This window comes from Macaca mulatta, chromosome 5 (genome assembly GCF_049350105.2).
Source record: "Macaca mulatta isolate MMU2019108-1 chromosome 5, T2T-MMU8v2.0, whole genome shotgun sequence".
Classification (NCBI taxonomy): Eukaryota; Metazoa; Chordata; class Mammalia; order Primates; family Cercopithecidae; genus Macaca; species Macaca mulatta.
In genome coordinates this window covers 61,673,673-61,962,030 of record NC_133410.1, presented here as the reverse complement: position 1 = coordinate 61,962,030, position 288,358 = coordinate 61,673,673, and the positions used below count along the sequence as shown (strand labels likewise).

Below are 288,358 nucleotides of genomic sequence, written 5' to 3'. Positions count from 1 at the left end.
TGTCTCTGCCAGGCTTTGGTATCAGGATGATGCTGGCCTCACAGAAAGAGTTATGGAGGATTCCCTCTTTTTCTATCGATTGGAATCGTTTCAGAAGGAATGGTACCAGCTTCTCTTTGTACCTCTGGTAGAATTCAGCTGTGAATCCATCTGGTCCTGGACTTTTTTTGGTTGGTAGGCTATTAATTATTGCCTCAATTTCAGAGCCTGTTATTGGTCTATTCAATGACTCAACTTTTTCCTGGTACAGTCTTGGGAGGGTGTAGGTGTCAGGAATTTATCAATTTCTTCTAGATTTTGTAGTTTACTTGTGTAGGGGGTTTATAGTATTCTCTGATGGTAGTCTGTATTACTGTGGGATCAGTGATGATATCCCCTTTATCATTTTTTATTGTGTTTAATTGATTCTTTTCTCTTTTCTTCTTTATTAGTCTTGCTAGAGGTCTATCCATTTTCTTGATCTTTTCAAAAACCCAGCTCCTTGAATCATTGGAAGGTTTTTTGTGTCTCTATTTCTTTGAGTTCTGCTCTGATCTTAGTTATTTCTTGCCTTCTGCTAGCTTTTGAATTTGTTGCTCTTGCTTCTCTAATTCTTTTAATTGTGGTGTTAGGGTGTCGATTTTAGATCTGTCCTGCTTTCTCTGGTGGGACTTAAGTGTTATAAATTTCACTCCACACACTGCTTTAAATGTGTTCCAGAGATTCTGGTACATTGTGTCTTTGTTCTCATTGGTTTCAAAGAACATCTGTATTTCTACCTTCATTTCATTATTTATCCAGCAGCCAATCAGGAGCTGTTTGTTCAGTTTCCATGTAGTTGTACCGTTTTGGATGAGTTTATTTATCCTGAGTTCTAATTTGATTACACTGTGGTCTGAAAGATGGTGTGTTGTGATTTCTGTTATTTTACTTTTGCTGTGGAGTGCTTTACTTCCAACTATGTGGTCAATTTTGAAATAAATGTGATGTGGTGCTGAGAAGAATGTATATTCTGTTGATTTGGGGCAGAGAGTTCTGTAGATGTCTATTAGGTCTGCTTAGTGCAGAGCTGAGTTCAAGTCCTGGATATCCTTGTTAACCTTCTGTCTCATTGATCTGTCTAATATTGACAGTGGGGTGTTAAAGTCTCTTGTTATTAATGTGTGGAAGTTTAAGTCTCTTTATAGGACTCTCAAGACTTGCTTTATGGATCTGGGTGCTCCTGTGTTGGGTACATATACATTTAGGATAGTTAGCTCTTCTTGTTGAATTGATCCCTTTACCATTGTATAATGGCCTTTGTCTTTCTTGACCTTTATTGGTTTAAAGTCTGTTTTATCAGAGACTAGGATTGCAATCCTTGCTTTTTTTGTTTTTTCTTTTCATTTGCTTGGTAAATATTCCTTCTTCCCTTTATTTTGAGCCTATGTGTGTCTCTGAATGTAAGATGGGTCTCTTGAATACAGCACACTGATCGGTCTTGACTCTTTATCCAATTTGCCAATGTGTGTCTTTTAATTGGGGCATTTAGCACATTTACATTTAAGTTTAATGTTGTTATGTATGAATTTGATCATGGCATTATGATGTTAGCTGGTTATTTTGCCCATTAGTTGTTGCAGTTTTTTCCTAGCATCGATAGTCTTTACAATTTGGCATGTTTTTGCAGTGGCTGGTACCGGTTGTTCCTTTCCATGTTTAGTGCTTCCTTCAGGAACTCTTGTAAGGCAGGCCTGGTGCTGATAAAATCTCTCAGTATTTGCTTGTCTGTTAAGGATTTTATTTCTCCTTCACTTATGAAGTTTAGTTTGGCTGGATGTGAAATTCTGGGTTGAAAATTCTTTTCTTTAAGAATGTTAAATATTGGCCCCCACTCTTTTATGGCCTGTAAGGTTTTTTTTTTTTTTTTTTTGAGACGGAGTCTCGCTCTGTCACCCAGGCTGGAGTGCAGTGGCGCGATCTCGGCTCACTGCAAGCTCCGCCTCCCGGGTTCACGCCATTCTCCTGCCTCAGCCTCCCGAGTAGCTGGGACTACAGGCGCCCACAACCGTGCCCGGCTAATTTTTTGTATTTTTAGTAGAGACGGGGTTTCACCGTGGTCTCGATCTCCTGACCTTGTGATCTGCCCGCCTCGGCCTCCCAAAGTGCTGGGATTACAGGCGTGAGCCACCGCGCCCGGCCGGCCTGTAAGGTTTCTGCTGAGAGATCCACTTTAATCTGATGGGCTTCCCTTTGTGGATAACCCACCCTTTCTCTCTGGCTGCTTAGCATTTTTCCCTTCATTTCAACCTTGGTGAATCTGACAATTATGTGTCTTGGGGTTGCTCTTCTTGAGGAGTATCTTTGTGGCGTTCTCTGTATTTCCTGAATTTGAATGTTGGCTTGCCTTGCTAGGTTGGGGTGGTTCTCCTGGATAATATCCTGAAGAGTGTTTTCCAACGTGGTTCCATTCTCCCCGTCACTTTCAGGTACACCAATCAAACATAGATTTGGTCTTTTCACATATTTCCATATTTCTTAGAGGCTTTGTTCTTTCCTTTTTACTCTTTTTTCTCTAAACTTCTCTTCTCACTTCATGACATTAATTTGATCTTCAATCACTGATACCCTTTCTTCCACTTGATTGAATCAGCTACTGAAGCTTGAGCATGTGTCATGTCTCCCCATCTTTGTGGTTTTACCTGTCTTTGGTCTTTGATGTTGGTGACCTACAGATGGAATTATGGTGTGGATGTCCTTTTTGTTGAAGTTGATGCTATTCCTTTCTGTTTGTTAGTTTTTCTTCTAACAGTCAGACCCCTCAGTTGCAGGTCTATTGGAGTTTGCTGGAGGTCCACTTCAGACCCTATTTGCCTGGTTATCACCAGCGGAGGCTGCAGAACAGCAACTATTGCTGCCTGATCCTTCCTCTGGAAGCTCCACCCCAGAGGGGCACCCACCTGTTTGAGGTGTCTGTCAGTCCCTACTGGGAGGTGTTTCCCAGTCAGGCTACCCAGGGGTCAGGGACCCGCTTGCGGAGGCAGTCTGTCCATTCTCCTAGCTTGAATGCCATGCTGAGAGACTGCTCTCTTCAGTGATGTGAGACAGGGATGTTTAAGTCACAAAAGCTGTCTGCTGCCTTTTGTTCTACTATGGCCTGCCTCAAGAGGTGGAATCTATAGAGGCAGTAGGCCTTGCTGAGCTGCAGTGGGCTCTTCCCAGTTCATGCTTCTGGGCCTTTTTGTTTACATCATGAGCTACTCAAGCCTTAGCAATGAAAGATGCCCCTCCCCCCATCAATCTGTAATGTGGCAGGTTGATCACAGACCCATGGGCGTAGGACCCACCAAACCAGTCACGGGAGGGTATCTCCTGGACTGCCAGTTGCTAAGACTGTGGGAAAAGCACAGTATTTTTTCAGGAGTGTACCATTTCTCCAGGTACAGCCTGTCATGGCTTCCCTTGGCTAGGAAAGGGAAATTCCCTGACCCCTTGTGTTTCCCAGGTGAGGTGACACTCTGCCCTGCTTCAGCTTGCCCTCCGTAGGCTGCACCCACTTTCTGACCAGTTCCAGTGAGATGAACCACGTACCTCAGTTAGAAATGCAGAAATCACCCATCTTCTGCGTCAATCATGCTGGGAGCTGCAGACTAGAGGTGTTCTTATTCAACCATCTCGGAACAGACCCCTCTTGTGCTCTTTTTCTTTACAGTTTATGTCATCACTATCACTTGTATCCATGTGAAGAGACCACCAAACATGCTTTGTGTGAGCAATAAAGCCTTTTAATCACCTGGGTGCAGGCAGGCTGAGTCCGAAAAGAGAGTCAGCAAAGGGAGTTAGGGATGGGGCAGTTTTATAGGATTTGGGTAGGTAGTGGAAAATTACAGTCAAAGAACGTTGTTCTCTTGTGGGCAGGGGCAGGGGTCACAAGTTGCTCAGTGGGGCAGTTTTTGAGCAAGGATGAGCCAGAAGAAGGAATTTCACAAGGTAATGTCATCAGTTAAGGCAGGAACTGGCCATTTTCACTTCTTTTGTGATTCTTTGGTTACTTCAGGCCATCTGGACGTATGCGTGCAGGCTTGTGCTCAGAGGCCTGAAAATGACCACTCTTCATTCCTTTGGGAAACCTCCTCTCAAGTACATGTTTAGATCATGTGATTTATCTGTGTCTGCTCTTAGCTTAACGTTACATGCAAAAACCGTTTTGCTTTTATTATAATATGTAGTTTTGTCTGTTTTAAAGTACTATACTTCTCTTTAAACACAAGTCATTATAAATACTGTTTCAGTGATTTGAAGCTACAAGCTTCAAATAGGAAAAATAAATGACTCCCTACATCTTATTTATGAGTTCCTTGCATGCCTGCTCCACTAACAAAAGCTTTCACCCATAAACGTATTAGTTGAATTTTGTTGTAAATGAATCAGTTAATTTTTACTCTTACTTGAGAGAGTAGATGATTCAATTCATGCAAGTCAGAATGTCAAAATTTTCCAGCAATCTAAGAAAAGGCTGATTTCAATGACAGGAACTCTATGAACACGTGAGTTCTTTGTCCTATGGAACTATCACCATCAAGACACATAGCTAAGGTCTTTGAATCACATTTATAAACTTGATTCTGTCAGAATTTTGGCATGGGCCAAAATTAAAAGAAAATTTGTCTCTCTCATTTCTCCTGTGCAGATTACTTACAATCTGATTCACTCATTAATTATTCTTTTTATCCTTGACTTGTTAAGTACAAAGCAGTCTCTGAAGCAGAAATAAATTGTCAAAAATTAAAGGCCAAGCAAAGGAATCAGTAACTTGCCCTTTATGCTTTGAAAAGCCCCAGGCAAGTTACTTCAAGTCTTTGAGTCATTATCTTGGTGTCTAACATGCCTTGATGATCACTGATGATCTCCCATGTGACATAATGTTCTTTTTGTGCGTAAAGATTAGCCTATATGTGGTTATGCAGCTCTTTTCAAAGTTATCTTCTTTGCAGCAACAGTTTCTATAAAACCCTTTGATATCCTTGATCAGAAAGTAAGTGCTTGCCTTCAGGTAACATAAAGGTATCTTAGCAACAGGAGGAGAAATTAACTGCTTACTGCAGTGATTTGTAAAAAAAAAAAATCACTCTATATTTTGAATGAACTAAGTATATTTGTCAAGAAGAGTCTAGTCAAGGTGGTTTCAATTTCTACTCATTGCTAACTTAATTATTTATTGAGGAGCTCATCTTTGTTTCACCTCACATTTCTCTCTTGCTTGAAAAAGAAAATGAATTTATAGATTCAGTCCTAGATTTGTAAGAATGTCTCAAAGATGTGTTGAAATTCTTTTCCTATTTAGTGTAACATATATCCTGATTCTACCTTTTTCACGTCTCAGATTTACTGTAATCTACAGGAGAAAAGCTGCATTTACAAACTATGTAGTTTACAAAGGGTACCTTCCAGAATGTTTAATAGAATGTAATGTCAGATGTAATAAACTGTAATAGAATCTGACAAAAGAATCTGAGATTAACAGCTTTTCAAATCCTAAAGAAATTAAAAGATAAAGGGAAAATAATAGCTTTGTAAGGGAAGCCAAAATAAAAATATAACTATAACCAGGCATTATGTTTGTAGCCCAATTCACTTAAATATAGTTAGCAATGAGCAGAATTCAGCAAAGGAAATGGTGTTGGTGGGTCATGTTTCAACAACCAGCAAAATAACAGAAACACACAGTATTCAACCAAGAAAAATAGACTGTTAGCTCATTAGTAGCATAAGGTGTCTCCACCTTTTTTTTTTCATCAAGTCGGATTTATTTCTCTTATTTTTTCCATTGTATTATGTCAAAAGTATACAGTGTTACTGTAGGTTTTAAGAAAAAACATGACGTATATAATTTTTTAGCCATTGTATTTTCTATATGTATAATGTATCAGTAGAAGAAAACAATGGAGAAAGAGGGGTAGGTAGAAAGGCAGATAAATTATTTTTCCCTTTTATAAATACATACTAATTTACATATTTATGGGGTACATACGAGTGTTTGTTACATGCATACACGAGGTAATGATAAGTCAGGGTATTTGGGGTATTCATCAACTTGAGCGTTTATCGTGTTTATGTGTTGGTAACATTTCAAGTCATTTCTTCTGGTTACTTTGAAATACACATAACACTATAGCTAAGTATATTCACCCTAGTCTGCAATCAAACATTAGAACTTATTTACTCTAACTAACTGTATGTTTGTATACATAACCAGCCTCTCTCCATTCCCAACTAACCCCCTATCCAGTCTCTGGTATGGATTGTGTCCACAGGATCAAGGTTTTATCTCATAAATGAGTGAGGACATGCAATATTTGTCTTTCTGTGCATGGTTTATTTCATTTAATGACTTCCAGTTCCTTTCACGTTGCTGGAAATGACATAATTTGATTCCTAATTTATGGCCAAATAGTGTTTCATTGTGTATGTATCCCACACTCTCTTTGCCATTTATCTGTTGATGGGCACTAAAGTTGATTCTATCTCTTAGTTACTGTGAAAAGTGCTGCCATAAACATATGAGTGTGGGTATCCTTTTTTTTATTCTTTTAATTTTTTAGTTTTTTTAAAAAAATGTTTTATCAGACCTGTCAGGGATGAAAGGTATCTTTTAGATATACTGATTATTTTTGTTTCGGTAGATACACAGTAGTGGGATTGCTAGATCTTATGGTAGCTCTAATTTTAGTTTTTTGAAAAATCTCCATACTGTTTTCCATAGTGATTGTACTAATTTTCCTTCCTTCCTTCCTTCCTTCCTTCCTTCCTTCCTTCCTTCCTTCCTTCCTTCCTTTTTTCCTTCTTTCTTTCTTTCCTTCCTTCTTTCCTTCCCTCCTTCCTTTCTTTTCTTTCTTTTTTGCCTGTTAGTTCTGGCCAGGGCTTCCAGTACTATGCTGAACAGGAGAAGTGAAAGTGGACATCCTTGTCTTGTTCCAGTTCTTAGACAAAAGACTTTCATCTTTTCACCATTTAGTATGATGTTAGCTGTCGGTTTGTCATATATGGTCTTTATCAGTTTGAAGTATGGTCCTTCTTTGCCTAGTTTGTTGGGGAGTTTTATCATAAAGCAGTGTTAAATTTTGTCAAATGTTTTTTTCTACGTCTATTAAGATGATCATATGATTTTTGTCCTTCATTCTGTTGATGTGATGTATCATGCTTATTGATTTGTGTATGTTGAATCATCCTTGCATCTCTAGCACAAGTTCTACTTGTTCATGCTGTATTGTCTTTTTGATATGATTTGGATTTGGTTTGCTAGATCCATTGTACCTATGTTCATCAGGGATATTGGCTGAGGTTTTCTTTATTTCTTGTGTCCTTATCTAATTTTGGTATCAGGGTAATGCTGGATGTAGAATGAGTTAGGGACAAGTCCCTTCTATTCAGTTTTTTGGAATAGTTTGAGTAGGATTGATATTGGTTTTTCTCTGTATGTTTGGTAGAATTGCACAGTGAATCCGTCTGGTCCTGGGCTTTCCTTTGTTGGGAGACATTTATTACTGATTCAATCTTGCTACTTGTTGCTGGTTTGTTCAGGTTTTCTAGTTCTTTGTGATTCAATATTGGTAGGTTTTATATTTCCAGGAATGTAACCATTTCCTCTAGGTTTTCCAGTTTGTTAGCATGTAGTTGTTCATAATAATCTCTGATGATCGTTCATATTTCTGTGGAATTAGTTGTAATGTCTCCTTTTTCATTTCTGGTTTGTTTCTTTCGGTCTTCTCTCTCTTTTTTTTCGGGTTAGTTTAGGTAGAGTTGATCAATTCTGTGTATCTTTTTAAAGAACAAACTATTTATTTCATTGATCTTTTGTATGTTTTTTAATTCTCTATTTTGTTTAATTCTGCTTTGATTTTGTTATTTCTTTTCTTCAACTATTTTTTGGCTTGGTTTGTTGTTGATTTTCTTATTATTTGAGGTACATTATTTGATTATTTATGTGAAAGCTTTCTGGTTTCTTTTTTTTGATGTAGGCATTTATTGCTATAATATTCTGTCTTAGCATGGATTTTGCTGTGTCACACAGATTTTGGCATACTGTGTTTCTATTTTCATTTGTTTCAAGAAATTTTTTATTTCTATTTTAATTTTTTCATTGGCCCAATGGCCATTCAAAAGCATGTTGCTTTATTTCCACATACTTGTATAGTTTCCAAAGTTGCTCTTGGTATTGATTGCTAGTTTTATTCCATTATGGTCTGAGCAGATACTTGATATGACTTTAATTTTTAAAAATTTGTTGAGACTTCTGCAGTTGTTGTATAAAATATTTTGCAAATTTCTGTTATGTCAATTTGGTCTAAAATCCAGTTGAAGTCCAAAGTTTCTTTGTAATGTTCTGTCTATATGACCTGTAAAATCCTGAGAGTAGAGAGTCAAAGTCTGCCACTATTGTTGTATTAGAGTCTATTTCTTTCTTTAGGCCCAGTAATATTTGCTTTATTAATCTGGGTGCTTCAGTGTTGGATGCATATATGTTTAAAATTATTATATCCTTTTGCTGGATTGATCCTTTTATTATTACATAATGACTTTCTTTGTCTTTCTCAAACTATTTTGGCTTAAAGTCTGTTTTAACAAATATAAGTATAACTATTTCTGCTCTCTTTTGGTTTCTGTTTGTGTGGAATATCTCCATCCCTTTACTTTCAATATATATGTGTCTTTGCAGGTAAAGTGTTTCTTGCGGGCAGCATATGGTTGGATCATGTTTCTCTAACCATCCAGCCAGTCTATATCTTCAAGTGGAGAATTCAATCCATTTACACTCAGGGTTATTATTTATAGGTGAGGTTTGTTCCTGTCATATTGTTGTTTTCTGTTTTTCTTTTTTGTTTGTTTTGTTTCTTTCTTTTTCTCTTATTGACTGTCCTTGTGGTTTACAATTTTCTGTGGTTGTACCTTTTCAGTCTTTTATTTTCCTCATTTGTGTGTTTGCTGTACCACTGAATTTTCATTTTCTTGTGTTTTCATGAAGGTAACTGTCATTCTTTTGCTTCCAGATTTAGGACTCTTTGAGCATTTCTTGTAAGACTGGTTCAGTAATGATGGATTATCTCAGTATTTGATATCTGGGAAGGTTTTATTTCTCCTTTATTGATGAAGGATGATTTGCTGGATATAAAATCCATGGGTGGTGTTTGTTTTCTTTCAGCACTTTGACTATACCATCCCATTCTCTCCTGGTCTGTGAGATGTCAGCTGCGAAGTCCACTTTTAGTCTGATAGGGACTCCTTTATAGATTATTAGACACTTTCAATGTTTTTAAAATTGTATCTGTCGTTGACTTGATATAATTTGACCAAAATGTGTTGTAGAGAAGAGTTTTTGCATGGTATGTGTTTGTGGATTGCTAGGTTTCCTGTGTCTGGATGCCTAAAATCTCTTGCTGGACTTGAGATGTTTTTATCTGTTATGTTTTAATAGGTTTTCAAATGCTTTTATTCTCTCTTTGCCTTTGGGGACACTGATAATTCATATATTTGATTTATATGTGTTTTATAGTGTTCTCTATATCATGAAAACTTTGTTCATTCTTTTCTATTCTTTTTAAATTTTTTTTTGGTCTGACTAGATTGCTTCAAAAGAACTGTCTTCAAGTTCTGATGTTCTGTCTTCTGCTTGATCTAGCCTACTGTTGAAGCTTTTTAGTGTATTTTGTATTTCATTTAAGGAATTCTTCAGTTCTGGAATTTCTGTTTGGTTCTTTTTTATGATACCTCTCCCTTTGGTAAATTTATCATCAATATTTCAATTTTTTTTTATTTCTTTGTATTGTTTTTGGGATTCTTTTATATCCCACTTTGCTTCTTTAGTATCATAATTTTGAACTATTTTTCTGGGATTTTGTAAATTTTTTGATTGGGGTCCATTACTACAGGATTATTTTATTCCTTTGAAGGTGTTAGATTTCCTTGCTTTTTTCTGCTTTCTTGTGTTATTAGGTTGATATATGTGCATCTGGGATAATAGTCACTCCCTCTAATTTTTTGAATTTGCTTTAATATGGGAGGGCTCTTTCCTGAAGGTGTACCAGTGGTGTTGGTGGGGTAGTAGCCTTGCCTTTGGTTCTAGGTACATGCAGTAGCATAGTCTCTATATAATTTCTTTGGCTCTGAGCAGCAGGAATGATATCTGTGACATTCTTAATGGTTTAGGGTATGGTTATTAGTGGTGGCTGTGGTGAAGTTTTTCTGGGGGGAGAGATGCCAGACGGGTAAGTCTTTTGGCTCCAGTGGTGGCAGCAGTGGGCTGAGCATGCCTATTATTGGGTCCAGGATGGCATACACTCGCAGTGGTGTTATTGAGACCTGGGAGGGCAATTCTTGGGTATTCTCATGACCTGCTTGTATGTCAGTAGGGGCATTGGTGGGCAGGGCAGTTGAGCAGGTTCTCTGTTTTGTTCACCAGCAGTGTACACTGGTGTTGGCAGTGGCTGCAGAGTGAGATTGCCACCCACCAGCCCAGAAACACAGCTCTCAGGCTTATCTGCTCTTGGTGGCAGCAGTGCCACAGTGCAATACAGGCAGGGAAAGGATTCATCCTTTGTGTGTGAGCCTAAGCATGAGGCCGTACTGTCAATGGGGGCAGAGTTGTCACTCACAGCCCCATACCAGAAACCCTCTAGTTCACCCATCCAAGCCTCCAGTGGCAGCAGCAGCTGTGGCTTCTGTGGTGTGCAGAGAGAAAAGAAGGGGTCCTTCTTTTTACATATAAGTCTGAATACAAAGCCCACTCTGCCAGTTGGAGGGGATTTCGTGCTCTTCTTGTGAGGCTGAGAACAGTGTGTTGCTGCTGGGGTTGGGGTCATTTCTCATAGACCCAGAAAGGATGCCCTTGGGCTCTGAAAACTGCATACTTTGGTTTCCTTTGTCCCACAGTCTGCCTTTTTGATGCCCTGGACTTTCCTTTTCCCATGGAGTAGAAGTCCCTGTGGGATAGACTACTGGAGACACTGAGCACCTTTGAATCCAGCTAGCACTGTGCCACTGTAGCCTTCTGGGTGGGCACAGGGGGATGTCTGTGGGTGCTCGGGGGATGTCATGATATTGAGGCTGTGGTTCCCAAGGCAAAACGAAGCCCCATGATGGCTGCTCTCACAACGGCACCCTGCTGCAGCTGCTTAGGTCTTAAGGATGTGAGTGAGCAGCACAAGTTTCCTGTGTGGTGCAATGCTCTCCTGATTTGGGGTCTCCAAATGAGTGCCTATTCTAATGTCAGGGTTCATGTAGGTGGAAGAGCTCTCTCATGGTTTGGATTGCAGCAGTCTGTGGTGGGCATGTGGACCACTGAATTTCCCTCACTTACTCTTTTCCCATAATTCAGAGCCGATTTGGGCTCTCAGCAAATCTTGGCTGAGCTGGCTGCTGGCTTCCTCCTCATTCTATGCCTCAAGTGTTTCTCATATTTCTCTGTTGGACTCTAGTATTCTCACTAAGATGCTGTCTCTCTTCAAGATAAGATAAACTAATGGTAATTTTGGGTCTTCTTTCTGGAAAGGGCAGGTGTCTGATGTTTCTAGTCAGCCACCTTGAACTGGAATCCCAGGGGCCTTTGGTACTAGGTAAATCTCTTCATTTACAGGCAAGGGAAGGGGTGCTATGAGAGAACATGGGAAGCAAGAATCAAAGCCAGAACTTGTGTTCTCATTTTCTGATTCCAAATCAGGTGCTTGTTCCCTACCATGCAGCTTGTTTAAACTGAATTGTAATTTTATCCATCTTCATATTTGTTTTACTCCCTGACTGGGGTGTGTTAGAGGTATGTGTGAATATACCAATTGTGTTTGAACATGGCCTATTGGTCTGCTGTAATTTGCATAAGTAAGATAGTGATTGTTTGGACAAGAGAAAAAAGGAAAGGAAATATGGAATGTGGGCTTTTGTACCATTTTTTTTCTTACTACTAAATATTAGAATAAATTTGCCCATGTTGTAGACAAAGGCATAAAAACTCTGGAGATAATAAAATATAGCTCCTGTGTATGAAAGGAATGACAGCTTTTTCCGATTTTAAAGATTATCATGTTTAGTTAGAAGCTGAAATACTGTAGGAAAAGGCACTAAGTGCTAAAAATATAGGTGATTAAAAACAGATCCAAAGAGTGAGGAATAGCTCATTCAAGTTGTGTGTGTTTCTTTCATCAAGAAACACAGGGAAAACTTCAAGAAATAATTTATATGTATGCTCCTGGATTTGAATTTGCATACAACCAACAACCTTAGCAGTAAATTACGTCCTGCTGCTGACTTTTAAAAGCCCTTAATGTGGTAATAAATCCACACTAAGGTATAGAAGTTCAGTTAGAGAAAAATAGAGGTCTCCCTTTGTTTAGGGTTTGTGCTGATTCCTTTCCTTTTCCTTCCTTCCTTCCTTCCTTCCTTCCTTCCTTCCTTCCTTCCTTCCTTCCGTTCAGAGATTTTTGTTTCCAGTATATTTTGATTTTTGGTCATCTCATTTCAGCTCATAAAATTAAAGTGAAGCCATAACAAAAATGACCAATTTGTTGACAATTTTACAGGTATTTGGAATTTTGAGAGAGAGTCTGTGGCTGTATTGAATATGAGTACCAAGTGATTTACTATATCTCTTGAACTATTTGAGGGTAATCATATAAATGAAGGTATCTTTCTTTAGAACAACCCCAAATACTTTTGTATCTATCTCACAGAAACTGAGATATGTAATTAAATTTCTGAAGTCTGAGGTTCCATCTAGCTTCTCCTTGTAAAGTAAGTGTGTGACTTTAACAGGTAGTTTAGCTTATTTGAACCATAGTGTCTTAACTGTAAAATCAAAGTAATAGTAAAAATATTTGTAGTTACAAATAACCTGTGTCCATAGCAATTTACAATTATATTAGATGGAAATAGCCTTGGATTTGGAATCACAGTGCCTGCAGTCAGGTTCTGGCTTCTTCATAAAGTCTATTTTTTGAGAAACCTGATTTTCTGAACTTCTATTTCGAATTTTACTTGTGATAAACTACGTAGTATTTCTGTGAGGAGCTACATATATGTATACATATATTTATATGTAAAAACTTTTTTTTTAAGTGTCATGCAAATGTGAATTTCTTCTATGATTTTTAAGTACTGAGGCTTTATAAACACACACACACACACACACACACGCATATACATCCACACTGATATACCCTAAAGTGTTGTATAGAATTCTGACCATGGACTCCTGTACACTTCAGTCGGTATTTAATTGTTCAAAATGTCCTTGATGCTCTTTTTTGAAAGGAATTTAGAGCCAGTGTGCAAGCAAAACAAGATTATTTTATTACTGTATAGTTACACGTTATAACAGACATTAAACACTGACAAGCCAAATCTAAAATATTAGACTTCTCTCATATAAATATTCCAAAGCTCATTCTGGAAGTGAAGCTATAAGAATATAAAACTACACATGATTTGGGGAAGTTCATTTACAATCCTTTAGCTTCAAAGCTAAAGTCCATTAAGGAAAGAAAAATTTTAATTTTAGTAAAAATTATACTTTTCATAGAGGCAGCTTGGGATAGGAGAGGGCAACAGAGTATGATTCATAAATGAATAGATAAATGCAGCAGACATTCCCAAGGTAAAGACAAAAGAGAAACAAAAAATTGAGTTTACATTCATTATCCTAACTGCCCCTGATTGTAGAAAAAGAGTTGAGTTTGAGGGTTAATTCAGGTTCTGCAAGGAAAGTTGTGATTGTTACCTTGCATTTTATGGATTTGGAACCTTATGCTCAAAAGGCTCAAGTTAGTTTGTGTTGAGTTTCACAGCCAGCAAGTAGAAAAGCCAGGATTCAGAACTGTGCTCTCTGACCTCCCCTGCTGCAGACATGTATGTGATACTGTTTGAGTAGATATATTGTGCCAATCGAGCAAAATGACAAGTCTCAATCATTTTAGGAAATTTGTTTGCCAAAGTTATGGACTCGCCCGGGAAGACAGGTCTATGCCTTTCTTTGAAGATGATTTTGAGGGCTCCAAATTTGAAGGGGAGAGGGCAGGATATCGAGAAGTACACAGTTTTCATGTAAGAGGGGGCTTAGGGAAAAGTAGTCATTCATGCCTTTGCCTGGCTCAGAGAATCTGCATTTTTTACATAAGATGACAAAAACAAAAGGGTCAGAGGGAAAATGTGGGAGTCTGCATTTTACATAAGTTAACACAGACAGAATAGAGTAGAGAACAATCAGACGTGCATTTGTGTCTGATGGGCTGAGATGACTGCACCCGTAAAGATAAGCTATCAATTTGCATTGCCATGGTGAAGTTTTAACAGCTCGCTAGGAATTTCCTTGTGGGGAAAATATGGGGGACGCTTGTAGCTTTTCTTCTTGTAGTCATCATATTTAGGAACCAAAAGGGGAAAGCAGGTTTGAGTGACCCAGTTCCCAGCTTGACTTTTCCCTTTGGCTAAATGAGTTTGGGGTCCCCAAATTTAATTTTCTTTCAAAAATGAATGCTGCAGGTTAAGAATAAAGTGGTCTATAAAAACAAAATATTGTTGAGCTGAATTTTCTTCTTCCAAGTGGGAAAGACACCCACCAATGCCCTCCTATGCATGTAGAAGGAAACAAGCACTCCCTTTACATGCCAGTTCTCGGGCATGTTACTTTTATAACTGGACATAAGAAAAGGAAGTAACTGTCTTTAGGGTGCTCCCTGTATAGTTGGCAATAACTATGTTTGTACACACAGTTTTGCTACCAGTCAAAAATTCTATCAGGATTTGATGAGAATCAAAGAGCTCATTTCATAAGGAAAAGGGTCTTAATTTTCTCCTCCGCCCTGGCTTTTCATGATCATATCTACATTTGAGTGGCAGTTTCATAAGAACAAACCGAGGACATGAAGGAGGAGATACTTTCTTTGGCCAGATGTGAAAGAACCAGGCACATTTCTGGGTGAATAAAACATTTGAATATTACAGCAATTGATTATATTATGGCACTCTCCTTTGCAACTCAAAGTTTAAACTTTCTTATACATGCCCAGTTTTTTATAAAAATAGTATTGGGTTTATAAAATTTAAATAGAAAAGTAGACTCTCATAGGAGTAAGGCATGACAATGATAGTAATTGTTATATTTGAACAACATTTAATTCTGCAATACATTCTATTTATTATAACAAATTTTATTTTAATTTTACAATACATATTGTTGAACAGCAACTTATATGCTGTAGCCAGGACACAAGAGGAAATAATATGTATTTTAGCTCTGATCATAGAGAAAACACACTAGCACATATACCATCTTCTTCTTCTTTTTGGAATGAAATACAGAGACTTGACCATTCTTTTCTACTCTCCACCTCCAAGATTTATTTTGCGCACTGTTATTTCTTTGTGATTTGAACAACGAATTATAGGGGCAAAATAAGGTGCTTACTATGGCTGCTAAGAGGGCCAATAACCACTGATGTGCTAACAAATCTCAGCTTAATATTTTCTCCTTCAAATATGTTCCTCTTTCTATGCTCTTTAATGAATGAAATAATCATTTCTAGGTTTTAAAATCAGAAACTTGGCATCATCCTTGATTCCTCTTCTGTCACTCTTCCACATCCCTACGTTCAGTCACTAGGAACTGTCAGAGGCATTTGAACCACAGCGACTCCACTTTGAGTGATGGCTAAGAAAATGAGGTTGAGACCTGCTGGGCTGCATTCCAGAAAATAAGGCATTCCTAGCCTCTAGATGTTTACGGTTAAGGAAACAAATTAATGATGTTTACTGAAACAGAACCCAGGCTTGGGTGTGTCCAGATATCCTGATATCTGGAGAACAAGGGCATTCCTAATTTTGCTTTAAAGATAATAATATTGATTCTTGCAAAATATAGTAATTAAGAAAATTAATCCTTTATCACAAAACCTTGTAGCAGAGCACATCTCCTCCCTAAGATCTATTTTTATCTCATATATATACATATATACACATACATATATACATATATACACACACACACACACACACATATATATATATATATATGCATTTTACCTAGGGTGGACGCGTTCTTACTTTCAGGAATGTCCTACTTGGTCTGTGAAGTAGCTGTCCTTTCACCACTTTATTTTCTTAATAAATTTGCTTTTGCTTTGCACTGTAGACTCACCCTGAATTCTTTCCTGGGCGAGATCCAGGAACTCTCTCTTGGGACCCCTTTCCAGTAAAAGAACTATTGATGCTATCTTATTATTCTCTTGGGTTTTCTCCATATAGGCCACTCTCTTAGTTCAGGCCATCATCCTCTCTTGCTTTGGTCATTTCATAACTTCTGAATGCTTTCCTTCTTTTTTGTTTTGCCTTACTACATTCATTTCTGTTTCTTGGCATTTCATATTTTTTTTTCTTGTTTTTCCTTGCTGACTGGAAATATATGCTTTCTTCACCATACCAAGAACACCATGCATCTCTTTATTAATGGCAACAATTACTAGACCACAACCTATCCTTTTGCTTGAAGACTTTCTTGGAGCCTGTTGTATATCTGTTCTAATTTGGATATTGCTTTCAGGATTGCTGCTAAACTCTTATTCTTATAAATATATATATTTTTTCATGGGAAGTCTTGGTTTAATGCCACCGTTTTTTATATCCTACATATTTTCTTCTTTCTTGCATATATATTTTTATGGGAATCTATTCTTTCTTGCATATATATATTTTATGGGAATCTATTTTCTTTTCTTTTTTTTTTTTTTTTTTGAGACAGAGTCTCGCTCTGTTGCCAGGCTGGAGTGTAGTGGTGTGATCTGCAACCTCTGCCTCCGGAGTTCAAGCAATTCTTCTGCCTCAGCCTCCCAAGTAGCTGGGACTACAGGCACATGCCACCATGCCCAGCTAATTTTTGCATTTTTGGTGGAGATGGAGTTTCACCATGTGGACCAGGACCTTGTGATTCACCTGCCTGGGCCTCCCAAAGTGCTGGGATTACAGACATGAGCCACCATGTCTGGTGGGAATCAATTTTCAAGAAAATTCTTCAAAAGGGGAAACTGATAGTAAACTTTGAGTGTTTACATATTTTTATTTTACTTTTATGTGTGGAATTTTATATTCAACTAATTTTCTCTCAGAACTTTAAAGACATTTTCCATTGTCTTGCATCATATAGTGTTAAAATAAGAAGAGCATAATGCCTGTACATTTCTCTTTCTTTGGTAGATGACCTTTTATATTTTTTTCTATTTCCGTGGTGACCTCATGATTTCAGTATAATTCGAGTTGTGGGATTTCACACTGACCAAACAAACACAACACCTCCCTGTAGGAATATTTATTACAATCCAGAGTATATAGAACTTTCACAAAAATAGACTTTACCCTAACAATGAGATCCAAACTGAAAAATTACAAACCAAAGATAGAAAAATATCCCAATATGAGAGAGACATAGGATATACAACAGATAAAAGAATTATTTATCCTTCACCCCAGTAATCTAGGGTGTTAGATAAATATCGTAGAGGTGACAAAATAATTAAGTTTAGAGTTATTTTAAAATATAAATCATCATAAAACCATATGAAAGTTGCACATTTTAACCAAAGGCATATTTGTCAAAGAACCAGATCAGCCCAGCAACAAGAAATCGTATTGAAATTTTGAAAGACTCTGTATATAGTGAGCAAATTAAATAGCAAATTAGCTATAGGTGAAGAGAGAACAAGTGTGTTGAGATAAGGTACTATGGAAATTACACACAACATCACACAAATCTATAGAATGATATAAAACATGAACATGAAGTTATGAGATAAGGAAGACAGAATGAGAACATCTGACAAATATCAAGTAGAAACTACAAAAGGAGTAGTAGAATACAAAAAGGTGGCATAGTATTTGAAATGATAATAGCCAAAAATATTTCCAGAACTTAAGAAAATTACTGATTTTCATATTGGTATTTAGGAAGTATATAATCGTTTCATATTAGACCTCTGTGAAGATCACTTTCTCTTTTAAGAGTCCTTTTAAATGTGCATATTCAATTCAAACTCCCTTTGCCTGGCTAACTCTTACATATATTCTTCAGAAATAGATGCCATCTTCTATGAGAAGTCCTCTGTGATCTATTATGTTTGAGTAGGAGCTATTTGTACCTGTGCTTCCTGTGATTACGCAGCAAAACCCTTCTGGTTATTCAGTTGATAGCATCCCACACCAGATTCTCATACGTTTTCCCCTTAGATGTTTTTACCAGTAGAGTGTTTACATCTTTCCATTGTTGAATTTCCGCTGACTACTACATAGCAAGCATTCAGTATATTTCACACCACATTCTGCGGCTCTAAAGTGCAGTATAGTTGCATGGAACCTCAAAAGAAGTACTGAGGCAAGACTTCATATACCATTTTGATGCATCACAAAGTCAACACCATACAGTAAGCTGTAGAAGCTATAGATGAATGTTATCATTTAATTTTTATGTGTTATCAGATTTAGGGAAGAAAATGGATCTTATATTCATCGTGGTAAGAAAAAGTTTAAAATATTGTGGTCTGTATGAAAAAATATTCACCTATAATTGTGTTTCTTAAGCATGATTAAATTCACAAACCTCTTTATTATCATTACATTTACCTTAGAATCACAGGGTACACGTGTAGATTTGTTACATGGATATATTGCACAATGGTAAGGTTTAGGTTTCCAGGGTACCCATCACCCAAATAGTGAATATCATACCAGCAAGTAATTTTTCAACCCTCAGCCTCTCTTCCATTCTTCCCCTTTTGGAGTTCCTAGTGAATATTATTTTTATCTTTATATCCATGTTGTACCTATTGATAGACCTCTTTAAAAGAAAAAAATGTTTATGAATCTTCATAATATATTTTATTTATGCATTGAAAAATTTATAAAGGTTTATTAAAGACATAGCAAAAATTACTTCACTATAATTTATTTTTAAAATATATAAACAGAACTAATTAGAATTCCCTTACATTTATAAATCTCTGGTAAAGCTATAAAATCCAAACAAATTTAGAAATTAAATACAAACAAAGACTACAAAACCAAAACAGGCAAATTAATTATATATATTTGATGAGATACGTGGTACTGTTTTCTGAAATTAAATCTCTTCTTGTGTTTTATTTTAAGTTAGCACGTCCCTTTTACCATGTGCCTTGTGATGTCTCAATTCTGTCATCACTTTCTGTTTTAAATCACTGTGGCAGTCAATTAGACTTCATTCAGCACAAAATGCATCTTCTATGTGATAATCTCCTTTATTCTTTTCTTGTTAGCCTGGACAAATTAATGAAGTATTGCCTGGTAGTAGCTCAATTGCTAAAATCAAATTCAACCTGAGGCACTGCAATGTCCAGTAATCTGTAAGTCACCCAATTGATTCAGAATATGCTTCTTTTAATTTTTGGGTTCTCTCAGAGATGAAAACTTATATTTAAAATGTTTATAGAAAACTCTGTTTGCTAAGATTATGTCCTCATACCTCCAGGTGTACCCAGACTCCTTTTGGAGAGACTCTGCTACTACTTCGATAAAACCATTTCTTAATCCTGGTTCTGCATGATCGTAATCAATTTGAACATATGGGAGCTAAATAATATTGCAATTTAACAATTGTGATTCTGAGCCCTTGAGTTAATAGGAAAGATTTTGAAAGGTTATTAGAAAAATGGGGAATATAAAAAATAGGAGCTTTTTTGAATCCAGAGTATTTTCAGTAGAATAATCCAAGAAATTATTGTTACTTAACAAAAATTATTTTTATTATTATTTCTGATCAACAAATCATTATTATATGCATTTATGGAGCTCAATGTGATATTTTGATATATGTATAAAATGTGGAATTATCAAATCAAGCTAATTAACATCCACATCATCTCCCTTGCCTATCTTTTAAAATGTTAAGATGTTCTAAATTTACACTTTTAGTTATTTTGAAATACATAGTACATTATTATTGACTATAATCACCCTATTGTTTAATGGATCTCAAGACCTAATCTCCTATCTGCAAATTTGTACCTTTTGACCATCTCCTCATTTCCTCTCCCCCATTCCACCCATCCTCTGGTAACCACCACTCTACTCTCTACTAAAAGTTCAATATTTTTAGATTCCATATGTAAGTGAGATCACATGACATTTGTCTCTCTGTGCCTGACTTATTTCACTGAACATAATGTCCTGTAGGTTCACCTACATTGTTGCAAATGATGGAATTTCTTTGTTTTTAAAGACTAAATAGTATTCCATCTACCAATGTACCCTGAACATATGCATACATATATGTACATGGATGTATGTATATGTGCAGGGTACATGTGTGGATTTGTATTCTATATATATACACACACATATATATAATATATATAACTTGCATATATATACACACATATACACACACACACCATATATGTGTATATATATACACACTATATATATGTGTATATATACAAATATAGTGTGTGTATATAGTGGTATATGTGACTATATACACACACATACTATATATATACACATATACATATATGTACTATATACATACTATAGTATGTATATATATAGTGTGTGTGTGTATATAAATATAGTCACATATACCACATTTTCTTTATCCATTCATTTGTTGATGGAGACATTGATTCCACATCTCTGCTGTTGTGAATAATACTGCAATGAACATAGGAGTACAGATACTGCTTTAACTGATTTAAGTTCCTTTGGATATATACCTAGAAGTAGGATTATTGGATCATAGGGTAGTTCTATTTTCAGATTTTTGAGGAATCTTCATGTCATTTTTACACTGACTGTACTAATTTACATTTCCACCAACAATGTACAAGGTTTCCCTTTTCTCCACATTCTGTCAACAATTATCTTTTGTCTTGTTGGTAAAAACCATTCTAACAAGTGTGAGGTGATATCGCATTGTGGTTTTAATTTGCGTTACACTAGTAACAGTGATGCTGGGCATTCTTTCAAATTTATGTTGGCCTTTGGTATATTTTCATTTGAGAAGTGTTTGTTCAGATCCTTTGCTCATTTTTAAATCAGGTTATTTGCTTTCTTGCTATTAAGTTGTTTAAGTTTTTTACTGTATTAATTTATTCTCATGGTGCAAATAAAAACATACCCAAGACTGAGTAATTTATAAAGGAAAGAGTTTTAATTTACTCACAGTTCAGCGTGGCTGGGGAGGCCTCAGGAAACTTAACAGTCTTGCTGGAAGGGGAAGCAAACAGGTCTTTCTTCACATGGCAGCAGGAGGTAGAAGAATGAGAACTGAGCAAACGGGGAAACCCCTTATAAAACCATTAGCTCTCACAAGAACTTACTATCAGGAGACTAGCATGGGGAAAATTGCCCTCACGATTCAATTGTCTCCCACTGGGTCCCTCCTACCACATGTGGTGATTATGGGAACTACAATTCAAGATGAGATTTGAGTGGAGACACAGTCAAACAATATCACTTATATATTTTGGATATTAACCCCTTACCAGATGTATGGTTTGTAAATATTTTCTCCCATTCTGTGAGTTGTCTTTTCACTTTGTTAATTGTTTGCTTTGCTGTGCAGAAACTTTTGATTTGAAGCCACCACATTTGTCTTGTTTTTTTTAATTATTATTTGCTTTTGTTGCCTATGGTTTTGGGATTACAGCAAAAAAAAAAAAAAAAAAAAAAAGAAAGAAAAATAAAGTCATCCTAATGGGAAAAGAAAAGGTAAAATTGTCTTGTCTTTGATCTTACAGATGGAAAAATCCTAAAGACTACAAAATACTGTTAGAACTAAATTCATTTATTAAAAATGAATGCTGTTAGAACTAATTAATTTATTAAAATGAATTAATATATAAAATGAATTCATTTATTAAAATGAATTCAGTAAAGGTGCAGGATACAAAATCAACATACATACAAGAATCAGTAGCGTTTGTAATCACCAATAATACACTATCAAAAAAGGAAAGTAATAAAACAACAGCATTTATAATTGCAACCAAATACAATTTAAATACTTAGGTATAAATCTAACCAGGGAGATAAAAGATCCATATGCTAAAAACTACAAAACACTGATAAAAGAAAATGAAGAAAACACAAATTGATGAAAAGCAGTCCCATGGTCATCGATTAGAAGAATTAATATTGTGAAAATGTCCATACTACCTAAAGCAATCTACAGTTTCAGTGCAATCACTGTAAAAATTCCAATTTCATTTTCATAGCAATAGAAAAGATAATCTTAAACTTGTATGGAACTTCAGAAGACCCTGAACAGCTAAAAACAATCTTGAGCAAAAGGAACAAAGCTGGAGACATCACATTCCCTTTTGAAATATATTATGAAGTGATTATAACCAAAACAGTATGGGACTATCATAAAAATGGACACAGAGACCAATGGAATAGGAAGGAAAGCACGAAGATAAACGCACACATTTATGTTCAATTGATCTTGAAAATGTTTTCATCTTATTTTGCTTTTTGGTCTTTTTAAATTACATGACTTTTTTTGAAAAGTAACTTTACTCAGCATACATGGTGAGTATGTGATCAGCTGAGGATTAATTCTTTTTGATAACCATTTTCTGCTCAGTGTAATTTTGTTATATTTAATCCCAGTAACTTCTAGGGATTAAAGTGTTAAAATATCATTAGACTGTTAAAAAAAGAGAGACACATTTTCATTTCAAGATAACAAGTGAAGTTTCTTGCACTGTGAACCAGGTAGTATGAAAATGACCCATTTTATCCTCCTTTGAAAAAGACACGATAAATTGTAACACCGATGGCTTGTTTTTCATTTTGTTTTCTTTTGTTTGGTTTTTGGTAGGAATTCAGGAACTCCGCACTCTCTCTAAAACTCTGTTAAGGTAAATGGGGCAGTAACAGTTACATGGTTAAGAAAATAGTAAAATAGAATGGCCTAACCTTCTGTCCTATTGGTGAGATGGATGCAGTTTCTTCTTTAAAAATAGTTACTATTTTGTTTTGCTTTTGTTACCCCTAAGGTGCATTTTGCTGAATCAGCAGGTAGGTAGATGTGTCTTTTACATATATTTATTTTAGAGATAAATATTATGAAGCCTAACTTAACTTGACAACTTGTGATACATTTGAGGATCCCTTTGATGTGTCTCAGTTCCATTATCTAAAGCCAGAATGTTTAAGTTTTCTTAAACTGTGCTTTCTTCAAAAATCTTAAACTAAAGTTAAATATGTAAAACTGATAACATAAATACTCTTCTGGTTGAATTTGGAGTGGAGAAGTAAAGAAATCCCCAATAGATTTTTCTTATATCTCTTTTGATAATTTCCAAGCTACCTCTGGTGAACCCATTGAACTCTTTGAAACCACTAACATGTTGAAAACTACTAATTTAAACTATCTTAGGACATCAGATTTGTTCTGTAGCAAAAATGAAGATGTCTTGTGAGGCAATGAGTTCAAAATGTAAACAAAATTGAGAATTCACTCTCATTGGTCAGTCGAAAAACAATCCTGACTCTTGAGGTAAGCTAGGGAGAGAAGAGGTTAAGGCTAAGTTACTACTATTTGTACTGTTACTATTTTGTCATTTTTGAAAAATGCTAAGTATCATGAAAGTTCCCTTGGAATTACCTTGAGAATTAGTGACTTTAATCCAAGTTTAAGAACTTTGCCAACTTAGGTCTTTGAGGCCTAAATCTTTCTATTTAGTTTTTAGAAACTAAATAGAAATGAAATAGAAAGATTTAAGATAACTAAAACTAAATAGAAAACTGATTGGAGGGAACTATGGAGTACTGTTTACGGATCATTATCATGTCATAAGATGTTAAGGCATTCATGTTCTGTAGGATACTGTCCCATTGCTGGATGTGTAAAGGGGGAGAAATAAACCTGTGGTGTGTCAGAACTTGGGCTGAGAAAAGAGCTAGTTTTGAAGAAAGTTGTGTGTGTGTGTTTGTGTGTATCTCAATCGACTCAACACAATCCATCTATTGCTATAAGATTAAAAGGAAGGAAATATTTTGATTTAGTGTTTCAAAAAGGCTGAAGTGGAAATTTCTCAAACTTGATCAAAGTAATTAATTTCCAAATATATCTATTTCAAATTCTCAAGTATTTCATTAATTCTCAAATCTATGTCTGTGTGTATCTGATCTGGGAAAGGTACACACCTTTATGGGTATCAAAATCAGATAGTGAGCTTTAGATTAAGTATAAATAATGAATCAAACACAGGTCATACTTTGGTCCACTTAGTTACAGAGTTGCTGGCTAAAACAGAGTTGTAGAACACTGAGGACAGATTGAGAAATATATTTCCTGACACCAGTACTTACTTTTGAATTTCTATCTCTGTAAACTCTAATTAGAAAGGTTTCTTGCTCATTTTTGTGTTGACTTAGTTTTTATGGAAGAGAAAATTGAGGATCTGGCAAGGTGGCAAAATAGGAAGAGCTCCGGTCTGCTGTTGCCAGCAAGACCAATGCAGAAGGTGGATGATTTTGATTTCTGCATTTCTAAGTTAGGTACCTGGTTCCTCTCATTGGGACTAGTTAGACAGTGGGTGCAGCCCATGTAGAGTGAGCAAAAACAGGGTGGGGCATCAGCCCACCTGGGAATTGCAAGCAGCCGGTGGCCTCAATACCCCTGCCAAAGGAAGGTGTGAAGGACTGTGCTATATGACCCAGACACTACAATTTTCCCATGGTTTTCACAACCCGCAGACCAGGACATTCCCTCTTGTGCCTACACCACGAGGGCCCTGGGATTCAAGCACAAAACTTGGTGACTGTTTGGGCAGACACTGAGCTAGCTGCAGAAGGTTTTTTTTCATATCCTAGTGGTACCTGGCATCTCAGTGAGACAGAACCATTCACTTCCATGGAAAAGGGGCTGAAGCCAAGGAGCCAAGTGGTCTTGCTCAGTGGGTCCCACTCCCACAGAGCATAGCAAATTAAGAACCACTGGCTTGAAATTCTGGTTGCCAGCACAGCAGCCTAAAGTAGGCCTGGGATGATTGAGCTTGGTCAGAGGAGGAGTGTCCACCATTACTGAGGCTTGAGTAGGTGGTTTTCCCCTCACGGTGTTAAGGAAGCTAGGAAATTTGGACTGGGAAGAATTCACTACAGTGCATCAAAGTGACTGTTGCCAGACTGCCTCTCTAGATTCCTCCTCACTGGGCAGGGCATCTCTAAAAGAAAGGCAGCAGCCCCAGTCAGAGGCTTATAGAGAAAACTCCCATCTCCCTGGGACAGAGCATCTGGGGAAAGTGGTGACTATGGGTGTAACTTCAGCAGAATTAAGTGTTCCTGTCTGCTGGCTCTGAAGAGAGCAGTGGATCTCCAGGCACAGCACTTGAACTCTGCTAAGGAACAGACTGCCTCCTCAAGTGGGTCCCTGATCCACATGCCTCCTGACTGGGAGAAACCTCCCAGAAGGGATCAACAGACACCTCATACGGGAGAACTCTGGCTGGAATCAGGCAGGTGCCTCAGTGGGACAAGACTTCCAGAGGAGGGAGCAGGCAGCAATCTTTGCTGTTCTGTAGCCTTCGCTAGTGATACCCAGGTGAACAGGGTCTGGAGTGGACTTCCAGCAAACTCCATCAGATCTGCAGAAGAGGGGTCTGACTCTTAGAGGAAAAACTATCAGAAAGCAGTAACATCAGCAGCAAGAAAAAGGACACCCACACAAAAACCCCAGCCAAAGGCCATCAGTGTCAAAGATCAAAGGTAGATAAATCCATGAAGATGAGGAAAAACCTACAAAAACGTGCTGTATATTCGAAAAACCAGAATGCCTCTTCTCCTCCAAATGATCGCAACTCCTCTACAGCAAGGGCACAAAACTGGACAGAGAATGAGTTTGACAAATTGGCAGAAGTAGGGTTCAGAAGGTGGGTGAACAATGGTGCTCCTGAATTACTACTGAGTAAATGACAAAATTAAGACAGAAATAAATAAGTTCTTTGAAACCAAGGAGAACAAAGAGACAACATCCCAGAATCTCTGGGACACAGCTAAAACAGTGTTAAGAGGGGAATTTATAGTACTAAATGCCCACATCAGAAAGTGGGAAAGATCTAAAATGGACACCCTAACATGAAAATTAGAACTGGAGAAGCAAAAGCAAATAAATTCAAAAGCTAGCAGAACACAAAAAAGAAGATCAGAGCAGAACTGATGGAGATAGAGAAACAAAAAACCCTTCAAAAATATCAATGAATCCAAGAGTTGATTTTTTGAAAAGATTAACAAAATAGACTGCTAGGTAAACTAAAAAAGAAGAAAAGAGAGAAGAATCAAATAGATGCAATAAAATACGATAAACAGCATGGTCCTGGTGCCAAAACAGATATACAGACCAACAGAACAGAACAGATGACTCAGAAATAACACCACACATCTACAACCAACTGATCTTCAACAAAACTAACAAAAACAAGCAATGAGGAAATTATTCCCTATTTAATAAATGGTGCTAGGAATATTGACTAGCCATATGCACAAAACTGAAACTAGACCCCTTCCATATACCTTATACAAAAATTAACTCAAGATGTATTAAAGACTTAAGCACAATACCTGAAAACATAAAATCCCTAGAAGAAACCTAGGCAATACAATTCAGGACATAGGGATTGGCAAAGACTTCATGACTAAAACACCAAAAGCAATTGCACCAAAAGCCAAGATTGACAAATGGGATCTAACTAAACTAAAGAGCTTCTGCACAGCAAAAAAACTATCATTAGAGTGAACAGGCAACCTAGAGAATGGGAGAAAAAATTTGCAATCTATTCATCTGACAAAGGGCTAATATCCAGAATCTGTAAGGAACTTAAACAAATTTACAAGAACAAAACAAATAACCCTATCTAAAAGTGGGCAAAGGATATGAACAGACACTTCTCAAAAGAAGACATTTATGTGGCTAACAAATCTATGAAAAAAAGCTTATCATCACTGGCCATCAGAGAAATGCAAATCAATACCACAGTGAGATACCATCTCACGTCAGTTGAACGGTGATCATTAAAAAGTCAGGAAACAACAGATGCTAGAGAGGATATGGAGAAATAGGATTGCTTTTACACTGTTGTTGGAAGTGTAAATTAGTTCAACCATTGTGGAAGACAGAGTGGTGATTCCTCAAGTATCTAGAACTAGAAATACCATTTGACTTAGCAATCCTATTACTGCATATATACCCAAAGGATTATAAATCATTCTACTATAAAGACACATGCACATGTATGTTTATTGCAGCACTATTTGCAATAGCAAAGACTTGGAACCAACCCAAATGCCCATCAATGATAGACTGGATAAAGAAAATGTGGTACATATGCACCATGGAATACCATACAGCCATAAAAAATAATGGGTTTATGTTCTTTGCAGGGACATGGATGAAGCTGGAAACCATCATTCTCAGGAAACTAACACAGGAACAGAAAACCAAACACTGCATGTTCTCACTCATAAGTGGGAGTTGAACAGTAAGAACACATGGACACAGGGAGGAAAACATCACACACTGGGGCCTATTAGGGGGTGAGGGACAAGGGGAGGGAGAACATTAGGATAAATACCTAGTGCATGCAGGGCTTAAAACCTAGATGATGGGTTGATGGGTGCAGCAAACCACCATGGCACATGAATACCTATGTAAGAAACCTGCACATTCTGCACATGTATCCCAGAACTTAAAGTAAAGTAAAATAAAATAATAGCTAGAAAATTATCTTTGTTCCTACTCATGTAATCTGTCTGCTTGGTATTTTAGAGTTGGAGGTGAGCTTTGGGAAGATATACTAAATTCCAATTTTCTGTTTCATTTGGAATTCCCACCAAACACCCCCTCTGTTCAAGGACATGGGTTCACTAAAAAGGAAGGTTCTGAAGAATAACAGAACTTGCCAGATTTCATCAGGGATTTGAATAGTCCCAATGATTTATTTGAATTTGGGCAGAGCATTTCCATCTTTCCTATCTGAGCCTTTTGACAAGTGAGTACATTTCTCTGTCTCTCTTTTTTTATTTAACATCAAAAGTGTTAATATGCAAATGAACTAAAAATTACTGGTAAGGTGTGTACAAAATGCTGTAGGTTATCTGCATCAAAATTCCACATTTAAATCAAACTCTCATGACTTAGATCGCTTTTGGCCTTTTTAAGAAAAGAAAAAAATTTAAAAACTGGTCATAGTCTAATTTTTACATCTCCACTGAACTAGTTAATAAGCAATATTCTTGTATCTTAAGTGTGCATATGTTGAATACAATGTTTATCCATTTATTTTATGTTATGTGTCCTTGAAGGATTCTAAAAAGAAATTGAAAAAGTGTGCATTCTAAAAAGAAATAGAAAAAATGATGGTATACTGAGCAGGCACTAGGGCCTCCTTATGAGCATGTAACTATCCATTTACATATATTAATTTGTCTATTAATAGGTCTGAAGTCAATTAAAAATGTACTTTTATTACATGTCTAATTTATGCTTCCTTTGGAAAGTAAAATTATGATAGGAGTATCTGAGAGAATTTTAGTACCTGAAAGAGAATTCCATGTATGTTCTTGAATCTGTAAAATAATGAAGTCACTTTGAATTTGGATCTGAAATTGATCTGGTAATGTCTGTGTAAATTCTAAACTAATGTAGAAGCTATCCATTGGTGCTGAAGGCTTAACTGGGCTTCCAGATATTTGTGCATCATATTTGTATTCCATATCCAGTACTAGGTTATATATTTTCTGGTCTTGCTAAACCACAAACTATAGCTCTCCATAAGAGGCTCTCCACAATTGATGTTTATTCCTGATGTCATTGGTAGACAACATATATCAATGTGGTTAAGTATGTTAGCTCTAAGTAAGATAGCTCTGAATAAAAATGGCTTCTCTTGTACTTACTACCCAGGTAAACTTAGATAATGAGATCATCATAATAACCATTACAATAGTACCCTTGTGAGTATTGAATGAAAGAGTTCTTAGTGTCTGGACTATGGAAATCCTCAAGAAATACTAGCTTCTCTTATTACCATTATTATTATTTTTTTTATGAATCTGTCAGTTCCCATAGATGCAAAAGAGAAAATATTTATTCCATAAGACTAAAATCTATTAAAAGAGCTGTTGTGCACAAGGTGGTGAGTGATTAATAAATTGACCATATTGTATAGAAAGAAAAAAATAAAGAAATGTGAAAAAATGGCGTAAGAGTGACAGAGACAAGGCCCCCACCTTCCACCCGTTCGACAGAACTCCAGCACCTTCAAGTCTAAAACATTCTGAAGGCAGAAAAACCAGACTGCTGGTCCCAGATGAAGCCCACCCTTTCTCGACTGATTCTTTCTGAATAATGCCCACCTGTGCATTGGGAAAGCAGGTGGAGCCTCTGAAAGTTCATGCTTTTTGCAGGGGGAGGAGCCTGGCCTCTCCTGTTCCTGGGTGTTGATCTTGGATTCCAGGTTAGTGAGGTGGAGAGCCTGTTAGCAGGACCTCATCTCACTTTGCTGTGTTGTTTTTTCCTTTTGCCTTTTTGCCCAATAAATTCCATTCCCCTTCACCCTTCAAAGTGTCTGAGAGCCTAATCTTTCCTGGTTGTGTGACAAGAATCCGGGTTTTAGCTGAACTAAGAGGAGTCCTACAACAGCAACACATATCTCCACTCTATTGCTCATGCACAACTTAGGTCATAAGTATCATTTTGCGGTTACCTGTATGTTAAGAGAAAAGAAGAAAAACTGAAGTGTTAGAAATGCACTTCCAAAGTACTAACAGAATGACTGATTTTTCTATAAAATTAATTTTTAATTTATTAAAAAATCAAATGTTCATAAAAATTATGAAATTTTACAAAATTTGTAAAAAAGAATTTTCTGTAAGCATGAGTAATGACAAATGTTACCACATTGCTACTTTTTGGAGTCAGTATATAATCGTGTTTATCTCTCCTCTCCCTCCAAATGGATTTCACATAAATTATTTGAAATCATTCATGCATCATAATTATAGAGATTTCCAAAAAGAAATACTCTGTTACCAAATTTTATCATCTTATTGCTTTGAAAATTTTAATCTGATAGTGCTTATCTAAATATATATTTTTAATAACATTTTTCCTTTACTTTTTTTAGAAACAGTGGAAATATGAAATAGTTGTCAATTAATCTGCAATGTAATCATCTTTAATATTCTAGAAAGCAGTAATACATGTCATTCTGTGAAAGAAAAAAAAGGATTATACCTATATTCACTTCAAACTACAGAGGGACCAGTGGAATACTGGTTCTCCACAATTCTCCATAAAATTTGAGAATATCATGAAATTGGAATGGCAATGAGGGAAACACATTAAGAAACAAATATATTTTATTAAGTAAGATGAATCTGAGGAGAAATATAAATGTAAACAGCAAAAGCATATTTAAAACATACATTTCTCTAAAGTACTCTGTTCATCTTTCCTTCTCCTTACCTTTTGAAAAGAAAATATTTAAATTTAACAAGGAGATAAAAATTGCATTTCTTTTAACGGTAGTTGTGAAATGAACAAAACAAAACAAAAAACTAAAAACAGAAACCACCAGGCAGTTGATCTTAGCCAAGAGGCTGAGAAGCTACCAGAGAAGTGACATCTTTTTTTTTTTTTTTTTTTTTTTTTAGATGGAGTTTCACTCTTGTTACCCAGGCTGGAGTGCAATGGCAGGATCTCGGCTCACTGCAACCTCCACCTCCCTCGTTCAAGCAATTCTCCTGCCTCAGCCTCCTGAGTAGCTGGGATTACAGGCATGTGCCACCACGCCCGACTAATTTTGTATTTTTAGTAGAGACGGGATTTCTCCATGTTGGTCAGGTTGGTCTCGAACTCCCAACCTCAGGTGATCCGCCCACTTTGGCCTCCCAAAGTTCTGGGATTGCAGGTGTGAGCCACTGCGCCCGTCTGTGACATCTTAACATTGTATCTTCCAGACTTTGCCTTTCCATTTATTTAGAGAGCTTAATATTTATACAGTTATGCTTTTTGATCCATTTAGATTTATCTCTACCATTGTATATTGTGATTTTTTATTTTTTTCTCTTTAATATTTTTTAGTTTATGATCTTTTTCTAAATTTATTTCTACTCTCATTTATTTTTCTAATAATTTGGATGTTAAACACTTTAAAAAGTGTCTTTTGATAGTGTCTCATCCTAGTCCCAAAGAATATGACGTATGAAGTTCTTAGAATATTTGGTTCTAATCATACCTTTCCTAGAGTGTATGCTGCTCCCCCTTCTGCCCCATATTTTTAAATTCTTATCTTACAAATTTAATCGCATATATTAGATGATATCATTACTGTTTAAACCATAATTTTTAAAAAGATTTTTACCAATACTTTCTCTCTCTTTGACCTCCGTTCCTTTCTCATCTTTGCTTTCCCTCCGAGATCTTTTGTGCATTGTAATTTGGGTTTGTGAGCTCTTATTCTTGGAACTCTATCAGAGTTTGCAGAGGACTGACTTGGAATTTTTTTCTCCAGACTGGACTTGTATTTGCTTCTGCCAGTATTCAGATTTAAAGCAAACAGAATTCCAGCTTAAATTAAAATACTCAGTTTTTACACTAAAAGTCATAAAAACAACATGAACTTAGTGTTGAAAGTTAAGTGAGCTTGTTGTGGGGTCACACTCTCAAACACATTTTCTTTCTACTCAGAGGCAATGCCAAGACAGTTTTCTTGAAGGTTGCCTCTCTTTATTGTAGTTTGTCTTACTCTTTTTATAAGGGGGAAATATTTTGAAGATCCCTTGATTATGTGAGGTTTCTGATCTTATTCTTACCCCATTACAAGCAAGGTATTGTGTCATATCTTCTTGCATGTTTGTGATCATTAAAAAAAAGAACCCTATTCTACCTGAGCCAATAAGTCCCCCTAGTGCTTATCAATCTCCCCAAATTCCCATTTTTTAAGCACAGAATATTTTCTTGTGAGTCAATCTATGCATTTAAGGGTGTTTTAGAACTATTTAGGGAGAAAGGAGCGAGAGGGGCAAGGGTTGAAAAACTAATTACTGAGTACTATGCTCACTACCTGAGTGATAGGATCAATCAGATCCCAAACCTCAGCACCACACAGTATACCCATGTAACAAACCTACACATGTACCCCCTGAATCTAAAATAAAAGTTGAAATTCTTTTTTTAAAAAAACTATTTCATACAGCATTAAAAAAATTAGTGTAGAAGGGCTCGAGATAAGCAGTCCATAACCCTTTCAAGAATGGAAATCAATGTACCTGATTTCAATATAACTGTTTTATAACTTCATGGAGAAAAACTTTAACAGAACTAATTCACAACAGAATTCACAGTACTAATTTTGTAGTAAATCCCTTGGGAAACGGCAATTTCTGCAATTGGCAGCTAGGTACAGCTCTTGGAAATCTGGCAATATTCAGATGTTCAAGAGAGAAGAGTAACACAGAGGTTAGACATTTATTTCTCATAAACAAAATAAAAGTCAATAACCAGATGAAATACTACATAATAAGGTATTGTTAATATTTTAATTGAAACATTTAGTTTGTTACTTTTATTCATTTATTTTTGTATTCCTTAAAGTGTGCAATCTGTAGCAGAATGATATGCGTAAAATTTGGTACAGGACTTAAAAGTATTCTTAGTAGTTTCTATAAGATTGAATCATAGTAAAATAACTGCACCTATAGATTTTGTAAAAATATGTGTTTTGTAAAAACACATGTAGATTTTATCATTATTTTAATGTTTCTATTGTAACAATTAATTCCTCATTGGTCTTTTTATATGTTCTACCACATCTTTTTTCTTTTGTTATAAGTGTGTCTCAGAGTGCACATACTCTCTCTTTTATTTGTGTTGTTGCCTTTGTATCTTTGTACATTTCTTCCTGCCTCCCTCCCCTCCCCTCCCTCTCCACTTCCTTCCTTCCTTCCTTCCTTCCTTCCTTCCTTCCTTCCTTCCTTCCTTCCTTCCTTCCTTCCTTCCTTCCTTCCTTCCTTTCTTCCCTCCTGCTTTCATTTCCTTCTTTTTTTCTCTCTCTCTATTTATATGGATCATGTTTATTTGTAGGGCATGGCTGCCTTTGAAAATATATTGAATTGAGGAATTCATGACTCAGAAAGCTCCACAAATGACTAGCCACTAAGTTTGCACACACTTATAGGACAATAACAAACCTACTGAATGATTGCTTCCAGTCCCTGAGTAAGAACCTATGGAATCAAAGTCAAATTCTTTTGGTTTTCACATACAAAGCTCCTCTATTCATTCTTCTTCCCCATGCCCTTTATATTTAAGCCAACCATAGTGATTCTATTGGGTTTACCTTGAATTTCGGGGAAATGGACATGCCTTATAAATGAGTAGTCACATACAAATAAAACAGTAAATAAAAGCATAAGGACACATTTACTTGATTGGTGACATGTGGATCATGGATTTCTGTGGGGTGTTCAGATCGCAGTGGTTTCTACCAACTGCATGAAAGAGACACAATGACACAATCAGCTTGAGGTGCGGAGGGTGTAAAAGCAACACAAAGCAAAAACTTTCCCTTGAAGATTCTAGATAAACTGTAACTCAAAATAAATCCCCATATACATAGTGCCAACTATTATTGGTAATAATATAAAAATAATAGAAACTTAAAGGAGATTTTCTAATGGTGATTTTTCCAAATATTCTGCTTTAATCTTTCTGTCTCCTTTCACATTAGTGTCCTTCAGCTGTCTTATCTGCAATACAGCAAAAGCCAGTTAATATTGTCAAGCTTAGCAAACGGTTTTGGTATGCAGACAATAATTTGGAATTATTCTTCAGTGTTGGCTGCCAATCATTTCATCATATAGTTTGGGCCTATGTTCTTATCTAATTTACTCATTTCATAAAGCACAGCACCTGGGTAAAGGATTTTGTTTGATGCCTCAAATGAGAAAGCCTGCTTGCCTGAATAAACCTTTCTATGCCCTTGATGTTATATTGCTAATGAAACATAGCAAGCAACCCCAAAATCTTACTTATTTAGGCTTTATGTGGCTACTCAAACAAGTTACCATTTAATATTCAGTGTCAAAATGTACCCTTATTGCCATCCAGTTTTTCATATTAAATATATATATTTGCATTTTTAGTAGGGTTTGCTTCATTCTTAAGCTATTCCTTATATTTAAATCTCAAGGATGTTCATATAGTTGAAGATAAAAAGTTTGTTGAAGGTTATTACAGAATTAGTATTTAATTTGGTTGCTGCAAACAATAAACTGTTTAGAAAGTTATCATTTGAAAGATTTTCTTTGAAAGTATGTACATAAATAATTTGATTTTTATTGTATGTAATATTTTATATCATTGACTTTTTTCAGCCTACATAGAGTATGAAATCTAACATTTAACTTTTTAGAATTGACATATCATAGTAATTATGCCTACAGTGTTGCCTGTCTGTGGCAGGATAAAGATCAAAATAAAATACTATTCATTTATTCAAAATGTATGTAACAGCTATAGTTGAGGCTTTATTATTTTTCAGGTACACTATATTAAGAAGACAGCTATTCTTTACCACTTAAAATTCATACTTTCTATTTCATTATCAAGATTACACCAGTACTGCCACTTAAAAATTTTTTGGTGTCAAAATTTGGATTGTAATGTATCTCTGCTTCTGGCTTATATTTTGCCTATGCACTAAAATAGCCTATCTTAGTGTCTTTCATCACTCTTACCGAACTTAGGTACAATGATGAAGAATCCAAGAATAGACAGATATGCTGAGTATTTGTGTATTCCACTTATTCAAGTTCACAGAGTTCCCTAACATACTAGGAAGGACAGCAGTCCTCTCTGCTTTGAATATGAAGATCTGCCCAACTGTATTAATCATTTTGCTAATTGGCTAGGTACAATTAAGTAGTGCTTTTATCAATGTTCATTGATCCCTTGGAAAGTAGTAATTAGGCTTACTGGCTTAAAGTAAGGAGAAAACGTTCAAATTTATTTATAGAAAGTTTAATTTTTCTCTAATTTGTAATCTTATGCTTTATGCCTATTTGTAGGAGGATTCAAATTCAGGTCAACGTGTTGTGGGAAGTCAGGGACCCCGAACAGAGGGACTGGCTGAAGCCACGGCAGAGGAACATAAATTGTGAAGATTTCATGGATGTTTATCAGTTCCCAAATAATACTTTTATAATTTCTTATGCCTGTCTTTACTTTAATCTCTTAATCTTGTTATCTTCATAAACTGAGTATGTATGTCACCTTAGGACCACTGTGATAATTGTGTTAACTGTACAAATTGATTGTAAAACATGTGTATTTGAACAATATGAAATCACTGTACCTTGAAAAAGAATAGAATAATGTGATTTTTAGGAAACAAGGGAAGGCAATCATAAGGTCTGACTGCCTGTGGGATCGGACAAAAAGCCATATTTTTCTTCTTGCAGAGAGCCTATAAATGGACGTGCAAGTAGGGAAGATATCGCTAAATTCTTTTCCTAGCAAGGAATATTAATATTATTACCCCTGGGATGGAATGCATTCCTGGGGGAAGGTCTATAAATGACCACTCTGGGAATGTCTGTCTTATGTATTTGAGATAAGGACTGAGATACACCTTGGTCTCCTGCAGTACCCTCAGACTTATTAGGGTTGGAAAACTCTGCCCTGCTCAATTTGTGGTCAGACCAGTTCTCTGCTCTCAAATCCTGTTTTCTGTTGTTTAAGATGTTTATCAAGACAATAAACATAACCCTTATCAGTAGTTCTGCTTTTGCCCTTTGCCTTGTGATCTTTGTTGGACCCTTATCAATACTTCTGCTTTTGCCCTTTGTCCTGTTCCCTCAGAAGCATGTAATCTTTGTTAGACGCTTATTAGTAGTTTTGCTTTTTGCCCTTTGAAGCATGTGATCTTTGTAACTACTCACTGTTCTTACACCCCCTCCCCTTTTGAAACCCTTAATAAAAACTTGCTGGTCTGAGACTGAGGCGGGCATCACGGTCCTACCAATATGTGATATCACCCCCGGTGGCCCAGCTGTAAAATTCCTCTCTTTATACTGTCTCTCTTTATTTCTCAGCTGGCCAATACTTATAGAAAATAGAAAGAACCTACCTTCAAATATTGGGGGTGGGTTCCCCCAGTATCAAAGTGATTCCACTGAACAAAATTACAATTTAAGAGAGAGCATGAAGGAGTTGATATTCACTCATGATTTCTAATAGTTGTTCAGGGACAGATTTACAGTTATTACAACATAGCAGTATTTAATTTGTGTTAGTTTGGAATTTGGAGTTTGCTAGTTGGTAAAGTTTGACTTGTTTGTCATTAAAGATACTAATCCTGTGAACACTGAGTGATGCTGCATAGTAAGTGTACCAGGGAGCAAAGTGCCTGGTTAGCACAGCAATTCCTTAAACCCCTGAATAGTCAGAAATGACCCACTCAGTAATACCAGCCCCCAGTCAACACCCTCTGGAGGCTTTTTCACGTTAGTTGATGTGATCATGAATTTTAGCATGGACACTTTTTACCATTGTCTTATTTCCCATAAAGATGAATTGTTTCATGTGATTTGCGCTCCACAAACACAAAAGGAGAATATCTTGGAAAAAGAGAGAAGCTGTGGCATGCCGAACAAAGAATCTGAAAAGTTAGACTATTAATAGATAAAAAATAACTTGGACATACTCTATTATAAATCTGAAAATAAAACTTAACTGAAGCTGGGAAATGAGCTTTTCTTCCCTGGTGGCTATTGCTTTTCTTCCTTTCTGGGGTTACTGATTTGCAGTGGTGAGAATATCTGAGGCCATTTGACCAGGTGTCAATAAAGTGTAATGATCTATGTCAGGTTTGCTGGTTCTGATTGCTCACCAAAATAAAATCTCTTGCATCCTCCGAACAAATACAGATTTAAACATTTCTTCCCAATAAAACTGAATTTCAATCGATTTCCCTGCTCCTTTCTTTTAATGTTGTGCCTAGCCAAAAGAGCTACTCAATCCAAAAGCCATTTAAAGCCCAGATGTTAATTTTCCAGATTTTTACTATATAAGCAAGAGGTATTTCTAGAGAGGTGGTAGAGGAGGCATCTTCATGGTCCATGAGAAACTATTCTCAGAAATGGGCTTAAGATAACAAAAGATAAACAAAAGGCCCATAGGGATGAGGCCTTTTAAGATAAAACTCACCTACTGGCTTGACACATTCAGGATGAAGAGTGCGCTGATGCATTTCAGACTCCTGGACCTTTCAGACTGGCTGCCTGACATGAACCTGAAAATTCCCACTCTCTGGACAGGTGGATGCCAAAAGAGTACCCCCAGAAGGTCACAAGGTCAAGTTCCCAAATACATAAAACAAGATGGGAGGGAAACCTCTTCTGGTGTTTGTTTCAGAGACCTGAAGCAAAGTTTGTAACTGACCAGTCTGCAGGGCCAGGTCAAACAGCAGGCTTCCGGGGGGCCTAGGCCAGCGTTCTATCCTAGGGCACCCTCCTATTTATAACAGAATGTCACAAACAGACAAATTCATAGCACAAAGTACACCAGGTTTGCGCTATAACCGAAGACTTGCCACCCAAATCACTTTTCCCATTAATCAAAACCTTGCAGGCCGGGCGCGGTGGCTCAAGCCGGTAATCCCAGCACTTTGGGAGGTCGAGACGGGTGGATCACGAGGTCAGGAGATCGAGACCATCCTGGCTAACACAATGAAACCCCGTCTCTACTGAAAACCACAAAAAACTAGCCGGGTGAGGTGGCAAGCACCTGTAGTCCCAGCTACTCGGGAGGCTGAGGCAGGAGAATGGCGTGAACCCAGGAGGCGGAGCTTGCAGTGAGCTGAGATCCGGCCACTGCACTCCAGCCTGGGCAAGAGAGCCAGACTCCGCCTCAAAAAAAAAAAAAAAAAAAAAAAAAAAAAAAAAAAAAAACCAAAAAAAAAAAACCTTGCAGAGGAGACAAAGAGTGATTTTTTCCTGTTCATTCAACTGCTTTGCACGGAGAGAGCGAGGCCAGAAGCCTGGTTGGTAAGAAATGCTTAGCCTTTTGCCAGCTTGCCAGGTTTCTGGCCTCTCTTTCTCTGAGCAGCTTTGGTGACCCTGCTCACTGTACCATGGCTCTGGGGGCCAAACAGCACTATAAAAGAACATCATCTTTCTCCATTTTATGGAACTATAGGCAGAGGCCTCTCAGTTTCTTCAACAAGCCACCCAACAGGCTGCAGGGGGGATGAGGTGTTGAATTAAACACACAAAAAGGAAAAATGGATCAGGATGTGAGCAAGGCAAACTCTGGACCCAGGTGCTATCAAGTCCTGCCTCACAGAGATAATACCCAGCGTGGTTAGGCTCGCGTGCTCAGACACACAGATGGCAGAAAAGTTCACAGGCTTCCCTTCCCTACAAGGTATGGCAAACAGGGGAAAAGTACCTAGAAGATTTAAAAAGATTACCGACTACTACCAGCTCCACTGAGTGGCCATTTCAATCCATCCTGCATGGATGTCTAGTCAGGCTGTACCAATTGACCAGTCCCACACAAGTGTTTATTCAGGTTGAGCCTGAAGTTAATGAAAAGTGAATGAAGGGAAGGAGGAAAGAAGAAGAAGAAAAAAGAAAGACAAAACACATATAGGACAGGAGGAAAAGAAATGCATTGTTTTCATTTTGGGGTTTGGTGAGGAGTGTCTGGGAGGCTAGAGGAAAACTTTCCAGTTGCCGAAAGGCTGAGTCACAGATTTAGGCAGCTGCTGTCAGGCACAAAGCATGGAAGTCCGGCAGTTCTGCTGGCTCATAAGCCTCCCCTTATTAGGACATGGGGGAGGAAAATGCTCCCCATGTCCTGTGGTCCTGCCAGGGTCACGAGAGAATCTGTTACAGACCACAGGCTCTTTGCCTCTCCATGAATGGAAATTAACATGAGGCCAAGCAGATTTCCCAGACAAGGCTTTTATTTCAGGTCTTGTGCTCAATCACAAGGAGAAAATGGAGATGAGGTACAAAGCTCTTCCAGCTGACTTTCTGGAAAAAAGGCCCAGTATTTTTTATTTTTATTTTTAATCTGAGCACAATAATTGACATCGGGGTAGGGTATGCAGGTTGGGCTGGGCAAAGCAAGTGAGGGGTAGGGTATGCAGGACAGCATATCCGGCTGTGATGCTTGTCTTGAGTAATGGGCTACCTGGTGGTCTGGCTTGTGGCAATAAGACTATAACCAATTGTCCAGGATTCCTTCCCAAGGTAGGACACTCTGCAACCTTGGTTCAATTTTGGATATCCTAAGGCCAGCGACACAGGTGGTCAGCAACTATCCAGGCCAGTGGTGTGAGTGTAGAAAGGCAGATTTATTAAAGAAAGCATGAAAATATGTTGTAAGGGTGCAATGGGCAGGTCAGCAAGACAGAAGGTGACTACAAGGAGACAAAGTCTTGCTGAGGATTTTATAGAATGGTGCTTGTGCTGAAGAGTGCTACGTGTAGTACTGATAATGCTAAGGTTGCAGTGAGCTAAGCTAACTTGCATTTTTCTATCGGCTGAGGATCTGGTGATAGCTAGGCATAGGAAGATGGTCAGTTATTTGAGCAGGAGGGTTTGTATCCTGGACCGTGAAGAAAAGCAGACTAATAACTTATCTGCTTTTTCTTTTTGCTTTCCCTTTATCCTGCCAGACTTTTTTCCCCTAACTGGGACTCCACAGCCAGTTTCTTCAATTTGTTAAGTAAAAAGGGTGGTTAACAATTATTAGAGCACAGAAAAATGGCTATTTTCTTTGTCTGACTAAAGCTTTGGTGTTGGTGGATATAGCATCAGCAAGGTAGTGATGTGGGTTTGTGAAGTGGGTTATGTGAAAAGGTAGTGATGTGGGTTTTGTGAAAAGAAGAAAAACTAATATGTAAAGGAGGAGCTGCATTCCACTCCTATTCTATCTCACAGGCTCTCTTCTTCATGTCCACTTTGTAGTCTCAGCCTTTAATACTACTATGTTGTAATGCAATTTTGAACTTATAAATAAATAGACAAGTCACGAGTAAAAGGAAAAGTGAATGTGGTACATGTGACTTTGTGGCTAGTAGGAAGTAAATTGTAAGTTTTAGTTTTCTTTGTAATTTAGATGGCCCAAAGCATAGGTTATTAATCCTTTACCCATCTGTTTAATAGTATCCCCCCCCCTTTTTTTAAGAGAACACTTTAAACATATTTGAAACACAATTTCTGAGCCATGCCTAGGACAGAAGCCACCTGTGATGACAATTCTTTTCTGTTGTTCTTTCTGGATGCTACTTTACCACCATAATTCTGTTTTGTAATTGCTCTTAAAAATCTCAAATTTTCAGTTTTCACTAACTTGGAGAATCACACCTTTCCTTCCTAACTTCTGTCTTAATCTTTCTTATGAAGTGCTTTATTTTTATTTTATTTTTAGTATTCCTAAGTCTACTTTGTCAGTTTATAGATATCTTTTATGTTTGATATGATCAGAAACATATAGTGTGATACCTGGAATTGATCATATAGATCATCTGGTTTATTTTCCAGATCAAGAAACTGATGATGGATGTTATCTTGCCCAAACTGACAGAGTTATATAATGAAGAAACAGAGTAAAACCAAGTCCTCTATTTCTAATCCAAAACTTCTTCTACTACACTATGTTAACTTGTTAATTTTTTTCTACCATTAATAGATTACAGCAGATAGTCAATCTGCTATATCAGTTGTTCAATTAATTACTTCATGCATCTATTGAACACCTACTATGTGCTAGAAATGTGCACTCTGTGTTTGTGCCACATAATTTAATTTTCAGACATGGAAAATAGGTACTATTCTAATTTTTATTTTTATAAATAAACAATTTCATTCAATTAAGTTAACCAGCTCAAGGTAACTGTAATTACTGAGTGAACTGTTTACAATAAAACAAATGGTACAAATGAATCAGTATCTGTATTCTTCACGTAGATTTTAAATTAGTTTTAGGTAAAACCAGAAAAGTAATCTTATTAGTCTGTTCTCATATTGCTATAAAGAAATGCCTGAGACTGGGTAATTTATAAAGAAAAGCGGTTTAATAGGCTCATGGTTCCAAGGCTATACAGGAAGCATGGTGCTGGCATCTGCTTGGCTTTTGAGAAGGCCTCAGGAAGCTTCCAATCATGGTAGAAGGTGAAGGGGGAGCCATTAAGTCTTGTCTTATACAGCAGGAGAAGGAGCAAGAGTAAGAGTGAAGGGGGAGGTGCTACACATTTCTAAATAACCAGATATTGTGAGGACTCACTATCACGAGAACATCAAGGGGATGGTGCTAAACCATCATGAGAAATCTGCCCCCAAGATCCAATCATCTCCCACCAGGCCCACCTCTAACATTGGGGATTACAGTTCGACATGAGATTTGGTGGGGATGTAGATCCAAACCGTATTAGTAATTTTGTCCTTTTCTTACCATGTCAGTCAGAGCAGCCTCCTGCCTGTCCCCAGTGGCACAAGCTAGCAGTGCTGTGAGGTAAGCAGTTTGTTATTAGTGACAACAGACAACTCTCCTTTCTTATCCTCTTCTCAATCAATAGCCCTCATTTACTTGCTTTTTTTTTTTTTTTTTTTTTTTTGTATAACCCTTTCTATTTATTCTGCCACACTCAATCTTAGCAAACCTCTTCCTTTGAAAAATTTTCTTGGTTTATTTTACACTCTGGTGTAGAACGCTAAGAGTTTATTGTAATTACTCTACAGAAACTTTTGTTTTTTTTTTTTAAAAAGACAATGTCCCTTTTGAATTAAGCCAAATGAGATAAAATTTAAACTGTGAGAGTCCTGGCTTCTGCAAATTGGTTGGGGTAGTAAACAGGGGAACTGGGAACTTTTTAATTAAAATGACTCATCATATATATATATATAAGCAAATAGACACTTTTTCTTTTACTCGTTAGTTATCTATTTATACAAATATATATGTAGAGATAACATATATAAAATACATATTTTATATACAATAGACCATATATATGGTTCATTATTATGTATAGCCTTGCTCAAAATTATACTCTCAAAGATAGAGCAATCTATATTGACTCTTAGTGTTAGTCTGCTTCTTGGCTATGGACAAATATAACACATTATCATCAGTGATATTTTTCATTAAACATAGAGGTTCTTAAGTGGGGCCTCCATCTGTGGTTTAGAATTTTTAGAATATCTATGCAGCTTAAAAAGTACCTCCTAAAAATATATTCTGCTTTCCTCAACATTGTTTTCTCATATTCTTTTACAATCACTGAGGAGAAGGGAATTGGCAAGAATATTGTGTATCTGACACTTTAATCTTTTGGGAGCTTTTAAAGGTACCAATTTTCTTCTCAGTTCTGCAGACTGAGAATGTGATTAATGTGCTTTCTACCATTGTATTCATGTGGAAAATATTCCATTCCAGCCCAGTCTTTTGAATCCTTTTTGTACTAATACAATTTTTGCTGGTACTCATTAGTACTCAGGTGTTAACCAGTGAAGGAAAAAAGGCATTGCTTTTTTTAACTAAAAAACATAAATGGAGTCTTGATTATATACTTACGCAAATAAAATTTTTTCACAGATTTTATGTGAGATAATCTTATATTTCCCATGAGGAATTTTAAGATAAAGGAAAAACGTAGTATGTAAGTGACAAGCTTGACGGGGTTTTGGAATTTGAGGTAGAACAAAACTGAAGGAAAAGGAGGAAAGAAAAAATATTTTTAAAAAATAAAAGAAAGAATAAATTATTAGAAAATATTGTGAGATAAACTTGATGATCAGGGACATCAAATTCTGCCTTATGATAGACATAGGTTTCAAAGAGCTAAGGCCAAACATGGACAGAAAAGTCTATGATCTCCTTGGTCAGGAGCAAGATTTAGATAGAGACAGTCTGGTGTCCTGTATATATTCCTGTAAGAAAGGTGTTTTAAAGTACTTACTTTTGTTAGTTTGTTTGTTTTTCTTTAAACCAAAGACCTACTTGGCTGATTCCATACCTAGATGAAGCTTGGATTTAATTGAAAGTGTCCAACCTATGGTAGGGGAGAATCACATCTTCCAGACCAATATGGAATTTCAGGGCGCAATCTATATTTCCCAAGGGTTTAGAAAGCTATGATTAGAAGATTTGTTGCCCAGAGACAGGTAAACAGAGAAGAAACAAAGGGGAGACACAAAAATAGAACTTTGTCTGCTTGACTTTTAAAAAATAGTTAGAATATTTACCTGGGTCTGCCAGATTTGTTGACAGTGAACTAAATTCATGGGAGGATAAGTAGAAGTTCTACAATTTGGATTGTTTGCAATATTTGGTTACTAGCTGCAGTAAACACTTTTGTACCTGTCTTTTGGTGAAGAAATGTACTGGATATTTACCTAAGAGTGAAATTGTTAGGTTCCATTAAGGAAATGCTAGGATTTTAAAACGTATTATCTCAAACCCTACCATTATGCAATATATCCTGCACATGTACTCATTGAATCTAAAATAAAATAAAATAATAAAACACATTAACTCCATTAGTTAATGTGTTTAGGCTACTATACCTTAGGCTACTTTGGCTTTCTGTTTCCACACTTCTACATATATTTAAAATTCCATGTTATTATCATTTTCTACATAGTTAATATTAGACACTTTTCCCCTTCCTATTGTATCTTATTCTATCTTACATTTTCATATTTCCAGATAAATTCATTTTCTTTCTGCCTTATAAACTGCTTTTAGATTGTCTTTCAGTGCATGTATGCTAAGAAAAAGTTCTTTCAGTTTTTGTATAAAAATACCTTTTTTTCACCATCATTTTGGAATAATATTTTCTCTAGTTGTAGAATTCTATGTTGGCAGTTATTTTCTTTTAACACATTAAAAGTGCCATTCCATTGTCTTTTATCTTCCACCATTTCTTGACAGGTTAGCTGTCAAGCTTGTTGATGCTTTTTTTTCCTCTTTATTTGAAGGTAAATGTCTTGTTTTCTGCATGTTTTTCAGTGAATAGCAGAAAATCAGCAAGTATAAAAAAGACAGTAAGTAGCAGAGAGTCTGACATATTTAAGAAATTGAAAGAAGGAATGGGTGGTTGTGTGTAGTGAGTAGGGAAGTAGCTGAGAGGAGTTTCGAGAGGATGAAAAGGTCCACAGTATGAAAGACCTCACAGTACATAGTATGCAGCTTGTGTGGTATTCAAATTCATTGACACGAGTGATAGAAACTAATGTATATTTCAAGAATATCATACTTGCTGGTGTATGAAGAACGGGCCGTGGAGTAGTGCAAGACCAGAAGAGAAAAACAATTGAAGAATTTGAGAATTTGTCTGCCCAGTTTGAGAGTGGCGGAGATGGAGACAGAGGCCTGAGCAAATTCAAATCTATTTTAATGTAAAAATTGACAAATCTTAGCAATGTGCTTGGATATGGTCTTGTAAAAAAGAGATGAATTAAATCTGAATTCTGGATTTCAGTTTGGTACCATTTACTGAGATATGTAAGGTTGAAGGAAGCAGGATTATAAGCAAGGTGAAGATCAATAGTTCCCTTTGCAGAACATTAAGTTTTAGATGCATCTTAGGCATTTAGGGGGAGATATTTAAAAATATCTAATTTGTTTCTTAATGTTGAAATCAAGTCCAGAGTTATAGAAGGGTTGGGACAAAAGCATGCCTGCTGGTATGCTAAAGAGAAGAAAGGGAAATCATCTCTTTGTACATTGGGAACCCATTTTTAATTTTTAAATTGTTGCATAAATAAAACCTTTTAAAGAAAATATTTGTTTAACTTTTTAATTTATTGGATACTATGTAGACATTAAAAATTCAACAGGTATTGATAGATAATGTAAGAATTGAGAAGACTTTTAGATCATTTTTTACTACCATTCTAATTTCAGTTCAGTTTTCATTTGTGTCTCAAATGGTCTGCAGATAATGAGTTTTCTTCTTCTCCCAATATCGCTGTTAAATAAATTAATACGAAAAATTCTGAGCTGTAAAGAATTAATTTTGTAGATGTCTAGAACACAAAGTACATTTGAGACACTCATCATTCCTTAGAGGGTCATATTGAGCTGATGAGTTATTTAGAGTATTTCATTATAAACATTATATATCTAATTTTATGAGAGAAAAGTCTGTACAATGAGAGTTTGGTGAAAAACTGCCATGAATGTGATGATGTGGGAAGAACATTAGTTAATGCATCCAGCTATGTTTATGTGGTTCATAGGGTTTTTTTGATGACCACTCAAATTCAATATCTAGTTTGTGACAGATTGTATTCACCAATTTTATCAGCTTTTTAGCAAATTTAATTTAATAATCTTTCTAAATACAGACACAGTGAAAGTCTCCTGGTTTAACTCTTGACTTATGTTTAAAATATTTAAATATAGAAGTTTGAAACATTTTGGATGCGTAAATGACTCATAGTGATTCTTTTTATAGAAAGTTGGGTAGTTGATGTGTTTGCGAGGTAGAAGTCAAAATTCATTGTCTCTTATAGGCATTACTTATGTTGTAAATTTCAGTTACAAATTTAGACTAAATACTGTTTGGAGTTGGTAAATGGTTAGGACTCTAAAGAGATTTATAGACAAGGTTGCATGCAGATGTTATCAGTGAGATGTGGTAAAATAAAGTGATTACATTTCTCAAGTGTTTTACTCTGTTATATCTGCCCTGTGTTGATAAAATTAAATAATTTATTGGTAAAAGCAAAGTTATTCCCTATAAAATACTTTGTGACACATTAATTAGAACAATGTAGAAATACCCTGAGATCTCAGCCTGGAATAGTGATTCTTTCCAATAAAAATTTTAAATTCCAGAACTCTGATCTGTGTTTGAAAACCTTTGCTAGATGTGCAAGCCTGAGAAATGTAATTGATTTCTCTCTGAGTAAACTAAGAATAATAATAAGTGGCTTGGAGCAGTGGCTCATGCCTGTAATCCCGGCACTTTGGGAGGACAAGGCAGGTGGATCACCTGAGGTCAGAAGTTTGAGACCAGCCTGGCCAACATGGTGAAACCCCATCTCTACTAAAAATGCAGCAGGATAATTAAGGAACCAGAGAGACTGAGGGGTTGAGGAGGAATTATTTAATTATTTAGGTGCACCCATCCAGTCGGATTAACATCCAAAGGACTGAGCCCCGAACAAAGAGTACCATTACCTTTTAAGCATTCCGTGGGGTTGGGGGAGATCTGTGCAGCGGGAAGCATTTTACAGAAGCGAGAAACAAAGACAGTTATTCAATTAAGACATGCATTACGTTATTTCTTACTTTTCAAGGAACAACATGTCTTATGACTTGAGATGATCTGTTTAGTGACCTTGCAACTGCACAGCTAGAGAAACAGAGTCTTCACAATGCCTGGGAAAGGGAGAGATAAGGCTCACTAGCCACAGGAAAACATGCAGTCCATTTTTAAAGGACTTTAGCTCTTTCTCTTCCACAGGGGGGATTGGTTTTTCTTACATACAACTGAGTTTTTGCTTACAAAAATACAAAATTAGCTAAGTGTGGTGGTGCATGCCTGTAGTCCCAGCTACTCAGGAGGCTGAGGCAGGAGAATCATTTGAACCTGGGAGGCAAAGTTTGCAGTGAGCCAAGATGCACCATTGCACTCAAGCCTGGGTAACAAGAGCAAAACTCCATCTATTAAAAATAATAACAATAATAATAATAATAATAATATCTCCCCAGATTTTTGTGAGGATTATAAGAAATATATGTAATATATTAAGCACTGTGCTAGGCACATCCATTAAAGAAATTTAATATTATCACAAATGACAAACTTGGAACAAAATAAATAATTAAAATTTCTATTACAAATTTCATTTACTTGCTGAGTAGCAAAAATTGCTCAGTAAATAGTTATTGAAATCTTACTATGTGCTTAGCTCCTACATTGGAGTTAGAGCACACAAAATCATTTATTTAAGATCTGAGGGGAGGATTCTGGGAGGAAGGCACAGTAGAAAGCACCAATATTCTGTCCTCTCACCTAGACAATAATTGCAGTGGCAGAATCTGTCTATTGTAACTATTTTTGAAACTCTGGAGCCTATAAAAGGCTTGCAACTTACAGAGAAAAACTTGGATGCAAATTGAGGTTAATGTCAGTCCATTTCAGTGCTTAGCACGGTAGTAACTACCCATCTCCCAATCCATGCCATATGGCAGGAAATTGTGCATTCATTCTGGGGCAACTTGCATGCAACTTGAAGAGTCATCATGAGCAAAATGACCTTGTTATCCAAATACTGGGATCTGTGCCCTGATAGCTGATGGCTGCTTCTTATCACAGAAATATAGACAAAGAGAAAATGGCTGTTGTTTTTGCACCTTCCTTCATAGTTACAAGCATCTCATCTTCCAGCTAAAGTTACATCCAGAGGACTTAAAGGATCTTCTTTTTATTTCCCTTCATTTTTATTTTTCCCTTTTGGGAGCCAGCTATTAAAGACAAGGACATTTAAAAAACAACAACATATACAGAGAAAGTAGTCATTGTGCATGTCAAAAGAAAGATGTAAGCTAAGACCCAAGAACACTTATAATTAATGCATTAGTCTGATTCTCAGCAAATAAACAGTTTACAACAATCAAAACAAAACAACACATACAGAGACACAAACACACCCAGCAAATCCTTGAGGGTGATGGAGAATATGATATCTAGAATTAGCATGGTAATAAATTTGAATGTCTAGTTTTCAGCAGAAAATCACAAGGCATACAAAGAAACAAGAAAATGTGGTCCATTCAATGAAAAACAATTAACTAACAGTAATTGTCAGTGAAAAGGGCCAGATGATGGATCTATTACACAAAGACTTCAAAATAACTGTCTTGAAGATATTTAAAGCCAGACATGGAAAAAGTTGAGAAAATAATAATAAACAAAGTAAAAACACCAGTAAACGGATAGAAAACTAAATAAAGAAGCAACAAGAAATTCTGGAAGTGAAAAGTACAATAACTAAAATGAAAAAGGTCAGTAGAGGGACTGAAATGAATATTTGGGCAGGTAGAAGACTCAGTAAACTTTAATATAGGACAATAGATATTATTGGATCTGAGTAACAGAAAGAAAAAAGATTAAGGAAAACTGAAGAGAGTGTAAGGGACCTGTTGGGCACAATCAATCAGACCAACACATACATTATGGGAGTCCCAGAAGGAAAAGTGACAGAAAGTGGAGGAGAAAATATTTAAGGAAATAATGTCTAAAAGCTTGCCAAATTTGATGAAAAATATAAACATCAATATAAGCAAAGTCTCAGGATACAAAATTAATGTGCAAAAATCACAAGCATTCTTATACACCAGTAACAGACAAACAGAGAGCCAAATCATGAATGAACTTCCATTCACAATTGCTTCAAAGAGAATAAAATACCTAGGAATCCAACTTACAAGGGATGTAAAGGACCTCTTCAAGGAGAACTACAAACCACTGCTCAGTGAAATCAAAGAGGACACAAACAAATGGAAGAACATACCATGCTCATGGATAGGAAGAATCAATATCATGAAAATGGCCATACTGCCCAAGGTTATTTATAGATTCAATGTCATCCCCATCAAGCTACCAATGAGTTTCTTCACAGAATTGGAAAAAACTGCTTTAAAGTTCATATGGAACCAAAAAAGAGCCCGCATCTCCAAGACAATCCTAAGTCAAAAGAACAAAGCTGGAGGCATCACGCTACCTGACTTCAACCTATACTACAAGGCTACAGTAACCAAAACAGCATGGTACTGGTACCAAAACAGAGATATAGACCAATGGAACAGAACAGAGTCCTCAGAAATAATACCACACATCTAGAGCCATCTGATCTTTGACAAACCTGAGAGAAACAAGAAATGGGGAAAGGATTCCCTATTTAATAAATGGTGCTGGGAAAATTGGCTAGCCATAAGTAGAAAGCTGAAACTGGATCCTTTCCTTACTCCTTATACGAAAATTAATTCAAGATGGATTAGAGACTTAAATGTTAGACCTAATACCATAAAAATCCTAGAGGAAAACCTAGGTAGTACCATTCAGGACATAGGCATGGGCAAAGACTTCATGTCTAAAACACCAAAAGCAACGGCAGCAAAAGCCAAAATTGACAAATGGGATCTCATTAAACTAAAGAGCTTCTGCACAGCAAAAGAAACTACCATCAGAGTGAACAGGCAACCTACAGAATGGGAGAACATTTTTGCAATCTACTCATCTGACAAAGGGCTAATATCCAGAACCTACAAAGAACTCAAACAAATTTACAAGAAAAAAACAAACAACCCCATCAAAAAGTGGGCAAAGGATATGAACAGACATTTCTCAAAAGAAGACATTCATACAGCCAACAGACACATGAAAAAATGCTCCTCATCACTGGCCATCAGAGAAATGCAAATCAAAACCACAATGAGATACCATCTCACACCAGTTAGAATGGTGATCATTAAAAAGTCAGGAAACAACAGGTGCTGGAGAGGATGTGGAGAAATAGGAACACTTTTACACTGTTGGTGGGATTGTAAACTAGTTCAACCATTATGGAAAACAGTATGGCGATTCCTCAAGGATCTAGAACTAGATGTACCATATGACCCAGCCATCCCATTACTGGGTCTATACCCAAAGGATTATAAATCATGCTGCTATAAAGACACATGCACACGTATGTTTATTGCGGCACTATTCGCAATAGCAAAGACTTGGAATCAACCCAAATGTCCATCAGTGACAGACTGGATTAAGAAAATGTGGCACATATACACCATGGAATACTATGCAGCCATAAAAAAGGATGAGTTTGTGTCTTTTGTAGGGACATGGATGCAGCTGGAAACCATCATTCTTAGCAAACTATCACAAGAACAGAAAACCAAACACCGCACGTTCTCACTCATAGGTGGGAACTGAACAATGAGATCACTTGGACTCCGGAAGGGGAACATCACACACCGGGGCCTATCATGGGGAGGGGGGAGGGGGGAGGGATTGCATTGGGAGTTATACCTGATGTAAATGACGAGTTGATGGGTGCTGATGAGTTGATGGGTGCAGCACACCAACATGGCACAAGTATACATATGTAACAAACCTGCACGTTATGCACATGTACCCTAGAACTCAAAGTATAATAATAATTAAAAAAAAAGAAACCTAACGTGATTCATAATATTACACCAAAACAAATTTAACATGTGTAAAGATCCCATTAATTTGTAAATATATATAATGATTTTTTATTATGTTTTATTAATATGCATATAAGCTATTTGAATATATTAAATAATGTCAGCTATACATGTCAGCATAGAGAAATCATTAAAAATTAACATTTTTAATTAAGTAATTGCACACATTTTAATATGATGCATATTAAACATATTCAGTTTTACTTTTCTTAAAATTAAGAGAACAATGATTGTTTCCTGATAAGGTAGGTAACTAAAGCACAGCTTGAAACTTGTATATTGGCACACTTCACTATACTTTTGACATTGATAACTTAGCTGTGGAATTTGGATATCGTCTCGGCTTGTACAGTGATTTGTAAATGTAGTTTAGCAATGCTCTAAAATACATTATTATAGGTAATGTTTAGTTCTAGTTAAAATGCAATCTCTAAAGTTTTTGCCACTACATATTCATTGCAAATAACGTTTCTTATCTAAAGAGGATCATATGCCTTGGTTTGTCCCACTGCCTTTCTCTTTCAGTAGCCTAATTATTAATGTCGACTCTTTTAACTCATAATATCATCTTGGTTCAAATAATAAATTATATTGTCACCCTACTTCTGTGTCACTTGGGGAGTAATTCAAAAGTACAAAAGAGAATTCAAGTTTTTAAAACAGATATCAATTTAGATTTTTTATGACTATTTCACAGTATAATAACGTGATGGGTATAATTTTCTTTCCTTTTCCATTCTCCACATAGCAATTAGGACATTTAAGCCAGGAAGAGTTTGGGTTAAGACTCTGCAGGTCAACTAAACTGTGTCTCCAGAAAAAACTCCATGTTCTGGACAACCCTGGATCCTGTAAAATGCATTTTTTACTGCTAATGTCACTCTGTACATTCGTTTATGGGTATATCTTTTTACCTTGTATACTTTTGTTGGAGTGTAGTAGCCTTCACTGTACACCGCTGTATTCCCTAATGCTTACCATGTGCCTCTACATAGTTGTTGCCTAACTGAAGCCAGACTATTAAAAAAAATCAGCTAAATGACTCTTCCATTTTAATGTCAAGTAATTGTTTTGAATGCTTTTTCACTGACCAGGTAACCTTGTTTATTTTGTTTCTTTTTCTCCTCCACATATCTCTTTTCCTGGCAGATCTATAACCACATATTCAGGTCCCAGTTTAGTGGGATATTATTACTTTCTCTGGGAAACATTTACTGATTTCTCTAAACTTGCATGTAATACTGTGATTTTCTGTTTAATTGTCTGTATTCCCCCAATACCCTGTAAATGTTACCAGTGCCCCATGGCTGTAGCACCAAGCATAGGTCTGGTACATAGTAGCGCATTGAATGAATTAGTGTCTTATGTGGCCACATCAGGATGTATAGTGCAGCTTGTCCCTCCACAGAGAGAAGTCTTGACTATTTGGTAAATTCACTTTGGATTGTCGATATAGGTTTTGATGTGAAAGGGAGAATAAGAAAGGCTGGCAGAAATGCTTCCCCTATTAGTTAATGTAACAGCTGTGTGGCTCTGCAAGGAGAATTGGCAGGGCAAACTTCTACACCAGCACACGTGTCCATTCTTGGAGTGACACTGTTGCTTCATCTCTGGGTAAATTGGGAAAGTATTGGAAAGCCATGTCTACGGCTCTGTGGCTTTCTCTTCTTTTGAAATCTATTAAGGCTTAAAATTCGATGAGAAAAATACTTTCTGTTATATGCAAGAAATGAATAAGGCCTGCTACCAAGTGAAATGACTGCTCAGAATGGCACAAAACCTAATCTTTTATGTCTCCATGGGCTTCCTCACCTTGCCTCTCTGACTTTGTGCATTCCGATCCTTTTGCCAAGGATATCTTTCCTCCCGTCTGTCACCTGGCATATTCCTGTTTATGTTCCAAGACCTAGTTTAAGTTTAATGATTGTTTTTTTCCCCCTTTGGAGCCTTCCTAAATTCACCATCGTTTGGGACTCTCCTGTTTTCCTTTAACTCTTTTATTCTCAAACTTTACCATATTCTCTATGTTGTAGTTCACTCATGTTTTCAGTTTGCTGGTGCTATGATTTAAATGTGTTCCTCAAAGTTCATATGTTGGAAACTGAATCCCCAATGCAACTAGGTGGAAAAGGGGGGCCTTTAAGTGGTAATTAGGTGGTGAGGGTTCTGCCCTTATGAACGGATTAATAGCATAATTGTGGGTATGGGTTAGTGATTGCAAGAGTGGGTTTCTGATAAAAGAGAAGAGTTTAGCTTTCTTTCACTCTTGCTCTCTTGTACACTCTTGTCCTTCTGTCTTCTGCCATGAGATGTCACAGCAGGAAGTTCCTTACCAGATGCAGGCCCTTTGATCTTGGACTTCTGTTTCCAGAACCATAAGAAATAAATTTCCAATGTTTATAATAAGTTACCTGATGTCAAATATTCTGTTATAGCAGCAGTAAATGGACTGAGAGAGTTGGCTTCCATAACTACACTGTGAAGTAATTTAAGACAGAAAAAGCTCTTTTTTTCTTGATTTATTCATAGATATAGTGCAACAAAATGTTAATTGATATGCAAATTGATATGTTTATTGATGGATTCAAAATTACAGTGGGAATAATAAAATCCAGAACTACAGGGAACTGTTGAGATATTTACTTGAATTCTATAATTTTGAGAGATGAAAACCTTGGCTATAAGAACTTCTTAACAATTTGAATCTGATTATTTTTGCAATGCAAATGGCATTGGGGAGAATTGAGAATGGGAAAAATATGTAGTCTTTCTTTGTCTAATAAACATTTAGAGCTTTAGCATCATGCATTTTTAACATATTTAACTTTTGAGTAAATTTTTAACATAGTGAGTGTTACATGCAATAAATATAAAATTAAATAAATTAACTTGATTCTTATATATCAGCAGGACATTTATCTTTCTTTTGCTGTGAAACTTAAACTGGTATGCTGTATTTCAGTTATGCACTTATGTATTACTGTAGAATAGAGTTATGAGCTAAGAATTGGCCTTCTGAAACTGGCATTTCCTCTTTGAAGTGACTATTTTGAAATATAGCTCCTAAATAGGATACATGCTAAGTGGTTGAGTCAATAACCATTCAATATTCATTTTACAGCCCTTTTTATTTAGCAGAATTCAAGGCAAAGAAGTATAAAAATGAGCATGACAATGTTATTGCTCTCAAAAAGCTCCTGATCTGGTTAAAAAGAGATAAACCAGAAAGTCACAATTCAGCTATCTAAATATTAGATACAGTGGATGGAGTGACTACTGTGCTTTCTGTGCTTATTTTGGTGGCTTATTTTTACTCCTCTTCTGTACTCGCAAACAATTGCAAAGATTGGAACCTAGTTCATTTTCTCCTATTACTACCCCAAGCCTTCAGTTCGATTCCCAATCTAGCTTTGTGATTTTGGACAAGCTACTTAAACATCTGAGTCCTAGTTTCTTCATTTATTAAATAAGAATGATCTCTGTTTTATAATGTTGCAATAGGTATTACTGAAAATATTACATTTAAAACACTGGCCGGGTGCGGTGGCTCACGTCTGTAATCCCAGCACTTAGGGACACCAAGGTGGGTAGATCACCTGACCAGCCTGACCAACATGGAGAAACCCCATCTCTACTAAAAATACAAAATTAACCGGGTGTGGTGGTACATGCCTGTAACACCAGCTACTCGGGAGGATTAAACCCAGGAGGTAGAGGTAGCGGTGAGCTGAGATCACGCCATTTCACTCCAGCCTGGACAACAGGAGCAAAGCTTCCTCTCAAAACAAACAAACAAACAAACAAACCCATTTAGCATCATTCTTAGAGTACAGAATTATCGACAATTCTTACTTATATTTTGTGACCCCCCTTTACCCTTTGATCTTTTTGCTGCTCAGATTCAATAATAAACTGGATTATTTAATAGCTTACAATATAGTGTGCATCAAAAAACAGTCTATGATTACATTCCCTTCCTTGTTCAATCCACTCCACGATGCCATGAGTAATCCAGGCCAGGGACTGTGGCTTTATTCATCTTTGTAGTTACAGAGCCTAGTACTGCACAAGTGCTCAGTAATTACTTTTTCAAGGATTGGATGATCCCCTGGTTCTATTTATTTATTTATTTTTAAATAGGAATGATTTCTTGAGCAAAACTGAGCATGATATAGTCTAAGCAGTATAAAATTTATATGACTTCAATTTCTGGTTCCTCTAATTACAGTTTAGTGATGAAAACTATTACAGACAATTGCCATCATGTTAGAGTCAATGTTGGAACACAGTGGCAAGATATGCTCCAATCTGACAACAGAAAAATTGCCAGAGAAATTCTGATCCTAGAAGCATTCAAGCGGTGCAGTGATATGAAGCAAAATCAATTTAATTTCTAGAAACTAGATTAAGGAGAAGAAAAACAAAAGTACATTTCTGGCAGGTACAATAAAAGAGACCATGGTAATAGATTTATGATCAATATGGACAAGAGAATTTCTTCAGAAACACATTACTTTGAACATTCAATATAAGTATGCTTCCCTGATCCTTAGTATATTTTAGGTTCTTTTTGCATGATCTTAGCATAATAACTATATTCATACATTTGCTTGAGTGCCTCTTAAAAATGTCTTTACAAGGCATTTGTGTTGTCACTTATTAAATATGGTTTAAGATTAATATAGGGAATTAAGGAAGTGTTTGTTGGCATGCTGATTTGTCAGAGATTTATTGGAAAGAGCTGATGAAAATGTAACCTTTCTACCTATAAATAAAAAATAAAGCATGTCTTATAGAACTGGAATCTATTCAGATAAATACATCTAGACTCTTACCTCATGGTTCCACTAGAGAATCCTTGAGGTCCCTGGAGGAAGTGGGATACTCTATCTCCTACAAACAGAACAGACCCTATAGACCGTATAACTTCCAGCAGAAATCTACGGGAAATTCTTTCTAGATTCTTATAGAAATGTATACTCATTTTCTTTCATGGTTTGTGGATAAATCCTTATTGTATATTCTTGGCAAAATTAAAAGTTCCTGTTCTATATTTTGTTGAATTGTATCTAAAGCTAATACAATAAATTGGAAAGCTTTTTTTTTTTTTTTTCTTTTCTGAAAAAGGAGTTTGAGGCTTCTGAATGTTGCTCTTCAATCAAGGTAATAAGTATGAACAGACTCAAAAAATGCATGTATTCTTTGTCGCAACAGAAGCCACCAAGAATATTTATAGCCTGTTAAAAATAAAAGTAGTTAGAGACAAGCCTGGGCAATACAGTAAGACCCAGTTTCTACTTTTTTTTTTTTTTTTTTTTAAGCTGGGCATGCTGATACATGCCTGTGGTCCCAATTACTTGGGAGGCTGAGGTGGGACAATCGCTTGAGCTGGGGGATTGAGGCTCTAGTGAGCCATCAAGTGCCACTGCACTCTAACTTGGGCAACAGAACAAGACCCTGTCTCAAATAATAATAATAATAACAATTATGACAATTTTTATTGGTAGCATGTAGATAAAATTTATTGAGTACTTAGTTTATACTAGGTACCAAAATAACTATGCTATATATTTTATTTTAATATTTTCAAACAATGAAGAATAGCTATTTTCCCTCTTGAGTAACTTTTCCGAGCTTAGAAGTAGTAGACCTAGAGGACTTGAATGTAAATTTGTTTGATATTGTTATGGAGACTATAGTTAGGGAGGCCCATAGAACTCCAAAGAGCGGTAGAACTTAGTCTTATAATTAAGCTAAAATTCTTTCTCAGTCTCCCTCTTCTCTTCCTCTCTCCATCTTTACCTTTCTGCCTCTCTCCTTCCCCTTTCTCTATCTCCCATACACACATACGATAATAATGAAAAGAGTTTAATAGAGACTAAATCCTGTCTTATTGACTGATTTAACTGGCTTTAACTCCATTTAGTTTTGCTGAAAAGTTAGATGGATATTTGGAGATCTTCATAGATAGGGAGAATATTTATTTATTTGTTTGTTTGTTTGTTTGTTTGTTTTGAGATGGAGTCTTGCTCTTTTGCCCAGGCTGGAGTGCTGGAGTGCAGTGATGTGATCTCGGCTCACTGCAACCTCCGCCTCCTGGGTTCAAGCAATTCTCCTGCCTCACCCTACTGAATAGTTGGGATTACAGGTGTGTGCCACCATACCTGGCTAATTTTTGTATTTTTAGTAGAGACGGGGTTTCACTACATTGGCCAGGTTGATCTCGAACTCCTGACCTTGTGATCTGGAGAATATTTAATGTTCAGCAAATGTGAGATAAAACTAGATGATCATGTGGCGAAAAATTTATATTTCTCTTAAAAAACTAAAAAGACATATCATTGCATTGTTTCAGAATAAGACACTTCTTAGGAAGCTCACATACTACAATTGTCATGATCTCCAAAGTCTTCTCTCAATACACATTTTATTCAGTGACTGTCCCCAAAACTGCACTCTAGAGGTTGGCCTCTCAGGAAGCCTGATTAGACCTATTCAATGGCACATCGATTTATTTTGCAATTAACAAAAGACAAGGAGGATCTATTGGAAATTTCTATTTCTTGCACCACTATTTGTAGTTTAAGCACTAATTAAAAGAAAAATCTATAAATCTAAATATTTATATGTGAATAACAGTGTGAACCACTCATTAAGAAGCACTTAGTAGATAAAATTCAATTTTTATTCAAATGCAAAACATTATCTTTATTTTTAGCTGTCATTCTTAATTTTACTATGAATTAGTTACATTTATAATGCTTGATGTTTCTCCTGAACTCATCTCAATGAAATTTTAGTTATAAATGCCTTTTGCATACTTGAAACAGAGGAAAATGCTTTTCTTCACTATTTCCTTTGTGTAATGGTGGAAAAAAATTGCACTGAAAGTGAATTTTTATGATGTACCTTGGCCACTGATTTATTTTGAATTGATGCCTGAGGGTTTCTTTCACTCCACATGCCCTCCATAGTTAAAATTGATTAAAGCCAGGATGATGAAAGGAGAAAAAGAGAGAAATACACAGAAAAACTGAACATTTGACTTCAAGGTAAATTTTACAATTCTTTCTTTTCATGTTTGGACTTTATTTTTTAATAACAAAATTGCTATATGTTTATTAAAAATGTCTTTGAAAGGAACATAAGTAAAGATAACATATATATATCACTGATGTTCCTATGCCAGAAATAATTATTGATAACATAATGGTTTTTATCCTCTACTTTTAAAAAATCACATATATAGATCATTTTTACAAAAGTATTCATAAGCATAGATAACAGTTAATGCTAATTGGTAAGAACATTATTTTTCTTATATCCTCCACTTCTTTTCTGGGTGGAAATCAAAGCGTGTACTTTGATAGTCATAAGTACTGTTTACCAAATAATTTTGGTTTTCTCACTTTTGAGCATATGGGAATATTTCACTTTCTGCTCATCTTTTAGTTAAATGAGATCATGTGCTAGACAGTTTTAAACCATTGATTATGATCAGAGTGATGTATGTCATTTTGGAACCAGATCATTTACTGGTAAATGGGCAACCCTCCTAAGAGTTCTTCCAGGCAATACAGTAAACAACAGCATTCAAAATGACGTCTGTGCCACGGGCTTGGGTCTGCGATTAATTAAAATGAAGAGAGCCCCCTTCTGGCCAGCACAGGACATATGATAAATGATCGATATGTATTTTTAATGAAAAATTATCATTAAGCTAATGTGTTCTGTGGTTAAAAAAGTGCTGTGTGAGTTAACATCAAAGTGAAACAAGGAATTTCTCCTTGTTTAATCAGGACTCTGAATATGGTGATATCTCCACAGCAATTGAAAATCTAGGATACCAAGGGCTGTTCTCATTCAAATGATAAAATAACAATGTGCTCCTAAACATGCCCCTAAAAGCAGGCAGAGTTGTAGTCAAAGAGAATTTGTTAAAAGCCAAAAGATAAATAACACTAGTTAGCCCCTCATAAGACTGATAATGAAAGGACAGAAAGCACAAATTGTAACCATCAGAAAGAAAAAGTGAGCTAAGCACAAAACTTATAGTATTTAAATTTATAGAAAGAGTTACTACAAACATTTTTGCCAATAAATTAAAACAAAATATAAAATTTCCCAAATATGCATAAAGTCACCTGAGTTACCAAAACGCACATAAGAAGAAATATAAAATCTAAATTAGTGTTTATTTTAAAAAATAAATCTAAAATTACAAACTTTCTGCAAAATAAGATTTAAAGGTTGTGTACAGAACTATATAAAACATTTAAGGAAGAAATAATAGTACTAGCTAGTACGATAAGACAAACAAAAAAGGAAATAAAAGGTATACATATTGGAAGCGATGCAATAAAACTGTATTTTTTTGCAGATGACATGATTATTTATGTAGGAAATATGAAAGAACCGACAATCTCCTGGAACTAAAAAGTGAGTGTAACAGGGTTGCAGAATACAAGGTTGATACACAAAAGTCAATCATTTTCCTATATACTAGCAATGAACAGGAAGAATTCAAAATTAAAAACACAAAGTCATTTATATCAGCACCCCCCAAAATGAAATACTTAGGTATAAATCTAACAAAATATGTACAAGATCTGTTTGAATAAAACCACAAAACTCTGATGAAAGAAACCAAAGAACTAAATAAATGGAGACATACCCCATGTTCTCAGATAGGAGGTCTCAATGTCAAGATGTCAATTTTTTTCTAACTTGATCTATAGATTCAACACAATCCAATAAAATTCCCAGCAAAATATTTTGGAGATATTGCAGAACTGATTCTAAAATTTATATGGACAAACAAAGATGCAGAATAGTTGTTAACAAAGTATTGAAGGAGAAGAACAGAGTTGGAGGACTGATAGTACCTAATTTAAAGACATGCTCTACAGCCACAATTAGTAATAAAGACAGTGTGTTATTGATGCAAGAACAGACAAATAGATCAAAAGAGCACAGGAATTGATCCACATAAATATAGTCAACTGATTTTTCAACAAAGGTGCAAAAGTAATACAATACAGAAAAGAGAAGCTTTTCAACAAACGCTGGAACAACTGGGTATCCACATGCAATGAAGTGAATCTAGATGCAGACCTTATTATACCCTTCCCCAAAATTAACTTGAAATGAACCACAGACCTAAACATAAAATGCAAAACTATAGAAATCCTAGAAGATAACATAGGAGGAAATCTAGATGATGTTGGGCTTGGTGATGGCTTTTTACTTGTAACACCAAAGATATCATCCATGAAAGAAAGAAATAATAAACTGGACTTTATTAACAATGAAAAATGTCTGCTCTGTGAAAGACAGTCAAGAGAATGAAAGACAAGCCACAGACTGGGGGAAAAGATTTGCAAAGACATATCTGATAAAAGACTATTATCCAAAATATACAAATAACTTTTAAAACTCAACAATAAGGACACCAACCACTTGATTAAATGGACCAAAGACCTTAACAGAGAGCAATGCATATAAAAAGATATCCCACATCATACGTTTTCAGGGAAATGCAAACTAAAACAACAACAAGCAATCTATTCAGTTATATAAATAGAGTAATAATCTATTCAATTATGTAATTGGAATTATAGACAATATGTTATGAACATAGATTATTTAGGAAAGACAAATCAATATGGAATTCCAACCACAGAAACTATGTTTAAGAAAATTGCTGTCAACTTCTACGTAAAAATAAGAGGATTTCTATTGTTTTGTCAAATATTTATCAAAATTCATGGTTTTGACTATTTTTCTCTGTTTATTTTTAGTCTTCATACTGATTTTGATTGATTTCAGAAGAGAATAGAAGAGAAATAGTTTTTACCTACAATAGCTTGTGTTAAATGTCTTAAAGTAATTATGTTAAAAAACTCAAATTTACTCTGATTCCCAGTTTGCTCTTTTCTAAGTAATAGAAAGTCTAAATCAGAATTGAGGTTGAGAACACTAAAGAAAATTGTAGTATATACGTTGTAACTATTATTTTCTAATATCATGATTTTTTCCTTTCATTGTGTAGTCACTTTTTTCGGTATGTTATCTAAGTATAAAAAAAATTGTATTTTGCCCTCAGTCTTAAATTGTTCTGGTTTCTTGGCTATTTTGTGACATTTGCAGACTCATTTTGAATTCCGTGTACCTTTTTCTGAATGCCTAGCTCAAGAAAGCTTGCCTTTGGGAAGACAAAATCAAAAACATTGAGACAGATATTAACTTTAGAATAAACACAAGCCGCTTGCCCTTTGCTATAAATTCATATTTCTTTGTATAATGTTCTTAGCATCTGGATGAGATTACATTCTTCAGATATCTACGCTAATCCTATCAAAATTTAATCTGTCAACTGATTTTTTTTCAAATACTGTTGTTTTCATCTAACCAGACTTCTATTTACTCACTCATTCTTTCCTATAGATAGCTCTGTGTATCACGTGAGATCTGAGAATGCTTTCAGACTCGCTTTGGGATGGACATTTATGGTTTGTATTACATACTGCTCTATTCAGCTGGCAAAGTTTTTTCATATCAACATTTCATTTATTCTTCATGAGGGGTATTATTATCCTCATTTTTTTCCATAGGAAACTGAATTATAGAAAGTGATAGGTATTTACTGAGGGACATGAAGAATAACCTTCAGACTACAAATTATTATCCCGGCCCCTCCATATTGACATACGCAAACATCACACTAGTATGCACACAGAAAGGTTTCAAAGCCCCACAGATATTGGGGGAATCATGCAAAACAGGGAAAAAGTCACACTCACCCAAGAGATACAATTTAAGTTCTCCATAGTCATCTGCTTAGCTCACTGTACTTTGGACACCATATTGTTTTCCTTATAGTCCAATATCTTTTCTTATTGATGGACTCTCTGTCATGCTCAGGGTTAGATTCCAGCCTCAGCTGAGATCTGAGGGGAGTGGGTGCATGGTGTCAGGGAGCTGGAAGAACATTCGAGAAACAGCAGGTAAATGAGACATGGCTTTATTTAGCAGCTCTCTCATCAGCAGTTCTCGTACACTGTCTGCTCTGTCTCAACTGCTTGCTTGGGCTGCTCCCACACACAGCTGTGTGACTGGCTCTCCCTTCAGGGTCAGCAGATTAACTCTTTCTCTCTCTGGGCACAAACGTGCCTGTACAGTGTCAGCAGAGCAATTATTCCTTTAACAGACAATAGTGGCATAGGGCCAAGGGATGACCTTCCCGTATTATGGCTACATGGCTGTGATAACAAGTGGAGTCAAACGCTTGCACTCCAAACTGGCTGAGTCATGCAGGATGTTTACCTCAGCCTATGCCCACTTGGCCACAGTGCAGCCATGTTCCTTACACTCATCTTCCTTAGTTTCTATGGCCCTAATTCCTCTGGCACCTCCTATTTATTGTTGCTCTGTCTCCTATTTTTATTTATTTCATCCTCTAACCATTTTTTCAATAGCAGGTTTATCCATGGCATTAATTTATGGCCTCTTTCCCCTCACTCTATGCATTTACCTAAGGGAAATGTAAGCATTACTGTATTAATCAGTGTTCAATTGCAAATAACAGAAACCACTTTATTTAAGTGGAAAGAAGTTTAATTCAGAAAATTAGATGCCATAAATCATTGGACAGTCTTCAGCTGTGCTGTCCAATATGGTAGTCACTAATCACACATGGTCATTTACACTTAAATTAATTAAAATAAAATTAAATTAAAAGTCAGGCCAGGTGCACTGGCTCATGCCTATAATCCCAACACTTTGGAAGGCTGAGGCAGGAGGATTGCTCAGTAGCTCAAGACCAGCCTGGGCAACATGGTGAGATCCTGTCTCTATTTCTATTTTTTAAAATTAAAAATGTCAATTAAAAAAACTAAAATTCAATTCCTCAGTTGCAATAGTCACATTTCAAGTGATCGAGTCACAAGTGTCTAGTGGCTGCCATATTAGACAACACAGATTCACAGAACAGTTTTCTCATGACAGAACATTCCATTGGACAGTGCTGGCCTAGACAATCAAGTTCTAGGTTGAGCTTATAGTAATGATTCTCAGAACAATCTGACAGAACTTGTTCACTAGAGGATCTACTACCTCTACCACAATCAGCAAGGAAAGGAAACAGGAAGCCAATATCACAGCTGATGACTCCAGGGCCACATAACTTCTGTATAATCTTCGCCAGTAGAATGAATGTCCCACGCCCTGTCTCTTGAAACACATTAAGCTAAATGCTAGAACCTGGGACTTCTGCTACAATCAACACAAAAAACAACTATACTCACAATTGGGCTTGCCAGCAGAAACAGCAGGGGGAGCAGAAGTTTGTCCCTCACTCATAAGGATGAATTCTGCTGCCAGATCCCATGAGAATGCATCTGATCAGTAGACTCTGTGTGTAACCTAAGCTATAAAAGGATCTGTTAAATGTGCCGTTAGGTTTTCAGTCTCCAGCTTAAGGAATACTACAAGGATAACAAAATTAAGCTGAGTGAGCCCATCTTTATCATCTGTCACAGTTTCCAGGTTCTCTCCTTTGATGATAGACATATTTTTATTTCTAGCCTTTTTCTGTCTTATGGGCAACCGATCCATGTATCTAACTGCCACCCAGATGTCTCCCCATGGTTATCTCACACTCATAAGTCCAAATGTGAACGCTTCTTTCATCCAAATCTTCTCCCCATCATGTGCTTTTTCTTAGTGGATAATTATCGATTGAAGCCCAAACAGGGGCTTCACCTGTATGTTTTCCCTCCCCTTGACACTCTTCATCTAGTCAGCAGATCCTGTTGACTCTTTCTTCCAGGCTCTGGAGACCTTCCACGTACCTTCACCATCATTGCCTCTGCTCCAGATGAGAATTTATCATCTTCAACCTCTTCTATTGATTACCTGTAATATGTTTGGAATCATTCTAGTTTCTTGTAATATATTTCCCCATTTATTCTTCATGACAGGTGAGTGTTTTCACTTACCTTTTCAAGTAGGAAATCCGAGGCTTAAGGAGAATTAAAGTTTAAACCTTGATCTCCTTGGTATCTGACTGTGCTTTCAAGTGTTGGTTCTCAGGAGAGAGTAGGGGTCAACTCCAGCTGGTATGTTTCCTGAATCACCTTGAGCATTTAAAACATAGGTTCATAGGTTCTACCACAGACACCCTGAATCCGAATGTCTGGGTTTTTCTTACCCCCAGAAATTTGTACGTTTTAAAATCCTCTAAGGTGATTATGTTGGACCTCCCTTTCCATATGTATGATGGGAATTTTGGAACAAGGATTTTCTATATATTTTTTTTAACCAGTAGAATTGCTTTATCAATAAAAATCTATCATTTTGCATTCTCTGTCTCTCGTGTGTGTGTGTGTGTATGTGTACAATAAAAGCATAGATGTTTGATCAAAGCTGGAAAAAGGTAGAAAGCCACAAATGTTCAACTCAGAAGACTCCAAAGCATGTTTGTACAGCATGTCTATTGAAAATTATTTTCCCTGGAGATCTTTGATATTCTTTTCGTCTTTAACTTAATGTTAATTTAAGAAGACTAGAGCTCTGGGCATATGCAAATTAGAAGCAAATACCATACAGTTCCCTAACCCTCCCAACCATGCCACCATTGCCTCTCAATAAGGACATGACGATACTTACATCTTTGGTTTTGTCACTCTCCATTATCTTTTATTTAATGATTATTGGTGGGAAGAAAGCAAGAGGAATTTAAGGAATGCTCATTATTATTGTAACATCTGCTGTCAGTCCCCATCTTTTACAATCTACTGGCCCATTTTTGATCCATCTTCTCATATATTTCTGACAATTATCTGTACATAGAATTATTGATACATTGTATGGATAGTAAGACTTGGTTCAGAGAGAAGCAATACCTGACTACTTAAAACCATCAGAGTCAACTTACTCTTCCTACTCAATCCCCACCGCAGCAGTCTGAGATCACTTACACTTTAATAGCTCCCTTATCTCCCACCCTCAGCATATACACATAATTTAAATTCATTCAACAAAAAAGATTCTAGTAATTAACCAAAAATGGAAGGTGGTAGGTTTTCAACTCCATACTCAGCATAACAACAATGGTCTAGATACCACATACCTACTTCAGAATCACTTGGCCTCTGCAGCTACTCATTCTTTATTTGTTAGTGGCTTCTAGCTGGGCCTTGCTTCCAGCATCCCCTACACAGAACTAGCACAGCAACCCCACGGAATTTCAGCTCTCCATCCCAGATGGATTTGATGGTAGATACATGGGATGGTAAGGCACAGACTGACAAGGGTCTTGTTTTTTTTTTTTTTAGATGCTGTCTCACTCTGTTGCCCAGGCTGGAGTGCAGTGGCATGATCCCTGGTTCAAGTGATTCTCCCGCCTCAGCCTCCTGAGTAGCTGGGATTACAGGCACCCGCCCCCATGCCCAGCTAATTTTTATATTTTTAGTAGAGATGGGGTTTCACCATGTTGGACAGACTGGTCTCGAACTCCTGACCTCAGGTGATCCTCCCACCTTGGCCTCCCAAAGTGCTGGGATTACAGGCATGAGCCACTGTGCCTGGCCAAGAGTCTTGAAAGTTTTGAAGGCTTGAAACATGTTTCTCTTCTTCTAGCTTTGTACTTAAAAGCCTATCCTAAGAGCTTTCAAATAATATATTTTTAATTTACAGGAACAGGACACATTTATTAAGTACCTCTTATTTTTAAAGTATCAGCTGGGAGTTTGAGGGATATTCAGACAGGGTGAATGATATGTCTTCTATCTTCAAGGATCAGTTTATATAGTGTGACTAGAGTTAAGAGAAAAAAATAAAGTACAGTAAAGAATGGCTAGGTACCATAGATGAGCTATCAGGCTCCTAAAGGAGGCCTGTTAAATTATAGTAATATTTTAGGAAAATAGTATGTGATCTAATACTTCATACACTTTATTGATATAAAAAAAATTATTCCAGATTGAAATAAATATTGTTGGTAAAGGCACAGAACTCTAAAAATGTTGGTGTGCTGAGGAGGTAGTGTACCATGAGAGAGATCTTGGAAAATAATACTTAAGATGTTGAATAAAATAAGATGATGTAGCAAGCTTTGAGTGCCAATCTAATTAGTTTGACCTCTATTATTCAGACAGGGGAATGCAATAGAGTCCTGGTAGAGAAGAGATGACATGCTCAAACAAGGTAATTGAGGATAATTTAAGGGAAGGACTATTGTACTTACAAATGTGGAGCAAAGGTAAGGAAATCCTACAAGAACCAATGAAGTCAGAATTATCCTGGTGTATCAACGTGGGGATCTGTTATACTTCTAAGTCTGAAGGAGCAAGGGAAGTGAATAGTTGTTCAAATCCTAAGAGAAGTGTAACAGTAGCATAAGGTATAGGGAGAGTCACCCAACAAGCTGTACTTTCACTAGAGAAATGTAGCCACTGAAAACTCACAATCCAGAAGGAGGGAAGCCAGGGAATAAATACCCCAGTCTTAACCCTCTTCTGCCCTCAGGTCCCTTGCCAGTGCCTCTGTGTACTAATCTCAACATGGTATCCGTTGTATACAGTCCATTCTCAGTTAAAGCTGGACAGAAGATCTTCATGGTCAAAGAGAGAATGTCTAGAACAATGACTAATGGAAGGCTCTTGAGAAGCGTATCAATATGTTTTTACCTATAATGTAAGAAAGTGAATGTCAGGAAACTAAAACCAGAGAACAGGTAGGAAGCTTTGGCAAAAGGCAGGTAAGAAAAATTGGGAACTTTTCTGCAGCAACTTATTTATAGAACTTGGAAAACTGCCATCTTATTAGCAAAATAATTGGACCCAAATTAAAATTTCTGCAATGATCTTCTCCGATTTTCTATGCCCCATGCTTCAAATATCACAGTTATAACAGCATTCACTCCTAGCCTCCTTCTTTTACAATAAATTCTTGCTAAAATTTGAATATCAGATGAGTAAATACCTTATGGAATATAATAACAATAAGTCTCTGAGACTCTAGGAATGGGTATAGAGATTTCAGATTAGATTTCCTATATGAAGTAGAAAGATTCTAGAATTATGCCTCAGAAACCAGTTTACTTAGAAAGGAGGTAGAATCTGCCCAGATATACATTTGGAAGTGAAATGGATTTATTCCAACAGACAGATCCCATTAACTGACGATCCAAGTCAAACAATTACCTGTTTAAATACAAAAATTCACATAATGGAACAGGGGTAGACTGGCTATATTTGCTAACAAGTTTCACATTTTTTATATTTGGTTGTTAGTTGACTCAGGAAGCCAAGTGAATTCCTATGAGATACTGTCAGTGAAGCTCCTCGTTGTGGTGAGATGTCCTAATTAAAGACTCTCATTGGTCTTTTCTAGATTGGGGCTGTGGCTATCCTTGCTCAAGATTCACTTTCCCTACTACCAGGGCTGCTGAAGTTGTGACTGGTTTAAAGGTCCTATTTACTTACAGACACCCTGTCAACTGTAAAGAATGATAGGACTGGAATGAGACCAGTAGTTGATTTTGAGGAATGGAAGGGTGACTCTCAGCAGCTACTTACTAGTGTTCTGTTTAAATGGGGTTTTTTTTGGTCTTTTTCATCCAGTCCATGGCAATCCATTTCTTCCAGTTGGTTAAGCCACTTGAACCCTAGTATTTTCCTCATATGTCAAATCCAATTTCTCAGTAAATATTTTAGACTCAACTGCCAAAATATACAGAATCTGACCATTCCTCATCACTTCCACTGCTACTCCCCTGGTTCCAGCCATGATTATATCTCACCTGTGTCACTGCAACAGCCCCCTAGATGGGGACTGACCCATCAGCCTATTTCTGACCCAGCCTCCCTAGTGTGAAATTTGAGTCAGATCATGCCTTGCTTTAAATTCTTTAATGGCTTATAAGGTCCTATAGATTCTGGCCTCCCCCCTGAATTGATCTCCTATTGATCTCCTTGTCCACTCAATTGATCTACTTGTTCATTGTATTCAAGCCACATTGGCCTAGGTGTTCCTTCTTTAAGATATTTATACATGCCTGGAGTATTTTTCCACACTTGCCCACTTGGCTGCTCTTGCAACTCTTGTAATTCTTTATTCATATGTAGTCTTCTTAGTCTTCTCAGCAAGGCTTTCTTTCACCTTTCAGAATTGCAACTCCTTCTCCATTATTCCCTTTCCTTGTGATATGGTTTGGGTGTGTCCACACCCAAATCTCATCTTGAATTCCCATGTATTGTGGGAGAGACCCAGTGGGAGGTAACTGAATCATGGGGGCAGGTCTTTCCTGTGCTGTTCTCATGATATTGAATAAGTTTCACAAGATTTGATGGTTTTAAAAAAGGGAGTTTCCCACACAAGATCTCTTCTCTTGTCTGCTGCCATGTGAGATGTGTCTTTCACCTTCTGCCATGATTTTAGGGCCTGCCAGCCATGTGGAACTGTAATTCCATCTAATCTTTCTTTTGTAAATTGCCCAGTCTCTGGTATGTCTTTATCAGCGCATGAAAACAAACTAATACACCTTGCTTTTACTTTCTCACAGCACTTATCCTCATCTGATATACTCTATATATCTGTATATTCTAATCTATTGATTTATTGTCTGTTTTCCTAATAAGAGAGTAAACCATGAATACAGGATATTTTCCAGTTTACTCTTTAATTTCAGGACTTAAAATAGTGCTCGTGAGAAAGTGGACACTCAAAGCGAACTAAAAAAGACAAAAATGTTGTTAAAGATGAGAATGTAAAAAAGATGTACTTATTTTGTGGCATTCTGGGACATTTTATTAAAAGCAAACACTTTTATAAGAATGATATGCATTAAATTGATTAATCCCCTCTCTACTCCGCCCCCAACCCCAACATACATCTCTTTCTCTCTCTCATCTATCTGCCAGCCTACCTTCATAATACACATCATATCATTGGAAGTGTAGGGGATGAAGATATGCACTAGCTTCTGGGTAATGCATAGTCCCTGTGCTCCTCTGACACTCTAGGTCACCAGGCCACACACAATGATGACAATTCAGCTTGGCAGAGTATTGACTGTTTTCAAAATGTGCCCTGCCCTTAACTCTGACTTTGAAGAGGACACATACGGTCTCTCTTTGGGTTGAGACCTACTAGACCTTTTATGAAAGTCAACACCACTGAAGATAAATCAAACTCTCAACCTTTGATCTGATGAACTCACTATATATTACAGCTTTTATGTATGTTTTATACTCTATTAAACTTTGTATATATAATCTTTGCCACAGTATTCCTTGAATATTTAAAGTATACCAACAACATGATTTCCCATAACAGAGACTGCCCGCACATAAATTATTTGGAATTCTTCTGCAAGGGACATTTACTTCTTTCTCCCCATTTATTTATTTATGTAATCATTTATGTCAATATGGATTCATGGATATGTATTTTACACCTTGTTTTATAATCCAATACTGATTCATTTGTTTTGTTCCTTAAATTTTCCAGCTGGCCATTGGAAATTCTTTCACTTAGCTTCTGTGTCCTTTTGACATATTCCCATTGTGTGTGTGTGTGTGTGTGTGTGTGTGTGTGTGTGTGTGTGCGTGTGTGTGTGTGTGTGTGTGTGGATGTTTTAGTAATTTCCTGACTTCCCTGCTTTCTGGTACCATTAGATACTCTAGACTCATCTTACATATTTCCTGCCTCAGTATTAGAGTCAGTCATTCCTACAAAAGCCCTGTGTTTTGTTTTGCTTTGTTGTGTTCATTGCCGCTAGGCCCTCTCAGCCAACAGAGCAAGAAAATACATGTGTGATAATATTCATATTTATTCACCTATATCTATATCAAACTAATAATGAGTTCAAACGGATGCTGTCAACATTAATCCTATATTTCTTTTCACTGTTTTATATTCTATGACTTACATAAGGCCTCTGCACAAGGTACACAACAAACAAGTATAAGTAAATAAGTGAATAAGAATATCCTCTTCATTTTCCTCCTACTTCTGAGCTCCTGTGTTGATTTCTCTTCTTGCATATTAAATTTAGGAGTTCTCTGAAACTACTTTTTGTGAAGATAAAATAGATGTATGGTGCTTACTTGCATGGATGTACTTTGTGGTCTAAAGTATTTTATATGTATATATGTGTGTGTGTGTGTGTGTTTGTGTATGTGTGTGTGTGTGTGTATATATATATAAAATATACAGCTTCCTATACCATGGGAGGTTGGGGTGTGTGTGTGTGTGTGTGTGTGTGTGTGTGTGTGTGTGTCTGTATACCTCCCATGAAACTCACAGCAACTTCCTGCCGCACTTTCGTTTTTATATGTGAAGGCCTTTTTAGCCTGGCTTCGCTTGTCTACTTTTGTAATTTATTGTCCATCTTTTTCCCCTTTCCTCAGCCTAGAGCAATCTATCCTAAATGTGAATGTGGTGGGAGCTTGGACTTCACTCCTCAAAACCTCAAATATTTTGCCTAAATCTCAGTGTTCTCTTTATTCCACCATGAGTATAGGTTTTGGAAAAAATTCAGAAAGATTTGAATAGGATTTTCATTCTGATAAATCCATGCTCAAAGTAGTAGACCCAGAACAGTCTAATAATAGAATGGCCAAAAAGGCAAAGTGGGGAAATAGTAATGAAAACACATTGGCCCTTTGCACAATTTGTTTCTATACCATAAATTCCAATATTCTGTATCTCTTTCTGTCCACCCATGACTTTCATATCCCAGAGACATTTTCCAATTTGCACACAGAAGGAGAGATCTTTGATAAAATAATCTTTCTTCTTGTCTCTCCCTGCTGCAAATCATCTTTCCTGCTACTGCCAGTTACATCTTTATTCCTATACTCATAAAGTCTTTTGTGCTTTTCCTTGTTTCCAAAAAAGGATCTTGGCATTCAAGGTCATTGCAATATGGTCCAATTGCCCTTACCATATTTCCCCACTGCTTACTTTATGTAAACGATGCAATATTACACGAAATTCTTGATATTCTGAAAGCTAGTCCTAGGTGTTCCTTATACTGTGCATTTGCTTTTACATTTCCTTTGACCTGCTGTTAATTTAGCAGTCATGTCTTTGAACATAAGCTCTCTTCTTTTTCCTAGTTTTAAATATTTTATAATTGACATACTGCATTGACCTGTAAGTCAAAAGTATTATTTTGATTTGTTTGGCACTTGATGTAACCTCTAATTTGAGGATTCTCTTAAGGTCTATTCAGGGATCCCAATAAGTAGTTGATCTCTACCTTTCATGGGTTTTGAAAAAGTTGCTAAAAGTTACAAAAATAAAAATGAAGGCCAAAATGTGATCTTTATTATAGGTATAGGTCAGATTAGATAACTTAATTTTAGCTCTACTAGTCTAGTGTGTATGCTAATTATTGAACTGGGCATATTTACCCATTTGGACTCAGGGAGGTAGACCTCCCACATGAAGAGTCTGCAATGAAGAGGAGAGTTGCTGACCTGAACATGCTTAATGATTTTTCTCAAATATACCCAGTAGATAAGTCACTCTACTTCTCTGAAATAGAGTGAGTAAAGGGATGGAAAGAGGACAGAAATATTTTTCAATAAGTTCCTTTCATCTGGAAGAGGGAAGAACATTCTTACTCCTCTTCCTCTTAAAAAAAGAAAAGACTGATGTCTTTATTTCTGGAAAAACCTCAATCCACTAGACTATTTTTAAATTGGAGTCTCTTAATTTAAAAATACTTGTGTCTCAATCTTTGTTATTCTATGTTATCTCTCTGCAATACATTTGGGAGAATTCCTAATAATATTTTCCCACACATTTTCTTACTTATTACATTTTGAATAAAAGTTATCCCATTATGGTAGACACTTACAATTAAGTGTATCTTCTTCCTTCTCAGTAAAAATCCTATTTTTGGTTAAGGAGTAGGAAGTATCTGTCCAACCCAGAAGAAATACTCATTATCCTGCCTTTCTTTGTAGCCAGTGATGGTAAAAATTCTGAACAAAGTCTAAAGGATGCTTTTGAAAACTTTTGAAATTGTTAATAGTGTGATCTTGAACCTAAATTCATGGAGTTACTGCTGTCAACTGCATGTTTTAATGTCGCCCTCTCCCCCCAAATTCATATGCTGAAATCCTAACCCTAATGTGATGATATCAGGAGGTGGGGCATTTGGGAGCCAATTAGGTCATTTGGTCCAAGCACTCATGAATGGGACTAGTGCTGTTATAAAAGGGACCTCAGAGAGCTTCCTCATCCCTTGTACTGTGTGAGGCCACAGTTAAGAAGACCTCTATCTGTGAACCAGGAAGTGGGCTCTTACCAGATGCTGAATCTGCTGGCACCTTGATCTTGGACTTTCCAGTCTCCAGAACTGTGAGAAATAATAAATTTCTGTTGTTTGTAAGTCACCCAGTCCATGGTATTCTCTTATAGCCTCCCATTTAAACTAAGACAGTTACTGATTCAATCTTAAGAAAAACCTGTCTTCAGATGAAAACTCATAAACAAATATGGTTTTTCAATTGACCAATGACCTTTCCTACTTTGTGGATTGTCTCTTAATATCCCTTGCCAAATTTTCTGTTTTAAATTTATTTTCTCTCTTTTTCTTATTGATTAGTGAGTATTTTGTATATAATCTGGATACCAACTTTTTGTTAGCTTTATGCATTGATCTCTCATTCTGCAGCTTTGTATTTCTACTTTCTGTATGAATTTCAAATTTAATGTGGTTTAATATATCAATATTTTAATTTAGGGATATATATACACATATATATTATGACTTGTCTGAGAATACTTTGCCATTTTGATTTGCAGACTTGAAGCTATCTTCCTACATTTTCTTCCAAATTTTAAAGTTTTGTTTTTCCCAACAGATCTTTAAGCCACATAAAATTAATCTTTGTGTTTGGCATGAGCCTGTTTCTTGGCTCTCTGTTTTGTTCTAATGACCTTTTTGTCTGTCCTTATGAGAACACAAAATAGCTTAAATATAAACCTTGACTTTCTTCAAAGTAGTCTTGTCTCTATTGGACCTTTTATTTCCATATACATGTTTAATATTATGAACTTTACATGAATCATTCATTATATGTCCATGTAAAATCTTATTGGTATTTTAATTGAAATTACATTGATTTCAGAGTTTGATTTGGAGAAAATTAAATGTTGTGTGATATTGAGTCTTTCAATCCATGAGCATTGCATATATCTCTCCATTTATTAAGTTTTTTCTCCCTCAACAATTTTGGTAATATTTCTGAAGAAGTTTCACACATCTTTTAAAAACTTTATTCCAATATAATGAATGATCTTTATGTGAATGACAGTGGATCATTTTTATATTAAATAGGTTTTACTTGAATATAAGAATGCTGTTTAGTTTTCTATGTTGATCCTGTATTCAGAACTCTTAGCAGATTCTCTTACTAATTCTGATATTTGGTCCTTTGAATGTCTTTGATTTTATATGTAGACAATTGTATAAAGTAATTTAGGTTCTACTACATGCTAAGGAAATTACACTACAGGGGCTAAGAAAACGGAAGGGTGAATTTGCAGTAAGAAGTTTGGAGGAAGGCAGTTTCAAGATGGTATAGTGGCTCAGGGGTTTCATTGAGGACCAGACTTCTAATTTCAGGCTCACTCATACTGGCAGTGTTACTTTCATCCTCATTATTACAAGATGGCCACTGTACTATCAGACATAAAGTCACCACTTCATTCAGAAAGAAAATGGAAGGCGTCTCGGACCCCTCCCTCACCCCATTCTTCCACCTGGAGGGGTTTCAGTCTGTATAAGACCTTTCCTTCCCCTATTGTAACTTTCACTGATGTCACTTCCTTTGCTGTGATGCACTTTCTTGTTCGGTTGCAGACAACACATTTTCCCAGGCAACACTTAATAATAGCTCCACCCAGTTCCAGACTGCCTGCTGTGTAAATTGTCCGATTGTCCTTTCAAGGAAAGAGTTGTTCTTGTTTTTGTTCTTTGCCCAGTGGAAAAGGAAACAGAGGCAGATAGACTCACAGTACAAATTTAGCAAGTAAAGATGTCAGATATCTGTCTTCTCCTCTTTCACTAAAGCATTTATTACAATTTTTCCCTTTCCCCAATAAAGCTTATTCCTTAATCCAACTGCACATTTGTAACATTGTGCAATTTGTCCCAAGCTCTATTGTATAAGAGGTGATGATCATGTTGGGACAGCTGTTACATGACACTTTCTAATTCCTATAGCTGTTATTTACTTTTTGTTTTCCATCTGGTTGCATCAGCTATCTATTGTATACCCCCAATAGATACACAATAAATTTTACAGTGAGTATTCTTGATTTTTTTCTGAACTGAAGCAAACTGAGACTGTTTTCTAAGTATAATATTTACCTAGTGTTTTCATTATATAAATATTTAACAAGGTTTTCTTTTTTCTTAATTTTTAATATTTTCTTTTGCATAAATAGATGTCAAACTTTATGAAAATTCCTTTCTACATTGAGAAAATATTTTTTTTCTGTTAGACTATTAATGTGGAGAGTTATAATAATATTTTTCCTGATATTCAATCATGCGTTATTTTCAACAATAAAACTTTTGATCATAATTATTTTGAATATTCTATAGTATCATATAAGTAATATTTATTTAGATATATATGTGTGTGTGAAATGGTCTTTTGTGTGTGAATTGTTCTGATGTGAGCTCAATATCAAGAGTTTCCTAGCCTTATTAAATGAACGGAGTACCTTTTATTTACCTTTTGTATCATGTGGTACAACTTAAAAAGGATCGGAACCAACCTTTGTTATTATAAATGCTATCTTTTCTGAATTACATTTCAAAGTACACTTAGATTTTGGAGTAAATTACAATTTGGATTATAGTAACTCTCTGTTGCAATTGATTTTATACACAATAACATTGCTAAACTCTATTAATTCTAACACTTTCTCCATAGAAGCTATTATTTGATTTTCTTTATAGTATCTACAAATTATATTTTTCTTACTTCCATTGTGATTTTTGTTCATTGTGACTTAGTTTTGTTATCTTATTACATTGATTAGAACCTCTGTACAATAATAGAGATAAAAACTGAATCTCTGTGTTGTGACTGATTTTAAACAATGTAATTTTCACTTTTACTATTGACTGTATGTAATATGTGTTTTCATTTTTGGTAGATACCCTTAGACATTGTAAGAAAGTTTTCTTCTTGTGTAAATTTGCAAAGCTTTTGAAATAAATGAATATTGAATTTTGATGAATACTGTTTGCACCTTTAGCTCACCTTTAACATGGCTTTTCTTACTTTTGTAGGTTAACCTAAATTTATATTCCTTGTACAAATTTTCTCCTGTTTGTTAGATGGTTGTTTATGATCATAAATGGGACTGACCTTGAGTTTGATTTTCTTGTATTATTTATATTTTGCTTTGATACTATGGTTATACTAGTCTAATTTAAGAAATGTATATTGCTGCTTTTATTTCTATTCTCTGGAATAATGTTACATTTGGAAATAAGATTTCCTTGAATTTTTAGTCAAATTTGTCTGTAAAACAGTATGAGCTAATATTTTCTTAGTTATTAACAGAAGTTCTTTAGTAGTCAAGCATCTATACAAGTATTTATATGCTTTTGATTCAATTTTATGTTATTTTCATCAGAAGTTTTACTTCCTTTTCAAAATTATTTGAATATTATTCTCAAAATTATAGGAATATTATTTACTTTATTTAAAAAAGTTTTGTTAAGTAATACACATCTAAAAAGTACCTGAGACTTAAATGTACCATACAATAATTATACCGGTATCACTCGTGTTACCACCACTTATGTCAAGAAATAGGACATTGAGAGTATCTTAGAAATTCTCCTTTATACTCCTTTCAGCTAACATCGTTCTCCCACTTAAATGCAACCAACATTTTGATTTTTATGGTAATTATATCTCTGCAATTTTTATTTTTACCTCCTATACGAGCATCACTATGCAATAGAGTTCAGTTTGGTTTATTTTTGAACCTTCAAAATAGAACCATACTATACATCTTCTTATATATCAAGTACATATCAAGTCTTTTGCTCAACCTTAGGTATGTAAGACTCACATGTTGACATATTGCAGTTTCATTTTGGTACGTAATTTTTTAAAAATTTCAATTAAAAAATTTTTAAATTTCCATTATGATTGTTCTTTGACCAGGGATTATTAGATGTATATTTCCTTAGTCCAAAAATATGGAAATTTTCTAGTTATCTTTGTATTACTGAATTTAACAAAATTTTATTATGGTCAGAGAGCATGCATTGAATGATTTCAACCTTTTACATTTGTTACTTTGCTTTATCTCTTGTTAATGGTCAATTTTTATAAAAGTTTATTTTATGATTGAAAGGAATATATATTCTGCAATCATTGTTAATTTATCATATTGTGTAAATTAAACTTATAATTTAAAAAGCCTATTCTATCAATAGACTTGTTAAAAATATTCCTAATTTACAGATTTATCCATTTTTCCTTGCATTTTTGTCAATTTTGTTTTTTGTCATTTTTGCATCATCTGTTTAAAAGAAATTTGATGAGGTGCATACAAATTTAAAATAGTTAATTTTTCCTGGTTCATAGACCTGTTTATCTTTTTCAAATGACCTTTCTTATATTTAAAGAAGTCTTCTTTATCAATCGGATTCTTTATTTTTAAGCTTTTTGCCTTAAAGACTATTTTGTCTGTAATCAACAGAGAAATACTAGCATTCTTCCGACAGTGCTTGCTTGATTAATCGCTTTCTTTTCAAAATTTCTGTACTATTCTATTTTACAAGTGTCTATCATTGATACACATAGTTTTTAAAAATGTAATCTGATAATTATTTACTTTTTATTGGAACACACACCATTAACATTCAATGCAATTAATGATGATATATTTTAAGATAGATATTAACATATATTATTTCAATATATTTTATAAAATTCCAAATACATCACTATTATTATTTACAGTAAATGTAAATAATGTTTATTAGGAATCGTTGGGGTTCTAGAATCCTGTTTTGATGTCTCTCAATTCTGAAAAATACTCAATTCACACACGCACACATACATATATTCATAGTACTTATTGGTAAAAAGATTTTTCAAAGTAGTCATTTTGTTGTACCAATATTATGCTTTTTGGTATGCAAATTGTCTCATCTTGGCCAATAAAAACCACTCTCTTGAAGCATCTGCATGCACACACATGACATTTTAAGAACAACAGTGATATTATTTTTAAAGCAATATGATACTGAACATAGCTTACAATTCTTGAAGACTTCCTTGTCCACAAGGTATATTCTACTGTAGAGACACAGTTTTAAACTAATTTGAAATATTTTTCTGAGATTATACCATTATCTGGATATACAGCTAGATCCATCTATTGTATTTTATTTTCAAATTTAACCATCACTTTTTTCATTTTCATTTAACTTTATTTAAAATTTTATAATTTTTTAAAAATTTGTAAACTTTTGACTTTTTTTTTTTTTTTTTTTTTTTGAGACGGAGGCTCGCTCTGTTACCCAGGCTGAAATGGAGTGCAGTGGTGCGATCTCGGCTGGCTCGCTGAAAGCTCCCCCTCCCGGATTCACGCTATTCTCCTGCCTCAGCCTCCCGAGTAGCTGGGACTACAGGCGCCCGCCACCACTGCTGGCTAATTTTTTGTATTTTTAGTAGAGACAGGATTTCACCGTGTTAGCCAGGATGGTCGACTTTTGACTTTTAAAGTGGCCATTTAGAAAATATTTCCTGTGTCTTTTAAGGTACCACAACTATTCTCTGATTCTGTGGAGTGGTGTTTTACAAATGTCCATTAGATCAATCTCATTCATGGTATTATTCAAATTTTCTGTTTTTTCCAAGAGGCAAAGTTTACCTTTCCAAGACTGATTTTCTTCAACTTGGCTTCTAGAGAGGGATTATGCCTCCTGTGAAACTCTTTATAAACCAACCAAATCCAACCACTTAAGGCAACAATTTCTGGCCAACCACAAAAATTGAATCCCAGTTCCCTGATAGTGCCAAGGAAGCAAGCAAACACAAATGTGGAGATGTCAGGAAGACGGGCTGGATCCACATTCTGTTACATTATATTGCTATTATATCATAACTCATGATAACACCATGGGAATGGTTAGAGCTTTTTAAAAAAGGAGGCACCTAGAAGCCCTGTTGCCCAAGTATCAAGATCTTTGCTGAGTTTTACGTCTGGCACTGCTAAATTTCTCTATGCTGCCAATCTCGTGATGAGCAAGGCAGGATATACAAGTCTGTTATGGATCCTGTTTTCCTGAGTTTTTCTCCAATGAATGCTGATCCAGCAGACCTTGTGCAGGTGCCATCTGATCATTTGCTTTTGTTCACATGACATTTACTAATTTATTGCCACTTGATCAAATAGTTACCTAAAAATATCAGATAAATTATCCTTCTATGATATTGATTAATAATTTTTTTTTTTTTTTAAGTGCACAACTGGCCCAGATAAGCATGTCTTAGAGTTACTGCCTCTGAGGGGATTTGGGATTCTGACCGATGCAGTCATTGTTTCAGCAGGTGGTTTGGCTAAGTCCCTAGAAGCGATTAGTGAGACTAATCTGCCGTCTAGCTCCTGTTAGTAGGAATAGAGATTTTCAGTGATTTTTCAGCTTTCTTTAACACATTGTAGGGCTTGCCTAGCTTCTAGCTTCAAACGTTGATCCTGTCTCTGGCTCACCATTTCCTGCAATACCATTTTGGTTTCCTTTAACCTCTAGATGCCAAATCCTGACTGCCTACTTCTGTACAAACACACTAGTAAACCCACAGATTAGCTCCTGCCAAGCTGTGTCATGGTGGCTTTTCTTTTTTATTTTATTTATCCTACTTTTTTTTTTTTTTTTTTTTTTGGTTTGGAATAGAGGAGGTTTTTAAACCCAAACCCCAATAATCCATGTTGACCTTTTTGCAAATTTGCATAATTGACTTTATGCAAATTCTAGGCATAAAGTCTTTTTAAATAATTTTTTATTACCTGAATGTTGTCAGCTTTAAATTGTTGATTTTGTTGCCTTATCAGATTTCTTTATGTAATTTGGAATTTTAGTTTTGTCTTGAGAGGGAGGCTGTCCAGTTATCCGTTTGTTTTACTTTCTTTATGTTTACGGTTCCGTGTCGGTTAGGTTTGTGACTGTCTTCACCAGTTTTCCGAGGCCCTGCTCCAGAAGCAGGTCTTATATTAGTGGCTCAGGGCATTCATCCCACAGTTATTTTCTAGATCCAGCAACTGAGTGGGTTGGTATTTAGGCCTAGCATTCACTGAAGTTATCTTTTGTCCTAACAGAGTATATAAACTTCAAACCTGAGTAGCCCTCAGGAATCTTCCACTTATTATTTGGGAGGAAGAATTCTGTCACAGTCTTTGCATGCATGCAGTGACACCTAATCTGACCCCCATAGTGGGCTCTATTATACCATAGGAGACAAACTGACATCTGCTTCTACTTAGTTCATTACTAAGGCTTTGCCATCATTGTCAATTTATTGCTGTGTACCTGATTCCAAAGAGGTGTTTATCTTGATTTGAATGCAATGATTGTTAAACAATTGAACACATTTATCGTTGCTGTACATTTGGAATATCTTGTGTCATAAAGTAAAGGAGTGCTCAAACATGATGAGAACTTTTCAATAGGATAGAGGAGACAGCTCAAAGTGATTTACACTGGCCAACATTGGGTCAATTTAACATCGAAATAAACAATAATAATAAAAAATATTCAGCCGGGCACAGTGGCTCATGCCTGTAATCCCAGTGCTTTGGGAGGCCAAGGTGGGTGGATCATTTGAGATCAGGAGTTCAAGACCAGACTGGCCAACATGGTTAAAACCCATCTCTACTAAAGATACAAAAATTAGCCAGGCATGGTGGCAGGTGCCTGTAATCCCAGCTACTTGAGAGTCTGAGGCAGGAGAATCACTTGAAACTGGGCGGTAGAGGTTGCAGTGAGCCAAGATCATGCCATTGACTCCAGCCTGGGTAGCACAGTGACACTCTGTCTCAAAAAAAAAAAAAAAAAAAAAAAAAAAAATTGAATAAAATAAAAATCCATGAGTTTTTAGTGATATCAACAAATAGATTAACAAGGAAATAATAGAATGCCAACTACTAACTATAAAAGGGATGATGAAATTTTAAAATCACCATTGGAAAGAGAGAAAGATAAAATAAATACAATAAAATGTTAATCGTGGAATTTAGATAAAGGATATTCAGATGTTATTTGTATTACTCTTGTGACATTTGTGTCACTTTGAAATTATTTCAATATAATAGTATAGAAAAGAGTAATATAGTAAAACCATCTCAAATTGTGTTGCTTTGAGAAATGAGAAAAGAATTCAAAATTAGGAAATATATGTACATAAATATAAATCAAATAAATACATTTCAGGAGGAAATATATACAAACATCTGAACTTTAATAAAAATGTTAGGTAAAATTTCATGTCCATTTGGTTAAAAATATCTTAATTAGGGCAGGCGCGGTGGCTCATGTCTGTAATCCCAGCACTTTGGGAGGCCGACGTGGGTGGATCACAAGGTCAGGAGTTCAAGACCAGCCTGGCCAACATAGTGAAACCCCATCTCTACTAAAAATACAAAAATTATCCAGGCTTGGTGGGGTGTACCTGTAGTCCCAGCTAGTAGGGGGCCTAAAGTAGGAGAATCTCTTGAACCCGGGAGGTGGAGGTTGCAGTGAACCAAGATCTTGCCACTGCATTCCAGCTTGGGCAACAGAGTGAGACTTGTCAGACAACAACCACCATCACCACAAGAAGAAGAAGAAAAAAAAAACCCTTAATTAAGTAGAAATAGAAGCTACATACTGATGAAAGTGTCATCTCAAAGAAAAATTCAGCCTTATGAATATAATAAAACATGGTAGCTTTTCATTAAATTTAATTTTAAAAACTTCAGTATCTGCTTTTATCATAGGTTTTAAGTAATATTTGTAAATATTGTATCTTTAGTATTTTAAGAGAAATATTGAATAGATTTGGAAAAACATTATTTGCATAGGATATTATCTAGAGAAGCAAAGACAGGCAATAGGAAAACTATTAGGAGTTTTCAGGTAGACATTTATTAATCAAAAATTAGTGTCATTCTATAGCTACCAACGTGATTGCTTTGAAAATTTATTGAAAAATAAACCCATGGTGAAAATAGGATGTGGCCTTTGAGATACTGAGGAATTTTAAATTTTTGGAAGATGGAGAGCAGATACAAATTTATTTTACAAACAAAATAGATGAGTTGAGTAAAACACAGTTGTGAATACATACAGAAGTGCTGTAGTGAAGTTTGGTTTCAATTGGCCTGAAAGAGCCGTTTGAGCCAGCTCTGAATGAATAGGGAGTTAGGGGGAAAGATTTCTAAAATTGCAGGTAGTAGAGGAAGATTTTACAGTAACCCCTTTCTCTATCGTCCACAACTCCAGCACCTGAAGCTGTGGGCAGCTTGATGCTGATCCCCAGCGAGTCTATGGATGAACCAGAGAGAATTAGAGTCAAAGGTACATTTTTTTAGAAAAATTTTCTGGAAGCCTAAGCTGCTGTGAGACTTTCTTTCCTCCTGTAATATGGAGTGATTCTACTCTATATTTCTGTGGGAAGTTCACCCTGTAAATCCTGTAAAACAACAGCAGAGCTTATATATCGTATGATGTCTGGTTAAATTTGAGAAGCAGAAAATTTGTCTCTTCAATGTAGAGGAGAGGGACATCAATGATTCTCTTGGTTTACTTGTTTGTTTGTTTTTTGTTGTTGTTTTGAGGCTGGGTCTCACTATGTTGCCATGGCTGGAGTGCAGTGGCATAATCACGGCTCACTGTAGCCTCAGTTTTCTGAGCTCAAGGGATCCTCCCGGCTCAGCCTCCAAAATAGCTTGGACCACAGGTGTATGCCACCATGCCTGGTTAATATTTTATTTTTATAGAGACAGGGTCTTCCTATGTTCCCCAGTCTGGTCTCAAACTCCTGGGCTCAAGTGATCCTCCCACCTCAACCTCCCAAAATGCTGGGATTGCAGATGTGAGCCACCACACCCAGCCTCATGCTCCTCTTTGGATTCTTAGAAAGGACTGTGGCTCACAGGCCATGCATGAGAGAATGCATGCTTACAATGACTATTTTACATTAGTATGGTAGATTTGTTATAATTAGTTAACCAATTCTAATACAGTATTAACTACAGTTTATAATTTATTTTTTTAATTGTTATCTAATGTCCTTCTTCTCTTTCAGGATCCCATACAAGATACCGCAATACAGTTAGTTGTCATGTGTCTTTAGTCTCCTCTTGGCTGTAACAGTTGTTCTGACATTCCTGGGTTTTGGTGACCTTGACAATTTCGAGGAATACTGGTCAGGTACATGGTAGAATGTCTCTCTGTTGAAATTTTTCTGATGTTTTACTTGTTATTAGATTGAGGTTATTGATTTTTGAAAGGAAGATCATTGAGGTTAAGTACCACTTTTATAACATTTAATTAAAGGTACATAAAGAAATGGTGTGCTCACCCTCCAGCCAAAAAATGGAGATAGATTTTATATATATATATATATATAAAGATATATATATATATATAAAGATATATATATATATCTCTCTCTCTCTCCAAGGTATTCACATGTCCAAGCTAACATAAAAAGCACATGTTAAATTATTTTGTGAATATTAAAACTTACTTAAAATCTATTTTGACAGTTTTTTTCTTTGTAACAAATTGCTTGATATTCATTTTTCCCAAAACAACAATGGTTTAAAAACTATAGTAAGATTACCTACTACCTATTTGTTAATGATCAAGTAGAAAAATGGGTCCTAGGGTTGATGAAATGCAGACAAGTTTAATATTACATCCAGGAAATTTATACACTGACTTTATACACTGACTTTACAAACTTTGTTGCACAAACATATCACATCATCACTAGATCAATACATTGGTCATCTAAGCTAATTTTAAATCTAGAATGGCTCAAGCATAATTTCAACAGCCTTTAAGAAAATTGATTAAATAAATGAGCCACAGAGAACTGAGCTTTCTTTTTTCATAATATTGACAGATCTCATTATGTTTAAATCTAAGAATGTTTAAATATTAACTACAATAAAATTCCAAATGAATATTATTTTAGTGTAAGCTGGAAAGTTCTAATGTCATTTAAAAAGCATATAATAATTATTATTTATGTAAATTCTCAAGGCCCACTGGTTGCATATGTTTTATTTACATTTCTTTCACTCATATTTTATAATAGAAAAGTTAACAGTGGCAGAAAAACTAGCATGCCATTCTTTTTCCTTTTTCACAATTTCGTGGATAGATTTGTTCTTACAGATCTTAGCAACCCCAGGATATTACTTATTAAGTTGAGAACTTTCACCTTAACACTTTAAGGAAGGACTTTAAGGCTTCTCTGTGGTTTATCTGAATTGCCAGCATCACTATTTCTTCTGCTTTATTTCTTCTGCTTTGTGGCCATTATTAAGTCAAATAAAGGTTACTTGAGCACAAGCATTGTGGTGCATTGAAAGCTGATCTGATAATAGAGCCAGCAAGTAAGTAGCTAAGAGGCAGGGCACAGACAGAGTGGAGATGCTGGCAAAGGGATGATTCACGTCCCTGGAATGGAACAGAATGGTGCAAGATTTCATCACGCTACTCAGAATAGCGTGTAACTTAAAATTTATCTTCTTTCTTGGATACATAAGCCACAAATAATAAACTAAAGAAACATAAAAGGAAAAAAATCAAAAAAGTCTATGAATTGTTTGTTTCTGGAATTTTTCATTTAATATTTTTAGACTAAGGTTGACCATGGTTAACTGAAACCTTGGAGAGAAAACCCGCGTATGAGGGGGAACTACTGTATTAGTTTCAAGAATCTGAAGAGAAAGGAAGAGGAAGTGAAAAGCTAATATTTATGTTATTACTTATTCTAGAATGACCAATGAAAAAAGGTAAAATCAACTGGCAGATTGGTTGCTTAGTGGTCTTTCCAGGGTAGATGATTTCTAGAACGCACTTACCTATGGTACCAAAGTTTTGATACTTGTGCACATTACCATGTGTCCACCACTAGGCTCTCCCCCACAAGTCTTGTCTCCAATCTTTCTGTCTTTTCCTTCCAAGTTTCTGACCAGCTGGCCAGGACTCTTGTCACTGTCCAGGAATCCATTTACATTTTTACCTTTGGGTACTTTTCTTTCCACACAAAGTGGGTACCAGGTGCACCCCTTACAAATCCTCATCATGTGTCAAAATGTCCCTGACAGCTATTAAATGCATTCACACGGGCCTCACTTGAGAATGTAATAAACATTAAAAAAAATTCTTGAATGAAATAATGAATATGTGAATGATTGGGCCCATAAGAATAAGAAAATTTCAACTAATTTTGAATTAACTCTTAACAAATATAGCCAGATTTCGTGAGTAAAATGAGCTTTTAGAAGATATAGACTTAATATTTCCTGGCTATTATTATTGTATTTTTCCATAATAATACTTATTAAATGATAGGAAAATACACAATTTGGAAATTTTAAGTATTCATTAGCTTTATTTCTTTCATCTAGACTTTTATCTGAATTTACAAGATACACATACATTTCTCAAATTCATTTGTTTTCCATCACAATGTTACCCTGCTCAAGTGTACTTTCATGCTTTGATTTACTTTCCATATTTTTCCTAGAATTCTCTCTTTTCTAGTTATATTCAATAAAGACTGAGGATACTTTCTTTCCTAATATAATATAATATAACCTCTGCCATGAAGCTCTGTCTACCAAAAATGCCAATGAGTTTCACTTTTATTTGTATTCTTAGAGCATTTTACCGTTTAATTGTGTGTTATCTTGCAGTTTATTTTTTACAAAATTTAAAAGGCTTTGTCCATCCCAAGCTGTAAGCTCTTTGAAAGCAGGAATTATGATTTCTTCTCATTACATATACCTCCTAAGTCTGGAAAAGTGCCCAGCAGAGTAAATGCTCAATACACACTCATCACATAACAAATATGCATTTTCTGTATGTTTATTTTTTCTGGAATAATTTTTTTCCTGAATATCTTAGAAATTAAAGATGCTATCTCTATAGCTGTAATATAAGCCCATTTATTACTGTAGAAGAAGAAAATATTTTCAATTTATAAAGCCATATGAATTGGTAATGTGTAGTAATTTCCTTTCAAAATAACAATTTCAGTAGAGTATTATTAAATTTAATTAAAGTAAAAATAATTCTCTGGTCTCAGAAGCATACTTGCAATAATCATCATTCTAAGCTTTAAAAATTCTACTTTATTCTAAGATGACAGTGTTAATATATTTGGTTACCATGTAGTGATTCCCTTGGGCCCAGAACATGTTGAACGTTTTATAACACTTTAGCTCTCTAACCTGTAAACAAATAAAATACGTTCAATTCCCTAGGGAGACATTTTATTTCTGAAGTTTTATGAACCTCTCTCTGTCTTTTCCTCAGGGCTGACAGCATTTAAGTGGCTGGTGTTATATAATTTATAATGTGGAAGAATTTACTGGATAAGGAGATTCAAAGTGATTACTTGTTTGTTCAAGAAATATATGTATATATTTTTAAGTTGCAACACTCTGCTGGGTGTGGAAAGTAAAAACATGGACCTTGCTTTCTGGGAGCTTACAATTTATAAGCAGTGAGATATGTCTAAGTAAGATCAAAACTGGTGATTTAAGTCACATGTGACTGATGTAAAAAATTTCATAGTCACAGAGGCAGGAAGATTATTTCTAGTTTTATTGATCACTGAAGATTTGATGGAAGTGGTAGCAGATCATTGGGAATTGAGTAAAATGTACATAACTGTAGAGAAAAAGAAAACTCCTGCCCAGGGATTGAACTGTGACAACAAATGCGTGGCATTGTAAAGGAGACACTTTAATGAGATTTAACCGGCAGCAAATTGAAGACTGTGACAGGGCGCAGTGGCTCACGCCTGTAATCCCAGCACTTTGGGAGGCCAAGAAGATAGATCACCTGAGGTCAAGAGTTCAAGACCAGACTGACCAACATGGAGAAATTCCATCTCTACTAAGAATACAAAATGAACTGGGCGTGTTGGCGCATGCCTGTAATCCCAGCTACTCAGGAGGCTGAGGCAGGAGAATCGCTTAAACCCGGGAGGCAGAGGTTGCAGTGAGCCGAGATCTGCCATTGCACTGCAGCCTGGGCAATAAGAGTGAAACTCTGTCTCAAAAAATAAAATAAAACAAAATACTATATTAGTAAAGGTGGTTTGTAAATACAACTGTTACGTTAAATAAGGAGGAAGCAGCAGGAATAGAAGAGATGGATTGGGTTAGCATCTACACTAGAATTAGAATTCACTGTTGAATGGACGTAGTTGTTGACTGAGAAGGTGGAGTTGAAGCAGCAAATTCAATCCCAAGTATCTGGGAGTGTGATTGTATGATAAACAGAAATACATAATCAGGAAAGATCTATTGTGTCTTTATGGGAAAGAAAATGAGCTCGAATATACCAAATTCCTACAAGAAGAACATCCTGAAAACAGGAGTAAGGAAGTAAAGATTCTGAGAGTTCTGAGATGAAGAGGAAGAAATGGGATAGAGTTTACAGCAGATAAATTCAGACTTGTTGGTAAGGTTGTGGCAAGAGTATTTGAGAGTGGATGGAGACAAACAGGTTAACCCCTGGATCAGTATCACTGATTGTTCCTTTGGCCTCAGGTTCAAGTATAACTGGACATGCCACTTTTAATGGTCTTGTCTTTATTTAAATTTTAACATTCTGTTTGCCATGGATTTTTTGCATTAATTTTGGCACATTAAAAATCTTTCATTAAAATGTTTATCTTCATTGTTGTGTTTTTGGCACCTCCTTAAGTGTTTGAGCTGATAAAAAGCATGATTTCATAATTGGGGAAACATCTACGTGGCATTTTATGCGTAATAGATCAGCATGTTGTGATGAGTACAAGTTCTCAGTGAACTAAAGGTATAACTGAAAGATTTCTTTTTCTTTTTAATTGCACTAAAAATGTAGGATGTAAAATGTACCATCTTAACTATTTCTAGTGTACAGTTCAGTAATGCTAAGTATACTCACATTGTTGTGCAATGGATTGCCAGAACTTTCTCATCTTGCAAAACTCAAACTCTATACCCATTAAACAACAACGTCCCATTTTCTCCTGCACCCAGCTCTTGGCAAATACCATTCTACTTTCTGTTTCTATGAATTTTACTACTTTAAATAACTCATGTGTGTGAAATAAAACAGTATTTGCCTTTTTGTGAGTGACTTATTTCTCTTAGCATAATATCATCAAGGTTTATTTATGCTGTAGCCTGTGACAGGATTTCCTTCCATTTTAAGATTGAGTAATATTCAATTGTATGTGTATATCAGATTTTGTTTTTCATTTATCTTTTGATGCACATTTGGATTGCTTCAGCCTCTTGGCTACTGCTACTAATGCTGCTATGAATGTAGTATACAAATATCTGTTGAGAGCCTGCTTTTAATTCTTTGGGTATATAGCCATATATGGGATTGCTGGATCACATGGTAGTTCTAGTTTTAATTTTTAAGGAAACTGCCATACTCTTTTCCATAGCAGTTGCACCGTATTATAATCCCACCAAGAGTGCACAAGGTTCCAATTTCTCCACATCCTCACCAACACTTGTTAGTTTCTCTCTCTTTTTCATGGTAGCCATCTGAATGAGTGTTAGGTCTTATTGCAGTTTTGATTTGCATTTATCCAATGATTAGTGATGTTGAACATTATCTCATATGCTTGTTGGTTATTTATAGATCATCTTCAGAAAAACTTTTATTCAAGTCCTTTGTCCATTTTTAATGGGATAATTTTTTTATTGTTGTTGAGTTATAGGAATTCTTTTTATATTCTGGATATTAATCCCTTATCAGATAAATGACTTGCAAATATAATCTCCCATTCTGTAAGTTGCTTTTCACTCTGTTGATTGTGTCCTTTAATGCATCGAAGTTTTAAATGTTGATATAATCCCATTTGTCTATTTTTGCTTTGGTTGCCCATGCTTTGGTGTCATATCCAAGAAACCACTGCCGATCAAATATATAGCTTTCCCCCTGTGTTTTCTTTTATAGATTTTATAGTTTTGGGTCTTATGTTTATGTATTTAATCAATTTTTAGTTTTTTTATATATATTAGCCTAATTTCTTTTTTTTTTTTTTGCCTATGGCTATCCAGTTTTCCTAGAACAATTTGTTGAAGAGACTGTCCTTTTCACCCTTGTTAAAGACCAATTGACTGTATACATGAGGGTTTATTTCTGGGCTCTCTATTCTATTTCATTGATCTACATATCTGACTTTATGCCAGCACCATGCTGTTTGGTTACTGTTGCTTTGCAATATATTTTGAAAGTAGAAAGTGTGAGTCTTTCAGCTTTTTTTCTTTTTTTATGATTGTTTCAGCTATTTGAGTTTCTTGAAATTCCATATGAATTTTAGGATTGCTTTTTTTAGTTATACAAAAATTGCCGTTTGGATTTTGATAGCGAATGTATTGAATCTGTACAACGCAAGTAGTGTCAACATCCTAAATACATTGCCTTCCAATACATCAACATAGATGTCTTTTCATTTATTTGTCTTCAATTTCTTTCAATGATGTTTTCTAGTTTTCAGCATACAAGTTTTTCACAACTTTGGTTATGTTACTCCTAAATATTTTATTTTTTCAGTGCTATTAAAAATAGAATTGTTTTCTTAATTTTCTTTTTGGATTGTTCATTGCTAGAATATAGAAGCTTAACTGATTTTTGTATGTTAACTTCGTATCCTGTGACTTTGCTGCATTCATTTATTATTGCAACTGAGGATTATTAAAAGTGCATATTTGATAAGCAGTATTCTGGACATGAAATGATAAGAATCATCTTACTAAACTCTACCTTGGTCAGATTACATATAGAAGATTATATTTAGTTATAATTGCAACTTAAGAGAAATTCAGGAAAAATAAACAATCCTAGAAATTACAGGATTATATTTGCTTTTATTAAAGGCAGACTGTCTTGTGATATAAGAAGCAGATTTAACATTTGCTACCATAGATAACAGGGGACAGATTACTATATGGTTATATACAGAAGTAATTTCTACTTAAAGAATTAGGTATATCTGCCTCCCTGGGTGTATTTTGCTCTTCTTTTTTCTACCATTTTATGGTGGAAGGTTAAAGAACTGATTTTAAACTTTCTTTTCTAATATAAACACTTAGAGCTATATTTTTAACTCTAAGCAATACAGTTTACGGCTTTATCCTGCAACTATATTTATGTTCACATCATTTACAAATATTTTATAATTCCAGTTGTGATTTTCTTTTTTACCAATGTGTTGTTTAATTTCCAAATATTTGGGAATGTTGTGGATACTCTTCACTTATTAATTCTGAATGAAATTCAGTTCTAGCCAAATAATATACTCTGTATGATTTCCATTGTTCTCAATGTATTGAGGCTTGTTTTATGGGTGAGCATATTTTCTATCTCGCTGAATTTTCCAAGTGTACCTCCAATTTTTCTATGTACAGTATAAGGTGTGTATCCTACTAGTGTATGGATTTTTAAATGTGAAATGGGTCAAGTTGGTTGATAGTATTGTTCATTTTGTTTATATTCTCATTGATTTTCTTCTTAATTACTGATAGAAGAATATTTAGGTTTTCAACTGTAGATTTATATCTCTCTTTGGTTTTGTCAATTTCTACTTCTTGTCTATTGAAGTTTTGTCCTAGGATACCTATACATATAACACTGTTATGTCTTGTTTCAAACTAAGTAAACAATTTACTTTTATAAAATGCTCATCTACCTTTGGTATAGCTTTTGTTCTGAAGTCTATGTTGTCTGACATCAATATAGCTCCTCTAGTTTCTCATGATTAGTTTGTTTTTGGTTTCTCTTCTTCTATCTTTTAATTTCTGTTTTATGTCCTTATATTTAAAGTGCATTTTTGTTGTCAGCATTTGGTTGGATCTTGATATTATATTCAGTCTAATGTTTTCTTCCTTTTAATAGAACCATTTAGATCTGTGCCATACAAAATGGCACTAACTAACCAAATGTGACTATTCAGCACTTGAAAACTGGCTAGTCCAAATTCAGATGTGCTATAAATGTAAAATACACATAGGATTTTGAAAACTTGATATGAAAAAAGAATGCAAACTATCTCAATAAATTTTAATGGATTATACATTAAAATGGTATTTTGGGTTGTGTTAAATAAAATGTATTATCGAAATGAATTTACTTGATTTAATTTTTAAAAATATGTCTACTATAAAATTTTAAATTACTAATATGTTTCTTATATTTCACTTAGAATGTTTATACATTATAATTACACTATAATGCAATTTTAGTTATGGTCGTGTTGAAATCTTGCAATTGTTTTTTTTTTTTTTTTTTTTTTTTTTTTTTTTTTTTTTTTTTTTTTGAGACGGAGTCTCGCTCTGTCGCCCAGCCCAGGCTGGAGTGCAGTGGCGCGATCTCGGCTCACTGCAAGCTCCGCCTCCCGGGTTCACGCCATTCTCCTGCCTCAGCCTCCTGAGTAGCTGGGACTACAGGCGCCCACAACCGCGCCCGGCTAATTTTTTGTAATTTTTAGTAGAGACGGGGTTTCACCGTGGTCTCGATCTCCTGACCTTGTGATCCGCCCGCCTCGGCCTCCCAAAGTGCTGGGATTACAGGCGTGAGCCACCGCGCCCGGCCTGAAATCTTGCAATTTGTTTACTTTTTTCTTTTCAATTCTTCTTTTAGATTGAGCATTTTAGGATTTAGTTTTATCATCATTATTAACTTTTTTTTTTTTTACTTTAAGTTCTGAGATACATGTGCAGAATGTGCAGATTTGTTACATAGGTGTACATGTGTCATGGTGGTTTGCTGCACCCATCAACCCGTCATCTAGGTTTTAAGCCCCGCATGCATTAGGTATTTGTCCTAATGCTCTCCCTCCCCTTGCCCCGTACCCTTCAATTGGCCCCAGTGTATGATGTTCCCCTCCCTGTGTCCATATGTTCTCATTGTTCAACTCCCACTTATGAGTGAGAACGTGCAGTGTTTGGTCTTCTGTTCCTGTGTTAGTTTGCTGAGGATGATGACTTCCATCTTCACTCATGGCCCTGCAAAGGCCATGAATTCATACTTTTTTATGGCTGCATCGTATTCCATGCTGTATGTGTGCCACATTTTCTTTACCCAGTCTATCATTGATGGGCATTTGGGTTCTAGGATTTGCAATTTTGCATCTACAAAATATCAAAATCTCCATTCAAATAAAATTTTATCATTTTATACATAAAACCCTTCCATTCCCCCTTCCTGTTCTTTGTCATATTGTTGTCCTATTTTGACCTATGCAAGTTGAGCCTCCCTTATCCAAAATGCTTGGAGCCAGAAGTGTTTCAGATTTCAGATTTTTTTTCAAATATTGGAATATTTGCATATACATAATGAGATTTCTTTGGGATGACACTAAAGTTTAAACAAGAAATTTATGTATACTTTATACATACAGCCTAAAGGTAATTTTATATAATATTTTTAATAATTTTGTGCACCCATCACATGAGATTGGAGGTTTGGAATTTGCCACTAGTAGTGTCATGTTGGTGCTCAAGAAGTTTTGGATTTTGGAACACTTCAAATTTTAGATTTTTGGATTAGGGATGGTCAACCTATATTATAAGCCTCAAAATACATTAATATACATTTACTTTACAGTTTTATTTTCATATAAGTTTAAAAATAAGAAAAATTTAAAATTCTGCCATTTTCCAGTACTCTTAATTTTTTGTGTAGATCCATGTATCTCTTGGATAATGTCCCTTAAGACTGAGAAACTAACTTCCTTTAGCATTTTTTTAAATGCAGGTCTTCTCTTGATAAATTTTCCTATAATTTTAAGTTTCTTTAATTAAAATTTCTTTTTATTTAAATTAGTTTCTTTAATTCTAGATAAATTTTAATTTTTAATTAAATTTCTTTTTTTATTTTTAGATAAATAACTCTAGGTTGATGTTTTTTTCCCCCTAGCATGGTAAAGATGCTGAAACTTTGCATTGTCTTCTCAATTACATTGTTTCTTACAAGAAGTCTATGATCATTCTTATTATTTCACTTGTATTTATTCAGGATTGTTCTTTTTGTCACCAGCTTCCAGCAATTTCATAGTAACATCTCAATATAAATGCTTTGCTTGGAGTGAGTGCATTTCCCTGTACTGTGGTACCAGATGTGCATTTACGTAGAAAGCTAGGGAAATCATAGGACTCATCTCATTTGTACTTTTTGTCCTCTCATAGATCATAGACCCATACTGCCTATTGTTAGGTGTCTGAAAACAGTTGTTTCATGTACTTAACGTAGTTTTTAAGTTGTTAATATTGGTCACATAATTTTTGAGTCTGTTTTTCCATCATAGCCCAATGCAGAAGTCTATACTGTGTTTTTAACCTATGTCTAAAAAAGAATAGGGCCAACTCACTCAATTTGTGCAATGTGATTATGTTGAATTACATATAACAATAAAAAAATAATGTAGCTACTTTGTAATAGTCCCAACTTTTTTTTTTTTTTTTTTTTTTTTTTGAGACAGAGTTTTGCTTTTGTCACCCAGGTTGGAGTGCAATGGCGCGATCTCGGCTCACTGCAACCTCTGCTTCCTGTGTTCAAGTGATTCTCCTGCCTCAGTCTCCTGAGTAGCTGGGACTACAGGCATGTAACACCATGCCTGGCTGATTTTTGTAGTTTTAGTAGAGATGAGGTTTCACCATGTTGGCCAGGCTGGTCTCGAACTCCTGACCTCAGGTGATCCACCTGCCTTGGCCTCCCAAAGTGCTGGGATTACAAGGCGTGAGCCACCGCGCCCGGCCCATAGTACAATTTTTAATAAGTTATGTATCTCTGATTTAAGTAGGATAGAATAATATTTCTTCTCCTTCTTACTCTTCTACTCTGTAACTGAGCCTCATAACCTTTAAAGTTAGGATCACATATTATATCTTCCATAGTGAATTCCCCATGTTTTCCTTAAGAATAAGAAATCTTTTTATCCTCAGTCTTCTCAGAGCATGTATGCATATCTTTGTTAGGTCACTTTCAACTTGAAGGCAGGCATGTCTCTTATTGTTATAGCTTGTCTGCAAATTCCCTAAGCACAAGAAGCAAATCATATTCATCTCTAAAACAGCCATGATAGCCCACACCTTTCCGGTAGTAAATGATAAAGAAATGTTTTTAAATGAATGAAATGTAACTCTTTTGACTGACTTTGTATTCACTTACCAATATTTCTGTGTATTGTACATAAGCAAAAGAGAACTATACTTTCAAAGTGTCAGTAATATATATGTTAAGCAATGTTTTAGAGTTAAATTTTGGAAATAACTGAGTCATGTGTTTTTAAGTTTAGAGCTAAATGACCTATAGGTACAATGAAATTTCCAGTAGTTTATTTCTCGCTGCCAAAGAATAGTACAAATCTATGATAGAAACCCAGAGGCACATTCTCCATAGGATTCTTTTTTTCCTTTTGGTACTACTGTCCATCACAGGCATAATTAAACCAAAAAGTGATCTGCTTTAGTTGTCATATGTATTGAGCAAACTTAAAATTAAATCAAGACTATTGTTCTGTCTTTGAAATAAAATGCAAATAAATCAAAATAACTTTTAAAGTAAAAAGGATATACTATATGGCACTTGGAAACCTAAAAATTTATTTTTAATAAGAAAATTTATTGCTGCTTTTTTTGGGAGATTTAAAAATCTGCAGATAAATTGAAAGACCAGTACAAGTAAAGTCTACACAGTCTTCACCTAGTTCTACTCACAGCTGATCAATTTGGTCATATTTTACTCCCCTCCCTCAGTACACATTTGAATTTTTGTTGCTGACATCATGACACTTCACCCTCAGCATTCATCTACAAAAAGTATAGCAGTCTTCTAAATTAACCTAAGAAAATTTTCACTAATTCAAAAATATCACAATATATGCACCACACATTTAAAAATGTCTTTTTTTTTTTTTTTTTTTTGAGACGGAGTCTCGCTCTGTCGCCCAGGCTGGAGTGCAGTGGCGTGATCTCGGCTCACTGCAAGCTCCGCCTCCCGGGTTCCTGGCATTCTCCTGCCTCAGCCTCCCCAGTAGCTGGGACTACAGGCGCCCGCCACCTCGCCCGGCTAGTTTTTTCTATTTTTTAGTAGAGACGGGGTTTCACCGTGTTAGCCAGGATGGTCTTGATCTCCTGACCTCGTGATTCGCCCGTCTCGGCCTCCCAAAGTGCTGGGATTACAGGCTTGAGCCAAAAAATGTCTTAATTACACAAGATATATATTTTAATAGTTAGTTATTCATTTACTTGCTTTTTATTCATTTGTCTTAGGTAATAAGATTCATAAGCTGTAGTGAAAGTTCACACACAGCCTTGAGGTGTTATATATCTTTTATCTCTTTAGATACATAACAGTAGAAGAGCCCCGAACCCTTTTGTTTTGTTTTGCTTTTTATGATATTGAGTGTTTTAAAGGATCCGGTCCAGTTCCCTTGTAAAGGGTGCTATTTTCTGGATTGATCTGATAACTCCTTGTGATTACATTGTCTAGAGATTTTCAGCAAGAATACTACATTATTGATATTGTGGATTTATTTTTGCAATACATCAGGAGGTTTAAAATGTCAGATCTTCATGCTACTAGTAATGCTAGGATTGCTCATTGTGTTCAAGTGAAACAAAATAAAATTTACACATTTGAAATTACTTTGTGTTCTTTAATCATACCAAATCAAGACGTTTGTTAAATGAATGCTAAATATAGCACTGTTGTTTCTCCATTTCATTGAGTAGCATATAAATTTAGCACGAATACATATTTTTAATCTTAATGTTAGCATTATAGCTTTGCTATATTAAACCAATGATATATTCTTTTTAATGTGTAAGTTATTGTACTAAAGAGTGTAGAAAGGTGATTTCAATGAAAAAAATAAAGGCATATATATAATCAAGATAAATTTGATTGGAAAAATAATACAATTTTAATGAAGAAGTAAAATTACAAATCAATTTCAGGAGCATGAATAAGACAGCATGCTTATCATTTACAGCTACTTGATGAAACGAATTTTTATACAATTTTATGTATCACATTTTTAAATGAGCTTGAATCACCAACTATCTTAATTATTTGATAAACAGGAAGAAATGACTATGCTAAATAGCTTTTGATGGGTTATCAAACTATATTTGGAAGCAATGTAATATGCTAGAAGTTTTGATAAGTTGTCATAGAAAGCTTTTGTTAGTAATAGACTAGTAAAATAAAATGCTGTTATGACCTTTGTTTGCAAACCTACCTCTTATCTGCTTTTATTGAATTTGCCAGAAATATAAGCATTTGTAATTACATAAAACGCCCTATTGAAATGCAATTTTATGATCAGAAAATATAGACTGGCAGAGTAGTTTGGCATTAGAATTAGCCTAGGGGTAAGGAGAGCTGATTTATATTATGGACTATTCTCTGAGTCATGGTTTGAAAACAATATTTTTTTCTCAGTTCTTCCCTCTGAGATTGTTAATATAAAACATACTTGTTGTCTGTCTACCTCTGAAGTAGACAGATAAAAGAATGACTTTTTATATATTTTTCACTCATATTTACACAGTGAAGACAATACTTTGAAATATTTTAAAATTATTTCAACCACTAATTTATTCAACAATTACTTATTATTACTTACTACAATTGCTTATTACTAATTAACTTACTTATTAATAAGATACTAGGTTCTGGATTATTGTTGGGTAGGCATGAAGAACGTCACATGTTCTATGGAGCTGACATATTTAGAAAGCCAAATAATAAAAAGATATTTAAATAATAAAATATCAAATAGGAACAATTACCTAAACAGAATAAAGCAGGATAAAGGGAGAATTATCAAAAATGGAAGATATTTTATACAGGGGAGACTTTTCTGTCTCAGTGGCACTTTAGCAGAAACTAGTGAAATGAGAGAGTAACCAGTGAAATGAGAGAGTAACCAGTGAAGTGAGAGAGTAACCAGTGAAATGAGAGTGTAACCAGTGAAGTGAGAGAGTAACCAGTGAAGTGAGAGTAACCAGTGAAATGAGAGAGTAACCAGTGAAATGAGAGAGTAACCAGTGAAGTGAGAGAGTAACCAGTGAAGTGAGAGAGTAACCAGTGAAATGAGAGAGTAACCAGTGAAGTGAGAGAGTAACCAGTGAAGTGAGAGAGTAACCAGTGAAATGAGAGAGTAACCAGTGAAATGAGAGAGTAATCAGTGAAATGAGAGAGTAACCAGTGAAGGGAGAGAGTAATCAGTGAAGTGAGAGAGTAACCAGTGAAGTGAGAGAGTAACCAGTGAAGTGAGAGAGTAACCAGTGAAGTGAGACAGTTACCAGTGAAATGAGAAAGTAACCAGTGAAATGAGAGAGTAACCAGTGAAATGAGAGAGTAACCAGTGAAGTGAGAGAGTAACCAGTGAAATGAGAGTGTAAACTATGAGCTGATTTGGGGGAAAGTCACCTAAGGCAGATGAAGGAACAAGCACAAGGCCACGAAAAAGGAAAGATCTATGTTTCCCAGAAAAACAAGAAGGCCAGTGTCCTAAAGCAGACTGAACATAGGAAGAATGATGGGAGATGTGATAGGGTCATATTAAAGCTTGCAGGTTCAAAAAGTACTGGGATTTTATCAGAATGTGAAGAAAAATCTTTAGTAGTTTTCTCATCTTGGAGTCATTTTGACCCCAGGGGACATTTAGCAATGTCTAGGGAAATTATGGTTGTCACAAGTGGGAACTTGTCACTGGCATCTTGTGGGTAGAGGCCAGGGATGCCACCAAACATACTACAACGTGGGCACAGCCTTCACCTCCAACGAAGAACTGTCTAGTCTAGAATGTCAACAGTGCTGAAGTAGAGAAACCCGGAGAAGCAAAGCATCTCTTGGACTTCTCTGTGGAAGGTGGAGGCAGAGGTGGGTATACAAGAGGCTGATTAGGAGGTTACTGCAGAAAAGTGGCTGGGACTGCAGGCACTGAGAGTGGATGTGGTGAAAAGATACCTGATCTGAGGTGTATGTTAGAGTTCATGTCTGTGGGCTTTGCAAATCATTAATACGTAAGTATGAGGAGAAGAGAAGAATCAGGGTTGATCCTTGGGTCTTCTCACTGTGCAGCTATGAGTTGGATGGTACCATTTGCTGACATGAGGAAGAAAGAGAGAGAAGCTGATTGGGTGCAGGAAAAGAAGCATGAGAAGAGGAGACAGTGAGTTTGATCTAGGATACAGATAGTTGTGATGGTTAATATAGAGTGTCAACTTGATTGGATTGAAGGATGCAAAGTATTGTTCCTGGGTATGTCTATGAGGATGTTGCCAAAAGAGATTAACATTTGAGTTAGTGGACTGAGAGAGGCAGACCCACCCTCAATGTTGGTAGGCACCATCCAATTAGCTGCCAGCACAGCTAGGATAAAAGCAGGCAGAAGAGAAAGATGGAAAGACTAGATTGACTAAGTCTGTTAGCCTCCATCTTTCTCCTGTGCTGGATGCTTCCTGCCCTGGAACATCAGATTCCAAGTTCTTTAGCTTTTGGACTCTTGTACTTACATTAGTGGTTTGCCAGGAGCTTTTGGGCCTTTGGCCACAGACCAAAGGCTGCACCGTCAGCTTCCCTGCTTTTGAGGTTTTGGGACTCGGACTGCCTTCCTGGCTCCTCTGCTTGTAGATGGCCTATTGCGGGACTTCACCTTGTGATAGTGTTAGTCAATACTCCTTAATAAACTCCCCTTCATATATACATCTATCCTATTAGTTCTGTACCTCTAGAGAACCCTAACTAATACAATAGTTTAGGATTCCTTTCAAATGTTCAAGTAGGGCCACAGGTACGACCTTCTCTGGAGCTCAGAGGAGATGTGGTGAAGATAAATATTTAGGAATCATCAGAACATAGACAGTATTTTGTACCATAAGGCCAAATGATGTCAGTAGTGAGGGATTATAGACGAAGAGGAGATGACGAAGGACCAAGCTCTTGGATACTCCAACATTTAGAGGCCAGAGAGAATAGAAGGAAGCACTGAAGGAGACTGAAAAAGAACACTCAGTGAGGTAGTATTCCAAATGACAATGCAAAAAAAAAAAAAAAAAAAAAAAGGATTTCAAGGATCAATTGTGTCAAATGCAAAACATAAATGGAGAATTTACAAAGGAATATATGCAAATAATTAGGTATGTGGACAAATAATCAATCATACGAGCAATCAAACAAACCAAAACTTTAATAACGAGATATTATTTTTCATTGACAGTATTGGGAGTTAAGGGTTAATTTGTGCTTTATGAATCCCTGCAAGCTGGCTTTCCAGAAAGTCAATCTTCACCCACCCTAGCAAAGCTCCCAAAAAACTGGTATGGTCCAGTACTCAAGGCAGTCAGTCCTGATCAACCCCAGAAACTGGACTTCATGGGAAAGCTTGGTACTCTCCCAGCCAATGGAGGCTGATGTGAATCCTGTCACCAGGTTGCTCTGATAACTACCCGTAATGAAAGACTTTGATCCCAGACACATGAGTATGCCGGGAAGAGGCAGGGAGGGGATGGAGCTAAGGTTCTTACACATCATATTGCTACTCTAGCCCAGTCCCTGATCCTCCTAGGGGAGAGCTCGATGCATCCCTAATCACAGACTCACAGGCCACACAGTCCATGGGTCAGGGAATCTCTCACCAAGCTGATATTCTTTCCTGCCAGATCACTGCCCAGTGCTTCAGATTGTGATAGGGCAAGGATGCAAGGGTGGTAAGGGTACAATGACTGCTATTGCTCCTGTCTCAGGGAGTTTTCCCTATGAATCAGATCCAGGAGATGCTGATGTATCTGCTGAAGAGCAGTTTGGTTTCATTTACATGTAAATATTCACAAAAATAAAATAGTGACTAATGTCAAATATTAGTGAGTACATGAAAAAAATAAGCATTTGTTTACATGTTTTAATGTATATTTTAGGATATTCCTCAGGTAAAATCTGACGGTGGTAAGTACCAAAATATAAAAGATGGAAATGCTTTGTTCCGGCAATGTAACATCTAAAAAAAAATCAGACAAATATGTAAAGCATTATTTTAATAGTGAGAAATTAGCCCAAAGGCCTAATTTAATCTAAACAATAAGGAATTGGGTCAATAATCTGTATCAACAAAGTAGAATTTCATTGCATGTGCTATATTTATGTGTGAAGTACTTTACAGCTGTATAGATAATGTGATCTCTTTTTATGTTTATAGATATAAATATATACATATGTGCTTTCTACATTCAATAGTATGTTTATTAATAGTGATTTTTCTCTGACAGATGGAAATATGGTATTTTTCATATTCTAAATTGTGATCTTTTATAATGACAGTAGTCTGAATTTCTTAAAATAAGAATATTTTACTTTTACAAAAGATCATACATACCACATTTGAAACATAGGAAAACATATATTTTTATATATTCCATATTTTTATGTTATTTTAGTAGATTCTACAAACAAGAAAGTAAGATAATTGTATCTTCCAGTTGCTGTATTATAATAAATTTTTTAAAACTAATTTTTGCAAACAATTGCCCCTTTTGTTTCAAAACAGTATCTTAAAGTTGGAAAATAGAATGAACATTGATAACAAATATATCTTTGAGTGGCACTATATTTAAAATAATAAACATATTTTTTAAAGAAAAGTTCTGTTATTGCTGATACAACACCATGGGGGTATTTACTAAATTCCTCACTATTACCTGAAATTAAGAAATAAAATGAATCTATGCCAAGATTAAGGAGAAAGCACATGCACATGGAGAAACCACTTATTTTTATCAATGCTAGAAAGAAAAACTGCTTCTAACATCCAGCAACTGGCTTGGCACTCATAGCTAAGTCATAGTATTCTTATGTTGGTCATGTGCTGTTTCCCAGAACACTGACATCAAACAAGGCTGTAGCCATGAAGGATCAAGGCAAAAACAAAATCTCTCTGTAATCATACGTGAACACAGACAAAAACATGAGTATTGTCCAGACCACAAAAATGTTCAAACATCTCCATATCCGGGCTAATATGCATGACTGCTGCTTCTTCACCAATCAGGCTTTAGCTTCATTTCATTTTGCTTGTCTTCTAAATTAGATTTGTTGTGATAAACAATCTTAGAATTATCCTCCTTTTTCTGACAGCACCCATGCCAGAGCAAAGTTCAGCTTTTTAAAGTCCTCTGTCAAGTCACTTTACACAAAGCCCAAATCCTAAAATAAGTCTTTCTCACACCCTTTTACTAAGTTACCCCAGAATTTGCCATGGTGTAGGTTCTCCCTCATTGCAACAAAAATAAAACCAACTCTTCAACTATGGGTGCATCCGTGGCGCTATGTGAATGACAGGCATTGATGATGCATTGCTTCTTTGAATGGACAAATTTGTCTTTATGAATACTTTCAACTCTAAGAACTTTTGTTCATTGTGAAAGTTGTCAGAATCAAAATGAAGTCACTTGTGTTAAAAACAAAATAAAATCCTGGTAGAGCCAGGAAAGACAATAAAAAGTGGGTTCTCACACTTATATGTCTAATTAAACTACCACAAAAGACTGCAAAAACCACAACGTTGCAACCTTACACAAAAAAAATACTTCTGCAAGGACATCTGCCCAGCAACTGCCTCTCTAATCTTGGACTGGCACCTTCCTTGTAAATCATCCTTGTAGCCAAGGACAATTATCTCAAAAGAATTATGTAACCCTCCTCATTTTTTTCTTTAAAATGTTTTTGTCTTCTTTTACCGTTTTGAATACACACATAGTTTACTATGACATGTGTAGTCCCATTGCAGCCCTATTCCCAAATAAATATATTTTTCTTTTAGAAAGTCTTCCTCTTATTTGTTATTTAGGTTGACATAAATAGTGTCCAGAAGTCGGACCTGGCACAACATCACTTTAGAAAGGAACTGGCAACTCTTGGAAATGGATTGCAGAATTCACTTGAGCCTTTCAGCTCTCCACTTCCTCAACTCGCCTTTTCTGCCCTGGTGAGTCTTCTCTCAGGCTGAGCCTCCCTCCCTTCTGTTTAGTAGAAGCTCTAGACATTATTTGGAATCTGATTTGGATAAGGCCAGCTTAATAAAGGACCTTACTTTCCTTCTGAGATAATAAAAGTCTTTTGTATTTTTGGAAAGTGCTTTATGGTCTAAGGACAAGTGTTCGCCTGGTTTGAGTACTCTGATTTCTGCAGAATTTGCATTCTGTCTATGAGGCATGTCTTTTCTGGTGAATTTATTTTTGGTTCTTTCTGCATGTCTAATTTAATACTTTATTTTATCTGCATGCCTGGATTAAAACATTAAGGCCTGCCAATTTTTCTGGGATTTTAGCCACCTGCATACCGTGGCCTGTTCTCATGCATATTTTTTAACTGATGGGCAAATTACACCAAGAAAAATTCAGAGCTCAATGGTCATTATCCAGACTCTCTTTACAAAAACTCTTACAATGATAACTTAACATGTAGATCCTCCTAAGTTATCTGTCCACTTTTTTCTGTGTGTACTTTGAATTTGCTGACTTTTCTGCTGGTGTTGATATAAAACTTATGGCTTTTGGCAACCAAGATTAAAAAAAAATGTCTTAAAGAGCTTTCAAATTAATGATCTTACAAATTACAACAGTTCCATGACAACCACCAACCTAGATATATTTTGAAGATGTAATTTAGGTTTGCTTAACTAACAATTGCTTAGGGTGATGGAACAGTTAATGAAAGGATTAATAGTACAAAAACGAAAGAAAGAAAGAAAGAAAGAAAGAAAGAAAGAAAGAAAGAAAGAAAGAAAGAAAGAAAGAAAGAAAGAAAGAAAGAAAGAAAGAAAGAGGAAGAGAGAGAAAGAAAGAGAGAGAGAGAAAGGAAAGAAAGAAAAAAAGAAAGGAAGGAAGGAAGGAAGGAAAGAGAGAGGGAGGGAGGGAGGGAGGAAGGAAGGAAAAGAAGGAAGGAAGGAAGAAAGAAAGAACGAACGAACGAAAGAAAGAAAGAAAGAAAAGAAAGAAAGAAAAGAAGGAAGGAAGGAAGGAAGGAAGGAAGGAAGGAAGGAAGGAAGGAAGGAAGGAAGGAAGGAAGGAGAGAGAAAGAAATGCCAGATAAATGTGTATAAAAGTTAAGTGCTCAGATTATACAGGTCAAAATCTTGAAATCAGAGCAAAAATATGAGGTGTCTCTCTGTCCTGCATAAAAATTGCTTTGTCTGCCATGCAAGGGTCAGAAAACATTGAAAAACTGCTGAAATGGTTTCATGCCTGCATTGTCTAGTCAAGCAAACCAGACTAGCAAACAAAAGATAGACTAGTTACTGAAAATTCAAGGGTACTTGAAGTTTTGATTTTCTTGTGCAATTCAACCAGTCCTAGCTAAAATGCAAACATTAAAAATTTAGCCAGACCTCATTTGAAGCTGAAAAAAGAAAAAAAATAGAAATTAAAAAAATATTCCTTTATCCAAATTTCGCTCCACAGCCTTTATTAGATTACCTAACAGGTCAAATAAACTTTAGCCATGTAAACAGGTCCCATTTTGTCAGAAATGTAATGTGAATCCAACTGTCTTTTAAAGTGATGAGTTTGTATTACTATTTCACGACTAAAATTTTATATTTAAAGCTATAAGATCGTTACTTGTGTATATGTAGAAGTGTTTCAGTGTGTTCATGCATATGTACCTGTATTATGTTATATGTTGCATCTACAAAATAAAATCTGGTGCCATTGGACAGAAATCTCCAAAAAAATTCTATTCAAATCAGCTTAAGTAAATGAACACATATAAGATATGTATTAATTAAGCCAAATGTCTTTTAGTTTTTGTGACTTAAGTAAATTTTTACTAAATAAGGTGGTTTTAAAATTATTGGTAAAATAAAAATACAAGAGTCTTTAAAATTGTCAGCATACATTTTTGCCTATATTGACTGGTCAGTTTTATCTTCATCTGTACTATATGTTTTAAATTCATAAAACCATAAACCTAGTCTAAAAACAGAATAATCTTTGTTTTTGTAACTCTTTGATAAATATTGCTAATTTAATGTCATTGGTTTAATAAAAACAGATGCATCTTCTGAATTATTGGCAAATTGCTTAATATTTAAAGTTCTTAGGTGAACACTTGATAGTTAAAAACTATAAAAATGATTTCACAGAGAAATCACTTGCAATAATGACTAGCTTTGTCTAATATGTCAGTTTCCATAAGTAATCTAGGTAAATTGTTAGAAGTAAGTAGATTAGGTAAAGGTAAATGAGATTAACATCTATAAATAAGTTTTTCATGTAATTTGAAATCTTAAAGTTATGTTAAATTAAATGACAGCTATTCATTAAATGTCTGGGTCTTTTTAAAATAATATTTTAAAAACTAAAACAAATTGTTGAGCATAAATATAAATTTGTTCTCAACTTCTTCTGTTCTATATCATTGTAGGATTACTACAGTTAATAATAACATATAGTTTCAAATAGCTGGAGGAGATTATTGATTGTTCCCAACAACAACAAAAAAATGATAAATGTTTGATAAGTGTTTGAGATGATGGGTATGCTAACTACCCTGAATGGATTACTATACATTACATGAATCAAAACGTCACTGTCTACCCCTTGAATACACATAATTATTATTAGTCAATTTCAAAAATAAAATAAAAATAAAAAAGAAGAAGAGATCTAGTTTGAGAGGCCCCTGGTATGTATACACCCACTGCATCACCCTCAGACCAGTTTTCTCATGCTATAAATGAACAAATAAAGTAAATCCAAAAAAACAGTTATAGAAGGACTAACTATATTTGGGTCTATTAATACATATAGAATTATGTTGTGGGGAAAGTGTTTCTAAAAATTATAAAATAATTCTTAGCTCTAGAATACTGATATGTAACAGATAGCTTGTTTTGGTAAGAAAAATTATTAAATCAGGCATAAAATGTGTTTTTTATTAAGAAGAAATTATTTTGTATAATTTGGAGGTTATTTAAAGGTTGTTTGAAAAAATAAATTTAGGAAGGAAATAGAAACAAGATAGAAAGGAACAAGTAAGTAGGAGAAAGAGATGTTGAAAAAAGTTATGGATATGAAGATGTATTTTTGGTAAGGAAGTTTAGAAAGGAATAGGAATAATTTTGTATGAGAAAGAATGTTGTCTGGTAAATTTTTGTTCTGAAGGAAAATGACTGGTTATTTCAGAAAGAGGAAGTATAGGACCAAGCATGAAGTCTAAACGTGTCATCAAAAAGCTAAGTTGCGGGTGGTTCATTCCAAGATGGCCGAATAGGAACAGCTCCAGTCTGCAGCTCCCAGTGTGATTGGTGCAGATGTGATGTCTGCATTTCCAACTGAGATACCTGGTTCATCTCCTTGGGACCGGTCAGAAAGTGGGTGCAGGTCACAGAGGGCAAGCCAAAGCAGGGCAGGACATCACCTCACCTGGGAAGTGCAAGGGGTCAGGGGATTTCCCTTTCCTAACCTAGGGAAGCTGTGACAGGGAAAATTGGGACACCGCCAGCTAAACACTGCACTTTGCCAATGGTATTAGCAAATGGCACACCAGGAGATTATATCCTGCACCTGGCTCAGTGGGTCCCATGCCCATGGAGCCTTGGTCACTGCTAGTCTGAGATCAAACTGTGAGGTGGCAAGCCTGGCTGGGGTAGGGGGCTTCTGCCATTGCTGAGGCTAGAGTAGGTAAACAAAGCTCGAACTGGGTGGAGCCCACTGCAGCTCAACTAGGCCTGCCTGCCTCTGTAGACTCCACTTCCGGGGGCAGGGCACAGTTGAACAAAAGGCAACAGAAACTTCTGCAGACCTAAATGTCCCTGTCTAACAGCTCTGAAGAGAGCAGTGGTTCTCCCAGCACAGTGTTTGAGCTCTGAGAACGGACAGACTGCCCCCTTAAGTGGATACCTGACCCCCATGTAGCCTAACCTGGTGACACCTCCCAGTAGGGGCCTACTGACACCTCATACAACTGGGTGCCCCTCTGAGACAAAGCTTCCAGAGGAAGGATCAGGCAGCAATAGTTGCTGTTCTGCAGCCTCTGCTGGTGATATCCAGGCAAACAGTGTCTGGAATGCACCTCCAGCAAACTCCAACATACCTGCAGCTGAGGGATCTGACTGTTAGAAGGAAAACTAACAAACAGAAAGGAATAGCATCAACATCAACTAAAAGGACATCCACACCAAAACCCCAATTGTAGGTCACCATCATCAAAGACCAAAAGTAGATAAAACTGCAAAGATGGGGAGAAACCAGAGCAGAAAAGCTGAAAATTCTAAAAAACAGAGCACCCCTTATCCTCCAAAGGATCACAACTCCTCACCAGCAACGGAACAAAGCAGGATGGAGAATGACTTTGACGAGTTGACAGAAGTAGGCTTCAGAAAGTCAATAATAACAAACTTCTCTGAGCTAAAGGAGGATGTTTGAACCTATCACAAGGAAACTAACAACCTTGAAAAAAGATTAGATGAATGGCTTACTAGAATAAACAGTGAAGAGAACACCTTAAATGACCTGAGGGAGCTGAAAACCATGGCATGACAACTGCGTGATGCATGCACAAGTTTCAGTAACTGACTCGATCCACTGGAAGAAAGGATATCAGTGATTGAAGATCAAATTGATGAAATGAAGTGAGAAGAGAAGTTTAGAGAAAAAAAAGATGAAAAAGAAATGAACAAAGCCTCCGAGAAATACAGGACTATGTGAAAAGACCAAATCTACATTTGACTGCTGTACCTAAAAGTGATGGGGAGAATGGAACCAAGGTGGAAAACACTCTTCAGGATATTATCCAGGAGAACTTCCCCAATCTACTAAGGAAGGCCAACATTCAAATTCAGGAAATACAGAGAACACCACAAAGATACTCCTCAATAACAGCAACCCCAAGACACATAATTGTCAGATTCACCAAGGCTGAAATGAAGGAAAAAACGGTAAGGACAGCCAGAGAGAAAGGCCGTGTTATCCACAAAGGGAAGCCCATCAGACTAACAGCAGATCTCTCAGCAGAAACCCTACAAGCCAGAAGTGAGTGGGGACCAATATTCAACATTCTTAAAGAAAATAATTTCAACCCAGAATTTCATATCCAACCAAACTAAGCTTCATAAGTGAAGGAGAAATAAAATCCTTTATAGACAAGCAAATGCTGAGAGATTTTGTCACCACCAGGCCTGCCTTACAAGAGCTCCTGAAGGAAGCACTAAATATGGAAAGGAACAATTTGTACCAGGCACTGCAAAACATGCCAAATTGTAAAGACCATCGATGCTAGGAAGAAACTGCAACAAATAATGGGCAAAATAACCAGCTAACATCATAATGACAGGATCAAACTCACACAGAGCAATATTAACCTTAAATGTAAATGGGCTAAGTGCCCCAAGTAAAAGACAAATACTGGCAAATTGGATAGAGTCAAAACCCAACATTGTGCTGTATTCAGGAGACCCATCTCACGTGCAGAGACACACATAGGCTCAAAATAAAGGGATGGAGGAAAATCTACCAAGCAAATGGAAAGCCAAAAAAAGCAGGGGTGGCAATCCCAGTCTCTGATAAAACAGACTTTAAACCAACAAAGATCAAAAGAGACAAAGAAGGCCATTACATAATGGTAAAGGGATCAATTCAACAAGAAGAGCTAACTATCCTAAATATATATGCACCCAATACAGGAGCATCCAGATTCCTAAAGCAAGTCCTGAGAGAACTAAAAGGAGACTTAGATTCCCAAACAATAATAATGGGAGACTTTAACACCCCACTCTCAATATTAGACAGATCAACGAGACAGAAGGTTAACAAGGATATCCAGAACGTGAACTTAGCTTTGCACCAAGCAGAACTACTGGACAGCTAAAGAACTCTCCACCCCAAAACAACAGATTATACATTCTTCTCAGCACTACATAGCACTTATTCCAAAATATTCCACAGAGCTGGAAGTAAAGCACTCCTTAGCAAATGTAACAGAACAGAAATCACAACAAACTGTCTCTCAGACCACAGTGCAATCAAATTAGAACTCAGGATTAAGAAACTTACTCAAAACCGCACAACTATATGGAAACTGAACAACCTGCTCCTGAATGACTACTGGGTAAATAATGAAATGAAGACAGAAAAAAAGATGTTCTTTGAAACCAATGAGAACAAAGACACAACATACCAGAATCTCTGGGACACATTTAAAGCAGTGTGTAGAGGGAAATTTATAGCACTAAATGCCCACAAGAGAAAGCAGGAAAGATCTAAAATTCACATGCTAACATCACAATTAAAAGAACAAGAGAAGCAAGAGCAAATAAATTCAAAAGTTAGCAGAAGGCAAGAAATAACTAAGATCAGAGCAGAACTCAAGGAGATAGAGATACAAAAAGCCCTCCAAAAAATCAATGAATCCAGGAGCTGGTTTTTTGAAAGATCAACAAAATTGATAGACCACTAGCAAGACCAATAAAGAAGAAAAGAGAGAAGAATCAAATAGACGCAATAAAAAATGATAAAGGGGATATCACCACCAATCCCACAGAAGTACAAACTACCATCAGAGAATACTATAAACACCTCTATGCAAATAAACTAGAAAATCTAGAAGACATGGATAAATTCCTGGACAAATACACCCTCCCAAGACTAAACCAGGAAGAAGTTGAATTGCTGAGTAGACCAATAACAGGCTCTGAAATTGAGGCAAAAATTAATAGCCTACCAACCAAAAAAAGTCCAGGACCAGACGGATTCACAGCCGAATTCTACCAGAGGTACAAAGAGGAGCTGGTACCATTCCTTCTGAAATTATTCCAATCAATAGAAAAAGAGGGAATCTTCCCTAACTCAGTTTATGAGGTGAGCATCATCCTGATACCAAAGCCTGGACGAGACATAATAAAAAAGGAGAATTTTAGACCAATATTCCTTATGAACATCAATGCAAAAATCCTCAATAAAATACTGGCAAACCAAATCCAGCAGCACATCATAAAGCTTATCCATCAAGATCAAGTCAGCTTCATCCCTGGGATGCCAGGCTGGTTCAACATATGCAAATCAATAAACGTAATCCATCACATAAACAGAACCAAAGACAAAAGCCACATGATTATCTCAATAGATGCAGAAAAGGCCTTTGACAAAATTCAACAGCCCTTCATGATAAAAAACTCTCAATAAACTAGGTATTGATGGGACGTATCTCAAAATAATAGGAGCTATTTATGACAAACCCACAGCCAATATCATACTGAATGGGCAAAAACTGGAAGCATTGCCTTTGAAAATCGGCACAAGACAGGGATGCCCTCTCTCACCACTCCTATTCAACATAGTGTTGGAAGTTCTGGCCAGGGCAATCAGGCAAGAGAAAGCAATGAAGGGTATTCAATTAGGAAAAGAGGAAGCCACATTGTCTCTGTTTGTAGATGACATGATTGTATATTTAGAAAATCCCATCAGTAGGTTCAGAATCTCCTTAAGCTGATAAGCAATTTCAGCAAAGTCTCAGGATACAAAATCAATGTGCAAAAATCACAAGCATTCTTATACACCAATAACAGACAAACAGCCAAATCGTGACTGAACTCCCATTCACAATTGCTACAAAGAGAATGTGGGATGTGAAGTAATTCTTCAGGGAGAATTGCAAACCACTGCTCAACGAAATACAAGAGAACACAAACAAATGGAAAAACATTCCATGCTCATGGATAGGAAGAATCAATATCGTGAAAATGGCCATACTGCCCAAGGCAATTTGTAAATTCAATGTCATCTCCATCAAGCTACCAAGGACTTTCTTCACATAATTGGAAAAAACTACTTTAAAGTTCATGTAGAACCAGAAAACAGCCAGCATTGTCAATACAATCCTAAGCCGAAAGAACAAAGCTGAAGGCATCACGCTACCTGACTTCAAACTATACTACAAGGTTACAGTAACCAAAACAACATGGTACTGGTACCAAAACAGAGATATAGACCAATAGAACAGAAGACAGCCCTCAGAAATAACACAACACATCTATAACCATCTGATCTTTGACAAACCAGACAAAAACAAGAAATGGGAAAAGGGTTCCCTAGTTAATAAATTGTGCTGGGAAAACTGGCTAGCCATATGTAGAAAGCTGAAACTGCATCCCTTCCTTACACCTTATACAAAAATTAATTCAAGATGGATTAAAGACTTAAATGTTAGACCTAAAACCACAAAAACCCTAGAAGAAAACCTAGGCAATACCATTCAGGACATAGGCATGGGCAAGGACTTCATGACTAAAACACCAAAAGCAATAGCAACAAAAGCCAAAATACACAAATGGGATCTAATTAAACTAAAGTGCTTCTGCGCAGCAAAACAAACTGCCATCAGAGTGAGCAGGAAACCTACAGAATGGGATAAAGTTTTTGCAATCTACCCACCTGACAAAGGGCTAGTATCCAGAATCTACAAAGAATGTTAAGAAATTTACAAGAAAAAATCAAGCAACCCCATCAAAAAGTGGGTGAAGGATATGAACAGACACTTTTCAAAAGAAGATATTTAGGCAGCCAACAGACACATGAAAAAATGCTCATCATCACTGGTCATCAGAGAAATGCAAATCAAAAACATAATGAGATATAATCTCACACCAGTTAGAATGGCGATCATTAAAAAGTCAGGAAACAACAGATACTGGAGAGGATATGGGGAAATAGGAACACTTTTACACTGTTGGTGGGACTGTAAACTAGTTCAACCATTGTGGAAGACAGTGTGGTGATTCCTCAAGGATCTAGGACTAAAAGTACCATTTGACCCAGCAGTTCCATTACTGGATGTATACAGAAAGGATTATAAATCATGCTACTATAAAGACACATGAACGTGTATGTTTATTGTGGTGCTATTCACAGTAGTAAAGACTTAGAACCAACCTAAATGTTTATCAATGATAGACAGGATTAAGAAAATGTAGCACATATACACCATGGATTACTATGCAGCCATAAAAAAGGATGTGTTCATGTCCTTTGTAGCAACATGGATGAAGCTGGAAGCCATCATTCTGAGCAAACTATCGCAAGGACAGAAAACCAAACACCACATGTTCTCACTCATAGGTGGGAATTAAACAATGAGAACACTTGGACACAGCATGGGGAGCATCACACAGCAGGGCCTGTCGTGGGGTGGGGGGCAGGGGCAGGGATAACATTAGGAGAAATACCTAATGTAAATGATGAGTTAATGGGTGCAGCACACCAACATTGCACATGTATACATATGTAACAAGCCTGCACGTTGTGCACATGTACCCTAGAACTTAAAGTATAATAAAAAAATAAAACAAAATAAAACAAAATAAAAGTTTAATGTATTAAAAAAGATTTAAATTGTGATAAAGTTTGTGAAAGATGAATTTATGACAGAAGTTTGTGAGTGATCAAGTTGTCTGTTATTAGAAGGGAATTATTAATAAGTTTTCTAAAGATTGAACTTTGATATTAAAGGCACACTTCTACAAAACTAAAAATTGGGTTATTTATGTTAGAACAAGATTTTCCTGAATATTGATCTCCTCAATAAAATTGCAAGAGGTTTTGTTCTATAATTCTGAAATGTTTTGTTAATAGTCATCTTCTAAACTGCAAACAGTTTGTATTCCTGCCATATTTCTTTCTGAGAGCTATTTAATTTCCATAGTTTCAGATTGGAAATGCTATTTTCTTCATTCATAATGGTAATTTCATGTCTCTGCGTAACTTTTTTTTTTTCCTTAAAGTTTCTCAAGTTAAAATCTTAGAAGTTTAACTTTTGCTGTTTCTCACTGCATGTGATTTGAAAGGCACACATCATTACCTTCTGCTCTTCCTCTTTCTTCCCTTGAGAAAGTCGGAGATAATAAATCTCCCCTTCAGAAGGTCTAGGATGAAAACTGTTATCAGCTCCTGTAACTTTTCTCTCTAACTCTACTGGTATGACCTGATGCTAAAATGTTTATCTTGAAGGCCCAGAAAAACAATGTTTTCCTCCAGTATAACATAATTCTATGCACTTGGCTTTTTTGGCTGTGTCTGAATTGTTCCATGTAACCATAAAACTTCCCATGCTGTTACTAAGGGCCAACTATTACTCTGATTAAGGTACTAGTTTCTTATTTACATTCTTCTATAACATGGTATACACTGATAACCTTAGATGCATTCTTCTTGTATCCAATTAAATTCAAGTATACTTTTCATCAGGTTCAACTTTAACATTGTCAAAATAGGCTTTCAATAAAGAGAAGAAATCACACTGCAAGAAGTTTTTCTTTACCTTTTTGGTAACTGACCTAAGAAATAAGGCTTTTATATTTTATCAAGGTAACTTACTGTGTCAGTTGTGTTATTTTTTAATTATTTAGGAAAACTGAGCATTGAAAGGGTTAAAGTTTTTACACTGATATAACATTCTGTATTGCATTTGATGTCCTTTGATTATCACTTTGGTTAAATTAATGACTATTATTTCACAGCGATCCTATTTTGGCCAAGTGTTTCTGAACGTTTTAACATCTTTGGCCAACTTCCCCAGGATCAAAATTTTAAATTAAGACTTTTTGACCTAGAATTAATTTTGAGATTTTTTTTTAAGTGGGCCTTGGAGAGCCTCAAAGAATGTATCTCTCATCTTCTAAAAATATTAAATAATTAGGATTATTTGTATGGGAAGCATTGTCAAAGGATAAGTGATGGGAGGTCTTCCTTCAGTTCCATTTATGGGTATGTTACTAATATTTATATTTCAAAATTACATAAAAGTCTTATAAATTAATTTGTCAGGTATAATTCTGATTGTTATATTGTACGCTGCAAAAATAACCAAATTTTATTGTCAATTTCTGGTTATGGTGAACTTTAATCAGATATTTAGCCATGGTTATTCTTAGTCTCTGTCATCCACAATTTAATTTTTCTCCAAAGTCATCTGCAATCAGACTCATAAAAAAGACTCTAGCAAGTACTGTTAAATACAGGGCTCTAATAAGATCAATAGACTAAATGAATTCTTTTTTCAGAATTTTAACAAAGAAATTGATTGGCTCATGAAATTTGAACATAATGTTTTTATGACTTATTTGATATAGTATTGATTATCAACCTAAATGTTTTATTTTCTAGATTTGAGGAATTTTTTTCCTTAAGCTATCTATAGTTTAAAACAATTTGGTAAAGTAAGGTTTTGTAAACAAAGGTGGAAGCATTTGCTTTTTCTCTATACTTAATCCCTCAAAAATTTGGAAATTAAGCATGACTATTCTTGTTTTTTATTGCAATATTATTATTTGCATAAGTTCAATAAAAACTTGATCTCTATAGCAGGATGTCATTCTAACAATTGGTTATATTACCAAGGCTTTGACTGACATATCATTTTTGAGAATATGCATAAAATGTCTGATATGAAGGGTCTTTAACGTCACATAATTTCCTCACAGGTCGAGGAACCCTAAGACTCTAAATGAAACCTAAAGTCTGCACTGGTTTGTCTCCCCAGCTTCAAGAGGCTTCTAAATGTGAGATTGTTAAGTGATCATTGTAGAAATAGATATGTTTCTTTAAAAAAGCTGTAATATCATTGTTGTTAGATAATAGTTCTGTGCATTAATGTTGAGCTCTTGCCTTCTCCTAGGATTAGACTGCATCCTGAATTTTTCTGGAATTTTCTAGATTGCTCCAGTCAAATTTGATTCCATGGAATTACCAAAAATAGAAATTTTTTTTTTTTCTGAAAGCCTTATATGGTGAAACTAGATAAATTTTAAGGAAAAATCCCATGTCTGATGTATAGACCACACAAATATTCACCAAACAGTTTAATGCCATAAACAGAGATACTCCAAGGGCAAATCAGAACAAGAAGTCATTTTCATGCTGTAGACAGCATTTCCAAAGACACTGGAACAAGAATCGATATAAAAACGAGACTTACTCCTCTTAATGCCTATCTTCTTTACTTGACAAGTAATAATCTTTTTATTTATTTTATTGACTGCATTTAAGCCTAGGTTCATATTATTATATTACTATTAATTTTACTTTGTATTTTCTCTTTAAAAAATTTGTATCTGTTTCTTGTTAAATTTTTGCAGAAATACAAATTCTAGCAGAATAATGCTGGCCCAGCTCTTTGCGATAATAACAAAAGACTGTGGAAGAGATAAAATTGAAGTTAATAATGAAATCCAGGTAGATTTAGTCTAAGGATCACTCCCTTCAAGTTTCCTTATTGCTCAAATGTGGCTAAAAGGGTTTTGACACAGACTTCTAGTTGTCAATCACTTCGGTCAATGTGGGACCAGACCAGCATCCTGGGACAAGGTCATCCAGCATGAAGGAACTATGAAAACTTAACTAAAGGAAAATTGATCATTGATGCTTTTAGAGAAAGATCTTAACACGGGGAAATGTGAAAGTTGTACAAATCCAAATGGAGCCACTTGAGTTAAAAAAATGATAATAACCCTGAAAAATAGAGCTGGAGAAGGTCATAAAAGGAGGGTTCTCAAGCTTGTGTGCCTAATAATGGAACTATCATAAAAGACTGCAAAAACAACTACCTTGCACAAAGGGCATCAAAACCTAACACAAAAAATTATTTCTTCAAGGTCATCTGCCCAATAACTGCCTGTCTAATCTCAAACGGGTTCCACCCTTGTTAATTGGTCCTCATAGCAAAGAATAATTTATCTCAAAACATTTATGTAATCCTCCTCATTTTCCTTTAAAAATCTTTGTCTTTTTTTACCTCTCTGAATATGTACATAGTTTACTACAACAAACATATTCCAATTGCATTGCCCTATTTCTGAATAAATATAATTTTCTTTTAAAAAGCTTCTCTGTATTATTTAGGTTGGCATCATCTAGTCATACCAAGTTGTCAAGTTAAACCATTCTTAAATAGCTGGTTGATGGTATTTTCTGGAGATTTAGACCTCTATGCCTTGACATTAAATAATTATGTTATCCTGAACAAATTGTTTAACCTCTTCAATTTTAATTACTTAACTGCGAAGTCTAGAAAATAATACCTCTCTGAGAGGATTTGTTAAGGATCAAATGAGATAATATATTGAAACTATTTAGCAATATTCCTATAGTATAGTAATTACTGGATACCTGGTACTTGAATTGACTATTATTGTTGTGATTATCTTTTTATTATTGCAATTACATTCAGTTGTTTTGGAAAACATTTTTTGATATATTCTCTTTGAAGATAGATTTACACTGTATGTCTAAATTGAATATTTTTGCTGTATCAGTCAATATCTTTTAAAAAATGAACATCTACTTCAGTGTGCCATAAGTTAGCATGCATTGTCTATTATTGTTACCCTTTAGCTGTATTACTATTTTAAATTATCCTCATTTCTTTAATAATTTTCATAAATATTTTATGAATGATTTTCAGTTTCTGTATTTTCCTTTTATATTTCAGAATAAAACAATGAACAGAATATTCTGCAAAATAGTGAAAAATCCAAACTTAGGGATATGTAATATGTAATATGAGGTTGGCGTCTATTCTACACAGTTTACTTATACTTTGCTTGTAGTTCACTGTGATTTTGTTTTCTTTATTCATTCCTTCACTGGTTTAGGCTATAAAGCTACCAGTCATCCCTAGTTCTTTTCTTCCCATAACTACTAATCACTTCCCTCTCCCTTCCCCTGAGCTGAATCATCACTCCAGCCACTTCTAATTTAACAGTACATTCTTTAAAATATATAAATGATCTCATAGTTTGTCTTCATCTCTGTGGAATCACATCTATATCTAACCTGGTTTATCACAGTAGCCTCCTAACCAACTTTGCTCTTTCCAGGACTTTTGCCTCCCTGCTGTATATTTTCTGTCCAGTAGCTGGAAAAACATTTTAAAAATGTAAATCATATCAGGTCACTTCCCTGCTTAAAACTTTGCAATGGTCTCAGTAAACTTAAAAAATATCCAAACTTCCTAAAATGGCCTACACTGTTTAGATTTGTCTCTTCCAACTTATTTCCCATCTTTTTCTTTTGACATTATTGACTTCCCTATACATCTTTGTAACTATCCATCTAAAGACATCTCTCCCACTAATCACTTTCAAACTCTTTATTCTATTTCTCAATATAATCTATCACTACCAGATATTGTTTTACTTGTCTATTCCCACTTTTTTTTTTTTTTTTTTTTACTAGAATGTAAGCTACAGAGGGCACAAGAATAGCACCTAGAACAGTGGCTGATGATAGCTGGTGCTCAGTAAGAGTGTTATAAGTGAACCAGATATTTTGCTTATTTAAGGTTTTTGTTCTGATTATACTGTTTTTCTTGTGCAAAATACACTTTACTCAGTTTGTTTTAAACATTTTGTCCATGTTGCTGATATTACTTATTTAGAGCCAGTTATGTAGCATATCTAAGCCCCAAAGGAAAATTTTAAATAATCCTAAATTTAATATAAACTCATACAATTTCCTACTTATTCTCACTGTGGTCATCACATTATTAGAATATATAAATCAATATTTATAGTGGATCCAAATCTTATACATATTCATAAACAGCATTAATTACTATACTCTTTAATAAATAAAGAGTTCTAAAAGGAAAAAAATTTGATGTTGTTATAAATATAATAAGTGCATAGTAAAATGATAACAAGTAAAATATAAAACTTTTACTCCCCATCAATTTATCAATCTGCTTATTATTAGAGAAAATTATATGAGTCTAATGAAATTTCTTAGCATCTAGTTATGTTAAGTTTAATTTTTTATTCTTCTCTTGTAGACAGTTGAAAGAAAAAAACAGTTGTAAAACATGCAGAGTTGCTCAAAAGTGCTAAGAGCAGGTTTACAATATCAACCAAACTCCTTCTCTTCTCCAACTCATCAAATGCCATAGAATGATGGAAACAAAGGGGAAAATCCTGGTCATGGAGGTAGCTAGGGTTATTAACGTTAAATGTAAAAAACACTTCCCAACAATGCAAAAACCTTTGGGGCATTCGGTCAGATAGAGCACAATTTTTAAGAAATATAAAGAAAGCAGTGAGAACCAACACCTACTGCCCTTCCCAAGAGGCCAATCTGTTTGAGAAAGTGAAGGTGGTTCTAACAAAGCATCTTCAATATCCCTTCATGTCAAGAGACAAAGAGAGGCATGAGGAATGACCAAGGAAGATTGTTTCACTGATGATCAAGATGTCTCCCCACTCTTTGCAATACCAAAATTAACAAAAGTTATTTATGTTGTAAGATGGTGTGTAGAAAAATTTAGAATTGGTACTTTTTTTTTTTTAACCAAATCCCTTTAGTTTCTATCCGATAAATAGTGCTTAGATATTATCTGCACTATTTATTTCTGGTGAGATTTCTCTCTTTAATGGCAGCACTATTTCAAAGTTCTCACAGAAACTTGAAATCACCTCCAAAGTGCTCATCTCCCACCCCAGTCACAGGAGAAGCAGAGAAAAAGATGTTACTCTATAAAAAGTCTCCTGGTCTGGCCTGGCCATTGCTTCTTCCTCTGAAGTTATCAGAAGGTGATTGATTATGATGGAATCAAAATTTAGCTTGTCATTTCTCGTTTTTAGTATGAGGAGGTTGGCTTCATCTATACTCAAATACAGATCTTACAAAATGACAAATATGAAAAAGAATGATCTTGATGTAAGCTGTAAAACTAAGAAACACACTATGCTTTTACTCCATGCCCTTATCAAAACTTCCACAAATTAATCTAGAGGGAATGGGAAAATATGACTTTGCTGATTAATTCTGTCCATCTTGCAGTTCACTGGATCCATATGTTCACAAGAAGGAAGCATTACCAGATAGTAACAGTACAAAAAGCTCTTTAAGCCTGCTAAGGAAAGATTGTTTGGTGTTCTCTGGAGAAGTAAATATTGGAAGAGAAGAGAATTGTTACACATGTCAAGTCCCTTTCCCAGAACAATCTGTGGTCTTGAAAAGAAAATGTTAATTTTCCATTTTTACCAATAAAGCTGTTTATAGTTGAATAGAATCACTTCAGTGAAAGGGAATTATCTTAATATTCAGGGAGAAGCTTGGAGACCATGGAAGCCTAGAAAAAAATGGGGACTGATGTACCTCTGAGCAACTCTGCAGCTGTTGACCCACAGTCAAAAGGTGAGTGGCTGCATGTATCACAGATAATTGCTCTAAAATTTATATATATATTTGAAACAGAGTCTTACTCTGTTGTCCAGGCTGGAGTACAGAAGCACGATCTCAGCTCACTGCAACTCTGCCTCCTGGGTTTAAGTAATTCTCCTCCCTCAGCCTCCTGAGGATGCCTGCCTGGATATTTTTTGTATTTTTAGTAGAGACAGGGTTTCACCATGTTGGGCAGGCTGGCCTCGAACTGCTGACCTCAGGCGATCTGCCCACCTCAGCCTCCCAAAGTGCCGGGATTACTTACAGGCATGAGCTGTTGAGCCCAGTCAAAAAATTATATTTTTATTCTGTCTTTTTTTTACAGTTAAAAATGGGAAAATTTTAATGCACATAGCAGATGTAAAGCTTTTATTTATTTGTACCTTGAAAATAAAACTACGTACACATTTTCTTAAAATTCTTATTATAAACAACAGGATTTTAGTAGTGTTCTTGACTATGGTTATTGTGATATGACTTAAAATTGAATCGTTATTTCTTGACAGGTGACAGCTCTGGGCTCATGTCATGATACTTCATTGAGCTAGATATTTATGATTCATGGGCTTTTCTATGCAGATGCTATCATTTTCTGGGCATATTTGTTCTACAAGAGCTTGTGTAGCTTTTTTTTTTTTTTTTTGTATGGGTTGTTTGATGTAAATTACTGCATCTTCTTGGCTTTGTTTTTTTGCTATGATGTGAAAATTTGTATAATTTTGGACAAGCAGCTAGCCACAGCAGGAACTTGGGGAGCCATGGCAATAAACTAAAGCAAGCCCTGCTTCACCTTGTTATTAGGAAACCAGATAATGGCAAATCGTTACTGAGCATAAACAATACACACTATTGGGCTCTGTGTGAACTCTGAAGATCGCAATCTAAATTCAGATCTATCCTTAGAGAAGACTAAAAAGGGATCGCCCTCAGGGAAAATCTGCTTCCAAAAGCCAATAAACTAGAATGAATCAACATTTTTCTGCGGATAATAACTTTGTAGAAGAATAAAAGAATAATATACTTTGTTATTGTTGTCTTTAGAATGACCACAAATAACTACTATCATCTATTAAAAATCACTGGTTATAAAAGCTTATTTTAAAAGAAAAATGTATGGAATGAAGTAAATCAAAAGTTTCCTTGTATATTCAAAGATTCATTTGGATTTGATGAAGAGAAATTCAGTGATTCACAAGGCCAGTTAAGTTGCTTAATAAATAGATTTGAAATTAAAATTAGGTTAGTGTAATTCATTTAAATATTACCTACTTTTATTCCAACTGAAGTTGGAGCTCACTGCTTAGATGTTTATCGTAAATATCAACAGTAAAAATTCTAGGACACTGGGTAATACAGAAACTGTCATTTTTTGATTTTGTTGTCTATTCCTTAGATATAAACAGAACAGTTTGTTATTAAAGTAGGAAATCTGACAGGGTGATCAAATAGAAGACTTTTCTCCAAGTACTGTTTACATTTTATAATCTAGATGTATCTGCTGCAACCTCAGTTTTTCAATTACTTCTGTTCTTCTGAATCTGACTCAGTATGAATTCATAAACTTTACAACTCTTACTATTTTATTTTTACTTCTAGTCTGATTTTCTAAATTCTAGTCATAGATTTGTATGCAACAGTAAAAGACAAAATATTCATAAAAAGCAGTTTCAAGTTATTTTAGTTGGACGTGTAATATTTTTGACTAAATTTTTTTTTTAATTTTAATATGCAATCTTTTCGTTAGGTAGTTTAAATGCTGTTTGAGAGAACATACATAGAAAAAATCACTAAGATTAAGTTTTCCATTGGGAAGAGCTTTTAGGCTATATATCAATCTTGTAGATGGCTAATGTGGAAGATACAAAGCTCTCATCACCAGCAAGCAGTTTTAAGGCATTTGTTCTGCTTTAGCTTTCATGGCTTTGATGCAGATCATATACTCCTATACGGCATGGACCCTTCTTACTCTTACCCATGTGAATTTGGTCATTGCTGTCATGGACGTGATAGTGAAGTACATTTATTTTCTTTTAATTTTCAGATATACAACCTTTTTCTTTAAGTCATGTTATTAAAATTGCCGTGGCATATTTCCAAATAAGGAAATATCTCTGCTGTACGCTGAAATTAGTTCTGAAAGTGGGGTGTGGTAGTCAGCAGCTTGTTCTCACTGTCATAATTGTAGCCTGCTTGGGAAAAAAAAATCATATTGTAAAATTTGTAGCATATGGATTCATAACACAATAATCTCTGAATAAAAGAATATATGCGTACCTAATATACACAGTGTCATTCAGTTCCTTGTTGGATAGAGAAACTGTGCCTATTTTAGTATTTTCTAAAACTTTAATTTGGCATCAAAGTTGATTTTAACTGTGGTCTCTTAGAATTAACTTTCTTTTTCTATTTTCTTGGGCATAAAATAATTCTACTATTAAGAGAACTACAACTAAGAGCTTCTAACAAAAATCTGGAAATTCAACATCATCATCAAATATCACAGGAAGTACTGTTTTGGTTTAGATACAGTGAATCACAACTGTCTTACTCAGTCAAGCTGCTCTAACAAAATTCCGTAGACTGGGTGGATTAAATAGCAAATCTTTATTTCTTTCAATTCTGGAAGCTGAGGAGTCTAAAATCAAGGTGCTGGCATATTCAGGGTCTGGTGAGGCCCCTGTTCCTTGTTTGTAGGCTTTCTCCTTGCTGTATTCTTTCAAGGCGAAGTGCTAGAGAGAGAGAGAGAGAGCTCTCATGTCTCTTCCTCTTTTCACACGAGCACTGATTCCATCATAAGGGTTCCAATCTCATTACCTGATCTAAAACTGATTACCTTCCAAAAGCCTCACCTGCAAATACCATCACTTTGGGGATTAGGGATTCAACGTATGAATTTTTGTAGTGATACAAACATTCAGTCCATGTCAACAACATAATCAGCGTCAGTTGAAAGCTTGGGTTAGGGAATTCACAGATGGTAGTGACATTTCCTCAATTTTAATGAAAGTTAAAAACTCAGCAAAACTGAAACATCTGGTGACTTTAACTTACACAATCCTCAAAAAAAAAAAAAATCATGAATCTTTTTCCTCCTTAAGTATCTTGCCCATCAACATCACTGAAACACTCTCCCCTTTTCGAAATGCTGCTTAATTCCAGACACTCAATATGTTTGGTCATACTGTAAAATTACTATTCGACTTATCCTTGGTTATTAAGAATTTCTCTCATTTTCCTTATTTCAAAGAAATAGCATAAGAGCAAAGTTTTTGACATTCGTCTTCCACAATGAGATGACAAGGTTCTTTTGAGTAAAAACAGTTCAATATAATTTTACAGTTCATTCAAAAAGTTACAACATATGGAAAATTGCCTATGAAGATAAATGTTAATCTTGACAATAAAAGAGTGAAAACTATTTTTTTAAAATGAGTGTAAGAAGTAAGAAGGGAGGGAGTAAAAGTGAAAGGAATTACTAAACACCAATTAAAGTATACCAGAAGCAAATAATTATATTCTTCTTCTGCGTTCCATATAAAGCAAAAGAAACAAAGACTAGAGATTTCTTAAATAGACATTGTTCCTGTTTTCAGTATAATACATAAAGATTTAGTTAAAGAAAAGATTGGAGCATTTGTTATGTGCCTTTTTTTTTCTCAGGTCTATTCTTGCCATTCTCTTCATTTAATCTCTCTATCACATAACTATGTTTTCCAGGCTTCCATGCTGTATTAGTCCATTCTCACACTGCTATGAGGAAATATCCAAGATTGGGTAATATATAAAGGAAAGAGTAAAGTTTAATTGACTCATCAGTTTCACATTGCTGGAGAGGCCTCAGGAAACTTACAATCATGGTGAAAGGCAAAGGAGAGACAGGCACCTTCTTCACAGTGTGGCAGGACAGAGTGAGTGCAAACTGGGGAAATGCCAGATGCTTATCAAACCATCAAATCTCATGAGACTTACTCACTATCATGAGAAAATCAGGGGGAAACCACCCCCATGATCCAATTACCTCCACCTGGTCCTGCCCTTGACACATAGGGGCTTGTGGGGATTACACTTCAAGATGAATATTTTGAGAGGGGACACAGTCAAACCATATCACATGCCAACTTGTCTTCTAGTTGATTTAGTCAGGGGAAGGCACAGGAAGACTAGAGGGTAGAAGGACCCAGAATATTTCTTCTCTTTTCTTTCTGTCACTCTTGGCATTTCCTGTACCATCTGCATCCCCTTCATTGCTCCGGTTCCCCCGTGAAATTGCCCCTTCCTCTGTGGTCTCAGCTCTCACTAAACAGGCTCATTATAGTTCTAGATTTTGCTGGGTGGCCAGCCCCTGAACCTTGCTAATATGAAATTCTCTCTTTGATTCTCTAGTCCTAGAGGTGGTAGTGACTTCCAGCTCATCTCTGTTTTCTTTGCTCTTCCATCACTTGTGTAACTGATTCGTGATATTAAATTCCTTCTGATTGAAGTATCTCAAGTGGTTTGAATCCTGGCTTATACAATGAGTAGTAAATCTCTACTGATTTTTAAAATAAATTTTATTTTTTAGAACAGCTATATATTTACAGAAATATTGTGAATAGGGTAAAAGAGTTCCCATACACCCTGAATCCAGTTTCCCCTATTGCTAATAATTTTATATCGGTATGTTACATTTGTAATAACAATCAAACAATATTAATACATTATTATTGACTAAAATAATTTCATTCTATTCAGATTTCCTTAGTTTTTATCTGATATCTTTTGGAAAAGTTGTCAGAATAAAAATGGAGTCACTAGTATTTAAAAAAAATAAAAAATACCCTGACAAATAGCACTGTGGAAGGCCATGAAGAGAGGGTTCTCATGCTTGTATATCTGATAACAAAACTATCACAAGATTGAAAAATACACAACCTTGTGCTAAGGCCCTTACACAAACAAATGCAACAACATCTGCCCAGCAACTGCTTCTCCAACCTCTAACTGGTATCACCCTTATTATTGATTTGTAGCCAAATAATTCGTAGATAATTATTTCAAAACAAGTAATTCTCCTTATTTTTTCCTTCTTTACCTCCCTGAATACACACAGTTTACTATAGTTTGCATATTCCCATTTCAGTGTCCTATTCTGAAATAAACATCATTTTCTTTCACATCATTTTCTTTCTCTCTGTTTGTTATTTAGGTTGATGCTTTTTTAATGTTCCAGGACATTACATTACATTCAGTTGTTTCTTTTGACTCTTTCAGTGTGGACAGTTTCTTCAACTTTACTTCTTTTGAATAAACTAGGTAGTTTTGAGAAGTACTGATCAGCTCTTTTATAGAATGTCCACCTAGTGGAATTTATCTGATGTTTCTCATAATTAGACTGAATTTTGGGGAAGACTGCAAAGGTAAAAACGTCATTTTCATCATATTTCAAAGTCCATGCTATCAACCTGATTGATCACCACTGATGTTTACCTTAGCCACCTTGCTGAGGTAATGTTTGTCAGGTTTTTCCGTCCTAAAACTGACCTCCTCCTCTTTGCATACTGTACTCTTTGGAAAGAAATCACCATGTGCAACTCACACTTAAGAAGTGCAGGTCTCAGCTGATTTTTTTTTTTTTTTTGACATAGAGTCTTGCTCTGTCACCAGGCTGGAGTGCAGTGGTGTGATCTCAGCTCACTGCAACCTGCGCCTCCCAGGTTCAAATGATTCTCCTGCCTCTGCCTCTTGAGTAGCTGGGTCTTCTACAGGTGTGCTCCACCACGCCCAGCTTTTTTTTTTTTTTTTTTTGTATTTTTGGTAGAGACGGGGTTTCACTATGTTGACCAGGATGGTCTCGATCTCTTGACCTTGTGATCCGCCCACCTTGGCCTCCCAAAGTGCCGGGGTTACAGGCGTGAGCCCCTCTGCTGATTTTTAATCCTATACCTTGCCCTTAGGATTAAAGAGAATGCTGCTTAATGGCACAGCAGCATGGAGAGCCTCAGTCTATTCTAGAGAATTGTTGGTGACCATCTTAGCTGTGAGCTGCTTCCCTTATGTAATGTAATTGAACTACAGTATTTCTGTGGCTTATACCACAATAGCTTTGTACTAAAAGGAATTACCACTTTTCCTAATTAAAATTAAAGAATTCTAAGTCAGTCAAAAGCTCCCTCATCCTTTAAAGAAGAAAGGATGGGATATTAGAGTCATATAATGTTTAAAACCTCAAAATTCCCTTTCCCTGGAAAGGACAATTAGATATTCATATGGTAGAATTGACCCGTTATCCTCACATGCCTAGTGATAAAAACCTTAATAGCACAAGAGGTTCCAATGAAACAAATATGTCAGATCCACTGATCATGTAATTAGCAATACAGACCAAGTTCTCAGCTGCTTTCTTGGAAAAATAGTAGAACTATAGTCCAAAAAGTAGTTGCATAATTTAGTCTCCTATAACTGGGGACAGTGGTGGGATGATCTTCAGCTTCTTAGCTTTTAGTACGACTGTTGAAGCAAGCAGATTGCAATTCTGCCACGGTGAGCATGCTGTCATTAGTTTTGGGAACAAGTAGCTTTCAGTCAGTCAAATTATTCATAATCATTTCAATGCAATATTTCTTTTGAGGGTTTTTTCCAAATTATTCCCTTCAAAAAGTGCTAACAACCTCAGTTGCCAGGCATAATGAAACGATAATATAAAGTAAAAGTACCTCCTGTTAAATTTTACATGTTACTACACTGGGCACTGAGTCAAATTTTTCATCCAACAAATATTTTCTGAACAGGTTTAATGTGCCAGAAGCTGTTCTAAGTGCTAATGGTGTATAGGGAAGTGCTCCTCAAAGTGCCAGTCCTCAATGGTCATTAAAATACAAAGACTAGAATTGACAAAGGCTCTTGAGATGTCTGTGGCTTCATCTGTGGTTTTCGACCATCTTCGTTTTTGATTCCAGGGAGGTTTCCCTATTCTCTTGCATGCATAAATATGTATTTCATACAATAGTTATTATATTCTGATCATTAATAATCTTTTTTTAAAGAGACAGAGTGTTTCTCTGTCATCCACACTACAGTGCAGTGGCATGATTATAGCTCACTGCATCCTCAAACTTCTGGGCTCAGCCTCCCTCCTCAGTAGCTGGGACTATAGGCATGCACTATCATGCCCAGCTAAGCTTTTATATATATATATTTAGAGACAGAGTCTCACTATGTTGCCCAGGCTGGTCTCCAACTCCTGGGTTCAATCGATCCTCCTGCCTCAGCCTCTCAAGTACCTGAGATTACAGGCATGAACCACTGCACTTGGCTCAATAATCTTTTTAAATGAGAGGGTGTTTGGACTATGCAATTACAAGACTCCCAAAATGAAGTTTTGTGATTAGAGAAAAGCATTCCTACCTATGCTTTTCTATTCTGCTTTTCTTCTTTTACTTCTTAAAAATTATGAAAAAGACATGTCACTGCTTTAAATCATACTCTTTCTAATGGTATGAAGGGTTGACTCTCACTAATTTTCTAACCCTTGCTTAATAATAAAAACATGATTTCATGGAATATACCTAAAAGCATTAGTAAAAGTTCAAGATCAAGAGTGCATCCATTAGGAAACAGGGCCAAATAGGTTATGCCCAGCTTTTTTTTTTTCTAGCTCTTTTATATTCCATTTTTTTCTGAGATCATTATTTTATCAAAACTACCTTTTCATTTTTCCAGAATCAGTACTTAAAATGGATTTTTGCTCTTTACACCAATTATTATTTTTTGCTCAAATAAATTACAGTTCACTTTGTGCCCACTGACACTCTGATTGTTGGATATTAATTATGCATTAAAAAGTCACTAATTTATTTTCATTCTCATTGATAAACTCGAGGACATAAAATTATTCTGAAGGTATTCTTTTTTTGAGAGGAAATACCTTTACCTGAGCAGTGTCTTTTGATGTAGCTCTCTAAATTTTAAATATTATAGCAAATAAATTAATAAGACAAATGATCATGTGATGACAATTTCATAGTCAATACTAATTTGCATATATAGAGATTGTTTCATTGATTTAAGTGAAATTGCTATAATAGTTCACACAATCCAATAATAATATGTAGCTCATTGTCTGGTATGGTAAAGTCTTTTGCTATTCCCCAAAGAAAGTAATTTTATATTTTTCCTAAAAGGTAGTCTTCAAAAGCTGTGCAACCACCTTTTTTTTGCAATGCTAATATAATCATCTAATATTGAAAACATCCATCTGAAAAGTCTATCTTTATGATGAACTCAATAGATATCTTTTTTAGACAGAAATATTTAAACCAACTTTGTTTCTTCTTCAAATTGAGAATACTTACATTTATGTAATTCTTTAGAACTTTTGATAATTCTTTTGTTATCAAGAATAAAACACCTTAGAGAATAAATAGGTTGACCAACTAATCTTTTAGTTTCCTGTTTAATGTAATCAAAATGGAACAATATGTCATTTTAAAATAATTTTAGTACATATGTTTCACTTTAAATGTCTCAAAAGGAACTAGTAAGCAATAAGGCCTCCAAAATTATATATAAATAAAAGATGTTTTTAGTTATAAGGCATTAGTTAATAATTTAGAGTGAGGCCAATATTTGAATAGAACATCTTGATTTATCACTGGGTCAGACAGAAGGATATTACTAAATGATAACTAGTAATTGTTGTCAGGGGGGGCCTTCTACAGAATTATATGTAAGTTGGTTATAAATAAATCACTTCTCTAAAAATATGTTAAAATAATCTAATTAAAATTATATTAAAATTTCTTAACTTTCTATTTTTATCACCTAACATTTATTGTTGCAAATGTACAAAAGGGATAAATATTAGATAATTGTTTTCTTAAATCACTTAAAATGTTAGAGTTCTGCATTTGCATATTGTTAGGAACTCTTCGTGGGCACAGTAAGTAATTCTAAACAAAAATTCCCCTATGTTCTTTAAGTATAGTAAGTCAAATAATAACATATTACATGTAATGAATATCTTTTTAAAATGACATAAACCTTATTCAAGTCTGCCAGAAAAACTGATCTTTGGTGATTGGTAACAAAATACTTTAAGGAGGCAAGGATTCAGAAGTAGAACACTTTCTTCGTAATAAACCCAGATATGTTATCCATCTTGCTTTGTGATTTTTTTTTTTTTTTTGAAACGGAGTCTCGCTCTGTCACCCAGGCTGGAGTGCAGTGGTGTGATTTTAGCTTACTGCAACCTCCACCTCCTGGGTTCAAGTGATTTTCCTGTCAAAGCCTCCCGAGTAGCTGGGACAACAGGCATGTGCCACCGTGCCCGGTTAATTTTTGTATTTTTAGTAGAGACAGAGTTTCACCATACTGGTTAGGCTGACCTCAGGTAATCCACCCGCCCAGGCCTCCCAAAGTGCTGGAATTACAGGAGAAAGTCCACTGCAAATATCTCTTTCTACAATATATTTTAAAAGAAGAAAATAGGTATATAATAATATTTATCAGCCAGCTATCTGGTAGACTATTATGAAGACTAATGGGATACTGTTTACGCTGTAATGACAACCATTTCATCTAAATTAAAGTAGCCTGCATTCTACGTCTTTCAGAGCTGAGTGGTGGAGAGCATTATTCATTGTTAAGTATATAAATGATTTTCCTTCAGATTGTAAGAAAGGTAGACATAATCTTAGAAGAGAGAGAGAAAGACAGGGACACTTGTGATTATTACTTACCATATGGCTAAAATCCATCAATAACAAATTTTAAAATTTATAGCTACAGTTGGAGATGCTGTTCCACATTATATGCACTAACTCACTTAATGATCACAAAAGCCTTATAAATAGATATTGCTATTATCCCCATTTAACAGATAAGGAAACAAAATCACAAAGAGGTTAAGTAACATGTCCAACATCACAAAGCTAATAATTATGGAACTAGAATTCACATCCAAGTAGTCCTGCCCCAGAATCTTGGCCTTAACTATGATGCTTAATTGTTTTTATAACAAATATTACTTTTGTCAAAGTAACTATATACTGAAGAGTCCACATCTATCCCTATTTTAGAAACTTTCTAAAATACATTAAGGACTCATTATATGCCAATAATAATTGTAAGTGCTGGGTATTCAAAAGTGACTAAATCAGAAACTGTGGAGCCTGTATGGAATGAAGGAGGAAGGTAAATAAAAAATAATGATGAGATGTGATAAATTCTGATAGAAGTATGGATGACGTGCTAAAGGGGCACAAGGGAGTTGTACTCTAGTTAGGGAAAGTTCAAGACCATAGAGCAGCATATGCAAGTAACCAGTCCTGAGAGTGTGAATCTTTTAGAGAAGCATGAGTATGAACTCACAATGGCTGCAGCATAAAGCTCAAAGATGACTGATGAAAGAAGAGGATGGAAAAGAGGCAGGGGATAAATCGGAAAGTATGCTGTATCTAATATTTTTTTTTTCGTCAGAAAATGTTTAAAATGGCTAATTTTCTTATGGCAAACGTGATCCTCCTCTGGCATTTCTCCTTTTGGTTAATAGCACCCTAACCTACCTCTTTGACCAAGACAGAAACATTTGAGGCATCTTCACATCCTCTTATTTTATCATATTTTACATCTAATGAGTCTCCAAGTTCTGCTGATTCCACATCCTCCATGTCTATAGAGTTTTTCATCCATCTATACTACTCTCAATCTAGGCTGCTACTTTCTTATTTTCTTACTGTTTTTAGAGCATCTTTTGAAGAAATTCCCTATGCTTGGCTCCTCCTCCAATACACTGTATGTTTAATAAGAAGCAATCAGCTTAAAAATAACAATCCAATCACATCATTACTCTGCCTAAATATTCCATGGCTCCCTACTGCCCTCAAAAAAAATCTTCAAATTCTTGGCATAGTCTGCTATTCACCATCTGGCCAAGTATGTCCTTCCAACCTATGCTTCTATAGTACGTAATTCGCACACACTGAATTCAAATGTGCTGAACAGTTATTCTAATACAGTTGTAGAATAGCTCAGTGGTTAAGCAATGTTTTAATTTTTTTGTTTACTGGTTAAGCATTTCTCTCATCTCTATACCTGTAAATACGTTGTTCTGTCTTCTTAGAATACTCTGTTTCTACCCAACTGTTTGCCTGATAATTTCTTACTCACACTTCAATATTATTTGATGTGCTAAGCACTCTGAAAATAGAGTAGTCAAAATGTCACCTCTTCTAGGGGGTCTTTACTCCTGAAGGACTAAAAGAATCTTGTTTAATCCTTCGATAGTGCCTTTATTATACTAGCTATTAGGGGGATGCAATTTTTCATGTACTTGCTTCTGAGCACTGAAGGAGAAACATTATTTGTGCTTACTGTGCTCTGGAAATACAGTAGATGCTCAGTAAATACTTGTTGAATAAATAATATTGACCAACTTAAGAAAATGGTTTATTGGCTTAACTATTACCATCTGCCCAATTACTGGTAACTTCTCAAGATATTTTAAGACTAGCAAAAATTAGATATCCTTGCACATTTACTCATTCCTTTACCAGATATTTAATGAGATTCTACTATGGCTTGACACATGGCTAGGTTTCAGGGATAAAGGCAACAACAACAACAATAACAAAACATTTAGTTCATACTACTGATGTCTAAAATCAGGATTTCATGTGCTAGCAATCCCTGATTTTAAAATAATGATATAATTATTTGTTAAAATAGCAAGACATTCAGTTAAGAACTAAGGTATTAATATATTTTGTAAAAATCGATTAACTTGCAAACCCATGTACATATGCTTAAGATACGCATAGTATTACACAAATAGAGACTGAATTTATTGCAATAACACAGTACAGGCTTTGCATGTTTTTGTATATAAGGAAGGACCAAACTTAGCTAATTCCTGAAGCTAGAAATACTTGACAAGAATAACTCAACGCAGATACACCCAAGTGTGCAGACACACAAACACACGTGCTGGATTAAAAACCAGAATAGAGGCCAAGTGCAGTGGCTCACACCTGTAATCCCAGCACTTTGGGAGACTGAGGCAGGTGGATCACGAGGTCAAGAGATACAGACCATCCTGACCAACATGGTGAAACCCCGTCTCTACTAAAAATACAAAAATTAGCTGGGTGTGGCGGCCTATGCCTGTAGTCCCAGCTACTAGGGAGGCGGAGGCAGGAGAATAGCTTGAACCTGGGAGGCAAAGGCTGCAGTGGTGGAGATTGTGCCACTGCACTCCAGCCTGGTGACAGAGCGAGACTCTGTCTCCAAAAACAAACAAACAAACAAACAAACAAACAAAAAACAGAATGGAGTATAGAAGGAACAGATAGAAGTAAATGATGTCTTGATATATCTGTACTTATTGTTGGTTTACCTGAGAGCTCAAAAGCAGAGATTGGAATAGGAGCTTATCAGGTGTAGTTGTATAGGTACATGCTCGAAGAACACAGGAGAGATTCTTAGGCCTGTGCCCTAGGATATTGATTTCCAGTAATTTAATCTTTTCTTTTTTACTCTTCTCACCTGGAAGAAGAGGAAACTGAAATATTTGATATTTGCATTTCTTTATGACTCTCCATAGTCTATATTTGCTTCGCTTTGATCCACACTTGATAACCCTTCAATGGCCTTGCCTTCACAACCCTTCAATGCCTTTCTCTTCGTCTTCTCTAGGCACCTGATGTTAGGATGCCCTTTTTATAATGCTTTCTTTGATTTTCATGAAATTGAACACATTATTTACATACCTCTCCAAAGTATCCTCATTTTTTTTCCCCAGAAGTATCTTCCTTCTCCTACCATCTAGGCATCCCTCAAAGCTGTTTACAGAAACTTCTCTTTTTAGTTTTCCCCTTGATTAGTTGACTCAACCCTGTAGCTTCAACTAATACCTCTATGTGAGTAACTACCAAAGTCTAAATTGGAAATACAATCTCTCTGGCAGTCACCAATTCTATATATCAGCTGCTTACTTGGTATCACTATCCATCTCTCCTGAATTCACCTTAAATTCAACCTGTCTAAAACTGAAGAAGCATCTTCTCCAGGGTGTATGTCTTCCTCCTCACTTTCTTTTTTATGTTGATGGTATTGGCACCCTCTAGTTACTAAAACTCCAAATCAAGTACGGGAGTCACCTTAACCTCAATTGCCAATTCCTGCAGCATGTACCTCCATCAGATATCCTGTCTCCACCTCCTCATTTCCATTTTCACTGCCTCTTTTTAAAATAAAGTTCTCTCACCAAAACTGTACAAAATCCATTGCCTGTACCCACTTCCACATTTAACTGATTTTGGTTACTGCTCTTCTTAACTTTGTTCTCTCCCTAGAATTTAGTGTGTAGCATGTTTAGGTAAGGCTCCTTCATAGCTAGTCTCAGCTATAGGGACTTACACAGCTGGTCTCAGCTATGGGAATTTCTCACTTCAGGTCCCAAGCTATAGTCTTCATACCATGGGAGGAAAGCACACACAAATCATCTCAAGTTATGGATAACCCAATGAGTGTAACACACTATAGAGATGCAGGGAATAACTAATAAGTTCTTCAGGACATAGTCATTTTAGAGAAGTTAAAATTTCTTTCTCATTCTATGACTTCAAGAAATGAATCTCAAATAAATCCATTGTAAACAAATCCAATACATACAAATAACAACAATATTTTGATTACTGATTACACTGTTAACTAATTCTTTTTTCACGTCCCTATCCCTTAAGTTTCTGCATTAGGGTATTTGTCAAAAGTATAGCTTAGTTTATGCAGCTTAAAATGTTAGAAGGAAAAGCACTAGATCTGGAATCGGAAAATATCATCACTTCTCTTTCTGAATCGTGGTCAGCTGTGTGAACTTCCTCAACTTTCTGAGCATCTCTGAGTGCGTACACACACACACACAAACATATTAGTAATACAGATATAATGCCTGTCCTGATTATTTCTCAGAGCTGTTGGCAGGATCTAATTGGACAGATGTAAGAAGATATTCAAATGATCCCAAAGCAGACTAATCCGAATAAATCACCTGAGAGACTTCTGAGGCTCCCTGGCCCTCATCCTTATTTTCAAAGGCACTCTAGGTGATCTGCCATTTGGAAACCATGTTATACAAATTGTAAATGCGGTTGAAAATTATTATTGTATTGCCAGCTACTACAATCTCTAACATTTTCCTTTGCAGGTCATCAGTCATCATAGTTTCTGAGTTCAATAGCATTGTAGACCATCTTTGGATTGCTTTTAGTTATAGAGTTTATATAAGCTGCCATCCTAAATAAAATTTTAAAAGCTTTTGATAACAAGTTTCAGCCTTTATTCCAAGGGAACCTTTCCTTCTGGAAGAGGGCTGATAAATAGATTTAGTCATATTAGATGATTAGAGCATTCTGTAGTCTAAATTAACAACATAAATCCACTCTTCACTTATTCACAATGGATTAAGCTAAATTATTGGTACGTCAGAAAACCCAGAAACATATTTTAGAGTTAATAAAATATATTGAATGACAAAATACTTCTCACTCTAATACTTCTTGGTACTTCTGAATATTACCTTTCCAAAAACTGTAAGGTTTTTGTTTCCTACGCATTCACTGTAACTGGATAATATATATTTCCAGAGGTAGCTGCTTTAATTTTATCTGTTACATAATTGTTATTGCAATTTGGTGAACCATGATGTTTTTAAGACAGTGGCTTAAATATAAGAATGAGCTACTGGAATAAAAACCAAGCATGAAACTAGAACTTACTTCTTTGCATTACAAACAACTAGAAATTTCTACGAGTAACATAGAAATTACTACTTAGAAAGGTAGAACCAAAGGTTAGGTATAACATAAAAGAGAGGTTAACCAGAAAAGAAGTCTAATGATAGCTTTTTAAAAATTTATTAACATCCTTTTGTAGTATTCAGCAAAGGATTAATCACATCATGGTGACACATAAAACAAGGTCAAACCATTTTCTTTGGAACAACAATAAAAAGAAACTAGAGTATTTAGAAATGAATTTCTTCCAGGTGCTTCAGCTCCTCATTGCTTTGACAGGGTCCCAAGTCAGCACACCAGGCACTCATGATCAGGCTTCGATTAGTTTCCACACCATTCATGAAAGGCCCTCCCTGTAATCTATGTGAATGAATTTCAATTTTCCTTGTGTTAGCAAGACATAATGGATAATCACTAGGGCTTGCAGCTCAGACAGATTTTGGGTCCAATTCTGTCCCTGTCACTTACTAGCTGTGTGACTTGGGTACATATTAGCTTCAGTAAGACCTTGCTGCACCAAGTGTCCTCTGTAGAACAGCAGCATTATCACTACCTGGGAGCTTGTTGGAAATGCAGACTCTCAGACCCAGCTTTGGACCACTGAGTTGGAATCTGCATTTAAAAACAAAATCCTCCACTAAAATTGGCATTGAAATTTAAGGATCATTGCTGTAAGCCACGGTTTCCTCATCTTTAAAAATAAGGTGAAACAGGGTTTAAAATCCTTTTAAAAAGTGCTTTACAGGATTAAATGGGGGTAACAATTAACAAGAGCTTAGCATGATACATGAAATATGAGCCTAGAGTTAATATTATCAATAATTTTCAAAAGCACTTTTTGAAAATTGCCCATTTTAAGGGATATTATTTCCATTTTAAGGAAAGTAAAGTTTAAGGAATTTTAATAACATCATTTGGTCATATACTGGTAAATAAAGCCACCAGGACTTAAATCTCCATAGTGTGGCCACACATTTGTATATTATACTCAGATGTACAGCACAAATATACTTTCCTCACTTTTCTGTGATTGATGATATTCTTTGTAGTGGGAAGGATTGGAAAGACAAAACTTTGACATTTATGTACTTATAATGTTACAATCTCTTCTTATTTGCATAAAGTAACACCTTTTGTTCAATGCATTGTTCTTTTTTCCCTGCTTCCTGCTAAGGTGGTATTTTGTCCTTCGGAGGTTAAAATAAGAAAGGGCCTTTCTGCCTTTCTGCCAGGAAATGACAGGTGAAAACTGGTCCCTTCATCTAAAACCAGTACCTTCTGGCCTTTCAGAGAAATGTGCCTTATTCTACTGCTGGGTGCTGACTCTGATTGCCTAATTCCTGTGCACAGTGGCTTTTTATCCTGACTCAGACTCTCTCAGGACCTCTGTATTTCCTCAGTGGAGAATGTGGATTGGTTTGGTTCAGCTGCGTTTCATACCCAGCTTGTGGAGAATGAGGAATAAGACTTCAGACTCACCGATTTGGCCACTTCCTCCACCAATGCAGCTCTATCCCTCCCATGTTCAGTTGGCTGTGTTGCTGAGCTCCAAACAGTGGGCACTTCTCAGTGTTCATGACAAGCAACTGCAAAACCCCCCTCCCATTGCTTCTGAGAGCAGTTGTGCAGATGGGTACAATTCACCTACAACTCACGATAGTCCTGATCTCAGAAAGGTATTCAAGTACTCTCTCTACTTATTTCATACAGTCTGTGCTTTTACCAAACCAAGCTAGGAACTGTTTTTGTACAAGCCTCATGGTTCCCTAGCTCCATAGTTTGCCATAGTGTTTCCTTTGCCTGAAGTATCCACCCTCATCCCCGTCTGATGTGTCCAAATGGTACTAATTCCATGAGACCCAGTTCAAATGTCATGTCCTCGATGCCTCTATATGTGATAATATTTTCTCTTTGACTCCAAAGTTCTTTCTTTGGACTATGTAGTTCCTATCTTACATGTCTTGCCTCTTCATAACAGACATAAATAAAAGCTTCTAAGTTCAAGAACAGTGTTTCATATGTTTACCTAAGTTCTACCTACTCTGCATCAAAAAACTAGCACAACTTTACTTGATGGTAGAGAGTCAATGAATATTATTGAGTGACTGAAGCCAGCTTTCAGAAAGACTAGAAAACAGCTAATATAGAAAAGCAGGAAGACAGTTTTCTAGACTGGGAGTTAGAATCATAGGCTCTTACAGCTTGAGAAATACTAGTTGAATCTTTTCATAGCATATTATTTGAAAAAACGGAAGCCTATGTAACTAAGTAAGGATCCAAAATGAAAAGACTGGGCCAGATTCTAGGGCTTCCATTTTCCATTCTGGTGTCTTTTTCAATTATTTTTTAATTATACAAACCCTATAATAGATAAAAATTTTGAAAAAATGTATTTATCCATGATCATGACTCCACAATAAATGAATTGCTATTATTCAGATGCTCATTTCAGCATTATCCATAAGAATATATAGTTTTGCATAGATAATCCTGATTCACCTAAAATATCATGTTTGCTTTATTTTCACTTAATATTATGCTACATTCCTTTCTCTTTGTTATTATTGTTACTATAATTAAAACTTTTTATGACCACATAAATTTCGTTGAATTAATGTACCAGAGTGCTCCTGGTTTCCCACTAATTAGTTAAAGCTAATACATAACTTTCTCCTTGTAGTTTTTATTTTTAATGTTTCCAATGGGTATATTTCCAAAGATGAGTTTTCTAAATCAAAATCTATAAATATCTTCATTGATTTTTTAATCTACACTATGAAACTGTTTTCCAAAAGTGTTGTTTTTAAAAGGATTACACTACTTTTACAATGATCTGACAAGCATGTGTTATTGTTAATTTAAATAGGAAAATGGTACTTGAATGTTACTTTAATCTGCATTTTCCTGATTATTAACAATGTCTACTTCTTTACTCTTTGTAATTCTACTAATTGAGAAGGTATCATTTATCTATGTCTTTTGCCTTTTGGCTATTCTTAACATTAAGTCTTTTTTATCTTTGATGCAATTTTTAAAATTAATCTGCTTTTTGCCCATCAAGAAAAAAATAAACAAAATGAACAGCAACACTGAGTTCAAAACAAACAAACAAAAAAAGGATCAGAAATGACCACAATTAAGGTTATAGTCTTCTCTGTCCTTCTCTTCTATTGCCCTCCCACTAGTCACTTCTCTAATTTCTGTTCTTTTCTTGAGTCCAGGTTTGCTTTCTTCTTCCTGTTGTGCTTTCTTGAACTGTCTTCCCAAAGCTTCCATGTGGTTTGCAATATTCTGCTCTTTTGCAAGGCAACATATCAGTTTATCCTCATATTCCTTAAGGTAATATTCCCCAAGGTGGGGTACAAGGTGACATACTATTAGTGGAATGTAGGATAATTTAAAGTGCTCTATAGACAAACTTTGTAAAAATTAATAACATTTTATTTAATGTATATTATTATCTACTTCCTAATTATATCAAGTGACACTGATTTTTCCACTTCTGTGAAGAATTTATATATAAAGATACTTAATAACATATATTTTTTGGCATATGGACTTTTATCCCTTTCTCATGTAAAAGGAATACAGAGGTAGGCCAATCCAAACTGGAGATGAAGCTTTCTAGGGCTATCAAAAACTCAGGTTCCTTTCATCCTGTTTCTCTGCCACTCTCAGCATGTGGTATACACCCCATGGTTCAAGGTGGTAGCCTGAGTGCCACCATATTTAAGCTAGCCATGAGAAGAATGTATGGCAGTGTCATCAACAGAGCTAGAGTATGTTTTGGGAAGAAGACCAGGATTCTAGTTTTAGACATGCTGAGTTTGAGGAGATGTTGACACAGACATTAACACTGTCAAGTAAGAGTCTCGTACTTACAGAGAAAATCTAGACTGGAGATGTAAATGTGGGGATCGCCTGCATATGCATGCTAATTAAGGCCAGTGGTGTGGATAAGAATGCATAGAAATTAGTGTAGCGTAAGAAGAGAAGTAAATCTAGCACTGAGCCTTAAAGAAATACCTATGTTAGGCTCGGCGACATGGCTCATGCTTATAATCCTAGCACTTTGGGAGGCCAGGGTGGGTGGGCTACCTGAGCTCAGGAGTTTGAGATGAGCCTGGGCAACATGTGAAACCCTGTCTCTACTAAAATACAAAACTTAGCCGCGTGTGGTGGCACATGCCTCTAGTTCCACCTAGTTGGGAGGCTGAGGCACAAGAATTGCTTGAACGTGGGAGGTGAAGGTTGTAGTAAGTCAAGGTCATGCCACTGCACTCCATCCTGGGCAATAAAGAGAACTCTGTCTCAAAAAAAAAAAAAAAAAATGAGCACAGTAGCTTACGTCTGTAATCCCAGCACTTTGGGAGGCCAAGGGATCATGAGTTCAGGAGATCAAAATAGTACTAGCTACTAAGGGGGGCTAAGGCAGGAGAATCGCTTGAACCTGGGAAGCGGAGGTTGCAGTGAGCCGAGATGGTGCCTCTGCACTTCAGCCTGGGCGACAGAGCAAGACTCCATCTCCATCTCAAAACAAACAAACAAAAAAACAAAAAGCAAAACAAAGAAAGAAATACCTATGTTAAATGGCTGTGTAGGAAAATAAAAATTTAAAAACAGCCTGTAAAGGATACAAAAAATGAGTAGCCAGAGACGCAGGGTAAACAAACAAAAAATAGGGGATTATGAGGAAATATATGCCAAGAGGAGGAACTGTTACACATAGAAATCAAGCTGTTCAAAGGTCAAATAAGATGCAGACTGAAAAACATCCATTGTATTTCATTGTATTTCTCAACATGGAAGTATTGATGATTTTTGCAAGATTGGCGAGGGGGTCTAACTGGAGTGGGTTGCTAAGTGGATGGGAAGTGAGGAAAGGCAAATCGACAGATTGGACAGCAGAATAGTGCAGTTGTTCCTGAGAAGGAATGATGTATTACACTTAGGCCTTGAAGGAAAACAGTGGGATTTTTCATATCGTTTTGTTTTAAATGGAAGATCTTAACATATATAAAAGCCAGGAATAATTCATTTCACAAGGAGAGAAGAAATATACAAGAGAGTGTGAAAATCCTGAAAATATGGGAGAGGGTGGGAAGAAAAGCTCACCATTGTAGACATGGGCTTTAGCTAGGAGAAAGAAAGACAACCTTCTCTATTAAAACCAGTTATAGCAAAGAATGATGAATGAAAGCGTGGAAGTTAAAACAGGGTTTGTAGGTGTTTACAGGAGAAGTACTCAGGGAGAGGTGCATATCAGGTCCTTCCCTAGTTTTATGTAATTTTCTTCTGCTTATGGATACAGTCTATTGTTTTCAGTGGTGGTGGAATAGTAGGGGTGGGGAGCAGGAGAATAGTTCTTGCAGTGTGTTGTTTCATGATACAGAAATGGAATCATAGTTTAAATGATTGTTACATAAGTTTTATATTTCTTTTAATTTGTAATAGAATCCTAGCAAGCTAGACATTACCTCACTGTCTCATCAAAAGCATTGCTATTGTTTTCATTCATTTTAATGACTTATTTTTCCAGTGGTATGAGGGATTATGTAGAGCAATGATCCACAATTATTTTTGCACTTTGATTTCAGAATCTCAGGTTGAATACAAAATGCTTTTCTCTTCTTAGTTTTATTTTACCCAACTAACTTATTATTCTATGCTATGACTCCTGTATTATCTCTTTAATATATTTTTCTTTTCTATGACTTTCTGTGCCTTGAGTATCCTGATAAACTTTAGAGAAGTGGAACCAGTATCCTTACTTTGAACTTGGTAAAGTCTTGGGAGAAATACCCCTTCCTAAATCCTCAGTGTAATCATCATCCAGTTTTAAACACATCACACACACACACACACACACACACACACACACACACACACACACGTCAGAATCTGCAACTTTAATCCAAGACCAAGGAATCCTACTTTAAAAGGTCTGTCTCACCATAGGCTTTTTTTTTTTTTCCCCTGTATCCCACATGTACCAGTGATATAGGTGGAGAAATGTAGTAGATAAAGAAATGAATTTGGCTTCTGGAGCTGTTCTTTCATTTAAATACCAGTTCTGTCATCTTAGACAAGTCACTAAACCTTGGTTCCTCTGTGTGGATCGGAAATAATTATACACCAACTCTTCACAAACCTAGGGTACTCATGTGAGGATTAGCTCCAATAGGCTCCTCACAGGTTTTTCATGCTTGAAGCACCATTAATTATCCCCTTCTCAGTAACTGTATAAATCTCTAAGTTAATCCATTAAAGTCTAGTCATGTTCTCTCTGTTAGCAAGACCCAACTGGGCAGATAGTCCTATTAGGATCATTGTGAGTCTCCCCAGGGTTCTCCCCCTTCCATTTCTGATTATGCTGTGAATAAATTTCCAGAATTTCAGAGGGGTTTGCTTGCAAGCTAAAAGGTCTTTGCAAAGACTCAAAGAATAGGGTCTGCTTCAGACAGAGGGAGGGTTTGCAATATGCGATGAACCTCTCAGTCCCATTAGAACCTTAAAGATGATGATAGCTCACATTTAGTGTAATGCTTAATTTGTACAAGACTATTCCAGGCACTTTTGCATGTAGCCAGATAATTCTCAGATGACCCCTCTGATTAATATCATCATCATCTCTATTTTACAAACGAGGAAACTGAGGCACAGAGAGGCTAAATCACTTGTCCAGGATCTGGAGCCAAGTAACGGAGATGATGCTAGTCACACTGATGCTTCCTTTTCTTTGCTGCACTCGGATTCTGAGTTTCACAAGAATGTACCTGGGTGCCCATTAGCGGGATATGAATAGTTTCTTCGGAACCCCAGCGGCCAGCTGGTGCCTCCTGGAGAGTGACGTCTTATCTTAACGGGACAGGGAGGCGGGGAGCGAGCGCAGAGCACTCAGCGCCCTGCACCGCGGCGGGGCAGCCTGGAGCGGAGCAGGGAGCCCGAGGCTGACAGACGTCTGCTGGGGTTGAGCCGCCAGACCGCGAAAAGTAGCTGGAGCCAGAGCAGGGACAGAACCTGTTGCTGCGGACCGGCTTGGTGGATTCTGGTTCCCGCCGCCGACAGGGCTCGCCGGGAGAGGTAACAGCATGGGCCAGTCTGGCTGGGGGCCCCCGCGTAAGGGCGCGATCCCTCTCTAATGCCTAACGCTTGCCTTGATGATACATATTAGCGATTGGGGACTGACACCTTGGATTTTTCAAATCCCTTCCTAATTACACAGGCATCCCTTTGGTCACTGGCCCGACATTGGGGGACTTCTCTGCCCTGGATGTCTGCACCACAGATGGCTGTGGCCCCAGGCTTGCAGAGCAGGGACCTGGTCGAGGGATGTGGGGCGCTTTCTTAACCTTAGAGTTTCCCCCAAATCCTCTCCAGGGCTGTATTGTAACTTTGTTGAATTTCCTTAGCCGGTTTGAAGCTAGCGTGTTTCTAAACTGTTTTCATCCGTGATGCTTCTGAGCAACGATCTTTGTGTATCTGAGGCTTCATCCTGTGCATTTCCACTTGCTAGAAAAGCTAAAATGAGGTTTCCGAGCTGCGTCCAGGACATCAGAGTCCTTATTGAAGGCGTTTGGATAGGTTTTATCCCCTTCCGGGAGTGAGATAGGGTTTCCAGACAATACCATTTTAGTTCTTCCGCCAAACTATCAGGCATTTTCCAACAGTGCTGCCCTAGGTCAAATTTAGGGTCTGGAGGAGAGGAAAATGATCTGCTTCAAGCTATCATTCCAGTTAAAGACAGAACTACTAACTAAAAACCAAAAATACATTTGTTCATTTCCCATTTCCCCTCAGCTAGACTGCAGATCTTTGAAATATTAATTTATTTTTTAAAATCTTATTTATAACATAAATTATACTAAGATGGTGGTTTACTTTTTTTAATCCAAATATGCAAAGTTGTTGTAAACGTATATCTAAATTTCTAATTCCATTCACATCCAAATAACTTCCAAGTGGTAACAATTAATGAGAGGAAGTATGGAAAAATCAATGGCTTGTAAACTGTGAAGGACATATTTTTGGTTCCATCTGGATTTCTAATTAAACCATAATAAATTGAGTAAAATTATAATAATGATGAATCTAAGTTACGGTTGAATTTGTAAAATGGCTATAACATGCTCAAAAATAGTGCCATTATCATCAACAGAATGGTAATTGTATGCAGAATTCAGTTAGAATATTTCATCTGTTAAAAACGTCTATAGGTTGATCATTTTAAAAAACAGTGATGCAAAATAGTGCAGTAACAGTACTTACTGCACTGAATTTAAAGACACATATTAACATTAAAGACTGGCTATTGTAATAACAAAAATGTGCTTTCTTTATTGCTTGAAAATAGCAATATATCACTATCCTATTCTTTTCCTCAATATTTGTTTTTCCAAAATCCATACACCCCAGTAAGATCTTTCTACTAGCCATGATTTCTTCGTGTCTATAGAAAACTTCAGAGCATTTGAGGCTTAAACTTATTTTTGCTTCATCTATCTATTTGTCTGTTTTATCTGGCAGTTTTATTCTTGGTGCATTTTGTGAACACATTATAAAGTATCTAAAATTATATATTAGAAATTCGTTGTTTTATTTGTATGCTTATTTTATCCCATAGTTCCTATAAATCATACTACTCACCAATACTATCTTTTACAGATGCCAAAGACTATAGGTTGAATAAATATGAATTCACTATAAACAAATGAATGATTTCTTCCTGAAGTATCAGCTTATTTATTGTAGTTATTCTTTGGCTGTGTGTGTGTGTGTGTGTGTGTGCATGTGTGTGTGTGTGTGTGATTTTTTATGAGAATTCCATGCAAATGCCTCTGTGATATTATAAACCTTTTGACTGTATTGCATTAAAATGGATTTCCAGCTGTAATATGGAACACAAAATAAGGACAACTTCATGCCTTGAAGCTTCAGATACTTAAAAATAATAATTTTGTAAAATACTACCCTCCTTATTATGGAAAAAAGGACATTTATTTTAGCTAAATATTTTAAAACTGTCAAGCACATTCAAAGAAAATGGGATAAATATAGTCTCACATTCCTAAAACATATCTGGATTAGTCTATTCTCATGCTGCTATAAAGGACTGCCTGAGACTGGGTAATTTATGAAGGAAAAATATTTAATTGACTCAAAGTTCTGCAGGACTGAAGAGGCCTCAGGAAACTTACAATCATGGCAGAAGGGGAAGCAAACATGTTCTTTTTCATGTGATGGCATGAAGGAGAAGTGCCAAGCAAAAGGGGAAAAGCCCCCTATAAAACCATGAGATCTCATGAGAACTCACTCACTATCATGAGAATAGCATGGCAGTAACTGCCCTTATGATTCAATTACCTCCCACCGGGTCCCTCCCGGCAACACATGGGGATTACAAGAACTACAATTCAAGATGAGATTTGGGTGGGGACATGGCCAAACTATATCAATATTTATATAGTATTTTAATAATCTTAACAAATTGTTCCCTTAAACATGTGCATTTTATGCTTACCATTAACCTGATGTTAACAGTTAATTTTCCTTTCCTCTCTGTTTCCCTTTGATTTTAAGTTCTAGCTTTATGGATAAATTGGTTCTTAAATGAATTTTCCAATTGCCTTGAAACTGAACGTTAAGGCTTCAGGGAGACTTTCACTCCATTAGACTAGAAGGAAATGGAAATATACTACCCATACAAAAAGATGCAATGGTCACTGCAGCAGACAGCTGTTGAGAATGGTCTGGTATCCTTGCTTTGTGGAGTTTTCAAATACGAGACTTCTAAAAGTAAAGAAATTAGGTTTCTTCCCAGTCAGGCTTCTAACTGGCTCTGTGCCTCAGGCAAATCATTTAACTTCTCCATGTCTAAGATTCCTCAAATGTAAAAGGATGAATTATAATTTGATTTCTAAAATCCTTTCACCCCTCTAGATTTCTCTGTTTCTATGGTAGAGGGCAGAGGATCCAGAGTGAGAAAGCTCATATATCCTTGCTTTGCCATTTGAGAGCTTCTGCCCTTAGGCAAGGCCCTGAAATTCTATAACATCAACACCTCCTCTACAAAATGGCCTAATAGAAGAAATTAACAGAATGATCTATTGTGCTGGATACTGTGTCTGGTATACAGGGGATGCACAATAATGTTTTTAACGCACGCATCTCTGAAATATCTAAAGGGATTTCTGCCTGTGACGGGGGAGGAAACGAGCTAAAAGCAGAGGAGTCTCTCCTGCATCTGCAGGTGGGCAATTCCCAGTATAGTTTCTATAGCATGTACCAGAGACCAGGAAAAGAGAGGTCCAGAGCCTCAAGCATAGTATGAATGCCTCCTTGATATCTTCCCATAGTTTAGCCCCGCCCCCCCTCAAAAAAAAGGCAAAGTGAGTCAGGACAGCATAAATATTAAATTTAATGCCACACACGAATGACAAGACATGTCCTATTCTGGTTTCCATGTCAAACTAGGCTTGATTCTATTACAGCTAAGCATACCAGCTAGGTCGTATAATGACAATCAGAATAATTGCACAATCCAAATCACACCACACCAGTAATTAGAAAAGAGAAAGAAAAAAGAAACAAACAAAATAACTCCTGAAATGCCAAAATGTTGGTTCTCTTTCAACTGTATTTCCATTTAAAATTTAAAGTTTTCAAATATTATGAAAGTATATTTCTTTTTTTTTTTTTGAGATGGAGTCTCGCTCTGTCGCCCAGGCTGGAGTGCAGTGGCGCGATCTCAGCTCACTGCAAGCTCCGCCTCCTGGGTTTACGTCATTCTCCTGCCTCAGCCTCCCGAGTAGCTGGGACTACAGGCGCCCGCCACCTCGCCCGGCTAGTTTTTTGTATTTTTTAGTAGAGACGGGGTTTCACCGTGTTAGCCAGGATGGTCTCGATCTTCTGACCTCGTGATCCACCCGTCTCGGCCTCCCAAAGTGCTGGGATTACAGGCTTGAGTCACCGCGCCCGGCCGAAAGTATATTTCTTACTATTTTCTTCTTGGGCTATTATAAGAGTCTTATTTAGGTGTCTACATAGAGTCTGGGTTCCATGTGGCAGTTGCAGACTAAAGTAACTGCCATTAGAACTGATGAGCCTTTTTCTAGTCCCTCAGACAAGTCTCAGTTGATCCGTATTTTCAGAATTCTGGAGGGTTTACCAAACGTATTAGAATATTATAGTTCTGGTTGCATTCCCACAAAATTTAGAAAACATCAATAATTTCCCAAAGCCAAATGAGATCAAAATATCTAAACTTAAGTGAGCTGTAACCATACACATTATCTCATTTAATCCTCATGATTTTAGAAATTGAGTAAGCTTACAATCCGTTTTTGGTGTTTAAAGAAACTGAGGCTCAGAAATAATTTGCCAAAGTAAATATGTTTACTAGTTTGAGGAACCAGGATAATGAACTCATGTCGTGTCCCAGTCCACATGTTTAAATTCTACACTGCAGGGCTCCCAACTATGTAGTAACAACAGCTTACAATCAAAGTACCAATTTCTGCATATACTGATCCTTTCCACATGAAAGCTATGTACCTAGGAAGAGATAAATATTACAGTCCTCATGAAGATTTTTCTAAGTGGAAGTAAGAAACATCGGAGTTATTTGTGAAACTTTTTGAAATGTACCGCCACAGATTAGCAGGCTGGAGTTGGGTTTGGGTGGTATGTGTTTGTGTGTGTGTGTGTGTGTATACACACATTTTATATATATATATAATATATACATTTAAATATATAGTATAGATATGATTCTGAGTCAAAATTATTTTCATGATTTCCCATAATGAAAAAAATTTGTCCCAATCCACATTGCCATTTTGTAGCCATAGACAGACTAATCTTAAGAATCTTAAGTGTTGTCTTGGACAGGAGGTATTTAGAAAAATTATAGCAAGAGGATAAATATTTCTTCAATTTAGCCTCACCAGAATGTGAGTTAAATCAAATAGTTGTATATATTAGAATTTATCACCTGCAAACATACAAGGAAATAAGGACAAATTTTAGATTAAGTGCTTGCACATGACCTTATGATTCTCATATCTTGGGGGAGTTTGTGACTTATAAAAACTGCTTTATCTTACCAAGAGTGCCGTCTCAAACACCCTATCTCCTTGCTAAATGTAAACATTTAAAGAGGTGATACTTGCAGTGCTTAGGATTTCTCTCAAATTCCCTACTTTCCCTTAAAGTATGGAGTCTCATTTAAAATCTTTAAAGTACCTCATTTAGGCCAGGTGTGGTAACTCATGCCTGTAATTCCAGCACTTTGGCAGGTAGAGGCAGGAGGATCACTTGAGCCCAGTTCGAGACCAGCCTAGGCAACATAGTGAGATCCAGTGCCTACAAATTAAAAACAACCAAACAAACAAACACAAAGAAAGAAAAAAGCTAGCTGGTCATAGTGGCACATACCTGTAGTTCCAGCAACTCAGGAGGTTAAGGTTAAGGTGGAAGGATTGTTTGACCCCTGGAGGCTGAGGTTGCAGTGAGCCATGATTGTGCCACTGCACTCCAGCTTGGGCAACAGAGCAAAATCTTGTTTGAAAAAAAAAAAAAAGAAAACAAAAAAAAAAAAGGGTCTCATTTAAAGTCTCCAATTTTTCCTTCCCATTTTACTTCCTGTCCTTGCATTCTTGGCACACTGATAATAAACTGAATGTGGGGTCTCTCTAGGATCACACCTTCCACTCTTTGTAAGGATGCTGTATCTCATTTACAATAGACAACTCTCTCAGCAGAATTTACAGCCTTGCGTTTCTCTTTCTCCTTACTCATGATCTCCTCTTCTGTCTGGAATTCCCCATCCTCCACAGGTGTGCAAAGTGTTTTCTTTGTTTTTGTCCTTGGGTAGCCATTTATGTCATTTATATCAGTGTTACTAAAGGCTTAGAAGCCTTTGGCTAAAATCTTCCCTGTTTAAGGGAGTTCCCTTTGTTCTTGCTCTTTTTTCAGCTGGAAAAACTACATTAAGTAATTTCTGTGATATATGCTTCTTTCAAAACTAGTGGCCCTGTGCTTCCCTTAACACAGAAGTATCAAAGATCAGCATGAGCTTGGCCAATATCCTGAGCTTGCTTTTCTTGATATTTTGATTATCTAGGTTTTAGTAACTTCTAATTCATGTTTACCTACAGAATTAGTGCCCAGCTTGAAGATTCTACAGTATCCAAAGCCTTACAATTTCTCACTGTCCGTATCCTCAGCTCTCATCTCTTTTTTCCTCCTCTTAGACCCTCAAGCCTTGAACATGCCAAGCTCATTCTCAATCACAGTTTTTGCACCTAATGCTCTCCCTGCCTGGAAATCGTGCCTCTCAGAGCTGCGCGGGAGGGGTTCTTTAAGTCCTTTCATCGTGGGTCTGGAGTGCCTCTCCACACTGGTGGTCATCACAGTATTGTCTGATTTGTGTCAAAGCCCACTTGCTAGTGGAGACTATCTCCATTTATGTGTTCATTTATCAATGATATTATTCCCCAAAATGAAATATAAGCTCCATGAGAGATGTACACTATGCATTCATATTTATTGCTGGCCTTAGTGCCTAGAACAGAGTCTAGCACATAGTAGATACTCAGCAAATAATTATTCTGTGAAAATTTTACATCCATTTCCCTATTAGATTCTCCTGCATCTTTTTATAGGTACAGACAAGTTGCCAAAACTTCAACCTTAAGTTGCTCCCATGATTCATTCCTGTTTCTAATTCTTTCCTGTTGATCCTATCTTAGCTAAAATACCAATAAGTATATATTTTTTCCTTTAATATGGAAAAGAATTTTGAAAAAGCTATCACTGCACCATTTTAATATATATTCAGGTTCCATAGTATCTGTATATGTTGGTTCCAAAGAATAATCTGGATCTGAGTACTAGGAAAAACTAAAATGAAAAGTAGCACAACATTTACTTTTCATTAAAGTTACATTACTCATTCCATTATTTTCTCTCTTTTTTTCTTTTTTTTAAATTATACTTTAAGTTCTAGGGTACATGTGCACAACATGCACATTTGTTACCTATGTATACACGTGCCATGTTGGTGTGCTGCACCCATTAACTCGTCATTTACATTAGGTACATCTCCTAATGCTATCCCTCCCCCCTCCCTCCACCCCACGACAGGCCCTGGTGTGTGATGTTTCCCTTCCTGTGTCCAAGTGTTCTCATTGTTCAATTCCCACCTATGAGTGAGAACATGCGGTGTTTGGTTTTCTGTCCTTGAGATAGTTTGCTGAGAATGATGGTTTCCAGCTTCATCCGTGTCCCTACAAAGGACATAAATGCATCCTTTCGTATGGCTGCATAGGATTCCATGGTGTATATGTGCCACATTTTCTTAACCCAGTCTATCCTTGATGGACATTTGGGTTGGTTCCAAGTCTTTGCTATTGTGAATAGTGCCGCAATAAACATACGTGTAGCCTGTGTCTTTATAGCAGCGTGATTTATAATCCTTTGGGTATATACCCAGTAATGGGATGGCTCGGTCAAATGGTATTTCTAGTTCTAGATCCTTGAGGAATTGCCACACTGTCTTCCACAATGGTTGAACTAGTTTACAGTCCCACCAACAGTGTAAAAGTGTTCCCATTTCTCCACATCCTCTCCAGCACCTGTTGTTTCCTGATTTTTTAATGATCACCATTCTAACTGGTGTGAGATGGTATCTCATTGTGGTTTTGATTTGCATTTCTCTGATGGTGAGTGATGATGAGCATTTTTTTCATGTGTCTGTTGGCTGCATAAATGTCTTCTTTTGAGAAGTGTCTGCTCATATCCTTTGCCCACTTTTTGATGGGGTTTTTTTTTTTTTTTTCTTGTAAATTTGTTTAAGTTCTTTGTAGATTCTGGATATTAGCCCTTTGTCAGATGAGTAGATTGCAAAATTTTCTCCCATTCTGTAGGTTGCCTGTTCACTCTGATGGTAGTTTCTTTTGCTGTGCAGAAGCTCTTTAGTTTAATTAGATCCCATTTGTCAATTTTGGCTCTTGCTGCCATTGCTTTTGGTGTTTTAGACATGAAGTCCTTGCCCATGCCTATGTCCTGAATGGTATTGCCTATCCTCAGAAATAATACCACACATCTACAACCATCAGATCTTTGACAAACCTGACAAAAACAAGAAATGGGAAAAGGTTTCCCTATTTAACAAATGGTGCTGGGAAAACTGGCTAGCTATATGTAGAAAGCTGAAACTGTATCCCTTCCTTACATCTTATACAAAAATTAATTCAAGATGGATTAAAGACTTAATTGTTAGACCTAAAACCATAAACACCCATTCCATTGTTTTAATTGGCATGATTTTTCATCTTTAAAATATATTTTGAAAATATATACATATATAGAGAGATAATTTTGTATAAGTGCCTAAACTAAATTACATCATAATGTTCTTTTTTAATTCTTAATTTTAAAATCCCCTCTTAATTGCCTCTGTCTACCTCTTCTCTTCTGCTTCCGTGTTACAGGTAACCAATCTTAACTGGGTTCTATTATGTTAGATTTTTATCTACTCTTATAGCCATTCACATATATACACATTCAAATCAATCTTTTTGTCATCATTTAGAAAATATACACATCTTGTTTTCTTACTCTTGATTACTTTGTGGAAATCCCTCCATGTCGATTTTTATGGATAAAATTCAATTCTAAATGGCTATATGTAATATAACATGATATGGATAATAAGAAACAAATTCAACCATTCCCTTTTTGATAAACATTCACTTTGTTTCCAGAGGTTTCTATTTTGTTGGGTTTTGTCATAAAACAAGGCTACAATAAAAGTAATTATTTAAAAACTATTTTATCTCCAGGTCTAAAGAGCAAAGCTATTTTTCAATTTTAATGTATATTGCCTTATTGCTTTCGAAGTACTACAGTTATTTACATTTTTAGTAGAAGACTATGACACTGTTCTTTGCTCATGTCCTTACAGCAATAGGTGTTGTAACTGTTTACGTTATTAGTTGTTAATTTGAATTTCTTAACTACTTGTGAAGTTAAATATATTTTTATATTCTTCAGATGTTGGAACTTTTTATGTAAATCATTTATTAATATTCTTGCCCACTTTACTGAGATATTAGTATTTTTCTCAATTTATATGCTCTTTGAATATTATAATTATTAATGCTTATCATAGATAGTAAATGTTTTCCATATCGTCTGCTGCCTTTCTTCATAACTTTATTGTGCACATTTAAAATATTTGTATAGACAATATATTTAATTTTTTTGTATATATTTTGGATTCCAGTGTTGATTAATATGATTTTTCTTATTGCTACATTAGACATGTAGTCTTCTAGATTTTATTGAAGGATTTTTATTTTTAAAAATTTTAGCATTGGTTTTTAATTCAAGTGGAGTTTCAAAACACATGCCATAAATAGTGAACCAACCTTCATTTCTTCCAAATAACTTACTAAATATTTCATTCTTCCCCTTCGAATTGAAAACCCACTTTTGACATATTTTAAAATCTCATGTATAATGGGATCTACGTTTGTATCCTTGATTCTGTTTACTGACCAATTTCTCCAGTTCTATGGCAACACCAAATTGTTTTGATTATATTTGCCATAGATCATTTTTCTGATATCCTAAAAAGCATATCTCCTTACTGTTTTTCTCCACAAATGTTCTTAGCTTTTCTTGGGCACATTTTCTTTCCTCTGAACTTTTAAAAATAATATTCCTAAACAAATCCTGTCACTGCTTTGCAAATATTTTTTACCAAACGAACTGTTTGTATATACATATTTTAAATGATATTATATTAAATTGATATGTTAATTTGGGGAGATGACCTATAAATTATTAAAATTTATCTTCCAAAAATTAGACATGCTGTTCAATTTTAAAGAAATTTTAAAATATTTCAATGGGGTTTTATTTTTTATGTCATTATTTTATATTCCACCTTTTTTCCTGTTAAATTTATTTTTACATATGCTACATTTTAGTCACTGCTGTAAAATATATATATATATATATATATATATATATATATATTCATTTAAATTTCTAGGTGCTATTGCTAATATTAAGAATGACCACTTTAAAAAATTTTTTAACTTATTTTATATTCAGGGGGTACGTGTGCTGGTTTGTTACAAAGGTATATTGTGTGATGCTGAGGTTAGGGGGACAGTTGAACCTGTGAGCAAAGTCTCCAATACATAATTTTTCAACTTTTGCTCCCTTCCTCCCTTCCCTTCCCCTTCTTGTATTCCTTAGTGTCTATTGTTCTCATCTTTATATCCATGTGTTTCCAATTAGCTCCCTCTTATAAGTGAGAACATACAGTATTTAGTTTTCTGTTTCTGCATTTATTTGCTTAGGATAATGGCCTCCGGCTGTATCCATGTTGCTGCAAAGTACATGATGCTGTTCTTTTTTATAACTGCATAGTATTACATGGTGTATATGTATCATATTTTTAAAATCCAAACCACTGTTGATGAATACCTGGGTTGATTTCGTGTCTTTATTATTGTGAACAATGCTGCAATGAATATATAAGTGCAAGTGTCTTCTTGGTAGAATGATTTCTTTTCCTTTGGATATATACCAAGTAATGGAATTGCTGGTTCGAATGGTAGTTCTATCCTTAGTTCTTTAAGAGATCTCCAAACTGTTTTCCACAGTGGCTGAACTAATTTACTCTCCCGCCAACAGTATATAAGCATTCCTTTTTCTCCACAACCTCATCAGCATCTGTTCTTTTTAGACTTTTCAGTAATAGCCATTCTAGTTGGTGTGAGATAATATCTCGCTGTAGTTTGATTTGCATTTCTCCAATGTTTAGTGGTGTTGAGCATTTTTTTCATATGTTTGTTGACTGCTTGTATGTCTTCTCTTGACAAGCGTCTACTCATGTCCTATGCTCACTTTTTAATGGAGTTTTTTTTTTTTTCTTGATTTGCTTAAGCTCCTTATAGATTGTGAATATTAGACCTCTGTTGGATGCATAGTTTTCAAATATTTTCTCCCACTCTGTAGGTTGTCTGTTTACTTCATTGAGAGTTTCCTTTGTTGTGCAGAAGCTCTCTAGTTTAACTAGAGTCTCACTTGTCAGTTTTTGTTTTTGTTGCAATTGCTTTTGAGGTTTATAAATTCTTTGCCATGGCTAATAATATGGCTTGGCTGTGTCCCCCACCCAAATCGCATTTTGAATTATAGTTCTCATAACACCATGTGTCCATGCTGTTCTTGTGATGGTGAGTTCTTATGAGATTTGATGGCTTTATAAGGGACTTTCCCCCCTTTTGCTTGGCACTTCTTGCTGCCGCCATGTGAAAAAGGGCATGTTTGCGTCCACTAGTCCAGTGTGAAAATGGACTAGTAGAGTATATTGGTACCCAGAATGGAGTGCTGCTGTAATGATAGCCAAAAATGTGGAAGCAACTTTGGAACCTGGTAAGTGGCAGAGGTTGGAACAGTTTGGAGGGCTCAGTAGAATATAACAAATGTAGGAAAGTTTGGAACTTCCTAGAGACTTGTTGAATGGCTTTCATCAAAATGCTGATAGTGATACGGACAATAATGCCCAGGCTGAGGTAATCTCAGATTAAGATGAGGAACTAGTTAGGAACTGGAGCAAAGGTGACTCTTGTTTTGCTTTAGCAAAGAGACTGGCGGCATTTTGCCCCCTTCCTAGAGATCTGTGGAACATTCAACTTGAGAGAGATGATTTAGAGCATCTGGCAGAAGAAATTTCTATGTGGCAAAGCATTCAAGAGAAAGCAGAGCATAAACGGTTTAAAAAATATGCAGCCTGATTATGAAGTAGAAAAGAAAAATCCATTTTCTGAAAAGAAATTTAAACCAGTAGCAGAAATTTGCATAAGTAATGAAGAGCAGAATATTAATCATGAAAACAATGGGGAAAACATCTCTAGGGCACATCAGGGCAGCCCTCCCATCACAGGCCCGGAGGCCTAAGAGGGAAAAATGGTTTCTTAGGCCGGGTCCAGGGCCCCCTGCTGTGTTCAGCCTTGGGACTTGGTGCCCTGTGTCGCAGCCACTCCAATCATGACTAAAAGGGGTCAATGTACAGTTTGGGCCATGGTTTCAGAGGGTGTAAGTCCCAATCCTTGTTAGCTTCCATGTACTGTTGGTCCTGCAGGTGCACAGAAGATAAGAATGGAGGTTTGGGAACCTCCACCTAGATTTCAGAGAATGTATGGAAGTGTGACCTGGATGTGAGACATGGAGTCAAAGGAGATAATTTTGGTAATTTAAGGTTTAATAATTACCCTATTAGATTTCGGGCTTGCATGGGACCTGTAGCCCCTTTGTTTTGGCTAATTTCTCCCATGTGAAATGGTGTATTTACCCGATTCCTATACTGCATTGTATCTAGGAAGTAACCAACTTACTTTTGATTTTTATAGGCTTATAGGTGGAAGGGACTTGCCTTGTCTCAGATGAGACTTTGGACTTCGACTTTTAAGTTAATGCTGGAATGAGTCAAGATTTTAGGGGACTGTTGGAAGGGCATGATTGTGTTGTGAATTGTGAGGACATGAGATCTGGGAGGTCAGGGGCAGAATGACATGGTTTGGCTGTGTCCCCACCAAAATCTCATCTTGAATTGTAGTTCCCAAAATCCCCACATGTAGTGAGAAAGATCTGGTGGGAGGTAACTGAATCATGGGGGCACTTACTTCCATGCTGTTCACATGATAGTGAGTGAGTTCTAACAAGATCTGATGGTTTTATAAGGGACTTTTCTCCCTTTTGCTTGGCATTTCTTCTTGCTGCCACCATGTGAAAAAGGACATGTTTGCTTCCCCTTCCACCACGATTGTAAGTTTCCTGAAGCCTCCCCACTCCTGCAGAACTGTGAATTAATTAAGCCTCTTTCCTTTATAAATTACCCAGTCTAGAGTACGTCCTTATAGCAACATGAGAATGAACTAATACAGCCAATGTCAAGAAGTGTATTCCCGAGGTTTTCTTCTAGGATTTTTACAGTTTTAGGTCTTACATTTAAGTCTTTAATCCATCTTGAGTTGCTTTTTGTGTATGGTGAGAAGTAGGGGTCTAATTTCATTCTTCTGTATGTGGTTTGCCAGTTATCCCAGCACTACTTTAACAATATTGATTCTTTGAATCCATGAGCATGGAATGTTTTTCTACTTGATTATGTCATCTGTGATTTCTTTCAGCAGTGATCCCTTTTATCCACGTTCTCACCAATGTTGGTTATTTTTTGTCTTTTTAATAGTAGCCATTCAAACTAGGGTAAGATGATATCTCATTGTGGTTTTGTTTTGCATTTTCCTAATGATTAGTGATGTTGAGCATTTTTTTCATATAGCCACTGGCCATTTGTATGTCTTCTTTTAAGAAATCTCTATTCATGTTTTTTGTCCACTTCTTACTGGGATTATTATTTTTTTTTCCGTTGAGTTGTTTCATTCCTTGTATATTCTGGATATTAGTGCCTTTTTGGATGAATAGTTTACAATTATTTTCTCCCATTCAGTAGTCTTTACTGCATTCATTTTTTTTCCTTTGCTGTGCAGAAGAAGCTTTTTAGCTTGTACTAATCCCATTTGTCTATTTTTGTTTTTGTTGCCTGTGTTGAGGTCTTAGCCATAAAAATCTCTGCCTAGACAAATGTTCTATATTGTTTTCCCTATTTTTTCTAGTCATTTTATAGTTTTAAATCTAAGTCTTTATTTCATGTTGAGTTGATATTTGCCTATAGTGAAGGATATGGCTTCACTTTCGTTCTTCTGCAATATGGATATCCAATTTTCCCAGTACAATTTATTGAAGAGGGTGTTTGTTCCTCAATCTGTGTTCTTGTCCCTTTGTCAAAAATCAGTTCGCTGTAAATACCTGATATACTGATTTTGTTTCCTTTGGATAAATACACAGTAGTGATTGCAGGATTGAATGATATTCTATTTATAGTTGTTTTTGAGAAATCTCCACATTGTTTTCCATTATGGCTGTACCAATTTACATTCCCACAGCAGGGAGTATTTCCAGGTTCTCTATTCTGTTCCATTGGTCTATGTGTCTATTTTTATACCAACACCATTCCTCTTTTGGTTACTATAGCCTTATAATATATTTTTAAATCAGATAGTGTGATGTTTTTGCCTTTGTTCTTTTTGCTCAGGATATCTGAGTAGCCAAGTACAGATGCTGCTCAGCTTATGATGTATAATAAACCCATGGTTAAGTTGACAATGTTGCAATTCCCAAATGCATTTAGTACAGTTAACCTGAACATTGTAGCTTAGTCTAGCCTACCTGAAATATGCTCAGAAAATTTACATTGGCCTACACTTGGGCAAAAATCATCTAATACAATACATATTTTATAATAAAGTTTGAATAGCTCATGTACTTTACTGAATGCTGCACTGAAAAGAGAAGAAATAATGGTTGTATGGGTACACAAAGTATGGTTTCTGTTGAATGCATATGGCTTTCACATGATCATAAAGTAGAAAAATCCTAAGTTAAACGTTTGAATGTTGGGAACTGTGTGTATTGATGAGGGTGTGGAGTAATGAAAATTTTTACTTGCTTTGGTCACTTTGGAAAGCAATTTGATTTCATACAATTAAAAATGTATATGCCCTATATATGCATAAGGAGATATGTATAAAGATGTTTATTGCAGTATTATTTATAATAAAATAATGAAAAAACCCCATTAATTAAAGAATGGGAAAGTAATATGTAATATAATCATGTGGTAAATACCGCAGGTAGGCAAAAAAACAGCTGCCATTATTTGGTTAAATGAAAAGACTGGATAGATTTGAGCCCTGGCCCTGTCATAACTTTGGATAGTTACTTATACTTTTCCTGCTTCAGCACTGTAAAATATAAATAATGCTATGGTTTGAGAGCTCCCTCCAAAACCCATGTTGAAATTTAACTGCCAATATAATATTTTTGCTAACCGGGGCCTTTAACAGATGATTAAGTCATGAGAGTTTCACCCTAATGAGTGGATTAATGCCATTATTGCAGAAGTGGGCTAGTTATTGCAGGAGTGGGCTCCTGATAAAAAGATTAGTCCAGCCCCCTTTTGTTCTCTATGTCTCACATACTTGCTTGCCCTTCACAGTGGGATGACCCTCACCAGATGCTGGCACCATCCTTTTGGACTTCTCAGCCTCCAGACCCATGAGCCAAATAAATTTCTGTTCTTTATAAGTTACTTAGTGTGTGGTACTCTGTTATAACAGCAGAAAAAAGAGATACTATTCATACTGAAAAGTGAGGCTGTTGTTATAGCAAAGTGCTGAAAAGGTGGAAGCAGTGGAACTAGATAATGGGTAGAGGCTGGAAGAATTTGGAGGAGCAGGCTAGAAAAGCCTAGATTACTATGAATGTAGCATTAAAGGCAACTCTGGTAAGGGGTCCAAACAAGAGGAGAGCTGTAGGGAAACATGAAACTTTTTAGAGATTACATAAGGGGTGGTGACCAGAAGGCTGATTGAAATATTAATGGTAAAGGCCATTTTGATGAAGTTTCAGAGGGAAATTAAGAATAATGTTTTAGACACTGGGGTAAAGTCCATCCTTGTTTTACAGTTGTAAAGACCTTGACTGAGTGCCCAAAGCCTGAGGGCTTTGCAGAATGCAGAGCTTAAAAGTGATGAACTAGGATATCTGGCGGAAGATATACCCAAGCAGCACAGCATTCAGGCTGCTGCACGGCTGCTTTTAACCATATACAGTGAGATGTGAGGGATGACTTCAATAAAGAACTTATACTAAATAGGAAACAGAGTGAAAGGATTTGGAAAATTCACAGCTTAGTTATGTAAATAATTAAAAAAAAAAAAAAGAAAATTTCAGAAGTGAACACTATGGATGTGGCCAAGTGACAATTGCTAAAGAGATTAATATGGATAAGAGCCAGGTGCTATTTATCAAGACCATGGAAGAAAAACCCTGAAGGCATTTCAAGTATCACTGAGGTTGCCCCTTCCGTCATAGGCCCAGAGCTGTAGGAGGGCAGAATGGTTTCTGGTGATGGTCCTGAAGCATCTTCCATGGGCTCACTGCCCAGGGCTAACTTGGGTCTCTACAGATTGCAATTCTAACAATGTGCCCCTAGTCTGCACTGTGAGCATCTCATATCTAAGGTTTTGATTTAACCCTTTTCCAAGTGGGCATGCCCAGTCTGGGATCTGGTTTAGCTCTCCCTGATCTAATTTGCCCCACTGCCCAGGTTTCCCAAATCACAGAACTCATAATCCTTGTGATTACTTGCTCAATGTTTTGTCTTTTATACAGGATTGTTAGCTTAATGCAAACTGTTAAGCTCGAGTATTGTGTTTAAGTCACAGCAGAAGATCCTAAATGAGTAATGAATGAATAAAAATTATAGAAATATCTGCATATATTTTAATAATAGTTGGATCTTTCAGAGTATTTCAAATAGTAGCCTTCTTTCCACTCATCTGAATTTGGAGCTATTTAGAGATAGACACAGAAGTGTATATGCTTGCATTTAGGATAGATGCAAACATATAGACGTCAAAATATCAGTTTTATTTCTGTTGAAACTAACTATTTGAGAATGTGTCTAGGGACTGTGGGCAAGGAATAAAGTTATTACTAAATTTGACAGATTTCCCCCACTCAATCTCTCATTACAGGGAGATGACTAAGTTCATATATATTACAGTTCATATTATATTATGTGTGTATATATTACACACACATGTATATTACACACACACATATATAGGTATATGTACAGGTCATCTCTCTGACATATATATACACACATATACATAAATGCACAGAGAGCATATGCACTTTATTGGCAGCAAGATCCAATAGGGAGCAACGGAAAGGCCAGAGACATTCAAGTTTAGTTTCTTTTACCCAAATTCCTGATTCTTGAAGAAGTGAGGGAGGAGTCAGGCAACTTACCCAAGAGAAGATTTCAGGAGTAGAGAATAAGTTATCTCTAGGAGGGGGTAATTTGGGTTTTTGGTTTTTTTGTTTATATTTTCTATGTTTTCCAACGATCACGAACTATTTTTAATCAGATAAAGATTCTTAAAACATAAATTGCAATCTTAATTTTTCTTGGCCTCTTATTTTCTCACAAGTGTTAATTTGGCCAATTCACAAAATATGTATGCCTGTGTAAAATTGTAGACCTCCTGTGTGGGAATGAAAGAAGAATCTGATGGAGAAAATGAACAAATTGCTTAAAAATATATAAAAGAGAAACATCTATATTAACTATTTACAATTACTTGGGGATAGCTTCTTGTGTGAGAAAATTATATTTTAAATGGAGTGGCTGGTGCCAAGTGACATGAGTTCTGATTTTTTTTTAATGATACTTTGGTAATGTGGTCAAAATGTGAAATAACTTCTTCCTTTATCTTTTTTTTTTTCAATATTTTTCTACTACTTCTCAGTAAGCATGAGTTTTGTTGGAATTATTGTGAAGCTTTAGAGTTAGAATGTAATGTTTTTCCTAATTTCACAGATCATATTAAAATTTACAAATACTTATATTGCTTATAGAGCCACAATGAGGAGTCAGGTTTCTTGTTCTGCCAGTTAATGCAGTGTCTGTTTTAGAATACTATCATCTATCCTAGTTCACAACTTTTGAAGATCCTGTGAAAGAAGATATGTAGGGTAGTCAATATCAATGAATCTTCCAATAAGCAAAAGGAAGAAAGTTCTCATTCCCTGATTTTTCAAACCTACCTTTTACCCTTGTGTTTGATGGTTTTACTGCTCTATTACACAGCATAATTGGATTGTTTTCTCTGAAAGTGAATAATAAGGACAAAACTTTAAAAATAGAACTGTTTGAAGGTAGAACTTACTTTTATTAAGAGAACTTGTCCTCTGAAAATTATCATTTGGAAACAGAAGCCAAAGTACATTTATTAAATAGCATCTTTTGCAATCAATGCCAAGTCTGTGTTGTGTCTTTGGTTGTCTTTTGGTGAATCTACAAAGGAGCATCAACTTAGTGTCCTCATAAAAGACACATATGTGTTCCACTACATTCAGTGTGAACAATATTTTAATTTAGCTTGCCAAGATATGGTGAAGTAGAATTTTGCAGGGTGGTTGTTCTGTTAAAAAATGTATAAAATGGTCTATAAAATAATCTTTTGGCTAAAGCTGTAGAAAACAGACTGCCATTGATTTGCAGAATATGTTGTTTGGTGTTTAGACAGCTGGAAAATGTTTGGAGGGAGAATTTCAAAAACCTTCTATAACTGTAGCCTTGGGTATGATATGGTATGGCAACTAAGAGATCACCTTAAAAAGCTATGATCCACAGGCAATGCTGTCTTAGGTGTTATAAATTCATATTTATGTCAAAAATTCCAAATATCTATTGAGATACTGTGATAGAATAAGAATACACATTTTGGTATTCTTTCGCAGCTCCTAGCCAGACCTCCTGAAACTCTTGTAAGTGCTAGTGGTAAAAGCCGTAGGAGCACCTTTTATTATAATATAATTGGTTTTTGTTCCTGGCTCTTGACACAACTTCTAAAAATGTGAAAGGATAATTTTTTGCTAGTCATAACAAGCCCCATTCAACTATACTTGAATTTCAGTCAATGAAGTGACTTGTGGAAAGCCCCTAAGGGTGGGGTTCACTGGTTGTGAGGGAAACCAACATCATGATTAGAGGGTTGGAGCTTTTAGCACTTCCATCCAAACCTCCAAGGACGGGAGAGGGGCTTGAGGTTGATTTAATCATTAGTGGCCAATGATTTAACAAATCATGCCTATGTAATGAATACCCTAATCCTTCATAAATATTCTAATCAAAGGAGTTTTGAGATTATCCACGTTGGTGAACACATGGAGTGCTGTCTCAATCTCCAAACTATACATACCAAGAACAAATAATGTCACACAAATCCTCTGCCATTGCAGAAGGCAGAGTACTATATAAACCAAAATTAACATTTTAAGCTCCCTAACCAGCTGAATGGAACTCTCTTCTTTGCCAAGGGCATTCAAAAGTTAACCTGAAAAAACAATTCAGTCTGTGATGGGAAGGAGGGTTGTACGTGCTTCATTATACACTCCTCTCTTTACAATTCGGGCACAACTGAACAGCATTAACCTTAAAACTGACACCTTAAGACTGACAAAACAGACTCTTTGTAGCAATAAAATACCAAATTTCAAACCGACTCTAGTATAGCATGACATGACAAATAGCAGGCCCTGGAGGAAATCAAAGTATTGTACCTCAAAATACATTTATTCGACATATTTTAAAAAGGCCCTGCAAAACTGTCTCTTGTGGGAAAAATCTACATTCTGTAGAGAATCCCTTTCCCTTTTCGGGTCTTTTCCCTGATCTAGGAGTGATTAACTAAGAGTCTGGCACCTTTTTAAGTCTAATAAGAAACACTTACATTCTATTCTCTTTGAAGCCTGCTACCTGGAGGCTTTATCTTCATGATAAAAATCTTGCTCTCTGCAACCCCTTGTCTTAACCAGACACTCCTTTCTATTAATTTCAGGTCTTAGATAATAACTTAACTCTTTCAACCAACTGAAAATCAGAAAATCTTTGAATCCACCTATGACCTAGAACACCCCTGCCCCTTGCTTCAAGTTGTCCTGCCTTTCCGGACCAGTCAGTGTACATCTTACATGTATTGATTGATATTGTGTGCCTCCCTATAATATATAAAACCAAGCTGTAGCTCAACCACCTTGGGCACATGTTCTCAAGACTTCCTTGGGCTGTGTCATTGGCAATGGTCCTCGGCTTTGGCTCAGAATAAATCTCTTCAAATATGTTACAGAATTTGCCTTATTTTGTCAACAACTTCAAACCAAGTTATCTGTAAATAGAAAACAATAATAATGACAACAACAATACTGATTTCAAGCAGAGATGCTTCTCAAGTTCCCAGATCCCCAGGCTTTGTGGAGAGAAAAGTGGATCTGAGGGAAAGAAAACAGCATGGAAGAGATCATCAGAGAACAGAGAGCCTATGAGTGAACTAAAATTGTCCCCAGAAAGAGAAAGTTTACCCTAGGAACAAAAATACTATAAATAGTACTGGAAATTCTGTAAGAAAAGTGATTTTTCATATCCACCAACAACGTTTTATAGTTTTAAGCGTATGCATTTTATACATTTTTTATTAAATTTCTTTCCATGTATTTTAGTTTTTTATTTATGATAAATCAAGTACTTTAAAAAATTTTACTTTCGGGTTATCCATTGCCAGTATATAGGAATGCAATTATTATTTGTAAATTGACTTTATATGATGAGAACTTACTAAATTATTATTTATGATGACTTTCATATAGATTCAGGATTTTATATGTACACAATCATGCATTATGCCAATAAAGACAGTTTTATTTCCTTCTTTCTGATCTGTATGTCTTTTATATACTTTTTTTCCTAATGCACTGGCTATATGTCCAGTACAGTGTTAAAACAGAAAGAACAGACATCTTTGCCTGTTCCTTATCTAAGAGCACAGTATTCAATCATTTTACCATTGATTACTATAGTCACTGTATGTTTTGTATACATCTCCTTTCTCAAATTCCCTTTTCTCCTAGTTTTTAAAATCATAAATAGTATTGAATACATGTTCATATTTTGAGTATACATTTATGGGAAACTCAATATTATTAAGATTTTTATTCTCTAAAATTGATCTATAGATTCAGTTGATCTGTAGACACCATTGATCTCTATTCAATCTATAGATTCAATCCAACAAAATCTCAGCATGCTTTTCTGAAGAAAATAACAAGCTGTTAATGTATATGGAAAAGCAAACAACGTAGAAGAAACAACAATTTTTTTAAATGAACAAGTTTGACTAGACTACTTGGTTTAAAGATTTACTGTAAACTACAGTAATTGAGACAATGTTATTGGTGTAAGCATGGCCATGTAGACAAACAGAACCCAATCACCAGTACAGAAATAGACCCACACTTATATGGTCAATTTATTTTAGACAATGGATCCAAGATAATTCAATTAGAAGAGGCTAATCTTTTTAATAAATGGTACTGAAACTATCAAATATCCCTATAAAAAATTAACCTTAACTCTTATATTACACCATACACAAAAATTAAATTGAAATGGAACACAAATGTAAACATATAAGCTAAAACTATAAACCTTCAGCAAATACACCAGTAAATCCATTACAAAATATTGTTCATATAAGCCAAATAAGCCCATCAAGTGCAGTACTTCTTAGTTGCTGAGGAGGTGCAAATTAATGGAACTGTCTTTCCCTTTGGAGGGAATAACTATTATAGCCATAGACCACTGTTCTCCTAGAAACTTCATTCAGGTAGTAAGTTACTATTTTTGTGTGTGTGAGGATTATCTCCTATCCTCTAGTACTCATGTGTTTCATTAAAGCATCTCATGAATTAGCTAATTTCTGCTCCCCAGGTCTGATTAATATGATTTTATTGATTTAGTAGACCAGGGTAATGACAAGATGGGCAAGGTCCCTGTAAGATAGATTATGACAAAGTTAAAGAAAAGACATAGTTTCACATAGCGCTGAGGTAAAATATATACTACTATCTCTGCACAGTGAAAACAAACTAGTTTTTTGACTAGCTTGATCATTTGCATGGAGAAAACATATTTGTCGGACTAAGAGCTGCACACCACATTCTAGGGGCTTCTGCACTATGGGATTTAAATTTGCAGTAAGTCCCTGTCATTTTCCAAGACCTGTCTATCTTTTTAAATAGGCAATTTAACAGGGATGTAAGAGGAATCAACAACTCTGTGTCTTTGAAATCTTTGATGATGGCACTAACTTCTGTAATGCCCCAGTGATATAGTAATTGCTTTTGGTTTACTGTCTTGGTGGGGAGAAGAAAATTACAGGGTCTTTAACTTGGTTCTTCCTATTCTTATAGTATTAACTCTATGGTACAGGGAACCAAAGTGGAGTTTCTTCTAATTGCTCAGTATGGATATTCCAACTTATATTAATATTTAGTCACCAACAGAAGAAAAGAGCATGGCATGTACGCAGACCTACTGGGTCTACTGTGAAACAGACTCAGGCTAATGTTCTATTACTATCTGACCTCTATAAGCCTCCACTATAACTTGTGGCCCAGAATTAATCTGGGAACGTACACATTAGCAATGATCACAAATCCTGAAAAACCTGGTTATTTTTCCCCCCAGAGAATTATCACTTTAATAATTAACTGCAGTTTCCTTTATTAAAATATCTATGGAAATATTTGAGGCAGTGATGCATGATGCTTTCTCAAGTGGATCCAGCTTCCCGAACTTTATTAAAGAGATTTTATGCCTGTGAACTGGTTCTGGTCAAGAATTGAGTGAGAGACTATAGTTTTCCATTGTAGTGACTTGAGACAGATGTCCAATCTTTATTCCTAAAGTATAACTTTAGTAGAAAGTACAACTACTTTAATTCTTGAGTCAGTAGCATTTTATAATAATCTCTGTGTGTCAGATGTTCTTACTACCTTATTCAACCTGCCTCCCATTAGAATAAGCGCACTCACCTTTGTCTGGCAGTTAAGTGTCTGTCTGTCCAGGATTCCATAATGCTTATTGTAATCAAGGAGCCTCTTTCAATGACACCATCTCCAGCCATTATATATCTACTGATTTCAGAATATAACCATATTAGAGCATGCTGGCACTTCACTGACCAATGCATTTTCCAGTGCTTTGGTAAAATAGAAAGTTCTTTGGGCCCTCCTAGGGATACAATGAAGAGGTAGATTCCCTCCTTAGTATTATAACAAAAGTGTTAAAGAATATAATTTTATTTAATGTAGATTAATGTTGAATTTAATGAACCAAGAAAACAGATTTATTCCAGTTGCATAAACCAATATATTAAATTCTGAACCTTTGGGGAAAACAATGTGTGTATATATAGACGCTGAGCTGAGAATTTAAAATGCTAAGCTTGTCATTCTTATTACTATTTGGGGATTTTTCCAGTGAGGTCAGAAGCCAACCCACCTGAGGCCCCTTCATCATCACTTTTCTACTAAAGTCCCCATTTAGTAGCTGCTGAGATGCTCATTCTGAAACTTGCCTTTAATGGACATTTCATTCTATTAAAAACTCTGTGATAATTTAAGTAGCTTTTTTGCCACTGCATGTTAGAGATTACAAATATCACATTTTTCACTGGAAGCCATTTATGTACCCTACACAATATCAGTCAACTGTCTCTTAAAGGAGAGTTTCAACAGCAGAAAGGCATTTAATTCAGAGAATATGTGCTCACAAAAGCATTAGAAATATTGGAGGATCAAAGATGAGGGAAAGCTGCTGCTGGCTGTAGGTTTTAGAAACCTCTATCAAGTTTTACAAAAAAAACAGGCAGGTGTGGAACCAGTGTCTTCACTGCAGCACTGACAGTCATGATTGCAGAGCACCTGGAGGTTAGTGAAAGACTTTCTATCTGCTGAAGCTCATAGATCCAACTGTCACTGCTGGAGAAGCAAAGTAGAGCTTTCTGCCTGTCTTTCACCTTCCAAATCTCATAACTGCTTTTTGCTATTGGATCTAACCCAGAACTAAAGAAAGTTACTTGTTTCCAGCCCTGCGATACAGGAAGATTAGAGAAAAGTCTGAGACCGTGCTAATCTGTCACTAGACAAACTGACATAGTGGCTAAGAGAATGGACTTTGAAGCTCTGGAGCCAGATCACCTGGGTTCAGAGCCAAGTTCCTCCACCTACTATTTCTAGGACCTTTGGCAGGGTGCCCAATTTCTCTGTGCCTCACTTGTGACAGTTTTGAACCGTAGCTAATCTCCCTACCTCAAAGATTTTTAAGAGTTAGTTCACATATACTGTATGATAATGCCTGGCATATGTAAGCATTTCTTTGCAGGAACATGGATGAAGCTGGAAACCATCATTCTCAGCAAATTAACTCAGGAACAGAAAATCAAACACCTCATGTTCTCACTCATAAGTAGGAGTTGAATGATGAGAACACATGGACACAGGGAGGGAAACATCGCACACCAGGGCCTGTCGAGGGGGTGGGAAGCAAGGGGAGGGAGAGCATTAGGACAAATACCTAATGCATGCAGAGCTTAAAACCTAGATGATGGGTTGATAGGTGTAGCGACCACCATGGCACATGTATACCTATGTAACAAACCTGCACATTCTGCACATGTATCCCAGAACTTAAAGCAAAATAATAAGTAAATAAATAAATGACAGAAAAAAGAAATTATTACTAAAATATATGAATGTAGAAAATGATTTTGCAAATATGCAAATAAAGTGATTAGGCATTGCATAATCTGTTTGGAACTCTTTGGTACTCAATTTTTTTTTTTTATTTGAGGTATTTCTTTCCACATGAGAAATAATTATTTACTATTTTAGGTTTATGTTACTTTTGAGGCTAAATATACTAGCAGCTAGCTTACATTTAATCAGCATTACTTTTACATAAAGGACACTCATCTGAAATCTCAAGGTAGTAGAGAAAGTCATTATATTTTACTTTTTCATGAAGGCCAAGGAAAAATACCACAGCTCTTTTTACTCTTCTTGGTAGGATCACAATTTTGTTAAATGTCCATAAATAAGATGCCTTTAAAGATTTGCTCCATAACTGTAAAGTAATAAAACAAAATCTTCCAATTTGAATTTCTCTGGAAACACTGATTGCAACTTAATCAATTAAACTTTTCACAAATTGACTTTATAATTTCGTAATGTTTTAAATTCATTCAAGAGTAGGCATACTGTAATAGATTGTAAAAAAAAAATGGTCATGATTCTTCATTCTTTCCCATATCTATGTCCTTTCCAATGTGAAATTGTAGCTTCTTCCATAAAGACATGAAATCTTACTGATCCCTTTAATCTGGGCTGCACATGTGACTTTTTTTTTCCCAACACAAAGTGATGGTACTCCAGGTTGAGGCTTTGTGATTCTTTCTTGCTCCTCTGCCTTTATCATGAGAATATGCACAAGCTGGCCTGTTAGAGGATGAGACTTGTGGAACCACATGGAGCAGAGCTGATTCAGCCCAGTTGTCTCAATCAAAGCCCCAGATATGTGAGAGAGGCCAGGTGAAATTAGCAAAGCCAGCCCATCGCGAATGGGGCCAGCCCCTCCACGCCTGTGGGTATTTCTCGTCAGGTGGGATGAGAGACTGAGAAAAGAAATAAGACCCAGAGACAAAGTATAGAGAAAGAAAAATGGGCCCAGGGGACCGGCGCTCAGCATAAAGAGGACCTGCACCGGCACCGGTCTCTGAGTTCCTTCATTATTTATTGATTACCATTTTCACTATCTCAGGAAGAGGAATGGGGTAGGAGAGCAGGGTGATAGTGGGGAGAAGGTCAGCAAGAAAACATGTGAGCAAAGGAACCTGTGTCACAAATAAGTTCAAGGGAAGGTACTATTCCTGGATGTGCCCGTAGGCCAGATTTATGTTTCTCTCCACCCAAACATCTCGGGGGAGTAAAGAATAATAAAGCAGCATTGCTGCCAACATGTCTCGCCTCCTGCCACAGGGCGGTGTTTCTCCTATCTCAGAATTGAATAAATGTACAATCAGGTTTTATACCGAGACATTCAGTTCCCAGGGAAAGGCAGGAGACAGTGGCCTTCCTCTATCTCAACTGCAAGAGGCTTTCCTCTTTTACTAATCCTCTTCAGCACAGACCCTTCACAGGTTCGAGCTAGGGGATGGTCAGGTCTTTCCCATCCCACAAGGCCATATTTTAGACTATCACATGTGGAGAAACCTTGGACAATACCCAGCTTTCCAGGGCAGAGGTCCCTGCGGCTTTCCGCAGTGCATTGTGCCCCTGGTTTATCAAGACTAGAGAATGGTGATGACTTTTACCAAGCATACTGCCTGTAAGCATTGTGTTAACAAGGCACGTCCTGCGTGGCCCTAGATCCCTTAAACCTTGATTCCATACAACACATGTTTTTGTGAGCTCAAGGTTGGGGCAAAGTTATAGATTAACAGCATATCAGGGCAAAGCAATTGCTCAGGATACAGGTCAAAATGGAGTTTCTTATGTCTTCCCTTTCTACATAGACACAGTAACAGTCTGATCTCTCTTTCTTTTCCCTACACTATAGCTGACCAATGATGCATAGATGAGCCCAACCAAGCCCACTTCATATTAGCAGAATTTCCAGGAGACTTTTGAGGAAAAAAAAAACAACAACAAACACTGTACATCTTGAAGGTTGTGTAGTTGGTTGTAATTATTGCAGCAACAGGTAACTGTACATACACAGTGACATGATTACAAATTGAGCAGTAAGTATATTTAAATTCAAAAAGCATTTTTTGTTTAGCAATATTAGAAAAGTAGCAGTTTCATCTCTTTGATGCTTTCTCAAAATATACAGTATAATGCTTTCAAAAACATTAATTTAGGGAAAATTTAGAGCATCTGCATTCATAACCAAAGATGTGTTTATATTTGTTATTCTACCAAGACTCTATAAAACAAGCCTAAATAATTTATTCGTTGGCAAAATGAATTTTGTATGGCAAAATTTATGGTAAAACATACAAGCCAGAAGCAATTATTCATTCCTTGCATTTTGCATTCTACACTAACTTGCTGCCTATGTTGAAGCAAACAAGGTAATCTGAAGAAATAAGTGGTTTCTCTTTAATAATGTGCAGTAGGGAAGTCAACTTCTAAAGAAATGATTTTGAAGTGATTAAGAAGGAAAAGCTTTATATGTATTTTAAGGGCATTGAGTTAGTCTGAGGATAAGTAGGATAAATGTTAAGAGTGGAAAGCAGAGCAAGGTTTCAAGCATTCAGCAGGCAAGTTTTCAAAACATAATATTAGTTGGCATAAATAAAAATAAAAGTTATTTTCAGTGTTGCTTGAGAAAAGCAGAAGTGTTTATTCTCAGTCAGCCCACTTTAATTCAGTACCAGGTGAAGTTTTCCAGCTGGGACATATGGAGCATAGAAATGACTTATAAAAAGAGGGGGTTCAAGATAGTTCAAGAAAATTTAATCTTTTACCTATAACACGTTAGCCGTTCTCCTAGGTGCTGAGAACAGAGTTGGCCAAAGAAAATGATTGTAAATCTGTGTGAAGTGCAGAATAATAGTATATGCAAGACATGAGAAACAAAATTTGTCTATGTGATTAGGGAATGATTCACAGAGGAGAAAACCAATGACTGGGTCTCAATTTACGTTTATAGTTTACCATTTAAGAAAAAAGGATGACAGTAATGAAAAGAAACAGTATAAACAAAGGCATAGGGATGTGAATGAGTGAGTCACAATGGGAAATTCCACCCACCAGGAGCATGGATAACCCGAGACGGAAGAGGATGGAGGTAAAATATGATAGTACTGATGGTATATTAGTTATTTATTTCTGCAAATGAATTAGTGAAAACTTACTTGCTTAAAAACAACAATATTCATCTCACAGTTTCTGTGGGTCAGAAGCTGAGCATGGCTCACCTGGGCCCTCTGGCTCAGGATCTCACAGGTTGCCATCAAGGCTGCTGCCAGCCTCATCTGGAGGGACAGTGTGGGGAGGATCCACTTCCATGCTCACTGGTCATCAGCAGGATCCAGTTTTTGTGGGCTGTTGGCCTGAGGTCACCCTCAGTTTCCTGTCACCCTCCATAGGCAGTTCTCAACTTCTCAGCTTGTAAGCAAGCATGGAGAGCCAGAGAAAAAGTGTGACAAGATGGATGTCAATCTTTTGTTACCTAATCTCAGACCTGACTTCTGTCACTTTTGCCATATTTTCTCCATTAAAAGCAAGTTACTAGATCCAGCCCACTTTTAAGGAAGTGGGAGGGAGGATAATGCAAGGACATAGATAGCAGGAAGAAGAGATATCAGTGGGAGGCTTGTAGAAGCAGCCCCCCAAAGATGGTAAACGTAATTCCATCCATCATGAGTGACAGTACTCGGAAAAGAAGTGGGTGACAGGGATACATGAAATTGATGAGACAGACAGTTGGTAAATTACAGGGAACATTTTAGTGTTCTACCGAAATGACTGGAGAGCCTGCATAGGGGGATACATTGATCCCTTTGCACGGGGCTAAAAAATGCTAACACTCATCACCTACGACATCTAGGGAAAGAAGAGCTTTGAGTGCCCACATGGTGGAGACTTGTTTCCTACTTCTTCTACACAGGCAAGATGCTGCTGAGGGATGCTTGCAGCCTAACCTGACTGCCAAGTATGAAAAGAGAAAAGAGGAGGTGAAGGACAGAACGCAATATCAATGCATCCAAGGTGTGCAGTGGCCAGAGAGAGAAATCTGAAATAAAACAACCAGCACTGGTGGCTCAGAGAAAAAAAAAAAAAACTTACTACAAAGGCAATTTTCACAAAAATAATATCAAGAATATTTTAAAAGATAATTTAGAGGGTTAAAAAAACTTCGTTAAAATTATTTTTGAATCAAATCATTCCATAGGCAAGTGGAAAGAGACGACATTAACATTGAGAACTGAATCAGAAACCTGAAACATCAAGTTAAAGAATCAGGTCTCTGAAAAAAATCAGAGACCAAAAGGAATGTGGTGGAAATAATGAATGCAAACATGTAAATAATCTTAATTCTTAAAGAAGAAAAAAGTATCGAGAAATTACAGGCAATCATTAAATAAATGAGGGAAATAAGTTCTTGGCCTCAAAAAGACTTTCTTCTCCAACAGATTGAAAGGAAAATGAAATTCCAATATTAATGTTTTAAAAGAAACTCCTGATCATATGTTAATATAATTATTGAATTCTGAGAATAAAACAATTTATCCTATTGTAAATTATACAAATTGACCCAAGGAGATACACATTTTTTTCTAACACACCCTCTTTCAGCCAAAGTGGTCTATTTGCTATTCATTAAACGTAGTGCACCACCATTCCTAGTCCCATTTTCTTCTAGTAGGAGGAGCCTTACCCCAACTACACATTTGGACTACACAGTTGGAATTGGAGAGCAAAAGGGAGTGCTGTAATAATTACATCAAGACTAGAAGCTGGGTATAGAACTATCCCAGGCAAATCTGGTCCTGTGGTTCTCCCTACCCAGATCTTCAGAAGTCTCATCTTTGTGATGCCCTTAAGACTTTGCTTAAGTGTCAGCGTATCCACTTTCCTGACTATCCCCTAGTGAATTAATGAACTACTATTCATGCAAGCCCCCTTATCGTACTTGATATTTTGTCTCATATATTATGTATTTATTTATTATATCTCTCCAACCTGTCTTAGTTAATTTGTGCTACTACAACAAAATACCATAGACTGAGTAATTTGTAAAGAACAGAAATTTATTTTCCGATAGTTCCAGAGCTTTGGAAGTCCAAGATCAAGGAACTGGCAGGTTTGATTGTCTGGTGAGGGCTGCTCTCTGCTTCCAAGATGGCGCCTTGTTGTTGCATCCTCTGGAGAGGAGGAGTGCTGTGTCTTTACAAGGTGGAAGGCATAAGGGCAAGAGGGCCAAACACCTACTGAAGGCTCTTTCATAAAGGTTTTAATTTCAGTAATGAAGAAGGATCCCTCATGGTCTAATCACCTTTTAAGAGCCCCACCTCTTAATACCATCTCGTTGGCCATTAAGTTTTAACACCTGAGTTTTTGAAGAAATACATCCAAACAATAACGTGTTGCCCCCGGTCATCCAAAATTTATGTCCCTCTTAGATGAAAAATACATTCAGTCCATTCCCGTAGCCCCCAAAGTCTTAACTATTTTCAGTATCAACTTAAAAGTCTAAAGTCCAAAGTCTCATTTAAATATTTCTCAATCAGATATGGGTGAGACTCAAAGGTATATATCATCTGGAGGCAAACTGCCCTTTAACTGTGAATCTGTGAAATTAGAAAAGTTATGTGCTTCCAAAATACAGTGGTGGAATGGGCACAAGATAGCTGTTTCTGTTCCGAAAGGGAGAAACAGGAAAGAAGAATGAGGTAACTGGCTTTAAATAAGTCTAAAATCCAACGGGACAAACAACACTCCATCTTAAGCCTTGAGAATAATCTTTGATTCCATGTCTCACATTCCAGGCACACTGGGCCAAGGGTTAGGTCCCCAAGGCTCCAGGAGACTACAGCCCCATGGTTTTTCTGAGTGTACCCCAAGCAGCAGCCCTCACGGGTTGAAATTGGGTGCCTACAACTCTCCAAGACTGGCATTCCACACTGATGGCTGTACAGATCTAGGCTCTCTGAGGTGGCTCTGCCCCCATGGCTTCACTAAACATTGCTCTAGTGGGAGCTCTCTGCAGTGGCCCCAACCGCACAGCTCTGCTGGGCTTTGCCAGGTCAGGGCCTTATTCAGCACATGAGCAACAGTCCTCTGCCTGGGCCCCGAGCCTCTCTGAGGGTCATCCTTTGAAATCTTGGTGGAGGTGAAGTCATGCCACCACAGGTCAAGCACTCTGTAAGCCTATTGAATTCGCATCATGTGGATGGATTCTTCTGTTTATAGCATCGTGGTTTACAGATCATGCCTTACAGAGCAGTGGCCTGAGTTCTACCTGGCCCACTTTAGCCACAGCTGAAGTGGCCAGTGAGCGCTGTACCAGAATGTGGAAAGAAGGACTTACAGCAACCTTGGGTGGAAAGCCCTGAGGCCCCACAGCCACCCTGGGCCCCTCTCTTGCAGCTGTTCTGTTCTCAAGGCCTAGCACTCTGTGTGTTTGAAGGACACTGCAGCCTCTAAGATGTCTTCAGTGTGATGCGCCCACTGTCTTAATGAATAACACCTGCTTCCTTCTAGTCATAATAATCTTATCAAATGATCTCTTGGGTGTACCATTGGTTTTCTCTCCTAGTTTTTAAAATTCTGTACATGGCCAGACTGAGCATTTTTTCAAATATTTATATTTTGCTTTTAACTATAAATTCCTTCTTCAGTTTTTTTCTCTCTTCTCACATTTTACCATAAGCGGGAGAATCCACGTAGCACCCTGAATACTTTGCTCATAGAAATGTCTTTGACAAAATATCCTAATTCATTGCTTTTAAGTTCTGCCTCCTACAAAGTCCTAGGACATAGACACTATTCAGACAAATTATTTTTCACTTTATAATGAGGACAGCCTTTTGTACAGTTTCCAATACCTTGTTTCTTACTTCCATCTGAGACTTCATTAGAATAGTCTTCGCTAACCATGTTTCTATCAGCATTCTGTTCAAAACCACTTTAAGTAATCTTTGGGAAGAATGAACCTTTCCCTATAGCTCTTTTCTTCTTCTGAGCCCTCATCAGAATCAACCTTAAGACTCCATTCATGGCAATGCAGGCTTTTTTCAACATTTACTTCAAAAGTGTTGCAGCCTGTACCCATTATCCAATTCCAAATCTACTTCCCTATATTTGGTATCTGTTATAGCAACATCCACTTCTTTGGTACTGATTTCTGTCTTAGTCAATTTTTATGACTATAACAAAATATCACAGACTGGGTAGTTTTTAAAGAACATAAATTTATTTCCTTGCACTTCTGAAGGCTGAGAACTCCAAGATCAAGATGTGGGCAGGTTTAATTGTCTGGTGAGGGCTGTTCTCTGCTTCCAAGATGGCACCTTGTTGCTGCATCTGCTGAAAGGAGAAGTGCTGTGTCCTAAGATGGCAGAACGCATATGGGCAAGAGGGCCAAACACTGAGTAAAGCCATTTTGATAAAAGACCTATCCCATTCATGAGAAAAAGAGCCCTCATGCTCTAATCACTTCTTAAAGGCCCTACAATAATACTTAATAATATCATGTTGCCCATTAAGTTTCAACACCTGAATTTTGGAGGAGACATGCCCAAGCCATAGCACCACTTCTATGAGAGCAGGGCCCTCTGTTTAGTTTACTGCTGTATCTATCCCTGTGCCTAGAACAGACAGTGGCATGTCACAGGCATTCAGTAAATACTGTTGAATGAACCAATTTTTGAATTAATGAAAGAATAAATGAACGAAGTAGAAAAATTAGATAGATCAATTTCCATAGAAAAAAATTGGAAGGAGATTAACAGATGGATTCAGCTGAGACAGCATAGAATAGTGGTTCTATGCTACAGAACAGAACTTAATAATGCTTAAGTTCTAGAATATGACTGCCTGAGGTTCTTGTCTTAGTTTTTTTTTTTTTTTTTTTTTTTTTTGAGACGGAGTCTCGCTCTGTCACCCAGGCTGGAGTGCAGTGGCCGGATCTCAGCTCACTGCAAGCTCCGCCTCCCGGGTTCACGCCATTCTCCTGCCTCAGCCTCCCGAGTAGCTGGGACTACAGGCGCCCGCCACCTCGCCCGGCTAGTTTTTTGTATTTTTTAGTAGAGACGGGGTTTCACCGTGTTAACCAGGATGGTCTCGATCTCCCGACCTCGTGATCCGCCCGTCTCGGCCTCCCAAAGTGCTGGGATTACAGGCTTGAGCCACCGCGCCCGGCCAGTTTTTTTTTTTTTAATCTTATCTTTTTTTCTTTTTTTTCCTGTATGGCTCTAGACACATATGGTTTGATTTCTTTATTTTCAGGTTTCTTCATTTGTGAAATTAGGATGTTAATTATAGCTTTTGACATGTAAGAAACATCAAAAAGATTAAATGTCTTCATAAGAGTGAAGCATGTAGATCAGTGACTGGTGTGTAAGTATTCTAATATTCTTTTGATCTTTTGAAGAAGCGATAATACCAACACTACTTAAGCTATTCTGATGAGGAAAAGATAAGAATAGCATAACAGTAATGCTAAGCCTTATAAAGACCGACTAAATCTCACTTTTAACTAGAGAAATATCATTTATGACTACAGATTTTTAAAAGACAAAGTATAGCAATCTGGAAATTAGCTGTGTGTCAAAAGAACACTGGAGTATGACCTATGAAAGAATATCTTATGAATGCAAAGGTAGTCAATAATTATCATACTATATCATTATGTAAACACAACATAGCATTTAAAAAACTATAATTGGCCGGGCGCGGTGGCTCAAGCCTGTAATCCCAGCACTTTGGGAGGCCGAGATGGGCGGATCACGAGGTCAGGAGATCGAGAGACGATCCCGGCTAACACGGTGAAACCCCGTCTCTACTAAAAAATACAAAAAAATAGCCGGGCGAGGTGGCGGGCGCCTGTAGTCCCAGCTACTCGGGAGGCTGAGGCAGGAGAATGGCGTAAACCCGGGAGGCGGAGCTTGCAGTGAGCTGAGATCTGGCCACTGCACTCCAGCCTGGGTGACAGAGCAAGACTCCGTCTCAAAAAAAAAAAAAAAAAAAAAACAACTATAATTGTACCATCACATTCTAAAAAGGCATTTCAAATAATTCAGCAGTCTTTCCTGATTAAAGTGCTAAATAAAATAGAAATTAAAAAAACTTTTAAGTATAATACAGAGTCTTCATCAAAGTCCAACCGGAAAGATTCTAAAAAGTGAATTTTAAAGTTGTTTTTATTAAAATAGGAATCAGACAGGGATGCCTATGATCACTGCGGGTGTTGTTATTACTATTAGTCAACATGAAAGTTTTAAAACATTTGCAATAAGATAAGACAATAAACAACATTGACAAAAGATATAATAAAGTCAAAAACTTTTCCATAGACTAGAAAAATATATAATGTACAGAATATTTCTGCAAGTTAATAAATAAATGATAATTAGTAACAGAATTATTGGAAATGTGAATAGGAAGTTCATAGTAAAGTAAATGTAAATGGCAAATAAACATATGAAAATCAACCTAGTAATAAGGAAATGTGAATTGTTTTAAAAGTTATAGAATACTTTTTCCATATCAGATTGGTAAATATAAAAAAAATTGATCCTACAAACTGTTAATAATAGCTAACATTTATAATCAAGTACTGATTTATGCTAGGGACTGTTCTCATGTTCTACGTATATTAAGTCGTACATTTTTTATAACATGTATATGACTAAGACTAATATTAGTCTAATATTTCAATACTGGTATTATTAGTCCTATTTTACACCCAATTAAACCAAGGAATATAGCGATTTAGTAATTTACTCAAGGTCTCACGGGTGAAAAGTTGCAGAGCTGTAATTGATCCCTAGCAGATTGACTCTACAGATTGCTCCTTTCACCACTACACTAAATTTTCTCATTGCTATCAGCAATGTAGGTAAAGTGCCCTTCTCATATATAGCTCATTGAAATAAGAATTATTATAGTTTTTATAGAGTAACCCACAATATTTATTGAAATTAGAACTTTAGCCTTTGACCCCTCACTTCACTTCTAGGTTTGACAATATTTATTTGTGAATAAGCATTCCAATAGGAATAAGTATAAGCAAATTCAGGGAGGTAGAGGAACACAAGGTTTTTAAAGGAAAAATGAGGAGGGTCACATAAATTTTTTTGAGAAAATTACCCTTGGCTACAAGTATCAATAATAAGGGTGGCATCGGTCCAAAGTTAGGCAGCTGCTGGGCAGATATCATCATGGAAGTATTGTGTGTGTGTGTGTGTGGCTGTGGTGGCCTTTGTGCAAGATTGTGTTTTTATGCAGAGTGTTTCTGATAGTTATTTTATCAGACACACATGCGTGGGAACCCTCCCTTCATGGCCTTCCCCAGCTCCATTTGTCAGGGTTTTCAAAATAAGTGGCTCCATTTTGATTCTCACAGCTTTCACACACTTTATAGGAGACAAAAGTACGTGGATGTAAAGATGTGTACAAGATTGTTTATTGCAGCATGTAGTACTAATGGATGCATAGCAACAGGTTTAATAATTGAAAAACCTATTGTATACTTGTAATGAACTTTGTGGTTGTTTTTATAATATCCACTCCCATTTTCTTAGGAACAAATTTATTTTGACAATGTTTCAGCCTTCACCCTCTTGCCAATATTTCATGCTCTTTGAGAGGGAGAGAAACAGTTGACTGCATTTCTAGTTTTAAAAGTGATACATGTGATTGAGGCTTTATCACTGTTAGCAAATTATCAAAAGCAGATAATGTTGAACATTGAGAAAAAACATAATTCTGGACATCATCTTCAGAAATTATTATTCAATAGCTCTAGAGTTACTTCTCCAAGAATCTATGTTTTCCTTTTTTGTTAACCAGACTCTCCAGGTGTTTCTCATGCAGACATGTTTAAAAACAAGCATGAATATCATAAATGTAAATGCTGTATGGTAAATATCACCTAGCAGAGACTATGGATTCATGGAGGAGAGTGTAATTAATTACTAAGATCAGAGGTAGAGGCGAGAGTTGACACTTTCTTGATTTTCGAATATTAAGTGAGATTTTGTTTTTATGAGGAGCATGTGTGACCCTCCAAAGAGAAGATAGTACAGTGTGGATTCTTGAAAGATGGTGGAGTATAAAGCATGTGAAATCTTTCTCCCTAACAAAATAATAATTTTACTGGCACAATCTGCCTGATGTAACTGTTTTGGAGCTCTACAGTGTATTGAAGGCTTGCAATTGAAGACTTGGATGATAACTTGCAGTTAATTTCAGTAAATTTCAGCTCTTGGCACAAAACCATCTATCCCCCACCTCTCAGCCACATGGCAATTAGATCTGAACATGTCCCTGGAATAGCTTGAGCACAGCTTGAAGAAGCCTGGGTGCCCAAAAAGGACCCTTCCTTTCATATACTGGGGATCTATGCCCTGATTGTTACTTCTGATTGCAGATGCACAAAGAGGCTAAGGCCATTGTTGTTTTACCTCCTCCCATTGTTGCAAGCCCTTCCCCTTCTCGCTGAAGTGACTTCCAGGGATAATAAAGGGCCAATGACTTCCCCTTCACCTTAATTTTTCTTTTTTTCCACTTTGTGAGCCAGACATTGAAGACTAGCTCATTGAAAAGAAACCACATACACAAGAAAATTAGAAAGTCACCACTCATGCCCAGGGAAGGCACCGGCTCAGAAAAGACCAGAGAGAAGACATTAAGTTTGCCTTTCTGGCTTATTCTTGGCACAGAGATAGATAGCCTACAACAACCAAGAAACAACAACAAAAAAAGCAGCAAATCCTGGTGAAGAGGAAGGATCCAGTTTCCAGAGTTGCTATATCATTAGATTAACATGTCTAGTTTTCACCAGAAATCATAAACCATATTTAAAAACCAGCAAAATATGGCTCATTCAAAGGAAAAGCCACACAAACTGCCCCTGACAAAGAACTGATAATTGATCCATGAGACACAGACTTTAAACAACTGTCTCAAAGATGCTGAAAGAACCAAGGCAAGATATGAAGAATGCCAAAAAATCAATGTATGAAAAAAATAGAAACATAAATGAAGAGATATAAAACCTAAAAAGAAAGAAAAAAAGAAATTTTGGAGCTGACAAAGAAAACAGCTGAAATGAAATAGTCACTAGACGGATTCAGGAGCAAATTTGATCAAGCAGAAAAATCAGCTAACCTGAAGATAGGACCATGGAAATTATTGTCTGAGAAACAGAAAGATAAAAGATTGAAATAAAACACCATCAAGCAGATCAACATGTACTTTATGAAAATCTCAGAGGGAAAGAGAAGGAGAAAGAGGAAGAGAGACTATCTGAAGAAATAATGGCTGAAAACTTTTCAAATATAATGAAAGATATGGAAATAAACATCTGAGAAGCTCAATAGATTCTGAGTAGAATAAACTCAAAGATACTCAAAGTGAGATACATTATGATCAAAGTATCAAAATCCCAAAACAGGTAATGTTGAAAGCAGCTTTAGAGAAGTGACTTACCACATAAAAAGGATCTCAATACTATTATCAGCAAATTTCTCATCAGAAACCTTGGAGCATTTCCCCTATGGATAAGGGTGACTAATGTATAGAAAAAAATAGTAAAATGGCAGCAGTAGGTTCCTACTTATCAGTAATTACTTTTAATGTAAATTAATTAAACTCTCCAATCAAAAGGCAGAGATCAGCAAAAGAGAGTTTTTAAAATGATTCAACTATATGCTGTCTACAAGAGACTCACTTTAGATCCAGAAGGCAGTGGACTGATATATTCAAACTTCTCAAAGAACAAACAGAGAAACAACCTGTCAACCAAGAACTGTATAACTGATTTAATTGTATATTTTGAAATAACTAAAAAAGAATAATTGGATTGTTTGTAACACTAAGAATAAATGCTTTAGGGAATGGATACCCCATCTTCTCATGATGTGATTATTACATATTGTATGCCTGTATCAAAATATCTCATGTACCCCATAAACATATATAACTACAATGTACCAACAAAATTAAAAATATTCTATAGCTGGCAAAACTATATTTCAAAAGCTTATCACTAGAACTGCCCTGCAAGAAATGCTAAAGGGAGCCCTGCAGGTTGAAATTAAAGAACACTAAATAAGAAGACATAAAGATCTCAATAAAAGTGAATACATGTGCAATTATAAAAGCTAGTGTTGTGATAACTTTGATGTATGATTCCAGTTTTTGTACTCTTGTGCTTTTGAACCAGAATTAAGTAAAATGAGGGTTACTTGAACATAAGTACTGCAATACTATGACAATTAAGCTGCTAACCAAGATGGTTATTAGGTGGCTAATCACAATCCAGGTAAAGATTTCATCCTGCTACTCAGAATGACATGCAATTTAAAACTTACAAATTGTTTGTTTGGACTTTTCCAATTGTGTCATAATGCCTACATAATTCACCTCATAAATCTCATCACATGGGGATTTTGTCATCTCACTTCATCACAAGAAGAAGGGTGAGGGACAGTACAATAAATATTTTGAGGAAGAAACACCACATTCACATAATTTTTATTATAGTATATAGCTATAATTCCTCCATTTTATTATTAATGTATTTTTGTTAATCTCCTTCTGTGCCTAATTTATAAATTGAACTTTACCTTAGGTGGTTATGTGTAGGAGAAACCATAGTGTATATAGAGTTTAGTACTATCCATGATTTCAGGCATCCACTTTGGGTATGGGAACACATCCCCTATGTGTAAGGGGGGACTACTATATAGAAAACAAAATCAGAATGACAGAAGTAAGACCCTACTACTTATCAGTAATTGCTTTAATGTACATGAATTAAACCTTCCCATCAAAAGACAGAGGTTGGCAAAATAGATGAAAAAAACATGATCCAACTATATGCTGTCTACAAGAGACTCACTTTAGAGCCCAAGAAATGAGTAAGTTGAAAGGTTGAAAATGGATATTCTATGTAAACAGTAATAAAAATTCAGAAGAATGGCTATACTAATACCAGACAACATAGACTTTACATTTAAAAAGATTATGAGACAAACAAGGATATTACATATTAATAAAAGATTCAATATGGCAAAGAGACAATTATAAATATGTTTTTTTTGTGATGATTAATACCAAGTGTCAATTTGATTGGATTGAAGAATGCAAAGTATTGATCCTGTGTGTGTCTGTGAGGGTGTTGCCAACAAAGATTAACATTTGAGACATAGGCAAGTTCCTCCTAAACTTTATGTAGAAAAGCGCAGAACTAGAATAGCTAAAACAACCTTGAAAAATGAGAATAAAGTAGAAGGAATTACTCTACCTGCTATTAACACTTACTACATGGTTATATTGATTTAAAAAAAAAATAAAGCAATGTGGTATTGGTGAAGAAATTGACACACAGATCAATGAAAGAGAATAGAAAAAGCAGAACTTCACCCATACAAACATACCCAAATTTTTGACAAAAATGTAAAAGCAATTCAGTGGAAATTTGCTGAGCGAAAAAGGCCAATCCCAAATTTTCCATAATATATTATTCCATTTATATAACATTTTAAAATGACGAAATAATGGGATGAAGAATAGATTAGTGGTTGCCAGGTTTATGGAAGTTGGAGAGTGGGAGGTGGCTGTTGCTATAGAAGGGTAGCACAAGCAATACTTATGATAAAACTGGTATTTTGACTGTATTCATAGTCAAAAAATCTACATGTGTTATAAAAATGCATAGAACTAAACACACACACACATATATATATCTGTTGAAATCTGAATAAGTTCAGTGGATTGTATGAATGTCAAACTCCTGCTTGTGGTATTGTACTGTAGTGGTGCAGGATGTTACCTTTGGGTGAATGACACATAGGCTCTTCTTCATATGATTTCTTACAACTATGTGTGAGTCTACAGTTATCTCAAAATAAAATGTTAAAAAACAGGGGATAGAATATAAATGGTTTGATCTTAGTCTTCTTTTTTTTGGCTCCTGTTGAAAAAAACATTACAAGTTTTCAAATACTACATTTGGATGATAGCCTCATGAGAGATTTTGTGGCATGATGCATGCAAATTATTGCTTTAAAAACGTATGACCAGTTAGTCAACATAATCAACTTATGTTACTAATCAGCGCTGTAATTAATAAGAACATGATACCAAAATAAACTCAAAATGCATCAGAGACCTAAATGTAAAACTTTAAGCAATCAAATATCTAGAATAAAATAGGAGGAAATCCTTGTGACCTTGTTTAGGAAAAGATAAAATTCATAGATTAGACCTCCTAAAAACTAAGAAATTCAAAAACCAGTACTGAGAGAATGAAAAGACAAACCATACATAGGGGGAAAATACTTTCAAACCATACATCTGATAAACGACTTGTATTCGGAATATATCAAAACATCTCAAAACTCAGTGTAAAAACAAATAACCCAGAAAAGTACTTATAGCCAGATTAGCTTTGTAGCATAGGTCCCCTAGGACCTGCAACACTGTATATTGATGCAGTGAGAGCCAAATGGAGAAATGTCTTACATGATTGTCTGACTTTACTTGTTGAATGAGGAAAACAGAAAAAAATAATTTTTGTGCTTACAAAAGGAAAAGAAACCAATTTCCCTTCTGAAAGAGGCCCCTTGGATATGTAATGGAAGGAACACACACTCTAGCTCTTTTATATATAAATAATTCTCTCTAGGAACCAAATAAGTTCAGTGTCTCCAGGTTTCACAACATAGAGATGTCTCTAAGGTTCCGGGACTCATTTCTTTTGAAATATAAATACCAATTTTTCTTTCGAGATGGAGTCTTGCTCTGTCTCCCAGGCTGGAGTGCAGTGGCGCAATCTCGGTGCACTGTAACCTCCACCTCCCGGGTTCAAGAAAGTCTCCTGCCTCAGTCTCCTGAATACCTGGGATTAGAGGTGCCCATCACTGCTCCTGGCTAATTTTTGTGTTTTCAGTAGAGATGGGGTTTCACCATGTTGGCCAGGCTGGTCTCTAACTCCTGACCTCTTGATCTGCCTGCCTCGGCCTCCCAAAGTGCTGAGATTACAGACGTGAGCCACTGTGCCTGGCCTAATCTAAATATTTCTAAGAGAAGTAAAACAAACATTCTCTGTCTTCATGTTATACATATTTCCATGTTTCATGAACCTGCAGCTTTGAAACATGGGAATAAATCCAGGTTTATTTTCTCAGTTACATTATGCTAAAATGAGAATATTTGTTCCTCAATTTCAGCTGAGATCCAAAGAGAACATACCAATTTGTTCTAGCGTCAACTGTATTGAACTAGGAGCTATGTTCCCCATAATCTCCTTAATCTGTATCCTTCCGGTTTAGAGTTGGATAAGAGAGGAAATCCCATATTAGGAGGTTAAATGGAATCGGGGTCTTTACTCTCAGAAAGATCTAAGTCTGAGAGGCAGTGACAGCTACAGAGGCGCTCAGCTTTTCCTCACTTTCCTCTGCTCCACCAGCTCTTCTTCCAGCACATTTCTTTCTGTACCCAGCTTATTTAACTTAACATAATGTCCTTTAGGTTCATCTGTGTTGTTGCAAATAACAAGATTTTCTTTAAAAAAAAAGAAAAAAAACCTGAATAGTATCCCATTGTTTGCATGTATATACATTCATATGTATGTGTGTGTGTATCTATAAACAACAGATAAATTGATAAAGAAAAGTGGCATATATATCACACTTGAATAATGGCTACTGTGAATAATGCGCCGATGAAGACCTCTTTGAGATACTGATTTCATTTCCTTTGACTTTACACCCATAAGTGGAATTGCTGAATCATATGGTAGTTCTATTTTTCATTTTTTGAGAACTCTCCATACTGTCTTCTATAATGGTTGTATTAATTTATATTTCTACCAATAGCATACAAGGGTTCTCTTTTGTCCACATCCTTGCCAACACTTGTTATCTTTTGTCTTTTTGATAATAGCCCTTCTGACAGACATGAAGTAGTATTTCATTGTGGTTTTAATTTGAATTTCCCTGAAGGTTATTGGTGTTGGGCAGTTTTTCAGTACCTTAGCAACATTTGAGTATTTGCCATCAGTGACAATTATCTCCTTTTTGAAATACCTTATTGGCTTCAGGAACACCCTATTCTTCTGGTTTTGTTGTACCTCACTTTCTATTCTTAATTTTTTTTTTTTTTTGCTGGATTCACTTCCTCTGCCTAACCTCTAAATATTGCAGGACTCTGCACTTGACTCTGGGCCCCTCTCTTCTCATCTACTTTCTTTTCATACATGATGTTTTCTGATTCCACAGTTTAAAATACTATCAATATGCTAATAATTCCAAAACTGATCTCATTAACTTCGATCTCTCCTCTAAGCTCTCAGCTCATAAAACCAAGCACTTTTGATCTCCACTAGGCTCTCTAAAAAGCATCTTATATTTAGTATGGCCAAAACATAACAGGCTTTCCAACATATGTAAATGTTTACTGTATTCCATTCAGTTCTCAGTCAAAGCTAGAGCGTGTTCACTTGCTTTCTTCCTTTCTACTCAAGTCAGATTCAATACATTATCAAAGTCAACACTACCACCACCAAAATCACCCATCCATCCTTTTCTTTATATTTGCACTGCTATCACCTAACCTAAGATACCAGCATCTTCCATGTGAACTGCTAGAGTTACTTCTTAATGACTTTCCTGCTTCTATTCTTGCTCCTCTCCTCTGCCCAAACCATTCTATATAACAACCAGAAACATCTTTTAAAAATATAAAGCAGGTAATTTTCTCCCCAGTTTGAAATACTTCATATTAGGAAAAAAATTCATTTCCTTTACCATGGCTTGTAAAAATTTACTTAAAACTGATTTGATCTTTGCAATCTCTTATCTCAACTCCACAAAAGAATAGAAAATAGCATTTTGTAGCTGAGAAACTGCAAAACATTAGTGTGGCTGAGGATAAAGGTACATGTGTGAAACTTTGGAAGGTGATGAGACTGAAAATATAGAAAGGATGAAATTGAAAGACTTAGGAACTTAGAAGTTTAGACATTCCTCAAGGAATTTGAGCAACAAAATGACTACATCAAAGATTACAAATTTGGAAGATCAACTGGCAATAAACTAACTTTTGTTTATCAGTGATAAAGAGTGGCTCAGATTCATCATTTTAGTGGGTGTTTTAGGTGACCCACTCATTCTTTCAGCCCATGTCTGATTTCAGCAACAGCTGTGGTGAACAGTATCTGCAAACAATGTCAACTTTTCCTCTCAAAAGTGGCCCACTCTCAGCGTCTGTGCCTCAGTGCTTTCCTGTAAGCAGCAGGTCTCTCATCCTGGAATGAGGGACACTGAATGCCTTGAGGGTGTCTGGAGTCAGTAGATAAATGCCCTGGCCACAGGTCATGATTTCCACACATTTACTCAGATAGCTTCTTTTGCCCACAGCACTAAGCATCTGGAAAACTTGGCTTTATTGAGTTTGCTTCTCTCACTTTCTCATTTACCCTGTTCACTCACTCTTGCTTACTGGAATTGCCTCCCAAATATGTCATCCAAGTCCTTGTTTTAGGCTCTGTGTCAGGTGAAATCCAAAAATTACAAGCATTCATGCTGTTCTTTATTCAAGAACTATTAACTTAAAATAATGTGCTTAAAAAAACGAAGTCATTAAGACATTTCATAAAATAGTGGTAAATCCTCTAAGAGTAAAACTAGAAATGTGTGGGGTAAAAAATAAGACAGATACCAGCAAATGTTAATACTAGTTAATACTATTTTCCACATTCTTCAGCCCATATTAGTTTTTTGTTTGTTTGTTTGTTTTTGGTAGCTATTTCAACTGACATGTGGTGGCTCTCAGCTGAACATGAAGCTATTATTTGCTCTCAGTTTCGTATCTTATGTAATAGCAGTGTCAAAATCCTATGAAATCTAAGCAACCTTCAGCTATGAAGGACAAGGAAAGAAAGTCTATTGAGACAAAGGGCTCATAACTTGAATTCTTGTTTTTTATATGTATATTTTGTATTTCAAGCTTCAGCCACAAGCTTTTTTCCCCCAGCATATATTTTACATTTTTTCTCTTTCCTTTACATGCCTTAATCTACTTTTTCTTTTGTTCAACTAAATGTATGCCATGTTGAGATCCTCACAGCATAAAACCTTTCATTTCAGAGTTGTTTCTACATGATTGCTTAGGCAAGTGGTATTCTACCATTAAATTGTTTCACTTTTTATTGACATCATTACTGATTAAGGAGGACAACTAAATTATGTTAGGTTCAATTAAGTAGGCCAATGAGACAATCCAGATGTAAATTAGTACTAGTTATCTAATTTTTTAAAAAGTCTCTGAACCCTCCTACACTGACTACATTTCCATCCCACTCTTCAGCACGTGATTTTTTTCAGAGCAAACTAAAGTTTTAAATGAAACTAATGGTTAAAAATTAAATTATCTTTTTGGTAAGTCCTAAAAGTACAAGTTTAGATATATATACATATCGTCACAGCAAGCCAAAATCTAAGGAGAAACAATGGAGGGAAAACATGGATTTCTTTGTCTTATAAACTGGAAGAGGGCAGGTGCTTTGTCTGATTTGCTTGATACATACCAAGAAGATGCTCAATAATGACCACTCGTTATCAATGTGCCATTGGTTATCACATCACAAGGTTATTATGAGCATTCTTTATATTAAATAATGAATAGAAGATTACTGAATACCAAGCACACTGTAAGTGTAAAATAAACGTATTTTCCTTGGTATGCCCTATTCTCATTTGTTGATTAATGCAGCGATCATTGCTTTATACTGAAGGTTGAAAATAAATTTAAATAAATTGTCCATGAACCAGCAAAGTCCATGAAAATAAGGTTTAGATCCTTGTTGTTTTGCAATGTGGTAATGGTTTCAGATTTCTTAAGCTCTCTTAAGTAGGTAGGAGTTGTCTTACATAGATAGCAGTCTGATGGAATAGAACATGGATATTACTAATAACTGTATTTCTGTCTCGCTGTAGCAGGCTACATTATTTTCAGCTATTTCTGCCACCTATAGTGCTCTATTTAGAACCTCTTAGAATGTAAGCTAACAAACGGACAATCAAAAATTAGATCTTAAGTAAGAGTTTTGTGAAAATTTAGATATTAAAAACATAATTTATATGTTTCTTCTGATTTTCTTGAGGATTATAAGGAAATAACTGTATGCCTATTCAGTTCAATATTTTAAACTAGTTAACAGAGAAAAATGTTGTAATTGATGGTTTACGTTAGTTAGCTCTGTTTAGTACCCAGAACAATTTAAATCTCATTAACCATATTGTATGCTATTCTTCAATAATGGAGCCCCTCAAATAAAAACTATTTTGGAACAGTTTATTGCTAATGCAGAATAAAGAGTAAAACAATTGTTGGTAGAAATTAAGCTGCATGTAAACAATATAAGATGATACCATGTTTAATAAAGAGTTATGCATCCCATGGGAACACAAAAATATATTTCCTAGATTACTGAACTGTCGATAAACTATGATATGCACATTTAATAATAATACAATTAGTAAACATTTTGTCAAGTCTGTAACTTCTGCATAAGCATTCTGACAAAGAAATTGGGAGAGAAAAAGAAAATAAAACATTTATTTTCACATTTAGCATTAGAAGAGTGGTAGACTCCACCAGAAATACCTACTTGGGTTGAAAGAGAGACCATTTTGCACTAAGCTTATATTGATGATGTACATACTCTAGTGTGAAGATTTTGCCCTGAAAGTACATGCCAGCTTGTAGGATTTCGATTTAACATTCACCTCTAAGCACTGAAAAATCTGGGTTATGGTCAACACGGCAGCTTGCTAGAAATATAATTAAGACTCTATGAATTGCTTTACTGAAAGCCTGGTTGTTTAACATTGTTGCTAAAGTTCTGGGAAAAAAATCCAAACACAACATACAAAAAGAAATTTCCATGGCTCCTACTGTTTCCGTTGGAAAGGCAGATAATACACTTCTTATTCCCTTCTATTTTCAGAGATTGTTACAGGAAAAATAGATTTGACTAAAAATGTAATCTAGGAAAATTTTAACCAAAATTCGAAATTTTGCTAGCGATCTGGATTGCTAAGAATCTAAGCATTAATACATGATAGTCTTGTGTAGGTAATCTTCTTCAGTTGTGATGGATGAGAGCCCCTGTAAAGGATCCAGAAGGAAAGAATTCAGAGAAATAAGCTAATATCTGAGTAATAAATTTAACAGAAATTTGACAATGTCCCTAGATAAGGCTGAAGATAAAGGAGAACTTTGCTGCTTTTTAGAAAGGAGTGGTCAGGACTGATGGAAGAAGGGAGGAAATGAAAGGGACTGGAGAGTAAGTGTGAGAACAGTTCCCACAGGCTGAGATTAAGGAAAATAACTTTTCCCTTGAAGAAAAACATTTTTTTCATGGTAGCAATGACAGAACTTTGTGAAAAATGTTATCTAAAGTCCAATTTAAGCCCGTTTCATTTCTGGTTCTGCTGCATTTTTCTGGCATCATCCCCCCAAAACTAGACATGCAAAAGTGTACCTTGAAAATTAAATGGGAGGTCAAGAAAGCCAAAGGAGGGGAGAATTTAGTGAAAGCCAGAACCTGGGACCAGAAGAGAGACCAAATATCTCTTTTCACTGCTTAATTTCCTCAAATTCTGAGAGAGAGAGAACTGGATTTATCACAGTCCACTGGCCAGGGTAATAGCCACTTAAGATAGACATTAATGAAAAGGCTTATCTCAGAAATATAGGTAAAGGTAAAGTATACATTTTTTGGATGATGGTTAGTCAGGTAGGCAATTAATGGGTGAATTTCTTGGGCTGCCTCACTAATTTGTGAACTATATTGCATATTTATTTAACTCTATATTTCTACCGCATTCTTCTTTTCTTTCCCAAGTGTCTCTAATACATTAATGAAAATGTGTAGTATTTTACTTTTAAGGGAAGATAAATTTTAAGGAGCAGATTTTTAAAAAATTATTCAATGTAAGTAAAATAGCTTACATTTTAAAGATAGTTTATAGAATATAAACTATGGACGTATGGAGAGAGACTATATGAAGTCATACATACTTCTATGTGTATGTTTGCTTTTGTAGATTTGAAGAATTGTATTTCTTTTATTTTTTAGTTTATAAAGAAAAGAGGTTTAACTGACTCACAGCTCCACATAGCTAGGGAGGCTACAGTAAACTTACCAATAATGGCAGACGGCAAAGGGGAAGCATGGCACGTCTTACATGGCAGCAGGAGAGAGAGAGAGAGCAAAGGAGAGAGTGTCACTTTTAAAACCATCAGATTTCCCAAGAATACACTCACTATCATAAGAACAGCATGGGGGAAACTACCCCCATGATCCAATCACCTCCCACCAGGCCCCTCCCTCGACATGTGGGGATAACAATTCTTTTTTTTTTTTCTTTTCTTTTCTTTTTTTATTTCCATAGGTTTCAGGGGAACATGTGATGTTTGGTTACATGAATAAGTTCTTTAGTGGAGATTTCTGAGATTCTGGTGCACTCATCACTTGAGCAGCCTACACTGTACCCAATGTGTAGTCTTTTATCTCTCAACCCCCTCCCACCCTTTCCACTGAGTCCTCAAAATCCACTATACCATTCTTATGCCTTTGTATCCTCATAACTTAGCTCCCACTTATGAGTGAGAACGTGACGATGTTTGGTTTTCCATTCCTGAGTTACTTCACTTAAAATAATGGTTTTCAATCCTATCCAGGTTGCTGCAAATGTCATTATGTTGTTTCTTTTAATGGTGAATAGTATTTTATGGTATCTATGTACCACATTTTCTTTATCCAGTTGTTGACTGATGGGCATTTGGCTGGTTCCATATTTTTGCAATTGCAAGTTGTACTGCTATAAACATGCATGTGTGAGTATCTTTTCAAATAATGACTTATTTTCCTCTGGGAAGATACCCAATAGTGGGATTGTGGATCAAATGATTTATCTACTTTTAGTTCTTAAAGGAATCTTCACACTCTTTTCCATAGTGGTTGTACTAGGTTACATTCCCACCAACACTGTTAAAGTGTTCCCTTTTCATCACAGTCTTGCCAACACCTATTATTTTTTGATATTTTGATTATGGCCATTTTGGCAGGAGTAAGATGGTATCATATTGTGGTTTTGATTTGCATTTCTCTGATAATTAGTGATGTTGAGCATTTTTTTCATTTGTTTGTTGGCCATTTATATATCTTCTTTTATCAGAATTGTCTATTAATGTCCTTAGCCCACTTTATGATGGGATTTTTTGTTCTTACTTATTTGTTTGAGTTCCTTGTAGATTCTGGATATTAGTCCCTGGTCAGATGCATAGATTACAAATATTTTCTCCCACTCTTTGGGTTACCTGTTTACTCGCTGAATATTTCTTTTGCTGTGCAGAATTTTTTTAAGTTTAATTAAGTCCTATCTATTTGTTTTTGTTGCATTTGCTTTTGGGTTCTTGCTCATGAAGTCTTTGGATAAGCCAATGTCTAGAAGGGTTTTTTCTAATGTTATCTTCTAGAATTTTGATGGTTTCAAGTCTCAGATTTAAGTCTTTGAATTATCTTGAGTTGATTTTTGGATAAGGTGAGAGATGAAGATCCAGTTTCATTCTTCTACATGTGGCTTGACAATTATCCCAGCACCATTTGTTGAATATGGTGTCCTTTCTCCACTCTATGTTTTTGTTTACTTTGTCAAAGATCAGTTAGCTGTAAGTATGTGGCTTTATTTCTGAGTTCACTATTCTGTTCCATTGGTCTATTGCCTATTTTTATACCAGTACCATGCTGTTTTGGTGACTATGGCCTTATAGCATAGTTCAAAGTCAGGTAATGTGATGCCTCCAGATTTATTCTTTTTGCTTCATCTTGCTTTGGCTATGCAGAGTCTTTTTTGGTTCCATATGAGTTTTAAGATGGTGTTTTCTAGTTCTATGAAGAAAGATGATGGTATTTTGATGGGAATTGCATTGAATTTTATAGATTTTTTTTTGGTAGTATGGTCATTTTTACAGTACTAATTCTACCCATCCCTGAGCATGAGATGTGTTTTTATTAGTTTGTGTCATCTGTTATTTCTTTTAGCAGTGTTTTGTAGTTTTCCTTGTAGAAATCTCTCACCTCTCTGGTTATGTATACTCCTAAGTATTTTATTTCCTTTTTTTGTAGCTATTTTAAAAGTGATTGAATTCTTGGTTTGATTCTCAGCTTGATCACTGTTGGTGTTTAGCAGTGCTACTGATTTGTGTACATTGATTTTGTATTCTGAAACTTTACTGAATTCATTCATGAGATTTAGAAGCTTTATGGATAAGTCTTTAGGGTTTTCTAGGTACATGATCATATCATCAGGGAACAGCAACAGTTTTACTTTCTCTTTACCAATTTGGATGCCTTTTATTTCTTTCTGATTGCTCTGGCTAGGACTTCCAGTACTACATGAAATAGAAGTGGTGAAAGTGGGCATCCTTGTCTTGTTTCAGTTATCAGAGGAAATGCTTTCAACTTTTTCCCATTCAGCATGATGTTGGCTGTATGTTTGTCATAGATAGGTTTTATTACCTTAATTATCTGGCAATTTTTCCGAGGGTTTTAATCATAAACCTTAATCTATTTTAATCATAACAGGATGCTGGATTTTGCCAAATGCTTCTTCTGCATCTATTGAGATGATCATATGATTTTTGTTTTTACTTTTCTTGGTGTGGTGTATTACATTCATGGACTTGTGTATGTTCAACCAACTCTGTATCCCTGGTCTGAAACCCACTTGATCAAGGTGTATTATCTTTTTCATATGCTGTTGAATTTAGTTAGCTAGTATTTTGTTGAGAATTTTTGCATCTGTGTTCATCAGGGACATTGGTGTGCAGTTTTCCTTTTGTGCTATTCTTTCCTGGTTCTGGTATTAGGGTGAACTGCTTCATAGAATGATTTAGGGAGGATTCCTTCTTTCTCTATCTCTTGGAATAGCGTCAATAGGATTGGTACTAATTCTTCTTTTAATGTCTGATAGAATTCAGCTATGATTCCAGCTGGTCCTGTATTTTTTTTGTTGGCAAATTTTAAGTTACCAATTTGCCACTGCTCACTGCTTGTTATTAATCTGTTCAGTGTTTCTACTTCTTTCTGATTTAATCTAGGAGGGTTATACATATCCAGAAATTTATCCATCTCCTCTAGGTTTTCTAGTTTATGTGTGAAAAGGCATTTATCGTAGCCTTGAGTAAACTTTTGTATTTCTGTAGTGTCAGTTGTAATATCTCCTGTTTTGTTTCTAATTGAGTTTATTTGGATTTTCTCTCTCCTTTTCTTGGTTAGTCTCACTAATGTTCCATCAATTTTATTTGCCTTTTCAAAGAACCAGATTTTTGTTTCATTTATCTTTTGTATTTTTTGTTGTTGTTTCAATTTCATTTAGTTCTGCTCTGATCTTGTTTGTTTCTTTTCTTCTGCTGGGTTTGGGTTTGGTTTGTTTTTGTTTCTCCAGCTCCTTGAGCTGTGACCTCAGATTGTCTGTACTCTTTCTGACTTTTTGATGTAGGCATTTAATGGTATGAACTTTCCTTTTAACACTGTTTTTGCTGTATCCCAGAGATTTTGATAGTTTATATCACTATTATCGTTCAATTCAAATAATTTTTAATTCCATCTTGATTTTATTGCTTACTCAGTGACCACTCAGGAGCAGGTTGTTTAATTTCTATGTATTTGCATGGTTTTGTGGGTTCCTTTTGGAGTGGATTTCCAATTGTATTCCACTGTGGTCTGAGAGAGTATTTGATATAACCTCGATTTTCTTAAAATTGTTGATTCTTGTTTTGTGGCCTATCATATGGTCTATCTTGGAGAAGGTTCCATTTGCTGATGAATAGAATGTATATTCTGTGGTTCTTAGGTAGAATGTTCTGTAAATATCTGAAGTCAATTTGTTCTAGGGTACCATTTAAGTACATTGTTTCTTTGTTGACTTTCTGTCTTGATGACCTGTCTAGTCCTGTCAGTGGCATATTGAAGTCCCCCACTATTATTGTGTTGTTGTCTATCTCATTTCTTAGGTTTAATAGTAATTGTTTTATAAATTTGGGAGCTCCTGTGTTAGGTGCATATATATTTAGGATTGTGATATTTTTCTATTAGATTAGGCCTTTTATCATTATATATTGTCCCTCTTTGTCTTTTTTAACTGCCATTGCTTTAAAGTCTGTTTTGTCTGGTATAGGAATAGTTACTCCTGCTCATTTTGGTGTTCATTTACAGGAAATATCTTTTTCTGTCCCTTTACCTTAAGTTTATACGGGTCCTTATGTGCCAGGTGAGTCTCTTGAAGACAGCAGATACTTGGTTGGTGAATTCTTATCCATTTTACCATTTTTAATCTTTTAAGTGGAACATTTAGGCCATTTACATTCAACATCAGTATTGAAATGTGAGACTCTAGTGAATTCATTGTGCCATTTGTTGCTTGAATACCTTCTTTTCATCATATTATTGTTTTACAGTTTCTGTGAGTTTTATGCTTCAAGGAGGTTCTATTTTGGTGTGTTTTGAGGATTTGTTTCAAGATAGAGAACTCTTTCTAACATTTCTTATAGTGCTTGTTTGGTAGTGGTAAATTCTCTCAGCATTTGTTGGTCTGAAATAGAATGTATCATTTCCTCATTTATGAAGCTTAGTTTAATGGATACAAAATTCTTGGCTGAAAATTGTTTTGTTTAAGGGGGCTAAAAATAGGACCCCTACCCTTTTAGCTTGCAGGGTTTCTGCTGAGAAGTCTGCTATTAATCTGATAGGTTTTCCTTTATAGGTTACCTGATGCTTTTGCCTCACAGCTCTTAAGATTCTTTATTTCATTCTGACTTTGGATAACCTGATGACTATGTGGCAAAGCAATGACCCTTTTGCAATGAATTTGGCAGGTGTTCTTTGAACTTCTTGTATTTGGATGTCTAGATGTCTAGCAAGGCCAGGTAAGTTTTTCTTGATTATTTCCTCAAATATGTTTTCCAATTGTTTAGATTTCTCTTCTTCCTCAGGAATACCAATTATTCTTAGGTTTGGTAATTTAATATAATCATAAACTTCCTGGAGGCTTTGTTTATTTTTTAAAATTCTTTTTTCTTTGTATTTGATGGATTGGGTTAATTCAAAAGCCTGGTGTTTGAGCTCTGAATTTCTTCCTTCTACTTGTTTGATTCTATTGCTGAGGCTTTCCAGTGCATTTTGCCGTTTCTCTAAGTGTGTACTTGATTTCCAGATTTTGTGATTGTTTTTTATTTATGCTGTCTATTTTACTGGAGATTTTTCTATTCACATCCTGTATTTTTTTTTTTTTATTTCTTTAAGCTGGACTTTACATTTCTTTGGTGACTCCTTGATTGGCTTAATAGTTGACCTTCTCAATCCTTTTTTTTTTTTGGCAATTCAGAGAGTTCATCTTGGTTTGGATCCATTGCTGGCGAGCTAGCATATTTTGGGGTGACAAAGAACCTTGTTTTGTCATATTACGAGAATTGTTTTCCTGGTTCCTTATTTGGGCAGACTATGTCAGAGGGAAGATCAGGGACTCAAGGGCTACTGTTCAGATTCTTTTGTCCCATTGGGTACTTCCTTGATTTGATGCTCTCCCCCTTTCCCTAGGGATGAGGCTTTCTGAGAGCCAAACTGCAGTGATCATTATTTCTTTTCCGGATCTAGCCACTCAGCTTTGCTACTAGGCTCCAGGATGGTGCTTGAGAGTGTTTCCAAACAGTCTTGTGATGTGATTCGTCTTCAGGTCTCTCAGTTGTATATACCAACACCTGCTCCGGTGGAAGCAGCAGGGGAGTGAAGTGGGCTCTGTGAGAGTTCTTGGTTGTATTTTTTTTTTTTTTTTTTTGAGACGGAGTCTTGCTTTGTTGCCCAGGCTGGAGTGCAGTGGCTGGATCTCAGTTCACTGCAAGCTCCGCCTCCCGGGTTTACTCCATTCTCCCACCTCAGCCTCCGGAGTAGCTGGGACTACAGGCGTCTGCCACCTCGCCCAGCTAGTTTTTTGTATTTTTTAGTAGAGACGGGGTTTCACCGTGTTAGCCAGGATGGTCTCGATCTCCTGACCTCGTGATCCACCCATCTTGGCCTCCCAAAGTGCTGGGATTACAGGGTTGAGCCACCCCACCTAGCCTCTTGGTTGTATTTTTGCTAAGTACACTGATTTTGTGTTCGTTGGCTTCCAGCCAGGAGGTGGCACTTTCAAGAGCACATCAGCTGCAGTATTATAGGTTGGATACAAACTTGCCCTAGGATCAGGCAGTGTGTGGGGCCATAGAGCTCCCAAGAGACTAAGTCCTTTGTCTTCAGCTAGGAGGGCAGGTAGAGAAAGACCATCAGGTGGAGGGCAGGGTTAGGAGCTCAGACTCTCCTTGAGTGGGACTTGCTGCAGCTGCTATGGGGGATGAGGGTGTTGTTCCCAGGCCAATAGAGTTATGTTCCCAGAGGGATTATGGCTGCCTCTGCTGCCTCACACAGGTTGCCAGGGAAGTGGGGGAAAGCCAGCAACCTCAGGCCTCACCCAGCTCCTATGCATCCTGCAGCCTGAAAGGCTGGTCTCACTCCCACTGTGCGCCCCGCACAGCAGGACTGAGTTTATTTCCAGGAAACTGGTGAGCAGGGCTGAGAACTTGCCCCAGGCTACAAGCCTCCTAGCTGAGAAAGCAAAGAGACTTAGCTCCTTTGCTGCCCCACAGAGCCTGCAGCAGCAATCCATTCACTTCAAAAGGTCTGTGGAAATTCTCAGCTTTCCGGGTATGTTCCTGCCATGGTTCTCCACACACTGGAGAATTTGGGTCTCCACACACTGTTCTGCCCATCCAACTGGGAGCTGCAAGTTAGTCCTGCCTCCTATCTACCATTTTCCAGAACGATATTTCTTTACCCACTCATTTATTTAGCTGTTTCCTATATTTTGTACATAAATGACTAAAAATTATAACTAATAATGGTTATTTTTCTACATCTTCCCTCTTCCAAGGCTTTTTTTTCATTTTTTTCTTTAATGAATACTTTTTTGAAAAAAAAGGAAATGAATATTATGTTAACTATAGTATTAATTTTCAGAAAGATAGTAAGAAGACGATTCCCAAATCCCAATCCTCAGAAATAAACACTGTTAACACTTGATGGACATAATTACAGATATGTCTGCTGGTGTGCTGGAACTGGCTTGTACTGGCTTCTGAGAATCAATTGTATGTATCCCGTCCTAGCTCTGTACCCAGGGACATTATATTGGTAGACTGAAATCAGTCATGAGGGGAGTATTAACATCACGGAAATAGACTACACTGAAGGGCTCTTTTTGTGTTGCTGTTTTTTGTTGCTGTTTTGAAAGCCAGCTATTAAACATTTGCAAGCCCACACACCACTGAATCACTGAATGTATGACTATGAACAGATATAGAAAAGCAGCTAAACATTTTCTATAAGGAGATAGACAAAAATTACCTCATGGTCTACATTATAATATTTAATTAAATGTATTTAATTTAAAATATTTTTAAATTTTAGAAGAAAGAGAAATTGAAGTGAAATTGAAGGAATTGCTGAAGTCTGGCTGGTGGGGAGAGGCACTATTATGGGCCCTATATAAGCCCCAGCACTGCTCCTTCTTATCATTTAGGGAGGGAGAGGACAGTTCACTTTCTGTGCAGCTCTCACCTTTCCATGAGTCTGTCCTGAATATTCTAGCTGCCTTGGTGTTGCTGGACTTTCAACTGTCTCTTTAACTCAGAAAGTTCACAGGGCTTAGCTCATTCTCTGCTCTGTAGCCTCAAAGCTATCTCAAGGCAGTAAGCTAGGCAGGCAGTCATGGGGCTCTCCTTATTTGTTTTCCAGCTCTCAGTGATGACTATTCTTTCAACCTGATGTCTAGTATTTTTGAAATAATTGTTTCAACATATTTTGTTTCTTACTTGTTTGTTTCAGGTGAGAGAGTGAATTCAGTTTCTGATATCCCATTTGGATAGAAGTTCTAAGGATATTTATGCAAATACAAGGTATTTTTCAAATTGTGTTGATACTGTGGATAGTTTAACATTCCTTCCAATAATTCTCTACCTTTACAAAGGTTTGATAAATGCCAGCAAAACATTAGATGGTGAAACCTGGATAAAATGAATGGTACCAGGTAAATATTGGTAATTTTAAAAAAGATGAATAGGCCATGACATCTGTTTTGAACCTAAAGCTGAATATCAGAATGAATCTTCTGCTTTTGTATTAGCATCCGTGGACTGTCAAACCTTTACATTTTATTAGGGTAGCAATAATCCATGCTCTATTCATAATATGCATTCATGATCAAACATCATATTTAATAAATACTGTTGAATTAATGTATAGTCTTGTTTAGAAATGCAACCTGAATAAAGTATTACAAGACAAACATAAAATTACATTATTTAATGTGCAGTTTCGATAACTGTATATTATTAAATATATATGTACAATTATGAGGAGAACACCTATCTCAATTAAAATTCTTCTTAAGCATCTACTTTTAATATTGTATGAAGAGAGCTACATCAATATCTACCAAGCCTCTTTTCTTTAGAAATGTATGATTTTAATGAAATTTACCAACCTGAGAATTGTGACAACTAATTAACATCTTACTTACATACATTAGATATTTCTGTTCACTCAGTTATATATTCATGTATTCAACAAACTGCTTTATACAGTTGCTCCTTTACTTACAGTGGAGTTACATCCCATGAAATCATCAAAAGTTTAAAATATCATAAGTCAAAAATGCATTTAATACCCTGAGAAGCCCAGTATAAAATAAAAAAATTTAAGTAAAACCATAATAAATTGAGGACTTTCTGTGTAATACAAATATTTTGCCATAAATAAAATGTTGTTAAAAGTTTAAATTGTCCTATAGACAATTTGGAATGTAAAATAATGCTTATAATAATAATAATAAATGTTCTTTCAGGTATTATAGAATAGTAGATGTCCCTACATTTTAGTTTTCTAGATAATTGAAGTTTTCCCTAAATAGAATCAATAATTTCCAAAAGGATTACCTACTTATCACATATTTTTCTAAAGTACATTCCATGTATTTTGTTCTTCCTACATAGAGCAAACTTATAAAATTTATAGTTACACTAATAATTCAATACTTTCATTATGGAATACTGTTTTTGTGGCTATATTATTGTCTTTAGAAAATGTGTGAAATTGATGTTCCCTACATGAAATTTTCCAAGACTTTGTGCCTTTTTAAATACGTCAGTGTTTTATAGTTTTCCTGTCTCTTCCCTTACCCAGGCTTTCATATGGTCCTTTTCTAGTTCTGTAGTGATTCTGTCTTCATCAGTTTTTCCTCTCTCAATTCTAATCTATTGTGACCAGCTCATAAGGTAACCAAACTAATTAGAATAATGAGTTTAATAAAATTGGTCTGTGAGTAATGCCTTAAAATATTGACTTTATAGTAAAAGCTTCACTGTAGTCTTTTATTTATTTATATTTTTTTATTTTTTATTTTATTTTTTTATTTTATTTTATTTTTTTGAGACGAAGTCTCGCTTTGTTGCCCAGGCTGGAGGCGATCTTGGCTTACTGCAAGCTCCGCCTCCCGAGTTCATGCCATTCTCCCGCCTCAGCCTCCTAGTAGCTGGGACTATAGGCACCCACCACCACGCCCGGCTAGTTTTTTGTATTTTTAGTAGAGACGGGGTTTCATCATGTTAGCCAGTATGGTCTCGATCTCCTGACCTCGTGATCCACCCGCCTAGGCCTCCCAAAGTGCTGGGATTACAGGCTTGAGCCACTGCGCCTGGCTCACTGTAGTCTTTTAACTACTGGAGACTTTTCCTTGTTTTCATCCTGCTTCTGGATTCTTGAATTGAAATTGTTCTTTGAAGTTTTACATTTAAACTGCACTTTCACATCTAGAAGAAAAATAACATCTATAAATTACACCCAAGACCAGGGTGATAAAGCCTTAATCTGAAAGAGACCACCATACTTCTGAGATGTATCTAATAAACTTTTAGTTTTTCAGAAGATTGTGAAGAATATACAACCCCCAAAACACACAAGTGGGAAATGTGTTTTCAAATTACCTCACTTGTTGGTTGTTGGTGTCATTCAATGAACTACAATATACCCTTCAGATTAGGCTCAAATAACTTACCTTCTTGGGAACAATTTCTGACCTTTCAGATAGAGCTGACAGATTCTTCCTTTATATTCTTCCTACACCATGAATTTTTCTCTACCTTAATCCCATTATATACATATTTGTTTACATACATATCTTGCTTTTTAGATTGAAAGTTTCCGGATGACAAATAGAATAACTTAAAGAATATCTAAACCAAGCACAGTGCCAACATAAAGTAAGAGCTCAACGAATGTGCATTGAATAGATGGTTATTCCCTTTAGGAATTATGGAAACAACATGATATTTTATTAAATCTATGGGATTAAACAAATAGCTCTAACATACTGTGTTATGTGATGAAGTTCACAAAGATGAGTAAGATATTAATCCTTACTGTCAAAAACTAGACATATGTAAAAAGAGATAAAATGGTACACAAATAACTGTGGAGCTGTATTAGTTGGGATAGGCCAAGATATGCTCTAGTTCAAGTTGGTCCAACCTGTTGCCCATGGGCTGCATGAGGCCCAGGATAGCTTTGAATATGACCCAACACAAATTTGTAAACTTTCCAAAAATATTATGATTTTTTTTTGCGATGTTTTTCTTTTTTAGCTCATTAGCTATCATTAGTGTTAGTGTAGTTTATGTGTGGCCTAAGACAATTCTTCTTCAGATGTGGCCCAGGGAGGCCAAAAGATTGGACACTTCTGCTCTAGTGAGTAACAAGTAAACCCTCAAATCTTAGTGGCTTACAACAATAGAATTTTCTTTCTGCTTCATCTAAGTCGGAGGTGGGCTAGAAACTTTACTCACTCCTCTCCAAACCATGCCACAGGGATCTTGGCTTCTTCTGTCATGTATCTGGACCAACTCTGAGTCTTTGCCTCCAAGAAATGGATGGGAGAGACAGAGGGAAGTGGGCAATTACACAATGCCTTTCCATGAGGATCCAGTTTGGAATAGACATGTGTCACTTCTTGTCACATTTATTTGGCCGGAACTTGCCCTATTACTCTGTATTGATTCAAGGGACTCAGAAATATATTCTTCCTGTCTGCCTAGGAGGAGAAAAACAAAGGGTCTGATTAGCACTGTGGTATGCAGCATATAGTATTGCCTCTAGCTCAGTTGCCAAGTATAAGTACGAAGTCAATATGTACAGGCAACTTATAAAGGAACAATTTATTTATATAGTACTTCCATTTATTTCTTATCATTATACTCCAAGATGTTTTCTTGATGTGTCACTAAATTACAAGTATAAAAACCTCTCTTCAGACAAGAAAGCATAACAATCACATGCATCTTAGCACTGCTGAGCTTTTATTTCATTCACTTCCTGATAAATTGTTGTTTGTAAATATTGTGTTAATGTCTGTTGAGACCAGCACAATGGATCTGATAAAAAAAAGTGATTCAATTAAGAGACAAAGAATGAAGTTTACCATTTCATTATTTTACCTTTTTGGTGACACCAATAGAACTATGTATTTGGTCATTCTTGCATTGCTATAAAGGAATACTCGACACTGGGTAATTTATAAAGAAAAGAGGTTTCATTGACTCAGGGTTCTGCAGGCTGTACAAGCATTGCACTGGGATCTGCTCGGCTTCCAGGGAGGCCTTGCGGAGTTTTTACTCATGGTGTAAGGCAAAGCTAGAGCAGGCATATCACATAGTGCGACCAGGAGCAAGAGAGAGGGGGAGGAGGTGCCGCAGCTTTTGAACAGCTCAATCTCATGTGAACTCACTGTTGTGAGGAAGGCACTAAGCTATGAAGAATCCACCCTGATGACCCTAACACCGCCCATCAGTCTCCACCTCCAACACCAGGAATTACATTTCAACATGATATTTCAAAGGAACATCCAAAGTATATCAAACCATTTCTTAAAAAAAAAAAAACTTAGCATTTTACTACTTTACTATGGTTTAGTGGTACAATTCTTTATGCTACTACCCCTAGAGAACAGACATATGTGCTGTGTATGTGTAACACAGACACAGAAACACACAAAGGGCTCATACCCACATACATACACAAATATCAGTGGTCTTAGCATTGACCTAATGTCTGAATTTGTACCTTCAGACATATGGGAATATTTTCATCTCTAAAAATCATTTTGCACATTAATGTTTAAATTATAGCTTCATATTTGATATAAAAATTCTGACATCTGACTTAATATATGGTTATTATACTGCTGCTCAGTGAATGTATTTTCAGCATTCAAACATTTTGTCCTTCAAATTATTAATCATTTTTCATTTTAAAGATAACTATAAGAAGTACAAGGAAAACATTACAAAGTAAAAGTACATATGATTCACTCTCCATATTTTACAAATGAAGAAATGGCTTTCTACTGACTAAGACAAGAACTCAAGAACTGTAAAGAAAACTGTATAGGTTGTGAATTCAGACACACCTGGATTCAAATTTTGGCTCTGTTGCTTAATTTCTGTGTGAATATGTATAAGCTACTTAATCTTCCTAACTTTCAGTCTTTTTATTTATAAAATAGTTATTATAGTACATGAATTTCAGAGTTGCTGTGATAATTAGATGACATTAGATAATTAGATGAAGGAAATGAGATAATCAGATGAAGGAAGAAGAAAGAATGTAGCTGTATAAAATTCTTGTTATCAGCAGCAAATTTCTGACTCTCTGATAATAATAATCGGATATTCTTATACTACTGCTACTAGTGCTATTATCAGTTTCTTTCTAAATTCTTTGAAGACTTATCAGAGCATCTTCAAACTAAAATAGAATTTAAAAGTGTACTTCTTTTCTATCATTCGAATACTATTATTAACAGGTTGAGTTTTGGCAAATAGTTTCCCTGTTGATATAATTTCTTGAATTTGACAAGTATAACAAAATATGTTATCTGAACACAGTGGTAATAACATAATAATTGGACACATCACAGAGCAGAGAATTAAAATGATGTAGACTTGGGAAATTTCTTTTGTTGTTAGAAATGACTGATGAATAAATGGCAAGAAAAAGATGATTTATTGTAGGGCTGTTATATTTTTAAATCATTTTGGTAGAAGGTATAGGAAGTATCTGTCTATGCATTTTCCATCTGCATGAGTTTGTATTGAGAGAAATCATTCTTTTCTTTTTGTCAATGATAGTGTCTCATTGCTAAAACAACTGCTTGAAAACTTCAAAAACTAGATTTCACTTTAAAGAAAAAATAAAAATCTGCACTATTTCCACTTACTTACATTTTAAATAAAATTATGTTAAGAAACAAACAAAATTAATGCGTTTGCCAAAATCTATCTGTCTTTGTTCTTCACATCACTTTATTTTATTTTAACAAATTTACTGAGGTAATTCACATACCATACAATTCTCCAATTTATGCATAATAAGATATACCTATGCCTATCCAATCTAAGAATAAAAAAAAATCAAAATAAGCATATCAATATTGAATATCAACTCTGTAAAAATGATTAGAATAGACTAGAATAAGTGCTGGGGTGACACAAATATTCATGTTTTTCCCTTTAAGGTATTAACTTTCAAATTAGAAGAACTGGACACAGGTACATTAATCAAATATTTAAATAAAGTATTAAAATATGTTATATATAATAGAAGAGATACTATAACATAATGACTAATAATAAAATAGAGGTCATAAAATAAAAGTGATTTAGAAATTTCAAGGAAGAATGTATATTTTACACTATATTAGTTAATAAAAATTGCCTAGATGAGATAAAATTTAAGTTGTGAGTTCAGAGAATGCCAGAAGAGAAGAGTTTTTCTGGGTAAAGGGAAGGAAGGGGTCAAAACAGCAACAAAAGCAAAGGCGTAGAAAACCAGAAGACTCCCTCAGGGAACAATGTGTGAAAAATAATCAGTTGGAGCAGAACGTTGCCCTTGAGGAGAATTACAATGTATTCTCCAACTGGGACTCGTGGGCAAGGTTGTTAGCCAGAAGATATACCTAAGCCCATCCAATCTAAGAATCCAAAGAAACATCAAAATAAACATATCAATATTGAATATCAACTCTGTAAAAAAGGTTAGAATAGACTAGAAAGGTGCTCCAAAAAGCCACAGGATATGCAGTGTAGCTTATCATATGGAAATATCATATTTCTGTAGGACTAATTAATTGAAGATGTGATTTTTGTTTTTGAAATCTCATATAAATTGGAATTTTATGTCACTTTTCAAGTGTTTCAGCTACTCTCTTTAAAAATCATGAGTATGAGTTTATTCTCCTTAATCACTTTAGTTTTTTTAGTGGAAAAAGCTGACTATCAAGAATTGAAAAAGATAAGAATTACAAGCTCAATTGGGTTCTGTTGGTGGAAAAACTTGAATGTCAGATTAAAGAGCTTGGACTTTGTGTTAGAAGTAAGGAGCCTTAGAAGAATGCTAAACTGTAGTAAAATATATAAAAAACATCTTTCAAGAAATTACTATGGCAACTTAATATACGGGATGTATGAATGAGGAAATATTATAGGCTGAAACCGGCTTAGAATGTGCAAACACAAATGATTTATTAAGGCAGTTACATCATTTTAAGAGCCAATTCTATTATTTGATTTATAAAAATTGCTTAAGGTCTGTTACAGTTTGAATGTATCTCACAGAATTTATATGTTGGATATTTAATCTCCAATGTGACAACATTGGCAGGAGGAGCCAAATGGGAGGTGTTTAGGTCTTGAGGGCAGGATATAAAGGGCTCTCAAAAAAGGATTTGCTTTCTTGTGCCCTTTGACCTCCTGCCATGTGATGATGCAGGAAGAAAACCCTTACCAGTTGCCAATGCCTTGATCTTGGACTTTCCAGCCTCCAGAACTCTGAGGGAATACATTTCTATTTATTTATAAATTACTCAGTTTCAGGTATTTTGTTATAGCAGCACAAATGAATTAAGCCAAGGCCCCTTGTCATTGACTAATTCTTGAAGGTTAGAGGACTCACTTCATTGGAGCCCACAATTGCTAATTTAAGATCTAATAATTGTATATCATCAAAGAAAAATCTGTGAAGGCAATCACCTTTCCTTTATGGAAATAAAAAAGACACTAAACTACTTATTATGCCATATCATTTTATAGCTGAACTAATAGAAAATATTACCCATTAATGATTTGTGTTGTCTTTATCAGAAAAAAACATGCCTTCCAAATACATTTTATCAAAAATTATTTAAGAAATACATCTCATTTTATATAAGAAATTAAAGTGGGTCTAATCCCAAGCTATTATAAATAGCAAGTATTGATCTCCTCCTCTGTCCTCCAAGAAACAACTGGCAAATTTCTGAAACTACTCTAAAAAAATCAGTGATTATTTCAAAAGGTGGTAACAGTGTTTGAAGATTAGCATTCTTGGTGGAATATTTAATGAGCAGTTTAGCCGTAGTTCCCTAGCAGAATGAAGAGGGCCAGAAATTGTGAAAAACATATGGAGGCAAATGGCAAAGTTCACATCCCCTGCCCAGTTGGATCTCAGCTACATCCATGTGATCCCTCAGCCATATTTAGGTCTTTCGATTTCTGCAGATGAAAGAACATTCTTTCACAAGAAATAGAGAAACTACCATTATAATAAAAGCTCTTAGGGTGCCCCATCAGATGTAAGCGCTCCTTGATGATGACGTCAATTATCATCCTGTTATTTTTGGCATTTATTCGTTTCCTCTCAGGCATGGGACTTTGCTTCATAATAAGTAGGAGGGCCTCAATTTCTTTAAGCTGCCAGAACAACCATATTCCAATTATCAATTTTTTCACAAATGCTTACAAGATAATGTATGGTGAACTTCCTGGTTAAGAACGTGAAATGTTTTTGTACATTTCTGAAGAATGGCAAACTATCTGGCTTAAATAACCCGTGCCTAATTTCCACTAATATTGTTCAAGAATCCAAAACCTCATAAACCCCAAGGAGTATATAGCTGGGGGCAGAATAAAGGTGAGCTCAGAATGCCTAGAGCCAGTTATGTCCCATGTTAGAAAGGGCTCAGAACTAACTTCTCCCCCTGGTACTTTCCTTATGCTTCTCTTAATGAGGTCTTTCCAGAAGATATAGGTTTCATTAACTCCTGGAAATCAATTCTTCCTTCAAAATGGTTGAAGGCATTAAACCAGAAGTGACTATTAATATCAAAGGAATATTTAAGTTACAGAAGAATTAATATGAAATATACATTAATATACATTAATATGAAGTATACACTCATAGGGTATTGTTAGGTGTCACAGGAAATTGAGAAACCTGTTATCTTTGCACAGTCCAAATATTTAAGAATTAACTATAGAAACATATGTACATAAAGAATTGTAAACAACCGTATGACAAATTTTCTATCAAATTTATAAAATGCAGGAAGTAATGACAACCTAAGTGGTATAATGTATATTTAATATTTTCTAGGGATGAATGTATGCTTGATATATTTACAAACTTCAACTTGATTTTCAATGTAACATATACACTTTGACAGGTAAATTTAGGTGTTCATAAAGTAAGGAAAAAGCAGCCCATAAAAATGAAGTGTCACCTTTCATTTGAATAGGGATTTTTAAATGAATAATTTACAATATATAGAGTTATAAAACATGAAAAATATTTCAAATGGTATAAAATATATGTGAATATTTATATGGTCCCAGAAAGAATATCTTAGAAGAAATATAAAGGAAATAACATATTTTACTACAAAAACATGAACATTTTAAAACCCAAAACACAGTACACATTAATGGCATATTGCTAGCTGGAAATTTCTATGCACTCTGGAATAACTACGAAGCAAGACCAACATTCTAGGAGAAAATTATCAATAATCGTTAAGAGCAGAAAGATGATCATTTTTAAAATCCATTAATTCTCAATCTAAGAGTATTCTAGAGAGTACTAATAAATGTAAGGAAAGATAAGACATCAAAATATTACCTTAATATAAAAAGGAGTGGAAATTTTATAATTGTCTAACACCAGGTTATAGGTTAAATTAATTGTGCTACATCTTAAACAGATCAAGAGTCACCACTGAAAAATCATTCTTGAAAAGAGCATATCGTGCTATGAACTTTGAAGAGACTATTTATTTATATGAACGAATACAATATAACCTTAAATGACATCAGGAAAAAAACCCTAATTTTTCAGTACAATTCCAATTTCAAACCCTTAAATATAATGAGTGTCACGTGCTAGACTATTCCTAGATACTCTTGCCTTTGGGGTTTATCTTCCTAATAATTATGTAACAGGATGTTATAACACTACGGAACTATTCTGGTTTTAGTTTCAGCTGAGGCCTCAAGACTATTATTGAGACTACCATGTAGAAATTGTAAATGGGAGTTATTAACCCTTATTAAGAACACTTATCCTCAGCCTGGGGAAATAAAATGATCCAGGATTAGAGAGAACAGTTTGCTGATGTGTGGTGAGTCCCACACACTGGTAAGATGGAGGGGTCAGTGTGCTTGCCCTTCAAATCGTGCTTTAGGATAGGGGATTAAAGGAGATGTGCAAAGAGTTTAATATATGAGCCTAATACTTTGGAGAACACAGTGGACTTGGGTCTACCTCACAGACACACCTGAGACATCTGAAGTGGAAGGACCTGGTTGGCTGGTTTCTGACAGCAAAGGGAAGGAGAGTTGGCGTCACTCGCCAACTGACACTCCTAGAGTCTTTCTGGACAAAAGATGCGTTAGTGTTAACAGTGAAGCTAGGGGTGAGTGACACATATGAGTGAGAGTTAACTTTGATTCTCTACAGTGAGGTGAATTGTCAGATTTCTCATGGCCAAGGAAAGAGCCAGCAGCAGCCAGAGAAGAATTTCCCCACATGAAGAGAAAGCTTGGTAAGAAATTCATAGCAATAAGTTGTTATCCCCGAAGAGCCCATAATAACGCTCAGAAAAGTAAGGGTCAGCTTAAAACTCTGTCCACTCCAAGGAACACCTCATGACAACCCTAAAAAGAGAAGTAGGACTTTCCCTGCCTCTTTCTGCCACTCTGAACTTGCTCACCCACAATCCTGGTGAGGATGAGAGCTGAGAATGACAAGCTGGCGATGAAGATATTGCAGTCAGGAAAGAGAAAAGAAGCCGACGAGGCATCCTTGTTGGAAATTTTACATTTTGTTTATTATTAGGCTGAACAAATTAATTACTATACCATTTTTATTATTAGAAATCAATTAGAAAAGTAGTACGATTTATTCTGTCCAAATTTCATCCAAAGGAAAGGGAGAAATTTAGCTTCAAATATTAGAATTAAAAGGTTAGCAGCATACAAATATAGTTGCTTTCACATTGAATATCACAAGTCACGCTTGATCAATGCAGCTGTTATATGCAAATAAAGTTGTCCCCATTTCTTGTATTTTAGAGAATCCAATATCCACCTATCTCTCCCACGACAGTGTGCCCAGGATTTTCCTGAATATAGATGATTTTTTCCTGTTGCTGCCTCATCACTTATAGCTGCTTATTTATCTCCGCCCTACACTAATTCAAACATTACAAGTCCTCTACCTTGATATTTGAAAAATATCTCTCCAAAAGGAGTTATATTTAGTAGACTCCTGCTCACAACTTGGGGTTACAGGCAGGGTTGGGGAGTACTTTTTGTATAGTATAAAAGTTAGCATAAAATTAAATATAAGGCACACTAGATTTTAGAAATTCCTTGGCCATATTCACCTCATTGAACTTCATTCTGGTTAGTTTTCAATCCTCAAGTTGCCCATTTCCCAGCTATGTTGCTGACCTTCACAATCCTAAGAGATCATCCTATAAGTTTGCCAACTTTTCCAGTATTAATTGTGCAGCTTGGGTCAGGTTACTTAGCATCTTCCTATCTTTCTTTCCTTTTCCCTTAAATTGGGTTACCATTAGTAGCTACCTCACAGGATTTCTGGGAAAATTAAATGGGCTGACACGTATAAAGCAGTTAGCTTAGTGCCTTGTACACAGCTTATGTTTCATAAGGTACTCGACTTGCTTTTGTTTATTCTACTCATCATAAGTATGCCCTAGAGGGTAAGGTAGAATGGGAGTGGTTTCCTTCTTACATGAGAAGAACTCTTCACAATGTTTTCCTACGTGAAACAGTTCTCACTTCCAATACAATGAGTTACCTTCTTGAAAATAATATTATATTCTCCAGGACTTGTATGTTAAAAAATAAAGTCAAAATAATTGTATGAAATAGACTAAAATATTGTATATGTGTATTTCTGGATATAAAGTTGTGAAATTTTATTTTTATGCATATTGTATTTTATACATTAAAGCTGAATTTCTTTTCTAAAAACAGAGATCTTACTTATTATCACCACGCCTTACTAACAATTTCATGAATATAGCCAATCAATAAACATAATCAAAGAAGGTCTGGGACGTTGAAAGTGGTGCTGTAGGACCATTCTTCCTGCATTAGATGTTCACTTCTGGCCCAGAGCAAGTAATGAGGTCTCCAAGGAGGGTTTTACAGTGTTATATACCACAGCACAGTGAGTGTTCAGTCTATAAAATATCTCCATTTTTTACACCAGTTTGTAGGACAGTTTCCAGGGAGTCATGCCTCATAAATTCGTATATTCTGTATTTATTTATAAGCAATACTTATTCAGGGATATCCTATTAAAGAATTAAATAAAGAAGGCTTATTCTAGTAAATATCATTAGTCTACCTTGTGGTTCAATTATTATGTTCACAAGAACATTCATTTCAATCATTAGTCTTCTTTTTATTTCCCCTGGGTGCAATCTCCTGGTATTGGGGGAGAAATAGATTTCTGGCCAGTTGCTTTAACAGCTTCAACCAATTCACTGTCTGAACTCAGTTAATATCTTCTTGCCACACATGTCTCTAGTTATTATTATTTGTCTTACCATATTTTAACAAAGACGGCATCTAATACCTTAAAAAACAAACCCAAAAGAATTGTAGGAAATAGGCTAAAATATTACATATGTGTATTTCTGGATATAAGGTTATAAAAGCTTATTTTATGAATATTATATTTTATTGATCTTGTTCAAATCAACAAGATTTGAACTACCTAATAGGGACTAGGAATAAAATATATTCATAGTGAAAATATTTATTTAAATGTCTTTTGATACATTTATTCTACTTAGTGTTTATCTTCAATTGCACATTTTATATGATTTGATGGAGACAATTGAACAATGCAATATTTATAAGGTCAAATTCACTTTCTTCTCTGGACAATCCATTTTAACATGTTTTTAATCAATGGGAGGATTCAATCCAACCTCTCAAAACATTTCCTTGTCCTTGGAAGCATCATTTGCATAAGTCTAGTTTTCGCTTACTTCTATCAATAAATTACAAACCCTCTAATACACTATGTAGCTATGATAGAGAAATTGACGTAGGGTTTGACACACCATACATTGGTAAAACTTACAGTGTCAATCAAGGCAATGTGTCTCTTCTATTCTTTAGATTACAGATTACTAAGAAGCCAATATTCCTTTTTCAGACAAAAGAAGTCCAAGGATTTTCTTTCAATATTGGCCATTAGTTAGCACCCAGATCTGAGAGAGATGTCCAACTGTGTTATTCTTGAACTTACTTATTTTGCATAACTGAAACTTTATTCTAATTGAAGAACTCCCATTTTCCCCTCCTTTTAACTTTTGGTAACTACCATTCTATTTTCTGCTTCTAAGAGTTTTTCATACCTCATATGAGTGGAATCATGTAGTATTTGTCATCCTGTTACTGGTTTATTTCACTTAGTGGTAATGTCTTGCACATTCATCCATGTTGTGAGAAATAGTAGGATTTCCACAAACATTTTTAAATGATTTTGTCTGTTGACTGACTGTGGGGTGCAGTTTCTTATCTCATTAGCCCTTCAGTGCATGGCCTGAGAATCCAGTGCCCGCTCACTTCAAGAAGCAGATAATAATCCTGGAAATCTAAGTAAAGAATCTGCCTCATTCCAAATCTCTTCTGAGTCAACAACTAGTTATTTCTGGTAATTATGTACATGGTGCACTTGAATTCTTCTTTAAACTCCCACAGAAATATTTTTGTTGTTTTGTTTTGTTTTGTTTTTAACGTGTTCCCATTCCCTTGACAACAGCAACAAGGCCATTTGCTGTAAGTGAAGAATCTTTGAACTGCTTTCATCTCTGTCCAATGTTCAGGTGTGCCCTTGTCTTCTTCCATTAAGCTTTCCCCATCTGCAGGGTATACTGTTGTTGTTTTCCAAACAAGTGACATAATCCAGAAACTCTCATCAGTGAACCAGACAACTTACTTTGCTTCAATGGGAAGCAATTCATGAGACACAGAACATGCAGCAATGAAGCTGGAAAAGTCTGCTGAGGGCTTTATTTGATTGGCTCTATAGTCAGTGAAGCTACCTGCTTGATATGGTTTGACTGTGTCCTCACCCAAATCTCATCTTGAGTTGTAGTTTCTATAGTCCTCATGAGTTGTGGGAGGTGCCCAGTGGGAGATAATTGAATCACAGGGGCCGTTACTCCCATGCTGTTGTACTCATGATAGGGAGTTCTCATGAGATCTGATGGTTTTATAAGGGACCTTTCCCTTTTTGCTCAGCACTTCTCCTTGCTGCTGCCATGTGAAGAAAGACAGGTTTGCTTCCCTTTTTGCCATGATTGTAAGTTTCCTGAAGTCTTCTCAGCCATGCTGAACTGTCAGTCAATTAAACCTCTTTCCCGTATAAATTGCCAAGTCTCAAATTTGTCTTTATTAGCAGTGTGAGAACAAACTAATACACTGGTCCTGTATGCGGTGATTCCCTTCTGTGACCTTGCCCACTTCCCAAAGTATGTTTTTTAACATCCCATTTCTAATTTCTGAGTGAACTTTGGCTGTGCTGTTTGACCCCTATATGAATGTTTCTGACATCATCCAAGACAAATAAGGAGAACAGGAGACAGAAGCTCTCCAAAGTAGGACATCTTTCATTATCTGTGCCAGAAATGTTAAATTGATTGTGTCTTTCTGATCATCAAATAGACAACTTTGGGTTGGTCACGCATACCATGCCTGGAGCATGAGGAGACAATATACACTTGTGAGTGAGTGGATAGGGAAATTACCTCTCTCAGGAGAGGGTTGCTATGCTTCTATTTTTACCAGTTATATAGATTAATTATTATACAATGTGAAAATACCTGCTTACAGAAGTTTTCAGCCACTGGGGATTGGCCTTCAACTTACATAGCTCTATAGTTAGTGAGATTTCCTAGACAGTTGAAGAAACCCTGCAAATAATGATTTACCTAGCTTCTGCTGGTATTTTTATGTACAACATTTGAAAATTTGCACAGAATATCCTTGGGATTTAGTAGTCACCTGATTTTATCCTCCAGTTATTTGTGTATTTTTTGAGTAATCAGTGGCCTTGTTTATCCTACTTTGTAAAGAAGTGGGACATCATTCCAAGTAGTCATGGAAATACAAGTAGGTCTTCCATGACGGGAAACAAAAGTCTCACAGCAAAGAACAGTAGGATTTGGAATTTTTTTTCTTAGGATTTGGTAATTATAAGCAATACATAGATTTTATTGTTCTTTGCTTGAAGGAAACTTAAAGATCTTACTTTATCAGCACCACTAGCACTAGCCAGGGACTAGAAATTGTTCTATCTTCCCCTCTTCCAGCCACCCTTTATCAATCCACTTAGCCATTTCCCTCATATCTAAGTGTACTTCCTTCACATTCCATTGCATCAAAGATTTGCTGTGTCCTATCATAAATGGGTAGGGCTCAACTTGTAATTAGATCTTCACTATATTTTTTATATATGTTTTATTGCTAAAACTGACCCAACCCATTAAGATTTATGAGATTAAAGCATAGTTCTTCTTGCACTGCCAATCTGTCCTCACACAAAGTCTCAGACTGGCAAAGAAACATGGTTCAAAAGCTTTACCAGTTCTGAAATATACTAATAATTTCAAGAATACCAGCAGACAACCCTGGGGGGTTATCCGCGAGTCAACCAGTTCCCTGGCACTTTCCATGTTTGAGATGTAGTCTCCGGTTCAAATAGAAGATGAGGTCTCCTGGTGGAGTTTTGCTTGGTTGCCTCACACAGCAGGAGGAATATTTAGTTTATAAAATATTGCCATCTTATACCTCAGTTTAAGGGACATTTTCTAGGAATGCCAGTATTATAAATCCTTAGGTTCTTAATTTATTAATGTTTTCTTCAGGCAATCCTTTACCAAGGACATTCTGTTAAGAACTTTTCATAAAGACTTCTCTAGAAATATGAATAGACCATTTGCCCAGAGGTTCAGTTATCATGTTGACAAGGAGATAATATTGGGTCACTTGCCCTCTGCTTTTCTCCCAGGGTCAGAAATGAATAGCCAGTCAGCAGCTTTAACTCCTTCCTGTTGAAAAAAGTGTGCATAAATATAAAATTCATTGAATTTTTAAAAACTGAATATATTCTTGTAACCAGCACCCAAATCAAGAAATATCCCTATTCCAGCTGCCCAGAAGCTTCCCCTCATGCTTGTTTCCTGTCACTATGTCACTACTACGATTCAAGGGCAAGTAATCACCATTATATAATTTTATAATTAAAAATGTGTTATTTTAAATTGTTGATTGGTACCCTATAAGAATTCACATGTAGATAATCACATATACTTATATGTAGATAGTAATCTCTTAAATTATCGAATGGGGTCTAACTTCTGTCTGTTATGTGAAAATATGAAGCTTTCTAAGCATGTGGCTTTCAAAAGTTTTCTTAGGATTTGGCAAATGTAAATAATGTATAGATCCTGTTGTTTGTTTATATTAATTATTTGAGTACCATATGAATATATTTATGCTGTAAAAAGATTCAAGCAATAAAAAGTAGTAAAACGTGAAAGGTTTTTCATTACCTTACAACACAATCTAGTCATGACTCCAGAAGTCACCACTACTAATATATATTTTTCTATTAGAGTTTTGCTTTTGACATGAACATGTTATAGAACATTATGTGTCAGAATAATTAGACTCTTCCTATTGATTATAATGGCTTTATTTTATTATAGCACAGAGGATACCATAAAGCCTCTGAAGTCAGACTATCTGACTTTAAATCTTGACCTTGCTACTTCCCTGCTGATGACCTTGGGCCAGTTACTTGCTTTTTCCCCAGTTTCTTCACCTAAAAATGGAAATAGTGATAATCATAGTATTTGCTCAGAGGATTAAGTGAATTAATAGGGGTAAACTTTATAACAGAAACTGGTATAGGTCAAGCATTAGATATATTTTGCCATTATTAAGATGTTATCACATAGCACATTTGATTATTAATATTGCTATAATTCACTTAAATTTTTGTCTGTTTATGACCAAATATGTTGTTTCTAAACTTTTCCTATGACAAAATTACAATGAATATAATGCTTTCATGGCTTTTTAATCATGGATGTATTTATTTCAATAAATTATATTTGTAGAAATGAAAAGGTCAAGTGGAACATAATGCACATTTTAATTTGACTGGCATTCCCAAATTCACTTTCAGTAAGCCTTATCATTTCATCCCTAACACTGTATGAAAATATTTGTTTCCCTGCATCTGTTGTCAGTCAACATCACATATAATTAATCTTTTAAATTTTTGCCAGTGTGAAGGATGTGAGTTTTGATTATTAGAAACATGTTTGCTGTGACTGGGAAAGCATGGGAATAAGTGCGTCTAAACAAGGTCTTAGGACCAAATCTTCTGAGCATGTGTGTCCTTGGTCTTATCGGTAGAGGTGTAGTGGATACTGTAGGGTTCATCTGATCCAAAATCAGCTTCCCAGTTTACCTCAAATAACTCCCCTGGGTTGTCTCCTATTTCTGTATATTGTAACTCTGATCTTGGAGCCATCTCTAAACCCTCCATTTTCATGAAAGTTCTTTCTTGGATGCGTTTTAACCTAGAATTTCCTGCAGTTTTGTTTCTCCTTATTCAACCTTAACAGCCTTCTGTGTTCTGAGCCTTTAAGAACACTCTTCTTTTGTTTTCCAATGTATCTACAGATTGTTTTTTATAGTCTTCACTATTTTCTTTAGAACTTTTAATTTAGACTTCACAAAAGGTATTGTTGCATTAAAGTGGTTCCTGCTTTCACACAAATCATTAAAATTGATCATTCTAGTTTGGTACAATATTAATATATCTTGGTTTGTATGGGCAATGAAATAGTAATTCTAATACACACATAATTAATCATTTTTACACATTAATTTGTACATTTTTAAAAATAAGAAGGAAAGGATGCCAGAGTAGGATATACCTAGCAATATATTTTCCACTGCATATGCTTATTGTTTTGAAACTATTGCATAGATTGCATGCAAATATCAAACTTTAATGTTTGTACTAAAGAAATTTTTTTCTGTAACAAGCTGTGTGAATATGCTTGTTTATATATTTTTAGATTTTATTTGAAATTTATTATACTATTAAGTAGAATTCCACTGTTAAGGTGATTATTTAATTATAATCTGCTTTCTTTCATAATTTTATCATAGTAAGAAAGCTAGTGAACTTAAATTTGACTACACATGGATATAAAGATGGGGACAATGGACACCGGGGACTACTAGATGGGGAGGGAAGGAAGGGGATAAAGGGTGAAAAACTACCTATTGTAGTGACTATGCTCACTATCAGGGTGATGGGATCATTCATATCCTGAATCTCACCATCATACAACGTACCCACGCAACAAATCTGCACACATAGCCCAAACCTAAAATAAAAGTTGAAGTTAAAAAAGAAAAAAAATATTACTTTTGAAATAAAAAACTAGAAGAAAAATACTTCACTGACACTACAAAATTAAGAGGGAAACCTATAAACAGTTCACTTGAGGCGTAAAAGCATAACAGTCATTTAATCAATGGACTTATTTCTTTTATGGGCATTAGTTTGATTAAATCTTTTGTTCAGGCATATTTATAATTTTATATTATACTGTCACTCTGGTCTTCTACATTCCCTCATTTACTGTACTTCTCTTGTTTGTGTTGTATCTTCTTTTCAGCTAAGTTGTAGTTGTTAGGGTCCACCCAACTGAACCGTTTCCCCCTCCTGTAGACCAAAAGTAAAACCTCGTATCCCAAACCCGCCTGTAACTGTCTGACCAGAGGCCAGCTTTTCCAGGATGTGGTCAAGAAAACTACCTTACTCGATAGAACTGGCAAGAAAAACATCTCCAGGAAGCAGCAAGACACCTGGCACAAAGGATCCCCCACCCTTTTCTTTTTCCTTCACCCCGACCCAGTTCTATGCCCTATAAAACCTTGCTATATCCTGTAAGCGGGGCTGCCTCCTCTGCTTTTGTCAAGAGGTAGCCTGGCAGGACTCACGATAAATCAGCTTGCCTGAACTTGGGTCTATTGGCCTCATTCCTTTCTCGGCTGTCCTTCCAATTATTCCTTACAGTAGTCAGTTAATTCCTTTTCTTTTTAATTTTCCTAATTATCCTTATTTTTGCATTTATTTTCTGTTTTTGATGCTTTGGTTTAATCTGTTGGCATATGAATACATATTTAATAATCAATTTTTAAAAATGAAGAGGTTTCATCTTTAGAGGTTGCCATTTCTCGTGGTGTAAATCTATCAATCACAGTCAACTTCAAGCAGCAACCATAACATTACTGAATGTGCGTTTGGGCAGAGATGTGCACAATTGGCTCTCACTGTAAGCTCGCTCCAGAACCCCAGTATCTGTATTCCTCATTACCATGAAAGCTGCGACATGGTCTGCTTCATTGTTGTATTCCCCAGATCTTAGAACAGTACCTAGCACATTGTCAACACAGTCAATATTTGTTAAGTCAATCAATGAATGAATGAACAAAAGATTTTCCCCTCACTTCCAAGAAAGAGTACAGTGAACTATTTCCCTGATGGAATGTCCATGTGATTCTGGCCCTTTTCCACCAGCTTCAGGAATCCGATAACGAAAGAAAATGTAAACAATTTTGGTACCCAGTCCTTGAGATCACTTTCTGAAGGAATGATGTTAACATTAACAAATATAAAAGGAACAAACAAAAAGCACACCACACATTCTTTGTTTGTGTCCTGGTAGCACTAGTCCTAAACGCAATATGAGTAAGGTAACAAAAAAGTAAACTGAGATATATTAAAAAATTTTTTAAAACCAAAAGGGAGGAAGAAAGGAACAAAGGAAGGAAGGGGGAACGGGGAAAGTGAAAAACATATGGAGGAAGGAAAGGAAAATCATAGCAAATGTTCATGGAGTTCTTACTCTGAATTATGTACCCTTTTATGTGCTTTATATAAATTATATTATAAAGTTGAAAATATGTGCTCTGGAGCAGAGCTGCACAGAATAAAATCCCACCTCTGCTTTTTACTGATGGTGTGACCTTTAGCAGATTAGTTAATTTGGCCATTGCTTCAGTTTCCTATTTGACTGTCCTACCATAAGACTATAATAAACCAATGCATATAAAAATGCTTAGCACTGAGTCTGACATATGGTAAGCATACAATAAATTTTAACTACAATTATTTGATTAAAACCTAACAACAACACTATGAAGTTTGTATAATTATTATTTTTACTTTTTTGATAAGGAGTCTGAAGCACAAAGAGATTAAATAATTTACGCAAAGTCATGCAGTTATTAATCATGCATCTATCTTCCAGGAAATTTCAATAGAAAACAAGATGTGGGATTTGAGTGCAGGCAATGAGACTCCAGAGCCTAATGTTTTTAAACCCTATGTTATTACAAGAAGACATGCACATACCTTTAATAGAAGAAAATTTGAGACAGCAAATGCTTAACAATCAAGAAATTACAAAAGAAAAGAACTACAATCTATGAAACAAAAATTATATGATGAGATTAATTAATGCATTTAACAAATACTTATTGAGCACCAATTATTGGTTCAACCATGCTTTTAGGTACTCAGAATTCAACTGTGAACTGATCTCTACTCTCACAAAATATACTTTATAATACAGTATAAAATGGCATAACAAAATGGAAATGTGGTTGGTAAAGGCAGCAAAAATCTTCAACAGAAAAATAAATATTTTTATAAACCAGTAATTTTTGAAAGATAAGATATAGCATATCAACATATGGAAAATAGGTATCCATGGTAGAGAATATAACAGTGGAAGAGTTAATGACTTCTGACATAAAGGAAGTGCTGAGATGGGAATTTAACAGGGTTTGTTTTCTTTCAGAAAAAAAAAATCAATAGGAAAAACATATGCTAATATAGCTAAACAAATTTGAGGATTAAAAAATCTCTTCTATACAATACATAAAAATGCATAGCACCTATAAGAAAACAAAAATATTGGGTTGGATTTGAATATTTTTGTACCAAAATTTCCAATAGATGATGGAGCATGTCTGCAAGGATATGAGCAAAATTACTGGGATCTAAATATGTTGTACATAGTTATTCCTGTCAAAGGGATAAGGAGTTGGTCTCACATATGTACTGACTCAGCAGATAACAATAATTTGGAAACTTTTTGAGAAGCTTTGTAGTTATATACACACTGTAATTACTCATAATACTATTAAATGCAATATAACAATTTAATACATGGAGAAGCTGCCTTACTAAACTATTGAAATAAGCATTGAAAACTCTGAATGTGGCTGGCAAGATGGCCGAACAGGAACAGCTCTGGTCCATAGCTCCCAGTGAGATCAACACAGAAGGCAGGTGATTTCTGCATTTACAACAGTGGTACCCATTGCGTCTCATTGGGACTGGTTAGACATTGGGGGCGTCCCACAGATGGTGAGCCAAAGAAGGGTGGGGCATCACCCCACCTGGGAAGTGCAAGGGGTTTGGGAAATCCCTCCCCTAGCCAAGGGAAGCCTTGAGAAATTGTGCCTTAAGGAATGGTGCATTCTGGTCCAGATACCACGCTTTTCCCATGATCTTTGCAACCTGCAGACCAGGAGATTCCCTCAGGTACTTATGCCACTAGGGCCCTGGGTTTCAAGCACAAAACTGGGGGATCATTTGGGCAGACACCGAGCTAGCTGCAGGAGTTTTTTTTTTTTTTTTCATACCCCAGTGGCACCTGGAACCCCAGTGAGACAGAACCCTTCACTCCCCTGGAAAGAGGGCAGAAGCCAGGGAGCCAAGTGGTCTGACTCAGAAGGTTCCACCCCCAAGGATCCCAGCAAGCTAAGATCCACTGGCTTGAAATTCTCACTGCCAGCACAGTAGCCTGAAGTAGACCTGAGAGGCTCGAGCTTGGTGGGGGGAAGTTTGAGTAGGCAGTTTTCCCCTTATAGTATAAACAAAGCCTCCAGGAAGTTCAAATTAGGTGGAGCCAACTGCAGCTCAGCAAAGCCACAGTAGCCAGATTGCCTCTCTAGATTCCTCCTCTCTGGGCAGGGCATCTCTGAAAGAAAGGCAGCAGCCCAATCAGGGGTTTATAGATAAAATCTCCCTGGGACAGGGCACCTGGGGGAAGAGGCAGCTGTTGGTGCAGCTTCAGCAAACTTAAACATTCCTGCCTGCTGGCTCTGAAGAGAGCAGCAGATCTCCCAGCACAGTGCTCCAGCTCTGCTAAGGGACAGACTGCCTCCTCAAGTGGGTCCCTGACCCCTGTGCTCCATGACTGGGAGATACCTCCCAGCAAGGGTTGACAGACACCTCAAACAGGAGAACTCCGGCTGGCATCTTGTGGGTGCCCCTCTGGGACGAAACTTCCAGAGGAAGGAACAGGCAGTAATCTTTGCTGTTCTGCAGCCTCTGCTGGTGATACCCAGGCAAACAGGGTGTGGAGTGAACCTCCAACAAACTCTAGGTAGACCTGCAGCAGAGGGGCCTGACTGTTACAAGGAAAACTAACAAACAGAAAGGAATAGCAACAACATCAACAAAAAGGATGTCCACACCAAAACCCCATCCCTAGGTCACCAACATCAAAGACCAAAGGTAGATAAATACATGAAGATGAGGAGAATCCAGCACAAAAATTCCAAAAACCAGAATGCCTCTTCTCCTCCAAAGGATCACAACTCCTCACCAGCAAAGGAACAAAACTGGATGGGGAATGAGTCCAACAAATTAACAGAAGTAGGCTTCAGAAGGCGGGTAATAACAAACTCTTCCAAACAAAAGGAGCATGTTCTAATTCAATGCAAGGAAGCTAAGAACCTTGAAAAAAAGGTTAGAGGCATTGCTAACTAGAATAAACAGCTTAGAGAAGAACATAAATGACCTGGTGGAGCTGAAAAACACAGCACAAGAACTTCATGATGCATAAACAAGTATCAATAGTGAAATCAATCAAGCGGAAGAAAGGATATAAGAGACGGATGATCAATTTAATGAAATAAGGCATGAAGACAAGATTAGAGAAAAAAGAATGAAAAGGAACAAACAAAGCCTCCAAGAAGTATGGGACTATGTGAAAAGACAAAGACCAAACTTGCATTTGATTGGTGTACCTGAAAGTGACAGGGAGAATAGAACCAAGCAGGAAAACACTTTTCAGGATATTATTCAGGAGAATTTCCCTAACCTAGCAAGAAAGGCTGACATTCAAATTCAGGAAATACAGAGAACACCACTAAGATACTCCTTGAGAAGAGGAACTCCAAGACACATAATCATCAGATTCACTAAAGTTGAAATGAAGGAAAAAATGTTAAGGGCAGCCAGAGAAAAAGGTTGCATTACCCACAAAGGGAAGTCAATCAGACTAACAGCCAATCACTCTGCAGAAACCCTACAAGCCAGAAGAGAGTAGGGGCCAATATTCAACATTCTTAAAGAAAGGAAATTTCAACCCAGAATTTCATATCTAGCCAAACTAAGCTTCATAAGTGAAGCAGAAATAAAATCCTTTACAGACAAGCAAATGCTGAGAGATTTTATCACCACCAGTCCTGCCTTACAAGAGCTCCTGAAGGAAGCACTAAACATGAAAAGGAAAAACCAGTACCAGCCACTGCAAAAACATACCAAATTGTAAAGATCATCAACACTATGAAGCAACTGCATCAACCAACAGGCAAAATAACCAGCTAGCATCATAATGAGAGGATAAAATTCACACATAACAATATTAACCTCAAATGTAAATGGGCTAAATGCCCCAAGTAAAAGACACATACTGGCAAATTGGATAAAAAGTCAAAACCCATTGGTGTGCTGTATTCAGGAGACCCATCTCACTTGCAAAGAAACACATAGACTCAAAATAAAAGGATGGAAGAATATTTACCAAGAAAATGGAAAGCAAATAATAATAATAATAATAATAAAAAGCAGGGGTTGCAATCCTAGTTTCTGATAAAACAGACTTTAAACCAACAAAGATAAAAAAAAAAAAGAAAAGAAAAAAATTACATAATGGTAAAGGGATCAATGCAACAAGAAGAGCTAATGTCTTAAATTTATATGCACCCAATACAGGAGCACCTAGATTCATAAAACAAGTTCTTAGACACATACAAAGAGATTTAGACTCCCATGCAATAGTAGTGGGAGACTTTAACACCCCACTGTCAATATTAGACAGATTGATGAGACAGAAAATTAATAAGAATGTTCAAGACTTGAACATAGGTTTACTTAAATGATGAGTGGCTCACTATGTTTGTACAAACATAGTACAAAGTGTTTGTACAAACAACATGGTTTATGCGGAATATCTACTTTCTGTCTAGGAGTCTGGAATTTTGATATATGCTAGGAAGAAGAGCCCCACTTGATCATTCTCCCAGAAAAACCCTGGGTGTTGAGTCTCTAGTGAGCTTCTCTGGTTGACAACACTTTACACGTGTTTTCTGTTACTGGAGGAATTAGGCATGTTCTGTGTGACTCCACTGAGATTAGATGCATGGGGCTTATACCTAATTTCCTGCAGTCTTCACCCCATGTACCTTTTCCATTCCTGATTTTGCTTTGCATCCTTCACTTTGATAAATATTATCTGTGAATGCATTATATGCTGGGTCCTGTGAGTCTTTCTAGTGAATCACCATACCTAGGAGTGGTTGTGGGGACCTCTGACATGCAGGATTGATTAAGCTGTCTACATTAAGCCATACAGGCTTGGTGCGGTTGCTCACTCCTGTAATCCCAGCACTTTGGGAGACCAAGGTGGGTGGATCACGAGGTCAGGAGATCGAGACTATCCTGGCTAACACGGTGAAACCCCGTCTCTACTAAAAATACAAAAAAATTAGCCGGGCGTGGTGGCAGGCGCCTGTGTCCCAGCTACTTGGGAGGCTGAGGCGGGAGAATGATGTGAACCCGGGAGGCGGAGCTTTCAGTGAACTGAGATCGCGCCACCGCACTCCAGCCTGGGAGACAGAGCAAGACTCTGCCTCAAAAAAAAAAAAAAAAAAAAAAAAAAAGAAAAAAGAAAAAAGAAAAAAAAAAAGACATACAGATTCTACATAATTTCTTGATACATTGTGTGTGAATAGAATTATGCTAAATGAAACCGAGACAAGTAACCTAGCCCTATATTAAGAGACTCACAATATGGTGGCTGTGTCTGCATAGAGAACTATATAAAAATAACATTTAGGTCAGGCGAGGTGGCTCGTGCCTATAATCCTAGCATTTTGGGAGGCTGAGGTGGGTGGATCACTTGAACTCAGGAGTTCAAGACCAGACTGGGCAACACGGCAAAACTCCATCTCTATTAGAAACACAAAAATTAGCTGGTCATGATGGCACACACCTGTGGTCTCAGCTACTTGGGGGGCTGAGGCAGAAGGATCACTTGAACCTGGGAGATCAAGGCTACAGTGACCTGAGATGGTGCCACTCCAGTCCAGGTGACAGAGTGAAACCCCTGCAAAAAAAAAAATTATATATATATATACACACACACACACACACACACACACACACACACACAAAATATTATTAAATTAATTGAGTCAGAGCAAAAACAAGAAGCTTATTTCTTTAGGGGTTTCAAAGATGTAGACATCGTATCTTGTTCGGATTATCAGGAAAGCTAGAGGCATGTGGGTCAGCTTTAAATTAATAAGTGGGTCTTGACAGAATATGATACCTGGAGGTAGAGGCAAGGAGAGTTTTGGAAGGCAAGGGAAATGGATAGAGCGCATGCTGAAAGAAGCAAAATATAGAGTGTATTAGAAATAAAATAGAATAATATTTTATTTGGCACAAATTGGAATTTTCAAATGCTCTTGGTTAAAATCCTAATAATTTGAGTGCCTTATTTATAATTCCGTTTTATGTAAAACTTATAGATTATTATAGAAAGACCATAAAACTTCCATGGCATTTTACAAGTGTTCCTCTTAAACTCAGGCACAGAATTTTTGCTTTACTGGTTCGTAATTATGTTTTTCTTTTCTGTCTCTTCTTTATTAAGGTTCATCATGAAGGAGAAATGGGACACAAACTCTTCAGGAAACTGGCATCTCATCTGGAGTGTCAATGACACAAAGGATCATCTGCACTCAGATATTAATATTACCTATGTGAACTACTATCTTCACCAGCCTCGAGTGGCAGCAATCTTCATTATTTCCTACTTTCTGATCTTCTTTTTGTGCATGGTGGGAAATACCGTGGTTTGCTTTATTGTAATGAGAAACAAACATATGCACACAGTCACTAATCTCTTCATCTTAAACCTGGCCATAAGTGATTTACTAGTTGGCATATTCTGCATGCCTATAACACTGCTGGACAATATTATAGCAGGTATGTTGACTTTTGTGCAGTTCGAAGATAATATGAAATATTTGTCCCATATTTCGGCAGCCATTGGCAGGGCTGCTCATTCTTTTGTTTATTATATTCTGAAGGAGTAGACGGACAATAAACAAATAGTGATATAATTAGAGAATGAGAAGGATTCTGGAGGAAAGTAAAAGTGATATAATAGAAACAGAAAGTGGAGGCTGCTATTTTTATGGAGTATTCACTGGAGGTCATGAGAAAATAAGATTTAGTATGTCTTACCTGAAGCCTTTGAATTTTCTTAATAAAATTCAGGGCACATATAAGATGATAGAACTGTCACTATGAACTGTAAGGTCCAAAGAACTGATACATCTGATTTGAGTTAATGTAATATCTTCAATCTAACGTAAGTAGAAATTTAGGCCCTCATGTGGTTAGCTAGAGAGATTTCCAACAGTTTTTGAGAGAAGCTGCAACAATCTTAATGATTTTCAAAAAGTGGTAGTTTATGTGTGCAATATAAGTAAGTTTACATTGTAAAGCTTAGGGTAGCACCCTATAGTACTTCTGGGCCCACAGAAGTACTTTACCTTACTACGCAGATCTGAGTTTTTGCGATGTTTATCATTTTAAAAATTTCTGTTGAGGATGTGATGAAAGGACCGTTCCTTTGACCCCTTCACGGGACTGGTGAAGGGGCGGTTCCTTTACTCCCAGTTTAGCACTGCCTTACATGCTCCTGAAGTGCAGGAAAAATGTATCTCCAGCTTCCAATACACTTTTTGTACACAATACCAGCTTAATAAGTATCTGTTGTGTTCATTAAAGAGCAGTGCTCACAATATTCACATTCCAAATCTATGTAATAAAAAAGAACATCAAAAGAATATCAAATATATTTAGAACAGCATGAGCTATAACAAAGTTCATACATTTTTATAGCATTCAGCATCAATTTACTGAAAGATAGGAAAAGAGATTTCTCTTAAGAGTTTTCCTGTTTCCTTCCTTTCTCTGGAGTGGGACTCAGGGAGAGTTCAGAGCACCAGTTCTGTCAGTCACATACTGCCTAGATCTGCTTTTTTGTGATGTTTATCATTAAAAAAAATGTTGTCGAGGATGTGATGAAAGGACCATTCCCTTGACCCCTTCGCGGCACTGGTGAAGGGACGGCTCCCTTACTCCACCTGCAACTCTCAAGCCCCTTGTGGGAGGGGGAGCATGCAGGTGAGCGGGTGCAGGAGCTAGGGCAAGTGCTTTTGGGTGCCAGCAGGAACTAATCCTGTACCAGCCCCCACGACTGTGTCTAGCAGTTGCCTGCGACCCCTGGAAGTCCAGAGAGCAGACAGCTAAGTGTTAACCAGCTCAGTGGAGGGTCAAGGTGACAGCATTTGGCACCTGCCCTCTGGGTACCTGAGTTCCTGTCTGGCATCCAGGAAGAACCAGGTCGCATGAATGAATTGAAGGGTGGCAAATGTGGAGAATTTTACTGAGCAGTGGAAGTGGCTGTCAGCAGGATAGAGAGCTGGAACAGGGATGGAATGGAAAGATGATCGATGGTCTCCAGCTGAACTCCTCTCCAGCCATAGTCTCCAATGTCCAGCTGCTTTTCTTTTCAATGTTCAGATGCTTCTTGTCTTCTCTCCTCTGCCGCACCACCTGCTGCTCTGTCAGTGGAACCTGGGATTTTTATGGGTATAGGATGGGGGGCGTGGCAGGGCAGGGTGGTTTTGAAAAAGGCAACATTCAGGTGGGAAAACAGGATTGCATGTTCTCACTTAGAGCCACAAGGTCCAAGCTTGAGGGTGGAGCCGTTGCCAGGGACTCTGCCCTTTTCTAAATAGTATTTCCTTGCCTCACGTCCATATCAGTTACATTATCAAGACACCATGCCAGACAAAAAAAAGGTGTACAAATTTATAAAAATTATTGTTATCACTCTCAGGCAAGTATTTTTTAAATTAAACTTCTATTTTTAACTCAGGGGTACATGTACAAGTTTATTACATAGGTAAACTTGTGTCATGGGGGTTTGTTGTACAGATTATTTTGTCACCCAGGTATTAAGCCTAGTACCCATTGGGTTTCTTTTCCTGAGTCTCTTCGTCCTTACTCCTTCTACCCTCCAATAGGCCCCAGGGCATGTTGTTCCCCTCTATCTCATCATTAGCTCCCACTTATAAGTAAGACCATGTAGTATTTGGTTTTCTGTTCCTGCATTAGTTTGCTGCAGATAATGGCCTCCAGCTCCATCCATATTCCTTCAATGAACTCATTCTTTCTTATGGCTACATAGTATTCCATGGTGTATATGTACCATATTTGTTTAATTCATCTACCATTGATGGGTATTTAGACTGATTCCATGTCTTTGCTATCGTGAATAGTGCTGCAATGAACATACACATATATGTGTCTTTAAAACAGAACAATTTATATTCCTCTGGGTATATACCTAGTATTGGGACTGCTGGGTTGAATGGTAGTTCTGTCTTTAGGTCTTTGAGGCATTGCCACATTGTCCTCCAGAATGGTTGAACTCATTTACATTCCCACCAACAGTGTAAAAGTGTTTATTTTTCTCCATGATTTCACCAACATCTGTTATTTTTTGACTTTTAATAGTAGCTACTCTGACTGGTGTGGGGTGATATCCCATTGTTTTTTATTTGCATTTCTCTAATAATCCGTGATGTTGAGCTTTTTTTCATATGTTTGTTGGCCACATGTATGTCTTCTTTTGAAAAATATCTGTTCATATCCTTTCTTTGCTCACTTTTTAATCGGATTGTTTATTTTTTGAAAATTTGTTTAAGTTTCTTTTAGATGCTGGATATTAGACCTTAGTGAAATGCAAAGTTTGCAAAAATTTTCTCTCACTATGTAGGTTGTCTATTTACTCTGTTGATATTTTCTTTTGTCATGTGGAAACTCTTTAGTTTAATTATTAATAGATTCTCTTTGTAAATTTTTGCATTTGTTGTGATTGCTGTTGGTGTCTTCCTAGTGAATTTTTTGCCTGTTCCTATGTCCAGAATGGTATTGCCTAGTTGTCTTCCAGAGTTTTCATAGTTTTGGGTTTTACCTTTAAGTCCTTAATCCATCTTGAGTTAATTTTTGTACATGGTATAAGGAAGGGGTCTGGTTTCAGTCTTCTGCACATGGCTAGCTGTTTATCGCAGCACCATTTATAAAATAGGGAATCCTTTCCCCATTACTTGCCCGTTGTTTTTGTCAGTTTTGTTGAAGGTTAGATATTTGTAGGTGTGTGGTCTTGTTTCTGGATTCTCTATTCTGTTGCATTGGTCTATGTGTCTGTTTTCGTACTAGTACCATGCTGTTTCAGTTACCATAGCCTTGTGGTATAGTTTGAAGTTGGGTAACATAATGCCTCCAGCTTTGTTCTTTTTATTTAGGATCACTTTGGCTACTCAGGCTCTATTTTTATTCCATATGAATTTTAAAATAATTTGTCTAGTTCTGTAAAGAATGTCATTGGTAATGTAATAGGGATAGCATGGAATCTATAAATTGCTTTGGGCAGTGTGGCCATTTTCATGATATTGATTCTTCCTATCCATGGGCATGGAGTGTTTTTCTATTTGTTTGTGTCATCACGAATTTCTTTGAACAGTGTTTTGTAGTTCTCCTTGTAGAAATCTTTCACTTCCCTGGTTAATATTCCTAGATATTTTATTCTGTTTGTGGAAATTTTGAATGGGATTGAGTTCCTGATTTGGCACGCGGCTTGACTGTTGTGGATGTATAGGAATGCTAGTGATTTTTTTACATTGATTTTTTTTTATCCTGAGACTTTTAGGAAAGTTATTTTGCCAACAAAAAGTGCTCTCAATATTTTATCCCATACATACTTTAAATTACATTAATTATTTTAAAGTTCTTGCATACAAATTACCCATCCTTGGCCAGGCACGGTGCCTTGCACCTGTAATCCCAGCATTTTGGGAGGCCAAGACGGATAGCTCACTTGAGCCCAGGAATTCAAGATCAGCCTGGCCAACATGGTGAAACCCCATCTCTACTAAAAATACAAAAATTAGCCTGGTATGGTGGCATGCACCTGTAATCCCAGCCACTCAGGAAGCTGAAGCATGATAATCACTTGAACCCTAGAGGCAGAGGCTGCAGTGAGCCGAGATCGCCCACTGCACTCCAGCCTGGGTGACAGAGCAAGACTCTGTCTCCAAAAATAAAAAAATAAAAATTACCCATCTTTAGCTCTTTGTTTGCATTCTCAGGAGGCAGCTGCCTTTGGCAATTTTTGCTTTTATTTTTTTGTAATTACTAATATATTTCTAAATAACATGTTTTCAATATTTTTTCTTCAAATTCTCATAGACGTAAATTGAGTTGTAAACTTTCACCACATCAGTACAAACATACATTCATACTCTTCACCTTCTCGCATTCTCCTGGTATAATTATGCCACAATTTTTGTTTGAATCAACATACAGAATATACATTCTTATTTTACATATATCTTATCCCTGCTGAGCCTTGGAAAATGCTGTATCAATTTCTCTCTTATAAAATGTTTCATTTTCCTAGATTTATTAAGGGTATATTTTGATTTGCTTAGTTTGGGTGTGTACCCATTATTAATGCATCCTCAAATTCGCTTCCAGAAGTGTTACTCTCTTGCCAATAGCTTTAAACATATCAAGTATCTATAAATTTACCTGCAGGTACCTCTCCTGGTGTTTTCTGTTCTCTTGTCTTTATAGGAACACCTTACTCCCAGGGCAGGGCAGCTTCTGCTCTGGGATACCCCTTCGCTGATACCTGACAACTCTCTTCACCTCTCTTTGTGGTCAATCCCATTTTCTGGATGCCATGTCCACTTCTCTTTTTTTGTTTATTCCTTTCTGAGGAAATGTTGGAGCTCTTATATGTCTGCAAGTATCTTTATTCTGCCCTCACAATTAGTTAACTGTATAAAGAAGTCTAGGTTGGAAATTTCTTCTGTCAGAATTTCAAAGGAATCTCTCTATTGCTACTGCTGTAATATATGGTATTACTGCTGAAAAAAAATATGATATTTAATTCTTTCTTCTTTTGCCCATGATTTGTATTTTGTTTTTCTTATGGAAAGCTTTTAGAACTTCCCTTTATCCCTAATGTTCTCAATTCTCATGAAACTATGCCTTGAAGTAAGCCTTTTTATTTTGTATTTATTGTGCTGGACATAAATTAGGGATTTTCAATCTGAAAAATGAGTGGCCTTTAATCTTAGGGAATTTTCTTGTGAAGCTATTTTCTGTTTTTCTTTCTTCTACTCATATTAATCAGATATTAGAGATTCTGGATTGCTCTTTTTTTGTCATCTTTTTACTTTAAATTTTTGCCCCTCATTCTTCTATTTTCAAAGATTTTCTCAGCTTTCTCTTTTAAATTTTATGTTGAACTCCTCAATACGGTTACCATATCTTAAATATTTTGAGTTATTTTTATTTTCTGCATATTTCTGTAGTTCCCACCATAATACAACAGTATCATGATATAAACAGTATCATGCACATGTTTCATGGACAAAATGCACTATATCTCTGGGGTTGTAATATTTGTTTCTGTTTTCTATTTTTCATATCTCTGACTTAATTTGGTTTTCCTATTTTTCTTCCTATGTGTGTTAGTCTTTTTCTTTTATGTTTGACATTTCCCTAGTGTTAACTGTTTATTTTTCATTGCATTTTAAAAATTCTTTTAATTTGTTTTCTTTTTAGTTAATATGGGTACATATGTGTATATTTATGGGATACATATGATATTTGATATAGGCATATAATGTGTAATAACCATATTAGGATAATAATCATATTAGGGCATTTGGAATATCCATCACCTCAAGCATTTATCATTTCTTTACGTAAGAACATTTCAATTCTACTCTCAGTTATTGCTAAATATACAATAAATTATTCTTGACTGTAGTCACTCTGTTGTGTTATCATATACTAGCTCTAAGGCTGGGTAAGGTGGCTCATGCCTGTAGTTTCAACACTTTGGGAGGCCAGCGTCAGAGAATTACTTGAGCCTAGGAGTTCAAAACCAGCCTGGGCAACATAGTGAGACCCCATCTCTACAAAAACTTTAAAAAAAAAAATAACTGGTGTGGTGGACTGCACCTGTATTCCCAGCTACTCAGGAGCTTGAGGTGGGAAGATTGCTTGAGCCTGGGGACAGGGTGGTGGGGTAAGTGGAGGGGTTAAGGCCACAGTGAGCCATGATCACACCACTGCACTCTACCTTGTCTCAAAACAAAGAAACAAACAAAACAAAACAAAACAAAATAAAATATCACCAAAAACAAAAACAAAAAGACTAGATCTAGTTAACTGCTTCTTAGCTTCCGTATTTCAGAGTGAGGCATAGTGTGGCTGCCTGGAAGTTCTGCATGCCTGGAGGTTAAGGTTAGGACCACTGTCCACTTCATTAGTCTGGACTATTCATTGGGAAATTCACAATTGTCAAAATCTATGTATCAGTATTATTGAACAGGCCACTTTTTCCAGAAGGAGATTTTTCTAACGTACTGCCATAGGAATGTAGGGCTGGCTGTTACATTCCACATTGCCATGCAGTGCCGCGGTATACTTTCGCTTAATCCTTCTGCATCACAGTGGCACTCATTACCCCGCACCTGGCAACTCGGGGTTTAGAGTACTTATGGTTCTGCCTCCTCAGAGAGTAAACCTCCATTCTTCTACCAACATGGGGGAAAAACCAGTGGCATCTAATTGGATTTATACATAATTTCCACCAATCATGTTGTTTTCTCAACCTCCCATTTAGTAGTATCTGGCACTTTAATTTCTAAGGATTTATGCTTTTTTATCCTACACCTATCATTTCAGTGGAATTGAGGGAGGGAGATAAGGTAAAATATATCCTTAATATTCCATGTCCGACCAATGGCTACACACACTTTTGTGCATTTTTGTTGACAAATAGTACTACTACACGCTAACACATTTTAGAACTGAAAGAGACATATTCTCTTTTGGTTGCCACTCACTAGAGTCACTCAAGCGTTTCTTTTAATATGATCTGAATAGGTGACTTTTAAAAGATATACTTGAATTATTTAGGTTATTTAAAAACACTTTATGGGTAAGAATATTTTGTTTCGGAAAATAAATTGCAGAAAATTTTAAAAAATAAATTTTAAAACTCTGAGAAATGCATAATTTTCATCCTTTGAGAAATGAGAATATTTGCTAGGAGAAGAATATTGTTCCTTTTCAAGTAATAGCAGATGGGTGTTTAGAATATCAAACTACTACAATAATTTTATTAATTTCTTTTATAAACTATACAGTAGCTAAGGTTTAGTAGGAAAGTAATACTTTTGTTCATGCAAAGTGCTCTTTATTCTGGATGTGTCTCTGGGGTAAATTGTCTCATTTCATTCTATATTAATAAATACAGTTTATTCTGTATGTAACTCCTGATTCCTCATAATTTATGGGGTGCCTTTCCAAACTAGAAAATCGGCATTCTGTTTATTCATTTAAAGGGCATTGCTGCATCAGAGTCAATGGTTTAGACTCTGGAGTCTTACTGCCCAGGTTCAAATCTTTAAAATGCTCCTAACTAGCTGTGGCAAAGTATGTAATATTTGTTTATTTGTTACCTCATCTACATTGTGATGAAAATAACAAAGCCTTCAAAAGCTTGTTGGGAGGGTTAGATATGTCGATAGACAGAGACCACTTACAGTGCCTGGAATGTGGTAACTACTATTAAGTTTTGACGTTATTGTTAGTGTACTGAAAAACAGAGCTCTGGAGTGATTAGGGAAAATACTGAGAAACATTGATTGTTCTCTTCCTATCATGCAGAAAACAGTTGCGTGAGTCTTGTTTCCATGCCTTTCTATTTTTATTTTCAGTGAGATTGTGAAAATATGACCTTTTGAAAGACTATTTCATTTTCCTTTCAGGATGGCCATTTGGAAACACGATGTGCAAGATCAGTGGACTGGTCCAGGGAATATCTGTTGCAGCTTCAGTCTTTACATTAGTTGCAATTGCTGTAGATAGGTAAGTCTACACCAAACTCTGAATCCAGAAAAATGGGCATGTCTGCAACTAGCTTACCCGAAAAATATATAACCTACTAAATTCGGACATATCTTTTCAAATTGTGTTTAAAAAATCAATCTCTTTTTTAAAATTATTATACTTTAAGTCCTAGGGTACATGTGCACAATGTGCAGGTTTGTTCCATAGGTATGCACGTGCCGTGTTGGTGTGCTGCACCCATCAACTTGTCATTTACATTACGTATTTCTCTTAACATTATCGCTGCCCCTACCCCCCACCCAATGACAGGCCCCAGTGTGTGATGTTCCCCACCCTATGTCCAGGTGTTCTCATTGTTCAATTCCCACATATGAGTGAGAACATGCGATGTTTGGTTTTCTGTCCTTGTGATAGTTTGCTCAGAATGATGGTTTCTAGCTGCATCCATGTCCCTGCAAAGGACATGAAGACATCCTTTTTTATGGCTGCATAGTATTCCATGGTGTATATGTGCCACATTTTCTTAATACAGTCTGTCACTGATGGACATTTGGGTTGGTTCCACGTCTTTGCTATTGTGAATAGTGCCACAATAAACATACGTGTGCATGTGTCTTTATAGCAGCATGATTTATAATCCTTTGGGTATATGCCCAGTAATGGAATTGCTGGGTCAAATGGTATTTCCAGTTCTAGAACCTGGAGGAATAACCACACTGTCTTCCACAATGGTTGAACTAATTTACACTCCCACCAACAGTGTAAAAGTGTTCCTATTTCTCCACACCCTCTCCAGCATTTGTTGTTTCCTGACTTTTTAATGATGGCCATTCTAACCGGTGTGAGATGGTATCTCATTGTGCTTTTGATTTGCATTTCTCTGATGACCAGTGATAATAAGCATTTTTTAATATGTCTGTTGGCTGCATAAATGTCTTCTTTCTAGAAGTGTTTCTTCATATCCTTTGCCTACTTTTTGATGGGGTTGTTTGATTTTTTCTTGTAAATTTGTTTAAGTTCTTTGTAGATTCTGGATATTAGCCCTTTGTCAGATGGGTAGATTGTAAAAATTTTCTCCTATTCTGTAGGTTGCCTGTTCACTCTGATGGTAGTTTGTTTTGCTGTGCAGAAGCTCTTTAGTTTAATTAGATCCCATTTGTCAGTTTTGGCTTTTGTTGCCATTGCTTTTGGTGTTTTAGTCAGGAAGTCCTTGCCCATGCCTGTGTCCTGAATGGCATTGCTTAGGTTTTCTTGTAGGGTTTTTATGGTTTTAGGTCTAACATTTAAGTCTTTAATCCATCTTGAATTAACTTTTGTATAAGGTGAGGAAGGGATCCAGTTTCATCTTTCTACATATGGCTAGTCAGTTTTCCCAGCACCACTGATTAAATAGGGAATCCTTTCCCCTTTGCTTGTTTTTGTCAGGTTTGTCAAAGATTAGATGGTTGTAGATGTGTGGTGTTATTTCTGAGGCCTCTGTTCTGTTCCATTGCTCTATCTCTCTGTTTTGGTATCAGTACCATGCTGTTTTGGTTACTGTAGCCTTGTAGTATAGTTTGAAGTCGGGAAGCATGATGTCTCCAGTTTTGTTCATTTTGCTTAGGATTGTCTTGGCAATGGAGGCTCTTTTTTGGTGCCATATGAACTTTAAAGTAGACTTTTCCAATTCTGTGAAGAAAGTCAATGGTAGCTTTATGGGGTTGGCATTGAATCTATAAATTACCTTGGGCAGTATGGCCATTTTCACTATATTGATTCTTTCTATCCATGAGCATGAATGCTCTTCCATTTGTTTGTGTCCTCTTTTATTTCACTGAGCAGTGGTTTGTAGTTCTCCTTGAAGAGTTCCTTCACATCCCTTGTAAGCTGGATTCCTAGGTATTTTATTCTTTGTAGCAATTGTGAATGGGAGTTCTCTGTTATTGGTGTATAGGAATGCTTGTGATTTTTTTTCACGTTGATTTTGTATCCTGAGACTTTGCTGAAGTTGCTTATCAGCTTAAGATTTTGGGCTGAGACAATGGGGTTTTCTAAATATACAATCATGTCATCTGCAAACACAAACAATTTGACTTCCTCCTTTCCTAATTGAATACCCTTTATTGCTTTCTCTTGCCTGATTGCCTTGGCCAGAACTTCCAACACTATGTTGAATAGGAGTGGTGAGAGAGGGCATCCCCGACTTGTGCCAGTTTTCAAAGGGAATGCCTCCAGTTTTTGCCCATTCAGTATGATATTGGCTGTGGGTTTGTCATAAATAGCTCTTATTATTTTGAGATAGTTTCATCAATACCTAGTTAATTGAGAGTTTTTATCACGAAGTGCTGTTGAATTTTGTCACAGGCCTTTTCTGCATCTATTGAGATAATTATGTGGTTTTGTCATTGGTTCTGTTTATGTGAAGGATTATGTTTATTGATTTGCATGTGTTGAACCAGCCTTGCATCCCAGGTATGAGGCCTACTTGATCATGGTGGATAAGCTTTTTAATGTGCTTCTGGATTTGTTTTGCCAGTATTTTATTGAGAATTTTTGCATCGATGTTCATCAGGGATACTGGTCTAAAATTCTCTTTTGTTGTTGGGTCTCTACCAGGCTTTGGTATCAGGATGATGCTGGTCTCATAAAATGAGTTGGAGAGGATTCCCTCTTTTTCTGTTGATTGGAATAGTTTCAGAAGGAATGGTACCAGCTCCTCTTTGTACCTCTGGTAGAATTCGGTTGTGAATCCATCTGGTTCTGGGCTTTTTTTGGTTGTTAGGCTATTAATTACTGCCTCAATTTCAAAATTTGTTATTGGTCTGTTCAGAGATTCAACTTCTTCCTGGTTTAGTCTTGGGAGGGTGTATGTGTCCAGGAATGTATCCATTTCTTCTAGATTTTCTAGTTTATTTTCATAGGGGTGTTTATAGTATTCTCTGATGGTTGTTTGTATTTCTGTGGGATTGGTGGTGATAGCCCCTTCATCATTTTTATCGAGTCTATTTGATTCTTCTTTCTTTTCTCTTTTATTAGTGTTGTTAGTGCTCTATCAATTTTGTTGATCTTTAAAAAAAAAAACAGCTCCTGAATTCATTAATTTTTTGCAGAGTTTTTTCTGTCTTTATCTCATTCATTTCTGCTCTGATCTTAGTTATTTCTTGCCTTCTGCTAGCTTTTGAATTTGTTTGCTCTTGCTCTTCTATTTCTTTAAATTGTGATGTTAGGGTGTCAATTTTAGATCTTTCCTGCTTTCTCTTGTGGGCATTTAGTGCTATAAATTTCCCTCTACACACTGCTTTAAATGTGTTCCAAAGATTCTGGTATGTTGTGTCTTTGTTCCCATTGATTTCAAAGAACATCTATATTTCTGCCTTCATTTCGTTATGTACCCAGTAGTCATTCAGGAGCAGGTTGTTTGGTTTCCATATAGTTGTGCGGTTTTGAGTGAGTTTTGTAATCCTGAGTTCTAATTTGATTGCACTGTGATCTGAGTGACAGTTTTTGGTGATTTCTGTTCTTTTATGTTTGCTGAGGAGTGCTTTACTCCCAACTATGTGGTCAGTTTTGGAGTAAGTGCGATGTGGTGCTGAGAACAATGTATATTCTGTTGATCTGGGGTGGAGAGTTCTGTAGATGTCTATTAGTTCCACTTGCTGCAGAGCTGAGTTCAAGTCCTGGATATCCTTGTTAACTTTCTGTCTTGTTGATCTGTCTAATATTGATAATGGGGTGTTAAAGTCTCCCATTATTATTATGTGGGAGTCTAAGTCTATTTGTAGGTCTCCACAAGAGACCTCCACGGACTTGCTTTATGAATCTGGGTCCTCTTGTATTGGGTGCGTATATAGTTAGGATCATTATCTCTTCTTGTTGAATGGATCCCTTTACCATTTTGTAATGGCCTTCTTTGTCTCTTTTGATCTTTGTCAGTTTAAAGTCTGTTTTATCAGAGACTAGGATTGCAAACCCTGCTTTTTTTTACTTTCCATTTGCTTGGTAGATCTTTCTCCATCCATTTCTTTTGATCCTATATGTGTCTCTGCATGTGAGATGGGTCTACTGAATACAGCACAGTGATGGGTCTTGACTCTATTCAATTTGCCAGTCTGTGTCTTTTAATTGGGGCATTTATCTCATTTACATTTAAGGTTAATATTGTTATGTTTGAATTTGATCCTGTCATTGGGCAAGAGTGTCCCGATTTTCCAGATACAGTCTGTCATGGCTTCGCTTGGCTAGGAAAGGGAAATTCCCCTACCCCTTGCGGCCAGCTGAGGCGATGCCCTGCCCTGCTTCGGCTCACCCTCTGTGGGCTGCACCCACTGTCCAACCAGTCCCAATGAGATGAACCAGGTGCCTCAGGTGGAAATGCAGAAATATCCCGTCTTCTGGGTCGATCACACTGGGAGTGGCAGACCAGAGCTGTTCATGTCCGGCCATCTTGGAACAGAGCCTAGAATATCACCTCTTTAAAAGCAACACACCTATGAAAGTTTCAGTAATAAGAAAATAAAACTATTGAATTTTCCATGCTTTAAAAATAAATAATTGGAGATGGTAAAATTTTCCTATTTTTTACACTACAATATAGACGTTTCTAACAGCAGAAATGCAAATGTGCTGAAATAGATCTGAAATTTTATGTATATTTTAAGATTGAAAATCATTCATCCATTCATTCATTCACACATGTTGTTGATCATTTATGATGTGCCAGGTACTAGGCTGGGTTGGTAACATCTAAAACAAATTAGAAGTGCTTCCTCAGGAAGGCTACAATCCGGTGAAGCAGACACAGTCATTAACAAATATTTACAAATAATTCTATTAGGGGACCAGTGACTGACAGCTATGCAAAACAGATAATAACCAATTCTACCTATTTGGGCAGGGAGTGGTGGATTCACAAGGGAGGTGAGACCTTCTGATTCCTTGAGGAGTCAGAAATTTACCCTTAGAAGAAACTGGGAAAAGGGCTTCCCTTAAGACAAGTATATACTTACGACATTGAACTAGAAGGCACTTGTTCAGAGAAGGGCATAGAGGTAGTTCAGCTGGAACAAGGAAGGAGAGGTGGTACATTTGTCCACAAAGAGAGAGATTTATTATGAGAAATTGGCTCACATAATTATGAAAACTGAGAAACCCCAGAATATGCTGCCTGTAAATTGGAGACCTCAGAAAGTCTGCAGTATTATTCAGTGCAAGTCCCAAAGCTTGAGAACTAGGGAGAACCAATTGTGCAAGTGGCCATTTGTGTAAATTGCATCCTGTGGGCAGGAGAAGATGATATGAGATGTCCTAGCTCAAGCAATGAGGCAGGAAATAAAGGGGGCAAATTCCTCCTTCCTCCACTTCTTGTTCTATTCAGGCCCTCAAAGGACTGGATGATGCCTACCCATACTGGGAGGGCAATTCACTTTACCGAGTCCACTGATTAAGAGTTTAATCTTATGCAGAAACAGTTTTATAGGCACATCCAGAAATAAGATTCAATCTCGGCACCCCTTGGCCCAGTCAAGTCAATAGATTAAATTAGCCATCACACTTTTGTAGCAGAGACTCTCAGTGCTCTGCCAGATCTTTTAAATGTTTCAGTGGGTTCTGTCTTACATCCAACTGCCAGTATCTTCATCTCTGTATCTCAAGCCCAAATTGTGCAGTCTCAGTTCTTAAGCAGAACAGACAAAAAATGCCAGATAATTAATACCCCTAGAAGTAGCCCTCAACTAAAATCTCATGAGAGTTGGTGTAGTCAGCATTCCCTCCCCTTGGGTTGCGTAATTCTGCAACGAATGGTTTGATTCACATCCTTTGCTACCTACCTTCCCATTAATGAATCACTTCTCTATACTTTCAGTTATCTATTGACATACAATGAATCACCCTCAAATCAAACAACTTAATGAGTTAAAATGACAGCAATATTTATTATGTCACGAATTTGTGATATGTACAGATTTAGAAAGTACAGCTTGTCTCTGTTCTACTTGATGTCAGGTGGAGCAGCTTCAAGGTTAGGGCTGAATCTTCTTTCACTCTCATGTTAGTACCTAGTCCAGGGAGACTTGAATATGTGGAGGCTAAGAGAGCTCTGTCTCTACTGGTCTCCGCAAATGGGCTCTCCAGCAAGGTTACTTTAAGGGACCTGGACTTCTTATAAGTTAGTTTAGGGCTCTGAAGGTCTGTGTCTCAAAAGATAGTACCAGCAAAAATCATGATGTGTTATCATTTTTTGCTACATTCTATTCATGAGATTGAGTCATCAATCCTTAGCCAAGGAGAAGGGAATAGAATTTGAAAGCAATGTCGAAGAACTCGGACATGTTTTAAAACTACCACATCTTTATTTCTTGCACTTGCTCTCAAAATTTTTTTTTTTTTTTTTTTCTTTCTTTTCAGGGCTAGCTTTTGCAGGAAGCCAAACTGAAAAAAACTCCCAAGCTGATTTCTCCGGACTAAAATCCTTTGCCTGAATTTTATGGTTACGTTCCAAAGCACCTACCATACAACTTCACCTGCATATTCAACAAAAGGCACCTTAAATTAAACATGCCCAGAGCTGAACTCATTATTCCAAGCCCCACACCATACACAAACTAAATAACAGGCAGCTCTTTTTCTCATGCTCCCCACATCAATGAATGGCAGGATCACTCACTCAATTCAAACACAAAACCTGAGCTTTATCCTGGAACCTTCTTTCTGTCTTCAACTTTGCTGTCACTCTCCAAATTCTATTATTTCTGAGTGCTAACTAGTTGTGAACCAGGCCACTGTCCTTTGTCACTTGGAATACTGAGATTGTTTTCTAACTGGCCTTAGGGCTTCAGGAAGCCAAACTCTAATTTATTTTTTTCTCACAGCAGCCCAAATAAGCTTCTTAAATTGTAAAAATAATCCTGTCTTTCATTGTGTAAATCCTTCAAGGAATCCCCACTGGTTTTTAAATGAAGTCCAAACTTTTTAGCACAATTTTAGTAATTATTATATAGTTTTTAATATTTTTAATATTTCCATTGATTATTTCTCAGCAGGGATTATTCTCTATCTTATTCATCTTTGCTTTCCTGAAGAGATACATACAAACACACATATAGGTATGTGTACAAATATATAAGTATATATATTCATATGTGTACGTTTATTAAACAAATATATAAGTACATACATTTGTTATAAATACAAATATATAAGTACATATATATGTACAGATATACGTATGTACTTTTATATTTGTTTATCATTACTTTTATTGTTAATAATGTCTGCTATACACCAGTTATTCAAATTTTGAGTTAAAATTTCTCTCATATATCAATATGTGTACTTATATATTTGTTTAATAAGTAAATGAAACAATAATATCCAAAACCCTATTAATTTGTATTCAAAAAGAGCAACATACATAGGCTTGTGTTTATGAAATTACCCATAATTTCAGGGCAGGTGAATGGGAGGAGTCATGGATTAGAAGACTGTAAGAACACTTCAAGGTGAAAAGAGAAGATCTTACACATGAAGGAGTTATAAAGAATGACAACAGAGCAGTCAAAGCCCAAGCTAACTAGTCATTCTATGAAGATAAGTTAATTTGGAGTTGCTGCTCAAACACTTAAAGCTCTATATTTTCTTATCTACAGATCTAGAATGTACCAATTTTCATAAAATTTCAGTTTTATGGAGTCATAAAAATAAAGGAAGATTAAATAGGTAATAGGTACTTTGAAAAAATATAAAATGTTACACAGTTGCATGATAGTATGATTATCTTATGATTAACATAATGAAATTCAATAATAACAACAAGATCCACAATATCAAAATCATAGTAAAATGAATCAGGCTTACTCTACATACGGATGCTGAATTTTTGTACCCACCAGAGGACATAGAATGTTGAGAAGGCTCATAATCAGAGATCATAATGAATACTCTCAGATTCTTACAGCTGTAAAGCAAATCAGCAAACACTTAGTGGCTTCAAACAATATTGGTTTATTACATCTCATGATTTTGTGGGTTAACTGGGCATCTCTTTGTTCACCCTCCTGCTTCATGTGTTATAACTGGAATCACTCATGTTGCAGCATTATTCTGGGAGCTAAACTGGCACTGGAACATTCAAAATGGCTAGGCTCTTATCTCCCAGAATCTTTCTCTACATGCCTTTCATCTAATTCAACTTCTTGGAGTTTGAAGGCTGGCTTTTAAGAAGAAGCATTCTAGAAGGACCTGCCCCACATGCAAGTGTATAAAAAGCTTCTGCTTGCATCATGTTTGCTAATATCCTATTGGTCAAAGCAAGTTATGCAAATAATGTGTAGGGGACCACACAAGTGCCTGAGTGATAAAAGGTTCATTGATTGCTACAGATTAGCAGTCTACCACAGCCTAACAGAACTACCCATCTAAAGAGGACAATGTAGAGGTTGAGTTCGAGCTCTGAAGCCAAACTACTTGTGTTAAAATCCTATGTAATTATTGGTAAGATTTTTACATTTTCCAAGTCTGTTTTCATATCTTTCAAGCAAGGAGGCTTAAAGAGATGGTCCATGCAAATTAATGGAACAGAGTCTGAAACGGTTTTAGGCCATGTTCATCATTACTTTTTATTATTAATAGTGTCTGCTATACTCCATTTGTTCAAATTTTGAATTAAAATTTATCTCATGTATCAATTACGAAAATGACAATGCATGCCTTTCTACTGCAAATGATAACTTTCTATATTTTTGAGGGGACTGTGGGGTGAGAGGCCTGTAATTACATAAATAAATTTGGTGTATGACTTGGTCAGAAGTGATGAAGCAGTGCCTCATTTATATTTGTCCTTAATTGCAGGTTCCGGTGTGTAGTCTACCCTTTTAAACCAAAGCTCACTATCAAGACAGCGTTTGTGATTATTATGATCATCTGGGTCCTAGCCATCACCATTATGTCTCCATCTGCAGTAATGTTACATGTGCAAGAAGAAAAATATTACCGAGTGAGACTCAACTCCCAGAATGAAACCAGTCCAGTCTACTGGTGCCGGGAAGACTGGCCAAATCAGGAAATGAGGAAGATCTACACCACTGTGCTGTTTGCCAACATCTACCTGGCTCCACTCTCCCTCATCGTCGTCATGTATGGAAGGATTGGAGTGTCACTCTTCAGGGCTGCAGTTCCTCACACAGGCAGGCAGAACCAGGAACAGTGGCACATGGTGTCCAAGAAGAAGCAGAAGGTCATTAAGATGCTCCTGATTGTGGCCCTGCTTTTTATTCTCTCCTGGCTGCCCCTGTGGACTCTAATGATGCTCTCAGACTATGCTGACCTTTCTCCAAATGAACTGCAGATCATCAACATCTACATCTACCCTTTTGCACACTGGCTGGCATTTGGCAACAGCAGTGTCAACCCCATCATTTATGGTTTCTTCAACGAGAATTTCCGCCGTGGTTTCCAAGAAACTTTCCAGCTCCGGCTCTGCCAAAAAAGAGCAAAGCCTATGGAAGCCTATGCCCTAAAAGCTAAAAGCCACATGCTCATAAACACATCTAATCAGCTTGTCCAGGAATCTACATTTCAAAACCCACATGGGGAAAACTTGCTTTATAGGAAAAGTGCTGAAAAACCCCAACAGGAATTAGTGGTGGAAGAATTAAAAGAAGCTACTAACAGCAGTGAGATTTAAAAAGAGCTAGTGTGATAGTCCTAACTCTACTATGCATTAGAAATTTAAATACCATTGTTTTTTGTGGCTTTGCACTTCAATTTTTTCAAAGAATGTTCTAAATAAAACATTTACTGAAAGCCCTCTCTGGCAAAAAAAAATTTAAAAAAACAAAAATGGTCATAAGATCATAAACAATCTTATGTTGTATAAAAATACAGAGTGACTTATACATGTTTGCATGAATAAATGTATTTCTAGAGAACAGTTTACAAAGCCTCATCTTTCCCAACTTAACCCTTTGTGTATGCGTCAAATCAAGCCCGCGCATGCGCACACGTGCTTGTATGTATTTTCCCAACATGATGATGATGAACAGTGAGTGCTTTGCATGAAACTATATTTTACCAATTTCTCCTTTGGTTTTGGATTTAAAATTTTGGACTACAAGACTATTTCTCTGCTTATGTTTATAAACTGTACTTAGTTTTCTAAGAAATACATTCAATCACATGAAATTCTCTGCTGTTGTTTTTTCTCATTTCCATTACTTAATTTGGGTTAGTCTACAAAGGCAAGATATTATAGGTCCATGGGTAATTATGTCACAGCGGCCCTCACTTCCTGTGTGTCAGAACTGTAGTAGCAAATAAAGGGACACGTTTCTTTATATTTAAAAGTTGATTTTTTAAAAAGAATACAAAGGAATTTTTGTTGGCTTTTTCATATTTTCATAAGTGAAGTTTGTGCCCTAGTTGAACACACATTTGTTACAGAGCTGACTGAGGACCCCAACTTGACCCCTTTCTCTAACAGAATCTCTGATGTAAAGAAGCAAACACTTTAATAATGCAGCAGTTAGCAGAAAAACAGCACCTTTCTTTGAAGTATTTAATCATAGATGTTTAACAATTATCATAAAACTCTCACATAGAGAGCAAGAACAATTATTTCAAATCTTCTACTGAGCACATTTAAATCCAGCACCCTGGGTTTAGTAAATTAGTATTATTGTTTAAAAAAGAATTGACAACCCCTGAATTCAGCTATGTTAAAATCATGTAATGATAATGGTTGTCACGGTTAGCTTTTATTCTAGGGTGAGGTAAATCTCTAGAAAATTGGACATTATAACAAAATAAACAGTTTGGCAAATAAAAATAAACTACTAGAAGTGAAGCTATTATACTTTTTTTTCAGTCATTTTTGCGGTTCAAACTAAAAGCATTTGCTGTGGTTTGGATGTGGTTCGTCTCCACCAAAACTCATGGTAAAATTTGATTCCCAATGTGGCAGTGTGGGGAGCTGGAATCTAGAGGGCAGTGATCAGATCATGGGGGCACTACCCCATTAATAGATTAATGTCATTTCACAGGAGTGAGTTCTCGCTCTTGTGAAACTGGATTCATTATGGCAAAAGTGGGTTGTTGTAAAGCAAGGTCCTTCTCATGTTTTGTGTCTGTTTGGACATGCCTGCTCACTTTTCTGCTTCTCTGCCATGTTGTAACACAGAACATGGCCCTCACCAGAAGCCAAGCAGATGCCAGTGCCATGGTCTTAAACTTTCCAGTCACCACAGTTGTGAGCCAAATAAACCTCTTTTCTTTGTAAATTACAAAGCCTCAGAATTCCTTTATAGCAACACTAAATGGAATAAAACTTTTCCACATTCTACTCTTTTGAGAAATAATTGTAGAGTTTTTTGTTTGTTTGTTTTTGGTTTTGCTTTTTTTTTTTTTTTTTTTTTTTTTTGAAGTCTCTCTCTGTTGCCCAGGCTGGAGTGCAGTGCTGTGATCTTGGATCAATGCAATCTCTGCCTCCCAGGTTTAAGGAATTCTCCTGCCTCAGCCTCCCCAGTAGCTGGGATTACAGGTGCACACCACTGTGCCTGGATAATTTTTGCATTTTATTTTCTTTTTTTGAGATGGAGTTTCACTTTGTCACCCAGGCTGGAGTGCAGAGGCATGATTTCAGCTCACTGAAAGCTCTGCCTTCCAGGTTCACACCATTCTCCTGCCTCAGCCCCGCGAGTAGCTGGGACTACAGGCACCTGCCACAGCGCCTGCCACCACGCCCGGCTAACTTTTTGTATTGACAGGGTTTCACCGTGTTAGCCAGGTGACCTCGTGATCTGCCTGCCTCGGCCTCTGAAAGTGCTGGGATTACAGGTGTGAGCCACCATACCTAACCAATTGTTGAGTTTCTAATTGAATTGAGCTATGTGTTATTTGAATATACAAGTGTTATTTCCTGCAATTATGAAGGGCAACTCTTAAAAGTTGTAGGTATAGAATTTGACCATATATTCTTTTATCTTGATTTACTGAAATACTACTTACAGTTAGTGTACTCAGACAGAGAAGATTATTTTCATATAGACTATCACTTTCTTATGGGCCTCCGCATATGGATACGCATTCTATCAGCACTTGAAACTCATTTTCACTAACTTGCATGTCCTCCCATTCATCTACCTTCTTTTATCACCTTCTATTCCCTGTTTCATCTTCCCTAATGGTGACAAAACTCTCCTTACTGCATCTTATCCCGACATTCAGTCTTGCATCTTTTAATTATTTCTATAGTTGGCAAAGGTATCTTCCTGAATTAGAGGACTACTTTGCTTTCTTTCATTAATAAATAATTTGACAAATATAAGTACATCTCTGGGAGTCTATTATATTTTTTATAATAGCTCTCTTTTTTTTTTATAACAGGCTCTCTGACTCTTAAAAGATGTGCATTTTAAAAGCCCACCATGGCCTTGCCCTCATCTCCTGGTTATATCTCTCTGACACAAACTGTTTTCAAAACTCAAGTCAGAAATGGTCAGCCTAGATTGTTATGTTTTTTGTCATTTATTACTTATTCACTGCTTTACTCCCTTATTTGACTGTCTATCTTTTGTCCAAGATCTGTTAAAAAGTCACCTCTCTCAGAAAGTCTGCATTCTTACGGCAGAAATTGTTACTCTTTTCTAAGTACTATGTACCTCTTATATATGACAACCTAACTTGTAATTTCTTTGTCTTGTGCTTGCAACTAGAATATAAATTTCTTAAGGGCATGATGAATTAGGCCTTACTTATCTTTAGATCCCCTACAGTGTGGCTCACAGTAATAGGCAGTAGATATATACATGCTAGATAATTGCCACAGGCAAAAACCATCTGTCATCTTGCTTAAAAGGAATGTCTAATTCTGAACAAGTAGAATTTTGCATACAGATTCTAGTACACCTGTTACAGACAAAGGAGAGCTTTTCTATAAATTGAAACAATAACATAACAGATAAAGAAAGCTAAAATGTCTTGAACATGCATAGTCACTAAGATTTAGATTATATAGTCATACATGATTTGCTACCTAATAGTTTAGCCCTTTATACAAACAAATTTCCTATGCCTGAATTTTCTTATCTGTAATATGGGAATAACAATAGCTCCTTCCTCCTGGTCTGCTATGAGTATTAAATGATGGGGGGAAGTTTGCATAATAAAAAGCAGAGAAACTATAACTTAGCAAAGGCTAAATGATTGTTGCTGTCTTGATGATAGTGAAAAGTATTAAAGGAGTAGTAGTTATAATAGTCTCAAGCCCATGCTAGGTTATATTGTAGATGTTTGATAACCCTCACTAGAGCACTCCAAGGTATGTATTATTCCCATTTTACAGATGAGAGTACCTAGTCTAACAGAAGCTGGTTTTACCCAAAGTCATGAAGCTTGAAAGTGGTACAAACAAGTTTGTAACTCAGAAACATGTAATTCCAAAATGTTATTTTTCCTTCTATGTCATATCATCTGTGTGTTATGATGAACTTAGTTTGGACTACCTCTTAACCACTTCTTCAATCACCATTTTTCTGATTGTAAAACAACATTTGGGCTACTTGTAGAATTTGTGAGAAACACAGAATAGTACAAAGAAGAGATTAAAATTACACATAACCCCTCTAGCAAGAAGAAAAAAAAACACTGAAGACACATACTTCAACTAACACTTAGTTCAGCACCCTTTATATAAAATTTGCCAATAGTGATTATTTCCTAAAGTAGATTCCTAGCAAGAAAATTACTAGGAAGAGCATTTTTGTAATACTTTTGATATGTACCCTAAATTATTTTTAAACTTTTAATATAAAATTCCAATTTTGTGGTTGATCATCTCAGAGTATCCGTAACACATAAGTTTCCCTTCAACTTTGCTACTTTAATATGTGAAAATCATTTAAATTTGTTGTTTTGATTACTAGTGTAGTTGAACGTTGCTCTGTTTCTTACTAATTTATATTTCTTCCTCTTCCTATTTGGCCATTTTCCCTGTGTATTTTTTGTTTTATTTTGTATTTTTATTCATTGCTATGCATTTCTGTATTTAAGGCATAGCACCTTCAATAACAGGCAGCACAATCTTTTTAAAAAACAAGTTAGATGTCACTTTCTCATTTCAAAGCCATCAATAGCTTCCTTTCAAATTAGGAAAGAAACAAACTCCTAGGCTTACATACGTTTACTTTTTCTGCCCTTGCCTACCTCTTAACCTCATCTTGAACCCAGCACTCATCATTCACACAGACTATCTGTCTCTTCCTCTGACATCGGCCAAGCCCTTTGCTGTCTCTGTATTCTGCACCTGTGTTCTTCCTGCCAGGCTCCCCCATAGCCTTCAGTGTTCAACTGAAACCCCACCTGTGCCTTGCCTATTTCCTCCACAGCACTTCCAACTATCTGCAATAATCTTCAAAATTTATTGAATTACTTGTTTACTATCTATCCCCTTCCAAGAAGCAAAATTCATAAAGGCAAGGATTTTTGTCTTGTTTATCATTGTATCATTCAGTGTCTAAGAGAGTGCGTGACTCATAATGGACACATGATAAATATTTGAGCAAATTAACTGGTCGCAAATATTTACCAGTTTTTAATTTTCACTAAGTTTATTCATGAATATGAGTTATATTTTATTTTTAAATATTGAAATAATTCAGAACATAATAGAAACATTAAATAATATACAAAAGCAGATGAAATAAAATAAAATAAAATAATTCTTTATTCTGCTGTAACTTACTGATAATCATTCTTGTTGTCATTTGGGGGCAAGGGTACATGCTTTCTTTCACTATGATTCTGGGGCATATGTTTTATTATCTTTTTATGTACTTAGTGTATCAAGGACATGTTTTACGTTGTTTATTAGTCATCGGAATATTTTGTTTGTTTTCATTCCACTTCCATTATTTATTAAGCTTCTTCCCTGTACCTGGAAATGTAAATTATTTCTTACATTTTATAAAATGATATAGTTATTTGCACCTTGTAAAATACTGGGCATAGTTATAATCATCTTAGAACAGATTTCCAAGAAATTCAATTCCTTGGCCAAAATGCAAGTACATTTCTTAGTGTTTTAATGCAGACTGTCAAATATCTCTTTAAAAGATTTTTAACATTCACTTAGTGCTGTAAAACTTTGTTCACTCACTCTCAAATACTACACATTCCATAAAACCAGTTGTTTTGCCAAATTGATAAGAAAGAACTTGTATCCTTATGGGTATTGCTACACAACTGAACATTAAAAAATAATCTACATTTAACTTGATTCATTTGTATTCATTTGTCTTCACTTGTATTCATTTGCATTTTCTTCTTAGTCAATTCCCTCTTCATGGTTTTTGCCCACATCTCCATTTATTTTTCTTAGCAACTTGTAAACACATTCCCTGATTCAAGACATTAATCTTTGACCAGCAGGCAGATAGCCACATTTTCCCTTATTCAACATGTGCCTGTATACACATGTATGCATATAGATATGAGGGTAAAGACCTCAGCCTTGAAAGTTTTTTTTTTTTTCCTGTGGCTTAAAGAAGATAGATAATTATATCTCACTCATAAAGTTATACCTGATGGGAGTGGTCTAGTTTTGCACAAACTTTATTTAGAAACCCAGATTCCTTCCTTCTGATTGCTAGAGAGCAGGAATCAACAAACCACCCTCAAATCTGGCCTTCCACCACGTTTTGGCAAGTACAGTCTTATTAGAACACAGCTCTGCCTATTTTATTTATAGATTGTCTATAGCCGCTTTTGTGCTACAATAGAGGATCTGAGTAATTGACACAGAGACTATCTAGTTAACAAAACCTAAAATATGTATTATCTGAATAATTATGAAAAATTCATTAATTCCTCCACAGAGTTTTGTTCTTGTCTCCATGGTCACAACTGACCAATACGCACATCCCTGTATAAGAACATGAAGAGGGAAAGGAAGAGTTCTAGAGCAGGTAGTGGGTCTTTAAATTGTAGAAAACCTGGAAAGTATACAAGTCATTGATGCTTATATACAGTTAGCCAAATGTATGCCAATCTTCAAAGACAGCTGGTAAATCACAGGACATTTGCTTTCTGTGGTAGGTAAAATAATAGTTGCCTCCCTTTCAAGATATCTATGTCGAAATCCCTGGCATTTATAAGTATGTTACTGTATTTGACAAAAGAAACTTTGCAGATGTGATTAAGCTAAGAATCTAGAAATGAAAAAATAATTCTGGATTATCCAGGTAGAGCCAACGTAATCACAAGGGTACATCTAAGCACAAGAAAGATACAGAAGGGAGAGGCAAAAGAAACTCTGGCTATAACAGAGATCAGAGTGACACAATTTGAGAAAAATTGGAACCTGTCTTTGAATGTGGGGGAAAGGGACCTGAATCAAGGAATGTGAATGGCCTCTAGTATGGAAAAGGCAAGGAAATGGGTTTTCCTCTAGAGCTTCCAGAAAGAAACACAACCCTGATGATGACTTAATTTTAGCCTAGTAAGGCCTATGTTAGACTTATAACCTATAGGACTTTAAGAGTATATATTTGTGTTGTTTTGACACACTAAGTTTGCGGTAATTTGTTGTAGCCATAACAGAAAAATGAATGCAGACCCTGGTGCCTAGAAGTGAGAAGCCACAGTCACAAAAAAGTAAGTGTAAGTGGCTTGAAATATGGCAATGAAGAGGGGTTGGAAGAATTCTGAGGATCCTGAAGAATAAGGCTAGATCTCCTTGAACAGGTTGTTGGTGAAAATATGGATATTAGCAATTCTGTTAGTGAAAACTGAGAAGGAAATAAGAGCCAGGAGACAGAAAGATATTTATCACTTTAGAGAATACCTGCATTGTTATAAAAAGACTCTTAGTAGAAATATGGATGTTTAAGGCACTGCTTATACAGCCTCAGAAGGAAACGAGGGGCATGTTTAGGGAAACTTGAGGAAAGGAGAGCCTTGTTATATAGGGCCAGAGGTTTAATGGAATTAGGTCTTGTCATTATGTGGAAATCAGAACTTGGATATTTAGGTGAGAAAATTTTGGGGCAAAATGTTGTAGGCATGGCTTGGTTGCTTCTTGTTGATTACAGTAAAATTCAAGAGGGAATAAAGTAAGGGAAGAATGGTCTTTAATAAAAGAAAACATGTTTTGACAATTTGAGAACTTATCAGACTATTCCGATTGCAAAAAATGTTAAGAGAGTCACTGTCAGAAAAGTATGCTATATGAAAAAAACCCAGGGTATGTTTGGATAATCTTTTGCTAAATTTCAGAAAAACAAACGATCAGAGTATTCGGAGGGTAAACATGTGACTCATAGATGCCCTCAGCCATCTCAGCAGAAGCCAAAAATGGAAATGGGATTGTCTTTGAAAAATCTATTGAGGATCCTCTTGTCTAATAGAATTTAATCTGTGGCCCACATAGGAGACCCACCCAGTTTTTGAGAATGTTATATCAGCAGAAACACTGCCAGATTAGACTAAAAATGACTGAGAGGGGCTGACATGAAAGAAGGCTCTCAAACCCCCAAAATTCTATAGGCAAAAAAACAAGCTGATAAAGCTCTTCAACTGTAAAAGGTGATGCCTTTCATGAATAAGGGAAGACGACAATAAGCACAGAGTTGAAAGCTCAAAAGAAAGAGCCATGAGCCCACATAAAACAACTAAGAGCTTAGAGGGCGGAGCCAAGAGCTCAGAAGGAGTCAAAACCACAAGCTACAGAAGATTATTCCTCATGCTTAGAGCCTAATGGAATTTGCATGACTGAATTTTAAAAAATACTTGGGATTGGTGACTCCTATTTTTCCTTCCATTTTCTCCCCTTTTGAGCAGGGATGCCTGTAAATGTTATCCTATGACGGTCCTACCATTGTCTTTTAGAAGCAGGTAACCTGCTTGTTTGGTTTGTAGGTCCGCAGATGGAGAGGAATTGTGCCACTAAGTTTGTGATTTTCTACTTTTTTAAAAAATCAATTATTTGATTTGTTTGAAGTGCATATTTTTGTAAGGAGAAATATTTTCTAGACTTTTCAATAAGCTTTTTCATTCAATGATATCTCTCCCTGGCTTGTGTTATCACCAGTTAAGGAACTCTAGTTTGAATCTGCCTTCGCCTTCTCTCTTAGGTAACATTTACCAAGCATCCCTACAGCAGCTCCACCTGGTGGTCGCTTGTACTGCTCCCATGCTTAGGTATTGTGCTGTAGTGCATTTCCTTTCTCTGGATAGTGAATGCTGGCGGTTAGTGGCACATGGATTATGCCATATACACATTAAACATACGTTCAATTCAGCAAACCAGACATTAAAAATACATACCTTAAAAAATCCAAAAATTCAGCTTGAATGAATTTACATAGAAAGTTACAATATGAAGACTATAAGAAGCTGCATGAATTTCAGAATAAGAATGTTTTATGTTTTATAGTAGTCGATTATAACATAGAAAGAGGATAACCATAATCTTTCCAGAGGCTAATGCCTCACGTGGCCCACAGGTATGGTAGTGTGGCAGTTAAAACCAAAGATACCAGAGCAGGACAGAGAGATTCCAATGAAGGATTCATTGCTTGTTATCAGTTGCATGATTATGGGCAAGGTGCTTAAACCTTCTGTGCATCAGTGTCCTCATTTGTAAAATGAGGTGATAATAGTACCTGCTTGCAAAATTGTTCTTAAATGAGTTATACAAAGCATTTGAAACTGCTTGGTCTTCATATAATTATGTCTGCAATTGCACATACTACATATTCAGGTAGGAAAAAACAAATTTAAAAATATTGAATAAAAAAATTAAAAGCAAGAAAATTTCTTTACCTGATAAATTAGCCCTGAGTAGTGACTTTGTGTAAGCTTTCACCTGTCACAGTGTGATTGTTATAGAAGATGACATATATGTAGCATATAAATACTAATTAAAGTTAAAATGGAAAAAATTAATAATGGTGAAAATCTCAATCCTGCAGGAATGAGGGTGGACTAATAATGGACTATGTATCATTGCTTAATATATATCAAGTGCTTTTTTTTCATTTATTGCTTTCTTCTTTTATATAGTGGTCTTTTGAGGAAAAATAATCTGCTTTTTAAATCTTTGTATCTTTAGGACTCAGCATATTGCCTTAAAGATGTAAGTGAATCATCATTGATTTTGAGTAAATTGAATGTCAGAACAAGTGTTGTAATTTATGAACTTGTTACTCTAATATCTGCATTGCCTCTTGGATAAAACATTATGATCTGTGATTGTGGATTGGAATAAAATGAATAAAACATTTGTCCAATCAGAATTCTTGATTTTCTACTAAATATTTCTTGTAAGCAAATATATTTTTCTTACTGAAGAACTCACAATGATACTTTTCTTATTACCAAAGCATAATGATAGTAAATTTCAGATAAAGAACTTTGCCAGGAACTACATTACCAGCATTTTTTCCTATTGGTTTCTTAATATTGATTTCAATTTTCTAAAAGCGTATCTCTAAAAATTTGGAATCTCTATTTGAAAAACTATTTTTAAGTATCACAACAGAATAGTACTTATGTTAAAATTATAGTCATTAGACATTTATTCCATATAAAAAATTTCAGACAAAGCCAAATAGTTGTATTATTTAAGTTTGCTGGATTAAGGAAATCAAGCCAAAAATCCTCAGTGGTACCACTCTTAACAAGAGCTATGAACTGTTGATGTTCCTTAAATCTTCACAACATTACCACATATTAGCCATTAGTATGCCCATTTTGATGAAGAACTGACCTTATACATGTTAAGAAGATTGTCCAAAGTCACAAAACAAGTGAGCAGCAGAGCCAAACTATAACCATGTCAACATTTAATGAGTTTTTATAATGAGCCAGGCACTGTGCTATGGTCTTTACAGGCATTGCATCATAATCCTTATATGCTATGAGGTAGGTATTATCACTAAGTACCTTTTCAGGTAGACACAGAAGATGAAGCATAGAAATATTAAAATAGGACAGTAATTTAAAATGTTTGTTAAGTGTTGAGATGGTCTTCTTTGCATACTGGCTCAGTTTCTAACCTGTAAAATAGATATAATAGGAACATTTTGAAATTTAATGAAATACTATATGTAAATAGATTAGAACTGTACCCTATTTACCAATAAGAAATATGGTTCATACCTGTCTAGTATCTATTGCTGATTTTTAAAAGAGACTCAGTAGTATGTAGACAAAAGTCAGTGCTATTTAGATTAGGGATCCCCCACCCCTGGGCCATGGAGGTCCGTGGCCTGTTAGGAACTGGGCTGCACAGCAGGAGGTGAGTGACGGGCTAGTAAGTGAAGCTTCATCTGTATTTACAGCCACTCCCCATTGCTCACATCACAACCTGAGCCTCACCTCCTCTCAAATCACCTGCAATATTAGATTCTCATAGGAGCATGAACCCTATTGTGAATGGAGCATGTAAGTGATCTAGGTTGCATACTCCTTATGAGAATCTAATGCCTGATGATCTGCCACTGTCTTCCATCACCCCAGATGGAACTGTCTACTTGTAGGAAAACAAGCTCAAGGCTCTCACTGATTCTATAATTATTTCATTATATATTACAATGTAAAAATAATAGAAATATAGTGCACAATAAATGTAATGCACTTGAGTCATCCTGAAACCATCCCCAACCCCTGGTCAATGGAAAAATTATCTTCTATGAAACTGGTCCCTGGTGCCAAAAAGGCTGGGTACTGCTGATTTAGATGACTGTTTTAAATTGACCACTTAAACCATAGCAAACAAACAACCACAAAAACTCAGTCTCTTATTGAGCCTTATGTACCAAAATTTTATATAATTTTTGTTTAACTTCAAACTATCACATATGTGTTGTTTATCCTTATTTTATTGGTGCTAAAAGTAGAACTCAGGAGATACCAAGTGACTTATCTAAGGTCGTATATCCAAACTCTGATGAAGCTCTTCATTGGTCACACGTCTATACAGTCTCAAAGTCCGCGTTCGTTCAGTCATACTTCTAAATGGAGGTTCTATTTTTAACATTTTTATTTTGTTTTAAATTTAGAGACACATGCGCTGGTTTGTTATATGGGTATATTGTATGATGCCGAGGTTTGGGCTTCTGTTATTGGAAGTCACCTAAGTAGTGAACATAGTACCTGATATGTAATTTTTCAACCCTCACCCCCTCCCTCCCTCCCTCCCTTCTTTGAGAATCTCCAGTGTTTGTTGCTGCCATCTTTATATACGTGAGTACCCAAAGTTTTGTTCCCATTTATAAGCAAGAATATGTGGTATTTGGTTTTCTGGTTTCTGTGTTAATTTGCTTAGGATAATGGCCTCCTGCTGCATCTGCATTGCTGCAAAAGACATGATTTATTTCTCTTTTATGGCTGCATAGTATTCTGTGTTGCATTTGTGCACCATTTTCTTTATCCAGTCTACCATTAGTGGGAGCCTGGGATGATTCCATGTCTTTGCTGTTGTAAACAGTCCTGCAATAAACATATGAGTGCAGGTGTCTTTTTGTAGAAAGATTTATTTCTGTTTGAGTATATACCCAGTAATGGGATGGTTAGGTCCAATGGTAGATCTGTTTTTAATTCTTTGAGCACTTTCAAAACTGTCTTCCACACAGTTAAACTAATTTGCATTCCCATCAACAGTGTATACGTGTTCCCTTTTCTCTGCAATCTCAACAACATCTCTTATGCTCTGACTTTTTAATAATAGTCCTTCTATTCTAACTGGTGTGAGATGGTATTTCATCATCTTTTTGATTTGCATCTCTCTGATGATTCATAATGGTTAGCATTTTTTCATATGTTTGTTTGCTACTTGTGTGTCTTCTTTTGAGAAGCATCTTTTCACTGTTCATGACTTTGCCTACTTTTTAATGGGGTTATTTGTTTTCATTCTTGTTGATATGTTTACATTTCTTGTAGTTTCTGGATATTAGTGCTTTGTTAGATGCACACTTTTCTGCCATTCTGTAGGTTGTCTGTTGACTCTGTTGATACTTTCTTTTGATACGCAGATGCTCATCAGTTTAACTAGGTCCTAACTGCTAATTTTTCTTTTTGTTGCATTTGCTCTGGAGGACTTAGACATAAAATTTTTGCCTAGGACAAGGTCCATAAGAGTATTTTCTAGCTTTTTCTCTAGGATTTTTATAATTTGAGTTATTACATTTATGTCTTTAATCTACCATGAGTTAATTTTTGTGAATGGTGCAAGGTAAGGGTACTGTTTTATTCTTCTGCATATGGTTAGCCAGTTTTCCCAGCACCATTTATTGAATAGAGCATCCTTTCTTCATTGTTTATCATTGTTAGCTTTGTCAAGGATCAGTTGGTTTAGGTGTGCAGCTTTATTTCAGGGGTCTTGTATTAGGGTTCTCTAGAGGGACAGTACTAATAGGATGTATATACATATATATATCCTAAGCAAGTTTGTTAAGGAGTATTGACTCACACATCACAAGATGAAGTCCCATGATAGTCTCTCTGCAAGCTGAGGAGCAAGAGACAGTACGAGTCCTAAAACTTCAAGCTTAGGGATGCCGACATTGCAGCCTTCAGTCTGTGGCCAAAAGCCTGAGAGCCTCTGGAAAACCAGTGGTGTAAGTCCAAAAGTCCAAAAGTTGAAGAACTTGGAGTCCAATATTGGAGGGAAGGAAGCATCCAGCACTGGAGAAGGATGAAGCCCAGAAGACTCAGCCAATCTAATCTTCCAGTTTCTCTTGCCTGCTTTATTCTAGCTGTGCTTGCAGCTGATTAGATGGTGCCCACACAGATTGAGGGTGAGTCTGTCTCTCCCAGTTCACTGACACAAATGTTAATCTCCTTTGACAACATCCTCACAGACACACCCAGGAACAATACTTTCCATTCTTCAATCCAATCAACTGACACTCAATATTAACAATCACAGGTCTCTATTCTGTTCCATTGGTCTATGTGTCTATTTTTGTACCAGTACTGTTTTGGCTACTGTGTCCTTGTAGTATAGCTTGAAGTAGGGGAATGTGATACCTCAGGCTTTAATTTTTGCTTAAAATTTATTTGGTTATTTGGGTTCTTTTATGGTTCTATGTGAATTTAAAAATAGTTTTTCCTAATTTAGTGAAAAACTACAATGGTAATTTGATAGGAATAGCATTACATCTATAGATTGCTTTGGGCAGTATGTCCATTTTAACCATATTGAATCTTCTAATCTAACATTATGGAACATTTTTCCATTTGTTTGTGTTATCTGTGATTTCTGTCAGCAGGGTTTTGTAGTTCTCCTTGTAGAGATCTTTCACCTCCTTGTTCAGGTATAGTCCTAGATATTGTGTGTCTCTGTGTGTGTGTGTGTGTGTGTGTGTGTGTGTGTGTGTAACTGTTGTATATGGGGCTGTGTTTTTTTTTTTTTCTTTTGAGACGGAGTCTCGCTCTGTCGCCCAGGCTGGGGTGCAGTGGCCGGATCTCAGCTCACTGCAAGCTCCGCCTCCCGGGTTTACGCCATTCTCCTGCCTCAGCCTCCCGAGTAGCTGGGACTACAGGCGCCCGCCACCTCGCCTGGCTAGTTTTTTGTATTTTTTAGTAGAGATGGGGTTTCACCGTGTTAGCCAGGATGGTCTCGATCTCCTGACCTCGTGATCCGCCCGTCTCGGCCTCCCAAAGTGCTGGGATTACAGGCTTGAGCCACCGCATCCGGCCTGGGGCTGTGTTCTTGATTTGACTCCAAGCTTGAGCATTATCGGTGGATAGAAATGTTTACTAATTTTTGTATATTTATTTTGTGTCCCCAAACTTTGCTGAAGTTGTTTATTAGGTCTAAAAGTCTTTCAGTGTAATCCTTAGGGTTTTCTAAGTATAGGATCATGTCATCAGGGAAAAGAGATAATTTGACTTCTTCTTTTCCTATTCGTATGCCTTTTATTTATTTCTTTTGTCTGATTGCAATGTCTGAGACTTCCAGTATTATGTTGAGTAGGAGTGGTGAGAGTGGACACCCTTGTCTTGTTCCACTCTTTACGGAAAATGCTACCAGCTTTTTCCCATTCAGTATGATGTTGCCTGTGGGTTTGTCATAGCTGGCTCTTATTATTTTGTGTCCTATTCCTTCAATGCCTAGTTGGTTGAGGGTTTTTGTCATGAAGCGATGTTAGATTTTATCAAATGCTTTTTCTGTGTCTATTGAGGTGATCATATAGTTTTTGTTTTTAACTATTCTTATGTGGTGAATTATATTTATTAATTTGCATATGTTGAACCATCCTTGCAGCCCAGAAATAAAGTCCACTTGATTGTGATGAATTAACTTTTAAAGTGCTGCTGGATCTGGTTTGCTAAAATCCTGTTGAGGATTTTTGTGTATTATGTTCATCAGGGATATTGGCCTGCAGTTTTCTTTGTTGTTGTTGTTTTTGTGTCTTTGCGAGAGTTTGGAGTCAGGATGTTACTGGTTTCATAGAATGAGTTAGGGAGTTGTCCTTCCTGCTCTATTTTTTGAAATATTTCCAGTAGGATTGGTACCAGCTCTTTTTTGTATGTCTAGTAGAATTTGGCTATGAATCCATCTGGTAGGGGGCTATTTTTGATTAGTAGAATTTTTATTAATGATTCAATTTCTTTACTCACTATTTATCTGTTTAGGATTTCTATTTCTTCCTGGTTCAATCTTGGGGCGTTGTGTGTTTCCAGAAATTTATCCATTTCCTCTAAATGTTCTAGTTTATGTGGATAGAGATGTTCATATTAGTCTCTGAGGATCTTTTATATTTCGGTAGGATCAATTGTGATATCACCTTTGTCATTTCTGATTGTGCTTATTTGGATCTTCCCTACGTTTTTCTTTGTTATTCTAGCTGGTGGTCTATCAATCTTGTTTATTCTTCCAAATAACTGGACCATCCTTAAATTTCCAAATATCAAAAATAAGTATTAATTTTTAATTTCTCTTACAAACAGCCACTAGCAGCAGAGTTACCAGGAAAATGAATCAAATGATGTGTTCTTTCATCAAAATTGCAGGGAGAGCACAACATTGAACAATAATGCATAACTATTGCCAGACTATGCTGACATATCCTTTAAAAGCATAGTTTAGACCAATTTTTTTCCATATAGCCATTTTACCTCTGACAAAAACTAAGAAAATTAGAAAAGAAAATAGATTTAAAACTACTTTTACATAAGAGGCAGTCGACACTTGGACAACTAAACATTGATATAATTTTACAAACAATTCGATTTCAATGATATAATACATGATATTTAAAGTAACTCACCTGAGCTCATAATTCTCACAGGCAAAATGGTTTTATTGTTTTATAATGACATCATATACTCTTAATTTCCTCTCCAATGGAATCAAATCTACCTGATTAATTTGGAAGCATTCATTTGGGCTTGTTGAGCTATATAGCACTGAGTGGCAACTAGTGGGTCATTTATTTTTCACACGTTGAAATCCACAAGTGGAACATTCCTGATATCGACATAAAAGCAAAATTTTGTATGCCACCAAGGAAGCATCTGTATACATATCTTGATGGCTACAGGATTGTATGTTCCTCAGCTTTACCAACACCTGTTTGAACTCACTTCCTGAAATAACTTCGCTCTATTCCAAAGACATTTACCAAGCTCATTAGGAACTGTTAAAGTAATATTCTTAGGACATTTTTTCTAGTTTAAGTATATGTGTCTTTCTTGTATCCATGGAAATTTACCTATAATATGTAATAATTTTATAAATTATTATACTCTATATTCCCAAATTTCTAAGTCAAATGTATTCAAGGAGATCTTTTCTCAATTTTCTCTCTTGGCAAAACTCTTCAGTATTATCAGCATTATTAATATGTACAATAGCAAGATAATCCACTTTAAGGATAACAAAAAAATGCTTTGAGACAGTGCTATATTAATACGTTCACACAAGGGAAAATATTCAAGTGGCAGTAAAAAAGCTTGTATTCTTATTTTTACTTTGGTCGAGGGTGGAAATGTATTTTCTTGCACGTGAACATATCCTGTCAAGATAGGTCATCAGCCTCTCAAATGTTAACTTTATGCAATCCTGTGCTGTCTTGTCACTGGGACTTATGTTTTCTACGTCTTTCCAGAGTATCATTTGCAAACCAAACTGTCCTCCTTTAGTCACACAGCATTATTCTTACTATTTATTTTTTTGCAATAAATTAAGTTTTTAATGCCCTCTTTAATGTTATGTACCAGAGATAAGGAGCACAGTATTTTCACACTCTAGAAGTGGGGTTTGATTTATGCTCCTATCCTCACTCCCTTCACAGCAGTTGTTGTTTGTTTGTGTGTGTGGAGGCCCGTAGTAGATATTGAAATGCTGATTTCCTCATCCAGTGGCATGTAAATTTTCCCAAGAGGAAAACTGTTTTTGCTTTTTTTTCCCAAACTTATTGTCTCAGGGTCACGAGGTGGCTACCATGAAAGAAAGAGTAAGTTGATAGGTCAGCAACGTCTGTTCAACTCACTCAAATAGCAAAGACTCCCCAGAGATTATCCAGCTGATATTTTATTGACCTAATTAAGAATTAAGGAAGAATTGGTTTAATTTAAATAAAAATAGAATATTGTTGCCATCCCAGCTATTAGTTTAACAGCTACAAATCATTCTTATAAAGTCTTTTTATCTGCTTATGCATGCATAACAGTAACAAGGTCTACCATCTATTGAGGCTTATTATATGCTAATTTCCATATTAAGTTATTTCCTTGCATTATCTTACTTAATATTCACAACAACCTTAAGAGTTAGTCATTATTATATCTATTTAGAGATTAAGACTGGAAAATTATGAAAATGGGTACCTTGTCCTTTATCATGAGCACTAAGCTTGATATTTTATCTTGCCCAAATTCCTACTTAAGGGTGCTAGGGAGTCATGCCCTATAAACCATAAATTCTCATCAGATGGGTTTTACTTGACCTTGTATATCATATACATATCACTAGATTAGAAAAATCAGGCTACCAAATCGAAGAAAATGAATGAGAATCATGGTTTAGCTGGCATCCAGAATCATCAAAAAGAGAGAACGATAAACTCGCCTCCCTCCAAGAAGTTAATAAAAAAAATTTTGAAATTGTCTCAGAATTAAAGAAATTAGTAGAAGCCACTACTGAAATAAGGAAGGCTCCAGAAACTGTCTCCTCTTCTGCTCCTCCTGACCCTCTGCTCTCTGAACTTCCTTGTCTGCACAATTTCATTTTTTCCTCCTCCTTCCCCTACTCCCTTTCCTTAAACCACAGGGGGATCAGAAATAGCTAGAGAAAATCACATAGCATTTGGCCCTTTTTAGAGTAAACGCCAAAGGCACATAGGATCGTAACATAATATATACCCCCTATACCAAATTAGAGTTAAAGATCCTGGTATCTGGATTCCCCAATCCGACTGAAGATGCCTTTGGGTTTGCTAAGGAATTCCAATTAACATTTCAGACTTACGATCCAGAGTTCTCTGACCTATATCAGCTGATTGAGTTACTGGTCCCCAAAAACAAAGCTGAAAAGTGGTTTAGAGTAGCAGCCTTTAATATTCTAAAGGCTGGAAATAGATTTCTGTCAGGCCTCTGAGCCCAAGCCTGCATGTATACATCCAGATGACCTGAAGCAACTGAAGAATCACAAAAGAAGTAAAAATGGCTGTTCCTGCCTTACCTGATGACATTACCCTGCGAAATTCCTTCTCCTGGCTCAGAAGCTCCCCCACTGAGCACCTTGTGACCCCCTCCCCTGCCCACAGGAGAACAAACCCCTTTGACTGTAATTTTCCACTACCTGCTCAAATCCTATAAAACTGCCCCACCCCTATCTCCCTTTGCTGACTCCTTTTTTGGACTCAGCCTGCCTGCACCCAGGTGATTAAAAAGCTTTATTGCTCACACAAAGCCTGTTTGGTGGTCTCTTCACACGGACACACGTGACAATTAGATCTTTAGAATATTTTGGCAAAATACATGCAACTGGAAGAGAGAAATGCAGAGAGCTTTGCAATCACCTCTGTGAAACTGTACCACAGATATTCCCCAAGGTTATAGATTGGGGAAAGGTACAACACTGCAAAATATGCCCCAACAAAACCCTGCCTGACTTTTATATCAGGTGTGAAAAGACATTCAGTTTTCAGGAATACCTCCTGAAAACGTTAAGCACAGTGCAAGTGACACCTTACTAAATTCTGGGTTTATTCAATGTTTATATAAGGAGTTAGCAAGCCTAATATAGAGGAATAATGCGGCTTGGGCTTCCTTACCCACTAACCACCTAGTCACTCTAGCTGACCAATTGTCACAAACAGTAATTAACAAAGAAAAGAAAACAGTCTCTAAAATTATGAGTTTACAACCAAAACAGCTTAGTAAACAAGTTGGGAGTTTGCAAGGGTCCCATGGTCCCCAGAGATCTAAGTGACCCCAAGAAGCAATTTGCCACCATTGCAAAAAGAAAGGACATTTTAAAAAGAATGCAAATAACTTAAATGGGTGCTTACATAAATGACGCAAAGGGCCCCAGATGAAGGCACCAGAACAACTCAAAAATTAGAAACGGGATGTTCCAAGGGAATAGAGAGGGCTTTCCCCCTGCTTCTAACTAATGCTTTAGGAGTAGAAATATCCATAAATGTGGGAAACACCAAAGCCCTTGTCGACACTGGCACTACACTGTCTGTCCTCTCGACTCCAACTTGATTAAAAACCCTCTCTCTCAGAGTAAAGAAAAAGTCCAAATGGTAGGGGTTTCAAAATCTGCTATTACAGCGTTTAAATCAAATCTCCTTCAATTTCAATTAGGATAAATAGTGGGGCATCACGTTTTTCTTATAGTAGATAGTGCCCCCGTATGCCTCCTGGGATGGGATTTCCTAGAGACCCTTAATGCTTGCATCTCATTTTCACGAAAGGGAGAAATGATTCTCAACTTGGAAGACATAGAAGACTTACAAAAGTCCACATGGAATATGCTTGTGAAAGTTAATCAAGATTCGGGACAGGAAGAATTAGAGCCTTTTTTATCTAAGGTACCAGACTCCGTATGGGCAAGCTTTTCCACAGATATTGGAAGAATTCAATCAGCAGTCTCTATAAAGATAACCATAAATAAATTCAAACACCTGCCAAATGTAAGCCCTTAGACCTGAGGCCTTACTAGGAATCAAACCAATCATTCAGGACTATTTAGACAAAGGACTCGTAATACCCTGCACCAGCGCTTGCAATACACCAATCCTCCCAGTTAAAAAGTCAAGTGGTAAAGGCTGGAGATGTGTTCAAGACCTAAGAGCTATGAATAAAATAATAATTCCTAGACAAGCTGTTGTTCCTGACCCCCACACCTTACTGTCCAATACTCTTATCACTACCAGCCACTTCTCTGTTATTAATTTCATTATACCTGTAGCTGGAAAATACCCAGTATCTTTTAGCTTTCACTTGGAAAAATTACCAGAACATATAGATAGTCTTACCCCAGGGCTACTCTGAAAGTCCTACTTATTTTTCTCAAATACTAAAGGCAGATTTAGATGACACTGAATTGCCGAATGAATCTACTCTAATGATTTATTGTCGTGTTCATCCTTCCTACCAAAATGCAGAGGACGTACTGTACACCTATTACAACATCTTCCTTTTAAGGGACACAAAGTGTCAAAAGATAAACTATGATTTTTCCCCCCTCAAGTTAAATATTTGGCAGATATGATTTCCCAAGGGGGCTATTAATAAACCCTGAGAAAATCTCTGCTGCTATGACATTTCCCCTGCCCAAAACTAAAAAGCAATTAAGAGGATTCTTAGTGTTAATTGGCTGTTTCAGGAGCTGGATTCCAAACTACTCCTTAATAATAGCCCAACCTTTATATAAAAATCTTAGACAGACCCAGCCAGACCCAACCCACTGGGAAGAGGGGGAAAAGCGACACATACAAGATCTAAAGCAGGCTCTCACCCAAGCATCTGCTCTAGGCCTACCCCAATCACAGTCTTCCCTTTTCCCTCTTTGTGCATGAAATAAACAGGAATGTTCTACAAGTATTAACTCAAAAACATGCTGACAATTCAGATTAATTGGTTATTTCAGTCAACAGTTAAATCCAGTTGCAAGGGGGCACCCTCCTTGTATGAGGGCTATATCAGCTGCAACCACCCTATGCAAAAACTTTGAAGAATTTGTCCTAGGGTCCCCTCTGACCATCTATGCCCCCCACTTTGTGAAATCTCCATGCTCAACACTATTTTTAGCCACCTCACCTTTATAAGGTACTCCTGCTTTCTGCCCCCAATATCATTTTGAAGTGCTGTAACACTCTAAACCCTGCTACCCTTCTCCCCCTTCCAGGTGAGCAACAAGAGGAAGAGGAACATGACTGCAATCTGCTAATTAATATCTTACTCTCCCCTAGATAATATTTACAGGAAGCTCCCATTGAGAATGATGAATTAATTTGGTTCTCAGATGGTTCTTATTTAAGGGACAACCAAGGGCATTACCAGGCAGGATACTCCATCACTTCTATAACAGACGTAATAGAAACCAACCCAAGAAGTCAAATCAGCCCAGGTGGCTAAATTAATAGCATTAACTGGAGCTTGTAAATTTGCTAAAGGAAATGTGGCAAGTATATATACCAACAGCTGATATGCTTTCTTAATAGCCCATGATTTTGCCATGCTATGAAAACAGAGAGGATTTCTTACCTCATCTGGACAGCCCGTACGAAATGGCCACCAAGTCTCAGAATTACTAGAAGCAATTCAGATGCAAAAGCAATTTGCAATTATAAAGACTCCTGGACTGATACGCTTTGGGTTAGGCTCCAGTTCATGCTGAGGACCATGCTGATGGGAGTGGGTGGATGAGCAGAAAGAACACTCGGGAAGCCGTAGGCAGGTGAAAGATGATTTTATTCAGCAGCAGCTCGCATCAACAGCTTTCTCAAACTCTCCACCTTGTCTCGGCTGCTTAGTTTGGGTGCCACACACACAGTTGTGCAGCCAGCTCTCCCCTGCCTTCAGGGTTAGCAGCTTAACTCTTTCTCTCTCTGGGCATGAGTAAACCAAGCTGTGTCCTGGCTCCCTATTGTCCATCTGAAAAGACGGACAGCTCTGGCTCTCTCTCTTTCTCTGGGCGCAAGAGTACCTACACAGTGTCAATCAACAGGGTAATTCTACCTTTTACAGACAATAATGGCTTAGAGCCAAGTGATGGCCTTCCCATGCTATGGCTACATAGTTGTGTTTACATTATACATGGAATTGTGCACCTGCATTCCAAACTCACTGAGTTGCTTTGTCCCAGATGTCCACCTCGACCTATATCTTGACCAAAGCACAGCCATGTTCCTTATACTCCACCCCCTAGGCCGAGGGAGACATAGGCCTTGGATACATAGCTTACACATATAAGCTTTGGGTACATAGGCTTGATATACATACGTAGGCTTTATACATAAGTTTTGGGCACATGGGTTTAAGAAACAGGCTTGGCACACAGGCCTTATATTCCATCCCCTAGGCTGAGGGAGTCCTTACTGGGGATTCATTCACATAGGGCAGTACCTTGGACTTATAGGCCACAGCAACGATATAGGAAGCAATAACTTACCATTAATATTCTTGTTATGCTACCTATGATTACGAGAGCCAAACATAGGCCAGAGCCTAGAAATGCTCACCATCTCTGCAGGGGGTTGTCAGTAAGGTGCTTGATCACTTTAATTTTCTGTGACCCCCCTTGTAAAGCTGCCATTATGTTTTGGTGGTTGTTAGGGACAAATGTACAACACTGTGTCCCTACAAGGGCACAGGTGCCACCTTGGGCAGCTGTGACTATGTCTAAGGCCATTTGGTTTTGCAACACCACCTTCCTGATCTGATTAACCTCATTAGTTAACAAAAGGAGAGCAACTTGGGTGTAATTCAAGGCCCACGCTGTGTGCTCTGCAGGGGCTGTAACTTGCATTTCTGCAGTAATGACACCTGCTTTGGGGATAGTTATTACCAAAGGATAGAACCACCAGGGAGCCCACCACACTCGGAGAAAAGGGGGAATGCAGCGCCTCCCAGTTATGTGAGCGACTAGGCAAGGTAGGAAAAACAGTGGCAGACACATAGGGCCACCCTCAGGCACAACGTCCAGTTTAACTGGCTGGCAGATATGGCAATCCTGTGTTCTTACAGACCCATCAACTCCCAGCTGGCACGAAGTCCATGGGGGCCCAGCCTTGGTAAGGCCGCTTGTTCTACCACATCCTTTGTGTGGTGATTTGTGTTATATTTACACAAACCTCAGCAGGCAACCATTCTATGGTAACTTTACCCTGGTGCCTGCAATGGGGGCACCACCAGTTTCTCCCATTAGCCAGCCCCACCCACCACGGACATTATGAGTTAGCCAGGGGGCAGGATTGCCATGGGTTTTGCAATGCCCCCTGTTTAAAGCTCGCCATGTTGCATCTCACTCATTGTTTGTGAGACCCCAAGTCTCTAGCCACGTCCAGTTCTGCACAGAAGCTGTATGCACACACCAGGGCGAGCCATTTGCAGCTGCTTGCTGCTGCTGGAAGGGCAGTGCAGATTTAACAGCTGGAGGCATTGGTCTCCTCAATGTAGGTGTGAGCCCAGTCCACGATGCTGTTGGAGCATGCCAGCCTTTGACCGGAATGACAAAGCAAGCATAAGCACTAACAGGGGCAAATCACATCCCTCAGGCAAAATATAAGCCAACTTTTATTCCTGGATAACAATGCAGCCACCAAGGGCTTCTGCCCTGGGTGATGGGACTATATTTTCTCAGCTCCCTATGGTTTCTTTGGGTCCCATACCCATGCCGAAGTCACAGGGGCACTTATAATAGGCCACAGAGACAGTACATTTCCCCTGGAGGAGGGTTCCTTCCCTGGTCATTCCCCTGTGAATGACCAGTCATAGAGGCCGCACATTAAATACCCAAGGAGTAACATATAAGTCATACAGCAGACCCTCCCCACAGGGTGCTGCTATAGACTCATTGGCAACGAGGGGCTTGGAGGGTCCATGGCTAACACCAGGTTTTGTTTGTTTCCCTACCTCTAGGGGCATTGGGGCAGGCCATAACAGATTGCCATTTGTCCCCGTACCTGGTTGGAGGTTATCCTTCCTCTTATTGATCTGGCCATGTGGCCTGGTCCTACATGGTTCGGTGACTGACTAACTAATTCTGTAACTTTTAGGTAATTAATCACAAGATTAAGCCTCAGTAAACTGCCTAGTTACTGCTGCAGATTACCATAGGTGTCACCTCCCTGGTGATTACTATCTACCCTGCCTTGAGCTTAACTTACTAGCTACTTTGCCTACACTTGGTATTAAATTATATGGTGTCAGTTCTAGGCTGGACTGTGGCAGCAATCCAGCAGCAATACTCTGACTAGACCTATCTGTATACGATGCCTCATTAGAAATGGGGCGTTCCTCAAGCTCCATAGCCTTATCTTGCATTAAGACTACAGGTCCCAAGACTTCTTGCAACTTTGCTGCTAAGAGACTTGTACTTAGAGTACTTTACTGCTCTAAGTAGGCACCCCACTTTGCTAAAGTGGATATTTGTGCCATTCCTGTTTAGGGGGTTGTTACCCATGAACATACTCACCCTGCTGTCAGGTAAGTCATCTGTACGATGACTGTAGCCCATCCTGCCACACTCTTATGAGCCTGAAGAGCAGCCTACTCAGTTATTAACTGCTTTCCTAGTCTGGGGGTGGTTATCCATGGACGCACCCATCCTGCTATTACTAACTGCTTCTTTATTAAGGAATACTGCAGCTCAGCTCCCTTCCATAGTTAGAACTAAAAGCCTGCTGGCATACTCAGGCACTCTGTGTGCTGCCATAGGCCTTAACTGAAACTAACTGTGGTCGCATGCACATCTAGCTTAAACGGGCATTTTTTGGTTAACTACCCACAGGGCTTGTGCCAGCTAAACAGCCTGCTTGGCTACCAGGAAGGCTGTCTTAGCCACATCATCCAATCCCAGGCAAGAGGGGCATTGCCACTTTTAAACGTATAAGAGAATTAGAGGTTAATATAATATTATTAACAAGACCATGACATATGGTGGTGGAGTTACGCATATAGCCCTGCAGCAACAGTGTGAAAGTCCTTTGTCACCCTCCCATGAAGGCAAACTGTTCCTGGCTCTCCGGAGCAATGTCAGAGGAGAAGAATACATTAGTCAAGTTCATCACAAAGTGGTCGTGTCCCAGTTCCATTGTCAAGTGGTCCATTAAGTCCATGATGGAAGGTCCAGCTGCACACAGATGGGATGTTACCTTATTCGGTTCCAGATAATCCACTGTTAGTCGTCAAGTTCCATTCGATTTTTTACTGGCCATACCAGGGAATTGAAGGAGCTATGGGTGTCAGGGACTATTTGCACCTACTCTAACTTCTTAATTGTCTCAGTTATCTCTGTATGCCCCCCTGGCAAATGGTGTTGATGAATAGAAGTAACCTGTTGGGGTTGTGGCAGAACTTGGGGCTGGTGATGTGTATGTTCACGCAGTGCCAGCTTTTCTACATGAATCTGGAGTCTGAATTATTTGGCTGTGGTGTGTAAATCCAGGCCACGCAATATGTCCACACCCAGAATATATTCAGGTGTGGGAGAAATATACACAATGTACACGTGGGGAGCCAAGTGGCCAATGCCAAGAAGCAGAGACAGAGGTTTTACCTTCACTGACTGGCCCCCATAACCGTCAATGAATGCAACTTCGTCCAGAAACTTATCCAGGTTCCCATAAATAAGACTGAAGTCTGCACCAGTATTTACCATTGCTAGGACCTGCTGTACACTCGTGAGGGACCAGTGGGTTGTCAGCTTCACATATAGCCTCCAGTTACCCAGTTCCCCCTGCCAAGCCGGGCACCTTAGCCAGTTCCCTAATTCAACAAGAAAGGCTCCATATCTACAGCTGTCTGCAAATAGTCCTTGAGTGGCAGTGTCCAGGCAGGATTAGGTGGAACAAACTGTCTTGCCCACTCTTGAGCATTTTCTGGAATTGCTGCTCCAGGGACAATTGCCTCCATAGAGCCAACAGAATGTTATTGGGTTGCCTGTCAACTTCTTTCCTGAGCAACCCCAGCTGCAATTAAATCAATCTGGAGCTGCATGCAGGTCACAGGCTGGGGCCCCTTTTCATCTTGTGGGGTGGTTACCTGTGGATAAGGCATCTTTCCCTTCTCCATGGCACAGATTCCATGGTCCTGCCAATAGCCTTCTGCCTCCTTGAGGGCTGCCATAACAGTAGTCATTTCATGTTTGCAGTGCCCCACATATGGGGTAAGAACAGCAGGTAGAGAGCTAAAGGTCCTCAGGGGTGCTGAACCCAGCACAAGATCCCTCTTGTGGGATGTAAAGCATTCATTATCTGGCCCCTGGATATTCAGATCAAACATGGCCTGCTGCATACCCTTCTCCCGGAGTACTTGCACCAAATCAGTATATGATTGCCATTTACTCACAGTTTCTGGTATCTCTCTGGCATCATTCCAAACAGTCCATATGGCTGCCATCAGCCACTTGATTAACATGTGGTCACCTTGCCCTTGTGCCAACTGTTGGCACAGCTGCAGCCACTGATGAAGGGAGGGATGAGTTGTGATAGAAGCCAGCTTCTCCATCTTGAAAGTGGAGCAAGAAATGTTATCAGCTGTTTTGGACGCTACCAGCACTGTTTACCTAATTCCCGCAACTCAGTAGGGGTATGAGCACTATAAGAGGTGTGCGCCATCACTGTGGGGGGGGGTGTCCTGAACTCTCCCCTGGGGTCCCCTTGGCTGCTTATATTCTATTTTCTGATGGATCACAGGGCGATCCTGCAGCAGAGGAGCTTCCTCTTCCTTGACATCAGATGGAATGGGAGTGTCCGGCTGGGAGAATGGGCTCAAGGTCTCACTGACAGCTGTTTCCAACTCATGTTCCAAGCTGTTTATCTGGGCCTCTAAGTGCCCGGCTTGCACCTGGAGGTCCCCGACCCCCAGGTCCTCCTCCAAGCTGTTCACTTGGGCCCCCACACGCACGGCTTGCACCAGGAGGTCCCTTACTTGTGGGACTGAGCATGTATTTCCCACAGTATAGTCAGAAACATCCATCCAACTCTACTGGCGAAGGAGCATTTCTTCTCAGTGCTCTGTGCTTCCAGCTGCCTCAGTGCTTTCTCCAGACTCTCAGGAGACCTGTCCACTGCCTTCCATGCTTCCATTGAGGCTCATCCAAGCAACATTGCTGCCACTGGGCACCACAGCACATGCTGTGGCCACATAGCTGATCAGGGAACCCTCAGGGGCTGAAGACCCACTCACCTCATCCTGTTGACTATGTCAAATGCCACTCTTGGGGTCAGGTTCCAGCCTATGCTGAGGTCGGATGGGAGTGGGTGGATGAGCAGAAAGAACACACAGGGGGCTATAGGCAGGGGAAAGATGATTTTATTCAGGAGCAATTCTCATCAATAGCTTTCTCACATGGTCCACCCTGTCTCAGCTGCTTAGTCTGGTTCCCATACACAGAGCTGTGTAGTCAGCTCTCTCCTGCCTTCAGGATCAGCAGCTTAACTCTTTCTCTCCCTGGGCATGAATGAGCTGAACTGTGTCCTGGCTCCCTGCTGTCCATCTGCAAAGATTGACGGCTCTGGCTCTCTCTCTTTCTCTGGGCACAAGAGCACTTGTACCATGTCAACAGGGCAATTATACTTTTTACACACAACAGTGGCTCAGAGCAAAAGTGATGGCCTTCTGATGTTATAGCTAAATAGTTGTATTCACATTGTACGTGGAATTGTGCACCTGCATTCCAAACTCGCTGAGTCACTTAGTCCCAGATGTCTGCCTTGACCTATTCCTTAACCAAAGCACAACCGTGTTCCTTACATGGGAACCCAAAGGATAACACTGAAGAAGCAAAAGGAAATAATCTAGCTGATGCTGCAGCAAAGAAGGCTGCCCTAGGAAAGATGGTCTATCCTGTACGGGAATGTACCTTTCATCCCACAAATACCCTCACTAACATTCTTTTACAGTATCAACAAGCATCTAGCCCTGAAGAGAAACAAACCTGGCAGCAGAAGGGAGGCATGCTTGACCCAAGTAAGTAATTATGGCTAGGGCCTAACAAAAAACCCATAGCTCCCACGGGTGTACAATTGTCTTTCCTTCACTTTATTCATAAAATGACTCATCAGATCCCTGAAAAAAATGTTATGAAGGGGAAAGCAACACTTTTGGAAACCATCCCCCATGGTAGCCCAAAAGGTATATTCTTGATGTACTCTATGCCCAAAATATAACCCCAGCAAGCCCTTACAGGGCTCCCAAGGTCATTGTTCTTTGCCAGTAAGACCTTTTGAAGTATAGCAGTTGGATTTTATCCAGATGTCACCATCTCAAAATTTCAAACATGTGCTGGTCTTAGTCTGTATGTTTTCTCTTTGGGTAGAAGCATCTTCTTGTTAGAAGGCTACCTCCTTAACACTAGGGAAAATTTTGTTAGCATTATTCCAGTTTGGGGAATTCCTTCTGAACTGTACAGTGATCATGGGACTCATTTTTTGTTGTTGTTTTTTGGATGTCATTTTTTTATATGTATGTGTGTGTGTATATATATATATATAAAATTATACTTTAAGTTCTAGGGTACATGTGCACAACATGCAGGTTTGTTACATATGTATACATGTGCCATGTTGGTGTGCTGCACCCATTAACTCATCATTTACGTTAGGTATATCTCCTAATGCTATCCCTCCCCCTCCCCTCTCCCCACAATAGGCCCTGGTGTGTGATGTTCCCCTTGCCATGTCTAAGTGATCTCATTGTTCAATTCCCACCTATGAGTGAGAACATGCAGTGTTTGGTTTTCTGTTCTTGCGATAGTTTGCTGAGAATGATGGTTTCCAGCTGCATCCATGTCCCTACAAAGGACATGAACTCATCCTTTTTTATGGCTGCATAGTATTCCATGGTGTATATGTGCCACATTTTCTTAATACAGTCTGTCACTGATGGACACTTGGGTTGATTCCAAGTCTTTGCTATTGTGAATAGTGCTGCAATAAACATATGTGTGCATGTGTCTTTATAGCAGCATGATTTATAATCCTTTGGGTATATACCCAGTAATGAGATTGCTGGGTCAAATAGTATTTCTAGTTCTAGATCCTTGAGGACTCGCCACACTGTTTTCCACAATGGTTGAACTAGTTTACAATCCCACCAACAGTGTAAAAGTGTTCCTATTTCTCCACCTCCTCTCCAGCACTTGTTGCTTCCTGATTTTTTAATGATGGGAATCATAGGACTCATTTTATTGGACAAGTTGTTTAATCCATTTGCAAAATCTGGCCCATAATACACTTCCATTGTGCCTACCATACCCACTCCTCTGGGTTGGTGGAATGGACAAATGGTACAATAAAAATTTAGCTAAGTTGATGGAGGCTTTTAACCTCTCTTGGCCAAAAGCCCTCTCACTGATCTTGCTTAATCTTAGATCCACTCCTTTTGGAAAACATTGTTTATTGCCCCATAAATTCAACAGGGAGACCTACGAGGCTGGATGAGGGCTTATATGAACCAGCCTTACTCAAAGGGGAAATATTGCACTATTATCAAGGGCTCCTCAAAACTTTAACAAGTAATACAAGGTTGATAACAAAATCTTTCCACAGTGAGCTCCCAGGTGCTGATGACCCCAAAGACCATGGATTACAGCCAGGTTACTTTGTATACTGGAAAAGATACCAGCTGAAGTATTTCCTACAATCCCACTGGAAAGGACCTTATCAGGTGCTTTTAATGAACTCTTGCTCTGCAAAGTTACAGTGAGTCACTTCTTGGATTCAGACTGCATACCTAAAATGAGGACCTGACTGCCTTCCTGACCACACTCTTGGACATCTGAACCAGTCTCTGACACCCACCTGTGAATCAAGTGGACACTGGAGGCTTAGCCAGTCTCTAGGACTACAACAAAAGCCAACATACTTACAGAGACACCTGATCAGGCCAGTCCTCATGAACCCTAGAATAACTCTCATTCTTACTTTCCTTGCTATATAATATTGCTAAAACTCTGAATGTTTTAACTGAGATCCATAAGAAGCTGTTTGGGATCTATACAATCTTCCTTCGTATAACTTTCTAAATGGGTGTGGCTATACATTCCCTTGTTAAAGCCAGGAAAATGTTTTACTTGTTCATTCTCATTCCCACAGCTTCCTCTGTCTGCTGGCTGACTGCCCACACTCCTTCTCTTTTTTAATCTGAAAATTTATCCTGGTCCCCTGCAAACCTTAGCAATCTTCCTGCAGGCAGAGCCACATCATTTAATATGGTATAGACCAGGACAAAAAGAAGACTGTTATGTGGAACAGCACCATTCTAAACATTCCCTGAGGTCACCCCTACAATCCCCAATAGTGTCAGCCCTACTAGGAATCTTCAAATATGATTTATTGTAAAGTTCAAATGACCCTTGATAAGAAGGGTAAACACGGCCAGGCGCGGTGGCTCAAACCTGTAATCCCAGCACTTTGGGAGGCCGAGACGGGCGGATCACGAGGTCAGAAGATCGAGACCATCCTGGCTAACATGATGAAACCCTGTCTCTACTAAAAAATACAAAAAAAAACTAGCCGGGCGAGGTGGCGGGCGCCTGTGGTCCCAGCTACTCGGGAGGCTGAGGCAGGAGAATGGCATGAACCCAGGAGGCGGAGTTTGCAGTGAGCCGAGATTGCGCCACTGCACTCCAGCCTGGGCGACAGGGCGAGACTCCGTCTCAAAAAAAAAAAAAAAAAAAAAAAGGGTAAACACATTATGAGTCTGATAAAAGAGTATGATGATGCTTCCCTAACAATGCCTCAAGATGATCACCGAGGGGGTCTAACCAGGTGCAACAATGCATAACCGTAGATATTGGGGATGATCAGTTGACACAATTGCCTGGTTACAATAACAAAAATCTAGCTGCCTCTAGCTGCCTCCTGTGTAAACTGCCATAGCACGGACTGTCCAAATAACCACCAGCTCTGTGCTTGCAGCTGGATGCCTCTATCCAGCACCATCCACACTGACACTGCCCTTAAACAACTATTTATGGGAGTCAATTGATGAACAGAGGTCCCTGACAGCACAAATTCCACCCTAAGACCAGGGCACCTCTGGGAAGCCTTATGGAATATCAAGACAAGGGTATACTTAGGTGTAACCTCCACTCACCTAATAATCAGTGGTTCTGAACTGACTCCATTTATCCAAATTGTACAAATGCCTTCAGTATACAATGACAACAGCATTCCTGGTGGATACCTCAGAATTGGCCATCCAAAAAACTAAAGTGTGACCTCACTGGAGGAGTTGGAGGTGGGCTAGGCATACTGGGGCAAACTGAGTTTATGACTAATGAAGAGAGACATTCTTTAGAAAAAAATTCCCTATCAAAAATAGGCCACATAAAAGGAATGCTATTCCAGGAAGAGGGAAAAGGATGGAAAGCTGCTTTAAAAGATAATGCAGCGCTCATCAAATGGATAGAAGAAACCAGACAAATCATAAAAACATACTCCCAAACCCAAAGATGGGAACAAGCGTGTACTCTTCCCCAACAGGGGCTCATTTTGTTACAAACGGCACCTGAGGTGGCCATGGAGCAATAGCCTACAATCTTAAGTGCTGGGGCACAATCCAAACACCTGTGGAAATCATATGGTCCCCCAAACTTATGGAGATTTTTGGATGGTAAATGTGACCTTAAAAATTGTATTCTCAGAGCACAGGCACTGAAGTTATATGAGGTTCAAAGGTACTCTGCCATCCAACTAGCAGGTATTGGGACTATTGTAAATAATATAAGACTACTCCCCCTGGGAAACAGGCGTGCTATTTTAGCTGGTAATAGCACATGCATGGCATACCATCTCCCTTTCAGATTGTGAAAACAGAAAAGGAGAATGACTATGCTCTCAAACCATTTGGAATCCTGATTTTTCCCAAACTTGGCCTCTAGTATCCACCTCCATGGAATATAACATCTGGTATATGGGGAAGGGCTACTTTTGTTGGGAGGGACAACAAAATGACACTGTAGAGTTCTATGACTTCCCCTGTGAAAAAAACCTCCTTTTCTCTCCCAAATATCAGCATATTCTGCAATACAAAAGTAGTGGGAAAAATAGATTTGTCCACTGTTAACAATTTTCACGACAATTTAGACAATGAGAAACAGGCATTCCTTGCATTTGATTTAAACCCTCCTCAGGGTGTTATACCTATGGAGATAAATTGGCCAGAAGAGAGATTAAATTTATTGGATTCTGATTTAGTGTTAGCCCTACAATCCTCAAATAAGATTTATTGTAAAGTTCAAATGACCCTTGATAAGAAGGGTAAACACATTATGAGTCTGATCGAAGAATATGATGATGCATGCAGTGGGTGTCTTGGCTCTTTAGGTTGTTTACTGCCCTCTGACTCTACCTCTTACCTTCTTGGGCACCTAATCTTTGCTATCTTCACTGTGTTAGCATTACTTATCTCTTGTAAATGCTGTGACAGTTACAGCAAAAGGAAGAAGGCACATTTAAAGACCTGGATCATGACAGCTCACAAAATAGATATGAACTGGGATATTTTTAAGACTAAATCCTAGGCCTGACTTCATCTCACCCCTTAAAATATTGGCTAGTACATCAGGTCAGACAATGTCCTCTCCCCATGATCCAAATCGCAAATATTTAAAACTATTACCACCAACCATACTATTCAAGGAATGAGCCTTCCTAGCACCATGGGACCTGTTGCTATTGTTGGCCTGAATGGGCATTCTGTGGAACACTTTTTGCCCAAAACGGGGTACTGAGGACTAACTTCTCGTTTTTTATCTTGCCCAAATTCCTACCTAAGGGGTCTAGGGAGTCATGCACTACTAATCATACATTCTCATCAGATGAGTTTTATTTGACCCTCCATATCCTGACATACTTTTTAATCTGACTCTAGCATAACATTAGGAGGCAAGGAAAAAATATTTAACCCCAAATTATATTTCCTTGCCATACCTTGAAATTGCCCTGAAAAGTCTCTTGTAGGAAAAATCCACATCCTGTAGAGAATCCCCTTTCCTCTTTCTTTCCCTTCCTTTCTTTCCAGATCCAGGAGATAATCAACTAAGAATCAGGCACCCTTTTAGGTCTGATAAGAAATATTTTACACCATGCTTTCTCTCTGAAGTCTGCTATCTGAGAGATTCCTCTGCATAATAAAATGTGATCTCCATAATCAGTCCTTTATCTGAAGTTGAACTTTCCTTTCCATTGATCTCAGGTCTTCAGATAAACTCAACCAATTGTCAACCAGAAAATGTTTAAATGTATCTATAGCCTGGAAGCCCCCTCTGAGTTGTCCCGCCTTTCTGAACCAAACCAATGTATTTCTTTTTTTTTGAGATGGACTTTCACCCTTGTTGCCCAGGCTGGAGTGCAATGGCACCATCTCGGCTCACCACAACCTCCACCTCCTGGGTTCAAGTGATTCTCCTGCCTCAGCCTCCTGAGTAGCTGGTATTACAGGCATGCACAACCATGCCCAGCTAATTTTGTATTTTTAGTAGCGACGAGTTTCTCCTTGTTGGTCAGGCTGGTCTTGGACTCCTGACCTTAGGTGATCCACCCACCTTGGCCTCCCAAACTGCTGGGATTACAGCATAAGCTTCCATGCCCAGCCACCAATGTATTTCTTAAATGTATTTGATAGATGTCTCATGCCTCCCTAAATTATATAAAACCAAGCTGTACCCCGACCACACTGGGCACACATTCTTAGGACATCCTGAGGGCTGTGTCACAGGCCATGGTCATTCATATTTGGCTCAGAATAAATATCTTCAAATATTTCACAGAGTTTGACTCATTGTTGACAATAATAACTGAGCTAGAAAGAGATAAATTACTAAGAACTAAGACTCTGACTTCAAACACCATGCTCTTGACCATCATAATAATCAGTCACGAATAGATACGTGTATGTAGTAGAGTTCAAGGGATTCTTTTGCCCAGAAGTTGCCTCTTATAGGCACATATGCATTTGGGCATTATTACACACTTCACCCCTTGAACTTTATTTCTTGACTTCTCTGCCTGTGAGTCTATAGTGGGCTGAATGGTGCTCCCCATGCCTCCAAAATAAAGATGTTTATGTCCTAACTCCTGGGAACTGTGAATGTTATTTTATATGACAAAAGAATAACATTACCTTATATGGCAAAACAAGTAATTTAGATAAAGATCTTGAAAGAAGGAACATATCCTAAATTATCTGAGTGGGCTCTAAAGCCATTACAAGTGTCTGTGTGAGAGTTGGATGAAGACCAGACGCACACAGAGGACAGAAACACAGGAGAAAGCAGATAAGACATTTTGAAGATGGAGGCAAAGACTGCAGTAATGCAACTTCAAGCTAAGAAATGCTGCAACCACCTGAAGCTTAAAGAAGCAAGGATCAGAATCTCCCCTGGAGCCTTTGGAAGAGAGGGCAGTTTTTCCAACAAGTTGAACTTCTGGTCTCCATAATTGTGAGAGAATAAATTTGTCATTTTAAGCCACAACGTTTATGGTAATTTGTTATGGAAGCAACAGGAAATTTATACATCCTCCATAACCTTCCCTATATTCAATCTTTATTTGGACATTGAAAAATATCTTACATTGATTTTATGAGTTTATTAAATGTTTGGAGAAGCAAACAGGAAGGTAATCATTAAAACAGCATACATCCCCCATCTATTCTGGTATCTTTCAGCCGCTCACATTTGTAGATGCACCCATTTGCCACTGTTGGTTCAGCATACATGATAAACTATCTTTCCTGTAGAGATGAGGAAGTAAAGTCATTCTCAATTAGGGTTTACCTTCTAGATCATGACTGCCACATTTGCTGCAGCTATTCAAGAGTCCCATCAAAGGTTCCTCTATATTTTCACTTTTACACCCTTAATATATTTGGCTTCTTGCCTCACAATTATAAAATAGCTATCACAAAACAAAACAAAAAAAGAACTGTCAGCCAGGCTTGTTTGAGATAGTAATGTTTAGGGTACTTTGTGTTTAACAGGTATTTTCTCATTTAAAAAATTGGTTATAATCAATACAAAATGACCAACTTCAGCATTATTTTCTATAAAATGAGGTAATTTCTCTTGAGAATAATGGATGTAGAATATTTATGACAACGTTCAAATAATATTTGTTTCTACTTGATGTCCTGGATACCATATGCATACATAAAATGGGTTGATTAGTTTATAGCTTAATTTATAATGTGGCTTGCCTTGGATATCTTAAAATGGCTTCTCTGAAAGAAAGACATAAAAATAAACATAATCACTTTCTTCTTTATTGCTTTCTATTATCATATTTCTGGTTACTTTTACTTCCCAAGTAATACTATTTTTCAAATAAATATTTATTTATTTACAAAAGAATTTAGCCTTATTCTTCCACAGGCTTTCCTTGGTAGACATAGATTGCCTGTCAGATTCAATAGCCTTTTGTTCTGAGGAGCTCAAGTTGTTGAACAAGGAGTTCTCAAGTGTTCACATGCAGAAACAGTGGGAAAATAATGAGAGTGATGTCATGGAATGAAAACAAACTGGCAAATGAGCACAATTTAAAAGTGAAAGTGAAGTAAAAATTAGGATAATTTTTAAAGTAATTATACATGAAATGACATTATGTATTTCAGTTGTTTTTATCCTAAAATTCCTAACCTTTCCCCAATTATTCCATGAAGTATTATATTATCAAGAAGAGTCATACTGTGGAGTCATATTTTTTATTAGAATTTAAATTTCTGGATGTACCACATATTAAATGAACCTCCCTTGGAAGGTGACTTAATCTCTGTAAGCCTCATTTGTCTCATGTAAGGATCAATTTTGAGAATGAAATTTGCTTTACAGGTGTTGGAATAAATAAACAAAGCAATGTATGGAAAAGTCTACAGAAACATCTAACACTGCAAAAATATTCACTAATGCCAACTTCCTGTATTCATAATTCAATGAGACTTTAGTTCAAGACCCAAATGTTCTGGGATTAATCAAGAATATCTGTGTTCTATTTTCTGTTAAGTTCCTGTCTAGATGATTATAATCCAGCTATAACTAGGACCATGGAGATGACCCTTGTCTTATGCTAATCTTGGGGAAGATTCTGTACCTTTCTTTCTTATCCCCAAATAAATTTACTCCACAGGTATTAGTGTAAAAGAAAAAAAAAACCTTACATATACTCAGACAGTCAAGAAAGGAAAAAAAAAGCATACATCACAGACCATAAAATAAAACAAAACGAAATCAACGTTAGATATTATTGGTATTCTACCATATTGCCTCCAGAGTTTCATCTTTGGCTATATTTTCTGCCCCGTGCAGCCTTTCTAGGTAACCTTTCCCTTCTCCCAGAGCACCCTTTTGGTTAATCTCTTTTTTTCTTCTTATAGGCATTTTAGCCCTTAGTCGGAGTATTAGGAGTCTTTGTAAGTGACAGGAATGTGGATGAAATGGTCTTAATCCAAAATAAAAGAGTGGCACACATAACTAAAGTACAAGGATGGATATGATTTCGTGTGTTACATGGTGCTGATGTTCTAATTATGTAAAAGATCTGTCTTTCTCTGTGTCATTACTCTGCATTCTTCTCATTTTGTTTTTTCAGTGAGGCTCTTTATGGTAGTGAGATGGCTACCAAGAGCCCCAAGCTCACATCTTCATGGGTTAAAATGGTAAAAGCCAAACAAGAGTCTTGGAATTGAGTTACATGCCTAATCACTAAACTCACCACTGATGCTAAGGAAATGATCATGTGATCACATATGGGAGAAGTTCTGTCCCACACATACCACAAGAGCTTAGATAAAGAATTCCTCAAAAGAAAACTGAGGGCCGGGCGCGGTGGCTCAAGCCTGTAATCCCAGCACTTTGGGAGGCCGAGACGGGCGGATCACGACGTCAGGAGTTCGAGACCATCCTGGCTAACACGGTGAAACCCCGTCTCTACTAAAAAATACAAAAAACTAGCCGGGCGAGGTGGTGGGCGCCTGTAGTCCCAGCTACTCGGGAGGCTGAGGCAGGAGAATGGTGTAAAAACCCGGGAGGCAGAGCTTGCAGTGAGCTGAGATCCGGCCACTGCACTCCAGCCTGGGCGACACAGCAAGACTCCGTCTCAAAAAAAAAAAAAAAAAAAGAAAAAGAAAACTGAGGCATTCAGATATTTTTATTGAAAGGAGATAAATGGATATTGGGTAGGCAAAATTCAATACATTTTAGTTTATCCATGGTTTTTCAATATTCAAACTTAAGCTTCTTCCCAAACACTTGATTACAAAAATTCCTCCACATAATAAAACAAAATCCTAATACATACAAGTATAGATTATTTTATCTAGGGAGATAAACCCAGACTACAGCTTCATTTTCTCCTTTAGGCAGTGAGACTATTCCCACACAAACCATATAGCCTTAAAATGAAAGCAGGGAGACCCTTTAAGACACATCAGAAAAATAAGGGCATTACTACTAGGAAACTGGAAATTAATGCTTATGCTGAACAGGCACAAGCAATATATGTCCTGAACACATAGCTTCTTCAGTGTGGAACTCCATCTCCATGGTCCTTGGATGGTAGTGAAGATAAGTAACTAATAATTTACCATGCAAAAATGGTACTTTTTGCTCTTATGTGTGCATTTTCCCACATATCATCCAATATTATTCCACCCAGTCACTAAACCAATGAGAATAAACTCAAAAGTTGGATAACTTTTAGTAAAAATATAAAGCCTGGTTTTCACATTTCCAATTATTAGTGATGGTTTTGCTGCATCTGCTCACCTTCTGTAACACCAGCAGATCAGTTTACATAGTCCTACCTTTCTCTTTCCAGAAGATACATATTTTGAGGAAACAAATATTAGAGATTTTGGAAGAATGCTGACAATAATAAAAGTGACAAAAACCAAAATGATAGGCAAGGTTGCTGTGATGTGCAAAGCAGCCCAGAGATGCTTTTGACTTCCAGGAGGAAACAAAATCTTAAAACAAAACAAAACAAAACAAAACAAAAAACAAAACAAAACAAAACATGCAGGATCCTAATGTCATTTCAAAGATTCTCATTGAAACCATTTAGACAGTCTGAATCCCTATAGGCAGTATATTCTAAGCAATTAATAAAGTATATTATTTTGGTTGAATTTTAGTCTAGAATGGTGCTAAAGAAATTTCTATTCATTGAAGGTTATTAATTTTGAAAGAGTATATTTGAAAACAATCAATAAAATGTAACAGAAGAAGTTCCAAAAGTATGCCATGTTGTCAACAGAAGATTTGAAAGGCTAGCCTGAGACAATAATAATTATCTTAGGATTTTACTATGTGCCCAATAATGTGATGCTTTACATGCATTGGTGCATTTAATCCCCACAATACCTGCAAAGTCTGTATTTATTACCAACATTTCAGATATGAGAAAAATAAAGTCCACAGAGGACAAATAAGGTCATCCAAAACGTAAGTTTTCAATCAGTATTGAAATTCAGGTGTGTCTAATGCAGAAACCCATGGAAATAATTTATTTAAAAGTCCTTTTAAAAACTGTTATTTGGAGGTCAACAAATCTTCTAAAGTAAAAATAACATTCTTACTCATCCAAGGCAGCTCGACGTAGATAAAGAGCACAAACTGAGGTTTGAAGCATGGAAATTTTAACTGCAACTGGCTAGCTGTACAACTACAGGATATTTACTTAGCAATTCTATGGCACGTTTTTCTTCATGAAAGATGAATAATACATACATCACATTCTTTAGAGAGTATCTGACTAACGCAGTATCTAGTGTTAGAGTAACTAACACAGTGTCTGACACATGTAGAAAATTATGACTGTTGATAAGTATTAAACAATTTCAAAATATTTGAGTTGATATGTGCATAAGCCTGTAACAATTTTCTATTTAAGCCCAAAAATAAGAGGAATTAGTGTAAAGATAGTCCAAGTCCACCAATATTTAAAATAGGCTCACTGAAACATAAGTAAATGTTTTTTAGTCATGCACTTAAAATCAATTATGGTTTTCTTTGGGTACATTTGTAATTATTCAGAGAAAGTTTAATCTTTCTATTTATGAAATTTCAGTTCTTTAAAGGAAATGGTGCTTTACATGTTCAGATAATTTTTTTCTTTTTTTAAACTAAGTATATTGCATTTCACTATAATTATGTGATTCACATTCACAATAAAATGTATATTTCATTAGACAAATATTTTAAAACACTCTTTATGAAGACAATTTTGAGGAAGGCTGGACAATTACAAGTACATTAAGTATTATAACTCTACCAAACACTATTGTGGATAGCAGTTTGATATCAATTTTAAGTTATTAAAGTAAAATTAACTGAAATTATCAGAAATAAAACTATACATAAGTTATTCTAATCTTGAGATCTAAAATACTAAAATAAATACCTAGTCTCTTCAAGGAAAAAATATCATGCCTTTAGAATTAGAAAATATGAAATCATTCAGTACTAAGTAAAACAAGGTAAAATCAACTTTAGAAAATGGATCTTGAACTCAAAGATTGAACATGTCATCATATGATTAGTAGTAATTAAATTTGTTAATATTCATTATCTATAACTTTGATCAAGTATTACATTATTTCAAATAAATGCAATAGATTTGGGCATAAAATATGGTTTTAAATGTGAGATTCATATATGTAAATACTGACTTCAATGTAAAAAAGAATTGTGTCATTGTTCACCATGGTCCAGAGCAAATAGAAAAAAGAAAAAAGGGTAAAATGGTTCAAATAACAGAAATTTGAATGAAAATATCTCAGTGTTATGAGGTCAAGGGTAGAGCAAAATATATTACAGTGAAACTATTATTTCACTTTGTCGCTGAAGCTTTGTCACTGCTAAATTATGTGACTTTGGACGAATTATTCAGTCTCAGATGTTTACCAGTGTTGTGCATAATCAGTGTCACTTTTTGTTGAAATGTAGTAACAGTGTCATAGAATATTAAAATGTAAAGGAAGTTTAGAGAGCACCAAGTATAGACTTTCTGTTCTGTTTTAAGAAAATAACTGATTTCAATTAGTTCAGTAAGATGATGTTACTAAGCATAATTTACTTTCCTACAGCATTTTCTTGTATTAAGAGTGTATTTACATACATTATTTGCAAAAGATCATGAAGAAGGCAGGCTTTTAGTTTATAAATCAAGGCTTAGAGACATTGGAATAGTTGGTTGTGACCCACTGATAGGGTTAATAATCTGTCTATACTTTAAACTCTATGTAGACTTTGAGGATAGAAAAAGAAAAAATAGTACATTAAAATTGTAACATAAATAATTTAAATTAAACAAAATTCTCCAAATACTGAGGTTTGTTCAATTAGAATAGAAAACAAGATGTTTTCATCAACAGAATAATTTTCACTGGTCTAGGATTATATTGATCTCTTTCCAAATTACTGACCTTTCCAAGTGTTTTAAAGTAATTTGTGAGCATACTATAATTTTCAAAACCTGATAAAATGATAAAATAAAAATAAACTATAGAAAATCTTCACAATCTCTTCAAATTACATAATTAAGTGGGGGAATTATAAGCTGTAGAGGAAAGTGTAATTAAGAGTGACGTTCAGTACAGCCTTGTGATCTGTTCAAGCAGGGACTGCCTTAAAACTCAACTCAACAAAGACATCCAAGCTGGTGTAGTTTACCAACACAAATCTCTTGAGTTAAAGCACCCATATCCTCAGGAAAAAATAGTTTTAATTTTGCAGTAGAATGAAGCAGTGATAAAGATAGATTCGGCAGATTAGGTAAGAGAAGAATGAGAAAAGGAAATAATAGCATTCTGCTAAAGGGATTTTTTCAAGTACTAAGGGTTTTCTTGATTATAAAGTAAGACTTTGCCTAGGAAGTTCCCGCTCCCATGGTTGAAGAGTAACTTGCAGTGCAGTTAGTCTTTAGTTATGCACTCGGAGGCCATTTCATCAGCACTGTTATTTCTGCATCTTTAGCTTTTTAGATGCCCTTTTAATGGGGATAGACCCTTACTCAATTGTGAGTTGTGTGTTATGCCTTTACTAAGCTACTGCTCCACTTCCAGGTTGGGCTGCCTAGAAAAAGTCTTCAGTGCTGGGAGGAGAAAGGTTTGATGCCATTGTCTCTATTGTGGAGAGTCCTTGAAAAAAATTAATAAATAAATGAAGGTTGATACTTTACAACAGCCCATACCACAAGTATGATTTCTTCTTTATCTCGTCATTAGTGAGCTACCTAGTGAACATCGTTAACTAACTAAGCACCTCTGATCACCTAATATGTGTGAGGAACCAAGCCAGATTCTGAAGGTAAATAAATAAGACACAGAACTATATTCAAAGAACTCAGGGCTTTAGAGGAAAAGACAAGCATGTCAAAAATTAGCTGTAGTGCAGTAGGGGAAATGCATAATGAACTAGACAGAGAATAATAACTCAGAGAGGAGGCTGAGTATAGAACATTCAAATCAGCCTGAAGCAGCGAAGGATTTTCACTGAGGAAGAGACATTGAGCCCAGGTGTTGAAGGCAGAAGTTGTAGAGGCACATATGCAAGTTGAAGGAACAGCCATTCCAGGCTAAATAATGACTTGGACGCAGGACGGCAGGCAAGAGGGAGGAATTTTTTTTGTTTTGTTTTGTGGCAGGAAGAGGGAGAAATTTGTATAAGAAGTTGATATAATATTTGAATGGTTTTCTATAATCAGCTAAGAAATTTAGGAAGAGTCATTAATTAGGTCCATTAAGGGTCTATGCCAGGGTCCCTCATACAATAGGTTAATGAAGGAGGGATAGTGAGTGGAAACCTATTGTGCCTAGAATCAATGTGGGACAACTAAAAGGCAGACCTGTTTCTTCATTATCTAACTTGGAAACAGAAATGACTAAAAGGCCATTATGTGTCTCATGACTGTATTTTTTTTTTTTTACATACTGTTAGATTCTGTTTCCTAATATTTTGTCTAAAATTTTTGCATCTGTGTTCATGAGAGAGCTCATGATGATTTTTCTCTTAATGTCACAGTCAGGTGTCGGTAAGAATTTTTTGGCCTCACAAAATGATTTGAAAAAAATTTTTATCTGTCCCATTTTATGAGATAGTTTGTGTATGATTACTGCTGTTTCTTCTTTAAATATTTGGTGGAAATAACAGATCATTCTTATTTTTCTATTGAAGAACCCAGGCCATCCAATAGGCTCACTTTCCAGAAAATCTGTTCCATGTATGCTGACGACTCTATGCTGACGACTTACTTAAGATGTAGTTCAAATTGTTATTTTGTTTTCTGCATATTCTACAAATTGGCAACTGAATACAGAAATCTGACTTCACCCACTTGTTTCTTTTGGCAAGATTATAAATGGGGTCTCATTCTTTCATCAGGAGGCATATGCTGTCCCTTTTATCTCCTTTTTAATATTAGCAACCATTGATTCTCAATGCCTAAATTCACTGGAGATTGTAAACGAGTGATAGTCTAATTCTGTCATTATGTTTTGTTTGTTAGCTAAAATAATGAGGTACTCCCCTCAGTAGTTCAATTCACATAGGAAACTGAGATAAATGTTTGAGTCTGTCAAGTTATTTACCAGTTTTTCAAGATAATGACTTGTTTTTCTCAAGATGTGACCAATTAGTTTGATAGTGCTCTTTTAACAATATATGCTATCTTTTTGTTACATAAAATTTAAGTATAGATAATGATCTATTGTTTAACTTACACTTTTATTCATGATACCTTTTGTTACATCAAACTTTTAAAAAGTATATGCCAATTATGCTATATTTCTCTAATATCTTTTGGATTATTATCATTATTAAAAAGAACGTGTATATTAGCTTTAGCCATCTATAATTTATTTCTTACATAGTATGAGATGAGTGTACAAGTTTATTTTTTCCCTGATACATAGATTATTATACTAGCACATTTTATTAAATAACTTATCTTTGCCTCCTGGTGTTAAAGTGCCACCTTTGTCATATATTAAATCCCCATATTTATTTCTAGATGCCCTATGGGGTTCCATTGATTTAATTTTGTCTTTTTATGCCAATATGGTGTTTTTTAGCTCAGTGGCTTTATGGTATGTTATTAAATTTTGAAAGATGAATCCTTTAATTATTTTTCTTTTACATAATATTTTTTGCTACTCCTGATGCTGGACTTTATTGTATTTTTTCCCAGTGTCAACACATTTTTTAAAAAATGAAGTTTTCTGCACATTCCAATGACAATTCCTATTGTGATTCTCATTGAAATTTTGGCAATTTATATATTACTTTTGGGAGCATGATAATTTTATGATATATATTACCTATCATCTAAGCACCTGTCATCAGCTTTCTACCTAGCTAGCTATTGAAACAACTATTTATTTTGAAATACAATTAAAATGGAAACTGCAACTAGAATGTAAATGAGGAGAAAAAGTACAGCAGGATATTTTCTCTTTCTCCCCTTTTACTGTGGGACACACAAGGAAAGAAGCAGCATGGTGACCCAGTGAAACTTCCAGATAAACACTAATGACAGAACTCCTAGCAATGATGTTAATGGTTTTTGCTAATAAGAGAGTTTTTATCTATAGAATTTACACAATGAATAGACTCTGTTTAGGATTACTTATGACAAATGAGACTAGAAATTATGTAGTTATGGTGCATGGCTCCCTGGAAAATGTCACGTAAGCTACATTAGTATAAGAATATAAAGACGGGAGTGTTGCATGACCAAAATTGCCCCCTTTGTGTCAGTAATTTGCTACATGCGTTACTTAGATGAGGTCTCATACATTAATCTGGGTCAGAGTGAGTCTTAATCCAGCTGGAATGTCCTGGGAAGGTTTGGGATTTCCTAGATTTTTTTTCCCCTTTTTTGCTTGTGCCTGTGATCATCACCTGCATCTTTGAGATATTAAGAAAGTTTGATACTAAGATCTAGTATTCGTATGGGTCTATTTGGCAATGAGATCCTTGTTATCTCAATAACAGAATATTTGAAAAAGCTCCAATAATTCGTCGTCCTTTTATCTGTGAGCTCTTTACACTTTGTACATTTTAAATGCAGTGTTTATCATATTCCATTAGAGTCAGTTTTTTTTTTTTTTACAGATTTATACAGAAAACGTATTTATTTCTAAATCTCTAACTCTTTACCACCGTACCACATTCATTGTAAGAAATTGTAGTGAACAGTGGATCTTTTTGGATGCTTCTTACCTTTTCTGTGTGTCTTTCCCCCAGTTTCAATGTGAGTTTTTTCAAATGACCTGCACCTTCAACTCAGTTTGGGGAAACTCCCTTTGGGTGTTCTAACCATGTTTTATCCAGGGAGCTGAAGTTATCAGCAATTCACATCCCCTCATCCTGTGGTTCATAACCAATAACTCACAAGTGGAGAGTGAAAGTCTCTACTGAGGTTCTGAAGTATAATTTACATTCTCCACCTCCCTGCAGGATCAGGTTGAAGCTGAGTCTTCATCTGAAATTTAATCCCTACATACTTAGTTTCCCAGCAGAGACAGGGAAAAATCCCCTATTTCCATTGCTGGTTTCTTCTGAGAGGACTTCCTTTAGTAAGTCGTATGCACATGAATCTTCATCTCAGGGTCTACTTCCAGGAAATCTGACCTCAGAGAATATCCAATTAAATTTTAAGAAATGGCTGAACGAATGTGTAAAAGATTCAATCCTCAAAGCCTTAAATTAATTGTGATTATTCATATACAGACACAGATAACTGGTCTGGTTAAGAATATTTTTCATTTGTGATGACAAAATAGAAAGCCAAATGATTAGAAGATAAATTGACAACTGATTGGAAAGAAAATCATAAAATTATATTTTTATATTAAATAGGTTTAAAGAGCCATGTTTGTATAATGGAAAGAGCATGAACTCTGAGGTCAAATACATCCTATTTCTGAAATGGATGAAGTCTTCATATGTTCTAACATATTAAAAAATTGTTTTTCCTAATCATCTATATATCTATCCAGCCATCTATCTGTTTATCTATAACTATCCATTTATTGGCAGAGACCACATCATGTAAAAAATAGACATGTGAAAGAGCTCTAAACTGTTCAGAGAAAATTTACAACTTTGGGGGTTAGACTCATCTGGCACGTGGCAAGAAACAAGAGATGAAGCTTTGGGAAGTAAGTCATTGATAGACTGAGAATCATCTTGCACAGTGAAAGCATGCAGACATTGGACTTCATCATGCAGATGCTGGAGAATTATCATTAATTATTAAGCAGGAAAATAGTCTGATTGAATATGTGTGTTTAAAAGGGATTTGTAGAAGACATTTGGAAGAAAATCAGATGGAAAATCAGATTTAATATGCCTTTGATAACCTCACATTAAAGGCTTTTTATGTCATAAAACCAATAGATATTTTTTACTTTGGGAAGGTGTGATAAATCTATATTGTTAAAAATGTTTTCTTCTAGAAAAGCTACCAGTAAACATTTGGGAATTTTAGATAAAAACATATATATGTGAATATACACATATACACACACATATGAGAGAGAGGGGGGACTCTCCATAATTTTGAATCAACTGGGTTCAATGTAATTTTTTATTAAAACTTGATTTGTCCTGTTACAGGTTTTCTGCTAAGCACATTTTAAAACAAAATTCTTCTTTAGTATGTTAGTGTGAATTTGTACCTTTTCATTTCAACAAATTCTATAGAATAGTAGATTTTATTTCTTGTGCTATTATTTTGAAAGCTTTAACATTTAATAATTTTGGTTTGCTATATAACAACAGTATCAATGAGAAAATATATACATCATCACAAAATCTGTCAAAATTTGTAAATACATTTCACACTTTACAAGTAAAATCACTACTTTCTTTCCCAAACCTGTCACAAAAACATTTAAAATTAGTGTACAGAAGAAAAACTTGGCTTATATTGTTCATTTACTTGTATGAGTTCTATTAGATTTCTGGTTCAACCCCTAACCAGAAACCAGGGCCCTAACCCTAACACAGGGTCCCTTTGCTTTGCTTTCCTTTAAGCTCTGAGTCAACCAATTACAGTCCACATATATTAGTCAAAAAAAATAACAATTTATTTCAGTTTAAATTGGGTATAAAGCGAGTACATGTTTTACGGATTCATGCTGATCCTTTGTTTTTCAAAGCATCCTTTCCCTTTCTCTCCACCTAATCACATCTCATATGGTTTGGCTGTGTCCCCATCCAAATCTCATCTTGAATTGTAGTTCCTAGAATTCCTTGTGTTATGGAAGGGACCCAATGGGAGATATAACTGAATCACGGGGGCAGTTTCCCCCATACTGTTCTCGTAGTAGTAAATAAGTCTCACGAAATCTGACAGTTTTATAAGGGGAAACCCCTTTTGCTTGACTCTCATTCACTTCTCTTGTCTGCTACCATGTGATACATGCCTTTCACCTTCCACCATGATTGTGAGGCCTCCCCAGTCATGTGGAACTGTGAGTCCATAAAATCTCTTTTGCAAATAGCCCAGTCTCACGTATGTCTTTCTTAGCAGCATAAAAATAACAAATAAATCACCCTTCCCCTCAAAACCCAGTTATATATGAAGGCTTTCCAGAGAATCCCAGAAAAAATAAACTTCATTTTGTGAACTCTTACAGCTTGTATTGTATGTGGTAGACATGGTAGAATTTAAGTTTTTCTACTATATGTTCTTTTTTAACCATTTTATTCATTTTTCTTGTTTCCTTGTTGAAAATTATAAGCTTACTGATTCAATTTTTATGGGTTATACCACTTGGACAGCTCCCCCTCCCCAACTTACTCAGCCCCATGCTGGGCATTATTAAGGAGTGAGTGTGTGCTGATTAAATTATGTACAACAGCTAATTTCAGAACAGACCTTAGCCAAATAATAGAGCAGAACATAGCCTCTCTGTATATGCCCTCTGTATATACCCTCTTTGGACTATTTTCTTCAGAGTTTCCTAATACCTATTGTTGTAAAAGAAGAGGTGTGACAATTAGATTCCTGGTAGAATGAAATCTCAAATTTTTCTAGGATTAAATGAATGTCTTATATCACAAGAGTTTATAAAAACTCTTATCTCACATAAAATATTTAATGGCTATAAAGAGACTTGAAATTATGAACTCAATATGGCAAAGTTAAAGATTGCTCAGGCTGTCTAGCTAAGTTATCAAAGTTGCCAATATAACTCAGTGTGAGGTGTAAACAAGTGAAATGGGTGGGGTGGGGTGGAGAGGGAAGAATAATAATTTTATTTGGGGCTTTCTGATCAAATCCGATTACATTGGAAGAGGAGTTTGTGATTTTTCAGCCAATCAGTATGAGGTGGCAAAGTTCGACTGGGCTCAGCTGGTAGAACAGAAACTCTTGTTTCACTAATCATGTAGCTAAAGTTGCACATTACGAGAAAGAGGGCCCCTCTCACTTGGAGTCCGATACCTTGTGTGAGTAGATCACTGTATGCTATTCCAGAATTCTATCCTCCCTTTCAACATAAATGGTGACTTATGTGAATAAGGTAGGTATGCCGGAGGTAGGATCCCCCAATAATCAAAGCTGTTTGTGTTCCTTGTTCTGATCAAACTTTTAGATGTCATTAAGGAGGTCTGCATGACTTAAAGATTGCTTTTCTTAAAAAAAAAAAAAGCTAATTAATCTTGTGAGCAGCTGCAGGGGTTAGGAGAGGAAGTTAATAAATTACTTGTGACTACCGTTTACCAAAATGATGACATGCAAGCAAGCATGCACAGAGGAAAAAAAGGAAAAAGAAAAAACTAAAATGTATTATGATTCCTGTAATAAAGGCTCAATTGCATGTATGGCCCACATTTATTTCAATGTTTAACATTAGAAGTGTTTTGGGTCTTTATTTAAAAGTTGGTGATGTTTTGTGACCAGAAATATGCCACAGGAACTTAACTCTTGTTTATATCAATTAGCTTATGGTAAAATTGTCTTTTTGCTTAAAGTTGCAGTTTCCAAGAACATACCAACAACTTAACTAAGGACTTACTGTGTGTGTAACAAAAAGTTCTGTTAGGTCCTAGTACTACTATTTAAGTACTAGTCATTGTTTACTTTGAGAACATGTTTGTAGTGAGTTCTGTATGTGTGGCTATATAAAACGATGAGATTTCTTCTAGTCTTTGCAAACTCTTTAATGAATTACCTGTGATGTACATCACATTTCAGTTTAATGCTTGTTTAATAATAAAACTTTTTTTTGTTTTTCTCTTCTGTCATTTTGGAGAGGTTTTCGATGCTGGCAGGAGACTTTGTTTTTAATTATATTTCCCCAACATCCAAAGACTACTTCACAAAATGTATTCAATTTTTGGATTGGGGAGGAGAGGTGGAGCAAGAAGATAGAATGGAAAGCTCCATGGATTATCCCTCTGGCAAGGACAGCAATTTAACAACTATTTACACAGAGAAAAAAACACCTTCATAACAACTGAAAATCAGGTGAGCACTCATAGTACCTGCTTTTAACTTTATATCACTGAAAGATGCATTGGAAAGATAGAAAAACAGTTGTGAATTGCTGAGACCACCCCTTCCCTACTCCGGCAGCAGTGGGTTGGTGTGGAGAGCATCTCTGGGTGCTGGGCAAGGGAGAACACAGCAATTGTGAGGCATCAAACTCAGCGTTGTCCCATTAGAGCAGAAAGGAAAATCAGACCAAACTCAGCTGACACCTGCCCAAAGAGGGGACATTTAAACCAGTCCTAGGCAGAGGGGAATCTCCAATCCCAGTGGTCCAAATTTTAGTGCCAGCCAGAAAACCTCCCCACCAAGGGACAAAGTACTCTAGGTCTCTAAGTAAATTTAAAAGGCAGTCTAGGCCATAAGGACTGCAACACTTAGGTGAGTCCTAGGACTGAATTAGGCCCAGAGACAGTGGACTGAGAGGGCACGTGACCTACTGTGATGTCACAAATCAAAAAAGTGATGGTGTCACCCCTCCTGTAACTCCAGGCTTCAGAGCTTGTGGCTCCAAAAGAGAACCCTTCCTTCTGCCTAAAAAGAGCACAGGGAAGAGCGGGGAAGACGTTGTCTTGCATGTTGGATACCATGTTAGCCACATCAAGATAGGGCACCTAGGTCAGAGTCATGATGACCCCATTCCAGGTCCTGGCTCCCAGATGACATTTCTAGACATGCCCTGAGCCAGAGGGGAACCCCTCTGCCTTGAAGGAAACACCCAGTCCTGCCATCATTCATCGCCTAATAACTGAAAAGCCCTTGGGCTATGAATAACCAGCAGCGATAAACAGGTACAATATCAAGGGCCTTGGGTGAGCTTCTGAGACTTGCTGGCTTCCACTGTCACAGGCAAATAGAGCACCAGACAGGCTCTTGGGGCCCCCAATTCCAGGATGTGACTCTTGGATGGCATTTTGGGATCTTCCCTGGGCCAGATGGGAGCACACTGCCCTGAAGGGTGAGTCCCAGGCCAGGTGGGATTCACCAAAAACTGACTTAAGATACCTAGGGCCTTAAGGAAACATCAGTGGTGGTCTGGCAGTACTCCTCATGGTGGTGGCTATGGGGCGAGGCTCCTCTGCCTTTGGAAAGAGGAGGGAATAATGGGGTGTCCACTCCCTCAAGCTCAAAAGAGATGTTAGCCCACAACAGAATTTTATGGAAACCAACTAGAGTGAAATCTTGTGGTTTGAGGGCCAGCTCAGCTGCAGTACAATAGGACACCAGGTAGACCTCTAAGGATTTGTATTCTAGTCCCTGACCCCCTGAGGGTACTTCTGGATCCACCTGGTGTCTGGGGATCTTGCCACTCTGAAAGAAAAGTCACAGACCTGGCTGACTTTGCCACCTGCTGGTTGTAGAACTGTGGGACCTTGAGTGAGTATAGGCAGTAGCCAGGAATGGTTGTAGCAGGCTTTGGGTGAGATCCAGTGCTCTGCAGGCTTCAGGTCTGACCCAGTGTAGTTATAGTGGTGGTGACCAGAGAGGTGCTTGTGTCACTCCACCCCCAGCTCCAGGTGCCTCGGAACAGAGAGATACAGAGACTCTGCATGTTTGGGAGAAAGTCAGAGAAGAGTATTTCTGAGAAGAGAATCCAGAGAATTCTCCCCGATCTTGTCCAGGACCATCAAAGTCGTACCTCTACAAGTTTGCATGAACCAGTGTTACTGGGCTTGGGATACCCCATAACACAGAAACAGCTCAGATCACAACACCCAAGCCTTTTCACATATCTGGAAAGCCTTTTCAAGAAAGACAGCTACAAATAAGCTAAAACTGTGAAGACTACAATAAATACCTAACCCTTCAATGCACAGATGCCAAGAACATCTGCTAGCATCAACACCATCCAAATGAAGTAAATAGAGTACCAAGGAACAATCCTGGAGAAATAGAGATATATGACCTTTCAGGCAGATAATTCAAAATAGCTGTGTTAAGGAAACTCAAAGAAATTCAAGACAACACAGAGAAGGAATTCAGAATTCTATCAGATAAATTTAACAGAGATTAAAATAATTAAAAGGAATAAAGGAGAAATGAAATTCTGGAGCTAAAAAAAATGCAATTGACATGCTGAAGAATGTATCAGAGTCCTTTAGTAGCAGAATTTGATCGAGCAAAAGAGGAAGTTAGTAAGCCTGAAGACATGCCATTTGAAAATACGCAATCAGAAGAGACAAAAGAGGAAAAATAAAAAACAATAAAATATGCCTATAGGACCTAAAAAACAGACTCAAAAGGGGAAATCTGAGAGTTATTGGCCTTAAAGAGGAGGCTGAGAAAGAGATAGGTGTAGAAATTTTATTCAAAGGGATAAATAATAACAGAGAACTTCCCAAACCTAGAGAAAGACATCAATATCCAAGTACAAGAAGTTTATAGAACACTAAGTAGATTTAACCCAACTACCTCAAGGCATTTAATAATCAAATTCCCAAAGGTCACATATGAAGAGAGGATCCTAAAAGCAGCAAGAGAAAAGAAATAAATAACATACAAATGGCACTCCAACATGTCTGGAAGCAGACTTTTCAGTGGAAACCTTACAGGCCAGGAGAGAGTGACATGACGTATTTAAAGTGCTGTATGAAGAAAACAAACCAAAAACCTTTTACCCTAGAATAGTGTATCTGGTGAAAATATCCTTCAAGCATAAAGGAGAAATAAAAACTTTCCCAGAAAAACAAAAGCTGGGGTTTTTCATCAGCACCAGACCTGTCTTACAAGAAATGCTAAGGGGAGTACTTCAATCAGAAAGAAAAGGACATTAATGAGCGATAAATATTCACCTAATGATAATAAAACTTTCTGGTAAGAGTAAGTTCACAGACAAAAAAGAATATTATAACACTGCAATTGTGTTGCATAAGCTAGTCTTATCCTAGGTAAAAATACTAAATGATGAACCAATAAAAAATAATAACTGCAAATTTTCAAGACATAGTACAATAAGATATAAATAAAAACAGCAAAAAGTTAGAAAGCTGGAGGATGAAGCTAAGGTGAGTTTTTATTAGTTTTCTTTTTGCTTGTTCTTGTATTTGTTTACACAAATAGTGTTAAGTTGTTATCAGGTTAAAAAAATGGATTAGAAGATAGTATTTATAAGCCACTTGGTAACCTCAAACCAAAAAACATACAACGAATACCCCAAAAATAAAAATCAAGAATGTTAAGTGAAATAAACCAGACACAAAAGACAAACATCACAAGTTCTCACTTGTTTGAGGGATCAAAAAAATCAAAACAATTGAACCCATGGATATAGAGAGTAGAGGGAAGGTTACCAGAGGCTAGGAGGGATAGTTGGGAAGAGGTTGTGGAGGAGGTGGGGAAGGTTAACGGGTATAAATAACAGAAATAATAAGACCTACCATTTGGTAGCAGAACTGGGTAACTATAATCAATAATGACTTAACTGTTCATTTTAAAATAAAGAGTGTAATTGTGTTGTTTGCAACTCAATGGAGAATTTGCTTGAGGGGATGGATACCCCATTCTTCATGATGTGCTTATTTCATAGAGCATGCTTGTATCAAAACATCACATGTACCCCATAAATATATACATCTACTATGTATCCCTAAAATAAATAAATAAATAAATAAATAAATAAATAAATAAATAAAACAAAAAAAATGTGGATTGGGGAGGATGTAGGTTAGTTACCTTTTTCAAGGTAGGCTAACCAGTCTTCTACCTTTATCAAATGTAGGAGGTCAGCTGTCATGTTATCTGTTGATGTCTGCTCACAAAAGTTCTCAGCTACTTGGAAATCCATCATCAAACATAATTCCTTCTGTAATGTAATATCAAGCATTACAATGTGCCAATAATAATTTTCCAGGTTTCTTCTGGTATTTTCATATAAAGTTTCCTA

General features: G+C 36.5%; 1 protein-coding gene across 2 annotated transcripts; it reads left to right on the top strand.

The window, feature by feature from the left end:
- Positions 1-116,411: 116,411 nt before the first annotated feature.
- NPFFR2 (neuropeptide FF receptor 2) lies at positions 116,412-236,718 on the top strand. 2 transcript variants are annotated; one of them, XM_028848513.2, is made up of 4 exons: positions 116,412-116,749; positions 218,454-218,788; positions 226,735-226,834; positions 235,643-236,718. In XM_028848513.2, exons 2-4 carry the CDS (start codon positions 218,461-218,463, stop codon positions 236,475-236,477), a joined length of 1,263 nt encoding a protein of 420 aa, XP_028704346.2. In that variant the 5' UTR covers positions 116,412-116,749; positions 218,454-218,460; the 3' UTR covers positions 236,478-236,718. The 2 variants fall into 2 exon arrangements, with proteins under 2 accessions (XP_028704346.2, XP_014994041.2); XM_015138555.3 differs by lacking the exon at positions 116,412-116,749 and adding an exon at positions 138,415-138,627.
- The last annotated feature ends 51,640 nt before the right edge of the window (positions 236,719-288,358 follow it).

Coding starts and splice junctions, on each gene's coding strand:
- NPFFR2 (XM_028848513.2), top strand. CDS start 218,461: ATGAAGGAGAAATGGGACACAAACTCTTCAGGAAACTGGCATCTCATC. Junction 218,789..226,734: donor GCTGGACAATATTATAGCAG/GTATGTTGACTT, acceptor TTTTCCTTTCAG/GATGGCCATTTGGAAACACG. Junction 226,835..235,642: donor GTTGCAATTGCTGTAGATAG/GTAAGTCTACAC, acceptor CCTTAATTGCAG/GTTCCGGTGTGTAGTCTACC.